Here is a 276,372-nt window from a genome sequence, read left to right on the forward strand (position 1 = left end):
CACATTTTGCCTACATGATCTACCTTGAATGTCTCCATCCTTGTCTCGAATTTTGCCCAGCTACAGCGAACACACACCTGGAGCTCACAAAAAATACATTCACTATCCAGTTCGTGCTTCCTGTGACCATAGGCCCACAAACAGCGCCTTTGCAAATGATGATATATAAAACATCCACGTGTGCATACAGTTTCAAAACCACCTGACCACTGATCACACCAGTCGAGGTCACTGTGGAAGTCTGAAGCATCTAAACAGTTTGCCATTCATCACTAATGCTTTCAATCATTGAGTGCAGCTGAAAACAATTCCCTCTGTGAAGAGTCTTGGGTAAGTGGATGCATTGTTGATTACCTGTAACCACGTATAATACAAAGGCACAGCTGTTTACTCTTGTTTCTGCCCATTGAGACATTATTCTTTCCCCAGGAAAAAGGTATGGGTGATCAAAATGAATAGAACATGTGCAGGTTCAGCAAATGCTGCATGGAGCATGGCAAAACTGTATCGTAGACATTTGTGGAGAGACTTCTTATTCAAATTTAAGTAACTTCTGTTAGAAAAAGCAAGTCAAAGAAAGTAGTTGGCACACTTTTGATTCCTATTTGCATTGTCATTTCTCTTCATTTTCTCTGCAATGGTGTTTTTTTTTATTTGCATTAAACACCTGGCTCAGCATGAGCCGAACATAGTAACTGCACAGTTTAAAGCCGCAGGTTAAGAATTAACTTTACCAAAAGAGCCTATGAAAGTGTTCTTCATGGTTGTTTTGCTTGTAGAGAGATTCATTTTCCCTGTGCAGTATTCAAACATGAGTAACCGTCCTCTCTGGGGAGCTGATGTTTATCCTTGGATCTCAAATTCCAACCTTCCCAAACAGGGCATGACTGACCTGGAAGAGTACAGATGCCTTCTTTATTCTGCAGCTCCAATCTCTCAGGACTGGGCCGAAGCAGCTGAAGAGATGGGAAGGAGGTTTTTGTTTTCTCTCTCTCTCAGTCTCTCTCTCTCTCTCTCTCTCTCTCTCTCTCTCTCTCTCTCTCTCTCTCTCTCTCTCTCTCTCCCTCTCTCTTTCAGAGGAGGTGTTGGAGATGCTGTTTGCATTTTAACAACGTGTCCACTTCATCCGTTATACTGTATCCAATTCACTTTAATTGATTTCGTTTTCAGCATTTTACCCCTTTAAATCAGTAGATGCTTTGTAAAAAAAAAAGAAAAAAGAAAAAGGTAATAGGCTTGGCAGAATACCTAATTTATTTCTTTTTGTGCGTGTGTGTGCATGTTTGTATTAAAAAAGGCATAAAAAGAAGAGCAGGGGTGCAGCTTGTTCTGTAAAAGTACTTCTAGCTCAGCCTGCTGTTTAATCCCAGTCATTTAACATACATATGACTGTAACAGTGACTGGGAGGTGAAATAAACTCTTCAGTCATTGTCATTGACTGTGTGGTTTTATAGTGAAATTTGTCACTGTACACCACAGTGCTTTGGGACAAACACAAAGATCCCCCTCAGGGAAGGGAACAAAGGGGCAGGTGCAACTTCCTTCTCTCATTCACTTGTATGTAAAACTGACACGGCGCCAGCGACAAATATATGAACTTGAATGCATGCAACAGCCTTCCAGCTTGTGTTTCATCAGTTTGTGCAGCAAGACAGAGCTTGATTTTGCAAACAAAGCCTGTCCTAAATGCATCCATCTAATGGCTGCAAAATTTGCACATTAGCACACCAAATGGCTGCAAAAAGTAAATGAATTTTCACTGGCTTGCTGACTCCGACTGTGGCATAATTAAACTTATTTTAGGACACTCATGTTAACCAAGCTGCCCAGTCTCAAAGGCTTTTAGAATTATAACATGACACGAGAGATTAAAAGATTTAATGTTGGTCAGACCATGTTGACAGAGCTCTCTCAGCTGTTGAGTTTTAGGTTTTGATCTGTTGTTGAGATTGTAGTGAGTTGGATTTCAGACCTGTGAATTGCTCAGGGGCAGAGGTTTGGTCTCAGCAATGGTCGGGACAACATAACCTCCACACCCCTAAAACAAAGAGAACCTTTTAAAGCTGTCAACCAAAGGTTTATAATTAAGATATTAAATCAGTATTTACATTTTAATGGAACTACACCCTAACAGATGAAAGGCTAGGAGTGTCAACATTAGTGTTGCAGTTTCCCCTTTTCCCCTTGTTTCCACAATTAATACTAGATCCTAGCTAAACTTGCACATTGATGAGATCCCAGAGTCAAAGGTTGTTAACCCAGTGATTCATCAGCAGTAACAATAATGTAAGGTTGGTGATCAGGCTAATTATGTCTGCACTTTAAGGACAAGTTTATCGGCCTTTAATTAAAGCACAAAAGCCACATGCCAGGGCACAAAGGTCATTGAATGATTTCATGCCTATAAACAATGTTACCTTTTGATTAAAAGGAGAAAAACAACATGACATTTATTAGAATCTATAGATATGTGAAATGTATTTAATTTCAGATAGTGTTCATGGTCAAGTTATTAGATGTCCATCTCATACTGTAAATCTTTTTGCATTAAGTGTAAATATCCAGTCCAGTAGCTTCAGGACAAGGCAAAGAGTTACAGCTAAAAACAGACATTGATTAGAACGATACTGAAGTGGCATGTGATACCTCTCCTTACATCTGATCTCGGAACAGCTTTCTGTAGAGGAGCTGATGCCAGATTCGAATTGTGTTTAAGAGAGAATGTTGTTGCAGGAGTAGAGCAGCTTCTTTCAGTAAAAGCTCAGGTATCTAGGTTGGATGAGTAATGAGTGCGAGAGAAAGAGGGAGAGACAGAGAGGGAGAGTGGTGATACTGGTGACCAGAGATGTGAACTAGTTAGCTAGGTGTTATTTAGTATAGTTAATGCACACAATCTTTTCAAGCTGCAAGGACTGCTGCACTGTGCAGAGTTTACACCGTAAAATGATGATATAAAAATGATTTTCAGGGCATTACTGCTTAAATTACTTGTCTTAGACACATAGCCTTTGGCAAAGTACATCAGAATTATCTAATGACTTCACTCAAATATTGATAGGGACAATTCAGTCCTCATAAAATATTGGGTGGTACATGGCCCCATCCTTTAGCAAACCTTTTTGTAATCTTTTCTCACTAGTGGGGCAGATAACTGCAAAATTACAAAAGAATCGTTCACTTGTGGAAACAAGCACCAAAATTGGCACACATACTCCTTAGGGATTGCTCTTTTGATAAAACCCGTTAGCCACCTAAAAATTAAAGATGGCGGCCATTTTTCAAGATGGCCGCCATTGAATATACAGTAAAATTGCATTTCGGAATACAATCGCAAAGACTTGTCCTATTTTAATGATCTTGGTATCAAATAATACATTTTTCACTATGCAGAATCCAAATTTGGACCCATGGACTTACTCACTGGCTTCCTTGTACCATATATCAGTCCTGGAATCCTAATATTATGCTAAATTAGAGGTTAATTATGTCTGACTCGGCTAAAATGCACGGTAGTGTATATCGTAGTAGTGTTAGAGGTTTAGTATGTGTAGCATATTCCTGTGCTAGGCTTCCAAGCTGGATATGACACAATTAGGTGTGTATGTGTGTGTAGGCCCCCACATACTAGACTCAGCGGACTCAATGCAGACCCAAAGCGGATACAGTAATATTGCATTTCGGAATACAATTGCAAAGACTTGTCCTATTTGAATGATCTTGGTGTCAAATAATACATTTTTCACTATGTAGAATCCAAATTTGGACCCATGGACTTACTCACTGGCTTACTTGTACCATTTATCAGTGCTGTCTAATAAGCTTAGCATCTAGTGTAGATTACATGTAGTCATCACCAGCTCCATGTCAAATCATAGTGTCCCTGGTAGATCTCCACAAAATCACAACAACCTGATCAGCATTAGGCCTTCAGCTGCTTATCCTGGCCCATCTGTGTTAAACCCTTGTACATTTCTCCATACTTCTACAAGTGCTGTGACTCAAATGTCACTCATCAATGTCAGATCACTCTCAAACAAAAGTCTCATTCTAAATTACTTTATTTCAACTCACAACCTGGACTCCTTATGTCTTACTGAAACCTGGCAAAGACCTGGTGATATCAGCTCCTTTTCTGCATTGTGTCCTCCAAATTTTACATTTCTTAACTCACCACACACCCCTGGCCAGGGAGGAGGACTTGCTATGGTTTTTAAGTAAAATTTTAACTGTAAACTTTTCTCAACTAATGATTACACAAGCTTTGAATATATGGTGTGTAAGATTGAAAGATCAATTCCAGTACTCTGTGTACTCATATATAGCCCCTCTAAATTTAACAAATCATTCACTGAAGAATTTTCCCACTTTTTATCATCAGTGCTCATTAATTCTGACAATGTAATAATTCTAGGTGACTTCAACGTCCATGTCTGCTGTCCTTCTAATGCACTTACCTGTGATTTTCTGCATGTAATTGAGTCTTTCAATCTTACCCAGTCTGTCACAGAACCTACTCATGTGCATGGTCATACTCTTGACTTGATTTTAACATCTGGTCTCCCTGACCTGATTGTTCAAGTCAATAGTTACTGTATGTTCTGTCTGATCATTGCCCAATAATGTTCTCCACCTCATTTCTATGTGAGGCTCCAAAACCTAGTCAACCATGTTGCAACTCCAGGTCTATTACTCTCACTGCCAGCCAGGTGAGGGTTAGTAATGATTAACATCTCTAGACTCTGGTGATCATTGCATCTTGATTCTATTAAATCTTTCAGCAGCTTTCAATACTGTAGACCACCCCATCCTCTAAGACCACCTAGAACATCTTGTTGGTATCCAGGGAATGGCCCTTCAGTGGTTTTCCTCATATCTCCAAGGTCGATCAGCCTCTGTCCAAATGCACAATATGTACTCTTCCTCTGCATCCATCCCTTGTGGGGTTCCACAAGGCTCCATCTTAGGACCTATTTTATTCTTTTTATACATGCTTCCTCTGGGCTCGATAAGAAAATACAATATCTCTTACCACTGTTATGCCGATGATTCACAGTTACATCTCCCGTTGAAAATATCTGACTTGGGTAGTATCAGTGCACTATTACTATGCATAAAGGACATCAAATCTTGGATAGCTCAAAGTTTCCTTCAGCTCAATCAAAATAAAACTGAGCCCCTAGTTTTTGGCCCCACAGAGACTTCCTCCTCCATCATCAGTGCTCTTGGTCCTCTGTCTTCACATTTAAAACCACATGCAAAAAACCTTGGTGTCATCTTTGACTCTGGATTTAAATTCGACAAACACATAAATTCAGTAGTCAGCAGCACAAGCTTCTTCTGTCTAAGATCCATTGCAAAAGTCAAATCATTCCTGTCAGCCAAAGATTTAGAATGGTTCACGCCTTAATTTCCTCCTGACGAGACTACTGTAATTCTCTCTACTCCGGAATCACCCAATCAGCCCTATCCCGTTTACAGTTAATCCAAAATGCAGCAGCAAGACTCATCACTGGTACCAGAAAGATCAACCATATCTCTCCTATATTGGCCACACTTCACTGGTTACCTGTTAAATATAGGATTCATTTTAAGATACTTTTATTTGTTTTTAAAGCATTGCATGGATTAGCACCTGATTATATTTCAGAACTCCTTATCCCCTACTCTACCTCTCGTCTGCTCAGATCCACTGACAAGTCATTGCTGTTCATCCCACCTACAAAACTAAAAACAAGAGGTGACAGAGTCTTTTCAGTTATTGGTCCCAAACTATGGAATAGTCTCCCACAAACAATCAGATCTTCACCCTCCACAGACATCTAAAACTCAGCTAAAAACTTATCTCTTCTCTCTGGCTTTTAATTCAGTCTCATTGGAACCTAGCATACCATCATACCATCATTCCCCCTCACTTGTTGTTTTTAATGTTTCTTTGTGTCTGTCCCGTCTTTGTTTGAATTAATCTTGTATGTAAAGCACTTTGGTCAACACCTGTTGTTTTTAAATGTGCTCTAGAAATAAAATTGACTTGACTTGACTTGACTAATAGTGACGGGGGATCACTCTTTGTCTAGTCTGTACTCTTCGACCTGTTCGGCTTGGGTAACCCTGCCAGGAGTACAAGACTCCCCCCAACATTTTTTAACATGAAAATTCAGATTCTACATAGTGAAAAATGTATTATTTGACACCAAGATCATTCAAATAGGACACGTCTTTGCAATTGTATTCCGAAATGCAATATTACTGTATTCGCTTTGGGTCTGCATTGAGTCCGCGGAGTCTAGTATGTGGGGGCCTACACACACATACACACTTAATTGTGTCATATCCAGCTTGGAAGCCTAGCACAGGAATATGCTACACATACTAAACCTCTAACACTACTACGATATACACTACCGTGCATTTTAGCCGAGTCAGACATAATTAACCTCTAATTTAGCATAATATTAGGATTCCAGGACTGATATATGGTACAAGGAAGCCAGTGAGTAAGTCCATGGGTCCAAATTTGGATTCTGCATAGTGAAAAATGTATTATTTGATACTAAGATCATTAAAATAGGACAAGTCTTTGCGATTGTATTCCGAAATGCAATTTTACTGTATATTCAATGGCGGCCATCTTGAAAAATGGCCGCCATCTTTAATTTTTAGGTGGCTAACGGGTTTTATCAAAAGAGCAATCCCTAAGGAGTATGTGTGCCAATTTTGGTGCTTGTTTCCAGAAGTGAACGATTATTACAGTTATCTGCCCCACTACACATGTCTGGTATGTTTACTAATCCCAGCAGGTGTAATGCTGTTCCCACTGATGGTTGGTTAAATGTTTTTCACAGTCAAGACAGGTAGTATAATGGAGCAGAGAAATGGCTACAAACATATATAGAAATAAATACAGAGATGCAACTGGTTTGTGTGAAATTAACCCTTTGATGCACAACATGGGTCTAAATAGACCCGAGTGAGTTTTTTTTGTGCTATATCTTTGCGAAAAATTTATTTCATCATATAGAATTCCAGGTATTCCTCAATTAACTTGTTTTTGATCATAATACATCCTTATTTTATTTTTTACTTTTTCACTTTTTTAATAAAAACACATTTTGTATCACTACCCCTCTAATGCGCAACATGGGTCTAAAATGACCCACATTCATTTCCAATGTGATTTCATGCTGAGTGATAGTTTCTTTGTTGTAACTTTTGAAATCTATCTATTTTATGATTGAATGTTCCAAGTATTATTTAATATCTTGTTTTTTATTAGTGGGGTCATTATTTCCATTTTTCATTTCTTACTTGTGAACAAAAATGTCTCAGTGAGTGGACCAGTTGAAAAAACAAGTATAGCAAGAATACTTTAATTTTAGCATTCCCTCACTATCTATACCAACAACAGACCATTGTTTCCTTGATTACAATAATGACTAGTCATTACTTGTCCTTTTTCCCCATTAATAGCTCGGTTGACATATTCTACTGTGGTCAACAGCTAGCCATAGTTTATTCTATCTGAGTAGGCTATTTCAATGTTATATCTTTGAAATCACTGCACAGTATTTATCATTTTCTTCAGTAAATATTCTTTTTTAAGCACATATAATCATATTTACTTGTTTTACAATTATTCCAATTTACCTAAAGAAACATTTGATGACTCATTAAAGATAACTGTGCATAATTGATAAGGTTTTAGTTACCTTGAATAAGTAGCTACATTACTTGTCATAAAGGGAAATAGGCCTACCTTAATATTAGCAAGTTAGCTAACTGTTAAAGCAGATATCAGTGGAATGTTTTTGTTAATATAAGTCCTAAATAGTCCTATTTTCCGTCAGCAATCACTTACATGAAGTATTTCAGCCTAAACACGAGTCTCTCCGTCACTCTGCTCTGCTGTAACCCGAGGAGAAAATTTTCCTTGTGGGATACAAGTGTTATCCAATGAGGGAAGAGAACGGCATGAAGGGCTGTGTGTGCAGCCAAGGGATGCGCGTGAATGTGGTGACGTAGCACGAGGACCAATTGATGCCTGACAAGGGCGGGGGCTGCTAACTCATGGTGCGTTCAAGGAAACTCGTACTTTGTGTTTTTCCTTCCTGTGAAGTCATACCAGTTCGATCTGGTACGAGTTCACGGGTCGGAAGTTACGAGTGGCCGTTATAGGGAACTTTCACAGACAACAGGACGGTAAAAACACGAGCTACGGGTTACCTGGAACGCTACCAAGTCGTAGTTGTGACTTGAAGCTGTAACTTACGGTTTCAAAAGCCTGCCTTGAACACAGCATTAGCCGAAACGGCCGTGCCGATGATATCTGCTTTAACATGATGACATGTTCTAGCCGGTGTCTACAATAGAATAATATTCTATTGTAGACACCGGCTAGAACATGTCAACAGCTACCTAGCTAGCTAGCTGGTGACATGTTCTACTGCAGTTAACTAATACAGTAGAATGTAGAAATGTCAACTGCTAGCTAGCTAACTGGTCCACTCTCTGAGACTTTTTGTCTGTTTGTTCATAAAATAAGAAAGTAAAAATGGAAATAACACCATGTACTAATTAAAAACAAGATATTCAAATGATACTTGAAGGATTCAATCATAAAATATATTGATTTTAAAAGATACCACAAAGAAACACTCACCCAGCATGAATTCACATGGAAAATGAATGCGGGTCATTTTAGACCCATGTTGCGCATTAGAGGGGTTGTGCATATGTTGTGCATCAAAGGGTTAAAAGGTGCGTACATACTAATTACCTTGAAAGATAGAAAAGTATTTTAATGTACAGTATTAGGCCTCATGTGATGCAAATGCTTTGGTGTTTGTTTATGCACTGATTACAATGATTGGTAATATCCAGTGAGTTAGTAACTGCACCTACACTCACTCAATTAGCTCACTATGGACTTTGCTTAGGGCAAAACAAACATGAACACAGTGCCAGTGTGACTAACAATAAGAATAAAATGCAATATAGTCAGGCTAGGTTGTTTCTGCAAAACTAGGCCTGTCTGTATTTAGAGCTAATCAGCTTTTTCCAACCTACGTGCTGCTGTGATGACTGTGTCCATGATTTGTTTTGGTTTAGTCCTAGGAATTGTGGGACATTAATGATGTGAGGAGACACTTTGTTAAGATGAGCCTGTGCATTTTCATCACGCTGGTTCTGAGCAGACGAGCTCTGTACAGTGAAGGGGGCACTGATCGGGTTTCACATCGCTGCAGACTGAAATAGCATACATTATGTAAAGCTCTGTTATGACAGCAGCAGAAAGAACATCTGATGTGGGATATGGTCAGCACTACTTCACTCTGCTCTTGCAACTCAATGCTGCAGTGAATTTTAAATCATCCAAACAAATGTTGCTTGACTGCAGTTTTGCTTTACATCCCTCTATAAAACGAATAGATCAAACAAAGCCCTGGTTTTACTTGACTCTCTCTTCCCTACAACACAGCTGGTAACCTCTGAAAAGACCAATGACCAACTAGCCATTTAATAACGTGCGTTATGACTCACCATCAATTATTGATGGCGTGTGGGGGCTGGCTTTGTCTAGATCAATGCTAATGTTGCACTGGCTGGTTCAACAGGGCTTCTGAGGAGTAGCTGTGTGACCTGCAGTGTTAGGCTGTTGTTTTGTTTGAGCAGCAGCAGGTGGCTTGCGTCCTTGGTTTTTTTTTCTTTTTTTTTTCTGTTGTTGCTTGTGAACTTGAGCCTTTTTGGCACATCAGCAGATTCCCAGGACACTTGAATGATCAGGTTCAGCTTTCTGTGTTTAGATCTAGTTGCATCATGAAGCGCTTTGTGCGTGTGTGTGTGTGTGACTGCTTCACGGCACACATCGCTGCAGGGTGCATGAGCAAAACACAACTACCTGTAGGTTGCATTCAAATTGTTACGGAGTTAACGGTGCAATAGTTGTTTTTTTTTTATAGTAAGTAATGAAATATTTGTGAATAAATGATTAAATGTGTAAAGTATTAGAATATTCACATTTTAGAGAGAATAGCTAATAACCCAAATAATATTCAAGTGTTTCATACCAACAGTCATTGTATATAATTATGTCATATGTTCACTATTTTTGTCTGTCAAAATATAAGAGAAGAAAATTACCTGTAAATAAGTACAGACACATTAAACATTCACTGATTCATCTGTTTTCTCCCTCCAAGTTTTATTTTTTCCACCACCATTCTCTTCCGTCTCCGTCCAGCCGCAGAGGGAGCCTGAGCACAGCCATGACAGAAGAGTTCAGATACGGTGTGATGAAGGATGGCTAGCCTGCCTGATAGCACAGTACAGCTCAGGGCTCCGTGACAAAGTTCAAATTATTTCCAGGTTGCCGGGAAGTTCTACAACCCTTATCAATAAATCCTGCCAGTTGCAGCAGCAGTTTGTTATGACAGATGTATTTTTTCACTTGACAAGCAGAACTACCTCTCAATTACAACAAGTATGCATGTTAGGAGGCCGCCAGCACCCAGTCATGACAGCTGCTCTTAAAATGCAAACATCTGCTCATTCAGAAGTTATTTTTGAACCTTTAAAACTAGGGCAGGTAGTTTAATTATAGGTATTCAGGGGCCATTTAAACTAAATACACTACGCTAGCACTTCCCACTGTACTGTGTGTATGTGTGTGTATGTATATATATATATGCATGCTCATGCAATTGAGAATTCTGTGCAGGGGACAAACCTTGCAGCTCCTAAATGTGTCATTGTGCGCTCATTATACAGACAGTGGAACTGGATTATTACTTAGAGTTGCAGAGTGTGCGAGGAGGATGTGGGTGGTTCACTGTAGCTCAGAGGGTTATTCCAATGTTGCCTCACATCCACTCCCAGTGATTTGCATAGTTCAGTGCAAGGTGCAAGATAACATCAAATAACATATCAAATGAAACAAATACTGTCAGTTCTGTAAAGCTACATGAATTCAGATGTTTATGTTAAGATGAATAACTGCACGTCACATGAAAGCAGTTGCTCGTACTGTACAGGCTGAACCCTACAGAGGATTGTCTCCGGGCTCCGTCAGGTCTACAGATCGTTGTAGCCTCTCTCAGCATGTTGTTTTGCTTTATCTTTCCGTTGTGGGTCACGTCCAGCGCATCTGTGTCGTAGACAACTATTAAAAGCTCTGATAAACTGCACACTACACTACAGCAACATTACTCCAAATAAATGCTGCTATGTTTGCCATGTTTAACATGTTACCATGTCAACGTTATAGGGTGAGAATCTGTGGTTGCACTGTTGCGGCTTCTTGTTTGTCCTCTTAGTGCCCATAAAACAAATCAGGCTCAGTCTTAAGAGACAATATGTATTTTTAACGATGGCCTCATGATTTTGTTATCATTTTTTCAGCCAGGTTAGCTGAATCTTTAAAGTCTGTTGTTGGTCTGTTCAGTCCTCAACCTTGGCCAGGACTAAAATATCTCGATAATATTGGTAAGACTTTGTTTAGATTTGGTACAGACATTTATGTCAATTGCATTTACTTCAGTGATCCCCTGACTTTTCCTCCAGCCAAATTGTCAGATAAAATCATTATTTGTCCAGTACATTATGACCAAATGCCTTTAAAACAATGACATCACCCGCAGCAATTCACTGCGTCTCGTGCTAATTTGTGACATGACCTGCTACACATCAGCATGTTAGCATTGTGCCAACTGTATGTGCACCCACACAGAACTGGTGGTGCTCTTAGTCTTTCATTTGTATTTCATTGCTTGCAGCTCCCACACCAAGTGTTATCCAATAACAGCCCATTTTACATAGCTGCGAGTTGTGTTTTACTGACAAATTAGAAATTGCATAATATCAGCCTCAAAATATATGGGTCTCTGTTAAACACTAATCCCATCTGCTCATCCCAGCTACTGTACATTACCATTAGCGTGCTATCAGCAGTATCCTTAAAAGCAGGATTTAGCACCTTTTATACATTCACATTTGTTTGTTCGTAAAGAAAAGGATCCATTCATTGCACTGGTGAAAATTTGTATCTTTGAACTGTCTACTTAAACTACTATAATGTTCCTTTCTCCAGCAGAGGCAGATCTGCGGCTGCTCCCAGAGCTCAAAGGGATTTTTCATCCTCAGTTGGGTGTGGGGTGTGGGGTGGGGGGTTTGGAAGTAGGTCACAACAAAGACTGTCCTTGTTAACAGAACATGTAAATAAATAGACACATACCCACACTGAACTAATCAGGAAAACAATTACACCCCCATCTAAAATGTTCCAGTGCACTGCTGTGAGGATGACAAGTAATTTCCCACTCTTTCATTTTATGTCTCATGGCATCCAGATGAGAAGATTAATGATGCCTTTCAATGGGATTTACAAACGCTACCTATCAAATACATTGCCTCAACCTGTCATCTTTGACAACAACGCTTTATTAAGGCAGCCAGTTATTAATTCAATTCCTATTCCAAATCATTGCAGTGCATAATCTTCTGGCTTCTCCCCGATGAATGTAAATTTTATGGACTGGAGACTTAACAGAGAATAGAGGCCTTGTACTGCCTGTATAACTTTGAAAAGACATATATTTATTGTAACATTTTTAAAGTGGAAATGGAGATCTGCAGTCACTTTGTAGGCTCTATTATAGTTCTGTGTTCCATTGTTCACCGTCAGAAATCGAAGCAGCTGCTTGTGTTCCTTGAGTACCATCAAATCTGACTTGGCAACATCAAATGTAATTGAACAGTGCAAAAATCCAGCACATCATATTCTCGCTGCCATCAAAAATAAAAATCAGAATAGGCTTCAGAAGCGAAAGGAAATCACAGCACGCTAAATCAATTTCTACATTGTGATGAGGTCATGAATTTCAGCACGTATGAAATTGTCAGGCGGTGAGGATGCGGTACATTGTGGTGATAAAGAGAGAAGGAATGATGATCATGCGTTTTGACTGGAGGCTGCCGAGACAAGAGAGACCCTGGCAATGGAGGCAATGCTACCTCTCTGCCCTCCTCCATGCAGGGCAATGAAAAATCCATCTGCATTGCAGCACATCACAGTTTGGGCCTCTGCAGTTCTCACTAGAGGAGATGAGCAGGGGAACTATAACCAATCAGAAACCAATGAATATGGTATTAAAGTACTGTTACTGCTGTATACATTACAAGTTTGAGGTGATGTGCAAGTCTTATTCTTTCTCTTGCCAATGGGCTTTTTAAAGTGTAAATGTGCTTCAAATGCATAATTGATTGCATATTATCAAGATGAAATTATCAATCTACAGGAAAAATCAATCTACTACAGTCAGCAAAAACTTGTTACTTAAAAAAAAGCTTTTCAGCAATAATTACTATTCCTCAAAATTTGCTTTATATTACCTTATAGTGAAGTGAGATCCAACCATTTATTTAAGTACTCCACCATTACAGTTTTGAGGTTTGAGGTGGTACTTTATACTTCCTCACTAAACATTGGAGTATGACATTGGAGTGTACGACAGTTGCAACAGAAAATGCAGCTAATGAACCACAAAATATTGTCAATAAAATAACTTCTAGGTGACAATGTAACAATGACAGGAGGAAATGTACTGTACTTCTCACCATACTTTTAAAGTATTATCTTTAGTCTCAGGTGTGTGTCAGACCAGATGCAGTACTTGTTACCTGACAAAGTCTTGATTACATGCCTCATCTTTGTCAGGTTTAATTTTCCAACATGACTTCAGAGTAGAGTTCACTGGCATCTGGCCGAACAGCTGCACACATATAATTGCTACTCCAATTAATTAGCAGCAAAGACAAGTAAAGACTTAGACGTTAGGTGTGGACTTTCAAACAGCTGAGATGGAAGGCTTATTTTGAAATCATCACGACATCAGTACGAACAAAAATCAGCTTCTTAGTTCTTGAACCAAAATACCAAATCCCCCTTACTCAAGCAGCTTCAGTTGTAACCCACATCCTCTGTGACAGTTACAACAAAAACACAACCTGTTATATTTTAAATATAGCCAACAACCCAACCTGCAAAACAAAACGTGGGCTTGAAAATACATATAATAATTATCCTCCAAGGCATATGAAAACGCTGTCAACATTATCAGTTGCATGTACATTATTAGTGGTTTTTAATTAGTATTCAGATGAACACAGAAAAGAAAAGTCAGACACTGTTTTTAATTAACCTATGCAAATTAAATGATGTTTCATGTTCACAATTTGTATTGTTTAAAGGAGCAAAACAGACCCAGAGTGTAAATTAACTTAGTGTAGGCTACAATAAATGTTGCACATTAATTTTTCCACAGACCTTCCAAACATCACTTTATATGTCCTCACTGACTATTCAGATTCAGGTCAGTTAAAATTCTATCACCAGCCATTATCGGCCGTTTATATCGTTATGGTTGAATTCTTATCATCTTCTCTGGGATTTGTCTTCACCAATCAATAAATATCAAATGACCAGACAATGTAGCTACATTGTTTTCCTGATGATCCCACAGGGTCGGTTCTGTTAGGAGTCTCCAAGCCACAATAATGATGGTGGACCCATCAAAAATCAGAGATCTACTAATTCCTCCAGTGGGGACTGTTCTGTCACCTTGAAGTATTTAGAGGTTGTTGTGGAGGAAGCTGATCTCTGTAACCTTAAATTGCCTGCTGATAGCGCAACGAATGTGAACAGATTATAGACAGGAAACGATCCCCCTATATTCTTTTGATTATGAAACATACAATCACACATGATATTCTCACTGGAGAGCAAAGCATTACATGACTGCCCATTAGTTGTGTTTTTCCCTCTGACGCTTTCACACAAATGAATATGTTGGACCTGAGCAGCCACAGGAAACTGCAGGTTTTGCGGTGTAAATCTCTCTTGTTGTGCGGCCTCCTGCATAGACCTCAATAATAGGCTTGCATTGTGTGTGCAGCGCGGGTGTTTTACTCACTTTTATTCACACGCTTTCTAAAACACTACTCACGTTGATGCGACGCTTTGTTGAACAAAGGTAGTCTTTGTGTGCAGTGGCAGATCTAGATAGTGGATGTGTGTGTGTTTTTTTAAAGACTTTTTTTAAAAGATCTGCCACAGTAAAATAGAGGTCACCTTACTAAGACACCATCTATAGTCCTTGTGGATTGGATCGCTGTGTCAGAAACGGCAGGATAATTATGAGGCCTTTCTTTGCTGCTGCTTCAGAGGGAGTTTGGATCATACTGAGGCAACAGTGTGCACCATTGTTCTTCCCTGATACTAATGGTAGTGACAATCTGCTCATTTGAAGGGAATTAATAAATACATTTTAATGTTGTAGCTCTGAGCTGTGTATGTAGAAGAGGGCAATCATTTCCTTGTAGAGTAATCAAGTGGAAGATTATATTCATATTGAAATTTTTCTTTCTGCACAGGAAGGAGGGTGTTTATTTTGTGTCTATTCTGAAGGCAGCGCTTCTCTCCTCCATTCAATCTCATCTCAGTTTAACATTCCCACCATCTTACACACACACATTCACTAAATGTTCTGTTTTACATTATGTTGTGAAAGAGAGTAGCAAATAATTTTTTTAATGGCAGCAGCGACAATGGGTCAATTCAGGACCTACAGTCACATCATCAACTGAGTGATACCAAATGAACTGTATTGTCATTACAAACATAATATTTATATAATTATGAAATTCATGCAAAACACATTCAAAACATAAACTTTGCAAAATATGAATGAAAAAAACCCATAAACATTTGTGTCCATTGGAGTATGTCGGGCACTGATGGGTTGTGTAAAATAGTAGAAATCCAAAGTGATATCTAAAATTGACGAGATGTTTTTAACTGGATCAGACAACTATGGAGTTAACTGAATCGACTTGATAGTGGCTACGATCATCAGTAATGATTATCAATAGTCTAGTTATTCAAGTGTTAAATTACTTTTGCAAAGTTGGCAGAAGCTAATGTTGTTTTTTCAGCATCCTGCCTCGTTCAGGTTTGCATCTTGCAGCAGTGATAGGGAACAGTCAGCAGGGGTCAGACCATGGGACACATAAAACCTTCAACCAAAAGGACTCCCGAGAAATATTGTTTTCACTTTGGTGTTAAGTTCCTCTCATTTATCTAGCCTGTGGCAACAAGTTGGAGATCTGACAACTTCTTCTGCCTTTGTGCTAGCCTGACAAGCTATATCATTAAAATGTCTAGTCTGGCAACGACCGGTAGACCTCGGCTCAATCCAGGGGGCGGGATGAAGGCTGTCTTTCAAACTGCCTCTGCACGCAATAGGGTAGCGCTACGACCAATCAGAGCAAAGAGCAGGATGACGTTAGCCTGACAAGCCAATTAAAATGTATGTCGTCATCGCGTTAAGCCTGCCCAACGACTCTCTAAACAGATAGAGCGCTGTGATTGGTGAACACAAACAGTGTTCGAGACACAAAAAGTTCTTATGGCTCGTTTCTAGACCTACCTACGGAGCAAATATATTTGCTGCCGCTAGGGTGCGTCTACTGTAGATTTCTAGGCTACCTTTGTGCCATTTTTACAAGAGTTCTCCAGCAGAGCTGCCACTGAGGCAGATACCAAATTCACCCCGCTCTTCCATCCAGCCTTGGCATTGATGACTTTAAGGCCCTGTTTACACGACAACGCTTGCGGATGAAAACGGCAAAATATTTAATTGGATGTGCCTTTCGTTTAGACGGCGACAGCATTTTGGGGGCTTGAAAATGCAAAAAAGTGAAACCACCCTCCAGAGTGGAAATCTTAAAAATGCTCCGCCATTGTCCGCTCCGATTGCAATGACCTGTGAAGGGCACGGAGGGCAGCATTACGATGGCCAATGTATAGCCTGCCGGAAATCAAGAAGAGGGGAAAATTCTGGGTTGTACACAGGCGTGCAGACTTGGTGGTGTTGTGTGTTGTGTGGCATACTGCCACCTAGGCGCCTGGCGTGCATACAACATTGAATTACACAGACTTTTGCGTCACCGTATGCACGTGGATTTCCTCCCCAAAAACGCTCGTCTAAACGCAAAATAAAAAGTGAGAACGCAACGCCACTTTTGCGTTTTCTGTTCAGATCGTTTCCGTGTAAACGTAGCCTTACTCAACTGTGTTAAAGATATCACAGATTCCCTCATACAGTAGTGAAGGAAACAGCATGAAATGGCCTTGAAGTAGACATAGATCAATATGTTGGCATTTGATTCACCATGTTCTTCAAAGCGGGCGTGATGTGTAGAATGTATGGCCTCCTGGTGATAAATGTATAATGAGAAAAATGCGTCCATCATAACTCACATTATGTTACATGGATTACATCCCTTAATATATTCTCTCTCTTATCGAACCAAAACCCAATCACTACTCCCATACTACTACATTCCCTTTTCTCTTGCCAATAACAAGAGACCATACATGCCAGATACATCAAACAGGGTCTATAAAGATGGGTCACAATGGTTGGATGAGTTCAACTTAAAATAAACCATGGAGAACAGCTCACTATGGATCCACAAACCAACGTACATCCAGTATTTATGTGTTTTTCTCCTATTTTTGCTGGTTCATCTATATCAAAGGTTTTCAAACCGTGGACTCTGGTGTACTTTAAGGCAAGGTCAAACGTCCAAGTGGGTCTGATTTATATTCTGTGATCGTGGGGATGAATAATTATTGTCCATCACAATAAGTTACCAGCCGGTGACACCTGGAACTAGCTGAGACAAAAGGTAAAGAGAAAATCTTACTGGATCACCCTCTCGTGCTCCGCAGTGGCTTACCTTGTTTTTGACCATGCTGCAGAATGATGTGGGCACACAGTACGTGCACTTGTGGTGAGAAATGATTAATGAGCACTTCTTTCCCTGTTGCTAGGTTTGTTTTCAAGTTAGTCGCCCGTCTGTTTTCACTGTTTCTCCAGTAAACTGCAAAATGCCACAGATGATGTCAATTATATTCTTTCACAGACTTTATTTGTTGGCATGCATCATTGCTAGGCTATTTGTTCTGTTAAAGAAATTGTACTTTTGTAAAAATCTAAGTAGTTTATAAAACACATAAAAGAATAATGAGACCAGTCCTCTAGACAGAGAGAGAGAGAGAGAGAAGGAGAGAAAGAGAATCGGAATACATCATTGTAAACATAATGTTGATTTTGGCTGGTGGCTCCTGTTGTCTGTCTGACAGACTGCTGGCTCAATAACATCTCAGAGGAGTCTAGTTAATATTCCACAGCAGTGCCAGTTTTAATAGCTCCGGCATTTGTTAAACAATACCATCAGACAGGGAAATGCAGTTTTGATCATACTGTATCTTTGAGCGGTGCAACACTGTTAATTGGTCTCTGAGCAATTGGGATGGTATTTAAGACAATTTAATGGCTCTCTGTAACAGAGTGTCTCAGTACTTTCTTGTCAGCGACTTGTGAGTCTGGATAGTCTCAGAACTTCAGTTGTCAAGTTGCCATGTGAGTGTGTCGGTATCTTGTAATCTTTTAAGAGGACTGATTTTGTTCTAACTCGCATATGATGGCATGTTGTGTTCCTGCTAAGTTTATTTTTGTGTTAGATATAAGACAGACAAATAGAGTTAGATCAGTCTCCTGGGCCCACTGATGAGGTGTTCATGGTGTTCACACATAATATATGATGTTGCCCACAAGATTTATTGTTATCACATAAGATATACGTTTCTAACATATATAGGCCTACATATAAGGAATTAATGAAGATATTTCATAATGATATGCTAATTTAGATTCTGTAAGGAAATCATGCTTATTGCATGTTTCTGTGTGAATTTAAACTATATGCCTGTCTTTTTTTTCACATACAGACTTTGTGATATACAATATGTATGTCAAATTTACAATATAAAGATACAGACATAAACATTCATATGTGTATCAGCTGGATATACAGTATATGTCAGTTTATAAAAGGTTTCATATGATTTAAAAAAATATATAATTACATGTTACAAGTTTTAAAACTTCAATATGTGTATTCCATTTGCGTATGGAGCCACATCATTTGGGCAAAGATAATTTGTGTCTCTATAATTTCAGGTTTTCTTCTCAGCATAGCCACATCACACACATTACATGGTTTCCTTGTTATTCAAGGTAATAAAGAGTCTGTCAATCAGTCTGTCCTGCTGCTGCCCAAAGACTGTGTTTATTGCAGGGCTGCTGTGTTGTTCGCATAATGTTGCATAGCAGATTCTGGTCACTGCTCTGTGAGCCACAAGGCAAAGCAGTGTGCTAAGCATACACTTTTTTTTTTTTTTTTTTAAATCTAAGCCAGTGAAGGTTAATGCTTTGACTTGCAGTTTCTAACACATTTCAGACTCAAATATTTGCACATATAGCCTCAGTGTACACATCTGAAAGGCCACAGCTGAATGCAGGATGAACAGCTCAAATTTGTTAGACAAGTGCAACTTCATGCAGTTTGAATCAAACCGTCAGCATCTGAGCATCAGCAGAGAAATGTAATGATCGGATGACATGGAAAGCATGTGGTTCTAAGTAGAATACACACCATGTATTTCAGATCACTATCTTCTCACATGATCTAAGATTTATAACAGTTGCTATGAGGTTAAGCATTTCAATACAATGACTTCTCTTTGCCATGGTGGAGTCATATGTTTCTTGTTTCTCAACTCCTTCACATTTCAGCAGTGCACTCTGAATGTCTTTGACTGTCACTGTCATTCTTCACTGCTTTACATTTGGCTACTCCTTAAATATGATAAACCATTTTACAGACTGATTTTTTCCCCCATGCAAAATAGATGCCAGTACAAACATTAGCTTTCATCTGCTACTTAGCATAAGGCATTTTGCTTAACAAATTAGGGAGGGAATCTAGACCTATATTTCAGTATAACAAAGTTGTTGTTTTTTTCTTACAGTGTCCCAATTTTACTTTCTCCAAGTCAGCAGCAGGAGCAAGCCTCAGCAACAATTAATTAACAGGAATTAGTACCATTAATTACAACAAAATGTCTAGGAACTCATTAGGGTGTTATGGATAACATTTCCACTGAGAGTCAACCAATTGAACTTTTAATGATAAACAACATTTTACTATGAGAGAATGAAGAATGTATTCTCATTTTGACTTAATTGAACACACAGAGAACACTGAAAAAATCCATAATTAGAAAAGTGCCTTTTATCGATAGTTTTGAACTTTATAGTTTACATAAATGTGAATATGACAGCTGATGGCATCATCTGTGTCACACAGGGTGATGCACACTAATTGCATTTTACACCAGAAGTACTTTATCATTTTAGGGCACTCTAACATTAAGTCATGTAATTATAAATGTACATTTTATGAGTACAAGCTTGTTAGAGTGGTCTTTATTATACTGTGTAAAGAACTGATTGGATGGTGGTTTTTATAATTATTATCAGTTTACGAATTACACACTAGTGCTGCACGATTTGATAAAAATGTGCGATTGCGATTATGGTGGAAAATATTGCGATTTGCGATTGCGATTACGATATTGTAAATTAATGCTGTAAGGAGTCTATTTGCTTGATTATCAAGCACAGCACAGGAAATAACCATATTTTAGGAGTGTATTTCTCAAATAATAAGTGTTTCCTTACAGTATCTTTGTATTAAATAAAAATAGGTAACTTTTTGTGCAGTTTCATAGTCTACTGCGATGCCATCATTTATTACAATGCCTTTCTCCCCCCTCCCTCCTCTCACAGCACACAGGTACACAGGTAACACAGAGACAGACAGACAGACACACACGCACACACGCACGCGCGCGCACACACACAATGGAGGAGACGAGAGGAGACGGCAAATGAGTGTGGCTGTTACCGTAAAATAAAAATGACAGTTAAAAGAAAACCAAACACCGGAGCTTTCTGGTCGTTCGCTCCAACAGGCATATACCTCCTCGTTTTTTAAACGCACTGCACATGTTGCGGAGGAAAACACAGTTCGCTCCGTGACGCTGCAGCTCCACACCTGCTGTAATCACGGGGAGACGGTCCTGCAGCACACGGAGTGCTGTCTGCCAGATGGGTAGTCACGTGATCAGACCTGCTGGTCACATGACTACTGACGGAGTCTGCTATGCTGCACACATTAGCGGCTCTGCTCCACACACTACAGGAGTTAAAGTCCCGTTTACAGGCTCACGCGGTCGCACATTTATGTAGACTTTAAATCGCCAATCGCACTCTTTCGTGCGATTACGTAATCGCACGGCGTGACATCGCGATTGCGATTGCGATTAGATTAATCGTGCAGCACTATTACACACACCCACACACACACACACACACACACACACACACACACACACACACACACACACACAGTTAACCTAATGCGATTACAGCTCCTCCATATCAGTGCTTATAGAAAGATGATCATGTGTCTGTCTGATCAGCTCTGTCTTGACCTTAAGATCGTGGGTTTGATTCCCATGTTGACAGAGATGGCACAACCCGCAATAGCTCCCGTGGCCCATTCAAAATTTCCCGAGAGGAAATTTTCTAGTTATGCATAAGATTGCATGAGAAAGGTTTAAAATTGTGTGGTACGGTTCTGGCTGCCCCTCCTGCGGATTGCAGGACTCTGTGGAGTTTGGAGAGATTGGCTCGAGACTGTTGCATCAACATTCATGGTTCTCAGTCGATGACTCATAAGGCTCATGATCATGACTTTTCTTCTAGCTCAACCATAAAGTTGACATTTGTGGTTTTGAATGAAATGTCTTCACCATTTTGGAACAGATTGCCAATGAATTTGCTTCAGACATTCAGATCCTCTTCAGGATGAATTGTATTAACTTTGCTCCCCTGACTTTTCATCACGGCAAAATGTTAATTTGTCCAATTTGGTTTAAGACCAATTACCTACAGAGTTAACGACATTCCCGTCAGTCTCAGCTGTGCTTTGTGTTCAGTGCTCTCAGCACTCTCACTGTGAGCATGGCAGCATTTACCCTACAGCCTCTCAGAGATACAAGACTCTAAAGGTGTGTTCAGACACAGGGTGAAGCAAATTTCCGCCTGGTATCATTTGTATCGCTTGTATTATGTTTCAGCTGTATAAACATTAGCTGCAAGCTATCAAGCAATGGATGCATCAGCCGTGCCTCATGGGAGTTTGTGTCTCTGTGTGTTTGTGTTCAGTTTGGCCAACTCACCACTAACTCCTGCTGTCTGTCATTTCCCTTCAGTTCCTCTCCTTTTTCTTCTCCTCTGTACATTTATGAAGTAGAGTTTGGGAAATGTGTTTCAGTTTGCTTCATGTTCTGTCTTGTTGAGGTCTATACCTCAGTATAATGTAACTGTATAGAAATTGAGGACTTGGGAACATGCTTTGCAAATGACTGTGATTTAACTTGTCCAGTTTGACAGCACCTGTCTCCCCTTGTTAGCATCCTCCGTCGAGGGTAGCAGCCCTTTCAGTACAGTATCAGGTCAAACCATGATGTCTGGGAAGACAGTAGCCTCCTACAACACATGCAGTGCCAAGTGGCACCATCATATCCTATTTCATATTTTAGACGAGGGTGACGTATGCACAGGAAAGAAAAACATGGGCGTAGAAAAATTAGATTTTGAATGCTCCAGTGTGATGTCTATGTGATTAGTCTGGTTGCCATGAATGCTCTTTCGGTATTATTAAATAAGCTAAATGTGACATGTTGATGAAAATAGTAGGCGTGATGGTTAGCTTAGACATTCTCTGTTTCCATTGTTATCAGACTGACTGGAGGCCTAACGATTTCCAAGACTGTAATATTGATTTTCTTTCACCTCATCTGATTTCAGAAATCCCTTTATGCTTTACAGTGTGTCAGACTATTTCAGTGATGTTTGTTACATAAGTCGAGTTATATATTATTTATAGTAGAAGAAGCAACTGTGATCTCTGCTAATAGAGACATTTAGTGCATGAAGAGCTGGTCGTGGTTGGCTTGTGTTGTGATTTCCGTCTTAGCCGCTGATCTCTGGTGGGATTTGGAGTGAGCAATAGCACAAGATAAATAGCCGTCCAGCCAGCCACAGTCTTCTGCCATTCAATGCTGTGTTGCTGTTGATGTTAATTGTACTCTTTTGAAATAAGGGCTGTGATAAATACACTGAGTTCTAAAGACAAATCTGCATCATGACAAGCATGAGCCTATTTAGTTGCAGGCTGAGATATTACTGTATAGGACTAAATTTAAAACAACCTACAGATTAGACAGAGAATGCTAATAATTGGATAAAAATGTATAAATTCAGTGTCAGTCTATTGAATTCCATTAAAATGTATGGTGACAAATAACCCAAGAGACAATTTTCTTCTGAAGAAATAGGTCACAGATTCAATTACAGTCACTGAAGCATGGACTCAATCTATCATGCCAAATTAAGTGCATTTTAGCAACCTACTTTTCTCTGAGAATTTTATAGACACATTCAGTCAAGTGGAGAGATTCTGCTGAAACAAAATTATATCAGCTTTTCTTTCTTTTTCTAATTTATAGTGGTTTTAAATGGTATAAACATTGGAAAATCATTTTCTCTCCATAGAAAGCTGTTAACTCCAAGAGCTGAGTTTATCTGTCTGAAGAAGCGAGTGCTCTGCCTGTCTCTGATTCTCATTCCTATTATAAGTTAAAGGGTTGCAGAGATTGCACTCACATATATTCTACCAACTTTCATCTGCAGAAAAACATAAAGGGAATTTAATGACATCACATATACAATCATGTCTAGGGCATTACGATATACACACTATGCAGAATGTTGTGGTTGTACGTTTCAAAATGGTGCACATTTCTGCCTCCAGCCATATGGAAGTGAAACATGACCTTGTTTCTGCCCAGAGCATTAACAAGTTACATTTGAAAGATCCAACATTAAAGCCAGTTTCCATAACAAATATCCAGGTGACTCAGGATCATTCACAGATGTTTTCATGGGAAACACTTTCTACCAAGGAAATAGAGGGGTGTGTGGTTTTACAGGGACACCAGCAATCAAACAAAAGGATGAAAAAGATTTTTTTTTAGGTAACAAGGTGCACTGCACATTTCTTAACTGCTGCATTACAGCACAAGATGCAGATTTGACTGGATTAATTTGACTTGATGGTTTGAATGATAAATTATTGAATGAAGGTGGATTACATTGGATTACTGTAGATTGCAGCCAGTGGGTTGTCACTTGAACAAATGACAAAATGTATAACATAATACAATACGGTAATATTGCACTATATATTGTAATATACTTTTGGCCTGATGTTTATACTTCAGGTGGAAAATTAGCTTTTTAAAGGTTGAATATGGAGAATGCCTATATTTCTTCAAAATTAATACGGGCGTTTAGAGGGGTACAGAATACAAGTAGAGAGAAACCACAAGAGTTGCTTTTCCATAAAAAATTATATTTAGTTTGAATTAACTAATTTAAGAAATTTTGACCTCTCCGCTGTTTTGCAAAGCCTCTTCCCGGTCGTGTGCATTTGTTTTCAACAAAGCCTTTTATAATCAATCGGTGGATTGATGGATTATCAAATGCATGTTATGATGTGTGTATTTGTGTAGTCTTATTTGTCATAAACAAGAGATTACGGTTTACCGGGCGCGTTTGTGTCGCTGACTCGTGGTGCTCTGATCATGCAGGTTTGGTTTTCAGCTGGTGAAGCGAGTCTCCACTCTCCCTGTAACAAGTTACAAGTCATTTATCTAACATCACAATTAGTCCGAAACTGTTTAATGAAGGTAAACATAGTTCTCCTCTGTGCTACTCTGATCAGAGCGGCGTCCCTAGCAATGGTGTGTTATTAGCAACGGTCTGGCAACCGACTGCTGGAATTATTTTTCTGTTGTTGCAATTCCTATCTTGATCAATAGATGGTGGTATTCTGCTCATTCTCCATATTCAACCTTTAAAGCTCATACCTTTTAATATAGTCTTAAATTACCCTAATTTACCTGGCTAATATATTATTTTAAGGTGTGGAGGTGTGAAGGCTGATGCACACCTAAAAAAAATCTCTGCTTGAAAAAGGTCTTGTGGGCCGAAACGTTGTTTGTTTTATTAAAGTCCCCCTCCTGCGACCCTTTTTGGTCATTTTAAAATCAGCTCATTAGCAATGCACCTCTGGAGGGTGGGCGGAGACTGCGCTGCTCTGCACCCGCCCAGCCACCTCCTCGCACCCCACCCCCCGCTTGCTGACAGCTGGACAGTGTACAATTACAGATTCAGCGTGTTTGGCGTAAAACTCCACACTGGGATTCCATCCTAGACTGGAACATAGTCCTTGCTCACAGTGCAAGCTGCTCTACCAGGTGAGCTATACCTGTTATACCTTGACGGCTGCACCGAGCTGCCAAGCCTTTCACCTCTGGGCCAGATGCAGAGCGGGGCGGGAGCTTGTAGCACTAGTGCCCTCCCCTGGAGCTGTGACACGTCACCTCCAGTCTCCCTGAAACTGCCAGTTTGCGTCTGCCATTGGTTCACAGCAATTTGAAGGCAGAAAAACTCAGAAATGCAATTTTGCACTTCCTTTTCTGCTGATATGTCCTCTAACACAAGAAAAATGCCACAGGAACATGTGAAAAGCACGAAAAACACGATTTTCATGGGAGGGGGTCTTTAAAGTCTTTTGCAAGTGATTTGACAGTGTGAGGGAGACCCTTTTTTCCTTTGTTTAATATATTATTTTAACCACCTGCCGTATTTTAGAAGTGACATGCTCAACAACACAATTAATATCTGCAACATAACATAACAAAGGACTTTAGGAGTTGTTTCTGTGTGTAATCATAGCTTATCATATGGTAACTGCATACTGCAGGCCATGGATTGTTATTGAGCCTGAGGCATGCTTCAGGAATCATAATTGCAGACAAATACATTAAACAGTGCCCTCATTCCTTATAAATACTAGTACATTGGGAAAAGTTAGTCATAGGAGTGAAAAGAGGAAAGGTTAGAGTAGAATTAATAAAATGCTGCACAATGTGGGTAACTGACTCAAAACTTTAACTCACTGTGAAGTATAATGAGATAATTTGAAAAGAGGCACAATTAGAATACCTGGCCTCTAATTAAAAAAAAGTCCCAGTCTGTTTTTCTTATTTAATTAGCACCTTAAAATGACATTGATTTTGCAAGTTCTGTGAAGTGTAGAATGACTGCAGAGTGACTGGCACCTGCAATTGTTCACGGTTTGATGTTGTTTTAGGGTATTTTCATTTTGTTTTATAAAGGTGTCAGTGAAATTAGGATTTCATGCAATTACTCTGAAATGGAATTGGTGTCAGCTATTTCCTTTTGGCAGTGTGTTCAACAACATAAACATGAAATCTTTAGTTGAGTGGTAAACACTGCAAACACTTCTCCAAAGGTGAGAGAGTAATTTAGCTATATAAATTTATAATGACATACTGTGAGACATGCTCTAAACCATAAACCTACATTCCCCCAGTGTCGAAAAACACAGTAGATTACTACTCTAAAATTAGGAATTCATAGAACCACACTAATGATTTTGTGAAGGCTGCTACAGTCAACATCTATATTATTAATGGGTGAAAATAGCTTGTAGAGACACATCCTTGGATAATTACCACCTTACTGTGAAGTTCCACTGTGGAGTTTTTGGAGAGTTTGAGCATCTTTCCATTCATTGTTTTGATTTTCCTGCCTGCAATTTGTCTTGGTATAGGGAGTTGTCAGTGAAAAAGCTGTAAAAACTCTGCCCAACACAAAACAGCTCTTGGGCAGAATTACCAACTAGCTGGCAAACATACAGTAATGGAGCATTTAACCACTAAAGAGCCAGATACTTCCTTCAGGAGCAGGTGGAGAACAAATCAGAATTTAAAGAGTAGTGAATATTGTATTGATTTAAATTTCTCAAGTGGACAGAAACATAAGTGGATCCAGTCTTCTGACTCAGCTCCACAACTGTATCTTAAAATCAAACATATAATTTAACACGTGAAGCAAGCAGCAACACAGCTTCCTGTTTCCCCTGATGTGATTACTTGACAAGCAGTTTATTGTGAATGATGCATCAGTACATCTGCTTCCGCGTCGTCCATTAATTTCTGATAATGGACACCTCGTCGGGCATTATCCCATACGAAGTTCTATGGTATTTGGTCAGTCAGTCCCTCGCTGGCTTGAACTGTTAGTGCTGTACTTTACACGTGGAAAAGTTGAGAAGTTTTTTAAAATCATATTTTGTATAGTTTGTTTATTTGAGAATATTTTATTCATCGTAAGGCTTATTTTATATATTTTGTTTATTTGTAAGTAATTTATTGAACTCATTAGGCAGTACTTTACAATAGTATTAAATTTTTTTCTTCCATACTTTGTATAATGGTAAAATAATCACATTTGACTAAAACTGAAACTAAAATTTGGTTTAGAAAAATTCCTAATAAACAACAAGCAAATTTATGTTTTGCATTTTGTTCCCTTACTGTACCAAAAATGAACCGAACCGAGACCTCAAAACTGAGGTACGTATCGAACTGTGATTTTTGTGTATCGTTACACCCCTATTGGTTTTAGTTTTAAGGGATTCGTTGGGTTTTGTAACAAAAAGATTGGATTTTGTTTTTCCAGATTATTGAGGTAAAAGCAGAGTATACTTGCCTAGATAACATCATCATTTCGTGAGGCATGACTTGAAACTTGAAATACATACTTGATAGAGTATAGGCTACTCTTTACAGGCCACTTAATACACGTACATTAAACAAAATTCCACTGGAGGAAAGTCAGTGATGGTGTTCCAAATGATGTTTTCTAGTTCATCCATCCACTGAATTTCTTTTTTTTTTTTTTTTTAGTTTAAGGCTGTGTGAGAAACCCTATAATTTACATTGCTAGAATAATGCTGTGAGAAAATAAAGACACTTTTTGATGAAGTTTGAACAAGTATGTGACCGAGACACTCCAAAGTCCAAATGAAATGGATGCAAAGCCCATAAAATACTTTTATAGGTCGCATGCAAGAGCTCGGCTGAAATGCCAGTTAGAAAGAAACACTTTTATGGATAAGATAAAATGTTTAGTAAATGCAGCTCAGACCCACAAAGCAATTTCACAAAGGCATGCAGAGTTGGATGACAGAGAGGAGTTCTTCATCCACAATTGACACTCACCTCCATACTAAAGCTATTTATTGTCTAGTGATGTTCAGAAGAGGTAAATCTGCTCTCTTGTTATCATCTTGTCATCCAGGTATGTCGACTTTTTTCATTCCCTCCGTGTATGCATTGAAATGACGGTTGCCATGGCGGAGACCAGCATTGACCGTGTGAATAGACTAGAGCCCAGTCCCTCTTTGTCTCTGCCTTCGATAGGGCTTTTTCCTCATATTTCATCTGACTGATGTTCAAGTGCAGAACAACGGCAAACACTTTTGGTGGAAATACTTTTGGCATTACATTTGGCTCTTTTTCTCTGTTCTGTTTGATCTCAAGCTTGTACTGTACTGTGCTGGATATTCTCCTCTGAAGAAAGTTCTATAAAGGGGGCTTTAATAATTCATGACGCCAGATTTAGATTTGTGCCTCACTGCTCAGAAACTGAAAATTCTCCACAACGTTACTTTGCAGAAGAGCTGTGAATCAGCTTTTTTTTTTCAAGTTTGATATACACTTCAAAAACTTTTTTTTTTCTTTTTACTAAGCATGATATGTTGTGGATCACATAATACAATTAAATTACAACAGAGCAAACACTAAAGTATGAATTACATCTAATTTATGTGCTGTGCCTCTTGCCATCGTTGGGCTTGTATCTCATAACATTTTCCAAAGCCTATACAGTACATTCTCAAAACAGCTTCCCATAGGACAACATCAATATTGATAAAATCTACAACAGCATAGTGTACTGTATGTAAGTCCCATAGCATCACACATAATAGGCTCCCTTTACCATGGACTTTCCTCATAGTCAAACAAAACATGAAGAGTGATATCTTCAGCTTGCATGGTGCAGTGCTCGATGCTAAAGTGTCAGTGCTAAACAGTCATGTAAAGAAAATTACTTTATCAGCAGAGCAGAAAGGACTACCATCATCCATCATTCAAGAGTCACCTAAATACTTTATGCTGTATCATTTGGTGCCGCGGCTTTTACAGGATACACAGTTGTTATTTGTTTGTCCACTCCATGTCATAACATTTATCAATACACTGTTTGGTGTAATGAATGCTCTAACCATTCGTTAGGTGGCTATGGTTTATGTATCTGGCCTAGTTTCATTTTAATGAAATGAACATGATTGAGGAATACGCACCAGTCAGTTTGCTGTTTGTAGTGCTAATGCAATGGAAATGGAGCAAAATAATCTGCAGTGAGTAATGTCTGTTTACGTATGCATCATGCATTCAGTGTTTGGTTTCCCTTGCATGCAAAGTATTACCTAGGTAATTGATTTTGCAAGGTTCATTAGGCACAATTTGTATATCAGATGGGCTGGAAAAGAGAGTTGTTGATTAGTTAGATCTTGCTTTCGGAAATTGCTTTTTTCACATTCTTATCTCTGTTGCAGCCCTAATGGCCCCATACTTTGGTAGTTTTGCTGTGTTAATAAAGTAACACTGGTGAATCTCAACTGCTTGTTTTGTATTCATGCATAGTTCCTACAGTATGTGGGTTGTTTTTGTTTTGTTTGTTACTTTTTTATTCTGTTGTGACTGAGGGGGTCATAAACAGAGATAATACTCAAAGGTAAAAAACAAAAAACAAAACATGCCCTGGCTTATATCAACACAACCCAACACATAGAATGGATAGATGTACAATTGTACGTTACAACCAGTTTCACAGTAAAATGCCAGTAACATTTTTTTTTTTCTTTTTCAAGGTTATTTTTCCAGGATCCAAATGATCTAAAATTACCTTTTAGCCCACTCCATCACACCCTTGCTTGTTATTCATGTTTATGTTGAAACATTCAGCCTCTGTGTTTCTGTCATTTTGATGGTAATGAGAAAACAAAATGCTTCAGAAAATGCAATAACAAATGCAGCACAGACACAGTTATGTGGCTCAGGAAATCAGGGATGACTGCTCAGATCAGTGACCTCCTGGTCTTTGGGTCAGTGCACCATTTCACTGATGGTTTCTCCAGGGACAGGGGGTGAAATATAGAAGGAAAATCCCCAAACTCTGGATCTCCAGAGGATTTTGGGAGATAAATTATGATTGTTTCTTTGACCCATTACAAAGCAAATACCAATACCATTTATACAAATAATAAATAAACCACACAGATCCTCCCGAATGCTCTTTTAAACACTTAAGGAAGTCTGTCCATGACAAGCAGACAGACAGGTAATATAAGCCATCTTTGACAGGAGGATACTTTCCAGTAATCACATTTCAGTTAAGCCCTTAACGATTGCTTGAACAATGGAACCATATCTATCATGGATCTAAAAAGGTGGTGGTGCTTTCACTGCAATGGCCGTATTTCATTCACCCTCACAGTATGTTTGGATGGCATTTTGGGGGCTCTGCCCTTAATAATTTTGTGTACTGTTTTAAGCAGTGGTTGACAAGCTCTGGCTTTCTCTTGCAGCCAATTTAGCTGTAGAAATTTCACCATTTCAAGGGCCCCTTCAACCTCTCAATGGTCCTTTGCTGATGTTTGCAAAACCATTAGTGCTTCCACACAGCACCTGGCAGTTTAATAATTCTGTACTAACTGACAAAAATAAATCTCACAGATTGGAAGTGAAGTGGTTCAAGCATTTGCTTTTGGAGGGAGTTAGCAGCTGAAGACCTTGGTTTGAAGCTTCATATATTTTCTAAAGATTGCTTAACACCATAATGGTTCTGCACAGAGCCGGTGCCTGCAGTAGAGTACCTGTTTAAATGCAGCTGTATAGCGCCAAGTTGGTTCTGCTGTTTTGCAAACCGAGAAAACCTATTTTCAGAGTCACACAGGATCCTTTTGGCAGGAACTGTGTCTTAGCTCCATTCTGGGTATCTTAATGGCCTATCTCTGTGGCGCTTTAGTATTTGCAAGCTCAATTTGCTGGCTCATGAGCCAGCTTGCCAGCATAATGTTCTTTCTCCTCCACTTATTAATAATAACCATGACTTTCTGTCCCTCTGAGCCACTCACTACTCATGATGCTTTACTCTGTACAACATGACAGACTCCTCATACAAACTTGGCCTCTTTTTAATGCAAAGCTGGTTGGAAATAAATGAATCAAAATGTTGTACTATACTATGGGAATCTATACCCAAATCCTGTTGATGTAGTAGTTTTAATTACTGCATCGGTGTCCCTGTCATTATTTCTTGATCATTTTTATCTAAATATTCCTCTATTGTACAACACACCTGACCTGATCCGCTCTACAACAACATTGGTTTTCACCAGTGGATGGCAGCAGCCCTACGACGTCAGTGGCTCACGTTGACGTGATCCCAGTCTGAACACATACTGTAGCAGAGGAGTCACAGTGTCAATCAGCAACAAAGTCCAAAGACTCTTCCTTTGCTGCAGATGTTATTTGGGTTCACTCTTTAGTTGGCATCCACTGCAGTCATTGCCAGAAACTGTTAACATGGTGATCGTCATTGAAGTTAAACAACATTTTGCTTTGAGAACATAGAAAAAATCTCCCATTGCAGCATGGACATTTACAGTCCAAACATCTGATCTGAGACCACTTTCCAATGGGGTATGTTGTCATCATTTCAATCCATATCCATAAAACCTTCCACTGTGCTATTTCTAAAGCCATTTTAACTTTCTGAAACCTTTTACAGTGTTTAGTCCTCTGTCTCTGCATGTCTGAGAACAACCCTGTGACTTGCTCATGAACTCTCCTGTTTAGTCTCGCAGAGACATAAATATTGAATAAGCGATGATGATTGTTTTTCAAAAAATAAATACAATTAAAAAAGAAGATATGAGCCTCATCTAAACATATGACATCCACTCGTTATGTTGTTGATGACAAAGGTTGTCTTTTTAGTTATTGGCATCGTTATAGTGGGGTTTTGAATGAGGTTTTCTCATATCTTGAACAGAACTCAGACACTCTGGTTTCTCTTTACATCTTTGTTTTTTACATTAACAATGTTACAGTACTTAAGTTGAGGCTATGCACCACAGCTGACTCACTAAGGCTTTGGGGACGTGCCAGCTACTACCTACCAACATGCTAGGTGTCTTTTTACTGATTAGACTGTTCATTTCATCTTTTTGGTTTTATCAATCTAATATCTTTTAAAATTGAATTTATGTTTGTGTAATATTTTGAATGGTTCTCATAGAGCAGTGCATACAGTATGCAGTTTGTGTTTTGCTGTATGCAGTTATCATAAATATTTGGCACAGAAATAATGTTAATCATTCAAGATCTGTACCAACAAACAAAGACACAGGTAAAGACACCACTAGCTTGGTTGGAAACAACTCATTAGCAGCTTGGTAGGTCAACTATTAATATGATGACAAACAAAACAGGCATTTATCTCAAAAGATTGTCCTTGACAGTTGGGGGAGATTACAGACCATGTATCAATGCACCAGAAGTAGTCCACAAAGAAATTCTTCTAGCAGATATAAACAAAAAGGATTTTAGGTTAGAAAAGGCTGCAGGTTACAACTAATGCATTGAGCTAAGACATATTTGTGAAAATTATGACTCTAATCTTTTGCCCATTTGCAGGTTCCTATCACTTTATGTAGTCTATTTTGTAGACAGTTCTTCTGGAATAGGGTGCCTCTTTTCCTGAATTATCCTGTGTATTCTTCAGCACAGGAAGGACTTATTTTCATGCTCTCAAATAAGTGGAAGGATTGCATGCTCCTCTGAGGGTTGAGACAATTTTTCGAAACCATTGGCTTACAGTTATCTGAAAACACACTGGATAATGGCAAAAATAGTCATCCACCTAAATTAGAAATGTTTTCTAAACAGTACTTACAAACAAGTGTGTATACCCACCTTAACTTTGCAAAAAAGTGTGCTAATTCTCCAGTGTAAGGTCTGCTATTGTATTGAAAGAGGTGCATTACCTTAGTTTAGTGCATTGAAATTATATCATATTACAACCCTTGTTGCTGTGATTGCATGAAGTCTTTACCCACAGCCAACCTGATTAGAACAGCACATGAAATATGTAACTTGACTTCATTTTCCTCTGAGCTATTTTTGTCAGATCCTCTTGTCCACTTAGCTGTGCAGGTTAATTGTCTCCTCATTTCAATCTCTGCATGTGATGCAACTTAAAAGGGACATGATTACAAATTCAAATGCTAATTTCCTCTGAGGCTCAAGAGGTGAAAATGCATGAAATACACATGCTGGTAGTAACTATTTATATGCAAGGTTATTAGAATAGGGAAACAAATTAACCAGACATCACTCTGGATTATGTTAACATGACAAACTGCTGTGGTGGGGCCTCTCACTACGTGCACATACTTCTGTGAGAGCAAGCACAGCGGAGTGGAAGGGTTTTAGCACTGTGGGATAAGTACAGTACACCGAGGTCATACCCCAGAGCTACAAGAGCTGACCCTTGAATCCATGGACACTGTGGTAATCCATTAGAGGGATCAGGGACACACACTACACAGCAGACTGCACATAGTTAGATGCAGTGCAATGAAAATAATTGTCTTCATTCTGCTTGCCAAATGTGTAAAGATTCACATTCCCCCTGTGGCAACCTCCACTCAATGTCTGTTAGCTAATATAAGCTAACAATTGTACAGTTGATTTCTGCAGTGCCAATGGCATTTCAGTAATTGGTGGTGTATACTGCAGAGTTATGGTGTGATTTGCTGTTAATGGGTGCTGTATGCTATCTTAAATTGCAAGCAACTTTTATTTGTAATATAGAGACCTCAACATTTGTCCTTTTTGCAGATATAATAGATAAATAAGTGGACTGTCTGTGTGACAGTGATTGATTCACTGGCGTGAAATGGGCAAACTGGGACTATTTTTCAGGCAATTCGAATCATTTTCCCAGCAATCGGCTGTATGGATGTGTATGATTCTCATATATTTTTGTCTGGTGGCCTTGCATCATGACTCATATCACTGTCAGTGTCTTATTTTCCTATCTGTCTCAATACGAATCACTCAGATACATGGAGAGCTCCATGTCTGCTTGAGTCAGAGCAGAAATCAGTCAGTAAAAACACTGAAGCTCAAGAGTAAATGCCTTCAGATATTTGAACCTTGTAGATATATAACCACTCTATTGCTTAGCTTTAATACAATGTTACCTGTATCTTTATATTGTATATATTAGTACTATAAACTCAGTAGTTTAAAATAAATCTCTCAAACCATGACAGCATATTACTGTAACTGAAATATGTCACAAGAGGTCATGTTTTCTAACTTTTATCCACAGTTCGTGTTAACCTTTTGAAAAAAACCTATTAAGTACAACACTTATATTATAATATTCTATGTAGAAAAGAATAATCATTTATTGTTCTATATACAGTAGCAGATAAATGAATCCACTTTTTATCTAAATGTTCCTCTATTGTACAACACACCTGACCTGATCCGCTCTACAACAACATTGGTTTTCACCAGTGGATGGCAGTAGCAGCCCTACGACGTCAGTGGCTCACGATGACGTGATCCCAGTCTGAACACATACTGTAGCAGAGGAGTCATAGTGTCAGCAACAAAGTCCAAAGACTCTTCCTTTGCTGCAGATGTTATTTGGGTTCACTCTTTAGTTGCAGATGTTATTTGGGTTCACTCTTTAGTTGGCATCCACTGCAGTCATTGCCAGAAACTGTTAACATGGTGGATCTTCATGAAGTTAAACAACATTTTGCTTTAAGAACATAGAAAATAATCATTTATTGTTATGCAGTAGCAGATAAATGAAACCACTCTGAAACCACTCTTCAGGCAGAGCTTTACACACACACATATGTACTGGCTGTTGTAAATTAATTCCCAGCATTAGATATTGCTCTCTTCATCTACATAAAAACAAAACAAAGATTTGATTAGAGGTGCTCTGTGCTTCATATCAGGTTAGATCAAACTATTACTAAACAAAGCAGTGCAATAAAGCCTTCGTCAAGTTTGCAGTCACCTTCCTTGTTGATTTTTTTTTTTTTTGGTTGCAAATACTGTAACTAACCTCCTCTTCTACATTTACATAGCAGATTTACACAATCTTTTCAAAATTATTCAAATTATGTCGAGGGTATCTATTATTACAGTGACAATACCCGACTTTAGCAAACAAGTATCTTTATTAGCTTAATTCCTTAGCTTAGAAGCTAAGTAGCATATTTTAGAGAGGTTGGTTCTCATGAACAGGTTTATAACAAAACTGTTCTGAAACAAACTCATTTCCTGATAAGACATAGTAGAGATAGCATACTATCATCAGAGCTCAGGAGATCGTTATGCTAATGCTAATGACAGCACTATACAGTAGGTCAGCTGGTACTGTCAACACCATAGCTGCGGCTCGTTAAATACGGTTAGTGTTAGCTTAGCTTTAGCTGGCGTACCTGGCAACCAGTACAATTGAAGGTTGGAGCGAGATCGGGCGAATGTGAGCGCGACACCTACCGGCTGGGAGGAATTATAGTTGTAGCTACAGTAACCCCTTTAACATAAGCTGCAGCATACTGTTGTGCAGTGATCACAGCTAGAAACAGGCAGTTAGTGAAATTAAAATAATTTATTATACTTTTCTTTTAAATTGTTTAAAATTATTACAATTTAAATAAATATTCCAATATTACTTACATCATTATTTTGTGAAATCTTATGGGCAAAGCCTGTATTCACAAAAACTATTGACTTTAATCGGGGTCATTTTTGATGCATTTAATGAAAGGACGATGGTGCTTCCAGTGACTATTAGGTTAATGCTACTTGTAACTTAGTCCCAAACAGTGTCATACATTAACAATGGAAAGAAAATTATTATTATTCCAAAAATTATCAGTCATTTCAAAATCGTGACACCTATGAAAAAAAGATGTCTCAAGTGGAGTCTGTTATAAGCAAATAGGAAAATATACTGCTGCCTTGTAACTGGTGTTTCGTATTACTGTGTGAGTCCACTGCTCTCTCTCACTCTCTTTCTTTGTTTCATTTTCAGTTTCTGCACCCCCTCTCCTTTTCTCATCCTGTTTCTTTCTCTGTCTCTCTGACTCTCTCTTACACACACACACACACACACACACACACACACACACACACACACACACACACACACACACACACACAGAGCCCTGCTGCACCCTGTTTGCAGGAAATTTAATGGTCTCATGAACATCAGCCGGGGTCATGCTTGGGTCACAGCCAATTTATCTTAGCAATGCGCAGTGAGGGGGCTGTGTATGAAAAGCATCTTTACATTAGCTGGGGGTTGTAATTGATTAGCTAGTTTGTGTATAGAATAGATTGCAGTAGAGCTCTGAAAAGGAAAGAATGTGATCAAATTGAGTCTTGTTCTCCTGACAGGATATAATAATTTGCTCTGTACTATGCATTGTTCCTGCACAGTAGTCTTCATTACTCACTTTCCTGTTGGCACTTTTTTTTTTTAAATTCTGGCTGCTGCAACCACTAGCATAACACATTGTTTGAACATATGACAAATTAAGACAGACAGACAGAACATTTGGTAGGTTGTTGGCAGACATATGGAGGGGCATATTTGACTTGAGCTATAAAAAGCAAACCAAGCAGCCCTTGAATGAGGCAATCCTTTTTACCCATGTGTGTCACTTTCCAGTTTATTGAATTAAAAAACATACACGAGTCTGTTTACAATCCGACTCAGGGCACGTAGCATCAGTTTCTGACGATACTATATGAAATCAAATTATGGTACACTTGGATGCATCTGTATTAAGACCAACAGTATCACTCCCCAGTCCCTCTTGCTGTGGTTTATCAGCTGCTTGTTAGACCAAAGCTCACACTGTATCCTTATTTGATTTGCTCTCCTGATTTGCAATGTGCTCTTTTAATCATATAATGCAAATTCTGCAGTCTGCAAAACAGCATTACACTGACATTTTCTATCTGCATTTACCTAGTTTCTCAGCTGACAAGCAGCTTCATTGTTTATTCATCTGGTATCTCTTTTGTTGGCATGCTTAGTCTTCTGGCCAATCTTATCTGGGCTTGGACAAAAGCCAGTTGCAGATAGTTATAAGGAATGGAATTGCATTAATTAAGTTCCGGTAACCTAATACTAAATGTTGAAACGCAATATGGTAAAATCAACCATTGGCATTTCCAGTATGTGGTTGAGACTTAGGCCTCTGCATATTCCATAAAAGCACATGGGAATCTTCCCTATTGGAAAGAGCAGAGGCCTTTGTGGCTCTGTGGTGACACAGACTCACCACAAGGCAACCTTGCCTCTATGTCCTGGTTTTGTAATGACTTCTTACGTCTACTCACAGTTCTAAATGCATTCCCATCTGTGAAATGCCAAACAAATTAAATCTAACGCACGCCGATTGGATTCAGTCATACTCCTCATTATGGCCATTAGAAGCCAATGAGGTATTGCAAATATTTTATTGCCAAATTTAATGAAGCTGCAGTTCTCCATTTGGATTTCTGGGATATTTGCATATGCCAGCTCCACACGGCTGACTGTAATGAAGCTATTCGGCAGACCCTGATCCACTTTTATGGCATGGGCCAGGTGTATGCAAGCAACCTTAATCCTGTGGTGTACGCAGATCAAAAGTGTATATTAGATTACAGCTTCCATATACAGATAAGTTTGGATGATTATCAGTAATAGCAAAAGCTGTACAGCTAAAGGCCTATGGAGGAGTGGTTAAGGCAAATCTATACAGGTTCACAGGTTCCTACCCCAAAGGGCCAGATTTCACCGTGCCTAATTGAGTTGCAGATGTAATACATATTTATGTGCTGAGAATCTTTGTGGGATGCATTTCAAATGGCCTGAAAGCCCCTGATTCATTTTGTTTTTGTGCACTGTTTGGTTGCACAGCACTGTTTGTGTGCCTCTTTTTGAATGCTGGATAATAATGTGTACTAATACTGAATTGGTAATTAATCACTGCTGCATTTTTTTTAGCCACTGCTTTAGTTAAGGAAATGGTGTTGACTCAAACAATGGCAACGGCAGAGAGGCCAGTTCCCCCAGCTATAGTGCTGCACTAGTGCCATCCAGTGGAATATGTAGGAGCTGTCGCTGTTGCCAGGGAAGATAAACAGGTATAATTTCTCACAGTCAGTATTGAGCACAAAGATTGGCAAGCTCTTCAAGCCAACTGGGAAAACCTTGATGCAAAAAAAACAGCTAATCACACAAATACCTGGTGGCAAACAATAGGTGACAGTTTGTATGAACATTTTGCAGGGGGTGAAACAAATCAGAAAAAAAAACATGTCTAAATATCACATAAAACATGTGTGGTATTATAATATGCAATCCTCGAAATGAGAATTCTGCACTGTGTCAGAACAGCCTGTTTTGTGTTTCCTTTTTTGTGAATGGCAATCCCTCACTCTACACAAGGCAAGAGCACCATCGTGTGGTCATCTGAGGGTGGAGCACAAAGCAAGCTGAGAGGTAAAGACCATTCAAACTGAAGAGAATATTTATTATGCAGATAAATACAGGTTAATTATTTTTATCTTGAACTCTGATAATAGGGCCACCTGAAATTTATATTTGGTATATTTTGCACAGTCAGTCATCCATACGTTATGGAGATAAACAAAGATGTTGAAACATTATACTCCAAGAATTTAGTGGAGGCATTGTAATTTACTTTAGTTATAAGAGAGGCACAGAGCATGTGGATTATATCTTCTAAAGTAAGTCAACTCATCATTTATTCATTATGTCCTACTGCAGTAGTTTTATCTGCCGCTGTGTGTTTTACTTTATCCACTACAGCATGATATTGACATACTTTTTCTCAGGTGTATGACAGAAACCAATGTAGTAAATCAAATCTGTGGCAGTACCTTCCCTTAAGCACAGCAATGTAACAAAACTGAAGCAATATTTGAGGTGCTTGGCTCTGCTGCTGTTTTGACATCATCCAGTAGAGGGTCGCTGCACTGGGGCGGCTTTCCTGTCCCCAGGTAAGCTGTACATCATCTTTTGTTTGCTGGGAAGGCCACCATTAGTCTGAATTTCCTCCAATGTTACTGCAACAGTTAGCAGCAGGAGGTCCAATATATTGGTTCCCAGCACAGACAACTGTGAAAGTGAACTCCTATTGCTCTCTTCCTCTTACTAAAAGCCCCAGAGCAAGGCATTGAGATGAGCTGGTCTTTGTTAGTGGCTATACTGAGGTATGGTACAGTCTCATGTCTGAATACAAAAAACAAAATGAAAAGTGTGTTGTTGGAAAAGAATGAGCAAAGTTAAAAAAAAAAAACTTTCTTGGATTAAAAAAAAAGAAGCTTCAAGCAATGTGTTGTAGGCAGCATGGTACACTCGCAGCAGGAGAGCTGAAGCCCTGCTGGCATGCTGAATCAACACCTTTGCTTTCAGAATGTCAGAATGGTTGCTACGGTGAATCTGTTTACCTGTTAGTGTGTCACTTCCCATAAATAATTCCCATACATAAAGCAAAAATTATCCATATATTGCATATGTGTGTGTGTGTGTGTGTGTGTGTGTGTGTGTGTGTGTGTTAAAAACCTTTAGTGACCATGTTATTCCTCAAAGTGCAACAAGCTTACATTAAGGGATTTGTAAGTATATTAAATATAGCTTTTGAATGTAACAGTGCACTTAGAATAAGCAGCTTTAGAAAGACAATAGTATGACTGGGAACATTTAATCTGAAATTACTTCCACCTTTACTCTATAGGAAGAATGCACTTCTAAAAGTTTTACTTCTGTGTCATCCCCCTATTTTTAAAAAGTGCTGTCGTCGCACATACACATCCCAGTCATATATTTTACCAAATGAAACATTGATGTTCCCTCTAAAGCCTCCATCCTTCTTACTACATGTTTCACAGACAATAGCACTTTGCCAGCAATTTGTTTCAGCTAAGATGTATGGTGTGATAAATATTTAAAATCAAATTTGGAAAAAAGACAAAGATGGATGTGCCACCCCAGGCTGTCGTGGGAGCCACACGCTGAAGTCTAGGGACGTCCCTGCCGAACTCTTACATCTACACATATACACAGACACACACACACACACACACACACACACACACACATATAGAGTACAGTACCTGTAGCTGTGCATGTGCTACAGTATGTTCCGCATGTGGGTGACAGTGTTTGCATGATTGTGTGCCAACGTAAAAATCTGTGTGTATATGTGTATACGTACACTAGAAAGAGAGAGAGCAAGAAGGGAGCATTTTTGAGCACTGTGTGTGTGTGTGTGTGTGTGTGTGCGCGTGCGCACAGTGCATCAAGATTGTGTGAGGATGAGGCAGAATGTTGGTGTATTTATTGTCCAAACACTCCCGCTGTGTCTGCAGAGAGACTTGTCGGCTCCTTTCCAGGGATTAGCTCCACTTGCATGACCCCCACACACACACACACACACACACACACACACACGGATACACTGCTGATCTGTTTGATTATGGGTTGAGAGAAATTAGCCAACAAGCAAACCCAGTGAGTGACTACATGCTGACTTCATGCCCACTGACTGAGGCAAGTCTTTTAGGGTGGGTGCTAAGTTGAGAAACTACAAGCATTAGCCAAACAATTCAAACATTTCAAACACTGCAAACATTTGATTACCAGTACCATAAAATGTTTTATTCTTTCAGAAAACGAAATGAGTGAGCCTTGATTTAATGGGTCACACGCCACAGATGGAGCAGTATTTATCTTGAGGCTTTTTAGCGTAGATTTTCGGTGTCGCTTTTGTACGACCATGACTTTAAATGTGATGCCCCAGTGATGCATATAGTAAATATTGATTCCGTCATCCTGGCAGAGATGAGCGATCAGTGTATAGGTGAAGCCTGGCTGATGTATGGCCATTGAAATGCCTCTTCATTCATCACCATTTAACAGTAAATACTCACTTTCCAGGCCTTGTCATCTGCTCTGTGATGACTAATAGCCTCAGCTTAGATGGCTGATAAAGGTAGAGTGTAAATAATCTGCTTGGGAAGGGATGATACTCCCTGTACTGTACCTGTGAGAGGCCCCTGCAGCGGCTTTTGTAAACCATTAGAAAAGGTACATAGAAGTCCCCACTTTGAGAGTGGTTTGAAAAATGTAGCTTTAGTGCAGCCATTAATCAATTTACCTTTGTGGAAAGAGCTTTGCCTTTACCAAAGTTGGCTGTGTGTTGCATTTTAAAGAATGTAGCATCTTCTTACTTTGATGAACATTTGAAATAATTTTGTGATGAGATGAATGAAATGCAGTGTGTACAAAATTTGCTATTTAAACGTCAAATTCAGCCCTATATTGTGAACTAATGAAACCCTTAGTAATGCATATAAATGAATGATAATTCTAAAAAAAATATATGATTTTATAATTCACCAGCATTATCTACAGAAAGGCATAGCTGTTTCTTTGTTGTTTTCTCAGTGCAGGATTTGTTTCTCGGACAATGTTCCCATCACCAGATACATGGAGCTACAAGGCCCAAACTGCATTTCACTGTTTCCTGGCAACAAGATGTTCCTTCCAACAACAATGCTATTCCAAGCTGTTGCTGTCAGAGTATCGCCCCCCCAAAATGCATTGCATCTTTGGTAACAATACAGCTCCACCTTTGGTGAAATTAACCAGATACCGTATGTGACTGTTATTCCAGTCTAAGTGACTCCATGAAAATTTTAATTTAAAATAAAGGGACAAGGCGACTCACATGCTTACAGAATCAGCTGAAACAAAAAGGAAACATATATTTCTATCATATAGGGCCCACTCTAAGGCGTGTTCCCGACTTTTCTGCACAATACAGCAGTAGTACGATTAACAACATTTTAAAAAACCACCACCAGAACACCACGCATTTAATCTCAGTTTAGAGCTATCTCACCTCTGTACACTGATACCCCTTTTCCATCGAGCTGGTTCCGGTGCTGGTTCGGAGCCAGTTCCTGCTTAGCACCGGTTCTTTGCTTTTCCACCGCCTAAGCACCGGTTCTTGGTTCTTAGAACTGGTTCCAGACCAGCACCAACTTCTTGCTGGGCCAGAGCTAAGAACCGGTTCTTCCAGGGGCTGGCAGCAGGGTTACCTTAGCAACAAGACCAGCGCTAAGATATACAGACACGTTATCGCTACGTATTAAGTTTGTTTATCGATGTAAACACAGTTGAAGCTAACTAGCTGAGCTACAGGCAGTGGCTAACAGCAGCTAATGCTAATATCAAAACATATCGCCTTCAAAACGTAGTTGCCGGTCGCGGCGATTACGGCGAAGACGGCTGCTTTTTCCTTCTTTTTTTTCAGCCGGGTTTAGTGTTATCGTTAATTAAAAGCCTAGTCTATGCTTCCACATCGGGTCCAGTGTTCAACACCCGCAGGTCGGACCAGGTTTTAATTTTCAGGTCTGTTTATAACTGTAGCAGACAGCAAAGACAGGAGCAGCTCCTGGATGGGGAGTGTGGCTCTGACTTGGCTCCTGATCAGTGGAAAAGCAAAGTGGTTCTTTGGAGGCACCAGAGTTGAACCAGTTAAGCACCGAACTAGCACCAGCACCGAACCAGCACTGGAACCAGTTTGGTGGAAAAGAGGTATCTGAAGATCACCCAGGCCCTCACAGCTGCTGCTGCTGAGATACCCTGCCACTATGGTGGGCGGCGGTGGTGGTGGTACTGTATGTGTTATCGGTCATTTGGGTTCTTATAATAAAATAACACTCTTGGAGTCAGTATTGATTTGTAAGCCTCAACTTTACTGAGAACGTCAGGTGAAGAGATAATAACGCAGGCATGAGCAATTGAACATTGAACATGTTAGCCAAGGTCTCTCAAACGATACCAGAGGATAATATCATGGTATCACGGTATGTAATGGTGCGTTTCATTTTCATTGGAAGTCGGAAAAGCAAAGCGCGCCCATGGACAGAAAATCCAGGGCTTCTTCCAGGATTACACCAATACCAGGAACAAGTGGGAAGGCATCCGGGCCATAACAAATTACAAGGCCCCTCAGATGTCTTGTAAAGATGACATGGACTTTCTTAATGAACTTAATGATCATTTTGGCAGGTTTGAGGCACTGAACACCACTACAGTGGAAACATGTGAAAGGCTGCCGGACCGGATAACATACCTGGGCGTCTGCTCAGGGAGTTCTGACGGATATTTTTAACACCTCCCTGAACCAGGCCATTGTTCCATCATATTTCAAGACAGCAACCATCATACCAGTGCCCAAAAAGTCCACAGTAACCTGCCTGAATGATTACCGCTCCGTAGCACTCACACCAATAATAATGAAGTGCTTTGAGAGGCTCATTAAGCAGCACATGGTCTCTAAACTCCCCTCTAGCTTTGAGCCGTTCCAACCGCTCACTCTGCAGTCCACCTGAGCCTACAACCCATGTGTGGATGCTGTTTGTTGACTTCAGCTCAGCATTCAACACAATTATCCCCCAGCATCTGGTGAGCAAACTGGCACCCCTGGGCTTCAGTACCACACTGTGAAACTGGATCCTGGACTTCCTTTCTGGAAGAGCCCAGTCTGTACGGGTGGGGAAGAACACCTCCTCAGTCATCACCCTGAGCTCAGGGCTGCGTCCCGCTCTTCACCTTGATGACAAGTGACTGTGTTGCCAGGTCTCCTACCAAGCATATCATCAAATACGCGGATGACACAACAGTAGTGGGCCTCATCCGCAACAACAACCAGGCATACAGAGGTGAACTGGTGCAGCAGGAACAACTTTCTCCTGAATGTGGACAAAACCAAGGAGATCATTGTCGACTTCACCTTAGCGCCCTCTATTGCCCAGTGCCACTGATAGTGACTGAGCATAAACTTTTCACTAGTTTCACCACCTGTCGTCGACAGAAACACAGTGAAGGGAAGGGGGTGCTGTCTGCTGTTGGACCCCACACCGCCTGTTTCACTGACTGAGGTAATGATAGGCCAAGCTTAAGACTGTGTTGCCTATTTTTGCGATTATTGCTCGATAAAATAAGTCCACGCTCGGTCTACTAGTCCAACTTAAAGTAAAATTGCAGTATAACGTGGGAACAATAGCAACAGTACCAGTAGCAGTTGTTGAAGTGGTGGTTTTGCCTTCACTGTGTTCACCTTTTGTGTTATTGATGAAACATTCAACTTGTGACCGTACTCTACTATATACAGGCCTTTTCCACTGTGCAGACATTTTGTCATGCAGGAAAAGCACAGGTGTAATTAATCACATTAATGATGCCTCCAGTTAATTCAAGTCCTCCAGTCCCACATTCCAGCTATTAGGCTTGATTGGCATGACAAGAGACACTTACATGGGACAGAGTTATAATTGCTGTTATTACTCACACCTGTGTTTTTTTCTGCCATGACAAGTCAAAAAGTCATGTGGAAATATGTGACAGTACTCTAGATGCAACTCTCTGACTAACTGGCTGGTACTGGACTTTGTCTCATGGTGAGTAATAAGTTTGACAAACAGCATGTACTAATCTTAGAGATGTACTGTTCATACAGTAGGGCTTTTCAGGGGTATTAATTGAATCTAACCAGATAGCGTATGAATGTACTGCCCAGGTGCGGTATGTTTTTTCATCCTGACTTTCCTTGGGACTGAGGCAGATTTTGTGTCACTGTAGGAAATTAATGCCAGACACAGTTTCCTTCCAAACCCAGTGTTGACCTCCTAGAGTTTTATTTCAGAATATCACCTGGGTAATTTCCACTGTTTTGCCTGGTTTCCATTTATTAACTTGTTTGTTATGGGTTTTGGATCCGAAGCGTTTTTCCCATTCATTAAAATATTGTGTCGTTTTCTGAAATGAGAAAGTATTATGTATTATACAGCAGATTTACAAATGCTGTAAAACTAGGAGTTTTTATTGGGTAGTCAACAGAGACCTTTTATGAAACGCTGGAAACATTTCCCAATATTTACTATGGTTTGCCATCATGCTGGATGAGTGACAGTAAAGGGGAATTATAAAGTAAGATTATAATGTTCTCACATCCTCCTCTCTGATCTCTTTTTCCTTTTGTAGTAGATTTTGAACCCCCTTAAATAGTAATTACATTGTTTTTAATGTTTTGTCAGAGAGGATGAGGCAACAACTCTGCAATCCCTCATTTGTTTTCAGTCCCCTGTTGTGGTGTGCTACTCCCAATCCTTTGCAAGCCTGACGTGTCTATCCTTGTACAGTTTTTTCCCCATCCTTTAGCCTTTTAGGGGGCAAAATAATGCCATATTAATGTAAAGATTCTTATCCTTTATTCATTATAACAGAATAATTGTACAATATATATTCTGAGATTATGTACTATAGGCCTTGCATAGGGCGTTTTGGGACTTTTTGGATTGTTGTATCATGAAACTATACTATTATGAGCTAGAGTGAGGATGTCATCTGTGGTAATTTCACTTAAATGATTGGACATGTGACCTGCAATTTGTCTATCATTTAGTGTTTATTACTACACTGGCAGTTACTGTACTACAGCTTTTTGTGATGTAAACCTGTCAAATTAGATGCAGTACGAACTTGATCTAAAGTATTTCATACTAATCTCTTTTTTGTTATTGTACCTCTAACAGATTCATTGACAAAATGACAGCTTTATAGATACACACAGACTTACTGTGGTGACTAACCAGTTATTTTAGTGCAATTTACCCAGCATGACAGTCAAGTTTTTCTTTTTCACTTAAATAAACTAACATCCCACTTATTTTCCGCCAAGTAACTTCCTAAAGGTTCTTTGACAGTGTTAACACACAAATGAGTACAGAGAAGGAGGAGGAGGAGAAGGAGAAAGAGGTGGAGTAGGAGGCAGGCAAGGGAGGTGGAAACAGTAGAAAGGAGCTTTTAAGGCAAGCTGAGCCACCAACTGCTCCCACACATCTTTTCTCTTATCTTAATAAGTAATGAGGCTGCCACAGGCTGACAATGAAGTATTTTGAAAATAGTTCTAATGTATCGCTTTGAAAGGAGCGGCTGGGCATTGATATATGGCGCAAACAGGCCTGGAAACAAGTGAAATATTAATGGGCTGTTTCCCAGGAGTTAATGTGGGATTTACCTGATTGCTTTGGTGAGAGACAGGGGCTGGGACGAAGGTGGTGGTATGGCAGGACAAGGATATGACTGAGAGACAAGTGTGGATTGAAGTAATGTGTGAAACTATCTCTCAGTTCAAACGATTTCTAACAGCGAGCCAAATTGACATTTACCATCAGAAAGCATATCATTGATGCTGGTGTATTTGGGAATGTAATCATAATAATGTAGAAATTACAATGTACATTTTTGTTTATGAAACTGAAATAAAACTACTGCTGTTTTTAAAATACTATTTCTATTCGTGAAATAAGTGTTACTTATGTTTATTTACTCTACAACAGGAATCAACAAAATGATCCCTCTCTTTTCCTGTTGCTAATAAATAACCTGAGACTACGAGATTTACACTTTGTCAAAAGCAGCCTATTATATCTGGATACACCACAAGGGAGCAGCAGTGTAAAAGAAAGTGAGCTCAGCAGACGGTTATTAGAACGACTCTGATATCCATTTCTGTTTAGACACTTAAGTGGCCATTTTCTATCTAATAGACATGTAATAAGATAAATAAAACAAGATGCACTGTTTGACAGTTTTAGTAATATGTTAGTAAAAATGTATACATTTTCAGTTTTACTCTTGTAGTTTCATACTATTCCTCATAACTAAAAGTCCTTTGACTAGATTTTATAGTGTGTCACTGACAGTACAGGAATAACAGTACACCCCACTGTTCAAATAGTGTGGTATAAGCATGAGCATACAGTAATAGCTTAAGTGCTTTGCCCAGGAGACGAGGCCTAAAACAACACTGACGCACAGAATTAAAAAGTTCCGTTTGAGAGCAGCAGTGGCATCCCAGAATGCTTGGAAATGCCATTCAAGCACTGGAAAGGTCAATAGTTATAATAACTTTCGTTAGAGGAAAAAGAAAACTTGGCTGTACGATCTCAAATTGCTTCCAGATTCTTTCTTTCTCTCAGAGGGAGTTATTATCAAAATTGAGTGCAGACACTGACACCATTTGAGCAGAATAAAACATTTTTCTTTGAAGTTTAGAACGAGTGGGTACTCTCCTAAATCAGAGACATGGCCCTCATTCTTGTCAAGTTACCCACTTCCTATTTGTTTCGTGTGTGAAATCAGTGCTCCTTGGGGATTTTATTACACATGGGGTTAAGGAATGACTTTTGATTGATGGAAAATTGCCCAATATTTCAAACAAATTACCAAGTTTTCTGTCTGTAATTCTGTCTGTGGTTCCTGCACATGTTGCAAAGAGGCATTATGTTTTTGGTGGAAGCCTATTGCCTGAACAAACCTTTTGGGGATTCATCACCACCAGCTGTGGCAGTTCTTTATCATACTATAATAACATCAGTTTAATAATGATCACCATGGTTGAAAGTACATATGCTGTGAGTCATAACAATCCTGGCTTCCCTGGAAATTTGTTGCTTCACTACTTTGTAATGTAGGTCTTAAGATATCATTGTGTGGGATATCATCATACATTCACAAAAACATTTATTGGAAGTGTGAATGCAACACTTCTTGTGGGATTTATTTTACAAAAGGCAATATAGATTCAGTTAGAAAATAAGATTTGGAAACGCAACCCAGAAACTTGTTTTTATTTGCTGCTCTTCATTTGACCAAGAGGTAGCTCTATACAGTAATAGGAAATATAATCTGGGTAATTACAAGCATACTTAACTCAAAATAGTTCCTTTTCAGAGTTAAATTTTAATCATTAATTGTAATACAACTCAAATCATTATGTGTATTCCAGTCATTTGAGCTATACACTTTCTTAACACATTAGGCTCAATTGTAAAGCTGGCACAGTTTACAGTCTCTACAATAATGGTGATACAGTGTTATGATAAACTAGGACAATAGGACCTTGGTTGTAAAAACAAACAAACAAAAAAACAACTTCTTGAAAAGGGTGGAGGTGCCCTCACACCCCACTGCAGTAAATCACTTACTGATTAGTTTCCCTGTGATGTTTCACAGTGTTTAGTACTTCAGATATCAGCTCTCCAAGCTGGGTCTATTACTCAGGCTTAACTTCTCCGTTTAGAACCCAAAGTGCCTCCACTGTGCGATTGCTCTTTCACGTTGTGATTGTTCTCTTTGTGACTGGGAGTGTAATGTGGGGTGTTAAGTAAGCCCTCCCCTGCACTACTGGACCTGCTTTCAGCTAGTCCCAAAAAAAAGATACAGGGTGGTGGTTGGCGTGACTTGACGAATTTCGCATTTTCTGTCAATCATTACTGTGCACAAAGAAATCCTTTACCTCACAGTCACAGTCTTTTTAGGTATATTTATATTTCATTTTATTTTTGGGGAAAATATCCTCAATTACAGTAAACTTCTATTTCACTAGCCAAATTAAGCTTAAGCTAACTCACTATAATATCCTGTCTGAAGGTCATATATACCCCCCCTCCTTTTTTTTCCCACTCCTAACTCCTTACCACTGCTGCCTCAAATGAAAAGCAAATATTAATATTCGCTGGTGTTACTCTGGAATGCAAAATATGGGAGGCCCAGGGAGGTGTTATGCATTCCCCATTTAATGACACATTTACTCTCCTGTTCTGTGGGCAGTTTGTTTTTCAAATAACTCTTCATCTTCTTCATTGTGTATGTGTTAGCATTAATGCTACCTTTTCTTTTTTTTGCTTTTAAGAATTCCTTCAGCAAAAAGCCTTTTTGTGACTTGTATGAAAAAGTAAATGTATACAATCAATTTGTAAATTTATTCCCAGCATAAGTCTGGTTTGAGACAACTATAGTCCACACTATCTGAAGTGCTGACCCTAAGCAGTTTATTGCTCGTCTTTCGATAAACACAGAGACACAATCATTTATCCCAAGTGTTCACAATGAGTTTTCAAGGATGCTTTTGTTCTATTAATGGAATTTTTTGCCCAGAGATGGACAACTTTGTACAAATGATTTAGAACAGTTGCTTAAAGCTACAATCCCAAACACTGAAAAGCTGGTTAGTATTGAAGTGTCTTTATGAGGAGAACAGAGAGCATGCTCTGTAATTTCAGTCCGATGGATGGCCTTCACATCAGTGCTCTCACATTAGGAGACCAATTACTGCATGGGGAGATGAAAGAGTCGTAGTAAATATGAAATAGGTGGTTCAGTGTGACATTAATAGAGTTAACTCAGGGACAGGGTGGGATCAAAGGGGCCTCAGCCATATTAACCAATCTGTCTGTGTCCGCACACACAACAGCTGATCAAAGATAATGACAGTGTCATCAAAACACGCTGACCACTAACACAAATGTGTGTGTGTGTGTGTCTGTATGTGAGCATGTGTGCTTATGTTCACTTTGCTTTGACTCCTCCTTAGAGGTCTGCCGCTGAGCAAGGAAACATGTGTATACAATGTCTCTCCATGGGAGAGATGTCTGTAGCTACTGTCAGCCTCTTAACTGCTGAATCTGTTAGCAAACCTGTATACAGTGCAGATGGAGCACTTGGCCAACCTCTGCTTTCTGTCTTTTTGGTGGTAAGGGAGGTAGACAGTGGAGGTTGTGAGTGGATGGTCTTTAATTAGATTCATTGTAGCATAGGTTGTTTACCGTAACCCCCCTCCCTCCCACCCCATGCTCCTGACAGCACCTTTGAAATATGGCACTTTTGCTTGTTGGCTTTCTTCAGCTATGCCATCCAGATTTAAAAGCATATTGGTGTTTATGCACAGAGAGCTATAATGATCCATCATACCATGTGGACCAGGGGGCTGAGTCCTCTGCTCCACATAAATAAGCGGCAATTTGGCCATCTGCTTGGATTCTTTCCGTCTCCCTGGAGACCCCCATCTGCCTTTACATTATCAATTACAGTTCAGCCATGCTGCTATGCCCCACCCCAACTCCAAAGACTTAGCAACAAACCCCCTCACATGTACAACTACTACTATCACTTCAATTCCCCATTCTGTGGCACACAACAGAAACCTCTGAAATTTTATTAGATGTCATTGCTATCTGATGTGCTGATCACCAGACTCGAAAACACTTCATTCTTGTTTGTGAAAATGAGATTATTTTTAAAGCCAAGTAAAACCAACAATGGCACGACTACGTCGACTATTAAAATCGTCGACAACTAATTTAATAGTCGATGCGTCGTTTCTTTTCTTTTTTTTAAACTTTGTTTTTTTCTCAAAACTGCTGCAGCACCTTCCACACACGCACCCGCCGCTGCAGCCGCCCACCACACACACACTCACCTTGAGTGAGTGCACTCACTCACTCAAGGTGAGTTTACAGGTGTTCTCTCTCTTTTCTCTCTCTACCTGTCTTGTCCCTCATCAAGCGCCGCCGCCGCCGCCGCCGCCGCCACTGCTCCTCTCTCTCTCTCTCCCTCCCTCTCTCTCTGTCATTTTAAATGAGAAGCGCTATAGGAGCGGTACCGCCGCTCCATCGTTTTAAATCACGGACTGAAAAACAGTCATTTAAAAATAAAACCGCGGACTTTGAGACTCGTGTTGGAGAATACTAGAACGTTACCGCGTCTGGTCAGAGCGTCCTGGTCACGTAATGAGCGCTCATCTTAACGAGGAAGTCTTCTCTCCCGGCGTAAAACCACGTCAATATTTTCCGGTAGAGCTCTTCTCATCACAGTCCACACCTTGCAGAGTTTGAGCTGCACCTCAGTTTCACTTGTTTTCATTTGACAGTTTCACACAGAACTTTCTGGTGGAGTCTTTCTATGTTTCTCCTTCTGTGACAGTAAAAAGGCACATTTACATTTTTTCAGACAAGACGATTGTCTTATAAACTATTTGATTTTTTTTTAACAGAACGACTCTATTTACAATGAGCACAAGTTATATTTGATTGATAGGCCTACCAAAACTTTATTATTGTGAACAATTCCTTAGTTTCAGGTGTCCACCTCATTTTATTTAAATGTACAGTAGCTATGTTTAATGCCAGAGACAAATGAAGGAAAGACAAAAAACCTTTAAGTATTTATTTTGGTGTTGTTTAGGCCAGTGCCTTATCCTTATTTTACTCAGCTGTTTGCACTTTATGCTACAGTTAAAGCTGCATATTTCATTAAAAGTTTAATGAACTATCATCTTAATTGTCTTTATTTTTAGTTAGCATATACCTTAAACACTTCAAGCTGAAAGCTAATGATGGTATATAAGAGCAGCTGCATGCTGGTGCGATAAGCTGTATGTTTTACATTCAATTTACGTATGATCCGATTAGTCGACTAATCGAAAAAAATAGTCGGTGACTAGTCGACTATCAAAATAATCGTTTGTGGCAGCCCTAATGGCAACACAAATTTACCTTAAAACACCTTAAACTTTCTGAGCACCACCTCTTCAACTCGCTTTGTGACCTTTAGACATAATGAGCAGTGCTGAAAAAATACAAAATTAGAGGAGAACAGTCTGTCCTTCTAGGTTTCCTACATCTCCACTTTCTATACGTTGTCCTTGCACAGTGCCGATCACCTGTTGGGACCCTGATTATTGTGTTGAAAAAAGAAGCATAGTCAAAGACTGACTGTGCTGAAATATTGTTTGATTTGGTAAGGATGCGGAATGCTGATGCTTTGCTTTGGTGTGTGTCAGATGCTTTACGTGTCTGCACTGACTTTCTTTCTGATCATGATTTCTGTTTCTCCCTACTTAGAGTGTCGCCCTGTGTGCCTCAGATGATCTGGAGAGGCTGCTCCAAAGTGTGAACGTGAGGAGATACCAGCTTGAGAATGAGAAGCACCTTTGTTCTGCGGTTTCCAGGAAAAGCGGTGAGGTTCTCAGGGGGACAGGTATGTGTGGGAAGAGGACCCTTGTCAAGTGCATGGTGCCTCATTAATATGGAGACAGGTGCTCTTTTGATGAGTTCATAAGCAGTTCACCAGCAGCCTGGAAGTAGTGCACTTTACAAGGCTGTTCAAAGATCTTTGACATCTGAGAAGAGCCAGTGAAGCCAATAATCCTACTTTCAGAATGTGAGTCTTTCCTCTGAGATCAATCTCAGATCGAAACATCAAATGGAACTGCTCCTTTTCTCTTTTTAAACCCCCCTCCTCCCCTAACAAAAATCACTTACTAGATGGTATTAGACAAGCTAGCAAAAGTGTCATTACCGCTGGGAAGAGGGGATGGATAGATTTCCGTCAAATTGTAGAATATTTTCCACCAATTTAAGCCTATAGTTAAGAGCACCGCATTATTGATAAGACTGTGCTCTGGGTCCAGCTCTGTGCCCAAGGGCCCAGAGAGAGGCAATCCACAGAAGTGGGCTTTCATGTTCATCTATGTACAAGAACAAAGCGAGGATTAAGTCTGGGCCTTTCATCCACAAAGTGAGAGGAGTATTCTTATTTTTTATTTTTTTACTCACCCCAAGGGAAGGCTGTGTGCTCAATTGGAGCCATTTCTGGAGTGCCATAGCACTGTCGCCTCTGGCACGTCTGATGATCCCCCACACTGTCCTTTGCCTGGTGGAGGCGAGTGTGGGAAAATTTCTGCCACTAATAGGCATAATGGCAGTAAGTTTCAAATCCTGAATACACATATCATAGTTTTTTGTTGGTTTACAATATTTTCTTTTACAAATCCAGCATAGGTAGTATAAGTTGTCTTTCCCATTCAGAAAAAAGCAGTTGTCTTTTCGCACTGACAGGAAATCAGGTAAATTATTTCTAGCCTTTCTTTTAATTTGGACAGATGTTTTATTTTGATGACAGACCGGTCAATCTGTTTGTATTGATGCTGTCATTTCTGGAGGCAAGAGTGGGTCCAAGTTAAATTGTAGATATGTTGGGAATCATGTTTCATTCGTCTTTAAGGTTTATAAGTAGATTACCTTTTGTAATTCGTTTTGTTACACCAGTCAATAAGCGTCCAATGCAAATGTGGTTCATTTGTATTTGAATTGATGTCCTGTCCCCATTAACTTATGCCTCTAATGCATTCTGGTACATTAGTAAATAGACCTGCCGGATTAATCATTAGTTCATTGGGATCATTTGCTTTCCTCGTGCTTAATCGAATCTCTGACATTGGTAATAAGGGCAGACTTCACCTGCCTCCCTGGACATTCAAAAACAAGGAAGAGTAATTTCAGGGGAATGCTGTTGTCTTTTTTGTTTCAGCTGTGCACTGTGTTTTAATTTCAGAAAAATGCTGTCCATCAGACAGCAATAATCTCAAAAAGTGATTAGTAGTTTGCAGTTGTTTCTCATATGTTGCTCATTTGTGATTTCATGAAATGTTAAGGTTTGCTAGTTTAATTGACATTCTGAATTCTACCTGTTAAACTTATTTCAGTGCACCCTGGCTCTCCATTATCTCCCTCTCTCACACTGACCCTGATAATTAATGGCTTTTATGCCTTGAGAATAAAACCTACTTGCACATTATTTATTTAGTTCTAATTAATTGAACTATACCTGAATTGAATTCAACAAGGCTAAGGTTGGTGGGTTTCCTCATACACAGCCTCTGATCCGGTGTAATTGGCTGCTATTTTTCATCTGTTACAGCCTGACATTTTTTAGTATAATATCATTGGATAAAAGCACATGTGTCAGTGTTGAGTTCTGGCTGCTTTAACCTTTGCTGGTCCTTTGTCTGTCGTATCTCAAGGGTTCTACAATAAGAGCATTCACTGTCTTAACATAAACTGTTTGAAGCTATGGACATGTTTTGCTACAATTGAAGAGTGACAACGCATATTTGGCCTGTGGTTTGGTGCTTCTGGGCTTGCAGCGGAGACGTGTCATCACCTCTGGATTCAGCACCAGCAGAGATGATACATGGGGTCATTTTATGTCTTGAAGTCAGTGTTGTGAATTTATAAGGGCGATATATGCCGTGGCTTGTACTGGAATTGCTGAGAATGAGTGTTGTTATGGATTCATTTAACTTAAAGAGGCAGCAGATGAACTTTTTCGACAGTCTATAATGTTTGCAATATTGATCCATTTTTCATGTGGCGTATTTGTATTTAATGCATTGCAATACATGCATAGCGGCTATTTTGAGTTTTGAGGTGTCTCTTGAATAAATAAAAGACCCATTCTGAATGAGGGACATGACTGGGAATACCAATACCACACCTGTATCTTGTAGCACATCCGAACAAAGGAGCCCATTGTAAATGCCCCCTTAACCCATAACCCACCCAATCAGCACTTGTGTGTTCCTTTTTGTTTCTCAACCACCCCTAAAATACATTCATCTCCTTAATGGATTTTTCTTTCTTGTGGATAACATGGTTCAGAATATAGCAACACCAGACCAGGAGGATCATAGATGGAGTCAGGCCACACGGGCCCTTAAAAAGCAAGATTAATAACCCAGCGCAGATGATCTCATAGTTAAGTGTTTTCTGTTGTATTTACACATCCACCCGGGCTGTCAGGCCTCTGCTCGTCTCTGAGAAATGGGACAGACACATCCTGACACTAATGCATCACTGAAAATATTTGAAATGAATAAAGCTCATGCTTTAAGCAACGGAGAGAGAGACATTACAAACACTCCATTTGACATTGACACAATGGCGCCTCTGCTCAATGCAAATACTGTTATTCTCCAACCCCCAACCCCCCCCCCCCCCCCACCACCACCCTCCTTCAGATGGAGGAGTCACAGAGGGGAAAATCTCCTGCACTCAATGCAAACTAATGAGACATATTAATGACATTAGACACTTAATTCAATGCATGTATAATTCATAATAATTGATTACCCTGGTTGGAGGGAGTACCTTTTGTGAGAAAAATGATCCCATTAAACCAGGTTTAATCCAAATCTAAGCTGTCAAAACGCCCACCTCTTATTGCATCTCACAGTGTTAATTGTCATAAGCATTCCAGATTGATTATTCACACATTTGGGAATGAGCTCTCATTCATGATTTTCACTGTCGTAAAATAGGTATGTCACTGGAACACCTTCCCTTAAATTATTCTTTATTTTCACATAGCTAAAGGGGTATATTAGCGAAATGAATTTTCAAGATAAATATTTCCATACGAAGAAATTCCTCTGAAATATCAGCTTAACTCCCCCCTCCTCCCCATTTGTCTCTCTCTTCCCAGCCAAAACTATATGTCACAGGGTTTCTGAAATTCATATTCTTTATTAAAATCCCTTATAACATTGCCAAAGAATACCATAATACAGCCAGTTACTGACATTTCTTATTATGTATATGATAATGTTCAGAGCACTGTGTCAAAGGAAAACTATGTCTATAAACTGTCACAGTCTTTTAATTGGCCACTGAGCAGCACACTAGGGGTACTCTGGCTTTTTTATTACAGTCTTACTATATCTTAAAGTTTTAAAGCTCATCATAATTTTGACTTTTAGAAGGATAAGAATAGGAATTTTACATTATATTCTTATCTGCTGTGAAGCTAAGTTTACATGCATTACATTTTGGGATGCCTCTCTTTTCTACCCTTTCAGCAAAATAGTTTTTCCCACTTGGCCCTGTTATTCTGCTTGCATGCTGTTGGTGAACCATGGGAGAATTTGCTCACTGTAGTCGTCAGCAATGGCCATTAATCTTGCAGATCTACACTATTTTTATGTTATTTGATGAGTCTATCATCAAAGCTTAAACTGCATGGGAACAGGAAATGGAAATGGTATTCACAAAGTAACAGAAGGATAAGAAAATTGACAGCACACATTGCAATGTGACTTATGCATGTCTCCGCCTCATACAATCCAGTCTTTTACAGCCTTAAAAAGGCAGTAATATTTGACTAATACCACATTAACATATGACTCATAATAATACTTTGTGATGTTCAGCAGTTAATGCCATTTTCCCCTGTAAAGAAACCAAAGTATTTTTAATCACTGTATGAATCAGCTTCATTATGAGATTATTTGTTGTCATCAAACAACCCCGAACAGATTGAGCAAGTTTGTTTGACAATTCAGGTTTGAATTAACTATTTATAAGGATTTCCTTTGTTTTTATATGATACTTGATACCGGTCATGAGTTTGTGAGAGCAGGAATTATCCACAAGAATCCACAGCGATAACCTGCTATTACAATCAGAAGAGCAGTTGCTTTAATTTCCCTACATTTTAACATTGGTTAGGCAAGCAATTTATGTGTTTGATATGCAAATAAGCACAATGTTATCATTTTCATTTCAAAGGCCCTGTCATGAATTGTAATGTGAGTCCATAGCTCAGTGGCAAGCATTGTCCTAACGATAAAAAGGTTCTAGGTTTTGAAGGGGAACTATGCAAGTCTGGTCGCTTTTCCACTGTTTTGCTAACCCTCCTTCCGGCCATGTGCATTCGTTTTCAACAAAGCCAACGAGAAAACAATCCACGGAGCGGAACGATTTGTTTAGTCTTATCTGTCATAAACAAGAGATTACGGGTTACGGGTCGCGTTTGTGTTGTGCTGGGACAATGGTTTGGAAGTACCGTTCTTGGAAGGTTGGTTTTCGGGCAAGAAACAGCAGAGAGCTCCATTCTCCCTCGTAATAAGTTACAAGTCATTTATTAAACCATCTCAATTACTCCGAAGCTGTTTAAAGTAAAAATCCTGCATAGATACTATTTTATCTCAGACCTGTGCTTTTCTATGTGGAGTTGACATGTTCTTCTCAAGTTTGTGTTTGCTTTGTTCAGTTTCTCCTGTCTCCTGTCCTGAGTCCCGACTCCCAAAAACATTCATGTCAGCTAAACTGGTCGCTTGAATTGCCCACAGTTGTTTTTGTCTGCTTTGATGTTGTGAGGAAGGGCAGTAGGAAGGCCCAAGGAAGCTAGTCTGTTTTGCAGATTGTAGCTGTCTTCTTCTTCTTTGCTATAGCTGCCATCTTCTACATTCTCCGTGAGGAAAACAGCACCCCTCTAACTAATGTGGGAGCCATGTCACATGTTGATGAGGCCAGGTCGAAGTTAGCATCCCTTGATGTGGAATTATCCAATCAGATGAAGCCATTGCCAAACTGTGATTAGCCAGGTCTCTGCCAAGAGAAGACGGTCAGCCTCTAGCCTTACACTAACCAAATCATAGCATGTTTGTACTGTCATTGACATTACATTGTATGCGCATGAGAAGGAGACAGCGAGAGAGTGCATGTGTGGGTCAATCCAAGTGACGGGTTGTTGCCGGTACAGTGTGAAAGCCCTTAATCTCTATGATACAATTTTGTGTAAAGTTACATTGGGTCTTGGCTCCATCAATTATTTACCTCACATCATGCCACTGGTCAAAGGGAGTTGTATTTCATCTTTAACCTTCATCCCACACTGCTCAAAATGTTACAGTTCCAGTGTCAACGAGAGTGATGTGGATCAAGTTGAGGTATATGAAGGGTTAGAGGTGGAGCAGAGGTGGATGAGTGGGTGGATTGTTGAATTGCAAAAAATGTGACCTCTTTTCAATTTTCCTTCAATAATAAGACAGGTTTTATCTGACTCCCAGGATAGATGACAGAAAATGGATTTCCTAATCAGGCGTGTTTGAGTGAAGGTGCATCGGGCGTTTAGTGCTTATCAGACTGTATTGTTGTGAAATAACTGGTTGCATTCTGACCTCTGCCCACTGTTTTATGAACATGTATTGTTGAAATTACAGGGTATGGAGAAGATCCTGGGGGACGAAAAGCAATAGCTGCTCATCTGTAGACATAAATGCGGCCGTACTCAACCAACACAGTACATATCAAACTCTATAGCGCATTACTTTAGTCAATAGTGGTTTGTACGTTCCCTGACATTGGCAGTCTTTTGTATGAATACAAAATACAATGACCTCATGCAATTCAAATGAATTTATTGTCTTCACATGATAAAGATTTCACAGCAAAGTATTTCTGTCATGAAATCTATGCTGGTGACAGTGATGCCTGTGCTTCAAAGGACTGTTATGGGCCTCTGCAAAGCATTGTTGCATAGCATTCTAACCAAGCAGGGGATTTTGATAAATAAGAATTGAATTTAGTTCCAGCTGTGACATGTTGATTGATCAAAAACCTCATGGCTAAGGCCTCCCTCCTCTCCCATCTTATTTATCCTTTGTCAAATGGTTTCAAAATCAATACTAGCCTTGTACACAACCTTTTCTGCTGCGGGCACTCAGGGAGGGGGATCGAGAGGTGGGAGTGGGGAGAAAAACACCTGCTCTCTTGGTGATTGTTACTAATTTTTCCTGTCAAACATTTGAACACAGAATAATTATTTGCTGTGTGGTTTCAGGGCACAACAGATTATTGTACAATCCATTTAGATAACTTCTGTGAGGGTTTGGAAAATGAAATCGCCTCAAACCACACTAGTCAAGCTGGGAAGGTGATCTATCAGACACTGCAAGGAATAACTCAACTTAAAGATCCCATAGTCTTGGTTGCACCAAATTCCACATGTTCGTATAATGGAAGCAAATCCCTTGTCAAACCGTAGATGAGCCTGAGATGGCGTTCACATGGGACATTTTGAATTTGTCACATTCACTGATGTTGTGTACATGTTTTAGAGGCTTTTGATAAGTTGATGGTGAAGTCTTCCAGTGGTTGATGTCCAACTAATCTGAACACTTCCTTTTTGAAGGAGTGAACTGCTATTATTTTTGTCAATGCATTGCATCTGTCATTAAAGGGACAATGTGAGGTCCATTTGCAACAACATGCCATAGAGGGTTATTGCTCATATTTTTATAGCGTAACGCAAATTTTGCTGTATTAATGTCTGTCCATTGAGCTTTTTTAAAACACAAACACTGTTTACTGATGTACAATAACAAGAAGACTTAAAGCAGAAGTAAGTGGTCCGGTCGTTTTCGCTAATGCTGCGTTCCAGGCAGGCTTTTGAAATCGTAAATTACAGCTTCAAGTCACAACTTACGACTTTGTAGCGTTTCAGGCAACCCACTCGTGTTTTTCCGACCTGTTTTACCGGTGAAAGTCACTATAACGGCCACTCGTAACTTCCGACCGGTGAACTCGTACCAGATCGAACTGGTACCACTTCACGGTCGGAAAAATACGAGTTTCCTTGAACGCACCATAACAGTCCTCGTCCCTACGTCGCCACATTCACGGCGTTCCTTGGCTGCACACACAGCCCTGCATGCCGTTCTCTCTCCTCATTGGATAAAAACTGTAGGATACGATAAATGTTTTCTCTTCGGCTCAGAGCAGAGCAGAGTGACTGACAGACCCGTGTTTCGGTCCAAACACTCTATGTAAGTGATTGCTGTCGGAAGATATAACTATTTAAGACTTATATTAACACAAATATATCACTTACTTCTGCTTTAAAGGAGAGTTCCGACCATTTTTGACCCCTAAATCGTTGTCCTGATGGTCACCCAGTGTTGGGGGGAGCAAAAAACGTGACTAAAATCGATGCAGGCAAACTGGAGTTACACCATGGCTAGACGGCGCTAGTGATAGCGACAACGCTAACCCATGGGGCAATTCTTTCAACCACAACAAACACTCAAAAAACAATCAAATATCTATGGTACATGACTCGAATCCTTACGAGACACCACTGAACTCATATAGTGTACAGGATAAACAGTATAAACAAACACTTTTCCTTGTTGTGATGATTTCTTTACAAAAATAAACGGTCAGAGATATTTTGGACATTACTGTACCACTGCACTTCTCGACCGTTTATTTTTGTAAAGAAATCATCACAACAAGGAAAAAGTGTTTGTTTCTGTGGCGGCGAGAGCAGGCACTCTGCGATCGGATAGTAATGTCTTTCCAGGATGTTTCAGAGTTCGGCTATCTGAGGTGAGTGATTACATGCAAAAAACACAAGGTTTATACTGTTTATACTGTTCACTATATGAGTTCAGTGGTGTCTCGTAAGGATTCGAGTCATGTACCATAGATATTTGATTGTTTTTTGAGTGTTTGTTGTGGTTGAAAGAATTGCCCCCATGGGTTAGCGTTGTCGCTATCCCTAGCGCCGTCTAGCCATGGTGTAACTCCGGTTTGCCTGCATCAATTGTAGTTGCGTTTTTTACTCCCCCCAACACTGGGTGACCATCAAGAAAACGATTTAGGGGTCAAAAATTACTGGAACTCTCCTTTAAAGGTATGAACAGCTTTGCCTATAGCAGTGGCACATACTAGAAAAAATGAAAAAGACACAGTGATATGGGCTGCATTTTACTTTTTGTAAACTACCTGGGGGTGGTTTTTGTTTTGAAAAAAAACCCGTGGCCTAAGGAATTTGTAATGAAAATGAAGTTAAAACAATGGATATGGACAAACAAAACTCACCAGTCTGCCTTTTTTTTAACAGGCTCAGATTACAGACATTTGGGCTGATTTATCCCAGATTTCACCTCAAGGGAAGATCTCACTTCGAACACATCAGGTGAGAGAGAGTGAGTGAAAAGGTTTGTGTGTGTGTTAGATGTTAGAATGTGAGAAGCATTAAGATTTTGCTCCCTCTGGCAATATTCTGTAGCGTTTACTACCTTTATTTTTCTCACTTTTAGAGTGGGCATGTTTGTGATTGCAAAGATGAGAAGAAACGTGGTGACAATTTACAATTGTTAAGAAGTTTTACATATGGTTTGCATGTGTAATTCCATGTGGTGGACTGATTAGTTGGTTTGCAGATGTTGGTCACAGTAGTAGCCACGACTGTCAACTTACATCTCAGAGAGACCAAAAACACACAGTGCAAAGGCACAGTCACACAGTGTGGCAGTGTTGTCTGATGATGCTAGGGTACATCAAACAGCTGCTGCTAGTACTAAACATTTATTAAGCATTCTTTTTTTCTAGAAAATATAGCCATAGTATCTTCAGCGAGTTGAGAGGTCATGAGACCTGTGTTTATAATATATAGGGCCTTTTTCACTTCTGTGGATATATGTGGAGCGGAGAGAGATTTATATCTGAAACTCATCATGTTGCGTGCGTCGTACATCTAAGAGCCTCTTTGACATTGACTGGATGAGGTTCGTGTCTTGTTTTATATTCTTCTTCATTTGTTTATTCTCGTGTCATCTGTGCTGCCATTATGTAAAAACAAAGAAGAGAGCCTCTTTTGTGTAAGTGTCCCTCTGCCAGGCCTGATATGTAACTGACCCTAGTGTTTATAAAAAGACATGGACATTTATGAGCCATTTACAAGACATTTGAATCAAGTGGAATGACTTGTCTCAAATTTTAATGAGTTTATTGAAATTAAAGTTGAGACCACTCCATGATATTACCATTAACCTGTCTGCGGCTGGCTCTACAGCTGTAACCCGAGCACAGATTGTACATTTTCCCATTCACTCCCCCTAGGCTGTGGCTACAGATAGCTGAGGGAGTGTTTATCACTCAGGGGTGACTGTGCCCTCGAGTCAGCCTCTGTACTGAGACAAGAGACACATCATAACATTGTCTGTCAAATGATTTGTGGCGTACTTGGTGTATAAAGGCTTTTACAGGCATTTCTCAATTCATTTTTTGAGCTAATGGAAACTCCTTAAACAGTGGGTTAAAGAAAGTAACAGATGTACTTTGTGTAATGGTTTGTTCAGGTGTACTGGAAACTAGTTACTCAGAGAAACTGATGCAAATTGTAGGTTAACGTTTGGACTCTCTGTGTGACACTTATGGTAGGATGAGTTCTGGGTTCCTTGCTGTAGATATTTAACATAGAGGGAGAGGAGGCTCTAAACCCGGTTATTTGGACAGCTGGGGGACATTTTATTTGCTCTGAAATGTCAGTCGTCTGTAACCATTAGTGAGGAAGCTCCAGGAAGTGGCTCTCTGTATGCTTCACAATTAGTCAGGATAGAGGGCAGGCTGAGCCAAACCTTGTTCCGCCTCGGTCAACTCACGTAATTATTATTGTTTTAGAAATCCATTACAGTCCAGATGATGGAGCTGAAGAGTTTGTTTGAGAAGGGCTGAGTTTTGGTAGGGGTTTGTGCAGCTGCTCTGGCACACTGGCAAAAGACTCTGAGGGGTTAGATACTCTGGGAGTTATTGCTTGTTACATGTTCAACATGGACTGAATATAATTTGGAAATGTTTTCATTTGGAAATGCATAAATTGGTTGAAATTGCTCAGTTCATGAGCTGGAAAACAATGTGTTTTCCTACTGTTAACTTTTTCAGGTTTTGAATGCAAAGGATTCAGCCAGTAGTAGTAACTAAATTCAAGACTTAACCTACATACAGTGACTTTAGCAACTGATACCAGTGAAGATCTCCAGTTTGATGTCTGTATATGAAATAGTCTATAAAAACATTTGTAGCTCCTCAAAATACCATGTAAAAACTCACTGCTGTATATTTTCAAACAAAACATGTCTTTGCAGTTAAAAATAAACTCATGACCAAAGTAGGTTTAGCTAAGAGACTAAAGCCAAGAAGAAATTCTTTGTTCAATTAGTGGAGTTGATTATTCATTTGAAAGCCATTGATTATAGTGGATGCGCTGTCAGCATCCTCATTATTCCCTTTGGAGGATAAGAGTGCTTTGTCAAGATGCACGATGAGTCGATGATGTGTACCTCTTAGCAGTATGACGTCTTCATTCATCATGGAAATTTTGGATCTCTCAATCGCCAGGCCCTCAGCTCTCAATCATAGCTCCCTCAGCTGCTGACAGGCCGCCACTGTAACATGCAGGAGGAGCCACAGATGAGCTCTCCATTAATGAAAAAATAACATATCACACAATACAAATGGGTGCGAAGAAGTGAGAGCACTTCAGAAATGCCCAGATAATTAGACTGTCCGGCAGCAGATTGATGGATGCACTATAATTACCTTTGTGTTATTATTTCAGGGCCAGACAAAAAGGAGAAGCTGGTTTCTCTGCTTTGAGCTGCACTGATTCATTAATCTCATTAATGTGTGGAATTAATATCATTTTATCAGACATTCCAGAGCTGCTGGTGGTGTGTGTGGCTAGAGCCATGATTCAGAGCTGTCAGACAGAGGGGAAGCATCAATCTGACTCAACACACTGCCAGCTCATCTGCCTTCCAGTCACGAGACGGGTGAAAAGTGTACACAACAAATATGAGCCTGTGTTTCCCCCTAGTACTCTTTTGTTTAGTGTTGAAGCTTCTGTATAGTGTCACTTTTCTTTTCATTTTTTTCCACAGAGAGGCATTGTAGGCAGGTGTTGTACTATTTCCTAGGGGATCAATAAATTATCTATTTATCTATCTAGTCATTTTTCTACAAAACAATAATTAACATGTTCAGATTAATTCACCTGACAGGCATAATCGAGGCGTTATAATAGTAAAACCTTTCAAGTAAATATTGTATGTGATATAATTAGGAATTCAGGCTTATGTTGCCTTCCCGTCTTGAAGATTTTTCTTTTCTTCTTTTTTACTTCGATTTTGTCATTCTCAAATTTATTCTGAAAAATTGAGAATGAGGGGTGCTGATAGCTTCTTTGGATGTAATGCCCCAATTATCATCTCAGTCACCTCATTTCTTTTGCACACTCATTTTTGCACAAATTATCTTACCCTAGATCTGAAATGTGTTGCACTTGGAGTAAATCTTGGCATTATTTTGGGGTGTGTTTCTCTAATAAGCAAATGACGGGGGCAATATATCACAAACTGTTCAGGGGAGCAATGGCTCCAAACCAGCAAAAACATTGAAATATTTTTTGGCCATTTGCAGCTGAAACTTGTGAAACATACTGATGAAATTTGCACCTTTGCATATTTCAGTTATCTAGGAACATAATCATACATTTTGGAGTTGTGTTTTCACTCATTGGCTCCACTATGTCCACCAACTAGTTGCCAACTTTGTTTTTTTTCTTCTGAGAATGCAGTGTACAGTGACTTTTTTTAATTTGAAAAAACAAAAACAAAAAAATGAACACCTGCTACGGCAGAAAACAATACTGCGAGAGTAGTGAGAGTGTACTGAAATAGTTAAACAAAGAGCTGAAACTCACAAGAGGTCAGTCAAGTAGAAGAGATGCTAGTGATAGTTCTCAGAAGAGTTGTCATTAAAAGTGACACTTTGCCATTGTTATATTGTTCACACATTGTCATTTGAAGCATTGTTTTTTTAAGCATTATATATGCATACATTTCATGTTTAATTTGCTCAATGTGACCACACAAAAGCTCTGACCTGTCACATTTGTTCACAGGGCCCTTCTGTTGTAACAGTATCATAGAATAGCACGCAAAGCTGTAGACCTCAACAGCATCATATCCTATCACCCTGCAGGTGGTTCAGTTTGTCGATGGGAGGAAATGGCATCTTTACACCCAATTTGAGGTGAAGTGACTCAGAGTTTACATGTAGGATATCCCGTGACCCTGGAGTAATGACTTCCAGACTGCAGGTGGTCCTGCTCTTGTGTGGCAGTGATAGGACTCCATAAACAGACTTAATCACATTCCTCCAGCAGTCTTTGTATCTATCTCTCCCTCCCGCCCTCCCTGCCTCTCTAAGTCTCTCTCTCTCTCTCCTTTTCTCTCTTTCTCTATTCCTCCCCGTCCCATGTCTTTTTCCACTCTCTGCAACAAAGCAGAGTCATTGTGTAAAATGTAAACAGTTTCTCTAATAACACACCCACCTGCACACACACTTAACTTATTTGCTTAAATCCAAATGTCCATTTCTTTGCCGGACATACGTGCAGTTGTCCACTCAAACACGTATACATAATTTTTTTTTTTCCTAAATCTCTCACACAGAGACATGTGCAGTACTGTAAATCTACCCCCTCATGTGTGTGCCATGTGAAGAAAGTTTAGCAGGCTGCCGGGGGGTTGTGGTAATCCTGACCCAGTCTTTCAGAAGGAAATCATGGTAAGCAGCGTGAGCCGTCACAGAAAACAGCTGTTCACGCATCCTTTCTCTTTTTAATGACACTTCTGTGGCATCGCATAGGTCCTCTGGGATTGGAATACAACAGCCACTCCTCTCCAAGTACAAACGCGGTTTGTTTTTAATTGTTTTCAGATTTTTTTTTTCCTTTCCCCCACCCATTGAAGCCTTTTCCAGACCTTAATAACAGAGTGGTTTTGGAGGGCTAAGTCAGAGTCAAAACTCCATTAACAGAAGTGGTTCATCCAGGCCTGTGCTGATTCCAGCAGGCAGCATGTAACCCAAATTGATATGTGCAAAAATCTAGAGCAGGATTCCTGATCACAAATAGCTCTACTGTTTTTCAGGAACACCACACTCCTTAAACTTTGAAATCACAACAGGCCCAAGCCACAATCTGTAAGCGCTGCAAGTGGTCTGTATTTAAATTTTGACTGTAAGTACAGATAACTACTTTAAAACAGGTCAGTTATACAGTTATACAAAATTCCAATGGAGACAAATGGAGATGAAGAAAACTTATGCAATAACCACTTGGAATTCTCTCTGAGTATGGGGCTTTCTAAACTTGTTAACAGAAGTGGCTGCAACAGTGAAATATCAAATATTATTATACTCTTCTGTATATCTGTATATTACAAATGGGAAGCTCACAGTCATTGGCCATATGTACATTTTGCAGCTACAGTAATAGTTCGATTATAAAGCAGGATTAGGCTATTAATAAATTAAATTATTATAGTGTCCCAGGATGTGAACCGTCTTGCTACAGTTCATAGGATTTATCATTTTGATGATCTAAGAACCATCACTTGGCAAAAATGAGGTGGCATGGTTTCCCACTGGGAATTATTTTGCTACAGCGATAGATACATATTTGTCTTATCTACTGGTGTGAAGGCTACACACAAGAAGTCCAAGTTTAGTTCTTGAGGTCTCCTCTATATACAGTGTATACCAAAATACATTTAAAATTTTAAGGGGGTTATAATGAGCTCTGCACCCTGATGCAGAGTACAAGATTAGTTCATTCCTACATAAACAAACAGAGCTCAAGGAGAAAACCAGTCGTCTTTGAGTATTCAAGTCACTCTAAACATTCTTAATTTGACTGGGCCTTAGAACCAAAATGATATCACCATACAGATGTTAAGGAGTGAACAGTAACCCTGGGTCCTGTCCTGTCTGGACAGCAGAGCGTCTTGTCCCAGTTTGGGATTTTGTTGATGTAAGGGAGTTGAGCTGTTGAGGCATACCTTAGAAAGATTATCATTGGTTGGGGGTGGTGTGGGCAGTAAGAACCCATGAAACCTGCCATCCAGGCCCTAATTGGAGGTCATTAATCATGTGAGGCTGTCTTGCAGTGAACAGCCCAGTGTTTCCCTTTGCTGTTTGGCCATCATGTAGTGGTCTTCTGTATGCTCCAAATCATGCTGGGAACAGTTTGGTCATGCTTTCATACAGCAAGACCTGCTAATCATGGAGTTGAACAGTATTATAAGCTGTACTGGTACCATTTCTGACAGCAAACTAGTATTAGTTTTAGTTGCTAGTTGTACAGGTTTGGTTATTTGTACTCGCAATATGAGTCAATTTACTTTGCATGGAGTGAACTGTTGTAATAATAGAAAGCTCAGTGAAGTCTAATGGTGTATATATTTGAAATACATTTATATGATTTTTCTTTTTTGTAATTATCTTTAAGATTATTGTACAGTATAAAAATCATGAGTTATGAAGATTAGGGATTAAATAGACAGACGGATGGCTAAACATAGATTTTGCCTTGTTGGTTATTTGTGGAAAACATGAGAGTTTGATGATGATGCAGCAAGTATGGTGTGCATATCTCAGCAGTTGTAAACAGTACATTCATGTCATCAAAAGAAATGGAGCACTCACATGTGCATTTGTGCCAAGTGCACTGCTGTATTTTGCATTGTGAAAAGGTTTTATACAGTAGCACAAGTTGGTCTTTACAACACTGCTCTCCCACTTTACTAATTTGTCTTTTGTCTTGATATAAAAGTATTCTTACTCACCATTGGGAGTTTTAACTCACTGATATGAATTAGGGGTAGGAGTATATCTGAAAGCTGGAAATCATGACCCCCTTCCAGCAGCTATTGATTCCAGTAGCAGAAAATCCATAGTAGCTGATTTGTGAACCATTACGTTTTGAACCCAAAGCTCATAATGCTCATATTCACAGCTTTACTTTGTGCTGATGAGGATGAGGGTAGGATAAAGAGGCAGGGGGTTAGGGCATTAGATGCTGAGGGGTTAGAGGCAGGCTGTTGGAGAATGAGGGAAAAGCATTGGAGGGATGGAAGATCATTAAACAAATCAATTGAACTCTACCTGGAAGATTGCCCACATATGCAATAAAACAATGAGAGAGGTACACAAGGGGAACAATTCGTTGTTATCATATTTACAAGTCTGTTCTAATTTATCATTTAATTTATTGACCCAATGCAAAACAGTACAGGCAGGAGTTCTTATCGTCCCTCAGCTGCAGTCCCCAATTTATACAGGAAATTAAATGGAGGCAACGCTGTCAGCCCTCAGTTTATACTGTTGCAATCATGTGTAAAAAAAAAAAATGTTATTTTAACATAAAGAAATCTTTTTTTTTTATTTTTTATTTTTATACTATTTTAGAAACATAACTCCTGTGTTTATGTCATTATTGCATTATCACACTTACCTTAGACTGTATTGAGCTACAGTACCAAATAGAAGGTTGTTGACAACAAAAATCAAGCATTTAACTAAAAAGAACTCCACAGGTTTTCTTTATCTTTGTGTTTTCATTTCATTCCACTCCTGTAGAATCTGGAAAATTATGGTTTTGAATAAGCAGTCCTGTTTATACTGTCCTCCAGGCCCAAGTATTCCATAGCTGCATAACTCCTGCCTTGTTCTCTTCACTCTGGTCAGCCAGAGGTCACTTCACTCAGCTGCCTCATTGATGCTTTTTTTTGCTGTCTGTGTTCAATTGCCATCAAACTGTGAAAATGACAACTTTTCATAGGTGCATAACAAGCTTTTAGTTCTCCAGTATCGTCAAGATTTTTCCACCCGGCAGCTCTCATGCAAACTGAACATGACCCAACGACGAAATTCTTAAGTGAAATGAAATGATAATTTGCCATTTCTAAAATAAGGAGCCTCTACGCCCGAGGTGTCAAAAAAGTCATGAGGAGACATTAATCACAGCCCACATCACACATTCTCAGGTACACATATGCCCCTCACTCGACCGTCACCCTAACACCATGTGCATGTACAAACTGTGGCAAGCCTCGAGGGAAACACTAATGTGTTTTTCATACACATTTTGATTTCATCTCAGTGCGAGCCGCAAATGAAAATTCCATCTGACTCACAGAAAGCCATTGAGATCTGCTGGATGTCGTCCATCTGTCCACTGTAATTGAGCAAGTCTCTTGGAGGGGCAGGGGTTGGAGTCCTAACGTGGTCATGCAACAGTTGAGCCATTTACTGCACAGGTACCTTTTTAGAAGGCCATTGCTGTTCTCGAGCCAAGATTATATTGTTAAAGAAAGTATGCTTAACTATGAGGGGCCGTACAAGACATAATTCATTCTGGCATTCTCACACATATATTCTCCATAAACATACGTATTCTCACTCTCACTATATATTCTCACTCTAAGACACATACGTAGTATATTCTCCTTCCACAATCCACATACATATTGTCTGTCTCATTCACATTCATTCTCCTTTCACATACATGTATACTTCTCATACATATATACTTTACTTTTCAACACATGCACACATTTCCACTTTCACGTATACTGCATTTACACTTACTTACACACGTGAGTTCTTTAATTTCACTCGAAGATATTCTAACTCTTACATTGACATACTGTCACGTTACATATCTACAGTATACTCTCATCTTTCTTTGCTTTCACTGATAAGCTCCTCCTTAAACAGGAAGTCACTCTCAAACCAGGAAATATATGTGTAAGACTTGCTCAGCTTACCCTAGCTTTATATTATATGCCATAGCTATGATGATATTCAAGGTTATCCTGTTTTCTTTTTTGGTGCAGTTTCAGTACCAGCGAGGATGACATCAGGGTTTTTTTTTCTTAACAGTGTTACATTGAGCAACTGCAAAGAGAAGCCCCAATTCTTTTGTATGTGACAGGCTGTTATGGAAACCTTCATTATCACCTTCAAACTATAGCTATCTACTGTAGATTCATGGGGGTAGGAAGCAAAAAAAGTGGGTGGGTTCTCCTCTGGAAATGTTTTACTCCAGAAATGTCCAGACGTCCATAAAACTACACAAAAACCTTGAAATATGCCTCCAGACTGCTCGTCCGCTGCAAACCAAGTGTCCTGAAGGGATATAGTCCAGACCTCACCCGAAACAACGTCATTTAGGCAAGTCCGGTCACGTCTACGTGCATCGCGTGAATGCGAGAGCGCGCACCAGGCAAATTCATGTGTGAATTTCATTTTTTGGTGAACTATTCCTTTAAAAATCTGCTTTAGGCTCTGTTGCCTTGAGTGACAGGTGGGTGAGGGTGTCTGCCAAGTCAAAATACACCCCACTTCTTTGCCCTTTTTTGGGTTTGCTTCACTATTATCAAAAGCAACGATAAGCGACTGCCAAGACAACATTATGTATCATGGGTTGTATCCACACTGCTGGAGTCCCCAGCTACAATGGGAAACATCCCTTCAGAAATCTTTAGAAGCAGTCTGATCTGCAGGATATATTTTTCCAGCTCCTTCCAAGATGTGTTGAGTGGCGTCCTAATCAAAAATCAATGTGCCCACTTGAGTAGGCCCACAAGGCTTCTGTAGTGGGTTATGTAATCTGATAATATCAATCATAACTGTGTTAGAGGCAATCCATCTGACTTTCACAGGACTGGGGTCAGTGAGTAGAGGGGAGGCAGGGTGAGGGAGACTTGGCCTCCCATGCCATCAATTACCACTTATTATGGTGGGGCTTACTCTGCCAGAGAGCTGTGTAGCCCCCCTACCATAAATAATATTAACAGGACCAGGCTCATCAATCAATACCAGCACAGTTGTATTGCTCCAGCCTAAATGGCGGCTTCTGTGGCTCTCCAGCCTCGATCAATGACCATGGCTCCTCCAGACGAGCACATAAGGGTAAATCTAGCTCTGTTTGAGCCCTTGGGTCTTCAGCCTGCCTTCTCCTGCTACTCCAGTGTTTTTTGTCCTCCAGCTATGTGACTGCCTGTCTCTGTCTCGCCTCTCATATGTGGAGTAGTGAACTAGGACTACCATCTCAGGCTGCTACTAACTGCTGGTGCTGCAGTCTCTGCCAGGCTCATGCAGGCTGGCTTGTTAACAGTATGAAGCAGACACAGAGGAAGTGTCAGAAAAGTGTCTGAAAGAGTGATTATGTAGAATTAATGAATCACTTAATGATTCCCCTCCCTCCACCCTTTACCTCCTTCCACTTTTCTGTGTGATTTCCTGCTGCAAGGGATGTGGTGTGAAGAAGAGCATTTTAAGCATTTTATCATGGCCAACTGAATCAGGGTGAAGGAGCAGGGCCAGGCTGGTGAAAAGTGATATTTCACTGTTTCTGACACAGCTGTCACAGATAACGCCATGTGATTCCATTTTTGCCACCACAGTTACCTCAAATCCAAATTTATGGGCTGTTTCTTTCACTACAGGCAGGAGGTTGAGATGGTCTGCAGTGGTTCAGGAGGGTGGGGTGGCATTAGGGGCATAATTACGGAAGCGAATAATTAGCGAGTAGAGTGCAAAGCAAGATTAATTAGCCTCATCATCTGCCTGTGACCTTAGCTCTCGCGAATCATTCCCTGCTTGACCAGCTCTTCCATAAGCGAATCATTCACCCAGGGACTGAGCGCTGCGTGCCCAGCAACCAATGAGAGAATAAGTGGCTTAGGCAACCTTTGCCTTGTGACTGTTATTTGGGTGGCTACAGCATTTCAGTGTGAGATATGAAAGCACCGTCTTGTGTGTGGTCCACAGCTGTGAATGACTATTTGTCAGAAACAACTACGTTCAGTTCACTCTGCTAACTGCTAACAGTGACTGACAAAAACCAGTAACAGCCAGAAAGCAGTTATGCATGTCATTGAAAGATTTTTCTTCCGACTGGCTTCCACTGGGACTACAACATTTTGCTGCTCATGGTTTGCCCAGTGCTTGGCATATTGAAGAAGTGACACTTATATTGTCCTCGTTTCAAAGGAGAGTTACAGATATTATATGTAGCCTAGTGGGGTAATGTTAACCATACCCCAGAGGAAGTAGATAGCAAAACATTCTTGTGCCAATACATCTTTTTAGAAAAGTGTTTTAATAGTTGTCCCTCATTCCTCATTCCTGGTCTAGTTTGAACAGATCAACTCAGCCAGGATTTCTGATGTAACTATATCATCATCACTGCCGCTGATTTGGATAAATTAATCTCAAGCTACAGTTAAAAAAAAAGTGAGCTACATAAAAATGAAAGTGTACCACGTCTGTGTTTTGGCCTCAGGCTATACTCCTGAGCCTTGCCCAAAGAAAATCAGCTCAGTCTAACCTCAGCAGTGACTTCGACTGCTGGCCTTACACTGACCTGCAGACTTCAAAGCTTGATCAAGCCTTCCCCAGACAAGAAATTCTGTGGTTCAGGCAATTTGTTAAACAGGAGAGAGGTTTAGTGTGATTTCGGAGTGAAAGGTTGTTCAGTAGTCCTGGCTAACCCAGGGCTCAACCACTCAGGACCAGAGAGAAGCACTGGAGATCCACCACTATGGAAAAAAAAGACACTAATGCTGCTTGGATCAAGAAAACAGGTACTACTTTTTCCCAGGGAAGACAAGTTCAGTACGGCCACACTGTATCAATTTGTGTTCCCTTTTGCAGTTTGTACATATGTTGTCAAAATATTGAATATCAATTTATACCTTTTGAAAAAAGAACAACTTCTTTTAGACGTTGTTTAAATAAAAAAAAGAACTAAGAGGAGAAATACATCTATAATGAAACGTTCCTTCATATTTAGAATAAACCAACTTTTTAAAAAATGACCTGATAAATAGAATGTTTGTCTATATCTGTTTTCCTCTATACATCCATGCCACATGTACTGGATCTTTTTTTTTTAAATTCACATAATTATTTGCACAAAAAAAAAGGTTTTTAGGCCTGGCATGCACAGTATTAGAGACGTTCTATATTGTAGTACACACTCGAGGAGGAGAAGGGTGGAGGCATGAACACAGAAACAGGGTGATGGTGGGAGTGGGCGTATCTCAAGGCTCTCTGCCAGCTATAGAACAACCAAAATCCATTGCTGGAGTCACAGAGAGATGCACTCCTTGTTCACAGTGAGGTAATGAGTCTCATCTAAATGCCCCCCCTGTGTAATACAAGCCTCAATTGACTCTTTGACTCTGGTGTCAGCCAAATATGTCTGAGACATATCAGGCAGCGAGGCAGACATTTTTCAAACAGTTGGTTTGTTTTAACAAGGGAAAAAGCCAAGAAAAAGTTGTCTCCAGATATTCCACAACATAATGTTTCCTGCATATAACTAACTAAACCAGATTTACACAGATTTTGTTCTCATGGTAAATTAAATTCCTCTATTTGAAATCATCCCGCAATTTGGAAAGTGTGCTTTCCTAAGATTACGTATTGTCAGCAGTTAAAAATGCATATGCAGTGTTTTCAAGATGTTTCATTTTAATCATTTTCAGAAGAGGAAAGTCCAAACCACTCCCTTGATGAGTATGTACAGTTTGACATAACCACTGTATTTACCTCCAGTAATCGTCACAGTTGGCTGCAACCTGTCAAGTTAAGATGTATGAGCGGGTGTATAAAACGGACATAATTTCATGGTAAAGATGGGAAATGTTATTGCTGTTTGATTATTGAACCTTTTGGGGCAACTGCAAAAGTCTTTACTCCGGATTAGCATTCAGGTTAAACCCAATTATTTATGTATACACCAAAATGATGTTTTGAAATCTGTCTCCCCTTTTAAACACTGTAAACAAAGGCTATCAATCATAACCCTTGACAGCTGTAATTGCTACCAGAGATGTGGAGTCAGCTCACTCACTGCTGCATTAAGGCATCATTCAGTCTCACAGTAGTCTTTGCCAGTCTCATCAAACAACAAAGTATCATGTTTAAGTGAATTGTAATCCATTTCCATTCGTGTAAACTTTTAAACTGTTGTGTTTTTTTTTGTTTATAGGAACTGATTTCCTAATTATCTTAGCCTTTTGCTATTATGGGCAACTTGTGTGTCATCTGGGACTTTATGACCCAATGAATTTGGCAGTCCTAAAAGTAATTCTTTGTTTTGACTTTTTCACTCTGTGAGTTCACTGTGGATTCAAACATCAGACAAAATTAGATGACAATCATTCTCTTCTTTCTTATCCAGCTGCAATGAATTCTGTTCTTTTTTTGTACATGACCGTCTTTTGATTTGCAGTGTCTACGATTTGATCTGTTTGTTGTCTCTCATCACTCATCACTCTTTTTTTCCATACCTCTTCGGTGAATCAGATGAGAATAATTTTCAAGAGAAAAGACACTAGATAATTGTATTATATTCTGCGTCATATACCCAGCGTCTCTATCTAGCATACTGTATACAGGAGGTGGAGAGCAAGTGGTGGAAGCAGGGATGGTACTCACCGACTCCTTTCACATTAATGAATGGAAAGGCATAGATTTTATGGAGCTAGGTTGTATTGACCTGTGGCTGACATCCACTTTTTAGTTTCATAACATAATCAGCACTTGACACATGATTATAATAACCCAATGCAATTTACTGCATTCTCTGCAAACGCATTGATTTTTTTTGAACAGCTCCCAGAACCAATTACATTAATATTGCTGCATAATTAGTTTACACATTACTAAATTACAGACAGATTAAAAGTGAAATAGCACAGTTCATACCCTGCCCACATAACTGCCAGAGAGGAAATTAATATGGATTCAAAGGTCCTCAGAGACACGAGCAGTAAAAGGATAAAAAAAGCAACAATCTATAAGGCATGCTTGCATAAGGATATCCTCTCTGCAGACTTGCCAGGTGTTAGTTTCAGCAGGGGTATTCAGGACCAGGTAATTAATATGGTCTTTAATGAGATTTGCATATGAATATCGATAAGCTCTGCTCCTTTGGGAAGGGTTACAGTACTCTCAGTTTAGAGCTCTGTGGAGAAGACTACCCAGGCTTCCCATGATTATTGCCTCATTATCAAAGCCTCCCATTCAAGGAAGGCTCAGACATGGTCTGCTTTTCTTCCATTGCTAATGTTATACAGGTACATTTACTGTATTCGTGGTAAAAAAAAAAAATAGCCTTTGGCAGTTTTTGCACACAATTACTACATTATCCATGCCCAAACTGGAAAGGAAAGCATCGTACATGTTAGAAACCATTGCGTATATAAATCTGTCTGTCCATCTTTATTGCCCCTCACCTCCAGTCAAGAGAAGCTTTGCTGGCAGATGAGTTGCTTGATGGCACACTAACTTTTCAGCAGAAATGTATTGCTCTGACCTTTGATGTCGACATTGATCCAATGCACTGAGTGGCCATTTCCCCAGAAACAAACATATATAATTGGTATTGGGTTCCAATGGTGCTCTTTCAATGTCTTGGGGATGCTTTGCAGCAATATAAATCAGTTCACACTTATAGACACAATATGGGTGCATTAGTGCTGACTGGTCATTTGAGGATGGCTGAGAGGTAAGAATTCAATAGACCTTGATCAGGCACAACCAATCTATCTTCATCAATCCTTAACTTCTAATTGTACAAAGAAGCTCAAGATGGTAATCATAATGAATTTTCCTTTTAGTAGTTGTTTATTTTTTTAAAATACCAAATAAAAAAACTGAGACCCTATTACTTAGGAAAGGTGGTTGTGAACAGGTGCTGAGATTGTGCTGGCTCAGGTGTATCTTACACCTTATTATGTACAGAAATGATTGAGTTATATTTAGTTAAACAGGGACTGTGAACATATGGTTACAAAAAAGGTGTTTTCTCATCCCACACCCAACAGATCTGAGTTGTGCACTTTACTTTTTTAAATCCTGAAATTGTTTTCAGGTGTTATATGTACAGGTTGTGGTAAATGCTTGATTGTTAAATTGAAGCTTTGTTGCTTGAGATATTGAATTCGGCTTGTGTGAGGGTGTAAGGATCCAACCACCTCAGGATTAACATGCATCAATGCGCCTGATGCCTTTGTCTATTTACTGCCCCATAAACTACCTCTCAGCAATGAGTCAGTAATACAAACACTGCTCAAGCAACAGATTTCACCTAATCTCCAAGGTGATGTGGTCCAGTTAGTTGTTGGGTGTTACTGCAGGAAAAAAGGTATGTTTAGATATATTCCTAACTTTGAATAATACATTTACATAATTCCCCACTCACTTCTCAAAGTTATCGATTGTTCTCATTTTCCCAACACCTCCTGAGCTCTCTGTTCTTGTTGGTTTTCATATCAGTCTTTGAAGTTAGCTGAATATACCCCAAGTAAAGATCTTAATTCTCTTTTAAGTTCTTTGGCTGTTGAAGTATGAGATGTGGGTTTACTGAGGATGACTACAGTAGAATTGCTTCTGGATGTGTTTCCGTGCTGAGGGACTCTGCACGCTAGTATAACACATATATCCATTTATTGACCACATCAAGAGTATTAAGACCAAACTTGCTGACATAAAAAATGTTCAGTACCTCGCAAAGCCCATTAGTAAGGAAGATGTAAAGTTAAGAGCTCAGGGTTAGGAACAAGTCAGATGGTCATGCTTTTATCAAAGAAAGATTTTTTATCATCTTTTTAGGGGCCTCCGATAGTTCATTTATTCCCTGCACATCTTTGTACTGGCAGCCACTAATGGCAGCGTTTCATGAACTACACTTGCTCTCATTTTTTACATACTGCCATTTAATTGTAGTGTAAAATTCATCCACATTTGACATGTAAACACATAACATATATAACAGAGGAAGTTAATGTCAGATTATTATAAATATGCAGCTGAATCTTCTCTGAAGATTACTTATTTACTCTTTTTAAATGTAATCTTAATTAGACACTTATTTAAATGGAGGAAAGTAAAAGGGGGTTTCTGGATTTCTCACTCTTTTTTTCTAAAGATTCTTTTACTCTTTTGCTTGAGAAGACTATATTTAAAATGTTTAACTGTGCACTGTGTGTCCTGGGTAACAGTGGTTTTATTGGTTGGTGCTGGTTCTTACCTGTCCACTTGCAGCCCTCTTGTTTACTCAGCTGTAAGGCCTCGGTCTCGAGTGTAAGGGCAAAAGGAACAGGTCACTAAATATTTCATTTCCCAAGTAAAACATGCTTCCCCTTGTCAGCTGAAAAAAAGAAACAGATCACAGTGATGAATGTGCAATCAGGCTGATTAACTCGTTATTAGTTGTTCAAGAGATCCACTGAAGGAAATGAGGGCAAGAACGAAAAAGGTTGTTTATATGTGTCGTGGTCAAAGTTATGAATGTGATTTGAGGAAAAGGCCTCCATGAACTTTTGCCTCTGCAAGTCAGTGATTTGCAATTTGAAGTTGAGTTATGATGCTGACATACACTACAGTGCTAATTCTCACTGTGTGGCTCTTCATTTTTCAGCAATGTAGGTGTCTTTATCCAAAGCACCGAGCTGCATCACTAATGCATAATGAACGACCCATGTGAGTACTGAGCCTGAAGCGCTCACCCTGGACTCATCTTTCTGCTAACTTCTCACAAACTTTCCCTCCCTGCTTCTTTCATTCATTTGTAAGGCTCTCCTTTTTTGCCAGCAGATGGTGCTGCAGTCTCTTCACATTGCTCCTATAGTGGAGCTAGACAACATATGCTCTCCTGATCTCCCACAGACATGCACCGCACACTTTTAAAAGAAAAAAAAAAAGTCCGGCTTAGTTCCTGAGTTGAGGCAAATGTTTGTTGAAATAAGTGGAGATTTCCTGGTTTTCTTTTTGAAGGGGGGAAAAAAAAGAAAAGAGGCAAAGTTTCTTTATAGGATGAGCTTGGGGTGTTCTGCAATTACCCTTACTTTTGCTCTACCTCTTTTTTCCCCTTTTTGAGTTGGAACAGATAATGTTTTCCATTCCACTTGCCTCTTACAGTCGCAGAGAGGGTGCCGGTGGGCTCAGTGTTGGGGCTTTTATTGCTGTGGAACATGGTGGGTAGGATGGCTGGGCCAAATATCACAGCTAGCATGGATGGTGGGAGGCATTATGGATGTAAGTAAGAGCAGCACTAAACATCTTTCTTTATAAGTGGACAGAGAGGAGAGGGAGAGGAGAGAGCATGCTGAATTTCTTGTAAAGAGGTTAATAATTAAGCTTATGAGCATCTACCAGGGTCTTGTTGTCTTCAGTTGAAGAAATACTGTAGCTTATGTTGATGTCATTGCTACGTTTATTTGAAATAAGTATTTTAATTATATTTAATTAAAGGCTTTCCCTTTGCAACTTTTTTGGAGTTCTTTTAATTATTACTATTATCATTATTGCTATCAAGTCAGCCTTTTTGTAGAACACCTGTGACTTGTCAAATGTATATTATTTGCTTTTCACACCATTAGGGGAGGTGTAGGCTGACGACGAGAAGAGAGGTGTGTGTGTGTTCATGTGTGTAGAGGGGATTGGAGGGGTGAGGGGTGGGGGTAGTAGAGGTGGGGGACCGTAGCGTGTAAGCTATTGAAAGGAGGAATGTGAGAGAGCATTATTGCCCACACTTCATGTGAATGGAATAGGGGGTTAAAGAAATGACAGTGTACAGTGGGTGGTAGGGCCTCAGCGCAACCTGGGAGGAAATGGAATGAGAAAGTGCAGTCAGGCAGACCACTCATTCACCATGACAAATGGGAGAGGCCTAGGCCAAGGGGATACCTGATATCCCACGGTGGGCTGCATGCACCTGCCTGGGCTCCATGCGCACCAAAGTGGAAATAAACCTCAGCCACTTGTAGCAGCACACGTCCACTGATTACAGAATTGAATATTAATAATGATCATATTCATAATTATTAATACCACAGTTGTTCATATTTTAGTAATGTTGATACGATTGGAATATTTTAAAATTTCAATGTGATGTTTTCTCTATGCAAATGAGTAACTGGCCCTCAAGTGCTTTCTTTCTAAAAGTTACAAGGAAAACACAAACAGCAGGAATAAAGCGTATGGTGTTTTTATTATTGTTTGCAAGTATCATTGCTATATTTACCAAACAAAAATTTTGTCAAGGGGATTGCTTACATACAGCCATTCACTATCTATAACAATTAGTGTTTCTTAAATCTCCATCTCAAACATCTCATTTATTTGACATGATAAAAAATGTAAAAAATGTTTTTCACACTGAAACTAGGGTGAGTTTCAAAAATGTTTAAATGGCTATATATATTGCCTATTTTACTGTTGATTTAAGAATTTTTTTTTTTGCATATTTACATATATATCTTAACTGCAACACAAATTTAACCGTGACACAAAAGTTGTCGGCTGATTATCTTCCACAGTTTTGATCACCAATTAGTCTATCAAAAATATAGCATAATAATCATCCCATTGATTTACAAATATACTAGCAAATAATGGTCTGTGTTGCACTTTTGTTTATGAAAATTGTGATCATATACTATTTAATAACATTTAATACATTCTGATCCTGATCCAGATCCAGTCCAAAAGTATTAATATGCGCACAAAGAGTTAATGACAGTTTCAACAGTCAGTCACAAGCTGCATGTCATGAGGTTTCCATCTAAATTAAGTCATATATCAAATTCCAGTGGCATATTAAATCTTTGGGAACTGTTCAGAATTAGAGGGGTGCTGCTATAATCCAATTGTATAAGAGGACAGAACAAGAGACATAGATAGCAGAGAAGCAGTCTTCTGTTCACATATGCTCACACGTGGTTCAGAAAGTATACGCTGCCTGTCACTCTTCCTCAGGCGTCCAGGAAGGATAACTGACCTTCTCCTATATAGCCAGATGAGCTGTGGTCACTCTAACACTGGCCAGTCTTGTGGCGTCAGGGTGCAATGCAGCGTGCCATGAAAATACTCAATCTCCTCTCCTATTTCAGTGTTTAGATTGGGCTGTGGAATGACCGCAGGCTGACAGTAGTAGGGTCTGCTCCACTCAGAGGAGAAGACTAACACTCTGTTTTCCTCTGGCCAAACATGAGCTCACTGCTGATTTTGTGTCACTTCAATAGATTTACAACTATTATTCCATCAAAAAAGAGACACAACATGAAAAATTAATTTAATTAAATCCCCTTGATTTATATTTACACAGAGTAATATGGCAAAACCATATACCTGTTTATAAACAACAATAGATGGGCAGTCGCAAAGAATAGCAGATACCAGATTACATTACTACATTATCATTACTACTATTGTCAATTACCATAGACAACAAACAAACAGACAAAAGAATGCAGGATTTTGTTACCCATTTTCACTTGTTTGGCTAACATCATCACTGGCTCAACGGTGTTTGTTTAATTGTAAGGGAGCTTAACCATTAACATAGTGTAAAGCATTAGTTTCGTTTCTATGGTTACTTGCAGTCAAGTAACAGGGTGGGATCCCATGAGCACTGATCATGTATAATAATGATTAAACCGTTCAGTGGAACTGAGTTTGTTTCAATACTCTTTTTTTAATCTGAAGCTTATCAGTATTTTATTTTGCCATCAGAATATTTAATATAGAAACATAGAAAAATAAATTCTACTCTAGGTATGGCACGGATGTCATTCTGATTTTCTTTTATTACACTTTTAATAGTTACTTTCTGGTGTTTTTTGGCCCTGATGCTCTGGTTGCTGTGTCTGTGTGTCGGTTAGTATTACAGTAGTTGAGCAGTTCACACTGCGCCTGTCTCTGCTGTCACTACTTCCGCAACAGAGACAAAGACCTCATTTTATCATCTACTATTAATGTTTTTGCACATGTAATGGAAAGTTGGCGAAAACAGTGTTGTGATTATTTACTTTTCGGGCTCCCAATTTCAAGACAATTTAAGACAATCTTTTCCCTTATGATTACTGTATTGGCAGAAAAAGTGACTTTATTATTTTTTTAAAAACTAAACAAACCTCTAAGTATACTTTATTGTATCTTACCTGTGTGCGCTCTGTACATGAATGTATTCCATGTCTCAGCAGCATCAAAGTCCTGAGGATAAGAGATAGCATTCTTCTTCTCTTTCTGTGAATTTGTTCCTCATCGTTTATCTGTGAGCCTCCTCAGATTGCTCTGGTTTCCCCACTGCAAAACACAATGTTGGCTTCATGGAATACTCTGCCTCACTATGTCTGCCCACTTGTCCTAAATATTTAAGAATTGTATTAAGTATAGCTTTATTTATTTTTTTAAACTTTACTTTTTTTTTTTGCTATAAGCCTGCTGTCATTCTCTGGCATTTCTGTGCATGTACTGTATCATCAAGTTAGCAGTGAGTGTGTTTTTATTCTTGAGCAAAGCATCTGGGTTAATCTCATATTAGCTAGGAAGGATCATTCTCACAAACAGCTATAGACTTGTTTCACAGTACTATGCTCTGAATCAGGCATCAGTGGTTCACTGTGCATCACTTTAGAGAGTCCGTTATAAAAACAAGCTAAAAATGAAATTACATTTTGTTATTAAAAGAATCACATGCTTGGAAACCATTCTCCAAAGATCTGAACTCGGAGCGCGTGTTGGATTCCTAGAATCCAGAGCTGGTGTAAGTGCATGCATTAAAATTTCATTAAGCGCCATGATAGCCTTTACATTCTTAGTCATAAAGTTTGTACACTTCATTAGAAATCTAATTAGAATCTAATTAGAAATCCCCATATCAGTTTATGTTGTTTAGTTTAATGTTTCGATTTTGCAGGACTCACTTTGTATTCTGAAAGTTGCCCATCACTGCTCCTGTATACAGCTAAGTACTGTACTGTTTGTATTAATGTTATTTGGTTTGCATTATTCAGATTCACATCCTTTGCTCATTACATATGCTGCCTGCACTCATCTCACAGTTCCACTGTTTTATTTTCATCCTGAAATGTATTTATTGGGGAGCGGTGGGCACAGACATCTGTTGCTCTAATGCCCAACAGAGTAAACAATATGTTTTGAATTAAGATTTGACCTTGGAATAAGCCTTATCTTATGTATAAATCATAGTGAGTTAAATATGCTTTGTAAGTAGATTAGGTCATCTGGAGCCTCCCCCCCTCCCATAGGCCTAGTCTCTCAGCAATGAGGGCATAGAGATGTAATCCAGATTCATAATCCAATGATTCTTACAAGCTGTTTTGTGTTGTTAAATACTGGGTATTTGTGTTGATTTAATATCATTCTAATCTCCTTTAAACTGCCAGTTGCTGTCTGGTTCATTGCTTGCTCTCTACTGTAGACTGGAGTGTATGGTAAACCATTGATTTGTTAACTAATGTGGGATGTTTGGTTTTAATGAAATTAATTTTCTAGTACAGTTTATGTTTAAAAAAAAAAATCATTGACAATATGACTGCAAGCAGCATCTGATCATCATCTAGTTTAATTTTGCATTTCATCACATTTTTTGACAGTGATTAACTACAAGGTTTTGGCAGAAACTGACTAACTTCAGGCAAAAACTTTTACTGGTTTTCCCAGGCACTGTTTTTCGAAAAGCAGCGTCTTGTCAGTTCACTGAGGAATTTCATGTTTATTTCCCCGTCACACAATGATCTAGGGTTATAAATTTAATTTGACACTATTAACCCTATTTATATTATAGTTCTTAAAGTATGCAGCTGTAAAAAATGAAGACACTTTAGTTGTATGTCAAAACATATCTGGTGTTTGAATAATTTGTGCAAAAAAAAAAAAAAAAATCAGACCAAGACTTGATGTTTCTTAAAATTATTATCTTGAATGAAATAATTGAAGGAATGGATAAAATCTTCTTTCTATCTATCAATCGGTCGGGTTGTCTGTTTTCTATGTATTTAGAAAGTAGGGTGGGCTTTTGCATGTGTCTGTGATCAGCTGTTTATAGCAGAAACAAGCCTCAGTAAAAGGTTTAGACCAACATTGTATTAAGTCCAATCCAACAGGCGGTTCTGAGAATTTTCATCGTTATAGGTGTTTACTGTCATTAGTAATTAGAGGTAAGTGAGTCGTCATAAAGCTTAGTTTGATTATAATCCATGCTATTTTTATTTAGTTTTATTGTAAGTGGATTCTGTTCCCAGAAGATTTCTTCAGACTTGCATGTCCAATATTATTAGTTGCTATGAGTTCAGCCTGTGCAAATCTGTTAATGCATAAGACCATAAGAGCTTCTTATGTTTCAAGCCAGGTCAAAGTGAAGACACACCAGATTAATATTTGATCATGCAGAAGGGCCCTTAATCAGATTTGCTTATTCCCTTAGCTGAGTGCTCTGCAGCAATTATCATAATTGTTGCGCTAAACATGCTTGTCTTTACGGCTGGCGGCTGGACGTGAGCGTGTGCTGTGACAGGAGGATTCTAGCACCAAACCCAATTAATGCAGGATGGATGGCTGGGCCTGCCGAGGGAGGAGGATATAGTCGAGAGGAAGGGGAGGGCCATGGGCAGGGATGCTGGTCCAACCCACAGCCAGTGTGACATAGCCCAGGGCAGACTCAACTCCAACACACTCATCTCCAGCCACCTGGAGCTCTTCAGGACAGCCTCTCCCCATGCTGTAATCCCCCCGCCCCCCCTCAGCCATGCCACCAGCCTCGGCTGATATGAGGGAAAATCAAAGCTGCAGCAGGAAAATGACAATTAAAGTCAACAAGTGTCTATTCAGTCTCACAATTCATAGAATTTCTTGGCCGGTAGATTCTCACACACCTGATCTTTCTCTTTCTTTGAATCCTTTACTCACTAACAAACAGAAAAATCACATTTTCAAATAACGCTGCAGGTGTGTAAAATACTTTGTGTGCTGTGATTTTTCATCTTGATTAACAATGTTTTTGTTTTTTTGTCCCTATCAAAGTGGGTAATGTACAATTTCAACTTAATTTTGCAGTTGAGGAAGATTCCACTGGTCACTGGGAACAGAGGGACACTTTATAGAAATTGTTGAATGGAAAAATAAATTACTGGAAAATTGATTGATCTTTGCTAATACCACATAGCAAAATAAACATTAAGCAATTGCGTATTTTCATGAAAAATAACAGCAAGGACCATACTGTAAGTGAATACATTTTATTTTAAAAGACAAGTTACTCACACACACACACACACACACACACACACACACACACACACACACACACGGATATATTTTGATATAAATGGTTCTTAGATCTTAAATACTTCAGTGTAATAGTGACTTTTATATCTGGGGCAACAAACATAATTCTTTATTCTGAATTATAAACTGGTGTTGTAAAAGGTTGTGTCATTCCATAAGAAGATATTTGAAAAACCCTTTGTACTAGATTCACAAAAGCAGAAGCATCAAACTACTTTTTCTGTTTTTTGAGGAACTGAAGAAAACTCAAACACATTTCACACAAAGGGATTTGCAAAACAAATAATGTTTTAAAAAACAGACTCCCTCTAAATAAAAACAATTCAAAATGTAAACTTGTCCATATAGTAAAATAATCACAACACACACACACGTACGTAAATAAACAAATATATGGGTGAAACACGTTGTCTAATCTTTACTAACAAATTCAATATTTAAGTTAATTAGGAACTTGAGGTTATTCTGAAAAGATTTTGGATGGAAACATTTATGACACATATCCTGTAATTATGTCAGACCAAGACAATAAAATTATCAAATGTCTGCTCTGTGTCATTTTGACTGCTCTCTGATGAATATGTTGAATGTGAATTGTTGAATAATCAGTTTGTCATAAGCGTGTCTATTAAATAAATGAGCCTGTGGACTCGGTCTGTCTGTATGAAAGTCATCTATCCTGCTGGAGGCATGGCACTGTGCAAAGACACACTAGGAGAGACGGTTCCCCATTAATCTAATGTTGACTGGCTGGAAATTGCATCTTTGTAATGAGTATTAGGTGTGCATCTACATGAATTAAAGCAGAATGAGCCTCTGATTGATCACCTCCTCCCAAATGACGCTCTGTCCATGATCATTATTGTTTAAAAGTGACTAAATCATATCGGGATGATTAAAAGTCTTTGCTTGGAGGGGAGGGAAGATAGAGTAAAGACACAATATCTGAGAAATAGTGTTTCTCTCCCCAAATTCTGTTTATATTGTTGTGGTGTATGGTGAAAAAAAGGAGCTATGTTTGAATCAGTGAATTTAATAACCAAATACAGGAAAGTAGAGTTAAACTTAACATTGACTATTTTTAGACTTTTACAGCACACAAGGACACCAAGTGCAAGGACAAAACGTGAGGCAAAGGAAGAGAGGAATGGGAAGGTGATACACTGTATACTGACACATCAACCCTCAGCATCTCATTCTCTAATGAAAGGATATTCATTATAAATGTCAATGGGGTCCATCTGCTGAGAAACGTGACTTTTTGTTTTAGTTTAGACATCCTGTGTGAGCCGCAGGTTTTTTTCCCCAGTCCACCACCGCTTTACTCAACACACGATGGAAACTCTACAACTTCTACTGGACAGTAGGAGAGGGCTGATCTGAAACAGTGCATCTGCAAGTAATGTGGTTCAACATTATACCCAATTCAGATGCCACACATCCACCTATGATTTTTTTTTTGAACAACCTGACCACATTAAAGGTCTTTTAGGGTAAATAGAGTGCACAGGCAATGTTTGAAGTTGGGGCCAAAAAGTCCAGGTGATTTTACAGACATTGTGGCATTTATGTGGTCTAAACTATATGTCTGGAGTCGCCTACACAAAAGTGCTAGACATCCCTGCTAGGTATACGCTTACTTCATAAAGTACATTCTACTGTGGGCAGCTGATTTGCTGCAGTTTGAGTCTCAGTCGTAAAATTGTGATTGTTTGGACTCCCACTTGACTCTGGCATTTTTTTTAAAAAGCGCCCCACACATCTAAGAACTGGACTGACCACATTTAAATGTTCACATGCAACCATTTTGTAGGTCCACAATTTAGAACTCTTTATAAGTAAAGCATTATCAGGGAACTTGTTATTGTTTCAAGTATATATTGTAATGGTAATTTTATCCACTGCACAAAAAATAAAAGCTTGTTTAGAAAAGACCCGGCTTCAGAAAAAGAGCAGACCTCGTCATCCTGTATCTCGACATATTTACTGTACCTGGACACACTAATGTTCCTCTGTAATGTCTTTCTGGTAATTATACTGCCAAGCACCCTGTTGGGGTAATTATACTAAAAACACCCTCATTAGCAGCATCAAGATGTAAACCCCCAGAAGCCTCACTATCTTTCCCCTCATGCACCCTTGGAAGGCAAGTTATTTGGCTAACTCTGCTTCGTAGTTAACTTTCTACTTTCTGCAGTCCATTGCATTATCATACCACTGCTATTCAATGTGGTTGTATTAAATTTAAACAGACACAAGTAATATTGTCCCACTGTGTCCCTTAAACTTGGTTTGACATTCAAGGATAGCCTACATTTTTCTCTCAAGCTTCACATTTTAGAACTTGTGGCTATGCAGCAATTGATTTAAATAAGGAATGCTAACAATGCTAACAGGCTGTTTACCAATTAACTAAGAGTTTAAACAGAAGCACCCACAACTCATAGCATACACACACTCACACTGGCTTAATGATAAAATTAGGAATGTCAGAATTGTTTTTCACTTCAGTAATATGACCTGATTGAAACTTGGCTGCAGAGAAACTTTTTAGAAATTCTGCAGGCATATCACACAGTAGATGAGTGCCAACAGATATGGATGTCCATTATTTGATGCTCAGTTGCACTTTACACACAAATGCTTTGCTGTAAATGTGTACAGAGAAATTGCCGAAATGTATTAGACCAACCATTTAGGGGAAGGACATAAAGAATGGTAACTAAAAATGTAGCGGTGAGTTTTGCTCTGCTCATGCAAAATGGACATACTACTCAGCATAACAAACGAGCATAGAAATTACAACAATCCCAAACCCCTGCATTGTCTGGCAATTTGCTCTCTTTAAATTATTCAGGGGCAAGGCCTTTTTATGTCAGCAACCGTGTGTTTTCCAGTGACAAAGCTAGCCTCACCTAATAGTTTCACTGCGTCTGCCGTTTTATGACTGACATAGCAATAAGCAGATTGTCCAGATATTTATGCCATCTGCAGCGAGGAGAGATAATTAAAGTATATAAATTAATCAAGTGCAATTAATTAGAGGCTTTATGTTCACAGCAGTACATCTTTGCATGTATAATTTATATTTATTGATTTGTTTGGTTTCATTAGCCTATAAGATAACAGTGCAAATGCATTAGAGGGGAAAATGCACAATTAGCATGCGGTAAGGGCTGCTGGTAATTGATAGATCAGTGAGCACTCCCTGCAGATATAAAGCTGTGTAAACTGTCATAAGCAGTTACAATCGATGACTGATATTTCTCGCCATATCTCTCGCTTGATTAATGATGTTTTTGAAAGCGGCCCCCCACTTAATGGGACCCTGATAGGCATGCAGGATTTACTGTTTAATCAGGGGAAAGAATTTATTGCGGTCCAGAACCTGTGTCGTTGGTGGTGGAAATGTATGATTGGTCTCTGTAAGTGCTATGCTGATGTTATTTGCTCCCGTCAGCAGCCAATATGGCTGAGCATTAAGAGCTTTGTGCTTCCCAGTTGATTTTTCATTGACTGTGCTGCCATCGTTCATCACTGGCTGGTTTCTCTCTGTTCTGCAGTGCTGAGAGGAAGGCAAGCTGGGTAGTCAATAGCGGCTAATGTGTTCACAGCATTCCAGCATTTCCTGCAATGGCGTGTAAAATGCGCTCGAAATGAAAGAGACATACATTATTTCCCATGTATCGGGGCTATAAGTCTTTGTTGAATAAAGCGGCAGAAAATGTATATTTTTGACATTTTGATCCACTATGAACTTGTTTTTTGTGCATCCTGCCAATGTGCACATACATGCATGCTTAGCCAGAGGTGTGCAAGCACAGGTACGTCTAGGAGTAGTGCTATATGATGTGGTGAGAGTGCGTGTCCAGTTGGTATTTATCAGACGAAACGTAGATAACTCTGTCAATGTTTTACTTCATCAATCATATTCTTCAGCTGTAGTTTTATCTCTCACTAAGCCTGTAATGGAAACTGGAGTCATCTGAAACGTTAGCTCCCGTTTGCTGCGGCTGACATATTTTGAAGATGTTGTCACACATGTTGCGTCATTGATAATTCATGTGGCTGTAGCAATATAATTACTCTAAATAGGATGTGGGGTTTATGGGCACCACATGTTGCAGTATGGGAACAGCTTCTGTGTATTTCCGCTCTTGTTCATGTGAACCACTTTCTCCATTATGCTTCTCTGTTGTGTCTTTAATGGTATGTTCGATCTAACCTATGCAGTATTCTCAGGAGATGAGGGGGACAGGTGTGTGGCTTAGATCAGTGTAAAGGCAGCCAGGCATTGTTGTGCGTGTGTAGTGTGGTGTACAGTATTGCAGACAGCGTGTTTCAGGAGCTTTGTCCCACAGCTGGGTGCCAGACGTATATACATTTTTGCCCTGTGTCTCAGGCAATTTCCTCCCCTTATGTCACTGTAAATGCTCACAGAGACATCACCCCCTGTTTAAGATTGCAGATATCTGCTGTAAAGAGGAAGAAACCATTTGCCTTCTGCTGATGTGCTCCATACCGGGATCTTTCTTAACACCTGCTGCAGTAGTATCTGCTCTCATGTCCCACCCTTGGATGGATCTTTTGCAAATTCACTGCAATATTTTCTGACGATGGATTCAGTCAGCCTCTGTAATGGATGACAAATCCAGTGAGTTTGTTGCCCTCTAAAAGAAGGTGGTGGTAAAAAAAAAGCTATATTTGGAATATTGGGATGGTGGTAATTGTTAGTGAATAATGCAAAACAAATGTGTGTCGTCATTAGAGACAGTAACAGAAACCCTTTGACCTTCCTCAGCCCCCTGTTCTGAAGCCACTGCTGCAATAACAGCTAGAAATGTGTGGTGCTCGCTCCTCTCTGATCCTCTCATCTTGCTGTAGGAGCTGGTGGAGAGTTAGGCCGCCTGATAGCAGGGCCATATTGACACTGCTGGACCGTTGCAGCCCTTAAACCCACAACAGGCTATCTGATTTCCTTCCAAGGGATCCCCAGAGAGGGACAGCTTCCATTTTTCTTAACTTGTGTATAAGTAAACTGCAAGACCTGGCTGGGAGGTCAAATCAATCTCTGCTATTTATTACATAGAAATGTGACACTCCGTCTTAAATGCTCCCGTCCCAAGTGATTTAGCCTCGTGTCTGCGTTATGTCTGCAGAGTGTGCGCTGGTGTGCGTTTGTGTGTGTGTGTGTGTGTCTGCATGCCAGTGAGATGTGGAGCGGCGTTTTATGGCCATTGTGCCAAATTGTCTTTTTCTCCAACTTGTCTCTTGTAAACAAAGATGGGTTAATATGCACTTTGAGGACAGTTTTATGTAGAGCTTTTAGCTCTCGTGTATGTATCATATTTACTGTAAGTACACTTCAAACACAAGGGCAGCCTAATGCAATGAGAATGAGTAAGGATTGTAGTCATGCACAGGTCAACTCTTGAACACACTAAATATGATCAGTATCTCATGCTAGTTCAGCGCGCCTTAATGCTCGTTCAGGTTATGTCTGTATTAAGTTGTTCAGACAGTGCAGGAAAATAGGACAGTGACACAGTCATTAGCCCCTAAAGAGGGATGCAATCCTGTTTCTGTGGGAAGCAGAGCTCTGTTTACTGCGTGACAATGTGATATTGTGCGGCTCATGCTGTCTTAATTGGAAACAGTCTCACCCCACAAAAGGTGCATAAGACCCTTGATTTTGTTAGGCAGTCTCACCCCTCCCCTTTCCCACCACCGGCACCCCCCCACACACCCCCCCTCCCTCCCTCCCTCCCTCCCTCCCTCCCTCCCCCTGAAGAGCAGCAAAACCCCCTGAAGCATTTCCTTAATCCTCCGGAAGATCATGCTCTCCCACTAAATGTGGTACCTGTGGACAAACAATGGATTTTTCCATAATAATAAGTTGAAGATTTCATTATGAGTGTCTAATGGATGGACGGGTCTAGGTCTGAGCAGATACACGGAGAAGCTTCCTTTTGATCAGCAGCATAGGGTTAATCCATGGTAAGAAATAATGGAGGTTTAGGGGGGGGAGGGTGGCGCAGTATTGAGCCAGGCTGAATTTACAGCTGAGAGGGCTCAGTAAAAGGATGATTTTTAGAGCCTCTCGCTGCGTATTGAAGGGAAGACTGTCTGACAAGTCATCAATGAGCCCCGGCGCAGTACTAAACTAATGAAAGCTGCATTTGATCTTCCTCGAAGAGGTTCAATACCACTCCTGCTATTATTTAAGTCCTCAGCTTCACCCAAACCTGTTTTCAGATCTACAAAAATCATTAAATTGCACAGTGAAGTAAACTGTGTTTGTAAGTATTGGATGAGGAGGAAATATCTAAACTGCTTATAATGTATCCCTGTTGATTGCATCCAATAGACACTTCCTGACTTGTTTAGTGCCTGTCGAAGTCTCTCTGCTGATTTAAGTTCAGCTAACAGTAACATCTATGAACTGTAGTGCAGATTTGTTTTATTTATATTTCTCTACAAATGTTACAGATGTGCACGGACAGTTTTGTCATGAGCTTGGACTTTGCTCATCCTGTGTGGTCGGATCACTTCAGTCCTGGCAGTGACATGTCATTTCTAATGGGCTTGAATGTGAGCTTGTCTGCCGGACAGCACTTGACGCTTTTTATGTGTGTTTTGACCTTGTCTATATTCAGCCATTCTGCTCTCAAAAGAGGCCACCTCAAAGTCAACCTCCTGTAACCAAACACCAGATCTTAACTCTTGCTCATAGATTGAACAAGATTCTGAGCTGTGCTGCCAACTTTATTATTTTCTCATCGAACCAAAATGAAAATAAAGCCTGTTTATTGAATTTATATTCAAGCTCAAATGTTGAGGGCCGCCCCGACCACACTTGAGGATGAAAGATTTGGTCTGAGCTTGTGCCAAGGAACAGGGCATGCATCATCTGCTAACATCAATGATGGGCCTGCACTGCAAACAAAACAGCCCATCCTTGCACTTGAACTGCAGTGATTCAAGGTTATGTTAACTGAAACATGTTGAAGTAATAATATAAACACTGTGATAAACCAGGAGTTTGGAAGATTTCAGTAATAAATCTGGCCAGAGGGGAGCGGAGTGAAATTTGTGATGACATCAAGTGGTTGTTAGTGTAAAAGTCTCCCATTATGCATCTGTTCTTCTGCATCTTTCTGGCGGTCCTCCTCCAGCAGGTATAGTGCTTCATTTAACTGAATGCTGTAAATAAATGAATTAATACTTAAGATTGTTGATTAAATTGATATAATACAGCCACAGTTGTTCCAGATTCAACTCTTTTGACCCATTAAATTGCTCCAGTGGTGGGAAAAAATAAATAAAATGGAAACATGCCAAAAAAAGAGAGGTCTTTTAAATAGAAACAAATCAAATCAGAAAATGATTTTTGAAATATTTTGTGGTGGTTACTGATGCAATTTGCAGTTTGCTTCTCATGACATGTACTGTACAGCCTTTGTTACCATTTTTGAGAAAATAAAAGTCCCAGAAGTGTTCCCCCCGAGTCCCCTATCACCAATGTCAAGCATGTAGAAGTTGTCGAAGCAACTATCATAAATGTCGTGAGACTAAAAAAAAGAGTTTAAGAGACTGGTGAGCTGGGGAGGCAGAGAGAGAACAATGCAAGATGAGGGCAGCAGAGTTGAATTCTCACCAGCAGGGAGAGATAGAATAATGCAGGAATACAGAATAGAGAGAGAGAGAGAGATGCAAGGTATAAGAGTGAGCTGCCGGGCCATGTAGGGGATAGGCCTGCTAATCCTCACATATATATTCTCCTAATTAATCCTGATTACCACCTTTTAATCGGCCTGCCCCAGAATAAAGTGACACTTCCTAATGAATTAAACCTGCAATTTACAATTGGTGCACTATTCCCTCTGTTTTTTTTTCAACCTACCACACTGGTCCCGTGTGGGAGCTTCCAGTCTGTCAGTGGCGTGTGGTCTCACTCCATGCAAGTTAACTACTAAACGCCTGGGTCACACCTGCGCCCTTTTATGGGGTCTGGCAAATCAGTGGGGTTAGTGTTGTGAGGGGAGTGATCAGTCCAGTCACCCCTCTTGTTAAGGATATGCAAGACGGAGACATTTATATGGAGAGTGGCAGCTGTATATATATGCAGGTTTTTAGGATTACAGATGAAAGCCTGCTGATGACGCCACAGTGTATGATTCTGTGTATCTCTTTACTTAACAACCCCCCTGTCCACTTTTTTGAGCTCCCCCTAAAAAAAAAAAAAAGATCTCATAAAGATTCCCATGCCGTTCGCTTTGCTCCTGCCCACCAGAGGTGTGATCAACCTCAACCCCTTGGTCAGTCTAGTGTCTAATCCAATGAAATACGTTTAGGTGTAGAAAAGGTAAACAGATAGATTGCTGACCCTGCCTTTACTTCCGGGTCATCAGCACCCGGTGTCCAAGCGGCTTGAGACCACAGCAGTAATGAACTCTGTCCCCTTGCGGTCAGGCCCTCTTGCCTCCCTTATTTGACTGGGTCCATCCCTGGGAGATGGGATCCTGTGAAGCAGTGATTGTTTCCACGATTAGGTGGGAAGAGTAGCGGAGCCGTGCTTGGGGATCCCTCCCATGGATTCACTCTCTCAACAGAGCGCTGGCTGAAAAACAATAGCCAGCTGTCGCCCACTGGCTGATGTGCCTTTGATCAGCCAAATGAAGGCTGCTGGCATTTCTTATGGAGTGGAGATTGCTTATCGATCTATATCAAAATATTCATGCTAATCCCGGGCAGTGGAGACTATTTTCAAGCCGGGTTAGCAATCAGAGCTGCCGTCCTGTCTGGAGCAATTCGCTGAGCTGGGAAGTCTAATCAGCTCAGGGTCCTGCAGTCAAATGCACTTTGCCGTTTAAATTTGGACCCCTGACATTGATGGAGGAGTCCAGAGAAAGGTGTTGACAAACCAAATTGTTTGTTCCAGCACTATTTTGCTAGAGATCAAGTCCAGAGTAATGCGCAGTGAATTTGTTCATTACTAGCTGGGGTTGGAACGGAGTGGGCTGAGGTTTCACCCACCCTCCACTGCAGGAAGACTAGTGTTTCAGGGTTGGGGGATTGAGGGGTTTGGGGGGGCAGCTTGATGGTGGTGGTGAGTTTATGCATGTGTTTGTGGTGTGTGTATTTGGGTGTGTGTGCAGCTCCAGGGGATTGGTAGCTGTGGTGTGTGTGTATTGCTTGGTGGGGGGTGATGTGGTTGTTATAGTCATTTTGGGACGGCTCTATGAGTGTGGGACAGGGAGGTTGCAGGGGAACAGTGGGCTTGCTGTTCTGGAGATACAGGGGCCAGAGTAGTTATTGTGCCTTGTGAACTCCCAGGGTAGCGTCAGATAATTGGATTGTTTTAAACACACTACTATGTGAAGCACTTTGTTTTTATACCCCCTTATTCTGTCAGTTGTATCTCCAAATATGTACTGTAGCTAGCTACACTTACTTGTCCTTTAAAGTTGAAAAAATATGTATTTTCTTTAAAGGTATTATTTTCTTCCCCACAGTTTATATTTTATGTGTTTATTATTATGCTTCTCTGTTTCTTCATAACAAGAAATATCATGTTTGTGTCAAAAGATAAATCAGTGAATACCAGAGGTCGTGTACAGGACGTGTGCATGGCTTCTTTGATCACAGATTATGTTTCCTTACTTCCTCTTGCAAAAGCCCCTCCTCTATGCAGTGACGCAGGGCGTTCTAAATCTGTCCCAGTACGTTAATACTGTCATGCAATTATTGTGCAAAGAAATCTGTGAAGAAAAAGCATTGCCAGAATGGAGAGATTATCCTGCTGGAGGGTTGAAGGGCTAATGTCTTGCCATATGGCCCAGATTGTAATGTGCAGTGTCCTGCTTCAGGGTCAATCATACATCAAGTATTAGTGTCAGGTGGGGATTAATGCTTAATGTTCCCTCACCTCTAACATAGCGCACTGTACTACCTGGCTCTGGTTACTGCCCTGACATGATGTATTTCCCATGTCAGGTAACAGTTTGAGTTTTATTAACAGTATTATAACAGTTTCATATCGAAAAAATCAAATCAGCTAAGAGCACAAGCAAGATAATGTATTATCATACATGGCAAGAGCTAAAGAGTTTTTATTTATGTATTATTTTTATCATTATTAGTCCACTGTAGTTATGAAGCTTTTGGGGAAAACAACAAACTTCTCCTCTTTGTCTGCCGCCTCTGAAAAAAACCTTGCTGTTTATGCTGCTGTAGAAACCACATAGTGAGATTGTGGCTTATTGTTGACTGATGCGGAGCCTTACGTGCTCTCAGTGGGTGATTTACCCGCACACTTATGGCATAATGTGAGGCTGGTACACACTGCAGCCAGGGTTGTTTCCATGTGCATAATCAAGATTTATTTTTCAGTTTCCACACTGATATTTAGTTTATATAGATTATTATTCATCCAATATAGCGCACTGATATGTATGCCAAAAAAGAAGCTGTAATTTGATGCAGAGTAGAGCACGTTATGCATAACCATATATTATTTTTTTATTGCTGCTGTTAAAAGCATCTTAGTTTTTCCACAAGGCATTTTTCTGTCACGTTATAAGGAATGTGTATACAGTACTTGTGCGAGATAGTAATTGCTATGGATCTTGTGGTTGCCTTAAATGGCCTAGTGTACCCAGCCAGCCTTTGTCACCTGGTAGTGTGTTAAGCCAAGTCCTGGCTAAAGCATTAACCTAAATGAGTATATAAGTAATTAACCTCATAATCCCTTTTTGACTGATTAGAAATGATAGGTTCTTGCTCCGTTGACACGAGTGCCTCTTTATATGAATCCTCTCAAAACAAAGTGGCAAACACAAATGTCAAGGGGGCCAAAACACACTGTGTATTGTAACCTTGAGAAACATGATGATGGAGAGGGTGGGCTGCGGGGAGGGTGTGACATGGCAAGGTGAGATGTTTCTCTGTGTGTGTGTGTGTGTGTGTGTGTGTGTGTGAGGTTCACATATGTCAGACGGCAGGATGTAAGGTGCAGGTGTCGCCAGGCTTTGGTGCTGCCTGTCACCTTGTGAATAAACAGCAGTTGTTCTTTGGGGAAGGCGGGACTGATTCATGCGAGACTGGCGGAACATGGCAGATGGATGTACTTTTTCATATGTGTAAATAGTCGCAGCTAGCTATTAACATACCTCCGTGCAGATGGCAAACTGTAATAAAGTACAGGTGATAAAACAAGCCTCCTCGTCGATGGCTGACGCCCAGCCGATGTTTGTTCATTTTTACATACAGTGCAATATGTTCTGTAGCACAAGGGCACAATAACTAGTGGGGATATTTAGGAGCGCTTGTTGTTCCTGAATAGTAAACAGTTTTAATGTCGCAGTAAAAGCAGTTTGATCTGGTTTGGCTTCACATACCAGAAGTTGAAAACTTAATTTTGTATTCTAAATACACCGACTTGTTTGACATCTCACTTGAACGAATGAAAGACTTAAAAATACACACAAATCCTGAACATATTTTCCTCTTTTTATTGTCACTCTAACATGAGGTTGGGTTTGTGTTTCCTGATGTGAACAACATGCTAGAGCCAGCTAGTGTAGGAGCAGCAGCGGGAGTGGTTACATGTTGGATCACGGGTGTAAGCTGACGTCGGAGCCACTCTGGCCCACAGCTGGTTCCCCTCCAACTAGATGATCTGCTCCTTCCTGACTCCAGAGACCAGAGGAAGAAGCTGAAAAACCCAGACAGAGAGTGAGAGCAGCAGAGACAGACGGGTAGACGCGTAGAAGGGGGAAGAGAAACAGTTGAGGGGGGAGTGTGAGTGAGAGGAAAAAAAAGAAAAAAAAAAGAAAAAGTGGGGGTGCGTGGCGTCAGCATCCAGATGCATCACAGCCACCCGCCACAGCGATGTGTGTGTTTGTGCAGGGGCGTGCATGCATTTGTGGAGCCCAAGGACTTGTCGTCTGTCTGCTGCTGGTTGTGGCAGCCAGCTGTCAGGGGAGCTCAGGGAGAGAGTGGAGGCCAGGTGAAAGGAGGGCCAGCGGCAGACGAGGACTGGAGCCAGCGCTCGCTCACTCCAAATGAATGGTGACAAGAGCGCGAGAGCCATTGATCCACTGGTCAAAGCACCCCTAAGGCTGCAACCTAATGTGCTGAAAAAAGAAACATCAGCCCCAGTTGGGGCTCTGAGAGGGAGACAATCCTCATCGGATGAAACACACCTTCCACACAACATGCAGAAGATCAATAGAAAGAGCTGGTGGACACAGTCATCCAATACATTTACATTCATTATGGACAAAATCATATGCACATCTTTTTCTCATGCTGTTCTAAGACATCGTTTCTGAGATAAATGTGTGAATACAGTTTACAGTATAGCAAGAATCCTTTTACATATTTTTTCAGGATTATTTATATTGAACTTAATGTTGAAATTGAATATTTTTAATTAATTGGATCAGTTTTTTTCTTAGCATTTGCATTTTCTAAGCATGTGCTATTCTTAACGATACAAAGATGCAGCAACTTTTACATCCTGACTGACATTTTAAAACAATTAAATATATAACAGTTTTTTTCAGTATGGCAACAGTGCAAAAATTACCTCTGGGAAGTGTGATTCATTAAATGTGTAACATTGACAATAATTTTCTCATCAGGTGCTGAGAAGAATTTTTTTTTTTTGAACCTTCTTTAATAACACTTGTTGTGAAACAAAACATTCATCACACTTACCTCTGCCTTAGAACCATTTCTTACTCATAGTCATTTAAGCAATGCCTCAGAGCTACAGTACATATGTTGGAGGTTAACAAACAATATGCAGCGAAAATGCATGTAAGATGCAGCAGAGGAAGTAGCCTAGAAGGCTTAACAAACAGCAGGCAGGCAGAAAACATTACCTTACAACAGCATTGTTAGGTAATTGTAATTCTGATAACTACACATCAGTATGGATAATTACCTGTTGTTGTCCACCTGGCTCTTTACTGTTCATTAAAAAAAAATACATAAATACAAAACACAGTCCCTTAAATGAGTTTTTTACACGAGCACTTTAAAATTCATCAGTCAGTCTGTGAATATTGAGTTGTGTCAAAGTGCTCTGATATGGGTCTTACTTGGTGTGGTGACACTTGATTGGCTGGTGTAACCTGAGCCAGGCAGCAAAGCAAAGAAGGGCCCTCTGTGGGCGTAGCGCTGAGCTGATTGATTGGTGATACGGGCTGAGGGAGATGATTGATTGATTGAGGTTGGTTAGGTGACAAACAATGCAGCGCCTAGCCCATCAAGGTGCAGCCCTGTCAGTGACAATAATCCCTGATTGCCTCTGCTCCCTACCTCCCCCTCCTCTCACCCACTTCCCCTGTACACTTCTCCATCCCCTCCTTTGGGACTGCACATATAGTCGTACAGTATATATGTCCATGCACAAACACACATATACCAACAAACATACAAAACATGCACCCTACTACTGCACTTACACACACAAGCAGGAACATGTGTACTGTAGACTTTTATTTTTTAGACTTTCAAATGTTCAAATCATTTGCCTCTTTCCTTCCAATGTTCCTTCCACCTTCAGCCCCATCTACTGTAGCCACCACAACTCTGGTAAATATCAGCAGTATAAGTAAATAGCTCTATTTTTCTTAACTACACACCTGCATGTGTGTTTGTGCATGCATTTGTGTGGGTGTTCTGCCCTCTGTTGCTCTGCACACAATGTTCAGAGCAGAGCAGCCAATGGCCCTGGGCCTCTCACGCATATTATTCATATTAGTGTTGATTCTAAAAAATTAGTCGCCAGGATATCCCTTTGAGATTGCAGAGATTATCAAGCTCAACTTCAAATACTTCCCAGATTCGGTTAGATCACCACACAGCATCCATTAGCTGGCGAACTTTGTTTCAGGGCATCAATCAGGTGGTTATACACTAGCCAGAGAGAAACATGGGTGTCTTGGTTTTCCTCTGCTTTTGATAGTTCCCCCACTCAGAGCGGAGCAAAGACTGTGTCCAGCTATTATCCATAGATTCATCTGATAATATGAATTTCTATAATAATTTCATTAAGACCTTCACAACATCCTTTGTTTCTGATTTAACTAATTCAAGATTTGAAGTTTGCTTTCTTGCATGATGTTTCCTACATGTCTGACAGCCTTCCCTGGAGCTCTTCCGCTCAATGTGGGCCAGTTGGCAGGTCTGCTCTGCACATTTGGTTCATGTCCCACACATTTCCTATCTGGTGGGCATCACAGGCATTTGCTTTAATTGCTAGGCGTTCTCCGACTGAGTGCAGCTTATTTGTATGTTTGTTTGCCTCCCTGCCTGAGCTATTGGTAATCTATTCTCCCTTCTTAGCAGGAGGAAACTCAGGCAGCCAGTGTCTGGATTCATTGAACTGGCAACAGAGTTAGTGCATTATCATGCTGAGTTAGACGTGGAGACATACTTGGCTGGCTTTCCTTGATTGCAACTAAAGACCAGATAGCTCAACTTTTCTTAGTAGTTTGGACTTGTGGTACATTTCCATAAAATGTAGAAAGTTTGTAAAAATAAAAAAGAGACAGAATGAAATAAGAAAAAGACCTCTGTTTAGATGTTTGTCTGTTATTATTTGGTGCATTGCTGTACGTGACATTGATCAATACAGTATTCCTTTGCAGCAGTGTTATTGAGAGATTAGGAATTCTTATCCTTTAAGGAAAATACATGGATAATCTCTGAGGAGATCAAGTGCACGAAAAACAGATTTTATTGATAATCCATCGCTGAATAACATATCCACAAGTCAACAACACTAATTGCGGTTGTCTAAATATCATTTCCTTGTTTTCTATTTTACTCAAAAAAACAAGTTAGAGTTTGAACTGTAATTTATCCTGTATGAGAAGATAAGATGAACTACACCTCCCACTCCTGTGATAACATTGTTTATTATAAATAATACCATGCAGGGACTCAGATGAAAGCTGTTTATCTAAGATAAAAAAGACCTTGAGAGGAGGGACAGCAACCAAAATGTGGAATAAGCTCAAGGAGGATTGATACAATAATTTTGGCATAAGCAAAACTGAAACATTCAATCAAATAAGCTCCAGCATCTTATTTTATAATAAATGTTTATGAGTTAAGTGTCCTTGCTGTTCTTTAAAAATACACTTAATGGAATAGAAAAGTTGGAAAACAAGCTCTTCAACATCAACCTTATATCTTGACTCTCATTTTGTTCAGTCCCATCATCATTTTATGTTTTACTTGGTCAGAATACAGAAATAGGTTCATAAAATTTGAATTTTGGAAATATGACAGTGTGATAGTATAACACCATACAGATTTCCAACCCAAACTGAATGCAAGTCATTCTTGCTGCAGACTGACAGCACTCTGTTTGATAAAGTTCGAATAGAAATGTGGCCAGCACACCATCTATAACAATGTGTGTGTTGTGGATTTGTTGCCCCCAAAAATGGTTGAAAATACAATCGCACTTTGTGACAAGGGCATTTGACCTTGTCTAAACAGGCGGGTAAATCCAGCACAAAACCCAGTAATCCTCTGCACTAAAACTTCCCTGTGTTGCTTGACCCTTTCTGACAGACTGCATGCTGTGACCCTCCTCTTAAGCTCAGCCAACTTCTCAGTGAATCACTAAAATTTACAAGGTTACAGAAAACTTGTGTCTGACAAAAATAGTATCATGCTTACAACACGATAACAGCACAAAATCCCCTGTTTTATCTTTTTTTTTTCTGTGATCAAATATTTATTGGTCGTTTTCAAATGAATAGAGGCAGTGATTCAGCGTCCAGCAAAGCAGGGTACTGTACATATTGTAATAGAACTGTATCTGCCCCATCCCCAACCCCCCAACCCAGGTAGTGTACATAAGACAGAGTAGAGCAGTTTGCAAAACAATAACAACACAACATCGCCAACAGTAACAGTAATAATAATATTAATAGCCAACAAATTTATAAATGAATAAATAAAGAGAAAAAAGTTGAATATTTTATGTGCTGATATTATGTATTTGGCCATTTGTACAATGGACATGGAAATGTGCATGTCATGTTCACGTTTCTGAAAAGCAGTCTCACAGGTTACGTTGCTACAACGGCATTTATGGCAGCAGTGATGTTCAGTGAGTCCGCTGAGTAATCTAGTAATGCTTGAACCTCCTTAACCCGGCACACTCATACTTGCTCTGTGTGTCACAGTTAAGGAGAGACCCGAGCACACTCTGGCAGTGTTACAGATCACAACTGAAGCATATTGCCATTAGATTAATACCGCAGCATAACGAGGTCTTGACACAAGTGTGAAATATGTTTATTAAGTGCATAATTATGACATCTGTTACGCTCCGCAGTAGCTCTTAGCACAATATTAACTGAAGACTCAACAGGTTTAAGTACAGTATGTGTTCATGCTATGATAGCGCGTTTAATTGAAATATGACTGGGGTGTAATGAAGATTAGATTAAAGCCGCAGATAATTGTCTGACACGCAGATAATTGAGTTGCAATCCTCAGGCAATGAAAAATAGCAAAGGGAGAAGAAAGAAATAATCACGGTCCTTTGCTAGAGAGGAATAAGCTCATTTCTTCGTGATGGGGGACATATAAATTCAGCAGTCAGATTAAAGAGTGATTAATCAAAGCAGTAATCCACAATTTGAGTGGAATCAGAATGACATGTCTGTTTTATGTAATTTACTTTTCTGTCCTCTCCCAGGAAGAGTGGGAGCTCTTTTTTTTAATCTTTTTTTTCTTCCTTCAGAGAACTCTCATGTATGTTCACATGATGACTTCATGACTGATCTGATTGCAGGCGGAAAGAGAGGCAAGCTAAATGTTCTCACCCCCCCCCCCGCCCCCCCCTTAAGAAAGCACAAGACAGCATTTGTGCCCTCCCAAACATATGGTCCCATGTTAGTTCATAGGCTGGTTCAAAAGGGATTAGAGCCTGTGTGTCCAAGTGTCTCTGTGTCAGCGGTGGCACCCCGCTGCATTCTCAAGCCTGTGCACCTCCAAGCACCAAACACTGCTCAAACAGTCACATACGAGCTGCTGAGCTCACACACTGACACAGTCATGTACACCACATTAACCTTTTAGACCTGTTTGTTTTGTCCTGGGTGAAATTTTGACCCCTATTGTTGGTTTTGCCAACAATTCTAATTTTAATATGTTGAATAATGTTTCATATTATTTAAGGCAATTTGATTTTTTTGATAATGGCAAAATATGTCACAGCATTTTTCTTTGCTTTGTTAGAACCAACACATATTCTCAAAATGTAAAGCCACTGTAACGTCTACTGGGATGACACAAGATTGGGTGAATGAACGGTCTGCCAATCTGTCTTGAGTCAGACACCAGACAAAAGCAGCAAGCAACAAAGAAGAGATACAGATTTAGCACATGCTTGGGTGGATTTGTGTTACATAGAGAACAATAAGCAAAAGAGACTAAAACTGAGCAAAGCCTGCATGGTCAAATTCTTAGCCAGGTGAATGGTGTGGTGTACACAGGGAGTGCTTTGATACTCCAGGATTTAAATCATGATTCAATTTTTTTTAATGTTCAACTTTTCAATTGGACAAGTAAAGAAACCCAAAATGTTGCCTTCTTGGTTTAGGTCACATTCAAAAACCTGTAGAGGGTTATCTGCGTGGTCAAGGATGCCTTTTAAATCCTATTAAATAAAGTGTGTCATCACATTCAACTGGTTCTATTTGGGGTAAGTTAAATTTAATTGTTTGTACTCTGCAGATGTAGACTGACAAAACCTCAGATTTAAGGCAGAGCAACAGTGATACTTTTCAGTGATCAGGTTTAACTGATTGTCTTGAATTCCACAAATTGAAAAATATAGATTTTGGACGAAACGACCTGAATTGAGAAGGTTAGAGGTCAGTTGAGCTTCGTGCACCCAGAGGCCTATTTTAGTGAGGTGAATAATTTAAACTGTGCTCAGAGGGGTGGATGGTGTAGCATTACAACACAAGGAGAATGTGGATGAAAAAGGCAAATTACCAAGGGCAAAGGGCACAACTAGGAATCATCCCTAATTAGTTATTACCATGGAGATCCGCTCAGCGTGTGAAGTGAAACAAAGGCAAGTATAGCAACTGACCATCAACTAAAGACCATTACAAAGAACATATCACACCAGCCAGCAAGGGAGTAATGAACTGATTTGACAAAGTAACTTATAATGAGCTGAACTGGGGATGTCACAGAAACTGGTCATTCTTTCAACTCTTTCTCACTGATTCACATCAGATTTAAATGTTAAAAAGAATAGGCTATCATTATGTGTTGAGTTTGACATAATGATGGCGTTATTGTCGCTCACAATCATCCATTCAGTCACATGTTGCCATGGTGCTCTCAGCTCACATAAATTCAACTCACCTGTTTGCACCACCAGCTGTCATGTGTGCAGTTCTCATGAATTAATTAGACCTATAGATTTTTAGGCACATCTTCAAGGACTAAAATCATAAACAATTGCCGAAGCAAGGTCACAACCTCAACATCAACATGGTTAATCCCTGAGCTGATGATAACAGATCAACAAAAAGGAAAAAGATGTTATCCGCGAATCGACTGTCTGCTATTGATGTTGGTGTCATTATCTCCAGATTGGCTCTGAATTAGAACAATGGCCATTTTAAGTACCATTTCCTCTTCCTCCCAGCCTGCTGCATGTGGTACACATTAGGCATCTTGCCATTAGCCCAGATATCTTTCTTTCTATCTTGATTCATGCCCTCTGTTTTGGACAGATTTATAATAACTTGGCATTAAATGACAGAGTTTAGTGTATTATTTTTGTAAGATTACTTTTTCCATCGTGCTAGCAATTGTTGATAATTTATATCATATCATGTGGGTAATGTTTGACATTTGTGTGTTCACTTTCGTTATCATGAAGAGATCTGGAATGACATGTAACTGTGAGAACATTTTTAGCTTCAATTTAAAAGTATTAAAATGTAAAGTAAAATGAGTGCATCCCTATTAATTACATACTTTTTAGTTGTCAACTTACTTGGGATATTGATATTATTGTCACTTAGGATAAACAAAAAGAACCAAATTCAGTTTCACTGACATAATAAATGACCAAGAAAAAAAAAGAAAAAGAGAAACTGTTTGTTTGGTTCAGCATTGTACAACACTGTAAAAACATGTTGATTGGATGGGAATCTGCAGTCCCACCTCTTTGTTGGTATCTATAGGCGACCAGTAGGATTCAGGCCACAACGAGGAAGGAGCAGGGAGGTGGCAGACAGTGAGCTGTTACGTACTACAGCACACTGGGTCATAGGAGGAGCCAGGAGGACAGAGAGTGTTGTTCCCAGAAGTCAACTGCAGCGAGGCGGGGCGTCAGCCTGCGCACCAGCGACCTGCCTTCCCTCTGCCTTCCCAGCTGCTGGGAAAGATGGAGATACCAGCAAATCTGTGTTTGTTCAGCCACTCCACAAATATCCCCTCTCCAGATTGCGTCTGGCCGAGGAAACGGCACTTGACTGGGATTCTGAAATGATTATTGGTGGCAGTGTCCTTCTGGGGCTGCTTTTCTAAATGTGCCAATAAATTTCACATGTCCAGCTTTGTTTTGCTTTCATTAGGCCTCTAATCTCCGTCCCAGGGCCAGGCCGATTCTGCCATGAGTGAACTCTCTGTTTTCTCTAGAGCCGGTGATTAATGACTGGACAGCATCATTACCAATGCTCTGCTCTGGAGTTACATATCTGCCCCTACTGACACAATTCAACAAACAACACTGCACCCACTGCACACGTGTGTGTGTGTATGTGTTTGTGTGTGTGTGGGGCGCTACTCATGTTTAATAACAGGCATACTGTAACTCTTCTAGGAATAAATATTTTGTCAGGTGTATGATTTGTGTTGTTTGTAATGCTGGATTCAACCTCTTGGCTCAGATAGTGGCAGTCACTGTATAGTTCATCAGTTTTACAGTTTTACAGTTTATCTCTCTGAAGTAGCGTGTGTATTCATATCTCTGAACTCTCAAACATGGTGTAAGGGTTGGTAATGAAATGAAGGAATCTGACCTGCCGACAACCCCTCCTCTTTTACAACACGGGCATTGTTCATCTTTTCCTATTAAAACTCATATGCCTATTGCAGCCAGCTATTAACTTGACGTTTACAGTACTTTTATCAACTGTTGAGTGCATTGATTCATAACAGTCATGCAAGCACTCATCTCCCGGGTTATTAGTCACCCATCTCTCTGATGCTGTAATATCATATTTTCACTCTTTGTCTCAGCCCCGGTGCCCCAGGCATGGAGACATATGCGTGGCCCAACAAACCACAGCGCCATAAACCCCGCCTTTGTGCTGCATTATACATCCAGCTAAGCTCAACGTGAATGTGTTTCCACATGACTAATAGATGATGCGTGCTGTCTGCCAGACCAGGTTTAATTCTAGTTGAAGGCCAGACAGTGTGCGTTGGGAACCAGAAACCAGCATTTTTTCTGTTTTTTCTTTTCTTTTCTTTTTTTTTTTGGAGGTCAAAGAAACACAGTCACCTGTAGAGTGGAGCCAGCAGGTGCTCTGCCTCTCAGGTCTCAACACCTTTACTGTCTCAGAAGTGATTATGCTGCCTGCAAACTGGCTGCTAGAATGGAGGTGGAGATGAGATTTCCCTCAGGGACTGAGCAGTCTTCTTTTGTTGACACATTTTACTTGTATACACATAGACATTGTGTTTAATAAACATTTTTATTATTCTGCATTTACTAGATGCTTCTCTTCACATGGGTTAGTTGAGAATTTAGATACCCTTTGATTTGTGCCTAGATCCAGAAAGACAGTCAAGTCTAGTCAGATTTTATGGATACAGCCAAATATAACAAATCACAAATTTGCCTCTGGCGCTTAACATGCTGTGCAACATTACGACACCCTCTGTCCTCAGACCGCCCAGTGCAGTGTGCCACGAAGAGAAATGTCTTGAAAAATTATCCATCTCCACTTTGATGAATGATGTTTTCTCAGTAGCGAAGTTGCATTGCTTATTTTTCCCATTTCCAAGTGTTATTTTTCCGTACCAGGTTGAGTATTTCCCCGGCGAGTGAGCAAGCCTGTCATTCCCATATTTAACACAATGCTGGCCCAATAAATGGACACCACCTGTTTAAACGGTCAGTGCCATGTTGGGGTCAAGCAGGGTCCTATTTGATTGGCCTCATCGAATGGTCGGAACACGCCGCATGCCCTCTGTGGTAACTTTAAAAAATGTTCAGGAAGTTTGGTTCACCCTTTACGGCCTAGGACATTTCCTACTACAGGAGTTAAGCACTCAGGACAGGAAACCATTTGCTGTGGCTGTAAGATCTCTTTAATGACTGTCTAACTAGAAACAGGCCGGCCTAATTCAGTGCCTGGAGCCAGCAGGAATGGCCTTGCATCTAGACGTTGTTAGGATATTTACTGCTTCTTCGATGGGAGTCTTTTTGACACTGCTGCAATAAAATTTACAAGGAATCCCTTTTTAGCGTGATGCAAAGCAAAGTGTGGTCAAGAGGGGAAGAAACATGCTCGAAAAAGTAGCAGGCCATTAAAGTTATCATTTGTCTTTGTTTATGTGATCTGGGAACTACGGATGGCTGACATTTAAACAGCATTTGATCCGCTTTGTCCCTGGTTACCTCAGAACGCTATTGGTTGATGGTCAGCAACATCTGACTTTGCAGTATGTCAGAGAGGGTAACTGTGTTGAGATGTAGGACTTTAGTTTTAGTACATGTGAAAGGGTCAGTGTTGTCCTTGAGAGAAAAGAAAAAAGCTGCTGATTCAGACATATTGAGCTTTTAATGCCCTTTAACTTTCTCTTGACTGCTGTCAAAAGTTATTTTTCAAATCCAAGCCGTCCTCTTGTCACGAGAGCTGCAGGGCAACCACATGTACCTCGGAACTCGGCACTGAACAACTTAAAGTCATGGTATATGTGGGAGTGGTTATGGATTAGGGGTGTTTGTGTACATGTTCATGTGTTACATGCCTATGTGGGTGTCCATGCACCACCGTACACAGTGTGTCAGTGCTCCCGCTGACTGAGGAAATGAGCTGGGACCACCAGAGGTGATTGTGCATGTGCAAGCAGAGACTGGGATTGGCTCGCTCCAGTCACTGACTGACTACGCCTGTTCTGTGACCCACCAAGCCTCGCCCCCCCTCCCAACCTTTGTTTAATAAGCCCTGGGAGTGGTAACCCTTTTTTTCTAAAGTGCCACCGTGTCTGGACAAACTGACACACTTCAGTTTCACTGCAACCCCTCCACCCTCCTCTCTCTTTCTTCCACTGTGGATTTAAACAAATGCAGTCAAACCCAATTAGGGGAGAGTGAGAGCAGCACAGGAGAGGCACTGGTAATAGTAACTTTGTTCAGCTGGTTCCTGCTGTGACCAGCCCTCATTTAAATGAGCCGCTTGATAACCCTCAGAAATACGATCCCAGTGAGAGAGAGAGAGAGAGAAAGAGAGAGAGAGAGAGAGAGAGAGAGAGAGAGAGAGAGAGAGGCGCGCAGTCTCTCCACTTTCCTCATTCCCAGCGGAGCATCTTTTAACAGGCCTCTCACCTCTCTGTGTCGAGGGGCACCACAGTGACACAGATGAGCCAGTTGGGACCGGGGAGAGAGGCATTCACACTCTCTAACAACATGTAATGTTGTTGTCATGAGAAATACTGTGGCAGGGAAAACAATATTACTGGAACAACAGTTTTTTTTTATTGACAATCATGTATTAATTTCCCCAGACCAAAGTGTCATGATGTCAACATAACCACCATAATAATAAAGTTTACTCTTTGGGGCTTTGCGGATTTAAACAGTTAAAAGTAGACTTTGTACTCCGTGTGGTTTCTAACATACTGGACACTTGCTGAATTGCTCAAATGTGTTAAACCCCACCCATCTGGGGCTTTGAGTGGGATAAAACAAGTGCTTAAAACAACTCCAATTTGACCTAGGTTTCCTGACAGCTCCTGAGCAAACTTTGAAGTGTTCTTATTATTGATTTTGTGTTTCTTGTTTAATGTGTCTCCCAGGCAGAGACCAGATGAGATGAGTGTTAAAATACTGTTATTCACATCATTGCATGAGGTAATGGAACAATTGATAATGTGTCCTACCACCTACTGGGTAAACAATTCATCAGAAAAAAATTCTATCATCATTCCTTATCTTTCCAAAGCTATATTTGTGACAAATGAGGGATTCTGAGGCCAAGGTCTATTTCACTAGTAACAAGGTATCTTCAAAAACAACCTACTATGTCCTATTGTTTGTAGAGAAAACACTATCTAAGGTACAATTCAGTCCTCCTATGGATGTTTAAATGTTTTTGTAACCCCTGAGATCACAGCACACAGACCGAATACATGAATAATGATGTAAAATGTCAGAAGCAGTAAAAAAAACAAAAACAAAGACATATCATCAGGTACCTCTGAGTAGGATTCAACAGTACTTGTAACTAAACAAACCCTATGACCACAGAAAGCAAAAATCAAGGAATCATTTACAAACACGACATTGTATTTATCAAAAAGCAAATAATTTGAGAAGAATTTTGAAAACTGTATTTAATTCTGTATGAACCCTCTAGACCTGAGGCTTGATGGGGGCAGTCACAGGGCTTTGATCTGTCCCCCAATATGTTTCACAGCTGATCTTTGAGCTCCACTGCAGGGCTGCTGTAGGCAGATGGCCCCTTTGTCCCAGTGAAAATAAAAATCCAATAAACATGGTAATTATATAAAATGGAGCACACTGTTGACAGGATCAATGGTCTGCCTTTTCCTCTTGTTCTGTTCCTGAGAATGGCAAATACGATTTATTAACGTTTTTGTACTATACGCAGCAGATGACGGCCAGTGGTGCTAACTCAAGAAACAAACGACAGACCCACCTGGGATTAGATGAATGGCACCTTTGTTTCCTCATCATGGTGTTTATCACTCTTCATACTAACAAGTAGTTGACACTAAAAGTTAATCTGGCAGGTGCTTTAGGTCCATATCAACAAAAACAACCCGGTTCAACAGCTTTTTTCCCACTGCCATCAGGTTACTGAGCTCAACTCATCTCCAAACCCCGTCTATGTTAAATGTATAGTCTGTATGTAATGTCTGATGTTGATGCTGTTTATGTTAAATGTACAGTCTGATGATGTTTGGTGCGCCACTATGCTGTGCCGAAAGCAAATTCTGCCGACTTGTTGTGCAGTCTTTAATAAATGAAATGAAATGAATAATCTCACATGCACATTTTACCAGAAACTAATACTAAACATTTGGAATTGCAGCTCAACAACTTGATCCTTTTATTCAGAGAATTGCATGTGATTGAATGTCTCCCATTTGCGCTGATAGCAGATCAGAGAGGGGAGCCTGTTGGCTCTTTGATAGGCAGTTAATGGTCCATGAGGCATTGGGAAGAGATATCTCGGAGAATCCACAGGTCTCATTGCCCTTATTCGCTTCTCCTCCCCTCGCTGCAGCAATCAAGCTGTAACGCCTGCCTGTGTTTCCATTGGCACTTTAAGGGACATGATTTACAGGACCATGAGGTGGATGTCAGCCCCAGAAAAATGACAAACAATAAAAACAGGCAGCATTGCGCTCTAACAGCCACAAGACAATGGTATGACACCTATGGCATGGCAGAGATATATTTTAATGTCCTCCTTGCTCTTTTGTGTGAAATAAAAGCGTTCACTTGTACTTATGGGTTAGCGTACGAGACAAATGTATGTCATTCAGCACCAATGTCAAGATGAATGGTGGCCGTCCTTTTTATACACAACAATTTTCTAAACAGTTTATCTGTTAAGCAGGATGGGATGAGGGGTGTGAAGCCAAGTCACAGCCCAGACATAGCACCGTTACATTAATAACACAGATGTAGGGGTGGGCTGGGGTAGAGGGGTTACATGGTCAGGCCCTATTATACGGCACACTGAGGAAGCCTTTGTGGGTGCTGGGGCCACACTTTAAGTGGCTCTTTATTTTGGCTCTCATTACACGCTCCAATCCCACAGCAGATACTGTTGTATGTGTGTGCAAGAGACTTGAATGTAATGCAGAAGTCCCTCAGAGGAAGCCAGTGTCACTAACCAAACATTACTTTTTCGCTTTGGGCTCAGTGAAGCCTCTTAACAGTCCTGCAGCCTGTCTCACTGGAGGCCCAGTGGATGCACGACGCCAGGCCATGATTTATTCAGGCTCTTTTATTTGGCATTTTTGTCAAACTTGATTACAATTATGTATATCAGAGCCCTTTATTGTTGCTGTTGATTGTTGCGGGGTGTTATAATCACATTAATGTGAAAGGCCACAATAGCAGGCACAGCTGTTTGACAGGCTACAGGCATCTGTTTGGGTGAAGAAGAAAAAAGAAAAGACTAACTACTAGGTGATTTGACATGGTGACTTCTTTTAATGGCTATTGTAACCAGTCAGCCAAATATCAGATGGCAGACCACGCCTGAAAAAGTGCAACTCTTTTGCACTTTGAAAGATACAAAACAATCATAGGATTTTTTCAATTCAGCGATTCATTGGTGCCTGAACTGAAAACTGTCTGAAAGTCTTCAGGTATTCAAAAAGACAAAAAGTCTGTTGTCTGAGATGTACCACGTAACATAATAACTTGTAACAACCCAACATGTAACAACCTTCAGTACAAAAGCTGGTCATCTGCCAAATTTTTAACATCTTTAGACAACCATTTTCTGCATCCCTCCAGCCATGTCAAATCAAATAAATTGACTTTGCGAGTTCTATGACAGTTGATGTTTTACTCTAACATTACAATCTTTTTGACAATCATATGGTTGCTAGTGCTCCAAAACCGTTCAATCCTTTCCCTCCTTTAAGACTTTAAAAATGAAAGAGCATTGGTCATACACCAAGCTCCTTTCAGATATCTGAACACCTTGGTGTGTCCTTAAAGGGATATTGCAGTTTGTCGCAAACTTCCAGAGTTAGAGCAACTTCAGCACAGACAGCCAGATAGCAAAATACTGCTGTCTATGGAGCCAAGAGCCAATCGCGATCAAAAAAGCCACTCATAGCCACAAATAATGCTCAGAACAGCACCAAACTTCGTCAGCAGTACAAATAGGGTCCCAGCACATAATACAAGGCCTCAAACACCTGCTAGCTTTGCCTGGTTTCTACTGAAAAGAGACGAAGACAGAACTGACCCACTCTCTTTCAGCCGCTTCCTACCAATGCGGAAGCCCCAACAAGTCGATTACCGAATGCAGTAGAAAAGTAAGGAGTCGAGTGATGTTTAGTTCCAAAAATGCACGCACGTTTTGCTGACTGTGAACTCTGTTCATTTTCCTCTCAACACTCGCTAGTTGTTGTTGTTAGAAACAGATAGAGAAGACAGATGCATTCTGTAATCGACTTGTCAGGGTTTGGTTGGTTTGGTTTATTAAGATCCCCATTAGCTTCTGCAAAGCAGCAGCTATTCTTCCTGGGGTCTTTGATTTTCATAAATGCCAATACAAACCAACTATAACCGACACATACTTGATACATAAAGAACAAAAAGGCATACAAAAGGTACATACTTAATACATACAAATACACAGAAAACACCCGAGACGACACCAAACATAAAAGTTACAAGCTCCTACATTGAATCATTACAAAACATTTACCGTGTCCCACAACTAACAAGCGTCTGGAGCAGAGTGGGTGAGTTCTGTTTTCGTCTCTTTTCAACAGAAACCAAGCAAAGCTAGCAGGTGTTTGATGCCTCATATTATATGCTGGGTGCCTGTTTATACTGTTGATGAAGTGCTGTTCTGAGCATTATTTGTGGCTATGAGTGGCCTTTTTGATTGCGGTTGGATTGGCTCCATAGACAGCAGTATTTGTGCTATCTGGCTGTCTATGCTGAAGTTGCTCTAACTTGGGTGTTCTGCTCAGTCTCGCAGTGCGTTAGAGCATGGGTTGCATTTAAACGCCAGAATATCCCTTTAAGGCTGAGCACAGGCACCCTGTGAACTTTTTTCAGTTGGTGCCCAGTGGGCTCTGGTTGGAGAGAAAATTAACTGATAAATTTAATCACCTAAAAGCTTAATTATTTCATCAGTATTACAACTATTTTGAACATCTTACTTTGACAATTAAAGAGGATTCTTAGCCTCTATAATGCTCATTAGTGTTGGAGTGAATACTTCATTGAATGATAAAGTGAAATAAAATGAAAGCCATACAAATACACAAGAAAGCAGTCCTACTCTAGACTCTGTCGTTATGGTCATACATGTATACACAGAGCCCCACTGTCATTACACTGTCCTACAATATGCACAAGGAAAAAAGAGTTATTTACTGCAAGTTGTAAATGTAGTTGTCAATATAGTGTCTCAAGCTCTGACAGTATAGCATTGTAGCAGTGTTAAGCTGTTGCCAGCTGCTCATTCATGCTTGAAAACCCCTAAGGCAAACATATAAATGTGTGGGAAGTGTGGTGTGCATTATTTTTAGACATGAGTGGCACTGAGCTTGTAAACACTGGAATGTTAGATTATATTTTTTCCTTCAGCACAATGTTCAAAAGATGCTCTGACATGGTCACACTCTGAGATGTGGTGGCTTATAAAGTCTGTAGCCTTCTGATTAGACTTGTGAATTTAATTGTTGAACATGAAAATAACTTTGTTTGTGAGGTCGGTCAAAAAATAGCAAATCGAATGCAATTCAAATGATCATGTGGTCAATTAGCACATAGGGTCACCAATTAGGACCAAAACAATTGATTCATAACTCCTCACTGGTAATAACAATGGTGCTCCAAAAACCTTAGTCTGGTCAGTTGTTAAGCCAGAGCAGCAGCTGGACCCCTGCACTGGACTCTCCTCTTGACTCGGCACAAACATTGTGGGTGTGTTTAAGTAGCTGGCTGCAGCCTCTGAGCCCTGCCTGTCAATTCACATGATGAGTGAATCAGTTTCACATCAATCTGATTCTGAGCTGTTATAATTGGATTATTTACACAGCACAGAGGCACATGCAATCTTACCATCCCAACCCCAGGTGGGTGCTGGACTTCTGCTCTCAGGCTTTGGACTTTGACCCACAGTCAATATCCCTCTGTTGTGCTGGTTATCCCCAACTAGTGTTGTCACGATACCAACATTTTGGTACCGGTATCGGTACCAACATGTTTTTTGATACTTTTCGATACTTTTCGGTACTTTTCCAAATAAAAAGAGAACACAGAAAATGTCATTATTGACTTTATTTTAATAGAAAATCTTAGAACTATAACATATGCATCAGTACTGAACTCTTCCTAAATTAAATCATTAGTGGTCTGTTTAAAAATGATTATCAACTGCGTTATTTGAGGTCTGAAAACACTGCATCATTTTTTGTTATTTTGACCAGTTGTAATTTTTGGGAGAAATTGTTCTCAGTAGTTTATAGAATGAAACACAAACGTTCATTTTACACAAACACACACCTATTGTTTCCCATATGCAGCGCCACAGAATCAAGACCAAGCCCCCCCCCCCCCACCCCCCCATCAACGCAATATCGCTCCGTTAATTCATCTCCGCGTAGCGCTGTTCACTCACTCACTCACAGAGAGAGGGAGAGAGAGAGAGAGAGAGACAGAGACAGAAGCTGCGTTTCCATTACAGATTTTCGCAAAATAAAAGCGATATTTCTGAAACTTCGAAAAAGTGCAATTGCTATTTGCGGGTGTTTCCATTGAAAGGTATTTCGCGAATGAGCCGTAATGCGTCTTCCGTTTCTATGGTGACGGCACAGCGATCTCAGCTGCCGACAGCTGTTGCTGTTATTGTTTTTAACAAAGACGAAAGCAGCGCTTGATTACTGAAAGGCAAAGCCCGTGTGGCGCTGCAGCGGCCACAAATAAGGACGCACTCAGTCTCACACGGGCCAGTTGTACCGTGCTGAAGCCCGAATGCCCCCTCCTCTGTCCCCGCTGGCCCGCACTCACATCACCTCCAACCCAAGCTGCTCAAGCACGGTTGCCTCCGTTGATATAGAGGGATCATTTGTTTACCAACACGGCGGATGTGCGCTTTAACCTGACTGCAGAAAGAAGGGAGGCTTTTAAACACCAGCGGTGATGAGGCGCTGACAACAATATAGGTGGTGGTGTGTGTCCACACACCCGTACTGGTTTATGTGACTTAAGGTGACATGTCGGCGCAGGCGGGAGTGGGAGTGTGGATGCGAGCCAGTCTCCTTCAACCATGCAGGGAAAAGGGGAACAATAGGAAAGGTTTTTCTAATTTAATGAGAAACAATGCCCAGGTCAGCAATGCATGACAATAAACATGTGGTTCATTTGTCCCCTCAAGTTACATAAACCAACACAGCGTGGACACACACAACTCCGCTGACGCCGTTGACGTGTAGAAAAGCGAAAAAAGTGTTTCCATTACACTCTTGCGATACACTTTTGTATCGATACGTCTCAAAAACCACCTCATGCGAGCGCAAGTTTTTTCGAAATGAAGGTGTTTCCATTACCACTTTTTAATTTCGATATTTGGGTTTTGCGCATTTCAAGGGGTAATGGAAACGCACCTAGTGACAGAGAGCATGCCAGTGGTGATCCGCGGTAAAAACGAACTTATCAACCAGCTGTTTGCATTAATTAACGAGTCTGTGGCGGCCCGTCTCTCTCGCGCGCGGCGCGCACACACACACAGACACACACAAACACAGGCACATGGACAGGTGGCGCTGTAACGGTAATAAAAAAAAAGCACCTTGCTTCTTTTGTGACTCGCTCACTCGCTCGCCTAGGCTCAAATTACAATGCGGCGACTTCACGCGGCGACGTCACCGCTGCCGGCGGCGCAAAATGAAAGTACCGGTCCCATCTAAGCGCAGTATGGTACCGTTTTAAATGCGTCAGTACCCCGGTACCACTCTAGTACCGGTATACCGAACAACCCTATCCCCAACTAACCAGTTAACACAACCAAAACCTTACAGTGACGGCACATTTCTGTGTAGTGTTGCTCAGATGAGCTACATATCATTTTTTGACTTATCTTTTTTTGTCTGAAGGCAAAATTATAAATACCTCTGATGAGAAATGTATGCCTTTATGGCTTTTTGGTATTTTTTCTCTCTGCCACGTAACTTTGACACTGACTGTAGTCACAGACACTATTTGACACTTTAAAAAAACACTCACAAACCACTCTTCGCGTGGGAACCCAAAGGGGTGATTACTCATACTCATGTGCCCGAATAAAAAGGACAACCTCAACAAATTGTTAGGTGTTTCTTTCAGTAGTGGATAAATGTCTCTCAGTCTATCAGGTCTTCTTGGACAGGCGGGCGCAGAGTAAAGTGAAAATTACACAACTCTCACAAATCCAAAGTTAAAAAAGAAATCCAGACCTCAGTAAATTGCTGGGGTGATGAAAAATTATTTTTTTGCATGAAACCGCAAGTTGCTGTTTTAATTTTTGTACTGATTAAACATAAAAGATTTAGTTAATGATAAAATCAGAAAGTTGGTGGGGTGTTAAACATACAGATATGAGAGCTGAATCAGTCTAACTTCGACTCCTGGAAAGTACAGTAAAACAGCTGATTATTTCAGATGGTCAAAATATTTTTGGGGGGATTAAACATAGTCTGTTTATGCAAAGTGATGGAAGTGATCCCACAATAAAAGGCTGGACCTACAACCAGAGACTAGTAGTGGTATGTACTCCTCTGATTTTACTTTGGACTCTCATGTACAGTAGGAAGTTTCTGTATGTTGGTGTCTCTCTCTTGGTTGTTATCAGTTGTGTTTCCAGTGGCCAGCTATTAGTTTTTTTCATTATTAATTTTAACAGTTACTATATTAAAAATATCATATTCTTAAATGCCCAGTGTCAGCTGCCGGCTGCAGCCCCGTTGTGACCCTGTAAGGATAATCAGTATAGATTGTGGATGGATGGATATCATATTATCACCTATATCAGTTATTTGTCCAAAGTGTTAGTATACCTTTTCCAGCAGGAGTGAGCACTACAGTGTCAATTGCTGCTGTTTTCAAAATGATCTGTTGTTTGAGAAATACTGTGCTGCCCATCATTAATATTTGGACTCAATAGACCATGATGACATATTGGTGAACTGGTTGAGACTGTCAATAACATGGCTTGTGAATGTAGCCTCAAGCCAAACACATATCTGCTGTGCACCATTTCTCTCAGGCTAAGTTCAGTGTCACACTGCTGCTGATGTGTAACTCGTACTTCATGTGGGGGAACTTTAAGTGACTCTATCTGCAGCTGGAGGCAGTTCTCTTGTCTCTGGTGACAACAGCACCAAGATACAAGCAGAGGTAGTCTGAGACATGTTTCTTTTCAACAGAGGCACCTGCATTACACCTCACTGTACTGTGGGGACACTGTGAATTTATGCTTCTAGAAATGCAGCTTCCTCAGAACAAAGTCTTGGCAGAGGACAGATTCATTTTGTCATGAAGCATTTTCAGTTTTATTTTAGGCAGTAAAAGTTTTAATGGGGGGGATTTTTAACATTGGATTAATATGTAAATTTCTACGAGGGCTCTCTTCAGTTATTGCTTATATGATGCTTTTATGAGTTTGATTTTGAAAATGAAGAGAGCTATTGCAGATGAAATGTAGTGTATTACCTGGACAAAGATTTGAGTGTGACCTCTGAAGAAGAAGTAAATCAAACGAAATACAAATGACATTTATCCTTTCACTCCATATTGAATTTGTTCATCTCATGTTTTTGTTACAAGATGCTGTACAGTACTGTGACACAAAGCATAATGCATTTAGTTTTGTTTCTTTTCCCCCCACATTTTGCATGTCTGTAGCATCCAATCTCATTAACACTCACTGCAGTCACCCAGAATCCACATCACTTGCATGCTGCTGGCTACACAGCAGAATCTCTCTGATTATTACAAAAAACTGTGTTAGCTGCAGCCCCCATCAGACATATATGCTTTGATTTAAAAAAAAAAAAGAACAGAACTGTGTGCTGTCCGGTGAGAGGGTACATACCCATCTTTTTGCATACTGCATAAATTCTGTGGAAAATTCCGCAGGATTGTTTTTTTATTAGGGTAAAGTTCCCAGGAGCTGCATAGCCAATAAAAAGCCAACAAGATAAAAGAGCAGGGAGGATTAGGAAGGGATGAAAGCTGTAAAATTTTCCATATTATCTTGTGAAAAGCTATGTTCTCTGCTCTCTCTTGTTACATTTACCTTAATTATTCTGAAGGACAGAGCGGGAGTGGGAGTAATTTGAACTTTTAGCAAGTCAGCCTCATACCCTTTACTAATTTGGATACTTTTTGCTTTAGTGTTTTGACATACTTTTTTTCCTCACAGTAAGAAAGCAGCAATGGACCTGGTCATAAATTAGGTACATTGTTGTACTAAGATAACGTGACCCCCACCTCTTTTTGTCCAGTGTGTTGCGTGTCTAAGAATCACACCACAAGTCGCGGAGACTCGTAAAAGGAGAGGCGAAGAGACATTGAAATATTTGGACCTTGCAAAGATAAACAAACTGAGGTATTCATTGCACGTTTTATAGGCTGTCCTAAGAATTCTGTTCTCTCAGGACTTTTTGGTGCACTGTTAGTGCAACTTCAGTGCTGCAGATCAATTTGCACCATCAAAAACACACACACACGCAGTCTTGCCATGTATAAAAGCAACTGCATCCGCACATGACCAAGTCTATAGACTCATACAGACCCAGACACAAGCACAATAAATAAATAGTTTAAAAAAAAGGTCCTTTATTTTGCCCAGTTCATGGATCGGTTTTCACTGTTTAGTTCTAAGAACCATCTGGGTCTCTCCTTTCACTCTGCTCTGTGGAGCACAGATGCTCCTTTTGTGGTGTGCTCCAAATCTTAATAAGCAGTTAAAATATTTACCGAGGTGGGTTTTTCTTTTCCTTACCAACCACATTTTCTTCTCATGTTTCTTTTTTTTATTATCATTATTATTATTTATACCTTTTCACAGGCAAAAAATGGAGATGTCCACTAAATGTGATTGATTGGGCTTAAAAATGGCCATTATTACCATTAAGCTCCACATGTCAGCTGCTGCTTTTGTGTCGGCTGTATTTCTAAGCTAACCAGTGATCCATGAGCGCAGACAGGAGGGGGAAGAATGTAATGCTCTGAAAGAAATGCCCATTTCTCTATGGATCCTTCACTTGATTAAAAATACAGCTGCAGACACTAGCGTACAAGAGGCAGAGAGAGTCAAAGAAAGAGGAATGAGGAGAAAAGGAGAAAGTGAGACAGAGAGCAAAGAGAAAAACCCTGATGTTTATAAGAAAAGAAACTCTCACTGAATTGGAGAAATAACTTCTTTCAACGGACAGAAAAGAAGAACCATGGCATATCAGGGGCAAACATGTACATGTTAGAGTGTGCACGTGTAATTATGTGGCAAAGAGCTAACTGAGTTTCCAGCACACATGGGAATCAAAACTTGTGGAATGTGAGGAGGGGTTGGTGTGAATCTGTTTACTGTTGTTGTTACTAAACAGCAAGTTATCAGCCTACTGCGAGAAGTTAGTTACTGTTCCACATTTACTGAAGAATTGTGAGAAAAACAGCTGCTGAAACATTGTCTGAAATACACTCCAGTTATTCTTTAAACACTTTGTTTTTTTTTACATGCAACACATGGCAGGATCCATTTAATTAATGTAAACACTTATCAGTATAAATGCAAAAACAAACAACAGCAAACCACAATACACTTTCAAAATATCGATATGTATATTTTAAAGCAGGAATCTTCTTCAGACTTGTCCTCTGTTAATGGTGTGTGACTCATTAAAAGATCATATGAATACACGATTTTGGACAACATGATTGGGCACGGCTGGCATTGTAATTGTGTGTTTAGATGATATGAGTAAGACAATGATCTCATGGGAGACATAAACAGCATAGCCTCATAGTTGTGTGATCCAGTGAGTCATCCCAGTCACACAGTGGTGTTTAGATTTGACTTCCTGTAAATTAAAAGCATTTTAAGTCTTTTGCATGGACTCAAAGAGGACTGATAGCGTTTTCTTTAAGCTCCTCAAAGGACAAGACCTTTTGCTGAGAAATATGTTTTGGGGCATTGTTAAAAGCAGGAAATAGTAATTTTGTCATGCACTTCCTGTACTGAAGTTTCCACAACAGCTTCATTCTCCTCTCCAGAAGAAAGTAGACGGGAGGGGAGAAAAACAAACAAAACAAAAACAAATGCACGGCTTCACGGCTTGTTATCTTCCATATTAACGGTTGTGTTTTTAAAGGATTTTTTGACTGAATGTGTTTACGGTGTAAATACTTGGAACGAGACATCATGCAGCACAGGTGGTTCACAAGGCTTATAATCAGAGCACTGATTGAAGCCTGCAGTCTGTGAAGCATCATAGCATCAACATTATCTGTTGGTGCTGGATGACATGATCCAGTGACTAAGACCCCACAACAAACTCTAAGGTGACAGTCGCTCCTGAGCTCTCTATAGAAGTCATCAGTCATCTATGCTCAGCAGCTCCGCTCATTAATTTACTGCGTGGGAGGCGACTGTCCGCCTCCAAACACTATTGACTTTTTATTGGTGACAAACAGCCTACACATCGCAGACCTTTTTATCTCTCAAGTGACCAACATGTACAATATCAGTGACATGTTTTTCTCCATTGTTCGCTAGATGGCACAGGATATGCTTCTGTCTGCCTCGCTATATTTTCATAACTGCAGAGCGGTGTTGATACAGTACGCTGAGGAGGACAAAAAAACATGAGAACATGCACAGGCTCTGGAAAACACACGGGTCTGACCTAACACGTGTCGTAGAGAGGGAAGATTCCCAGAGGTCAGAGAACTGTTGTTCCTCAGAGGGGAAGTGCCCGAGGGTCCCTGAGGCCACTGTGTGACCTCACCGGGCGACATATTGAGCAGAGGGCAATCAGCTCAAGACGCCCACCAGCAGCCCTGTGCTGGTGCTGGAAATAGGATGCAGCAGTGTTAGATCCAGAGAGGAGTGTATTGTCTGCAGGTTTTCATGCCGCCACAACTCTGCTGCGGCCCTGATTAGATCCTCATCTCTGGTTGAAGGTGTGCAGTGAAATCAACTGGTGGTGGTTGTGATGAAAACCAGCATGCTCACTGGTTCCAGGGTAGCAAAATGCAGTTGCACTCTTGTCTGGCTTTTTACAGTACTGTAGCATACAATACAACTTTAAAGGATAGTTCACCCAAAATTGAAATTTCACTCTACTCACCCTCATGTCGACTAAGGGCTGGGAGAAGTTTCAGAGTTATCCATGGCTTCTCTGAGCTACAGGGGGTCTCGGCGTAGCAGTACATGTCCATATAACGGTTGCAAATGGATACCAACTGTCTTCGTAACAAAAAGACACACCAAAAAACATCCAAATACCTCCATGCTGCTCGTATGTAATGTCCGTCTTGTATTGAAGCCCCGAAATGTGAAATTGTTCCGAAAAAAATTAAATAAGTCTATATTTCAAACTTGTCTTGTAGCGGAAGCTCCTCTTCCCGGTTCGTCAAATTTGGACGAACCGGGAAGAGGACGGATCCTGAACCGGGAAGAGGAGCTTCCGCTACAAACAAGCTTGAAATATAGACTTATTTAATTTTTTTCGGAACAATTTCCCATTTCGGGGCTTCAATACAAGACGGACATTACATACGAGCAGCATGGAGGTATTTGGATGTTTTTTGGTGTGTCTTTTTGTTACGAAGACAGTTGGTATCCATTTGCAACCGTTATATGGACATGCACTGCTATGCCGAGACCCCCTGTAACTCAGAGAAGGCACGGATAACTCTGAAACTTCTCCCAGCCCTTAGTCGACATGAGGGTGAGTAGATAATGAGTGAAATTTCAATTTTGGGTGAACTATCCATTTAAGTTTTTGTTGTTTTTTTTAAAATGGGAACATGATCCCTGTGGTTTTCATTATGGGTGTCTTTATTAAGTTTACTTTATGAACCATCTGTTAAAACATACTTGTTTAGAGGCTTTACACAAGTGTCGAACAACGAGGCAAATAATCCGCACTATCATGATTGATTGACTTGTATGCATTAATCTTGTTCTTGTGTGTATTAATGTATTTTTACTCAGTGTAAAATCAATGTGCAAAGTGCAGTTTATTGTTTCATAACCAAGTAGCCCATAGCCTTAGTCATTTAATTGGTAATTTACAATAGCTAATTCAAAATGTTTGAGTAGTGCATCACACACACAGAATAACCATTTTTAATTTACTGTTAAAAGATCACAGACCATCACGCTAGCATGCAAACTCCAGTTGACACCATAGTGTTCACTCCACCATGTCTGACTGTCTCTTTCACCACTCTGAATGTGCTCTGTGCTGGGGCTCCTTTTGAAATAAGTCATCTCCTCTGCTTCCTTTATCTGTTCCTTAACATCCCTCTCTTCCTCTCTCTGGCCATCACTCTCTTCCTATTCTTACTGATGGTGCGTTTGTTCTGTGAAGCGGATGCCACGTGGGCCCCCTTTTATAGCTCTGCACCGTTTGTTTTATTTATCTGACAGGCGTCCCCCCGTATTGTCCTGGGTTATCAGCGCTCTCCTGCAGATCGCGTTACCGCCTGTGTGAGGCTCTGACCCATCTCAGGGTTCACCTTTAAATCTGATTCTTATCATTACCTCCGTGATAAATAGGCAAGGCTTAGAAAGAGATTACTCCGCTCGTCCCGTTCCCCTTTTCCCACTGTCGACAGTGCTCTCCTTTGGGCCCCGAGCTGTCATCCCAGTCTCCATCAGGAGGAAGGCAAATATTCAACTCTGTTCCTCTAAAGATTTGGTGACTTTAGAAAAAAAAAATAAAAAGGGCTACCGCTGTTCCCATGTGAATGGTCTCTTATCTCCAGTGGGCGTCCTTAAAACCCTCTTCCCACTCTGCCTCGCTCCTCCGAGAGTTAGTCAGCACATCGTCATACTGACAACTGAGCTCCCCCATCGATTTTTCACACGGTTCTTATCTTGGGCAATAGTTTCAGAAAGTTTTTTTTTTTTTTTTTACTAATGAAAGTGGTGTCATTTCAGATGTAATGCACACACCTGCTTCTCCCACTCTCTTTATTGTGCACAACACATCCTGCTCTGGTTTTGTTTTCCATAAGTTTGACTTATTGTTGCAACATTTTGCGCCATTCTTCACGTAGCTTTCCTGTGCTTAACACTGCATTGTGCATGATTTCTACATCGTAATGCACCAATCTTTTAAGCCCGCATCACAAAGTGGAATTGCAGTATTTTTTGTCCCACCTCTTCAAGTTAAGACTTTGTTGTTCTGCACTTTTTCCCCAAACAAAATTATTTTTTTCAAAAATTGGCACAGACAGAAAATTTTCTCTAGCCAAAAGAATTAATGAATCAAAGCTCTCCCCTAAATGTTAAAGCACAACCAGACAAAGTTAGACTTATTTAAGTGACATTTTTCTCCCCCTCTCATCGCTTTCTTCTTGCTACAAGGTAATTATAAAGAAATCTGGTTCAGTTAATATGATGCTGCTTGTGGTTTGCTGATGTCACATGCACACATTGGTATTAAACATTTTGGTTGGTATTAAAGATAGACAGACATGGGATATTAATCCCTGTGAGAGATGATCAAAATATAAAAATAAATAGGAATACAACAACAAAAAACTACAACCTATAGGAAAAAAGTTTTAGAAATCCAAGTGAAAGTTTTTCATGTTTGATTTAAAATGTTAAAATGTGTCAGTTAAAATCAGCAGAAATTATTGGTGAGACCAATGTGCCATCTGTCACCTCAAACAGCCCATGTAAAACAAAGCCAACAAAAACCTTGTCTGTATGGCTGTTCTTATTTAACTTGTCCTTTTCTATACCTGTATATGTGATTTTTTTGGTTCTATGCATTATGAACAGAACCTAATCTATAAACTGTATACACTATAAACTATAGAGACTAACTATATATATACAACTCTATAAACTGTGTGTGATCACAGCCATTTTAACATGTATTTAGACTAAATGGTAAATAACACTGATCCTTCTGTTAGAGTTTGATAAAAAAAAAATGTGTAGCTTTAGTTGAGCTAATGGATTTTTGGAATGGGTTTGTGTGTGTGTCTCGTGTGTCTCCCCATCACCTCTGTGTCTAAGTAGTGGACACTATGTGTGAGTCAGTGGTCAGTCATGTGACCATTCAGCTCTGCTGGGTTTGATAGATGGTCACAATCCTGCTGTCCACCATGGGGAAATATGGAATTCATTATTCAGTTTCCCATGTGGGGTCAAAGGTTAAACTGAAACAATGATAAAATGGGGGAATCGTTTGCTTTGGACCATGGATGGGGGAAGAAAGACCTCACGCTAACATTAGCAGCTGGCTCCTCTCACCTATATCATGTGGACAGTTTTAATAGCAGTAGGCTGAAAGAAGTGCATGACCGGGTGATGGAGGACACTAATGTTAGTCCTGGGTCGCAATATCTAACCCAGGTTCACAATCTTTAACTAAACAGTTCTGAGGATGCATACATTTGACCATATTCATCAATGTGAGAATTTGCAGCTGTTGTTATGCAACCTGAAAAAAGCCCAAGTGTGGTCATCACACTGGTGGTCTTTCTGCTGGATAGTCATATGGCAGATGGTTCTTGTATATTGTTTTAGAATAATTAGTGTATCCATCACATAGTGGAATTCTATGTTTTATGCTTAAATCTCACACTGTTTACTGATGCAGTAATAATGCAAAACGTCCAGCTCTAAGATGTAGACTCAAATCAGCATCTGATGCTGACCTCCTGACCTCTTTGTCTTTCTCCTATTTGGTCCAATTATTAGATGAAATGACGAATTTGATCCCCTTTCAAAAGCAGCCAATTCAAAGGACCTCCACTCTTTCTCCATAATGTTTCGGCAGCCAGTTAACAAGACCCGACTGGTATATTAATGATGATAGATTCCAAACCCAAGGCCTCTGGAGAACAATCACTCCCAGAATGCCATGCGGGAGGCTGACCTCCTGACCTGACTCAGGCCACACAGCAAACAGAATCTATAAGCAGATTTGGACGCAGAAGTGACCAGTGGCCAGAGTGACTGGCCAGTGAGTGTAGCAGCCTGTTTGCTGGACAAACATGCTGAGGCGTACACACCCCACAGCTGGAGAATAATCCCATTGAAGGCCTCTTAAATATCCGGACCATGTCAAACAGAGGCTCTATAAGATGCAAATCTTTTCAAAAACCTAATGAAACCTGAATTTTGTTTCAAAGAAACAGAAAAGACATGTTGAATTGAGTCCTGTGGTGTTTCTCTGTGGGAAACTTGTCATCTTTGAACTCTGGGTTTTCTGCCCTTGCACCTCAGCAACCACTATCACTCTGAAACCACTATCCTTTCTGTAGTTTTGGTCTTTAGAATAGGCAGAATCCTATTCCTGTACTCTGTCTTATTTACATCACATAGATATTCAGGATGTATGTCCTGATCCTTACTTTCAAACCAGAGCATAAATGCCTTTTGTTCAATGTCTCCTGGGGCATCTTCACAAATAAGCTTCTTTGTGTAGCAGGCTGTCACAACCTGCTAATCAACACAAAACAAGGTGCAGTGGCTGATGGGAAAGTCCTTTTTTGCAGTTGTTTGTTCAAACACTAAAATATTGGCCAGGTTAATATTTTGACCAGATGATGGTGCTAATGAAAGTTAGGGGTTCACCAAAGGTTTTACAACTTGAGGGGGGAATTTCTGTATCAGGGGTGCATCTAATGATTTTTTTAAAAATTATTATTAAGAAATCCACCTATGATTTTTCATGATTAATTATCAATTGTCTGTCAGAAAATAAGGAAACACATGAACACATGCCTTTAACAGTTCCCCAAACCCACATTAGCCTGTTTTTGTTTCTGTTTACTATCACAAACATAAGACATAGAAAAGCAGAAAGAAATATCACAAACTGGATTTAGTTCATGTTACATCATGTCATATTAGACTAAAAAATTACAAAGCCTTTTAATTCATTTCATTTATTGTTTATTTGTTTGAGGACAGTGCACATTAATGAACAGTTAACACCGTGGCATCCTGTAAGTGTGCCGGATTTAGCTCAGACCTAGTTTCCATCCGCAGTCCTCACATTAAAAAAAACAGACAGACATATCACAGAGCACAGGTAATAATAACAATAATAATTACAATTGAGTACATTTACTAATTTGTAGCTCTTCTCTTTCAAATTTCATTATATTCCATCCAAAAGTGTAGTTGCTGAAATGTGTCAATCTGGACATTGCAATTATGGAATTACTGAAGTGAATGTTGAGATGAATGTCCCTGTGTATCACAGAGTGAAGATTACAACCACGTGCTCAGCCAATACACTGGCTCAGTGGATCATTGTAACAAAAAAAAAAGAAAAAAAAAAGAAAGTTTCACTGATGTACAGTATACCAAAGCAGATGCCTCTGACAAATCACCCATTCGGTGTGCAACAGCTGTAATTTTCCCAAACACCTGCCTTGACTTAACTATCAGCTGTGGTTCCTGTCGCTTTTTGCACTTTACCCAAATAGGTTGGCAGTCTTTACAAGCAAGGCGATAATCCTACCTTTTATTGCTTCTAAGGAGGCTACCTCCACTGGCTTTTGGAGGAATAAACGCCCATGCCAATGCCTCAAGGCATGGGCCAAGTGTAATCTCTATTTTCCTTAACCATATGGTGTTTCAAAGTGACAAAGCAGATCCATGATAGTATAGAATATCATACTGTAAAGATTTGCATGTATATTTGCCAGGTTATACCAATTGAAAGTAAAATTTCTGAATTGAATATTTTTGAAAAAAAAAAAAGAATTAAACTCATTCACTAGAGATTAAATCCTGCTGATGTTGCTTTCACAAACTAATGAACTTTGACACAGTTACTGTTGAGAGAGTAGACCTGTTGTAGATTTTTTTTTTTTTGGCCTTAAAGTTGTGTCCAGTGCAATGACAACAAGTCAGCATGATAATATCCAGCTTTGTGTGTCCGTATCTGCGTTTGTGTAGGGTTAGATATTGATTAATCTCCCGTCCTTATCTCTCACTAAGGGGAGGTGGGTTGTGGCGGGGGGGGTTCATGTGAAATCGTAAATGGGACCTTTCATAAAAGTCCATGGGTACAAACGTTGTGCATTCAAGGACAAATTGTTTTCCATGAAAAACTGATAGACCAATCTGTTCATCACTGAGCAAACTTTAGTCATTATTTGCATTCAGAAAAAAATTCCATTGCTGGGCAGCTTACTGATGTCGAGGGCATTCGGCTCCTCAGTCAAATACTGTGTTGATTCATTTGTCCCCATTGGCAGCTATGCAGTTTGTTAACCTCACTGGTAGATTATTTCATAGCTGTCAAGGCTGCTGCTCACTGGAACAAATAAGGACATTGTTGTCCGCTGGGAGTAAATTCTCAGAACGATTGTTTTCACCTCCTGAAATGTTGTCAAGTTAGATAGGGAATCATGAATTTCTGCAGTCGGACAAAAAAAAAAAGTTGCTGTGTTGCAATGGAAAAATATTGAAAACAAGCTAGGACAGCTGAAAAGGAACACACTCTTAATCAAATCAGTGGGTTGCTAGAGTTCTTTTGGCTGGGAAATGTATTTTTTTCAATGAACTACTAGTCATTACCTTTGTGTTGGATTGGTGGTCAGTAAGCAGATTTATCGCAGCAATTTTACCAGCTACATGTAAAATATATGGAGCGTTTCCCAGATTCTGTTTTATTATTTTGGTTACAGTAAGTTGTTGATGACTTGTTCAGCTTCTGGGAAAATCTTATCCAGAATATGAGTATGACACATAATTAAAATGACTCGTGAAAATATGATTTCATTCAACCATGCCTCATGTTTACATAGTGAGTCACTGCTGAGACTGGTGTCTCTTTCCTTTATGATATTAGTCAGTCACATGGCAGCAGACTGAAGAGACAACTTTAGTATCAGGAAAACAGACGGATTCTCTTTGCTGCTTCTTTGTTGTAGCCAAATAGGGATCTATACTATCTTGTTTCTGTCAATGTCAGTGTCCGTTCAGTGATGGCATTCCTGCTGGGAAGGACTTAGCGATTAAAGCAGACAGGTGTTCTTAGTCCTTGGAGAAATAAAGAAAGGAAACCATCAATGGCAACATGCAGCCATCATGGAGGAACATCCATAAAATAGATCATGGCAAGGAGAAAATGGATAAGAGCTTGAGGCTAGAAAGATCCAATCCATCGTGGAGGGAATCATTGCTGGTTGCTGAACTAAACTCGACTCAGTATGGGAATGTCCTAGGTGTCTTTGGGGAGATTTGAGGCTTAAACATTATTTAGATAACAAGTATCATATTTGTTTTTGCAAATACACATTGAAAATTACATCTTCAGCTAAAAACATGAAAACCCAAATAATAACAAAAATGTTTCATGCTTTCCCTTGCCTTCAAATGCTCAGTAGTGTCAGAATCCACAAATTACTAGAGTGCATCAAGAAGACAATGGGTAATATGAAATGCTGTCACTGATTGTTTGATGTTTTCTGCAGACCCAACTCACCATTAGCTGCACCCATATCACATATGACCCAAGATGTATTGATGGTCACAAAAGATGCAATATGTCCCATTGATATAAAATGCTAAACATAGTAAAGGCACCAGTCTGTGCACCAAATCTGGTGGTGGTGGCAAGCTGTTAGTTGTTAGCATGTTGCCGTACAATTCTTGGCACCAGCGCTCTGCGGGGTCTCAGCCTGAACCAGAAGTGTTGGTGTATAATTTCATCATATTACAGTGTGTCATCTTGACAGCAGAGCGGTGTCATCGTGGGAAAGCTAATTGGATTTGTTGGTTGAGCGTGCCGCAGCACAGACACTGTGGGTCTGTCAGTGTGGTGATGATACGTCATGCTGGACTGCAATGTGTTAGCAACAGTGAAGCAAAGCCAGAGCCCACAAATATCATACGACTGGTGAATTTGTCACCCTCGCATCACACCACAGTCACCACAACTGTATGAGCTGAGGGCTTGATTTATATCAGACCTATTTAGAGGAGATGGCTCAACTACATTCTGACTGAATGATTCAAGATTCTGTCAATCTACTGTATGTCAACATGATCATTTAGTTTTGGTTTGTCTGTGCAGGGTTAAAATTGACACAACAAACAGTGGAAGCATTGTATATTTTGAGCCTATTTAAAAACTTGACACAAGATTGGCCTCACCATGTGGTTGTAAATAGATGAAGTCTTTGGGGGCACTGGCCTTGGGTGAAAACAGCTCTGGCAGAACTAAAGAGTGATTTACTGTATTCACCACTTGGCCTGTTCTTTTCACTGAGAAATAGGCTAAACTGAAAGAGGAATAAATGTTGCTGAAGTTTTCCCAAGCATTGCTCAGATTCATTATGTGCATAACTTGCTTAATAGCATTCCTTCCTTGTACACTTCACGCCATGCCTACCCACCATGCACTGCAAAGGCTTTATATGCTCTCAGTGCTATGGAAAGGCTCAGAGTTGGAGGGGTCGGCAGGGGTGTTGTTAGAGTGAGTAAAACTTTTTTTTTTAAATCCTGACATTAAGACAGTTTGGATTTTGTGGGTGGTTTTGCACTCACAACAGACAAGAACAGCTTTTCCAAAAGACAAATGGACTTTGGGGAAATTCACTCTTCACATGATGGAGGACACAGGGAACATGGTGTTTTTGGAACATATGCTTGTGGTGAGAAAGATTTTGCTATAAAGAGTCCCCACAGCAAACAGAGCTGATTAATTCAGCCCTCCAACCCCCACCCCTGAAAATGATCCCCCCCCCCCCCCCAACACAGCACAGGAGCACTTGGGCATGTTTAGCGCAAATGTAATTACGGCCTCGGTAAGCGGCCAGCTTTTTAAAGAACCCCTTCTCCTCCTCTCTCACTTCAATACCTGATGATGTCATGGCCCTTTGTGGGGTCGCAGAAACTCCTCAAATCAACTGCCACTCATGACCTTTTCTTTCATTTTTTTTTCTCTCCCCCTTTGCCCAATTCTTTCTTCCTCTTTTTCTTTCGCTGGTTCATAACTGAGGTTCCCTTTATGGGTTGATCAAGCAGCCCCCTCCCATTGGCTCGCTCTGCTTTTGGAGCCACTTTATGAGAAATGCATGCCTCTGTTTAAACGTATTGATAGTCCTCATAGACATCGCAATCTTTTGTTCCCCTGGCTTGCTGAAGTCTAAAAAGTTCCAGAACATAGAAAAAGGACCCGGCATTCGGCTTTGTGCTGACAGTCCCACCTCTAAACATATTTGACTACAGACATATTGCAGCTTGAGAGACTAGAGCAATGGTGTTTGGAGAATTTCACCCATTTTATTGCCACTCTCAGTGGCAGAAAGGAATGTAATCTGGCAAACAAATGTTGTGACAGACAGCTTGTCTGGAGGATTTTATGGCCCGTCTGCACTGTTGGTACACCAGCCCCCCCTCGACTGTTAATGCTGCATGCAGTGGTACATTTAGTTTTGTCCTACACATTTTATTTTATTTGCTTCACTCTTTATTTCAACGTAGGTCTTTTAGGTGTTTGAATTTCATTAAAGTTCTAGCATTGCACAGTATGAAAAGGGCTAAACTAATAATCTAAGATTCTGTAAAAAGACTGCAAAACACATGTTTGACAAATTGTGAGAAAAGTTTTCATTTTATTTTGAAATTCACAAAAAGAAAAAATTGTGTAGTCTATGCATTTTCACATCAAGCTTTTCAGCTGAGAACAGGCACAAGTGGCCTTTCACTCCTTTCCAAACCATCAGATACAGTTTTGTTAACAGTGGGTAATGCAGAATTGTTGTAATTATTTATCTAAGTATGATATGTCTTGAAGAAATGTTGCGCAGTAGCAGATGTGTGATACCCTCTTAGTTCTTGTTTTATCTGTTTAATTTGTGAGACTAGAATAAATTCATGTGGACCAAAACACAGAAATCTGTATTGTGGCTACGTTACATTTTGTTTCATCCAGAAAAGCGGTCAACATGTTGATACTAAAAATTAAACAAGATTACATTTCTAAAATATTCTGCTTATTCTCCAGCAGCTAGCAGAAAATTAACTTGTACCTCAGCTAACAACTACAAAAAAACAACTGTATTTGAACAGCAAGATATATTCAATACTGTGAGCATCAAAACACTTTGAAATGACCTCACATGTATCATGAGGGAAAGGATGTTACTTATTAACTTGATATCAAATACATCAGTGTTATTGTAGCCAACCATCCCTGATGACCCCAAAATTATGTTTCACCTGGATTCGAGTGCATCATGTTTATCACAATATACGGTTGAACATTCAGCTTCTGGGAAAATCACCCCTTTTAATCATTGTATAAAACATGTATCTATTTAGTTCATCTTTACAGAATATTTACACATAAATGTCATGTATGGTGCATGACCACTAATCATTTATTCAGCTCAATACAATCTTGCCTTTTAAGGGAGTATTTATTGATGCAGGGCCTGTTTCAAACTGCAAGTTGACGCACTCTAAGTCAGAGAGTTGGCTGATAAAATCTTGTCTTGAGTTCTCATTTCTTGTAAAAATTATTATCTTAACATCCCTCAAGATGTGAGACATGGATTGGAATATGGTTGCTATTTTAACATTTTGAGTATTAATGCATGGAAAGAAAAACAGCCAAAGGCTGGTTGAAAGCCAGAATAAGTCTGATGTTAAATGAAAATTACTGGAAAAAGAATGTGATGCGGAATGCTAAGAAAAAAAAGCTAATTTAAATTCACTGATTAAGGTAGAAAAGTGAAAAACAAATCACTTTTTGTATCTGTCATAATGTGGGTGAGTCATTGTGAGGGTCAATGACCTCTGAGAGTTTGCAAAGATTCTGAAAAAGAGAAAATACAATGCCATTTCCATTTGCTTTATGTCCTTCTGACGTATTATTTCCATGAGGCATGATTTCTCATACAGCTTTTCTGTTGTATGGTTGCTATGCAGCAAACAACTTGTCAAACAGACCTCTAGGACAACTCAAAAGGAAGGAATCAGAGCCGGAGCAGCAAAGATACAGGAAGGTTTTCTCCCCCAGTGGGACTTTTCAGTGGCATACATACAATTCATGTCTAATTATGGTTGTCAGTGTGGGAGAGAAATAGGGGAGGCATTCATTTGTCCTTTGGCCTGATTTTCTATCTCCACCATGCTCCTCTCTTCATCTCTCCCCGTCCAAGTGATTACAGCACACTTAAATGCCTAATTGGCTTTACTCCTTATTAGCAATACAATTATACAGGCCTTGGGATTTTCATGTGTGCAGCCATCTGTAGAGAAGAGACACCATTCAGATCTATCCATAATTCAAACCATAGTTATTCTTCCTCTGGCAAGCCCAGGCCTTTGTGAGTGTTGTATGGTTCTTATCCTGGCTTGCAGGGCCCCTCTCTCTGCTGTCTTTTGATCATTACCTCACCTTTGTTCTGAATTAATAGAAACCTTACAGATAACACAGACCATTATTATTCATTCATGGCCCGGGGGGTATTTGTGATAAGTTTAGGTTGAATTCAAGGATAGAAAAGGGATGCTTGTCACTAATGATGCATTCATTTATTGCGGACCTGTTGCATGACATCATATGTACAGTAGATTGACCACCAACAACAAAACACTTTCTCTAAAATCCTTGAAAAGTTGCGCACATTAGCTACATTCAAAGGCCCCACACAATCCATGCCGTCTGTAATTGTCTTGCCTGCTTCCTCTTTGCTGTTGGTTATTCATAATTAGCAGTAATAATTGCAGAGTAAATGTGACAAATAAACTAAAAACTAAGTGACAGTGAGTCCTGTCCCTCCTAGGAGGAAGTACAGCTGTCACTTTGACAGTAGGAAGTTTATGTGATCTGAGGGAGCTCAGTGAACTTTGGTACATGTGATGGATGGATTAACTCAGCCAGGTATATTAGAGTACACCGTTGCCGAGCTTCATTATCTGTGGCCGTATCTGCGCACCTAGGAACCCGTCTGTCTGCCTGGGGTCTGCCTCCGCTGTAATAAGACAGCTCTGATAGTATCTAATGACAAGGCAGACACCCCAGTTCCTGATGCCATTATCAAAAGTGGCCTCATCAATCAGACGGCAGTGTGACAGGGGATATGTGTGTGATGACAGGAAAGATCAGTGATGAGAGGCTAGAGTGGAGGAGCAGGGTGGAATGAACGGATGATGGGTTGATTTCAGTGAAGTCGGGACAGCAGGCAGGAAGAGGCGGGGAGTGTGTGGCTGTAATGAGGTGGCCCACCTTTTTACACCCGTCGACCTGTTAGAGGCAGTTTCATGTGGGGCGTGGCAGAGACCAGAAGAACAAACCCCTCAGTCACTTTACACATACTGATAAATCGCTCATCTTGCATCCGTCCATTTGAAGACACTCACTTATTTTTCACTCTAAAACCATCACCTAAAAACTGTTCACAAAACTGAATCTAACAAAAATAGTTCTGTATCGTTGTGTTGACAACTTAACTGGCATTTCATAACAATCAAGAATTTCCATTTTTGCACAACAGGTGTCAATCATGAAATCAAGGGCAGCATTAACAAACAGATGTTTCTCAATGCAGATTTTGCAGACATCAATTGTTTGATGGAATTGCGTAACTTCATAATCCTGTATTCTTTCAGTGTAAGGACATATTGCATCTTAACTCAAAGACACACTTGTGTTGCTCAAGCACAGGAAATTTCCAACAATCTGAATGAACTCTCAAGCACTGTGGAGGAAGGGGCTGAGTTTACGCTCACGCGGATTAACATGTTTGGAAATTCTAACTCTCTCCATCTGACATCTTTGTGTGAGAAGAAAAGCAGAGAAACCTTTGACAACGACATTTTTCACATGATCTGGGCCGGATGAAAAAGTGCCTTTGAAAGCCAGTGAAGCCCAGGAAAATTGTTTGTTGACCACACAACAACCATCGTATTGCGGCTGTCAGGCCTGTGTGGCATGAGGAATTCCTTTGGGAAACAGATTAATAGTTCATTTTCATGGCAGTTGCACTGAGAATGAGGCAGAGAAAGAAAACAGAAAGGCAGAGGTGAGTGAGGGAAATAAGCCTTTTCTTTTTTTTAAACAGACTACTTCTCATTTCATTATTGTATGAAAATCTTTTCCATTTAAAATAAATTTTAAATTCAGAAGAAATAATAAACCAGTTTTTATGCTCATTGTACAGCCATATGAAAACGCTTCACACCAGTCTGTATTTCCACTGGGGCTGCTTTGAATAGATGTTTTGTTTTTCCAATTTGACTACATTGTCATCCGGAATGCATTCTCAGCAACCAGGAAGTTTAGGACTGCTGCCATAATCTCTTCTTTTTTTATCAGAGAACTGCTGCAGAAACAATGCTCTTTTTTGTTTGAAATGTTTTGCATATACCTTTCCTGAGTATATCAGAATTTATATGGAAATTAAAACATCCAAAAGAGAATTTTAAGCTTAAGTTGAGAGGTTATTCTTAAATTTGTAAGCAACTGTAGAATAAGAGTTATATTATACAAGTGTTAAAATACACACCTTTGAATTTCATTTTCTTATTCTATTAAATTGAAATTACAAAAAAAGTCATCTGCTCCAACTTGTAGATTAGAAAATTGGCTCATGATTGTTTTTGTTGTTGTTTTTATATCTAAAATGAATTTGCAGCATTTCAGAATGAGACCAAATAATTAGTTGATAATGTGTGTGGTCGTGAGAGGGCATAGACAGCACACTCTTTTTACAGGTTGTGCTAAGTATTCATTTGGAACCAGAACATTAGTCCTTATTTGTTGCCAGTGTCACACTTTATAGCCTTGGGAACACGCTCAACAAACACTAACAAATCACTTTCCCGTGCCACAGTAGGTAACCCTTTGGTAAGTAGCGCAAACTTTTGTCTTTTCTCAAACTTTTTACACCAGTAATTGTTCTAAGTGCAGGTATCAATCAGACCCCTTGCCATTTACAGTACATTATCTCCTACATTAGCTCCCCTGAATTATGTGCGAGTGCAGGTGGAGACACTGTAAACACAAGCCCCTCAAGAGCGTATGCGTTTGTGTGTTGAGCAAGAGTCGTGCATGCATGTGCATACACATTGTTAGCTTGTATCTATGCATGCCCATAACTTCAGAGCCAGAGGTTTGCTCCTCAATAGATCAAGGCCTCACTAATGGCATATGATGCTGCAGTGGCCTCAAAATGAGCCATGTAAAAGAGTGACATTATCGATCGCGCCCGGTGAGTCGTGTGGCCTCCAAACACCTGTGATTTTAATGGCACGCTTACTTTTTCATGGTCGTGGGAATAAATCACAACGTAGCTGTGCCGTGCTGGATGAGGGGGGCCTGGGCAGCATGGCAGAGCGCTCCATCACATTTTATATTGTGTTAATAATGTCAGATGCATGTAGGGGAGAGAGGGCTCGGCATGCATTCATCACAGGCTCAGTGGTATACGGGGCGAGGATCGGACAGGGTGTTGGGCTGGGAGACAGACGCCTCCATTGAGCTTTCTGTCATTCCTCCACAGACTCAGACAGACACTGCAAGGATCTATATAAGCTCCATGCGACACGGCATACAATCTGTCTGCTGAGCTTTGCCTGAGAAAAGCCGCTCTCAATGGCACTAAATTTGAGCCCAGCAAACATTCGTCAAGACATATGCTTTTATTCTTTCCATCAGAGAGGTTAATGGGATTAATTCGCAATTTCAATCACTCTGAAATGTAGCCATAAATAATTCATAGACTCAACGAAAAGCACCACTTGAGTTCATTAATTCTTTGAAATTATTTTCACTCCATTTCTATTTTATAAATGATGTGTTAAAGGAAAGCATATTGAAATGTACAGAAAAAAATTACACTGCTGTTGTTTCGGCTGCTTTGAACTGCAGCCAGCCAGTAAGAGGGTTACTCCTGCTCCTCTCACTCTTTAATGCTCTGTCAAAGAAGACGGAGCAGATCATCTCAGGATACATCCTCTGCCAAAGCTATTCCAGCGCACCTTCCAGGAAATGCACTTAATCTGGTCAGTATTACCAAGAACTATTTAGTTATACATTGATCCTGCTGGCATGCCCCTGTGCTTTGCTAGAAATCAGATCAATTCCTAATAAAACATTTATTTTTACATATAAAATAAATGTTTTATATTGCAAAAATTAGTTTCAACTGTTGTTCTTGCATATCTATGCAAGTAAAAGACACTTAATTTATCTCTGCCTTCCCACTCCCCAGACCCTAATAACAATAAAGCGCTGTCTCAAAAAAGGACACTACAATGTAAGTCATCGCAGGTGAACAACAGGTGAACAAGTAGCACTGTACAATTATTACACCGTCTTGGAGCGATAACATGTAATCCACCAGCACCCATCCCTGCAGGCACTTAAAGACTTTGACCCCTTGCACTCCTTTGCAATGTGGTTAATGCAGATTACAATGGTCTGACTGCTGAGAGCCCTCCTCACAGCTGCTCCCACCTCTCCCAGTCCGCACGGCTGCAATTTAGCCGGCTGGGCCACTAGCGTCCCTCTGGAGGCTTTGAGGAAAAGTCAATAGGAACCCAAGGGAACTTTGTTAAAGAGAAATAAAAATAATAATTAAGACAAATACAGCTCTTTAGGGTTGCGTGTGTCAGGGTGAGGTGGAGAGGACAGGAGTAAAAGTGCAGTGAGAGCTTTCAAACAGGCAGCTCACTATGTCAGACAGGAGTTGGCACCTTCACACATCGTCTCTCTTGCTCCCAGTGGCCTCATTTGAGTTTAAGCAGGATCAACTTCCAAACTTCCTGGAAGTTTACCACATGGTATGTCACAGTTTACGATTCATCTGAAATGACTTTAAATGATTTAAACCTTCAATCCTAGTAACACTGGTGCAGAACATGATTGTTACTGTTACTTTTTCATCTGTAACGGTCACTTTTTTGCTACTTCTGTAGAGTTTGTAAAGGGGCAGAGTAGCAGCAAAAGGTTTTTTTGGACAGTCTCCAAGCCACAGGATTTATTATGCCTTGTCAGTGAATTGCGCTGTGTATTGAATATATTTGCTCTAAACTAATTGACCAGTATGGTGAGAGGCGCTGAATTAGGCAAATGGGCCAGGATGTGAAGTTGGACTTGATTTATTACTTTGAATGAAACTCAAACCAATGGCTCAGCTCCCCAAAACCATTGCATTTCCCAGCTGAAATCATTGTTATGCTTAAGAAAAGAGAGATTATGCAGGCTTAATGAGTTTCAGTGGTTGAATGTGTTTGCGCGCCATTCAGGGGCGAAATCATATTTAATGGCTGACACTCAGTTCATGGCAGGTCCTCCTTTTTCTCAGTGGCAGGTCACCTTCGTCACCAGGAAGGCCCTTTCAGAGGGGAGGGCCAAAGATAGGGTCCTACATTCATGAAAAGAGGAGCACAAACGCTGCGCATGAGAAATGAAATGGGAGAAAAGCAGTTGATTTGCACACAGCACTACAGCTCAGCTTAGGGTTGGCTATAGGCCTCAGCCTGCTGACCTCACTATGCCAGACTGGGACCTCAATTGCTTTGGTAGACGCTTTTGTTTCTGCAGCTCAAGAAGAGCACTAATTTCATTTCAGTCTCAACACACCAGTTGCCCTGGCTTCTAGGTGAAAAATGTCGTAGATCACTAATAAATTAAGATGCTCTCTTTCTTCTGTCTCAGAGCTGTTTGTCCCAGTGTCCCAAACTAAGCCCACAGTTATATTTTCACAACTGAAATCGCATTCATTTGCAAATCGACCCTTTGCAATTAATTCCCGTGGACCAAAGTTGTAAGAGGCTGATAAAGAAAGTAAAGAGCAGCTATAATTTGGCTTCGGTCCAGCAACATAAATTCATGTTTTCTCTCTTTTTGTTACAAGTTGGACTTTTCTAGCTGCTGCTCACAGTAACCAGTTTTGTCCTTGTGATTTTTTTCCCCCAGTATTTGGCTTCACTGTGGAGCATTTGTCATGGAACCAATTAGTAGAAATTGTAGCAGTGTCTCAAATAATGTGTGAATTACCAGGGGTTAGGATTTACAGTTACTTGAAATTTATTACATTTCCTTGGCTGAATAAGAATGATGGTGAGAACTTGAGGACGATTAGCTTGGTTGCTGTTGCACAAACATATAAATTTCTTTACACCAATCAATGCTACTGCTGTAATTTGACCCATTGTCGATAGTATTATGCTCCTATTAGGCACAATGCAAGACGATAACCAGCTATGAGATCAACAACCATTGGCTTAAAAATGAAAAAGGGCCGTCCCAGCTTATTCCAGTTTAATATGTACTGAATCCACTTTATTGATTATTCCCTGCTAATATGCAGTAGCTAAAATCAATATGCAGCCCAGCACTCATTTCAATATATAATCCAATTATTGCTATTGGTATAGCTGAAGAAAATTAGTTAGAAAATGGATCACCAAGATATTTTCCTATACAGGATGACTTCTGTACCAGTACAAATATATCCCAACCAATAGAAGTGCATATTTTTTTATTTTGTCATTTCTCATTATATTCATGATAGGTTTATGTTCATTTGTCCACTTGTTGTACTTCTGATGCATGATATAAGCTGATTTATTCAAATATAACTGAATAAACTGTATTTGATTTAATGACTCCACATGGAGTCATTTGCACTGTGCTCTGTATCTGACAGGGACTCTCATAAAGTGAGTAGAAATATGCTTCTGCATTCCTCTGTAGAATTCTATTAAATCCTGCTTAAGTCTCTCTAATCACCTGGTTACACATGAGGCTGTTTGGTTTTTCAAATCATCTCTAGTTAGCGAGAGAAGTGAGGGAGACAGAGAGAGACATCATTACTCTGTAATAAAGCATCCATATGGTGTAAATGTTGAGCTGGTGCAAATCCCTGCAGCTTAGCTGCAGAGCACCCTGGCAGGGAAGGTCAGGAGTAAATGCATCTGACTTAAGCATATGTTTCTTTTTCTGCCATTTATATTTCAGGCTTGATGGCACGAATGCGAGATGAAAGCTACTCTGGCTGGTGGCGAGACTGTAACACTGAGCTTTATGTCAGGGCTAATTTGTTAAAACCAGTATACATGTGACTTTATTATTACATCATTCATGTAAAACAGTTGACAAGCATTTATCTCTGTACATTTCTGGAAAGTAAAGTAATATTTTGAATGTAGCAAAAAGCTGATTATTATGATTGATCAGAATTAAAACCATAACCTTCAGATATCACAGTGACGTCCTGTGCTATTCAGAACAGGTTTTTTGTTGGTCGATCATGTGATTTCTGCTGCCTCAAAATTACACTGCACCACACCTCATTTTAGGACCACCACACCCGTGGGCACTCAGGTGGGCACAAATGTGTACACGTTTGATAAGGACGATCAAGGTTGTAAGTGTTTCCTCCACTGTGCAAAGGAGATTTTTGCATTATATATTTGTTGTGTGTTTATGACACAGACTCATAAAGCCCCGCTATACTTTAAAATGTTTTTTGAAGTTGAAACATGTTTAACTTGTGTTCAGCAGTAATACTAATTTAATGTAGTCACAGGTGTTTGATTATAGAGTATTTTATAACAGCTTTGAACATGACTCAGCCAATCTTAATTGAGGACTGGAGCTGTTTTACAAATGGCTACTGGGAACACAGAAGTGTGAATCATTAGGTTGAATTTAAAACCTCCCTCTGTTTTTCTTCACTCTTCACACAGTTACAACACCATAAATGCCATACTGGAAAGATTGTATGAAAGTGTCCAGCATTATTTGCATGGCAAATGTACTCAAAACAAACAGGTACTTGGAAAGAAACTGGAAAGCCAGTAAAACATAAAAAGGATGGGGCTTTTTGTGTCCATTCAGAGAAGAATAGCAAAACCTCCAGATGACTTCACCCTTGGTCATAAAACATGGGTTAAAACATGTAACCTTTCACCTGGGTGAAAACATTGTGACATGTAGTGTATTGTGTGAACTGGTTGGACAACATAATCTAGTCCTCGTCACCACTAACCTTACTTATCATGCACACGCATACACTGAACACACAAACGCACGCTCACAGTTCACTCAGACATAACCCAGCCAATCTGTCCTTAATCCTATACTTTTGTTGTGCATGTGCACACTGTACAGTCAAAGCTTCAGCTAATAACACTGTTCTCTGACTGAGCGTATTATTGCATCTCTGAGCAGCCTTCCATGCACCTATTGATGTAATCATCATTTGAATACATTACAATGATATCTGGTGATATTTCAACTAGTAAAAAAAACTAAAAAAAAAACATTTTTTTTTATAAAGCAAAGACTTATAAGGGTTGGAAAAGCATAAAATCCTCCCAAAACTTTAGCTTAATCAGAACCTTTTCTGACCTCTTAGTAACTGTGTTTGATACTGTTATGCATTAGATTTATCTGAGAATAGGAATTTAATCACCAAGATTGTTAAACTCAGAGACTGAGTACAAAAAAGAGCAAAACAGGAATGTTGTACTTTCTCCCCATCCCCCAGTTTGAAGACTTGTACTTTGCTAAACCCTTTTAGTAGAAGTAGACAGTAGTCACCCTGGTCCTGAAGGCTCTGCCCTTAATTACAGAGCAGCTGTAATTACAGAACCTGGATGTAGGGAGAAAGAGAGGAAAACCTAAATCCAGCCATTGTAAATTTAGATGACTGCCTTCTGATGATACCTGTTTTTTCAGCATTGAGAGGTGCAAATAATCCCATCAAAGTGAACAATGGCTACACACCTGCCTCCTACGCTTCTGTCCAATTACATGCAGCTAAACATTAGGCCTGCCTGCCTCCATACTCTCGACATTGACCTTACATTATCTGCACACTTAAGGCGCTTCAAATTATGAGGTTCTGTAACTACTTTGCTTCTAATGAGAAGTGCCAAGATCTGCCTGCAAAGTTCAGCAATGGCTGCGTTCACCTGTTAGATAAATACTTAACAACCGTGCATTTAAGTTATTACGCATATTATGATGCATGCAACACATTACAATGCCACTCATAGCTACTTCATGGAGACGTTCACATTTGCAGTTTTAAACATCTGGTGTGCTCAGGAAAAATAATTGGATGCACAAATTCATTGTATCATAGCTGAATAATCTCTAAACTGTGAAAACAAATCCATAGTTTCAAATACACTTTATGTTTTGAATGTCTATGACTAAAACATTTTTTTGTCTGTTTTATATAAATTCAGCTTCCTGCAGATTATTTCCAACCAGAAATGTAAATGTCATCACAACTCAAATCGGGTGCTTCATGTATTTTTAAAAACAGAATACCAAGCCAAACAAAACAACTAATTAACAGGTGTCGGGCATAAACTATTTGTGTCTTATCAATCATCTATAAAGTCTGTGTGTCATATTATTCATAAGTTGGACGTTTGTATCTTGGGGAGGGGTGTGAGTGTTAATGAGTTGACCCCAGGGGTCAAAGGGCAAGCTCTCTTCCAGTTGAGTTGTCAGCGCAGCAGGGCTTTTGTGTTTAGAAAGGCAGTTGGAGGTAGAGCTCAGTGTGTGTGCTTGTGTGTGTATGTGTTTGTTAGTCACAGAAAAAGAGACTTTGCGTATGTGTAGATATGCGTAAATGTGCCACTTGTAAAGATCACTGGGGCCGGCGTTGCAGGGTCCATCCAGTCAAGTGTTTCTCAGATCTTCCACCACACCCACTCTGTCCACGGTGTTTCTCTCTGCCTCTCTCTACCAATTGGTCTCACTTGCCCTCAGGGTTACAGGTCAGAAACTTAAATTTCACATAATAACTGGAACTGCAGCCTGGCGGAAAAGAGAAACTTCCTCTATGGACTTATGGACAATATAGGCATTTACTGCATAGTTTCCAAATTTTCAAATAATCATTCATTAGGCCTACTTACCTTCATTTAAATGCTGCTTTACTTCTAATACTTTATTTTCGAAAGGTCCAGTTCTCCACCAATCTTTACACATCCATGAACAGACACAAAAATTAGTTCTTAAACTTAAGAAGAGAAATGGCGGACTCATAACTTTACCATTTTTGTGTTAACTTCCCTTCAGCACTGAAATGGCCATGGAAACCAAATAGCCCACCTGTGCCTACAGTAGCTCTCCTGTAATGTATTGTCTTAATACTCAGCAGTGACTTCATTTATTGCAGCATTATTTTATTCATGTAAAAATATTTTTTTCTTTTTTCAATGTTTTTTCTTTCTTTAAAAAAAAAAAGAAATTTCTGTCCTCTTCACTGTTTCCAAATGAAGCCCAGTTTCCCTCCTGTAGGTCTGTGTGCATCCCTCTTTCCCTCTGATCCATTACCCACAGGCCTTTAGGACCCGCTTGGAGTTTAGGTCTGTTTTTATTGAATGCTCTTTTACGCCTCTGCGTTTGAAGTGAGCGCCGCTCGGCTGTCATTTCCTGCTTTGAGCTCTTGCCGCTCACGACGTGTGTAATTAAGCACTGTGCTGAGCGTCCCATAGAGTGGCCAGTCACACTACTGATGTTTAAGACCCCCAACCAGACACAACGCCTCATTGACAGTGCTATGGTTCACTGCCGGTACAATTACCCTGCAGAATATACTTCACATCACCTTCACAGGTACAAAGTGCATCTGCCTACTTTTCTTCAAATCAGCCTTGCCTCCGTTTGTTTATCAAAGTCAGCTCCAGAGTGTATGCTGTTACAGAGCTGCAGTATTCTGACTGTTTTTCAAGAGTGTGTGTGTGTATGTGCGTATATATATATATATCTTTGTATGCCTGTGTGTGTATTTTATAGGTGCTGAAGGTTAAAGTGCTAAGGCTGTTCAGGCCCTGTTGAGCACAGATGTGCTTGCCCCCCTGCATTACCTTCTCAATTTCACAACAGGGCGGATGTTGATAGGCGGAACACAGTTAATATTGAGTGCAATCATTACACAATCTGCCCCATTACAAAAGAAAAAGTTAAAAAAACAGAAAATAAAATGTGACTCGGTAACCTGTCTCTCCCTTTCTCTGGCAGTGATTAATGAAAGACTAGATGGCCTCTCTGGCACATTAATTTCATAGCTCTATGAATTTACTGCCGAGGCCTCAGGCTAAAAGAGACTTTTCAAACAAAGGTCAAAGAAGAGGACTTAAGTAGGTCTGGGTTGTGTGTCACAGCTGGAAATAAGGCCCTGGGATTTTTAGTACTTTATGGGCCCGTTGTGGGGCTGATAATGTGCATTGTGGGAGTATATTCTACTGAGTAAGAAGTTAAGGGGCCTTAGCCTTCATGTAAAGAGCTTTAATGGTAAAGTGAATTATTCCAACAATATTACAAACACACAAGAGACATACAGGACCATCAAAATAATGGAGTAATGAGAGAGGATTGGAGCATGTTGTACTGTGTAGAGTTGGCTGCATCATAAATGGCCCATAAATGTATTAAGTGTATATATTTGCTTTTTGTTGCACACAAAACCCAAAAACCTATAAACTCTCACCCACCCACATTCATGCAAACAAGGCCATGGTGTTTCATAGATTTAACAGTGTATTGTTTATGTGTCAGCCAGAAGCCAGTGTGTGTAACTGTTTCTGTCATGGCTGACAATTTGATAGTTTTCACACTTTGGTTTGCCAAGGCTTCCCATTTTTCTTCACTCCCCATTTCCGCACTAAAGCCAACTGAGGTTTACAAATATTGAGCCTTAATCCTTGGGCCTCAGACAGCAGGGCCTGCTGTGTGGTGCTCAACAAATGACTGAGTGTTCATGAGCGAAATTAGTTCAGGGAGGCCTCTGTTTCCTCTCTATATTGATATAGGGGCAAATAAAAAGCTGCGTAAACGTGGAGCCCCAATTTGTGAGTACCTCAGTGGGTTGAAATAAACCTAAAGGCCCATTGGACTTTCAGAACAAGAGTTAGATTTCTTTTGTATTCTTAATAAGATCCAATAAGAGTTGAATGGTTGCTATTTTTCAATACCTGGACTGAGCAGGAAAATATGTACAAGAAATCAGAGAAAAGCTCTTCTCTCACTTATCAACTATGATCAATGAGCTCTTGAGCAAGGCACACTCATATTAGCCCTTGTAGATGTGCTGTGATTGTAGTCACATTTAATGTTTGCAGTATTTGCATTTTTTTGAACAAAAATAATAAGTTCAATCGTCTTATCAACATACTGTTTACTCTTCTAAGAGATTGTTGTTGTTGTTATCTAATAGATAAGAGACAAAAGATTGGATTGTAAATAAATCGATAACTCAAATTCTTTTATTTTGTGCCACAGTGAGTTAGTGGGTCCAAAGGAGGGGGATGTAATTGCTGTCTTCGGATCATATTTTTTTCAAAACTGACATATTGCTAGATCCTTCCGTTTAGTTGATCCTAACATTGAATGAACGCTGCACTGCAGATCATGTACATTAAAATAGCAGTTAAACATTTCCTGAACATGACCTTTCACCTTGAGTGTTGGGAACATTTTGGTTAAGAATGCATCTGTTTGCTCATTTTTAATGTGTTGTGTAAAATGTAAATCCATGTCACAACAGTTGTGTCAGTGTTTCTCATAATGTGGACTCCCGCTTGCAAGAGGCAAAACCCAGATGCATGTTTCCTAAAATGAACCTGAAGAGCACATGACGCGAGAAGAATAGAGCCTTAAGACGACCGGATTGTTTAGGTTCGTTAAAGTTGGTGCCTGATTCGGTCTCTTCCGTCTGGTATTTCATTGTAAGTGCTGGATGCCAATGACTGGCACTGACTTAATGAAATATTGTGATATATGCTCAGCACACACACACACACACACACACACACTGAAATGTTTTATTTTCATTCAATAATGAAACATACCGTAATGTCATTTAAATTTCCCCTGCTTAAAGAGTATTTACCACATAGCTGCACGGACGCAAGGACGCCAACCAATGTTTCTGAGAGACCCAGTTCCTCTCTTGCACAACCTCCATGTGAAACCATCTGTGGACTTTTTTTTTTTTTTTTTTTTGTTATTTGTTTGATACAGCCATGGGATTCGCGGCAAGGTTGCACACTGGGGGAGTTATGATGTTTTCAGTCTCCTGATACTGTATGTACTGAACAATGTGTGCTGCAAAAATAAATATTAATCTATGCGCAGACTTTGTTCCCAGCCAGGCCAGGCACTGGGTGTATGTGTATGTGTCTTCTGGTGTGCAGTGTGTTTCTGTTTCTGGATCAGGCCCAGCTTCAGCCCCATTATCTCTCTGTGTCTTTGTATGTGCTGATTTATTTCAGCAGTGCTCTTTTGGCCAAGCGCTGGGTGCCTCCTCTTTGTCAGCTCCTGTGTGAATGCAGAAGCCTTTGACCACCTTTGACAGTGTGAATATTTTAGCTCCTTTTAATATGCAGCCTGAACTTTTATGTAAAGATGAGGAGTGGAAAGGAGGGGGGAATGGGTGTTGGGGCAGAGGGGTTGATGGGAGAGAAGAGAGGGGGAGGGTTTTGGGATGAGGGGGTTAGGGGTGTTGTGAGTAAATGCTCCTGGAATTTGACATTGGTGGCAGAGTGACAATAACACAATTATTGAAATAAAAATGAAAAAAAAAACAACCTGCTTTGTCACTTAAAAATATTTAGATCACATACAGAACGTATGTGTGTGTGTTTCATCCTTTCACAGGACATCACCGTGTCACCACCGATGCTTCAAGTGTTCCATTTGAAAGTCTGCGCCAAGTTTTGCCTTCAGAGTTTCACAGAATTCACAATAAGGCAGAGTTTTCTCCCTTTCATCTGTTATTTTCTCAGTACTTGTAATGAATTCCTCCACTAGTACATGCAGACCTGTTGACTGTACACTCTCTTCTCTGGCCAGAATAACAGAGCCACAGAGCTTCCCAGCACTAGCAGGTGTTCTGGGTACCCTGGTGTCCTTTTAATGCCAAATGGGCAGGATGTTAATTTTGAAAAGTTTCACAAATGCACAGTTGCACTTGCCACAAAATGCACAGTTGCACTTGCCTCAACAGAACACAACCTGTCTGCATCAGTGTGAAAACAAAAGAAGATAGAGGTAGCAGAACTTGCATTTGCAGAACTAGAGATCAAAGCACTTTATTGAAATACTAAATAGATAGTAAAGCTTGTGCTGTACAAACTTTTGTATTTACTCAACATGCATGATAAATGGAAATCACTTCCTAGAATGGAATATTTGGGTTTACATGTCCATTATTCAAATATTGTTTTTTTGTTTTTTTGAGCTTTTTTGAGCTTTGACCTCACAAATACATGATGCCCCTCTGTAAGGAGTCAAAGTTCAATAATTGGGTCTTTGATTTCTGTGTAGCAGCAGTTGGAGTGCTGGTGCAGACGGTCGCTGAGCAGCGGTTTGGGGCCAACAGCAGCACGCATCTCCTCAGTTATTATTCTGACAGTGTTTGCTCAGCCTTGCTGACATATGTTTCACCATTTGAGATGGTTCTGTTTTAATCTGCTGGACACTTTAAGATGTGGACACAGTCACTGGTTGGATTTATTAATCCAGCTGGTGTTTTTTGATGAAAGCCCCCCTCAACCCCCCTCCTCTCTTATTGTCTTGTTCTCTCCTTCCCTTCCCCTCCCCTATAGCCTGCCGTTCATAACCTTGACGTAACTGTCAAACCTGTTTGACAGTGGCAGCTCCCAAGTAGACCTTGGAAGTCAAACCAATATCCCAAGTATTATTTACACAGGTAACCTGCCCAGACTGGTGCCATTTATAACAAACAGGACGGTAATCAGCCAATTCACATTTTTTTTCACATTTTTAAGTAAATGTGTCCACTCTGTGTGAGCACTTTGCCCTAGTTTTCTCAGTGAGTCTGCAAACATGAGCTGATGTGACTGTTTTTGTGACTTGTCGGACTGACAGGGCAAACAATAACACAGACAGATACAGTGCAGATTATAGAGACAGACAGAAGACCTCTCCAGCCAGACAAGATGGACATGGGAGGGAGTGAGTAGCAGATTTCTATGAGAAGCAGAGGGGGGAGCGGCTGTGTCATGGCAGGGGTAGGCCAATGGAGCGGAGAGGCCCTCATGCCCCCGCTGATCACAACAGGGGATTAATTATGTCAGCATAATAAGTACAAATGGTGATCTGAACGTGGAATTAGCCCCCTGAGCAGAGGCTGCTGCAGCGCGCAATGGAGAGGAAGAGTGGGTGGTAATGGAGGGGGGGATTGTCCCAATTTGTCCCAGTCTGTCTGTCTGAGCAGGCACAGGGGTGGAACCTCGGGTGGGGTAGCTTGTTGTCTGTCAGGCTGGCAGGCTGAGTGGCTGGCAGTCAAGCCAGCTGAAATGACTGCCTCGGACGGTGGTGGGGTGGCCTGGCCTGTCATTTCTGTTATGATTTGCATGGATGTCAGTCTCAGTGGCAGCAGGACAAGACTCTAGCTTAGCTGGAGGTTCCCTGTGGCTCAAAGCCCCATTCATTCCCCAGCATCCTCCATCTCTGCCTGTGTCTGGTTGGATGTCTGGGGCTAATAGTTGATCTGAGTGCTTCAGTTATAGCAGTAATACCTATAACTAACTTCAAGTCAGTGCATACTTTGTCTGTATTTTAACATTTTCAACAGTATCCAGTAAGGTAAACACCAGTGCAAGTCTTTCCTGCCTTGTTGTGGGTGAGCAGTCCAAGCTTTGGTTTTAGCTCTGTTTCAGATCCAGGTCATGCTGCCCCAGGACTCAGCCCAGAGGCAACATGACCAGCAGCATACAGTGTTCATCCTCAGCCTCCCTGTTGTAATAGCTGTTGTCCCTGCTGGCTCTTTGCCTTCAGCACTTCCCCTGACCGAACTCCCCGTCAATGCCACACATTCTCGGCGCAAAAATGCAAACAAACCATGGAGTCCAGCATGCTGCGCTAGACTGGGGAACACAAGGGGAGTACAACAGGGAAGAGTCAGATTTATTATTGTTTTAGCTTTTGTTACAAAGACTGACACTGGCTGACAGTAAAACAGAAGTTGTATATATGATTACAAGTGTGGAGGTTTGTTTAAATTCATAATAGTCACCGGATTTGATCTGTTAACCTGTATTTGGGGTTCAAGTTGTTAACGTTTAATGGTTCTTTTTTCCCCCTAGAACATCATAGGGAATTGGAATTGGAGTTTGAATAAGAGTTTAATTGAAATGGGAGATCATATGACTCCAGAAAAAAACAAAACAAGACGAGTTCAAAACCTTATGTGGCTTGACTGCTTATGGTCACATCCTGAGACTGTCTGACAAAATCCCCCAACAGACAAATGAGACAGACTGAACGCTGATGTCAGCTGTATTTTTGGTACTTATAATGCTATAGAGACAGTTTAGGGAAAAAAAACTATTATAAACTATTTTTTCAGGAATAGGGAGACAGAAAAATGAAAAAATTGGAGAGAGAGAATGGCCACGGATCAGAATTCAAGAATTGAGATCACATCACTGTATTTCTTTTGATCCTCTCAACCTGTCTTTTATCTATCTGGAATTCACAAGGGTTTAGTCTTTACGTTTTTATCTATTGTTGTCCACTGTCTTTATTACCAACCCCAGAATGTAACAGACTTACCGGCAGGTCATTATGTGTAACTCCCTCAGTTGGATATGCAAAGTCAGTCAGTGTGGTTTGTCCAAAGGGTTGTTACCAATTACTTCTCTCTCCATCCTTCTCTCCTGCTCTCCCTTCTCATGTCTTATGTTAAGTTATTCCTCTGCTTCCTTTAGTAATAATGATACATGTAATCAAAGTAGTTTACACTGAGCCTTGCCACCATTGAGAGTGTTCCTCTGCTTTCCTGGAGTTCCTGAGCAGCCAGAGAACCAGAGTGGCTCAGTAGACGGCAGCTCAGCACTCACCTGCACTTACTGCCTCTAGCTGTTGATCAGGTGAAAAATGAATAAGGAGCGTTCTTTCGTTGTCGCTGGAGGTTGATGTGGGCTTCGCTTCCTAGACACACATGAGCGTCCGACTGTGTTTACAGGAGAAGCGGACCCCAGAGCCAATTTGCTTTGAGTAAGTCTATGAAGCTTATAGTGGCTGGGCCGAGATAATGATTCCTCCTCTATGGCAGCGAGGCAGCTGATGGGGGAGGTCATATGCAGACTCAGGCCTCATAAATCCCAGCTCTATGATGAGCACTCTGCGTATGACTTATGGAGCACAGAGGCGGCCAGTTAAGACAGCCACTCGTAAACATGTGGCATGGTCGCCCTGATGGCGCTGTCAATTTTCATATTTCATCAGTTATTGGGGTGGGAGCGCTGAGTTATATCTCTAGCCGACTCTCGTTAAGGAGGGCTCTTTAGCTGCTGCTGTTGGTTTGTACTTCTGACAAGCAACAGCAGGAGAGGGAGCAAGGGAATTAATTCAACTGATTATTTTTCAATTGTAATGTAGGACTACATGACATTTCTTCTGCATTTTGCATACATTTTGGTCATGTACATACACTGTCACACTTAATTCGGCATTTTCGGCACAAAGCATTATAATGACAGGAATATTTACTTACAATGCTTAAAGGGATAGTTCACCCAAAATTCAAATTTCACTCATTATCTACTCACCCTCATGTCGACTAAGAGCTGGGAGAATTTTCAGAGTCATCCGTGCCTTCTCTGAGTTACAGGGGGGTCCGTGCAGTAGTATTTATCCATATGATGGTTGTGAATGGATACCAACTTTCTTCGTCCAAAAAGACACACCAAAAAACATCCAAATACCTCCATACTGCTCGTCTGTAATGTCCCTCTTGTATTGAACCCCCAACATGAGAAATTGTTCCGAAAAAAATTAAGTATATATTTTAAGCTTGTTTGTAGCGGAAGCTCCCAGTGTCTCAGTTCACTGCTCTTCCTGTGTCAGTGCACTGACCGGCGGAACAGTTTCTCATGTCGGGGCTTCAATACAAGAGGGACATTACAGACGAGCAGTATGGAGGTATTTGGATGTTTTTTGGTGTGTCTTTTTGGACGAAGAAAGTTGGTATCCATTCACAACCATTATATGGACAAATACTGCTGCACGGACCCCCCCGTAACTCAGAGAAGGCACGGAGGACTCTGAAAATTCTCACAGCTCTTAGTCGACATGAGAGTGTGTAGATAATGAGTGAAATTTGAATTTTGGGTGAACTATCCCTTTAAATATGTCCCCTACACTACTTAAGAATAGCAAGTTCCACAGTTGGTTCTCTCTAGACTGATTTTAATTGATGCTTTAGCAGACATGTTTATTTGGTTTGAGTATAATGTTATCTGCTACATATACATATAATATATATATATATATATTTTTTTTGTAAATTTCACTATTAACAATTCATTTTTGTTATATTCAGTTCCGCAGTCTGACATTTTTTTTTGTATTTACGTGTACCTGTGGCTAAAACACAAGATTTTAAATTTGTAGATTTTGAAAAAAGACGTTAAAAATGTATGTCCTTTTTATATGTTTTGTAAATCACCCACACAAAATATGTATGTGCAGCAGCACTTTTAACCACTCACTGTACATTGCTCCGCTTAGAAGAAATGCAACCTCTTAATCGCATAGATAATTTGCAAACAGAGCAAAACAAAGGTCACTGTTCATCAAACAGCTGTTTGCATCTGGATAAGAAACTGAATTATATTTATAAATCAGCTCATGTTGTTCTTTATTCTTGTGCAGGAGGGGCATTTCATCAGGGAGAACTGGATAACGAAATGGACAACAGAAGACGTGGATGCAGGTCTGTTTGTTCCATGTGTCTGCATACATAGACATGATTGCATGTTTTTAGATCCTTTTTTATTGTTTAATATTCATACTCATTATTGATTAATCATTTGGTTTTTGGTTTTAAAGTAACACAATGCCCATCAGTTTCACAAATGCAAGATGAAACTCAGAGATGTTCAATTAGTGTTATCACACAAAACATAACTGCAGCAAATCTTCTGAGAAATTAGAGCCAGAGGGTATCTTGTAATTGTTTTGAAAATAAAGAGAAAAGAAAAAAAGACTTGAAAACACTTGATGATCAAACTGTTTAGGAATGTAAACATGTTCAAGACACAAACCTGCTTCTCTAACCGCTGCACCAAGGCTTCATTTGTCAGAAGAGTTACACAAAAACATTTGCACCACACTACATTCAACCTCAAATCTACCACTTCATTTTGAAACAAAAGTTCCACATCAATATCAGCTGAGTCTGCTGCTATAATGCCCCAGCCTGGCTAGCCATGAATGATGATGCACACTGACTCACCCCTTTCCCCCCAGGTGAGTAAGGCTTCATGTCACTTACTGGAACACACTCTCCAAAAACACAATGGAGGCCTCTCACAAACACATACATGTACCCATTAAAATCATACAGGCCCTCACTAATGACTCAGAGTGGTTTTCCTTTCTGTATCCCTGTATCACCGGCCCCCTGAAACCCAAAATAACCTCCAGTGTGCCCGGGACCAGGTGCTCTTAAAACAGAGTGAAAAGGATTAGAATAACACGTGAACATTCATAGCCGAGGTTGTCATCACCTGGATCAATGTGGTGGCTTTTGTATACGCAGACATAAGAGATGATGTCAGCTTTGCTACTATTCTACCACACTGCAAAAAAACAAGGAAAAAAATCAGTCATTTAATCTTGATGGAAGAAAATTACGCAAACAATTGAAACCACATCCTCCCAGCGGGGCCTTTTTTTCCCCAGTATCTGTAAAATGTTTAAACACACTGCATGAATCAATAGACAAACAAATATTGTTGATGTTTCATTCAGAACATTGAATTGCAACATCTTTCCAGTTGCCAAGACAGTATTATATTATCTGTTCTAGTTTATTCCAAGTGAATCCTCTAATCCAAATTCATCTGTAATTGTGCTTTAAAACGTCTGTGTTATGTGGATACAGTTCCATAATGAGAATTAGATTAGATTTCATGCAGCCTCACTGAGACAAAAGTAGGGTATCTAAATGCCTCTTGGCGATCCACTTACAAAGGCACACATTGTGCTTCTGAGAGAAGAACATACAGTAAGACCATTTCCTCTTATTGACGCTCTTGGCAAGTCTAATATTTACAGAAATGTTATGGCTCGACAACCCTCAATTAAACTTGTCATAACAGAGCCCATCCAAAAGAGAGACAGGAAGGAGGAGATGCTAGGAATGATGTCAGCTTGGCGGTGAGGAGAGGGGGGGGCACGGAGGCATGTAAACAGCTGTTCTCGGGTTGTCTGTGGTTCAGTGGGGTATTGAGCTTGCCATGTGTTTGTTGTGTTATCACAATCACAATGTGACTGAGTGCAGCGGGCACACAATAAATTTGACCGGGTTAATTGGCACCTCTCAAATAAAAATACGATCACACGTCACAGGACCGACAAAGTGAAACATGCCTGCACTAACAGCAAGAGACATACTCGTGATCGTAGACTAAACAAACACATTGCCTACTCAGGGTGTAGCACCATTAGGAGTTTTATCTCCCACCTTTGTTCCATACCAAACTGTAAGTCTCTCTGCTGCTTAATAAAGCAACAAGGTCTCTACCAAAGGTGGACGAGGTTGAAACAGACTTATTTGGTGCCACTATGACTTCTAACTGCTCCAAGAAAGGCGTCTGAGTGATCGGATCCGAAACTCAATCTCTTATGAAATAGCATTTGTCTTCAACTATCAATCTGTCCATTTCGCTGCTTTGAAGTTGATCCACTTTTGAAACAAAGCAGAGTTCACTGAAACAGAACGCGGGGGAGAGAGGCTCGAGAAAGAAATCTGTTTGCAATACATGTTTGAATTATTATGGGGATGTAAGTATGTAACCCAAGCCAAAGATGTGGAGTGCTTTTGGAATCTGTGTAAATGGATCTAGTCAGAGGTGAAGGGAAAACAAGTCTGACCCCATGCACTGTGCACTGGGGAGGTCAGTCTGTCTGTTTGGTTTTCTGAGTCTGGACCATGTGCTCCATCTGAAAAGGGGACGGCCTCTGCTGATGTTGTAAATTACAAGGCAGGCACGGTTGGAGGAGTCTGCCAGCGTATGTGTGTCTGTGTTTGCGCCCGAGTCTGTGCGTGCTAGTGTAAATGTGTCTGTGCGAGTATGTTGTGGCGTATCTGGTCCCTCTGTGAATCACGTCACCCACTGACTTCATCTTATCCCAGACTACTGGCTCACAGGAGCTCCTCTGACCCCCATGCTCTCGTCCCAGCCTCAAGCAAACTCTAACTAACACTGTCTGATTCACAAATATGATTCAACATGGAGATGACGGGGCCCCTTAAATGCCATTTACCGGGCCCTGGCATGGTGATAATTGAAAATGTCAGTAAAAGTGCTTAGCAGAAATTCCAGCAGGATTATCGCCCCAGTAACATCGACAGACAGAGGGCTTGTCTCTGGAGAACACAAAAGAACTTGTCTCCATATCATAAAACCTGCACTGTTCCCTTGCTTTTTTAATGAAACTGCTGCTATGCCAATCCTGGGAGGGGAGTTAGAGTAACATCTTGTTTTTTTTGGTGGGAGTTGGTGACGTTGTGTGTGTGTGTGTATGTGTTGGTGGCGGGGGTGATAGTGGTGGTGTTGGGGTAGTTGGGGCAGTTCCCCTCCCCTCTCTTTTTCGAAAGCCAGTGTTGTCGGTGCATCATATAAAAGAAGATATACAAGCAATTCACATGCAAATGTTGAGGGTGATTTAGAAAAGAGGGGGAGAAAGGGGAAATGTGCTATTGAAAGCCAGCGGAGGGATGGGGGAAGGAGGGATGGGGTAGGGGGTGAGGAGAGGAGAGGGGATGGGGGGGTGGGGGGGTCGCATTAAGCATTGGCGAGGGAGGTGTGAGGTGGCGGCGCTGTGAAACAGAGAGACATTTGTGTAATCTGGCTTTATGTATCACCACTTCTGAATAATAACATGAAAAAAGGGACTTACCTCATCTGCCTGGTAGAGCCAAGGCATAAATAAAAGGGCAGAACAATGGAATTACTATTACCCCAGCCTTTGCGCCGAAGCTACATCACCAGTATTCTTTGGAGCCACTGGCAAGAAGATTAATGTTTTGTTAAATATCAGTGTGGGAGCATGTGAAGAGGGGAGAGAGAAGGAGGAGGAGGAGGAGGAGGAGGGGGGGGGGGTTGCTTACTGGATCTTCTAAACTTAGTCAGCCCTGGCTCTCTTTGTAATTATGGTGTGTTGCTACGGATGTGTCCCACACTCTCCCTTCCTAAGTGTTGGTCGAGCGTTGTTATGGTATCAGATGCATGTATTTGTCGAGAGGATTATGGGTAATGTTCCGTGGCGTCTGATTGGACATGTGTAGCTTGCTGCACTCTGTTTTCATGATGCATTCCTTGGCTGGCAGCCCTTGTGGCAAAATGTTCAGTGCTGCAGACCAAATTCACGGAGACTGGCTCCTCTCTGTCAGGGCGCTCTGTTGTCTTTTTTTGTCATTAGCCTCACACTTTCACATATTTTTGGAGTGATCCTGTTGTGGAAACCGATGAATAAGGGACTGTACTACAATTACCATGGATGGAGAGCGGGGTTGATTTTTTAAAACCATCCCCAAGATAAACCCAAACTAATTGCAACTTCTCAAAAATAACACAAAGTTGTTGTAAGCCTCATTAATAAATTGTTTATAACAAAAAATGCTGTAATTTAAATTATAGCTAAATCTAGCCTTGATATAATTGTAGAATAGTTTGAAATTAGCCACTACATTTTAAGTGGAATTGCTGAATGTATGCCAAACTCAAACAAAGGCAGAGCTTAACTGCAAATCAACTTTATATGAAGTTTTGTAGTAAATTGTCGTGTGAAAAATGAATCCTTGAAATGGAGAGATAATAGTTGTTGTATATGGCAAGGTGCATCATACTTTAAATTAAATTTGTGATAATATTATACCTTTCATTTAAGGAAATGCTGAAATATAGTTTTGAAATGTTGACAAATGGAAAGCTTCTACTATTACTACTCCCTTCAGAAAGTAAAACTACCCTCTCCTCGGCACAAAGGAAACCTCCTTCCTCCCCCAAATAATTTGTGTGCACTCCCTAAGTGCACAGTGTTATAGGCTCGATAATATTAGACATCGAGATAGATATTAACTCCATCTTCTTCTTCCTAATCCCTGTATATACAATTAAGATATCTTATGCCCTCATATGTTTCAAGAAAAACTGCGACACAGTCTATATTTCAGCAGCACTGTGCTTTACAGTCACATCCATTCTCACACATGAAACTATCCAGTTCAACCACAGACCTCCACTTTTGACCACCAAGTTGCACTGCAGTGGTTTGGGGTTTGGTTCCTTATTCAATAGCACCTCAGCAGTATTTGAACAGGCATGTTTCCAGTCATTTGCACTCTTCTCTAACCTGTGGGCTGCTGAGGTCTCCCATGCATTAAATATCATAATAACACTGAATTTACACAAACCACAAAGACCAACAGTCAACAAGAGAGGCTGTGTACATAACTAAAACTCCTAGGTAACACTGACATTTCCCAGCTATCATGTTCAGGTTTGTCTTAATCAGCATGTGGTCCTGAATGCTGCATATTTCTTTTTACTTGTTTTTTGTTTTGTTTTTTCACCTAAATTGCCATCAGCACCAGCCACAAAACCCCTGTCGTTCTGACGTAAATGTGAGTCACATTTACTCATGTAATGACTTTCTCCTCTAGTAAAACGTAAACAATATACATGTTAAAGCACCCTCCTCCACACACGCACAAACACACACACACACACACACACACACACACACACACATACAAAAGCGACAGTTTCTTCTCTTCAGAGAAAGAGGCCTCTGTGATTCCAATTTTAATGGCATTTGCATGTGTGTGCTTACATGTGTGTGTATGTGTGTGACCAGACCAGACATTCTACCCCTGTGTAACAGGACTAACGGGGGGTAGTGCACCCTCAATATTACACACCCTCATAAATCTATGGCCCCTGTAGCATTTATGTCGGTGGCCTGTGATCTAGGGTGATAGGCATGTCCGGACACGACTACCCTCCCTCCTGTGCCTCGGCTCTTTTCTCTGTAGCGTGTATGAAAGAAACAAAAGGTCAGGGGTGAATCTGGTCGCATGACAACGGGCTGACAGGCTCAGTTGCTAAGGGGATAGGTGACAGGGTGGCACGGACGTGGGGTGACAAGGTGATGGCATGAGGTGACAGAAAAGTTACCAGGTGAGGACGGAGGTGAGTGACGGCATCTGACCGACTCACCCGCATCGTGCTTTCTCTCCCTTCTTCTTTGTCTGTCTTTCTTACTGTCATCCTTTCTCTATCCGTCCACCTCTCATGTCTCAGTCTCACCAGCAATCACACTCTGTCACACCTTTGAACTCTCTCTACCTGACTTTGACAGCAAAAGTGTGTGTGTGGGGGGCTTTTTTTGTTTGAGATAGTGTGTGCGTGCACGTGTGCATGAGCTTGTGTGCAAACATGGAAGTACTTGTGTACTTACATGTGTCATGGGCTCAGTCCTATGTATTTGTGGCTGCTTTTGCTCCAGTTAAGCCTTTGTTGTTTGACTTTTTTTTCCTCCTCCTTGAACTCTTTGAGTTCTTTGAGCTGTGTTCTATATCTGTGTGTGTGTGTGTGTGTGTGTGTTTCACAGCGGTTAACATCCTTCCTGTTTGCTCTCTTAGCTCTGAGTCACAGCGGTGACGTGCTGAAACACCCGAGGGGGAGGCATACATACTCCTGTTGGCAGTTGAGTAGAACCAGGGGAGGAAATGAAAGGTACTCCCCTCATTTCATACACCAGCAACCTCACACACTGACTCAGCAACCAACCATGGCCAATGTGCGTCTGTGTGTGTGCTAATGGCAAGCAAGTGTTTACATGTGTATGTATGCACTGGTCTACATATTATGCCTTCTAAGAATAACTTTGCATGGTTGCACAAATTGTTTGAGATCAGCGGTCATATTTGCACAGTCTGTAGGGGAGCAGTGTGTTCTCAGAGTATCAGGGAGACATTATTCAGCCGGGTACGGGAAAGCATTTGACCTGTCTGGCCCTTCACACACCCAATGTCTTGTTCAGTGCAGCTCCTCCTTGCCAGGGAGGTGAGGGGAGACACAATAGCAGCACTCATTGACCGGGTTAATAAGTATTCTGTCTTGGTCCCAGTCAGATGCTCTTTACCTTCTAATACACTGTCTGTGTGTTTCAGTCTTCAAAGCGGCACAGTGACCTCATGTCTGCCTCACACAGCTTTTGTAAACTAATGAATGACAGGGGCCAGGGATTCTGCTGCCTGGTTGAAACGGGGCACAGCAGCCGTGTGTATGTGTTTGTCTGAGGTTGTGTGTCTGTCTGTGAATTTGCACATATATAACTTCTTCCCTCTCCAACACTCCCATCTCATCTACCTTGTTATGTGTGTTTACAGAGAGGAGTCTGTGTGAGTGGATAACTGTAGGAGAAGTGTGTGTGTGTGTGTGTGTGTGTGTGTGTGTGTGTGTGTGTGTGTGTGTGTGTGTGTGTGTGTGTGTGTGTGTGTGTGTGTGTGTGTGTGTGTGTGTGTGTGTGTGTGTGTGTGTGTGTGTGTGTGTGTGTGCGTGTGTGCCTGTGCACTTAAAGCAGCTAGACAGGTGTTTGTGGGTAATGTTTGTCACCTTTTTGTAGGGTGTTATGGGGCATGTCACGCTACACTTTATTTTGGATTGTTAAAGGACACTGGAAAAAAACTGTTTGCCAAAAACAGACTTATGTAATGTTTCTAATGTCACCAATCAGCTTCTGTAAATGGGCCAGCATAAATCAGTATGTAGCAATTTTAAAAACAGGATGATGTAAAAAGAAAAGTTAATTAAATTGATATATTTGTTTATATGAAAATAATGAATAATTAGAAACATAGCCCTCGCAAAATAACGTTCAGAAACCAGATGATAAATAATTTATTCCAAATATAATCAGCTGACATTCTCCACTGCTGGGTACATGATTAGTTTATTATTGCCCCGCTTCATTGACTTTCTCAGCCTTTGAAACAAGGAGGATCAAGAAGAATCAGATCTCGCCATGGATGAACTCATCATCCAGATGTTCACATCCCAGCATCTTCACTTTTTTTCTCACCACTGCATTTGTTTTGTATATAAACCTTATTTTCAAGGGTTCCTAACTTTGCAGTTCAGTCTAGGTTGGGTGATGGGGCTGAATATACCCAAATAATGGAACTTTTAAAGCAAAATAAAAAGCTATAATTGGATCATTATTGCCCATACGGCCCAAAAAATAACTCTAGTCCCAGACAAATGTCCCCAGCTGTTCACAAAGGATCATTTGTCATTATCTTTCATTAACCTTTAGTGTACTGTATGTTGAAGGTATCTAAAGATCAGCCATTAATGTGTGGTGTTTGTGATTCTAAAGAGCTTATTGTTTACCTACGTATATCTGCTGTTTTTATAGATACATCATGCTTTTCACTAACTCAGAGAAAAGCATTTGAAATTATTTATTGATTTTTTTTTTATTTGGAAAACTTTCCATAATCTTGTTTTGCTTGCTCTTGTGTATATTTTTGCCAGACTTTGCTTTTCCAATACATCTCCAATAGAGATGACAAATGTGAAGTTACTATTATCCATAGTCAAGCTGGTCACAATTATGCAAATAAGACCCATGTTAAAAAACTGGCATGAAACAATGCTAGTAAACAACCCCAAATGCTATGTTGAAATACTGTGTAAAACATTAGGCAGCACTTTGCCCTTGTGGAATTTATTAGTTTTATCTTGAAGTATTTAATATCTGAGATTTAAAAAGTCGTGTTTCTTTATCATTTCCCAATGTGAAGAAATTCTAATAAGGTTATAAACAAGTTTTGGACCCAGGGCACTTTATTTATCTGAGTCACTGGGGATGTGTGTAAGATGGTACTATCCATACTTACATCATCTGCTAAACATCCAATATCACACCATTAAATGTAATAAAAAACAAAGCATCAACAGCTGGTTGTCGACAGTAGCAATATCAAAGAAGTTATAAATCAAAAAGAGTGTGTATTCATTTTGTTGTGGCTGAATTTGTCATAATGAATTATGGAGTAAAATTCTTTCACATAGTCACATCCACAAAATTCATGCTGCACCAGATTTGTCTTAACAAATCACGGAAACCCCACATTACAGAGTTCGGCATGTGTTTGTTTTGGTATTACTACCTACTGTAGTGTCTGCTAGTATAGCCTTCAGCGACTTTCATCTTGACTGGTGTTGAAAGGTGTTCTTTCAGGTCCTGGCAATATCCGACCTGGCAAACATCAGGTGTCCTGGCTTGCCCAGCTGGTTTGCTCTCCAGAGCCAGAGGAGAGTACTAATGCATGAGGGACATAAGCCATCAGTGTCAAGGGAGGTGGTGGGGGAGCTGCTGCCATGTCCTGCTGCTACGTGTTGTTTGTTTACAGGAAGGTGCCACTTGCCTGTGTGTGTGTATGTGCGTGTGTGTGTTGCTAAGGGCCATGGGTCTGGATGGAGAGATAGGACTTCCTTCACCCCTAATGACTATTGAGTGTGTCTCACAAGATGACAGCCTGCTGAGAGCACCTGGGCAGCTCTCTGGAACAGCCCCACACTAGTTCTCCTTATTGTAGGAAGCCGACAGTTTATGAATGTGCATGGATGTTCAGCCCGGAAGAGCCACGAATCGAAAGGTCACGTGATCTGCTATTTAATTGTCATGTTTAAGTCTCTTCAAAAGGAGAGATGGAAAATTCCAAACCTTGGAGGTCATGCACTCAGGCCACCCGACCTCTTTGTTTTCTCATGCAAGAGCGAAAGAGGTAACAGTCTATGTTTATATAATTTTATAGCTTTTTATGTCAGGCACGAAGAAGAAAAACAACATTTGCCTGCGAGTTAGTCAGTGATTTATGTCATGTTTGGACAAGTATGAACAATCTATCTTTATGCAGGGTCTTAATTTCCTTAAGAATATCACTATTATTCCACAGTGTCCAAATCAGAAATTTAGTGTGTTGATTTAACACATTGTAATATAATACATACATATAAGAATACAGTCTCTAATGTATTTGTTTAAAATTTATGACGATTGTTAGGTTGTTTTTTATAGTGTCGAGCAGCAACTGTAAAGGAAATCTGGGGCATGTAAAATGTCATTTGTTTTTAATTTCATACAGCACCCACCCCCCAGTGAGGTTTGTTCCAGGCTTATTCCAGTAATCATACTTGTCAGAGCCCCTCCACGCTGCCAAAGTATGGGTGAGACACCTCGCAATTACTTATCTGCATTTTGTTGAGACGTTTATAATTCCCACAACCTAATACAGGAGCATCGACTCAAATTACAGGCTTTGAGTTACACGGTGAGAACTTATTTATTGTGGCACCTTCTCTTTCTTTGCCGGTGTCAGTCGACTACAAAACCTAATTAGTGCTTTCAGCTCAACACCCATTAGCTGAAACCCGATCCTTGGCCTGGTGGAGAAAAATAATTATGACATTCCTCTTATAAATCATTGGTTATGTCCCGAGTCCCTTCAATGCAAATATGATTTCCCACTACAAATTGTCCGACCTGTTTTATGTTCTCCAACACATAATTAAAGCCGTGGTGTGTGAGAGGAAGTAATTTTGTTCAAAGGCTTTTGGCAACAGCAGTGCTATGTCTTTTCTGCTTGTTTAGAGAACAGCTACTGGCAAACCTGGACATGTGAGCTGTGTAATGGATTAGGAACAACAGCAGCAACATGTGTGAATAACCTGTATTTGTCAGTCAGCCAAGAGACATGGGAAATGAAATACATCATTGAGTGGCAGGGGTGATCTGCGGGTCATCAGGTACAGCGAGGGCCACTGGCAAACCGCTTTCTGACTGGGGGAAAATGTGTCCACACATTAAGGCTGCCGGGGCCAAACAAGCCTGCTTTATTCTCCTGGGGAGGTTGGCTCCAAACCACAAGTAGCCATGCGTGACCTAGTGAGCCCAGCATCACTGAATGAATATATAGAAGAAAAAATATCACAGGATAAACTTACATAAGGCTGGCATGTTCTATGACGACCTACAGCTTTTTGTTAATAAGGGATAGGGCTCAACAAGTTCTATTATTGTAATAGATAATGTGGGTCATGATAATTCTATACAATCTTAGAGGGTATTATCCCACTATAATACTGTACTCACAGCCACTTTGACTTTTTCTTCACATAAAATATCACTTCTCAGCCTTGGAGTTCTTGACATTTGTGTTGCATAGCAAAACATCTAGTTAATTTGGACTCCAAGTCCAAAGTGAAATAAAATTTGCATGGCTCGTAATGAAAAGGGGTCAGCAGCTGTTACACGAACAACACTAGCCCTATGATCTTCAGCAAAGTCTCACTGTCTGTACCTACAGTTTATTACTAGAGCATTAGGGTTGGCACTTGAGAATACTTGGGTTTAACCCTGCTTATTGTTGTAGAGGATGGGCTAATCTTCTCCATACTTGTAATCCTCCTCAAGCAGGAACATTAAGTTATAGTGTCCTGTTTATCTATGTCCTTCCAGGCAGGGAAAGGTTAGACCGTTACCTCGCCCATGTGTGTGCATACACCATATATGTGTGGGAGGAAGTGACAGCCTGTACCAACGTCAGTCTGCCAAATACATGGCTGTCTGAGTGCCTTCCAAAGGTCATAGGGCAAATCTTGTGGTAATCTGCTAATCCAATTGGCCTACCGTATTCACATGATCTGCCAGGCTGCGGGACAGCCATCTTCTGTTCAGACACATATACACACATATATGTGGGCAAACGCGGACACACACGAACACCCGCCTGCTGTCCACAACCTTCTCTCGCGACAGCGTTTGACTCAATGACACCGGCCTGTTTGATTCCACTTAGGCTTGAAGCAGATTAGTGAAGGTGACTCCTCAGGGGGAATTCCACTGCATAATTGGCAGAATTTATAAACCAATTAAAAGCACATTCTAAAGAGCAGTATTCTGCAGCTATTATTAACTCCTTGTGATGGGATAAGCAGGGGCCCGCTGATGCATGCATGCACACTTCCTATTATACAAACAACTGTACAAGTACGCCTGTGTGCTATTTGAAGTTAATATGATCCAAATCCAGTGGTCATCGACAGAAGAGTTCCTGTGTAGGTAAACTCTGACTGACCCTGTTTATACTTCACAGTCATACATGTAGACCGACCCACAACATGCTCTCTGTCTGATAACCAGCGTGTTGGAACATGAAGGAAAGCTACCTGCTTTTTTTTTATTTTCCCATGAAGACATAATCTGAATTAACCACATCATAGTGAGCAGAATGTGCATTTTGCATTTCAAGAATTTACACACTCAGGCATGTGCCTTTCCTAGGAAAACTTTGACAATACACTTAGCTGGACTTCATCATTATGGGAGTCTCTTTAATCCTTAGCCCGCCCTGCCACCCTGTCTGTGCTAACTAACATGCCACATATGAAAGGAAAGTACTGACTACATGTGGTTCCCATGCAAACATAAGATAACAACCACATCATGGCTGGCAGGCAGCACTGTAAGCGTGTGTCGTGCTCTGCAGCACCAAAGCCGAGGCTTAGGAAGGGACTGGATCCCATTTCCCAGGCTGAAGCAGGACCTGGGGGCAGAGTGTGGAAACTGAACTAATTGCAGGATATTGGTCCTCGGATGATTAGAGGAGGACATGGAATGCCTGGTCTGTGATGCAAGCAGACCAAGGTGAGACTAATGACGGATGCATTTTTTTATGTCTTCAGATAAGTCTGTATCCTACAGTAGAGGCCTGCGGCACTGAGACAAGAAGGGCAGGAAGCCAGTAGGAGAAAGCCTTCCTATTGGCTTCCTAACTCTCCCATGAGGACAGTTGTAACCACTTGTAGTGCCCAAATTCTTTTCATTGCATGCACATTCCTAATAGTGCAGTTAGTGGTCCAAATGCATTAACACCATACACATCAAGAGTTCCATAAAAATAAAAACAAAGGTTTTATGGGGAGGGCAGTTGACTAGTCTGACCAGCACAGTTTTTAAAGTTGATGCTAATATCAATATTTATTTTTAAAATCCAGCAACAATGAGCCTGATGATACTGTCTGATTCATGTCAAGAATCATTTTGATAAGGAGGCATTAAATATAGTAAAGGTTAACATGTGTGCTGAGCAAGAACTAGCTTTAGAGTTGCACAAAAATAATCACATATCATTTTATATCGTACATCTTTTCTTTTTCTTTTTTTTTAACCATGGCAGTTCTCATATGTCTGTTATTTACTAATATAAACATGAATTTATCCTGACAAGACAGGAGGTGGAGATAATTTGTCCACACCTATTGATAGCAGAAAAGTCTGTAGCAAAAACAGTTTGCCCAGAAAGTGTCCAGTTTCACTTGTGGCTAGTTGTGTTCTCACCAAAAGGGGAAAAAAGGATACCAACAAGAGGAAAACTTCCAACCTTTACTGCCAAAATAGACTCTTCAATAGGTGTAACACAAGCCCAGACAGAAGAATGAAAGAACGGAAATAGTCAATTTTAGTGTTCCCATGGTCCAAAAAAATCGGTGAATCAAAATACTGAAAAACATTCTTGGACAAAAGTCTACTGTGTGTGAACATGTGTTCAATGCTCCATGGATGAACACAAACAGAGTTTCAGTTCAGCAAATGTATCTCTCTCCAGATGGGTCTTCCCAAAAAGACTTGAAAGGTGTTACAAATGGGGGCAATAATGTGAAATATAGTGAATAATGCAGGTTGAGGATGTTGAAATTGATTAAAATTTTCATCTAATGTCAGAAATTTACGTCTTATGTCCACAGTTATTTGCTACCAGGGTCACTAACGGTTATAGGTTGTGGATAGTTTCAGTTTTCCGTTGACACCTGTTCATTCAAATCACAACTTTGACATTATGGCACACTGTGTACACGCTGAAGTATGTGTCCTGAACAGAACAGCGGCAGCTCCGACATGTAATTCAGTTAATGATACAGAAAACTGCCTTTTATCATAGATGTCTCAAGCTACAAGCAACAAGTGGTAATTATTTTCCTTTTGTATGATACAGCTGGCCCAACTCCTCAGCGATGCTTCACTCGATTGTTTGTGTCCAGAAATGTTGGCCACACTGTGCAGGAGGCATTTTGGAACCAGTGAAGTGTTGCAGTCCCTCTGTGTGGACACCAACCCTTTGATTCCGTGTCTGCGTTTAGTAGCCCCCTTTGTTTGCAGTGTTTGTTTGATGTTACTTTAGCAGAAAGAGACAGACACCATTGAGTAGTGGGAGTGCTGTTCTGCTGCGTGCCATTCACGCCTGCTGTAGAGCGCGCAGAGTCAAACACAACAAGGGTAGGCCATTGTTTACCAGTGGAACTAATCACCCTGATGGCACCTCCATAAATCCCCCTCCCTGTCGACAGTGATTGGAGTGTACCTATGTGTGACCATGGACAATACAAATGCGCCAAAGGCAAATAGAATGGGGGTGCACTGAGGCAATATTTAGCTTGGCCAGATGGCCGGTTGCATGGAGCAGGCTTCTTGGCCCTCCACATCTGCTCCTTGTGATGTGCCAGCAACTGGGTGAGTGTCTCAGCTTTACTTGTTGGGGCTTCCCTGTGCACCCAGGTTTGTCCCACTGCAGAATGATGCCATCCCACTTCAACCTTTCTGCTGGAGACTTTCTTGCCATACTCAAGCAGCCTCCTGTTTTTACCTCCACCGTAGCAGGCTCAGAGTAGTGAGTGAGGCATGAGTGCTGGCCCCGGTCAAACCGCTTCCTCTCTAATTTCTTTATTCCCTTGCCCTGGAAGATGATCATATTCAGACTTACGGTGTGGTCCTGTTGCATCACCACTCCACACACAGAAGCTTGCTTTTGCAGCTGTTTAATATAAATTCTCTTCAAATATCTTTGTCCAGATGGTTTATTTTTACAAACAATACACAGGGCGGCATTCCTACTGAGCTCCCGCCCCTTTACTGTCTGTCTAACTAGGCAGCTCCACTTCAGAGGAGCAGAAAGACAGGCGCTATCATGTGGAGTATGCACAGATGGTCCAGTGACACTGCTGTCATACAAACAGGCTTCAATAAAAAAGATATATACACATGTATCGGTATGGATACATAAGCCATTCATTTTCAGAGGAGAAGACGTGCACGCCGGCCCTTCATACGTGAGGAGACAGATGTGCAGGGAAGCAGAGGAGAGAAAAAACTGCATGTATATGGATTTTGGATTCCAATGTGTTTATTTTAATAGGATACGTACCCATTTGTCAAAGATCACTAGGTCTCTAAATGACTTCCAGATGACAAACCAGTGTTGTGTTAATATCACAGATATTCAGTGGTTGGGTGTGTCTGCCCTCACTGCAGCCAGACACACCACATAAGAACGTGCTGTGTTGTTGTAGCTCTGCTAACTAACTAAATGCTGTTCAGGCATCAGGATGTCACCTGTTGAACTTGCTGCCCGACAGCAATATACTGAATCATTCTGTGTTACATAGGAAATGCAGCAAAATAAAATTGAATTGTGCATCAAAGTTTTTTTTTCTTTTTTTTTTACATTTGAATTCCAAATAACATAAAATTAAAACCTTATATTACGGAGCAGACAAAAAAAGTTGATATTGATTTGTGCTCTTGGAACTTGAAAGACATTTTTCAGTATTTTCAGATATTTTAGCAGCTAATTAATTAATTTATCAAAACAATGATCATTAGTTTAATTTGTAATGTTTAATGTAAAAGCAATAGGTATGTATTTGTAATAATAATATGAGACTATCAAAGTATTAAGCAGGAGCTGTGGCTGTATAAAAGGTTAGGTAAGGACAAAAATTGAAATACATAATTTGATAAATATAAAATTATCTCATCATAAGTGACCTGTTAGCTTGGTCAGTCTTATTTTTCTTTTTGCAGTGAAGGTTCTACCCCGTCCCCCACCCTCACCTCTCCCCAGGCCTTACTGCCACATCCACTGCACATCCTTGGCTCCCTTCTGGGCCCCAAGCTCTGGAGCCTCACAAAGGAGCCCTAACAAGAGAGAAGAAAGAGCCAGTGCCACTTGGACGGGATTACATCCTAGTAAGATTCTTCAGTCCTCTTGGCCAGCCGCCCCTTAACCCTCCCTTTCCCTGATTAGAAAGTGAGCAGGGAAAGGCTGGCTGGATATAGAAAAAGGGTCCAATGAAGTGTTGCACTGTTGTATGGAGTAGACTTGCAGAGAGTCATGTCAGTCTGGTCTCATCAGAAATCCCTGCCATTGAACCTCAGTGTAAAGAGCATGACTTCTTATTTTTAATGCATGTGCAATACTGAGCAAATTTGGATTTAATAACCACAAAAATAAATGTTCTAGTCTTAAAACAACACACCTTTGTGTTATTGACATCAAGGATCCCGGTTCAAGGGGTATCACGTTACTGACTAAATAGTGGTAATCCCTTTTAATAAACACACCATAATGGCAAGATTTTTAGATCCCACCCGAGCATAAACTCTAGCTTTAGTTCGTGCTCTGACATGCCCAGAGAGAGGGGCAAGGGCACCGCAGCTCTCACTCTGTTTTACTATTAGAATAACTGGATCTTTTAATACCCAACTCCTCCTCCCCTGTCCTCACAGTGCCTCTCATGCCCTCAGTCCCCACCAATGTGTCTGCTCTCCTGCTTCCTTAACTGTCTATACCTTTAGTTAAACGGTTGTCAACATTAAATCATCAAATCTTTATCTGTTTATCAATATATCCTTATATCCATATAGAGTTATCAAGTGTGTGTATCCACACATATTAAGAAGGACATTTTCTTTGCAGTGGCTGTGATGTAGCCACAACCCTCAACTCTCAATGAGTGATGGCCTGAGTTTCTCCCCTCTTCTTATGCCACCTGAGCCCCATGCCCCTCCAACAGTGGCGGAAGAGGTCAGGTGACAGGTGGACAAAAAACCAGTAGCTTCAGAGTAAATGATGCATGCCCCAGGATCAGTAAATAAGAGGCAAGGTGCCATTAAAGAATGGCAGCCTGCATAGCTGCCATTCTTGCTGGGCCAGTGGTGATGTCTGAGGGTCACCTGGCTGGGATGAGTGTAGTGTGCGTGTGTGTGCGTGTGTGTGTGTGTGTGTGTGTGTCCATGGTAGTACTAAACATTGTTGTGAAATGATACACATTTTTCTGAAAGAAAAAGTGTGCATTGGCCTTTGTGTGTCAATACTTATAGTGTGTGTTATTTGTGTTGAGGTGGGGGGATGGGGGCACGTTACATGTTGTTGAAAAAGTGGTCAAGGGCCGCAACATATTCACCAAAAAAGCCCTGCACCCGAGATAAATGGAAATAGCTTTGAGGCTGATGCCTTAGACCAGATTATAGTTGTTTGTAGATGACCGCAGTAATAGCTGTGATTCTTTTGTTGTATTTCTTTTCTCACTTATCTTCCAGGGAGATGTCTGACATAGTCATTTCAGCTGTGAGGAAGGTTAAGTAATTCAACAAAATAAAACTGATGGGGTAACCGCTGCATCCACCTTGGGGCTTTTGTCACTGCCATTAGAGATTTTGTCTTTTTTTTTTTTTTCCTTCAGCCAGCGCAAGAGATGAGCTGTTGTTGTTTATGGGAAGGTAGTATTGTTTATAGAACCTGCGTCAGAGCAGTTAACCTCAGAGCAGAGAGAGGGAGGGAGAACAACAGAGTTGGGGGGGCGGGGAGGGGGGCGGGGGTGTTCTGGCTTCCCTCAGGAGCTCCATCGTTCATTGGAGCCAAGGAGGCAGCTGCTTGCTCGCCCAGCCAGGGCTCCCCTTAGCCAGGCCCCGCAGCAGTTCTCTGTTCTCCTCTGGAGCGGGGCTGGGGACTGACGAAGCCTGGAACTCCTCTGTCTTGCACATCGCAGCCAGGACAGCAGCCGCCAAGCCAGCCAGCCAGCCAGGCAGGCAAGCCCCCTTCCCAGCCCCAGCTCTCAGCCAGGCCCCTTTGTGGTGCTCCACTGCCCAGTAATTGATGCCTTGCACTGGGGATATATTTAATCACCATAACAAGGAGTTGGTAGGAATAAAATGATCTTGTAAAGGCGCTGCAAAGCTCTCCGAACAAGCTGGATCAGAGTTTGTGGGAAGCGGAGGGTGAGATCTGAGTGAGTGTATGAGCATGCATGCATCTGTGCACCCTTGCTCTCTTGCACATGACTGTTTGGAATCTCAGACCCTCACCTTCGTCCTCCCTGTCTCCCCTGACTACTTCTCAAACCTGACTCCGTCCCAAAAACACGACTGCAGGCCAACAAATTTCATTACAACAGCCCTAAACTGCACAGTTTTAGAGCCTTCTAATTATTCCTCTCTCAGATGTGGTCGTGTTGAGAAAGGCCGTAAATCAACAGAAGTAGGAGCGCCAGGCCTGGAGCTGTGAGAAAACTGGAAACAAATGATCTGCCCCTTCCCCTTCTCTTTCCTTCCCTCACCATCCCTTTTTCCAACACCTTATCTCACCGTCCTCCTCCTCCTTTGACTTCCAGGGACAATGAAAAATGAAACTGAAAGACTAACATGTGAGAATGTCTGAGGCATGTGGTCTGGTGTGTCAAGAGACTGACGGTAAGGTACTGAAGAGACCTTAATCAGTACACTGAACCCCCCGCCTGTGTCGACACCAGCCCAGATGTGGACATTTTTCATCCACCGCTGGCCACTGAGCAGCTGCACTGAAGCAGTGGGGGGTGGCATGACTTGCTAAAGGGCACCACAACGGTAGCTGCGCTGCGGTGCGTGGTGGTGAGATGGCCGGCAGACGGATGAGTGATACCTGAGACCAGGTCTGTCTGTCTGCTCTGCAGTCTGTGACTGTCTGTAATCAGCTTCTTTAAAGGTTCCAGCCAGTAATTGCTCAGTATAGCCCCAAGATAGCAATCAAAGAGATGCTGAACTCTATGCTCTCTCTATGCTCTCTCTCTCTTTCTCTCTCACTCCTATTCTGTCTCTATCTTCCTTTCTTTTTCTCACCCACTTTGTCTTTTTTTTCTGCTGCTTTTCATTTGGAGACACTGTAAAGAAAAGACTCTTAGCATCTGTTTTTTAGGGTTTGACAGAGGAAAATCCATTCAAATTGAACTAATGGCAAAATTGATATTGCTTTGAAGAATGCCCCAGCCCCCCCCCAACCCCCCAACCCCCCCCTCCACTCCCTGCTCTCCTGTCTCTGTCCTGGTTGCATTTTTCCCCCTGTTCTCTGTTCTCTTATCTTTCAACAATTACAAGAGCAGTCTAATGGCCCTTTTAAGTTGCCTGCCAGCTGTATTTGCAAAAAAATAATGTCTTCTTCTTCATCTGTGGGCAAATGTAGCTGTGTAGAGGTTGATTCTCATGTAAGGATTGCTGATGCCTTTCCTCTGAAGTCATGATGAGGGCATTAAAGCTGTTTGTCTGGGCACGAGATGTGAGTCTATTCCTGAGCAGATCTCATGATGTTATGTCAAATCTGTCAGCCATCATAAGGTACCAGGCGGCGTTTGATGTGGTATGAATTCCTGATATCCCAAAGACAGTTAAATCACAGCACTGAACGGCGAGCCAAAACCGTTAACCAGCAAGATGATTGTTGAAAAACATTGTATCAAATAAAAATAAACATTTTGTGGTCATAGTTTCAGCGATGTTACACATCATCATCAAACAAAACTTTGAGAGTATTTGCAGGCTGTCGGTGAGATGATTTCATTATGGTCTCTGATAATTTATGACATTTTTGAGCACTGAATATAGACGGAACCATTAATGAAGAATGAAAATAACTCAACTGTAGATTTCAATGTATATTCTCAGACTGATATGTCAAGTCTTGCAATTATAGTATGTTTTCCTTTGGAGATAATGTTGTGTTAGTGTTTACTATTATTACTGTAACTACGTAAATGTACTTTGTACCAAAGCAGGATTTGTTTGAGTTCTCGTGGGAGTAATGTTATGTGTTTATAAAATTTTACTCACATTTTATATATGCTTGTTCTGTGCGGCTGCTATAAACAGCATGGTGTCACCGGGTGAAGTCATCTGTTAACTCTCATGAGAGGAGTGAAGTAACAGACACCTGCAATTCAGCAGATGTCCCATCAATTATCACTGCCTGTTCTTCACCAGCCTCACCCAGCACCCTCCCCCTCCCCCACCCCCACCCTCCCAGTTCCTGGAAGGTGGCCCCAGCCTAAATACACCCGTTTGTCCTTTTTAACATCTGATGTCATTATCATTTCATCTGGCCATATGCAATTTGTGGACTGATTTTCAGCATTTCTGTTTTTAATTGTCAGTCTACACCCCCTTAATCATGTCGATGGAAATTACATTCTGTGCACAGACGCATCATGAATCCTGTCAAGTAGCATGCTGTCACTTAGTATTTAGTTTGATGGGCTCGTTGCTCAACTTTTAATGCCAGCTTAGCCTATGTCACACTGAATTCAAGGGAGGAAAAATGTAGCAGTGTGTCCTTTCCTCTTAAGACTTAGAAGTTAACCTGCTTAAGAATCTGCCTGACGCGGGATATCAGGTGAGGATCATCCAGCATGGGGGATCAAATCTCATCATCACCAAGCACGCAAGGCCCAAGATGGTTATACACAGAGGAAGCACAGCGACGGAAGGGGAGAGACAGTGAGGGAGAGAGAGCCAGGGAGAGGGAGTGAAGTTGAGTCGAGGGAAGAGAGGGTTGAAACAGAGACAGAGAAAGAGAGATATAAAACAGCTTACAGATAGTGAGAGAGGAATGAAGGAGTCAAGGAGAAGAGGGTATCAGTGCTGCGGCTCAGCTGAGACTAAGGAAGATAGAGAATGGGAGAGCGAGAGAGAGTATGAGCAGGAGAGAGAGAGAGCAACACGAGCCAAGTGTTTGAAGTGGATCACTGTAGGCCAAACATCTGAAGAGGACAAGACTGCAAACATGTCACAGTGCAGTCTGCTTGCATTTAATAACAGATGTTTGGTCTCTCCATCTCCGGCAATGGTTCCCCATCCAGGTTGGTCTGACCTGGTGAATGAATAATATATACAATTTTTTGCCCCCTTTTAAACCTTTCCCTCATAAAAATGAAGTTTGCTGGCACAAGTGGTCATTTTCAGTTGTCCACTGTCTTCTGTCCACCAGCAGAAGTATAGTGCCTTGCTTGGGGGCATGTCAACACAGCTTTTTTTTTTTTTTTTCGCAGGAAAGGAGAAACACATTACTCATCCACTTATTCCCACCCAGTTTTTTCCCCAGAAAGTCTAAGATGTCAAAGTGGCAATCTTTAGTTCTCAGTCCCATCCTCCTAAATAACTGTAATAATCTCACTGCAAATCTTCCTCCGTCGTCCGTTTTCCTCCACATGCTCTGTCCACTCTGTTCATGGCTGATTGCTCAGCCACGCTTCCTCTTTAAGTGTGTAATTATTCCTCAGCTACAGCAGCCCATACATTCTCCCCGTGTTGTGGCATTGCTGGTGATTTGCTCTTAATTTATAGGCACACAGAGGTGCAAAGTTTTAATAATATTTGGGTAATATCATGGCAGGCCTCGCCTTACCCGTGTGATGGATGATAACCGGACCAAGCCATTGCAATTCTGAGCATGACAAGATATTGGCACCAAACAGCTTTATACCTCTGCACTCCTTTATAGGTGCTGGCAGTGGCATGAGAGCAGAGCCAGAGGACCTTCATGAATTATAGATATGAGACTGAGCGATTGGGGCCGAGGCCATGTGAGCGATGGACAAAAGGGACAGGATGTGGCTGGCTGATGCACTGCTGTCCCTGTTGTCCTGCTGGATGCTGATGCTCACATAGATTAATGATAGGGTGCTGAATAAAGCAGGTCCCATGTCGGAGCAGTTCATTGGCAGTAAAAGGCGAGTCTGTCATGAGACGCTGTCGACTGCTGATGGAAGCTGATGGCAAGTCAGATGTGTTTTTAAAGTACTTTTGACAAATAGATCCATTACTAAAGGACTTTTAAGAGTAAAGGACATCAATAGAGAAACCTTCATCCCTTCTTATTCAAGTCTGTGTTCATGTTACCTCAAGGGTGTGACAGGACAACACTGCAGTGGCACTATGTTGTGTCTAAAGCTGCACAGAATTATTTCACTATCAATGTATTTTTGATACATTTCTAAACTAATAAAAAAATCAGTTTGGTCCACAGAGAAATAGTAAGGACAATGCCTATCACATCTCTACAGAGCCTGTAGAATCAATCAATTAATTTCATTCATTTCATTTTCAAATAATTTCATCTGAACTTCTGTTAATTTTCACATAACACATAAACACATTTGCTCAGTCATTCTGATTCCAATGCCGTATTTCCCTGCGGGACAGTGAAGTGAATTCATATCCCACTTTGTGCTTTCATCTGTCTCTCATCAGTTTTTGTGCCAGCTCACATTTGTAATACATGGAATTAAACATTGCCATTCTGTTTTAATGAACCACTTGTTGAGAAGCATTGATTGTGCAGACATTAAGCCCATGCTCAGATAAGATAACACAGAACATTCTCTAATCTAGCTCTGTCCTACTTCACACTTGACCAGATGGAGATGTTTTTTTTTTCTATATCGTTGAAAGAAGAGAGAGAAAAAATCTCTTTAAAAATTAATACATTATTTACACCCACCAGCAGCTTACCACCCAGTGTAAATCAAGTCCACAGCAGGCTGTACTGAGTCCCTCTTAATGACTTCTAAAACATATGCTTTTTTAATCTTTCTCTTCTTTTTTCATTGCCTCATTGCTGCTCTGGGCTTTTTTTGCCCTTTATTAAACCATTCACACACACACACACACACACACACACACATACAAAGTGAATTACACGGTGTCATTTCCACAGTGATAAGAGGAGAGCAGGTCCTGATAAAATCTGAGGGAGGGCTTACAGTGAACCCCCACCCTTAAACCACCCCCACGAACCCAGCCCATCCCCTTTCTTCTTCCCTTCTTTCCTCTTACTCCCTCCTGAAAGGAGGAGGTGGGGGGTGGGGGGTGGAGGGAGGGAGCGGTTGTATTAGGCTTGACCTTATGTCCAGCAGGGCAGCTGCCTTCTTTGTCAACACTCGTCAGATAAAGTCAGCCGAAGAGGCCATTGTTGTAGCAGGTAGCTGTTTTTACATGCAACTTAAAACGTGTCTGGTGGGCGGCACTGAGAGATTACCACCTGAGATTTATTAAAATAGACAGTGATAAAAAAGAACAATGGGGCTTAAGCGGGCTGGGTAAGTGGTCCTAATTCAGCACAGGAACAGGGGCTCCACAGCTCCACACCTAAAACCAGAAGAGGTCTGAGGATGAATGCCTCGGCCACTTTGCCGTCAATTAGCAAACAAGCTCAGACGGTGGATTGTCTCTGAGACAGAGAAAAGAAGAAAGGTATACACGTTTGATAGGGGACAGTGAGGAGGAGGTGAGCTGGGAGATAAGTTTCGAGGCTATTGTCCAGGTGACAGCAGAGAGGAGAGGAGACGGCTTGCTTTCGGATGAATTCAGTCAGCTGAGTGCTCCAAATAATGTTGCAACCTAATGATCCTGTCCCTTGTGTCGTACAAACTGCCAGTAGAGAGATAAACTTTAAATGAGGAGACTTCAAGGAAACTACGTATTATATTACGTATCACATTTGGTCTATTTCAGTGCTGATTAACTGCAGCATCTGAATGTATGTCATGTATGTAGCTGTCTGCGCATGCCAAGCTCTTCTGTTGCTTAATAAATATTTTGAGATTAAAAGCAGCGATCCTACAGATGTTCGGGCAGACATGCACGGCAAGCGTATGTTTTTCGTGTTAAGAGGATACGTTTAATTCAACTAGAGAATAATTATTGAAAATACTAGGCTGCAATCCTAATCTGGGGTCCAATCAAAGCATGAGCCTTAGTCAGATTAAATCTATCCCCCACATTTCCATCTGCTTCAAGACATCTCCAAAGAAATACACATTTTCTTTGGAGGAGAAAACAACAGAATTAGATGTTGGCCTGCAGCAGTCTTAACGTCAGTGTTTACGAAATCACTATGGATTAAAGAGAAGGCCCTCATCCTGGCACAGGAGCAACTCCGCACAAAAGGACAGAGCAGCATTCCTAAAGTTCCTTGACCCAGACTTGCACATACACACACGTGCATGCATGCATGTGCTCCACCATGACCAAGCCTATGACTTTATGTGCAATCAGCTTGTATATTGCTTGGGTGCATTCTTAAATCCGCAGCAGCAAAGTTGGGCTTCGAATTGACAGAGGGATTAATCAACGGGATGTTAAAATGGGTGACATCATCATACAGATTTGAGGTCAGCTGGAAAGTTTTGTCAGAGTCACTAGATACAGCTACCATCACCTGTTTCTTTTCACCTTCCCCTCCCTGTTGTTTTTATGAGGACAAAATTGGAAAACGTTCCTCTCTGTGAAATATTCAGCTCAGACCAGTACAGGTCTGCAGGGACTTTGTCTGCCTCGCCTATATCCAGCTAGTTATCACTTAACCCCCGACCATGCACTTGTCATCTGTGGTAAATACAGGAGGAGGGTGAGCAGAACTGAACAAGCATTTTGAGGAATAAAAATCAGGCCTGGTCCCATCAGTATTAATAACAGTAAAATGTTGCTCTGCCTGCAGTTTTGGTGAACTTTGACACTCATATTCAAAGAGGGAACAAAGAGTCAGAGTCAAGAATAGGAGAAGTTATTATAGTATATGATAGCTGTGTTGCATCATCGACCCATCCCCCACCCTGCCAACCCTCAATACAATAACAACAATAATACAATTGTATAATGTAATGCTATAGCTATTCTTGAATGTAAGCCCGTGTGGGCTGGGCACAAGTGTGCATGACACTTAAATAAAAATAATCAAGGAATCATGTAAAATTTTGCATTTGAGCTTATTGTCCCATTTGCATCTTAACATGCTAACCAACAGTCAGCGTGTTCACTAGCTCACTTTTACTTTCTCTTATTGACAATTTATAGGGAAAAATTGATGCTGTCTCCAAGAAAATGCCAGGAGGGAGTAAATATCCTATTACTGAGAAAATGAAACAAAGCTCAGAGAGCTAGCATTGCTGAGTTTGCTCAGTCGACTAGTTTACCAGCTAGCCTTATGATTAGCCATTATGTGATACAAAGCTTCTACAATCACATATTTGGGAAGATGTGCAGATAATTTTCACAGTGTCACTTTCGCATTTAGTGCAACAACAAGAAAAGTTGGTATATTGAAGTCATACTTTTTATGAAGATGTTGTGTACTTTCTGAAATATGAGATTACTGCCTGACTTTGCCATACGTTTTGGATATCTTGCACAAATGCCAACAGATGTGAATACCACTCTCATTCTTCTGTCACACCTCTCTGTAACTGATAGTCAAACTGTGTCATATCTAAACTGCTGTTGTTTTTAAGTGTATTTACCCAAAAGACAGTGTTTAGTGTCCTCCCAGCAGGGAGCACACAGTCTGTCAGCTCACTTTTTCAGAGTGACAGGAGATGACAGCAGGCTGCTATTACCCCCTGTCAGACATGGCCTCAGCTACAGACATGTCAGCCTGTGGCATTTAGAGGATCTGATGATACAGTTACACATGTTCACATATGTCTAGGCGAATTAAGACATATGTGACACTCGGCTGTCTTTCTATGGCCGATGTCATACTTGGCCTCATGGAAATTATTGCCCTGTCTGTCCACAGCTTGCTGCATTTCACACTTGGGATTATTTCATTACTCACTTTGCGTTTCACACTGATACATCCCAATATATCAACCAGTGGCTCCTCCGCTGTCTCCCCCCTCGAATAACTCAGTTTCAGTGTAGCTTGTTTTAGTCCCTCTTTTTTAATGACCATGGCCAATTGGATATGTTCTGTTGGCAACGATCTTGTCCTCATACACTGGGCCATTGTGCATTGGAAGCAAAAAAAACCAAGACAGCCCTCTGGATTTTTAACTTGTGTGTGACCGTCTGTAGATATGTCTCATGTGACTCCCCATCCATCAACTGTGTAGCTACTTGCACAAACTTTGTGTGTATGTGTGTGTGGGTGGTTACCAGTGTTTGTCTCTGTTTCAACATTTTACCTGTATATTTGTGTGTAGGGTTGATTTACTGATTGAGATAAAGACTCAAAGATTTTCTGGTTGAAATTTTGAGGAAAGAAACGATACAGCCGTGAAGAGGCAATCTCTTGGATCTCAATTCTCTCTGCACTCTTACACATACACCATGTGCATGTGTGCAACCTGCGGCTCCCTGCTTTCTCCAATCAAATGTCAGACTCCACTGCTGGCGGGAATCTCTACACCCTGAGTGTGCAACCCTAACCCATGCAGCAGTCACTGCAGTGAAAGTAATCCTAGCGTTAGTGTAATGGGGAATCCTAAGAGCTGGAGATGGTCAGAGAGCTTCTACTAGGAATTATTGAGGGTACCAATATTAATGAAATATCAAATTCCAAAGGGTAACATAAACCCGGGCACCTAATCAGCTGCAGTGAGTTATCATCCTTCTAGCCAAAAAGTTATCCAGAGTGTCATCATGTATCTGGATGTTTTCTCTGTGGCAGAGAAACATTTCCGATCCCAAACCTTTTCATTGAAATATCAAATCATAATCAGAGCTACAATGGATAGATGGATGGATGGAATCAGAGCTAAATGCATTAAATGTATCAATTTATCTGTATTATGTTTGTATGACAGTTAATACCACTTTTTATTTCAAGTAAACATTTCAGTCTTGCAATATGTATAAGTCTCTAAAATAACAGTAATTTAAGCAACAACTACTGAATTCAATATGAATGCATCTGCTGCTTTGAAGATACTGTAATGACTACTATCCTAGGTGTACACAATGTGAGGAAAATTTGCAATGTACAATAACGCTGTTCCACATTGCAACTTTTGATAAATAAACAAACTGTGTGCACATTCAGTGCATATACTGTGTGTGTAAAAGAGGGTGCAGCCCAAAACCCAACGGTTCATTTCAATCAGTCGTCTGTGATGTGTTTATTGCACATGTTCCTATTGCGAGATGATGAAAATACAATTTATCGGTCAGCACTAAACTCAGCAGCTTTGGAAAAAGCTCAAGCATGAAAGACTGGAAAGAATTAGTTTACGAAAACAAACTGTGTATAATTGAACTATACATAAAATGTGTAAAGAAAATCTAATTTAATTGCACATTTTACAAGCAGCCTTTGTTTATCAATAGTTCCAAATAAACCTGCTTCAGATCAAGCTGGCCAGTATCCAGCAGGCCCTAGGTTTAAGGACACTACTGGTGTGATATTGGTTTAACCTGATTCGTGGGTGTCCACACGAGTGTGTTGACATGAAGCTGGAGGTACAGATCATAAAAGAGGGAGGAAGTATCATAATCTCTCATTACATCATTCATGGAGGTTATTGCAAAGACATAAACCACTGCTGCAGGAAATGACTTAACAACTGTCATAAAAGTCAGTTAAATACTAAATACTACAGTCAGTTAATACCCCCCACCCCCTGCATTTCCGATCAATATATGTTGTAATGGGAACGAAACTTCTCGTCTTTTTTCCTCTTCTTCCAGCACCTCACGTTCTCTACTGAGAAAAATGTATCGTAAGAACTCAAGCTTATTTATAAGTATAACTTTAGAGTCAGCTGATACTGTATGCAGTTGTGTAAACTCACCTGCATCAAAATACACTCAAAACAAGTTTCCTCCACTTAAATCGCCGATTTTCAAGACTAGTCGTGGTACATTTTGCTTTACTGTGATATAAACACATTCCACCCATCTCCACGTGGATCCTTTCTGAAGATGAAAGACATGTATATCTGGGAACAATGGCACAATGGATCAGTAGATGGGTGGTCAAGAATATCAGGAGCTGTTATGAGTAAGCTTTTTGTCCAAGTCACAAGGAACTCCTCAAATAATTGTCCACCCACTGCTGGTTTTTAAACTTGAAATGCCTGTGTTCTTTTCTCCTCCTGCGCTGACCCACTCAGTGCTCTCAACAGGTCATGTTTTTGGAGATGTGCCTCACTTGGAGAGTTACCTAAAGCCATTTTATCAACTAAAACAGACTTTGCGGACCTCCCTCTCAGTTGTGTCCCAATTATCCCTGTGAATCTTACAGCAGGTATCCAAATGTCAAGCGTCTTCCATGTTATTTCTCCCACATCTCCTCAGTGGAGTAGATTCAGTAATTAGTACCTGTGGGATGTGTCGGTGTGATCAGAGGGGCGAGGGCTAAGCATGGCTCCATGCTCAAGTGGTCCTTCATAACGGCTCCATGGTTGCATTGCTCAGACAGGGATTTTTGTTCGATAGAGCCCCTGAATCAAACATTACAGCAGTGTCAGCGGTGTGCAGGTATGGAGGCCGGGGCAGCTGCTGTCTCCAGGTGGGTCTTAGTGTTCTCACAGCCTCCAGAGCTGCATTCCCACAATTGCTAAGACAGAAAAAGAATGAGTTTTTAAAAGTTTGTAGGAGTGAAGGATAGAAAATATCTGACATTTAGCAAACTGAAATAGTGTTACCAGTACTGTTGATTATCTCTTGTTGAGTCTCAGAAATTCAATCTGTGACCTTTGAGTTGCAGAGCCCGTAGCCTATAGTCCAAATTATCTTTCTGTTTTCTACAAATATCTATGTTTTTGACCATTTTTAATTTAGTTAAATCTGTCTCATGCATTATGATGTCAGAATTGAAAAAAGAGAAAACTGTGGATTTGCGAAAGTGAGCAGCAGATATTTATCTCACCTTCTTGTGTGACCATTGTTACCAGGACCTGCTCTTAAAATGAATGAATAGGTAACAGAGGCCCAGGCTCATTTTTGCCTTCACGGACAGCACATCTAACTTGGCAGTTTATTGTGCCACAAGTTGACCTACACTTAAACCAACACACTGTGAGAAAACCTGCTCTCTGTTTACTAAGACTGCAGATCATATTTTGATTACACATCACTGGAGGATTTATATTTAATCAGTGTCATTGTGGATGAAACAAATCATGTGCACATTAAAGGTATTAATGTGTCTCTATATTTTCAACATTTTTGGTTTCATTCTACTACGTGTCGAGATCACGTAAATAAGAGAATAGGCAATAAAGCAACACAGGGAAGCTGTGAATCGACTGATGGGGCCGCTCAGCTCAGTGTCTCTGTTTGATATAAGAGCTATTCTATGCAAAAGCACTCCCCGCTCGTTTTTTCCCCCTCTCCTCCCCCTTTGTCACTTAAAGAATGCTTGGCGCCTGTGGATTAATTAAAGTCTAAACATTAAATATTGATTGATGCATTATCAGTGGCTCACAGTCGCCTCCTCTCAGATTGATTTCCACTGTGATTTATTGTCATATTTGCAGAGTCATTTCACTTGATAACAAAGAGAAATTGCTTGCAACCTCGGTACCCCCACCATTAGCCCCCCACATTCACATGCTCCCTGGTACTTAGCTCTCCTCTCCTCCTCCCCCCTCTCCCCTCTCTTGTTTTCTGCTGTCTCTTTTTATTCTTTTCCCTCTTTTTACTGACTTATCCTCCTTCATCTTCCCTGTCATCCTCACGCCGTTTGACAATAAGTCTGCGCTGCCATTGCTCACAGTTGTTTGTAATGTGATGCGGATACACGGAGGTGTTGCTGCTCCGTCACGAGACTTGAAGAAAACACGAATTTGAAATAAATCATTACATATTTAAATTAATTCTTAAGAGCTCATGGGGTTTTCTATATAAAAAAAAATAAAATGTCCTTTACTCACAAGGTATGCATGCTATTTTCAGAAATACAAAAATCAAAAAGAGGCACGGGAGTTTTCTATTATAGGTCTTTCCTACAGTTGTTATGCTATTTTCATGTGCCAGATATAATTTACGATTTTTCTCCTCAGCCGTCAACTGTCAACAACTCTATTAATTTGTAGGGGGGAGTCTGATTTATAGGCTCATGAGCCCATGTTTCACATCATCATTTGTTAGCCAGATATTTGCTGCCAACTCCCTGGATGATGGCATCATCCTATTTCTGTACAGAAAACACACTCATTGTGGACAAATGCACAAAAAGAAAACATAGACAAAGAAATACAAACAACTGCGATATATAAACTACACATATTCTGAGGGGGAGAACGTCCAGATATCTCTGTCTGTTCAGACTCTTTTTAATTGGCTTCCTCTCTGTGAGCAGCATCTTGTCATTTTCACACAGACAGTGCAACTCTTCACCTTCCTGTTACCATCAAATTAAGCACCCTCTCTGGTATAATTTAGATCCTATTCTTGCACCACCGTTAGGGACACACATTACTGCACTTCCTCAGTTAGGGGGGATCTTTGCACTAGTTATTTACACATTGTCAAAACAGAAAAATGCTTTGTTTACCAACACTTAATATTTTTAGAACTTCTACTCAAATCAAGTCATTATTTCAGGGGCTGGGGACAAATTGAGTTTTCCTGATTGCAATTGGATTTGGTGACATTGAATTATGAGATATGTCCTAATTTGTTTTTGTTGCATCTGTGTGTGTGTGTGTGTGTGTGTGTGTGTGTGTGTGTGTGTGTGTGTGTGTGTGTGTGTGTGTGTGTGTGTGTGTGTGTGTGTGTGTGTGTGTGTGTGTGTGTGTGTGTGTGTGTGTGTGTGTGTGTGTGTGTGTGTGTGTGTGTGTGTGTGTGTGTGTGTGTGTGTGTGTGTGTGTGTGTCGGCGTGTCTGTGCGTACATGTGTGTGTGCTTCGTAACAACGAAGATCTTGTGTGTCTTAATTTTTAAGACAGTTTTTGAAACAGGGGATGCATGTCATCCAGGTCTCACACGGTATTGTATTGCCTGCTAAATTGCATTATCACTCATGAGGAGATGGTGTGGGAAACAACGTGTTTCCCAAATCAGGTGCTGAATGACGAACTGAGCACATGTGACGTGAGTGCGGTTCAAACCAGGCAAAGTTCACAGCCCGTAATTGTTTTGATTTGTAGACTACTGCAAAATTTGATTCCAAACCAGGGGGTTTGTTGCAGAAGGATAACTACTTTAAGTTCAGGTGCAGGGGCGAATACAAAGTGAATAGAACATTTGAAGGATGTATAATAACTGTCCACTTTTATTCACACATTTTGGCCTTAAAAAAAAAAGAATTAGTTTGATCTGTATAGGAATCTCACATTTATTCATTCACCATACATCTTCTCCATTGAGCACTCGGCTTAATCAAAGAGCCCCTCTGTGTTTGACATCCATGATCAGTGCGCAGTGAGGGAAATTATTCAATTAACCCTGATTAACACTGTAATATTCTACATACTGCATGACGATTAGCCTTGTGCTTTGACTGTTTCAAAGCATGTTCAAACATGCTCTACAAGCTCATCTATTGTCTGGGTATGGTTAATTAAAGCTAAATTTGCTAATTGTTCATTTGTATTTTTCCTATTGGCCTGTCATGATAAATCACTGCGTGGTAATTCATCTCGCCGGATGTACTTCATCTCTGTCGTATAGGAGCTTGCGGTGTGGCTGAAGATGAAATGTTCATTGTTAGCATCATCTGTCACACTGTGGGAGGAGAGTGATGACACAGCTGTGATTTGCTTGAGCTTTACAGAACCAGCTCCTCCCGCCTGTACAGCCTGCTTCAACTGAACTGGGTTTTTTTGGATTAATAATCACAAGAAATTGCTCTTGTTTGCAAAAGTGGTAGCTTCCAACAGGCACGCACACTCTCAGATGGTGCAGGGAAAAACAGGTCTTCACACAACAGTGGACTGCACATTCAATAGTTTAGATCAATGGTTCCCAATCTGTTTCCTTTTGTCTGATGTTCACCCACAGCTCCATCAGAGGAGCCCCTTCATCCAAACAATGTATGGATTATACACTGGATATCTTAAACTATCTTTACATAAAAGTGGACATTGTTACAATATTTTGCTGATTGGATTGTCAGCATTTCATTTATTTATTTGTTAATATTTAAACTGTTTATTTATTTTTTTATTTTTTTTACCAAATATTGAAGATGTTGAATAGTTGTGTTCAGTATGTATCACTCCTGCTACAAATGTATCCATTATTTTTCATTCTTTGGTTATTCTTTTTTATATTAGCAAACTATTAACTGCTTATCCATTATATTCAGCTCACTTTTTATTAATTTCCAGTTACTTTCAGCTCACTCTTTTGCTAACTAATACAATCTGTGGTTTAGTCTTGTTATAAAAAACAGGAAGCTGACTTTAAATATTATTTGCTAAACAGACTACTCACATAAATATATAGCTATATATGCATCCATATACTGTATACATACAGTATGCATGTATGTTGCTGTCTGCCTTTTCCCAGGATGTTGTCCTGCAACCACAATGGAAAAAACCCAGGAGTTATAAAACGGACTGTCCTGTATGTTGCAAGAGTTTTCTCCAAGGCCTACGGTTAGATAAACAAATCCCTGCACCTTCTCTATTCTATGTTGAAGCAGTTCAATACACTCTCATCTCTCCCTCTCTCTCTTCTCTGCAGTCTCTCCCCGCTGCGTGTATTGGCTTTAGCCTCTACCAATCGTCTTATTGATCCCAAATGAAACACTGAACTCATCAATACGGTCTTAATGCGAGTTTGTTGTTCAATCACTTGCCATTTAAATCACCCGGCTCGAGTCCTGCAAGCCATCCGTTTTCTGTCATGTGCTGCACATCTCAACAATTTGCTTTGTCATTTTGGGAGGAGTATGCAATTATCATAAATATCTCCCTGCACTCACTTTGTCAACCCCACAGTGCAGTGTGATCATGCCTGCAAGAATTCAGGAGTCTGCCCCCTTATTTAGGGTCCGGGCAGCTAAGCTGCCGGGACACTATTGTATTCCTAGGAATTCTTCTTCTTTCTTTCTTTCTTTCTTTCTTTCTTCTTCCAAGGAAGTCATACTTCCCATGGGCGAAAACTCACCAAACTTCACAGAAACATCCGACCCCATGCCAGATTCACTCAACTCCAAGGACATGTGCCCCCCCCTCCTAGGGGGGGCACAATAAGCGTTTAAATTTAAAAACTTTAAAAATTCCTACCAAACCAACGGTAGATGCTACAGTGTTGAAACTTCACCACAATGTAGCCTCAATACTGCTGAAACTTTTGTCCACTTAAACTCATTACAAATTATGAAGTCCATCACTCTGTTTTTTTCAATAACTGTAAAACTTTTAAAATGTATCTCCTCCCACAATTTTTGCTCAATTGTCACCAAACTTGCTACAGAGCATCTCCAGACCGTCCTCCACAAAACTTGTTTCTCGGATTTTTGATTAAGCAAAAATTGAGCCTACAGTGCATGAAAACGTTTGACTGTAAACACTACTGTAAACATATACCATCAAATTCTTGCTAAATACATTTTCAAACTTCCTGAAAAAAAATGAGAATATTCTGGAGTCATGGTTAATGAAGTTTGGCAAATATCAGAATTTTAATTCAAAAACTGAATTTTTGAGAACATTTTGAATTCTGCTCTCATGGGAACAACTGCAATCAATGTGAGTGTGGAATTTTTAAACATCAGATTTTCTCTTATGAAGCAAAACACTTATCATTAAAAACAAATCACCAACATTTCCATGCTGTCAAGATGCAATTTATGTATTATCAGATTTTTGTTTAGATGACTGAATTTCTGAAATTTTGACCATTTCATCACAACAGCTGCCCGGGCACTGGCTCACCTGAGTGGATAAATGAAGCTACACAGCAGGTCTCACTACCAGCCAATTAGCTCAGCGAGTTAGGAGCTGGTTCTTGGTGTCAGAGGTTGTGGGTTCGAGACCCAGCAAGGGTGATGATGATGATGATGATGACAGATCAAAATGTCACATGTCCTCAAGCTGTTTTGCTGTCTAAATGCAATTTATGTGTTAACAGATTTTTGTTTAGATAACATAATTTCTGACTTTATGACCATTTTTGAAATCTGCCTTTACAACAGCTGCCCGGGCACTGGCCCACCTGAGTGGATAAATGAAGCTACACAGCAGGTCTCACTACCAGCCAATTAGCTCAGTGAGTTAGGAGCTGGTTCTTGGTGTCAGAGGCTGTGGGTTCGAGTCCCAGCAAGGGTGATGATGATGATGATGACAGATCAAAATGTCAGTTGTCCTCAACATGAAACACAAGACAATTGTCCTAATGGTGGCATCACAGCAAGCTTCTAATTTTAAAAATCCAAATAGCTTGGACTGGACTATGTGCGAAGGCTCCTAACATCTTAGAGTCACAGTAGATGTTTAACAAATACATATCATTACCTCAAAAACTGATTTTTCTTTTTACTGTGGTTTCAAATCTGCCTACACGACAGTGAATGGCTTACTCAATTTGTGAAGCCACTATTGCACTCCCACTTGTCAATTAGCTCAGTGCGATAGGCAACGGTCTTTGGTTCCCGAGGTTGTGGGTTCAACCCTCAACTGGTCCAAATTGGACATTATAAGGACAACTGTCTTGTCTTCCTATTCTCCTGTTTGTTGCTCAGAATTGCCAAAATTTGCCCAAAAGTAGCCCGGACCCGACCCATCGCTGCGCAGCAGCTATAATTTTTCTTAAATCTCCTTTGTTACCTTTTATTCCTAGTTGAAAATAGGTGCTTTTCTCTTAGCACCAATACTTACGATGGCCTATTCTTACATCTTAAATGAGGTTTCATGAATGTCACAAATGAAGTCAAAGTGCAACCCCATTGATTAGGTTGGTAATTAAGATGTAAATGTGGTTGTGGGCTGGTGAGCGATCACACCTGTGATAATAGCAGAGTGCTGTTAACATCACCAGGGGTCTGACTGCCATGCAGCGCAAAGCCTTATCAATGTTTGGAGTGTATCTTCTGTTTAAGTGTAGGCTCTACTCCTAATTCATGCTGTTTGCTAGTGTGGTGCTGCCACTGGCAGATACTGTGCTACAACCTAATGACAGTTTTCTCTAGTGGGTGCGAGTCTTTCCAGATATCTGCTCAGTGAGAGGTGGCTCTGGTGTTAGCCACCTGGTTAAACAAAAGACCATTGGAAGGCATTATAGTCCAAATGCGAATCACCTTGACTGCCAAGTGCAATGTAGAGGAATTTGTCATGGTGACATATTCACGACTCGCGTTGACAGAACATGCTGAAACACACGGCCAACAGGACTTCCAGAATAAAGGGACAATAGATGTAAGAGTGGATTGGGCATACAGAGAGCAGATGTATGTATATTGAGGTGCTCCAAATGTTCAGTAACTTTACTACCAGAAACCATTAATAAAGTTTCTGTTTCTGTTGAATAACACACACCTTCAGTGATAAGCTCATAGACTGCACTCCTTTTTTGTATGCAGAGCAGATGTGGTGTGTGTTTAGGTATACCAGGCAAGTGCTGGCACTGCTTTAAGGTTCGGACGCTCACACGTCCGTGTTAACAGTTTAGCTTCAGTGCCAGGTAGAGAATGAATGACACGGGGCAGGGTGGCACATCCTTGGAGATGTTTGTCAGGAGATGTCCCTCCCTTCTCCGTGTTTACACTCACAGGGGCCACACTTGGCTGTTAGCGGAGGAGAAAACTGGGAAAACAGCCGTCTTGTGAGAGCCAAGACTCTTACTCTGAATATTAAAGAGAGACAGAGAAGGAGAGAGAGAGAGTGAGACCGAGAGAGAGAGAGAGAGAGAGAGAGAAAGAAAACCAGCTATCTGGACAAAACAAAGCTGGGTTTGGAGAGCACGGAGCACATAATAAGCACAGCTCTTTCACTGAACACCCAGGGCACTCTGGAAAAGTGGGGAGGCCGCTGAATGGGAAAGGAAGTAATAAAAAAAGCAAACTTCTTTGAAAAGATTCCTGTGTGTGTGTGTGTGTGTGTGTGTGTGTGTGTGTGTGTGTGTGTGTGTGTGTGTGTGTGTGTGTGTGTGTGTGTGTGTACGCATATGCATGTGTGTGAGTGTTTGTGTGCAGCTGTCTGCCTGAGTGATGAGTACGTACACCCTACCTGCAGTACAGTTTTTGGACATGAGATGAAATCTAGAGCTTTTTGACACTTGGATCACTGAGAGACAGAAACATTAAGTACTGTAACATCGTCATAGACTGTGGGTGGATCTCAGGGGTCTTGTGAAAAGGTAAGGCGATCTGTGTCGTGTCCCCCTCGCCAGACATTTTGATGGGAATTCACATAGCAGCAACTTGCCAGACAAGACGAGCCAAGAGGTAGGAGGCAAAGTAAAAGGGCAGTGAAGTTCGATGAGAGAGTCTGATTGCCATTCTGTCTGACCCGCAGCCTAAATGAGCTGAGAGAAAGAGGGACCGCAGTTTGTTTGGCTTGACAATACACACAAACACACGAGTGGACACTAATGTGTCTGGTTTTTATGTGTTTTGCATGAATACATGCAGAATTTTTTCCTCACAATTTCGGCATGAATTTAAATTTTAACGTACGGTTGTGCATACTTGGGCAGTAATTTGTTGTTTTTTTTAAAAGGAGCGACAGAGGAGGAGAAGTAGACAGCGAGAGGAAACGCATGAGTTGCGAAGAGAAAAGGAGGCAGGAGAGAGACGTGGAAAGAAAGAAGATAATTGGGGAAGTGGTGGCAGTGCTGTAACTTCACTGAGTTTACCCCCCAAGGTAGTCTTTTCGCTAGTCATCAGGGACCTGACTGCTCTGATGTCCCGTGTCCGACTAGACTTCTACAAGTGGGGTAAATAAAGAGTGACAAGCCTGACCTCAGTCCCACTGTACCCTCCAGGCAGGTTTCACCCCCTCCTCCCCTCTCTCTGGTGTAGACGCCGTGCGTGCGCGACAATACAGCTTTAACAGAATCACGTCTCATTTCCTCTTCTCACTTTTGCTTGTTCAAAGACATGCCAAATTTTTTTTTGAATAGAATTTGAATATTTTATCCTGCGTGTTTTATCATGTGGTCACTGCATAGCAAAATAACACACTTTACAAACACAGACACGCACACAGAACTCCCCTCTGACACACACACACTCACACACACACATTTAGGTCTCTCTCTCTCTCTCTCTCTCTCTCTCTCTCTCTCTCTCTCTCTCTCTCTCTCGTGTGGTCACAGGGAGCATAAGAACACACATGCAAACACATGAGAGGACCTCACATTGAGCCTGCAACACTGTTCTTTCCAACAGATTGCTGATTTTTAACCACGGAAACCTCAGTGCAGTCTATTGTGTGTTTGTGCTTGTTTTAAAGCGCAATTAACTATGGAAAGGCGTCCTATTTAGCACAGTTTTCTTTATTGAGAATATGGAGGAGCATACAGAAAGCAGAGGGCAACGTGAAGTAGCCATTTGATGAACTGCGTGCTACCGGCCGCACACTAAAATGGCACTCTGGAAATCATGGCCCGTGTGAGTGAATCGCTCCGTTTCAGCCGATCAGTCAGTACATCCACAAAACAAGGAAATGAATAAAAGAAGAAGCGGAAAGAAGAGAAGAAAAGTAGGAATCTGTCGCAAGTTGGAACTTTATTTAACTTTACGTTGTTAGAAATAGAGGAAAACTGCTTTTGCAAATGTAAAAACCCATCATGAACTCTGTGGCTTCAGCGTTCATAAACTCACAATGACTGACTAACTTTGGAGCTGTTTGATCAATGAATGCAGACTCAACTTAGATAAAAAAGCAACAACCTGAAGGAGCAATAACTTTCTGAATACAATCACCCCCACCAGTTTCCCTTCCAGGTGGCAGTCAGTGAGTCTGGGAGGTGTCATGGTAGGCTCCGTCCGGCCTCCACTCCCATTCCTCCCCTCTAGCTCCAGGCCGGTCAGGGACAAGCTGGAGATCAATAGCTTGCTTTTGCCCATAGCAGCCCCATTTCTCAGCCGGGACACTGATGCTAACTATCAATAGCAATAAGAGGCTGTCTGAGACATGGTTAACTGCTGGCCAACCAACACAGCTGTCTGGCGACAGTTGATAAACATCTTGTGCCCAGAGTCGCTGCGAATAAACCACTTGATATGTTTCAACTTTGTGGGTGTATTTACTGTAAGAATGTGTGTGTGTGTGTTTTTTTTCTTGTTTTTTTGTTTTACGTGGCGTGTCTGCTCGCTCGGTGGTTACCTGCACGCTGCTTTGTTGTGTGGTTACACTTCTCGCCTGTCTTGCTCTGTGGCTGTGACACAGACATCACATGTGCATACTCTTTACGTCCTGTGTTTACGAGCGCGTGAAGTAATGTAGGGATAATTCAATGTGTAATTTTTAGTTTTGCTTCCAGGTTCTTAAAAATACATAAACACTCAGCTTTCGGAGGGTGATGTAATTTCTTCAAGATGTTTGGAGTGTTTGGTTCCTCTGTAACCTCCAGTCTTAGTGATGTGTGTCAGTGTAATCCGGCTCCATTCTGTGAAACATCTAACGATCTAAGCATCTCTCTTCATCCAAATATCATTTGTCAATGTCATATGAAAGCAGAATGTGTTTTTCAAGAATGCAAAGGAGCCAAAATAGGAGTCTTGGTGGTCGTCCAGTGCCATGGTGTTTCTCGTTAATGCAACTCAAGCGAGCATGTTTAATCAGATACAATCAAGTGGATTTGTGTCATAACAATTGGAGGATTTAATGATTGCATCTCTGTGAATGTGAGTATCTGTTCAGAAAAAAAAAAGTTGGGTGCTGGGTAATGAGAAACAGGCAGAAAGTCTGGTTAATATAAGTTAGGGAATTAAATTTGTATAATTACTTTAGAATTGCATGTGTTGGCACATATTAGGTCTGTCTATTTTGTATTCTCCCAATTAAAATTGCTGATGTATGAAACAAATATAAATAACGGACTAGTTTCAGATTTAAGTGATGTTCAGTTACATGATACACACACACACACTCACCCCAGAATGGAAAGTGTATGTGTGTATCGCGGATGACTGTATCAGTGGCACATGCAAACTTATTCACACACACACACACACACTGCGTGTGTGTGATGGGCCAGTGACCTCTAACACCTCTGTGACACTCTTGAATGTTTGCTTGTTTTCTCTCAAACAAGACAGGACTGAAAGGGGGTGTCTGTAACTGCAGCTGAGATAATGTAAAAACAAACACAGCCCATTGATATCGGGTGATGCTGCAGGAAGTTGTCAGGGGCCACAATGGGGGGAGACAATCTGTGGGACAAGTGGTGGCAGGGCTGCTGGAGGACAATAGAAAGGGTTTGATCTCTTAATTAATGGAGGCTATTCTCTGCTGCTGCAGGTACTGAATTTTAATGCAGGCGATTTTTCAATGGGATTTCTTTAGTGGCAAAAAGAGAGCTCTAAATGATGCATTCTGGTCATGTGGAAGGCCGAGTCACTTCACCTCGTACTAGAAATATTGAAGGTGTGTCGCGATTAATTGTTTGTTTCACAAATTTAAGTCAGTTTAACCATTCAAATGACACTTCTATTAAATAACATCTTGCGAATATGAAGACAAAAAGGGGAAATAAGACCGAGTGAAACATTTCTGCTAAGATCATTTTCCATGTAAGTTTTTCCACTTGGACACCTTGAAGAAAGCTGAACAACGCTATTTAAAGCAGTACAGTGACAGTGTGTGTGACTCGATACAAGGAAAATGTGGGGCTATTGCTTTATTTCTTTGAGCATGAGGCCAGCTTACAACAATCCCTTTAATCAAGCTCCTAATCCTTTTGCAAGACGTCAGCATGCCATGAATAAGGCCATGCACTTCTTGATATTTATGTTGGGAGCATGAGGGTCAAAGGCTTCAGCATTTTTACTGTTAATCAAACATAAGCCTCTCAAGCACAAGTACAGTAAGAAAAAACTTTAAATAGTATATCTATTTGGAAAATGTTGTGTAGTAAATGCTGTATGGGTGAGTTGGCATATTGTGTTTTCATTGTTAAATTGAAAGTCCATCATGTGAATATTATTCTTAACTGGTAGCATCTACATCAAAGCTACCAAATACTTATGAGGTGTCATAATGACACAAGTACAGTGGATTAGTGGAGGTAGTTTTCCACCTGTGTTCACACACCGGTGTCTTGAGACTTTGCACCTTCATAACGCCCTGGAAGTTTTGCCCGTTTTTCAGTCTTGCCATTCGGGCTCCCATTGTTACACACACACAGAGAGAGAGAAAGAGGGGGAGACAGGGAGCGAGAGAGAAACACACACACTCACACGTGCAGCTGACCTAGATGAAGGCCTGATCCAGCCTCGTTGTAATTCTACAGGCATCGCGTCGATCAGGGAGCGGGACCGTGAATAGAAACCCACCACGTGTTGAATCCGGTGTCACCCAGAAAAAGGGGGGGGGGGGCTTTCTAGTTAGAAATACACTGAGTGAGGGTCACTAACAGCTCCGAGTTTGGGAGATTCTCCGCTTTAACTATCACATTATGCGGCCAAACGTTCAGTTTTTCTGCGCTGTATGATCAATCATGGCCTGTCAGTGACAATAATGAGTGATGGCATTCGCTGCGGACCCTGTGTGATTTGCTGCGCACGGCAATGATTGCGCGTCACAGGCAAACGCGCGCTGTGAATGCGCCAAAGGCTTCTCTCACCTTCCTCTGATCAGAAGCATAAAAGCCACTTGTTCACATTGCCAAAAAGCAACTGGTAAGATGTATAGGTGCTATATCGTTAACCTGTATTATTAAATTAATTAAAAAAAACACATTTTAATTAATATGAAAAAATACATTAATAGTAGATGTTCTGATCTAAATCCACATTGTTTGCATGATGTATTGTGTAATTAAAATCCTACAGATCTGAGTGACAATATTCCTTTTATCCTCCTCTTCCCTCTCTCTAACCGCAAAACTGACCTGATGCACAATTTATTCAGTGCACATAGGCTATTAAAAATAATGTTTTTGAATGAATCTGTAATCTGTCTCCAAATAAGCCTGAAAGACTAAAAGGAAACTTCTCAGTCGAAGTTGACAACTTTTTTCAGGCGCAGGCGTTGAGTTATGCCTGTTAGGTCTCCGCACTGTGTCCGTCTGTGTCATTCAGCCCATGATTGTTAACACTGTATCCTCCGCGTCCCGAGTGAATCCCATTTAAAATGTCTCCCGCTCGGCTGGGCTGCAAATCACCCTGTTTACAATCTCACACCAACACTCACATCAATTAACTGGCCATTGATTTTCCCGCCCGGGACATTACAATATTGCAGACCCCTTTTTCCTCTCCCAGCAGTTTCAAGTTTGGTGCACATAATTGCATGGGCTTTTTAACGGCACACACACACATACACGTTTTCCCCCATTAAAGATCATTTGCTGTTAGATTTTGTTAGTCCCTGTTCACATTTCGATTTGGTTACACTGACAGATATTAAGACAGCTGAGACATATATCAATACTGAAAAATGTATGTAGAATTTTAATCCATTATATACACATATATCTTTTTTTAAAATAATTTCATCAGATCGCACTGATAAAACAGACCACTCAGAGACATCACAAGTATTTGATTTTCCCCCTGCTCTTTCCTTTTTTTCATGAATAAGTAAATAGTAAGCCTAGTCGAAACTAAAAGATAGCTGACACAAGACAGGACCAGATCCATCTAGCCTGCAGCTGCTCTTTAAATATTCAGTGAAAAATAATGGCATCCGAAGCATCACCTATAGTAACATTATTATCTTCATTTCTCAAAATCAACCCGACTGAGAGCTTCGTTTATCTTTTTCACGTAATAAATCTACTCGACTCACATGAAGCTCCTGTGGGACATCTTGCCCTCTTAAAACATCCCCACTGAAGGCGCACTGCTGTCACTGCATTATTTACAGATAATAATAATAATAATAATTATTATTATTATTATTATTGTTATTATTATTATTGTTGTGCTTGTTATTAATATTATTATTACCATCATCATTATTATTATATTGTGTGGTGTATGAACGGTTAATAATCTATTTACATGGGTTGATTAAGACGTTTCCTGTTGATATCGTTATATTGTTCACTCATCACTGCCTTTAAAAACTGCTGTTTATAGAATTGAAAAAAGAATCAAACTGTCCACAGACCGTCCATCTTCTGATTTTTTTCTTACACTTAAATTAATTGTGTTAAATATATTAGAGTCCACATGACTTGAGTGTGATGTAGCCGTTTAAAAAAAAACAATAAAATAAAATAAACAAATGTTTAATGGAGAAATTAAAAGCTTTATTTGTCCCTATTCAGATAAACAGACCTACTCTCCGCTGTCTTCACTACTGATCATCCTGGTGCGCACAAAGCGTTTGGATCTGCTGTGCGTAATCAGAGAGAGAGAGAGAGAGAGAGAGAGATGGGGAGAGGGAGGGAGGGAGGCAGGGAGGAGGTGGAGGTGAATGGCAGCATGACTGAGTAGCCCGGTGACCAATCAGATCCTCGATGGGCCGGGCTACGCATTTGTCCCACTGCTGCACGGGCCCTCAAAGTTTGTTTATTCGCGGAATGCAGTGTGTGATGAAAACGTGTTACTAAGTAATCCCCCTTTCTACTAATAATAATCAAATGAAACTGATTGGGACGTCGGATCACACCGTGGACTTTTGGGAACGCATACCGGTGCCATTTACGCACGGAACATGCTCGCGCGAGCTGCGTTTCGGCGCACCGAGAACCTCGCTTGAAACTCTTCAGAGAGTAGGTGTTGGTGTACAACACAACAAGAGCTGAATTACAACGATCTTTAATGCAAGCGCGGAGGACGGACTACCGAGCAGTAGAGAGAAGAAAGTTGGCTGGAGATCGCGGAGGGTTGAGTGGCGAGCTGTCCAGCCTGTCCGCATCTACAGGAGGAGAAAAAAAGAAAAGAAAAACTGTGATCGCTGCTTGATTAATGTGAGAGATTGAAAGATACTGTCGCAGGCATGGACTCGAGATGCTGACATTCCCCTAGTAGTCAAGATAAGCTTTGACTTGGCTAACAGAAGGGGTTAAACCGTATCTAAAGGGAGTTTGGAAAACCCAGCCTTTCTTCCCCATACGGATCAACTCATTGGGTGGGAGCTGAGAGAGAGACAAGAGTCCCCAGCAAATCAGGAGCTAATTGATTAAAGAGACTTCATTTGAATAGGAGGGGGGCTGGCGAGGTGCCAATCGCCTTTCAAAGAAGCCCCCCGTATGATTAATCGCAGAGCATTATTGATAATCATAACGGGGCACATGCGCGGTGGATGGGCTCGATTTACGTAATTTTTGAGAAGGTTTTGTAGTCATTTTTTTATTCTTTGCTTGCTGATGTGCCAGCCAGCATGTCGCGGAGGAAACAAGCGAAGCCGCAACACTTCCAATCCGACCCTCATCTGCCTTTATCGGAACACAATGGTGAGTCCAAGCAGCCTGATGCTGCTTTTATCCTGAATCTTCCATTTCTACCACTTTTGAAAAGTTTCATCATGTTTGAAGCTAAAAATCACAGAGTTCACACTTTGAATCAAGCTATGTACTTCTACTATTTGTTTGTTTCCTTCTAAATTCCATCGTCTCCGCGATATAAGTCTGTGGCACTTTTCACAAAACTTTATGTTCAGGATTTTTGAGTAAATTCATTTTTTTCTGGTCAGACTAGAACGTGAAGCTACTTTTATATTTTTTCCTACACTCCAGTCTCCTATCACCGGCTCCAACAACTTCATTATACTAAACAAATGAGTTAAAAGATAATAACCAAAGTACAGGGCGCATTTCTCTTTAGCTTCACCCAGCGCGTGTATGTATGTTAAAAAGTTAAAAAACTTCCAAGTCTTCATCTCAGCTTTAAAATGTGGTTCTAACTAATGTGTAAACTCCCATGTAACGTGTCGCGGGCTCAGTTTTCGCTCGTTCCCGGGGCTCCCCCTGCTCTTGGCGGCCGGTCTCGGTGCGTCGACATGGACCACCCTGTCGCTCCTGCCGGGACTCTAACTTTTCCCCGAGTCCCGAGCGCAGAGAGATCGCATCCGCGTGTTTCAGTCCCGCTTTAGAAAGTCTTACAGTCTTTTCTTTTTTGCTCTGATAAAATAAAATAAATCAGTCCCAGCAAGAAATCGTCGCCTGTTTCCACACCAGTGATTCTTATTGCTTAAAGTTGAATGGAAAGAGGACAAAGTGCTCAGTAAATGAACACACACCCTCTCCACATCCTGAAAAATATCCCCTCAGTTTACTCATCATTTGTAGTTTTTGTTTAACTTTGTCGAGAAAGCAGCACGGGGAAGTCTTACTCACTCGGACACACGCACACACACACATACACGCACACACACACATACACAGAGCGAGAGAGAGATACACACACACACACACACGCACACACACACACAGAGATACCGTTTGTTGCATTACAAAATAATGTGTAGTTTTCTCAACCGAGATCAACATAAAATAGACTCGATCGTTTTTACTTTAACCCCTTTAGAGAGCTAAGAGGTGGCCTTTCGCTTGGTGTAGAAAAAAATGATTTAAAGCGAGTTTTTGTTGTTAGTGAACCACACTCTCTTTTACCGGTGCTGTTTGTGCCTAAAATGTGAATTCAGTTTATACAAAGTCCCATTCAGAGCTGCAAATCCAGGACTGTGCACTGGAGCTCTTACAAAGGCCAGCAAAAGCCAGAGCAGTTCCAGCTGAATGGAAATTGTCACATCTCTTTTTGAAGCAGAATTGCAAAACTGAAATATAGATAATATAAATAAATAAATAAAACTTCCAACAAAACACATGGCATGAGAAGGTCGTAGGATAAGACGAATAAAGCCTGGATTTCCCAACAGGACGTTGCGTTGTAACGTGTGTTTTGTTGACCGACTTCTCTCTCCACTCCAGAGTGGTCACCAAGAAAATATCACTTGTTTATATTTTCTGTAATTTCAATAAATATTCCCGTAGTGAGTTGACGCTTCTCTGGACTCTGTCAGCGCTGTGAACGAATTTTGTCGCTTAACATTTAATTGTCATTATTTTCTATATGAATTTGTCAGTATTTGCGCAAACGATAACAGTGCCTGGCGTAAATTCAAATCATGGACAAAATGAGAAATAGTTTTCTTTTTTGTTGGTTGTTTTTTGCGTTGCCCTGTTGTGTAAGGTCTCTAAATTGAATATGTGCAATGTAAATATTAGTGAAGCTAAATTGTGTTTAGTATACTGCCTGAAAAACACGTGCAGGTCATTTGAAATGAACACTTGTATCTTTCAGGAGACAGCCATGCATAGAAAGGTATTTTCAGCCCATTTCACGTGATTTATCATAAGTTGATGATTAATTCCTGAGGGTTGTTTTTCCTGCATTTTCCTTGAAACGTAATAGACTTAATGAAGAGTTTATTTTGTCACCAACCTTGCAGAAAACAAAATTTTCAAGTATGTCCAAAACTGTGCCACATGTTAAAATAGTTACAAGTGTCTTGTGTGTGTAATTACAAAGGTGGGAGACATATTGTCCACAGGTTTTTTTCGTGGGTGGGGGGGTATTTAGCTGAGACAGTGGTGTGTGGCTTCAGGAGAGTTGTAGTGGCCGTAAGTGAAAACAGAGTTGTGTTTATTTGTAGGTGAATATCAGTGATGCTGAGGGCCACAGTTACTGGGAGGTCGGAGTGAGGGGCCACGGAAGGTGGGATGTTGAGCTGTTTTAACCTTTGCCAGTGTCCCTGTATGTGGAGGTGATGAGAGTTCAGGGCCCAGTGTGTTCCTCTCTCTCTCGCCATTGACCCTGCTGGTCGGAGCTGCAGGCGCCCAGCAAGGCCTCAGCTTTTTATTTAAGTGTGTGTGTCCCGAGTGTGAGGCCTTATCAATGTTGTGGCCATCCCCTTTTGCCCTATCAGAGTGGCCCCCCTCGAGGGGAGATTGGCAGGGCAGCCCCCTTTTGCTCTGTTGTTCCCTGCAAACACAAGAGTGCAGTTGCTTGTCATTATGCCAGTGTTTATGTGGTGTGAGTCAAGGTGTAGCCTGAAGGACTTGCTTTGCCTTTTTTCCCTCCCCTTAAGCTTTAAGCATGTCACCGGGGCAGAGCTTCTTAGATTTTAGTCTTGTCCTGGACCACGGCAGCTTTAGTGGAACCCCATCTAGTGTTCAGTGGGATGAGTCCTGAGGGCTGGAGACGATGTGAGCAGAAATCCTCCTGAAGTTACAAGTGTCAAGAGGCTCACAGAGGCCCTCCGCGAAAAAATAATGTAGGATCTCTCAAAGCTCTCCGTCAACTTTTTTAACTAATCCTCCGCTTTCTTGTCTCTCATATTTAAACTTTGGTCACTCTCTTCGAGGTTCTGTTCTCTGCTTTTTGTCGCTCCTAAAGCCCCTTAGACCTGCGCACCGCTTACACTATGCTTTTGATAGAGATTTGATGGAAGTTTTACAGACTCCATCTTCATACCAGCTTGACTTTATCTTAATTTTAATTCAGACTTAATCCTTGCTATTTTGGGAATTAAGCCTAATGCTAGCATCTGTGCTGTTTGCTATACTAGTCTTATGTGGACAGTGGATTTGCAGACATGCATTCATTTAATTTTGATCTTTTTTTGTTGTTGTTGTGGACAAGTTAAGCAGGACGTGCTAGTGCAGAGTTAAAAGAAAAACCTGTGGTCATGTACACAGTTGTAGTGTTGGTGAAATATTTTCTTAGACATTTGTGTGTTTTTCAGCTTCCTTACTTTCCTCTCTTACAATCCAAACTTCAGACAGAGTTGTGCAGAGGAGACTGTCCACTGTTGTATTGGACAATTATGATGTTTTGCTCTAGTTATTTAATTACTAAGAATCGGTCAAAATATTTTGGGGAATAAATGTGATCTGATTTCTCCTTCTCTTCTTTTCTTTAATTATATATTCTAGTAACAATTTTAATTTTTTTATTTTTTGAACTTGCATGTGAAATGACAGTTTTCAAAATCTTTTGATTTGTAGGATTTTTTAAAATACGCGCTGCATAAACTATTATCATTTTCAACTGAAAGTTTTCTAAATTAAAGAAGCACATTTGGACTACATGTATGTGTATAAATCAAATATTGAATAATATGAGTGATCACCATTGTTTTTGCATTGTATATGCAAAAAGCATAAAAAGCAAATGCATCGTATATGCAGCTTGTATAGCATGTTTTTTGTCTAATTCTCTACATACGTGAGAATTACATACGTCTCTACAACACGCGTACATATTCATAGAAATACACAGATTCAATTCAGTGATTAATTCTGCATCCTGTAAAAAAAATTTAAGTCAAAAGTTTTGTTTTAATTTGTTTGTTTGTTTTTTATAGCTCCTATTTTGACCCCACTCAGTGTCATAAGGATTTTCTTTACACTAATTTGTGTACAGTCTGATTTGAGGAAAATAGAAAAGGTGTTTATTTAATCCTCACATTTCTCACACTATGAATCAAACACATTTTTGTGCTGGGTGGGTGGAAGGGAGGGGGGTTTAACATGAAAAGTTATCATTAAAGTTGAGTCTTCCCTGTTTGCATGGTTTGGTGGTGTGAGGGCCAGGGTTTACTGTCATGGCAACTTTGCGTTATCTGATGTCTCTGAGTAGAGAAACATTGAGGGAGATAATCCCTGAATTAAACAGGATCTGCTTTGAGTCGACTGAGATGAGCAGGGCCAGGCTGTGCCGACGATCCCCGCCGCTCCCATGCTGCGCGAACAATGGGAAGGCATCCTGTCTCTCTGTGGGGCAGGGCTGCACTTCTCTGGGTTTCATTTGCAAATGAATTCTTGGCCCTGATGAAAGTGTTGAGGGGCCAGAGCCACAATGAAAGGGATTCATAGAGAAATGCAATTTGTAAATCAACTTGTATGTTAAACAGCGAGATTTTAGTCTGACAAAGAGGGAAAAGAATAAGGAAAGTCTGGAGCACAGCAGTGGCTCTGGGGGCAGGGTGTCGTCTTGCCTTTTCACTCCCTGACTCGTCCTCTGTATTAAAATGGAAAATTCAGGAACCAGTTTCTGTGTGTATTTGAAAGGCGGTCATTACTGCTGAATTTTCATCGCGGTGACAGCAGAAGTTGCTGTGACTGTACTGCGTGTTCTGTGAGCTGGTATGTCCAGTTTATCAGTTTTGGCAAGTTTGTGATGCATGCATTCTGATGTACTGCCCTGCCTCTTAGTCTTATTCAAGTCATTTATTTAAATAGATTGTATTTTCCATTGTATTTTCACCCCAGAAGAATTTACTGATGAGTGCCTTTTTCTGTGGTTGATAAGGTTTTGGGGTCAAAGTTTATGTAAAGCTTGGGAACAAAACTATGTAACTAAATGAAACTACCTACAACTAAATTACTTTCATATATAGGCAATTAAAAAAGTACATACTTATTTTGTAAATGTTTTTTTTATTATCATTATTATTATTATTATTCCTCATTGTTTTTGCTTGAGTTTAGGGTGTGCACGTAACCACCACAGGCTCTGTTGTTCATGTCTGACTGTGATTGCAGCCTGAGTGGATACAAATTAGTTTAGTCACATAGATAACCTGTCCAAGATGCTCGTAGTTGGCTGAAAATGAGCAAAGTTGACAGCAGATTGAAAGTCTAATAAGTCCTTCAAATGCTTGATTTGCGCCGAGTGGACAAGTGGACTTTGAAGGGCATGGAATATAGGAAATCAATGCCTTTCTATGAAATTTCATTAAGACCAATGTCCTCACTTCACTCTATTCTATATTTTGATGGATTATCTGGAGAAAATGATTACCTTTGGTTGGACTGATGAAACCCAGATGTACATCTTCAAAGATCACTTTTAAGCAATATTTGAGTAGTTTCCATTGATTTTGTATCCTCTTATCGTGTTTGAGGGGCCACCGCATTGAATAAGGCTTTTTCACATTTCTTGTGGCTTATTGTTGCCTTTCGATCGTTGTTTTTGTGAACACATCAAGGGGATAAGTGTAAAACTGATTAACTTAAGATTAACAACAATGGAATTTGAGGAGATAAAGCTGCTTCTTCAGCTGCAAAACATTTCTAATCACTAATCCTCTGTTTCCTCTTTTGCAGGGGACACAGAACTTTGCTCAGAGGACGCCCCCTGCAAGGAGTCAGACGCCCACGTCTGTAGTAGATGTTGTGCTGAGTTCTTTGAACTATCGGATCTTGAGGAACACCAGAAGAATTGCACTAAGAATCAGTTAGTTCTGATAGTGAATGAAAATCCTGCCTCCCCCACCGGAACTTTCTCGCCTGGGTCTCCTCCCCATAATCCTGATGACCAGATGAATGACACAGCTAATAACACTGATCAAACAGAGTGCAGTGACCTTTTGGAGCATAACACTCTTGAAAAAGAGGAATCCATGGATGTGGACGTTTCCGGAATGAGCAGCGGTCACGAAGAGGAAGGCAGTCACACAGAGAGCAGGAGCCCCATCAACACAGTCAGCAGCCATGGTGGCAGGGGCACCTCTGGTCCTGCAGTAGGTACTTCAGCTATCTCTGCCCCTCTACCTCAGCTCAGCAACCTAACTGAACTGGGAAATTTCTCCATGATCAACAGCAATGTCATAATTGAAAATCTTCAGAGCACCAAAGTGGCTGTGGCCCAATTCTCCCAAGAGGCCCGTTCCACTGGGGGCCCCAGGGTGGCAGTGCCAGCCCTGATGGAGCAACTACTCGCCCTGCAACAGCAACAGATACACCAGCTGCAGCTAATTGAGCAGATTCGCCATCAGATACTTCTACTGGCCTCCCAGTCCCCAGAAATACAGGTGCCCCCAACTTCTGCTCCAGGCACAATGGGGCCTGCTGCCAGCCCACTGACCACACTCAGCTCACATCTCTCCCAACAGCTGGCTGCAGCCGCAGGCCTAGCGCAGAACCTGGCTAGTCAGTCAGCCAGTATTAGCAGCCTCAAGCAGCTGGCTGCAGCGGCACAGCTACCTCAGTCCAACCCAAGCACCAGTGAGACATCTCAGAGCATCAGCACACTGGGGCCATCAACAGTCAATACCCAGTCCTCTGACAAGAGGCCGAGTCATATGAGTAGCCTCCACTCTCAGCTCAGCAACACCTCACTAACTAAGTCATCCACGCCAGCATTTGGAATAGGTAGCTTGTTAAGTTCTGCAGTGAATCCCCTTCTACCTCAGCCCCCACCTGGAAACCCCATGTTTTCCAGCTCTCTGCCGAGTGTTGGCACCACCGTAGAGGACCTCAACTCTTTAGCAGCTTTGGCCCAGCAGAGGAAAGGCAAGCCACCTAACGTCACTTCATTTGAACACAAGAGCAGCTCTGACGATGCTTTCTTTAAGCATAAGTGCAGGTTTTGTGGCAAGGTGTTTGGGAGTGACAGTGCCTTGCAAATCCATCTGCGCTCCCACACTGGCGAGAGACCATACAAGTGTAATATCTGTGGCAACCGCTTCTCTACGCGCGGTAACCTGAAGGTACATTTCCAGCGTCATAAAGAAAAATACCCACACATACAGATGAACCCTTACCCTGTCCCTGAGCATTTAGACAACATACCAACAAGCACCGGCATTCCATATGGCATGTCCATGCCCCCTGAGAAACCTGTCACCAGCTGGTTGGACAGCAAACCAGTTTTGCCCACTCTGACTTCCTCAGTCGGCATGCTGCTGCCTCCAACCATGCCGAACCTGCCACATTTCATCAAAAAAGAAGATCATTCAATAGCCATAACTAGCCCTTCTGTTACTGCAAAGAGTGACTCAGGTGCTGCTGAGCCTTCAGCTAAAAGTAATGATGGAGTGTCTGAAGAAGGTGAAGGTGCAACTCTGCCTACCTCAAATGGGAAAATTGAAGAAGGCAGCCGCTCCTCAGGCTTCTTGACAAATGTGAGCTCTGCTTCGGAAAGCATAGCTGAGTACACAACTTCCAACAGCCCACCCATGATGACCAACCCACTCATGCCACTTATGTCTGATCAGTTCAAGGCTAAGTTCCCCTTTGGAGGCATCCTGGAACCCCTCCAGGGGTCAGAGACCTCCAAGCTGCAGCAGCTTGTAGAGAACATTGACAGGAAGGTGACAGACCCAAACGAATGTGTCATCTGTCATCGGGTGCTGAGCTGCCAAAGTGCTCTGAAAATGCACTATCGCACTCATACTGGGGAAAGGCCCTTTAAGTGTAAAATCTGTGGCAGGGCGTTTACCACCAAGGGCAATCTCAAGACCCACTACAGCGTCCACAGGGCCATGCCCCCTCTTAGAGTCCAACACTCCTGCCCTATATGTCAGAAGAAGTTCACAAATGCTGTGGTTCTTCAGCAGCATATCCGCATGCACATGGGTGGGCAGATCCCCAACACCCCTCTGCCGGAGAGTTACCCAGAGTCCATGGCTTCTGACACTGGCTCATTTGATGAGAGAAACTTTGATGATCTGGACAACTTCTCTGATGATAACATTGAAGGAATGGAGGAAGGCCCAGATAGCAGTGTGCCAGACACACCCAGGTCAGCTGATGCCTCCCATGACAGTCTCTGTAACTCCCCAGCTCCTCCTGAAATGGTTAACCAGGAGGGGCAGGAAAGAAATGACCAACAGAATGCTCACAATATTGAAATGAACGAGGAGCTACAAGCCAGTCAAATGAAGGCAATGGTAAATGGCTTAGTTGAGGGGGATTGCCTCACCAATGACTCCTCGTCACTGGGAGGGGATGTTGAAAGCCAAAGCACCGGGAGTCCGGCTGTGTCAGAATCTACCTCCTCCATGCAGGCGCCATCCCCCACTAGCATGCAGCCACAACTACGTAAATCCCCCAGCCTCGAAGAAAGGCAGCAGAGGGCCCTATCCTTGGAGCACAGCAGTGCAAGCCTCTTGCACTCTCACCCCTCCAACATTGGAGCCCTGGACCTGACATCTGTCAATCCCTCAAAGGACCCTATGGGCATGATGTTCCCTTTCCGTGAGCGTAGCAGCATCAAGAACACATCCTGTGACATCTGTGGGAAGACCTTTGCTTGTCAGAGTGCCTTGGACATTCACTATCGAAGCCATACCAAAGAACGACCATTTATTTGCACGGCCTGTAACAGGGGTTTCTCCACCAAGGGCAACCTCAAGCAGCACATGCTAACCCATCAAATGAGAGACCTGCCCTCACAGCTCTTTGAGCCGTCAAACACCAGCTTGTCCTCCAGCCCGACCCCTTCCCTCCTCTCTGTGGGCTCTCTTAACAAACCCGAGGTCAATGGCTTCCTCCACAGCCTCCACCCAGAAAAGGAGATGCCCCCTGGGTTGGTCACATCATCTGCCTCCTCTTCCCCAGTGCTCTCAGCTGCGCCACCCCGTCGGACACCCAAGCAACACTTCTGCAACACCTGCGGGAAGTGTTTCTCCTCCTCCAGTGCTCTGCAGATCCACGAAAGGACTCACACAGGGGAGAAACCCTTTGCTTGCAGTATCTGCGGTCGGGCTTTCACCACCAAAGGAAACCTCAAGGTAAATGTCGAAACATCCAGAAAACTGTTGATCTACCACAAGTTTGTGTGTGAGAAAGTTTGTGAAAAATGAGTCTCAGAGCTGCTATTTAGTTTTATATGGTGTGTCAGTGCACCAGGCATCAAGAGGTAGTGATGTTGTTTAATTAATTAAAGGAATGGCTCTGTGAGAAAAATTACCTTAGTGGAAAGGCTGAATCACACAACTCATATGATTATTGGGGTAGAAATTCCACAATGGCTAAGAATGATTCACTGCACAGAATTAATTATCAGATGCAATCACAGTGAGCGAGGTCAGCCTGTATTTTTCCATAACAGATTCAGTGAAAAATGTCACAGGCCTAAATCATTAAGAAACACATCTGCACAATGATCTGCAGGAACTTGGAGAAAATCTTCAGACTACAGATACATTTAAATTCTTAAATGTAGTATTGAATCAAGCTGTGCCTGTTGGTTGACGCTGGTCTAACACAGAGATGTGTGCTTTTAGTTAAAGCTGCACCACAACAGTAAACACAGAAACAACTTTTCTTGTAGTAGTCTGAGCACAAAATAGATTCAACATGAATTATTTGAATGTTTCTATCAAGTATTATGAAGGTGAAAAAAATGTTGCCTTTGTCATAGAACGGGTGTTGGCAGAGGTGAATTGTCACATGCAATACAGGCCAGAGCAATGAAACTGGACAGTGCAATTTTACCCCAAGCCCTGTGGTCCCTGTGTGAGATGAGCAAATTAAGGTTTAGATTAAACTGCATGTATCACTCTTGCCGAAATAAGATGTTTACACCATGCCGGGACCTCTCACAGCACAGGCAGCTAACTGGTCTGCTGCACCCAGGGTGTGAAGCTGTGTTAATTCGAGTCGAGCATTATTATTATTTTTTCCATTGCATCATCTCATGTGCAGCTCTTGTGGCCAAGTTTGTAAACATCACTAATTTTCATCCCTCTCATTGCTCTGTCTCTCTCCTCCCTCTCTTTTATTCTCCTCCCCCCCGCCCCTCTCTCTCGCTCTCTCTCTCTGCTCTCTCGTAGGTTCACATGGGCACGCACATGTGGAACAGCGCTCCTGCCAGACGAGGCCGCAGGCTCTCTGTGGATGGGCCAATGGCCTTCCTGGGTACCAACCCAGTCAAATTTCCTGAGATCTTCCAGAAGGACATGGCATCGAGGGCAGGCAACGGGGATCCGGCCAGTTTCTGGAACCAGTATGCTGCAGCCTTCTCCAACGGCCTTGCGATGAAGACAAATGAAATCTCTGTCATCCAGAATGGAGGCATCCCACCAATGTCAGGTGGTGTGGGAAATGGGGGCAGCTCTCCCATCGGTGGCCTGACAGGCAGCCTAGACAAGCTACACAGCATGGAGCCCAATGCTGCTCTCGCTGGTCTGGAGAAAATGGCCAACACAGAAAACGGGGCCCACTTCCGTTTCACACGGTTCATTGAAGACAATAAAGAAATCGTCACCAGTTAGACTGTATGTCTTGAGCTGTGCACAGACACGTGAAGACACCTGAAGGCATACTGTACACATATGTAGACACACAGAAGAAGAGAAAGAAAGAGAACAAGACAGGGACAAAATCAACTGAACTGCTTTGCTCGCCATTGAATCTTTACGAACATGAGTGTGAAGACAAGTTGCTTTTTTGTACAATGTACATGTTATAGTTTTAAGGAGCTTATTTATTAGTGATTATAACCTTGCTTGAAACCAAGTGGAAGCATTAACAGTTAGGTTTTTGTTTTTGTTTTAAAGCCAGAATGGGTATGTATGGGTGCTTAAAAAATGTGCTTTTGAAACTTAGAATATCTGGGTAGATAACCTTACCTTGGCATTAAGTTATTTTCTGTCTGTAGTAGCTATAACCGAACTGTCGATGTTCATGTGATGCATAAGCCCTGTAATAAGCAAACAGTTTTGTTGTAAATAATGTACACTGATCTTCTGTAGATGGTCTAACATCTGTGTGTTCATGCCCCCTACCCTCATCAAAGCGAAACAATGAAATTCAGGCAAGGGACTAAATGATGTGGTAGTTCCTTTCTTTCCAAATCGTTTTTACCTTTATTTTATTTAAGGAAGACAAAACATTGAAGTTTGCTACATTCCCAGGGTTTCTTTAGTGTTAACATGTTTTGTTGTTACTGTTTCTGTGTATTGTACTTTCTACTTTTTTTGTTTACTTCCATATTTTTTTCTTTCCCTCAATCTCTCTCTTTTTATTTTGTGGCTCGTATTTTGGTGTTGTTGAAAGCAAGACAGTTGCTAAAAGGGGAACATTGAGTCTGGCCTATTTCCTGGTTTTTGGAACTGAGACAGCCAATCAAAAGAGCAGGATTCCCCTTTAGTTTCTCAGCTGGATTTCCACATTGCTGCTATGTCCCAGCATCCTCACTGACATCAAGTGCAAAGTTGTGTGTTGAAGCTTCTGTAAATCCGTTCAGATGTGGAAATGCAAACTCCCGCGTAAGAAAATGTACATATAACTCACACAAGGAGAAGTCCACGGCCAGGGGGGACAAAATGATAGTGTTTTTATAAATATAAATATATATTGGGTTTGAAAACCTTCGGACTGTTACATGCACTTTCTTGGAAAGTTGGAAGATCTTTATGGGTCCAGTTTCTCTACACTTTAATACCTACTAACAACTAAGATACTGTAATTCTTTACTCTAATAATCAAATACATCAGTTTTCCAAAAGAAACATTGTGTGTCTGTGTGCTTTTATTCTCTCTCTCCTTGCCAAATCAGTGAAAATATACTGTCAATTATTTTTCACGTATAAAGCATCAAAACCTGGAGCAGAAATCTCAATAAAATCAGGTTTTGCCTTTGAGTTTATTTGAGCTGAGGGCCTGTTGTGTTTGTGTGCTCTGACAAGCAGCAGCAGCAGCAGACGGTGGTGGGGTGGTGGGGTGGATCCAGTCTCTGATTCTCTCTCATTTAAAACGATCTCACTTTAACATCATCATTTCCGTGACCAACCCCTGAAATCACCAGTTAATCGCCGGTTCTCTGACATCAGGTTGATGTGAGGCTTTTCACGTGAAGAGGAAAAGCTTCCCTCTTTTCCATTATTTGTTCACGTTCACCAGAAAAAAAAGAAGTCTCAGCGGAGGAAACATATTATTTTTCGGGACAAGATAATTCACCAGACTCGATTCCGTGTTAAAATGTTAGTGATGCAATCGGTATTTTCTGTCTTTTGGAAATTTAGAAATTTACGTTTTATTGAGGAGAAAAAAAGCGACGATCTAATCAAAGTGCCACAAAGCCCTTAAAGAAGTTGTCAAAACGATCACACGGTGATCCGCATAAAGCCTCTTGACGGCTTTGAAGGCATTTGCCTTTGCTTTTTTAAATTTTGTATTCAAACTGAAAAATTTCCCCTTTTGTATTTCAACAGCTGCATTTAATTTAACACATCGTTGCACATCCTGCAATACAGGATCTGTTAATTTCTGTCCAGCGTCCTCGGCGCTCTCCCCTCCTCTCCACGAAGCCCAAATCCCCCAATATTTACGTTTTATTCTAGACGTCGAAGCTAAATGATCCTTACCCACAGAGCCTGTTTTCTTTATAACAGTCACATCTGTTCCACTGAGCTGTGTTTGTGCAGCACGTCGGCTTCCTGAGAGATTCCTTCAAAGGACAGAAAGAAAAAATAAAACTGCTTCACATCCTCACTGCTCTGCTAATTATGACTAACACTGGGTTCATATTTACAGCCTGAACTCATCATTATACAAAAAGTGCGTTTATTGTTGTGAAGCAGTGATAATTATTGTAATTTTAATAATTTTTAAAATATTTATGTTCCCTCAATGTTTTTAGATAATTACAAAGTCCTCATTCATATTTGTTTAAATATTTAAATGTGCATTTATTATGGTGTATCAAATTATAAATAGCAAACTAATAATACTAATTTGAATTTCTTCCAAAGAATCATTACATTAATAATTACATTTGTGCCTAGAAATAGTTAAAGCCTTGTTTAATTCAATTGAATTTAAATACCAAAGATTCATGTACTATATATGTGGATATAAATATGAAATGGTTGTTTGAATGAGAGCATGATGAGTCATTTTTCATGCAGGCTGTTCACAGGTGGGAAGCAGCAGCACACAGGAGTAAATACGTGCTTTATCTTTGTGGGAGTGGTCCCTTCACTAAGCATTGGACTGGGCTCTTCCCAGTCGGCTCCTCGCTTGAGTATCGATTGAGCTGTGCAGTATTACAGAAACACTTGAATCTCAGGTGGCAGGAATGTGTACAATTGATCTCTTCCACTGTGGCTCCCAGCAGTGGCTTTTTGCTCCACAACACAGAGCACCACAGGAAGAGCCGGGCGAACACACTGAAACACAATCGCTACAGACTAAGAGGGGCTGTCCCAGTCTGCCCTGCTAACTGTCACTATTTATTGTACTGCTGTGAGTCTCATCCACTGCTCTGCACTGCTCTGTGTTCACAGCACAGAGTTTACACACTATGATTATAAACACACTCACAGACAAGATGCATATATACGTATATCCTCACACTCTTACACTCACACACATGCTTACATATTTGTATTTATTCTTGATGTTTGATCTTATGTGTTTTTTATTTTGGCTTCAGAGTTTATTTTCCCTGGTCAGGGCTAAATGGCTTGATTGCCTTTTGCTGCAGCGTCTGGGGAGGATGGGAACCATCAGCAAAGAAACATTACTCTCTTTAGCTGTAAGCCACTCCTGTCCACTTACTGTACACTTGAAGGTTCATTAAAAGGTTGGCCTTAAGTAAGGGCTGGATGCACAGCTGCCACACTGCAAAAATAACATCATCTGTTTCCAGCGTGAGCTAACTTGTGTTGGGAATTATTTTTGTTCAGGGTATTTTCGTGCATTGTTAATACGTGAGAGGATCTGCTACATTCTGCTTAGTTTTCTCGAACGATTTTCAATGTTTAATGTTTTGTCTGTATTTAAAGGTGTCTTGTGGACATTAGAGTTGACTCATTCATATAGAACATGTGGGGAAAATGGTTCTAGAAAATAAAGTTGCTCTAAAATAAATTAGGATATTACAACAAATAACAAGTTTCGATGGGTCATGGTGTGTGTGTGTGTGTGTGGGGGGGGTGGGGGGGGGAGGGGGTGCTCACTGTAATCTGTCAAGAGACTAAGAAAAAGACAGTAAGAATGAAACAAAGTAGTGAGCTGCACTTTGACTCTTCAACAGTTGAAACGAGACTTTAAAATCTGTTTAAAATCGTTGTTTTTTTTCTTCTGTCCACAGTTCGTCAGTGTGTAGGTCAAGTTGAGATGAAACTGCACGGGGCCGACGTTGGGAAGCTGGAGCCCCCTCCCACATCCTCTGCCTTGTGCTGTCAGCCCTCCTGAGTCGATACAAACTGTAGCCTGGGGCCCGGCCTGGACTCCCCACTGAGGTTCTGGCCTACCGCTGGGAGATCAAAGACCTGCAGAGAACAATGGTGAGCCTCATTTAAGCAGCCACAGTTCACTTTCCCTGGAAGAGCTGCCACACCTGCCCACGCTGTCAATCACACCCAGGTGATGGACCTGCTCAAGAGGCCCACTCTCTGTAGGGACATACTTATCTACTTCTAGCACACATGTAGAAATAGAAAACATGTCCAAGAGTCACCCTCCCCTCCATTTTGTGATATCTGATGACCTACATAAAAAAAAAAAAATCCTAAGTATTAATATCACATTTCCTTTTGGGTGTTAAACATGTTTTTATCTGTGAATGTTGTCTCCTTTAAATTTGACCTAACATGGCCTCGTGTTATATTTTATTACAAAAAGAAAAGTGATTATTGGTTTATTCTATGTCTCTAGAAGCCTCACTCTAATTTGCGTTGTCATTTTCCTCGAGCCATTTCACGCTGGTTTTATCTTCCTGTGGTTCTCATCATGTTTCCTGTGGAAAATGGAGCCTGTCTGCAGCGTGTACACAGCTGGTTAGAAGACAAGACCTCCAGATTGTAAGTACAAACACGGAGTAGGGTTTTTCAGGCCTGTGCACTCTCACAGTTATCACAGACGAGAAATCAAAGTCTTCTAGGAAATATCCATCCTCCCCAAAACCCAACACTTTTTTTTCCCTCCCTTCACTTTGCTCCTGTTTGTTCTCCATTAAGTTGTGCTTTGGTCTTATGAGGGTTTGGAGATAGTCTTTGCATGGTTTATTTTTATGGCACAGGAATCTGGAGACTATCCAAATGTCAAGGTCATTTATCTTGCAGTTCATCCGCTCCTTGCCTTTTGTGTGGTGAGAAAGAGAGGCACAGGCCCATATTGCATTTCATGACCTATTGTGTCAAAGGAGTACCCAGACTAACAGGTGGGAGCCCTAATGTGAGCTCCTCATGGACCAGACTCACCAAACTTGAGGCTCCCTGGCCCATTCTTTAATAAGGCACTCAAGCTTGCAGAACGGCCACAGTGCTCTGTTTCCTTCATCGTCAGATGGGAACCTTCAGGGATGCTAATGAACATACAGTAAGGGTTTGTCTCATGCACAGTGCTCCCGCTATCAGCGTCTCCCAGTTTATCATCACCACTGAAATTGCAGGGCCGTTTTACTGGGCTTTTACAACAAGGGGGACATTTAGCCCATTGTGATGCTAATTCTTTAAAATTTGATGTCTAGGGTTTGTTCTTTCAGGGTAGGTTTATGAGACTGGCTCTTTTGACAGAGTACAAGCACCTTTTTTGTTATCACAGAAAAACCTGCAGTCACGGGTTGTCCTCATTGCCCCTAAAGGCAAATTTAATTTAATGTGCATTTCCATTTTAAGATGAATCACATGTTTCCTTGTTTTGTACAGTAGAATGGAGACAGATCGTCTTTCTTTGGTTTTAAAGAACAGCTTCGAGATTAAGCAGGCTGATTGTAGCCCTTTCACCATCAGAATTACGGTTGGTAACCCTAGCCAGGCCTGTCTGCTCTGGGGCTTAAACACACACACAGTTGGGGACACTCTCTGTTAATGTCATCTCACAGATACAGTTCCCTCATCACAGCCTTACCTCCAGTCCCACAACCTCTGACACGTATTCGTCTTCTTTCTCACAGTGTCAAAGCATGCTAGTGTGATGGAAAGATATTCCGCTACAATGGCTGCGGACAGAGATATTGATATTGAGCGTCAAGATGGGATGTGAGAGTGACTAGGAAGAAGCCCTTCAGCCCCTTGTCAGGTGTGTTTGATTCCATAGGTGCTCCAGAGAGATGTCTTGAGTTTATTGAATTTGTCATTTTTGGCCTGGGAGTGAAAAGGGCACCTGTGTGCTGCCGTAAGCCCCCGCGCCAGGACCGCCACCCGCATCACGCGATGACAGCTGATGTGCAGGGACAACCCTGAAGCTGTTGAATTTTTTTTTCTTTTTTTCTTTTTTGAAAGCAGTCCATCACCTTCTGCGTACATTATTCATCAGGGAAACAGCTGAAAGGATATTTACTTTGTCAATTTTCTCATAAAAGCCTCCTTGGGCACAAAAAAGTCACCCTGGGTTACGGCAAGAAAAACATAGCTATTTCAGAGGCAGGTTTAGTGTTCTGTCAGACTCAAATTGAAGACTGTTGTAGCTGTGGATACTGGCCACCCACATCAGTGCTAGATCAAAGCAATGGCCTGCTACAGTGGCTGAATATTCAGTGATGTTATTTGGAGTGTGGTAGGTTCTCCTGCTCAGTCACTGACTGTGGGAAAATAGAGACGGGCTGATAGAGACTTTGCTCTGTTCGACTGTCTTCATGGGATTTCTTTTTCTTTTTTTGCGCTGCTGTACAGTGTATCTAACAGGTCAGGATCACAGACCTGCCACCCACTCCTTTAAAAAGTCCTCTCTCATTTAGTCAAGGTTGCTTTTCTCATTGGACATCTTGTTGCAGACAAGAGGAAAATGTCTTCCTCAGTGAAATGTTTTATCAAATGTAAGATAAGAAATGCATTAGGTCATGGCAATTCCCACAATGTGCTGTTTGATATGGAGTGTGGATATGCGTGTGCATGTGTTTGCGTGTGTGTGTATCTCCGTTAAACGCAATTGCACATGTTTGACTCCCACTGGGTCCACCAGTATTAAACTGCATTACTCGATGCATTAAAGTCTCCGCTAAATGGCATATGTTGTGATTACACGATTTCATGCACATGAGAGAAGCTGTATCTGTGTGTGTGTTTTCTAGCGTCCTGCATGTGTGGCTCTTTTCGCACATGCCCTCCTCATGCTCAGTTAAGTCTGTGACACCTGTGATTAATAAGAAATATCCCAGATCCAGCAGGTTAATGTTTAATCAATCAACTTGGAGAGAAGCCTTTAAATGGCCTAGTTTATTTTTAACCATTGCATCACATTAAATGCGCAGGAAGTTTTATGCAGCCAAAACTCATTATTTTTGCTTTCAGCTAATGTTTATCAATCCACGGTGAGAATATTTCACACCAGGCCTTCATGCGTGCTTTGCTGTCTGTAAAAAAAAAAAAAAGTAGCACAGATTCCAGCTATCAAGAACATAATGTTTAGAAATGAAAGGACAGAGCGAAGTGAGTTGAAGGGCTAATATATCTCAGAACAAGATCAGCATGTACACTAGGTGACAGGTGATTTCATATCAAGCATGTTTAACAACGTGAGTGGTGATATTGTGAATCATTCCCTCTGTCCATTAAATGAGTAACATTTGTGACTTGTGCAGCTCCTGGTGTTCTTCGCTGTGAGCTGCTACTGTGTGACTCTGCTAAAGCACCTGCACTATGAAATCAACACCCCACTCAGCAATAATGCTCTCTGAGGCTTGGCCGGTTTACTAAATAATCGATCCAAATAAAAGCAGCAGATAAAATTGACTGACCCTCATATACTTAATTATTGCAGCTATTTGACCAAATAGCATTTTTCAGGATGCTGTGTGTCACAGGCCATCAATATTCCTTTAATCGCTGTTAGTTATTGCCCTACTTTGTTACTGCTGTGGATGGCCGGTCTCCAGTGGTCAGTTTGGCCCAGGGCAGCGGGGGAATGAGATGCTAAATGGTTGCGCAAACAATTTGATTATGCTGTTTAATTCCCGTCATATAGATCTGCCGGGCCTGCTGATGCACTCATTTCTGTGAGGCTGTACAGCAGAGTGCTGACCTGCCTACCTCACACCGCCAGCCCTGAAAGAGCTGGTTTTTCCTCCATGGCCTCAGGATCAATAGTGACTGTTCTGTGGCTATGGAACAGTGTCTTACAGGTTTCACCTTTTGCCACCAAGCTTTCAGCTCCTCTATGAAGGAGCACTGTTCAACACCAAGTCAGAGTTCAAATGCTAAAACCGCAGCTGTGTTGTGTTTGTGGCCTACTCCACAGGCCCTCGGTCCTTTACCTAGCCGAGCCAAGGTGTTGTAATACAAGGAGAGCTGAGGGTTAACTCTCCCCATCGAAACGGACCACCTCAGCCAAGTGAAAAATGAGAAATGAGCAGGGAAAGCTCTCAGGCACAGTTGCCCAGTTCCCAAAATTAACATTTCAATTCAAAACCAATAATAACGCATTGTGTCTGGCATGAATGAGTGCTGCTGCAAAGGGAAGGCGATACCTCCTGTTCCTGTGTCACTGAAAAAGCTCCTTCATCTTCTGCTAAAGGGCCCACACAGTCTGAGGTCAGGCAGTCAGCCTTGGTTACACTGCACAGGCATGCCTGGGTGGACGGCTCGAGCTTCCCGGTGCCTTTACAAAAGCCAGGGACTGCAAATACACACACACTCACACACACACACTTACACACACATACATAGACATGCACAGAAGCACTCGTACCATGCTCCACATGAAGTTGATGCCTCTTCAGTTTTTGCCAAGGACTACTTAGCACATTGAAACAAAAGTACACTTTGTGCTCTTTGAAATGAGTTGCAGTAACTAACTGCAATATCATATGACCATTTCAGCCTCAGCAGCATATTATGATGAAACATGATAGATGTATAAGGGTCAATAATCTCTACATATGTGTTCCACTTGCTTTTCTCTGAACTGGCCTGTTAGAGCTGCATTCATACAGTTAAGACATCTTATCTGCAAGATATTGCGTGTAAGATGTGGTATATCTGGACTTTATGTACTATATGTGTCTGTTCATGTCAAATCCTCTGATATGCTCATTGACACAGGATCCCAGGCACTCAGCAGGGGCCTCAATCGAGCATAGTGTGTCAAGGGGTTTTGGGCATCTTGGCTTTTGAGAATGGGATCGGGAGCCAGGCTCTGTGGCTCTGCCAAGAAGGTGTCAGAGCCGACCTCTGCTACATGCTCCTCTCCATCAGAGAGCAGATTACCCATCTGGGAGGTGAGAGGGAGGGACACAGGGCAATTTCAAGAGAGCGCCATGGCTATTTCTACAGAAACTGAAGCAGTGTAAGAACCTATCTGCTAGCTGTCTGCTCCAAGTGATACAAGCTGCGTTAGTCCGAGTGATCCCTTACATGCACTGCATTGTGTACAGGCGAGAGGTTTGTCTGGGTGGGTTAAACTTCCATAGCTGATGTTTTACTCTTTGTGGTAGCACCAAGGGTGTCTCACGCTTAACCTTTTCTGGGAAGAGGCAAGTCAGGAAAGTGAGCACTGGCTGTATTGCTGACAATGATTAGGCAACAATCTCAGTTCTATGGAGGAATCTCCAAAACTTGTTTCAAGTTTCAAAGAAGCCTCTGTCTTCCCTTGTACCTCTCAACTAATTAATGCTGCAGAACAAAGAAGCAACCCTATCTGTTAATAAAATTCATGTATTTTTTTTCACTATCATTTGCAAAGGTTTCATCCCTGAAAAAAATAAAAGCTCCCCAAAAAGAACCAAGACGTGGACTGTGCAACTTCCACATAGTAATTACATCAGACAGAGCCCTGTCTTGTAATTAACTCATAATGTGGGGTTCCGTCTGCTGCTGTAATTGCAGTGTATATCCTTTTATACTACAATAATACAGGAATTATGTAAAATAAAATATGAAGTCAAAGACCACAAACTCATGATTCATATGCAGGAACTGGCTCAGAAATGTAATGTGTAAAGAGTCACTATCATTAATACCCATCCTGCTTACTTCACACAGTTACCAGGTGTGAATGTGTGTAAACGTAGAGCAGACACGAATACAAACTAGTTATTGTCAGTTTATCTATGAAATGGCTTCCCCGGCCAAGTGTGCTCGTTCGGCTGGCAGTGATGACATCAGTGCTCCCAGCGAAGAGGCCAGCTCCACTAATAAGGCGCTGTTGGGATTGCCGCCCGCTTAGGTTGTCAATGAGTCTGTCTTGATCTGAGGATTAGGCCAGTCGTTCCAATTACAGCCTGGTGCCTTGAGGTTTGTCAGGCATTGACACAGACGCCTGTCGATGGCCCCGGTGCATATTCCAGGACCCCACTGAGTGACAGGCGCCAGCACGCCAAGAGACAATGACGCACAGTGAGTGCGAGGGTGTGTGTATGCGTGACGTGGTTTGTGTATGGTGTCTGTAGTCTGTCTCTATCCCATAATGTTATTTTCTCTGTGCCAGGTCTCGATGGTTGGACTTAACTGTGAAGCACACGGTCTGTGTGTGTGTAGTGTCTCATTTCTGTGGCAGCTATTGACTCTTGACGACAGTTCATTCTACACTGATGATGAATACTAGCATAGCTCAGTGATGTATCAGTTACCTCTCACCTGTGTGTATGAAGAAGTCTGTCATGTTTACTGCTGCAGGTCTGTTAGAAAGAGAGCTGGTAATCTAATGCAATACAGGAAAGAAAGTGGGCACACATTTGGATCACTTTGTGGATCAAACCGACCAATGGGCAGTCACTTACCTCAGAAAGGCAAGAAATAAGAGATGATTGAATTGTTATCATCAGTCCACAGTGTATAGCAGGAATTATTTTGTGATCAAATACTATTATTTATCTTTTGGTCCCCATCAACTTGCCTCATAAGTCTGTAATCCCATACATTTGGTATAAAGTATAGTTTACTATCTGGTTTTTTTTATATTAAAAAAATGTCAAAAGAAAATCTGTGGTGTTATATGTCATGAATTGGATGATGTGTTCATAGGAAAATGTAAACATGCAACTGAACAACAAGAGGGTTTCTCCTGGTGTGTGGCCGGTGAGCTGAGGCCTCTGAGAACAGACATGGCTGCTGATGTGTATCTACAGCTCAGCCATGAGTCAGGAGAGCTGGTTTGTACTCTCTCAGAGCAGCTCTCAGTAACTTGACATGGCTTGGCTGGACTCAGCCACCTCTCATCTGGTCATCTCTGCTAACTCGAACCCCCTCGCTCCACACACACACACACACACACACACACACACACACTCACACAAGCTTGTCGCCTGGGAGGCCAGCAGTGACTTTACACCCACAGAGGTGGGTCATGTGACACAGACTGCTGTGTCCCACGTTTGATACTTAATATTCACCACCTGGTGTTATTTACATGCTATTAAATGAGAGATGGCTGCTGCCCTCCCTGACTCACTATTTATCTGATTTGGATCACATCATCAAAAATAATCCCTGTGAGTTCTAAATTAAAAATCCATGTTGTACCATGTCAACAAATGCCATGTTATACATTTTCTAATTTCATACCAGTTCTTCCTCCATCTTTGCCAGGTGTAATGTTATCTCTGAGCGATGTTAGCAGGCTGTAATTAAATATGAATGGAGCGCTGTTGGTTGCCCGGCCGGTTTGTTTGGTTGAGTGCTGGCCTGGGGAGGAAAGCCCATCAAATCAGTTGTGTTGGTGTCATTCTACACCCCTCTAACACTCCATGACTGGGAATCTCGGTGGTCCTGTGTAAAAGAGGGGCCAGGAATCACCTGTATTTAGAGTTAATGGATTCGAAATAACTCACAAGCAGGCACTTTAATGAACGCTGGATTGATGAAAAAAGGCCCCCCGCTCTCCTCTGTCCCCGCATTGCATGAAAAACATTTTCAAATTGCATGCTGGCACAGATAATTCACTTATTCTGTGTAATTGGATGCTGACCAGGGTTAATATGTAGGGTGTCATTAAATGGAAATGTAGAGTTGTAAAGGGGGACTGTATGATACAGGGAGTCTTTTCTATAGAGCTGCCCAGATTGTGAGCTCCTTCTTCTAGCTGGGAGGGACCTTCTTTATTTGAGGCAACTCAAGCATGAATTCTGCGAGGGAAAGATTGGGGACAGTTATATTCACTTCTGTTTGTTGCCCAGTTGAATGAAATGACCTTTAAGATAAAGCAAATCTCTTGAGCAAGTCAGGTGAAGAAAAGGCCGCACAAATAGGGCAGATGTGGTGAAAGGAACTTTTTAAATTCGACAGTGAAGGAGGGCTGCTAGACCATGGATAGTTAAAAGACTGCTGTTTGCTGGTAACCCTGCTCTGCCACCATGACAATGCCACATGGGAGGAGGCACTCACTGTGGACGCTCTTTATTTTGATTCAAACAAGATTGAACACCAGGGAATTACTCTCTTTTTTTCTATTTTGAATTTTAACGCAACTGTTCAGGGAAAGTCTTGTGATCCCCCAGAGAATGATTTTGGTTGGGAATGCAGCAGTGGAATATTGCAAGAGAAATAGTGGTTAATTAGGTTTCTCCTTCAACCTCCATTCATGGCAAAGGCCTGTAATTAGTCCTCCGAAAGCAAAGATATTTTCCACGGATGAGTCGAATTGAATTCCTCCTGACTCTAATGGAGAACGCAGAGCCTCTGTGGCTTCAGGAGAGACCTATAACCTGCATTCTCCCAGTGATAGCAACACTGTAAAACCTGACCAAACGGTTAAACACGCCCTAAAGAAGAACCATTAAAAGCCAAAGAATGTGGAAGTACAGTCAATGATAAAAACAACAAAATGAACCCTTTCAGTCACGGCCCATTTTTTGTTTTTCTTGGTAGTCTGGTGTGAGCTGGGCTGTGCCACGACTCACCAGCTTTGCCACCTACAAAGAGGGCAGACTCCGGGCTGCCTGGGTACTTTTGGTGAGGAAGTTAATCATATACCTCAGAGTAGCATAACACAAGAAAAGCGGTGTTTGTAAACCTGCCCCCATGGCTCTGCCCATAATTGGCTCTACAAGTGACTGACTCGGCTTCCTGTCAGCATTATATCTGTGTTCACACCAGCCCAGCTGGTAAGACATTTGTTCCTTGGAAACATGGCTGCTGTTTTGATCTTTGGACTGTGAAAGCAAAGTAGCTCTCACAATGGTAGTAATGTGGGGAGGATTTTCCAGGCTGTGGAGGTAGCCAGGCAAAAATGTCCTGCTGCCTCACTCTCAGAGAGAAGAACAGAGCTTTGGTAATGTTGTTGATGCTTGCTTCACTCTTTTGTTACATCTGTTGTAGAGTGTTTAATCAGTGTTTGTTGTTCAGTGAGGGCTCAGTGTTAAACACAATACACCTGTATAGTAAAGGTACAATTTCAATCTCAACAAAAAAACTCAACATGTTTTACTTAAAGAGAAAGTTTAAAAGTCAATGTAAATAAATGCGATGATGTCAAAAGTACAAAAGCTGTACACAAATAAAGTACATATACCTTAAATACTGTGCTTAAATACAAATATACTTTACACCACTGCCATGTGTTGATTACCATTACCAAACCATTTTGAGCGTGAGTTAAATAAAGTCGACCACTTAGAAACATGTACAAGTGTGGAGCAGAACATTTTAACAAATCCTCAAAAACGAGGAGAACGAAGACTCGAGGGAAGGCATCTTTGTGGCACTAAACAGATTGTTATTAGGAGGCGGCAAAGGCACAGGAGCGGAACTTTATTTTGAAGTTGACACGTGGCAGGAATCTGAGATTAAAATTGGAAATGTTAAAATACTGCTGGTGACACCTCAACGTGTGGAGGGATGTAACTTCCTGTGCAGCTGTCAAGAAACACTTTCCAGTGCCTCCCCAAGCTGCTGCTGCTGCTTCTGCTGCTGCGCTCGTATCTGCACCTCAGCTCTGCTAATAGAGCATGCAGGGAAAATGGGGGAATGGAAAACACTTGGAATATGTTCATAATTAATCATAGCTACCCAAAAATCAGAGGTTAATGATAAATTTGTAATAGTAACCATTTGTTTGGTACAAATTAGTATTTTTTTTTAGGAAGCACGCACATCTCTTTGATTTCAGGGCAGACTTTAATTTTGCTTGTTTCCTTTTGTAAAAAAGAAAAAAAAAAGAAAAAAGACAAGCATTAAGAAATGTTCATGTGACAGATGATGAATATATTTTCTCTGACTGTTGATTAATACAGGGTGCAGGAACCTTTGAATGTTGCATCATGTATTTGTTGTTCTTTTGAAAGGGAGCATGCGGTGGTCGACAGATATCTTAGCCAGGTACCAGGAAGAATAGCTCAAGTTGCAGCCACCCGGCCACATGTGTTTGCAGTGGTTGCCCTTGTGTGATGAAGTATCGGTCCTCTTCACAAAACGCATGTATGGCTGAATATGACCTTCTCTGACTGGTTCTCCCATTTATAGACAGGCTAGATTTGTTTGGGATTTTTTGGAAAACCACACTCTGATGAACATCCTGCCCGAGACATTTAATTGTGGCTGCTCCATTTTGTGCACAAGCAGTGCTCTGCCTTTTTAAGACTTGTTTATTCAAAAGCATCCACATGTTGATTGTAACCTTTTTTTCCCCCTGCCTTTCGCCCAGACGACGTTTTTCATGAATTTATGACCTTAGTTGGATTGTGACAGGATGAGAATTCTGGTGGACATAATTCATATATTGTGTATACAATGATTCATTTCAAAAAATCTATAATCTATCATTAACTGACTTTTGTGTACTGACTTTTGGCAGCTTTTATTTGAGGCATTTGGCGCTGAATTGAGTCTGGTTTATCCAAGTCAGTCAACTGTCAACCTTCCCTTCATCTTTTCACCATTTGTCTGCTTTGCTTACCTTGGGATAGAGGCAGTAATAATGAAAAATGAGTGCAAACAATACTTTGAATGCATGAAGAGACACTTCAGTCATAAATAGCAGTGGGGGTGAGGCTAAATATTGACTGTGTGACTCCATACTGATGTCTCCTGTGGCCGTAGGTCTTTGTCTTTTTCTCTGCCAGCGTGTGGTCGTAATTGAATTGTAAACAACACCCACCATGTTATTATTTACTGCGCTATGCTGTTCTAACCATTGGACCAGCCACCGCCTCTGCCACTGGAGCAGAGCTCTGAGTCACTTTGACGTGTTACCTAAAAGGCAGTGAAAACAATATATGGCCAGCTCATCCATAAGTCATGGCATTTGGCGCAGCACCGGTGCATCCAACAGAAAGGGGCTTTATGAATGGCACAAAGTCTGTGAATGATAACGGTCATTAATATGTCCATTGAGGTTCACCACATTCATGCCACATATCAAATCCCCTTTGAATGAGATCAGTTCCCTCCTGTCAGAGCCCATTAGATCCGTCCCACAGCCCCAGTGGCCAGCTGACAGGGGAGAAACCCTAGCCCCAGCCTAGCACCATTAGCATTAGAAAATGAGCAATCAGCTGGAATGAAGCGCAAGAGGAGGGGGGGCCCGTCCAAACTTAGCAGTGATACCCTTTAGATAGAACCCAAAATGAAACGCTGTGTCAGAGAGGCATTGTGCTTCACAAACAACCAAAATACTCCGCCACAGATATTTTCACCACCATCTCTCTTTTAAATTCAAATATTTGAACTGCACACATTTCTAAGTTGAACACATGTCTTGCTATGGCTGTGTGTCTTTTAAGGGATGCAAAACTCAACTACTTCCTCTCCACTGAAAACACTCCGGCTGCTCATAGAAAATTGTGTTGAACCTCTTTGACTTTGCGAAATAATTGAGTTAAAACACTCGATAAAACATTAATTAGCTTAGCAGTCTGGAGCAGATAACATAGATAAAACCCTATGTAATTCATATTGATTAGAATATGCACATTGAGCGTAACCTCTTAAGACAAGTTTTCCTTATTAAATGGACACAAAGCCGAGGTCATTATTCGTACAAAGAAAGATCGCTTTAGATTTTATCTTTTCACATAAAAAGGTTTGATTGGATTTCTTTCTGAGGAAGCTGCACAATCTATTTTATTCTGGTTTGATTGTATTACCTCTTAATTAGTTTGTATATTGAGTAGAACAGGCCTTATTGATTTGAGGTGCATTCATTTGCATTGCAAAAATCGCCTTTAATCCAATATAATCTCATCCTTACTCAAACACAGCAGACTGTATCTCTGACTCACTCTCTTCCTGTTTGTTTTCCAGCTCCTGTGTCTGACTTGACTCAGGTTTAATATAACCTCTTGGTAGAAATTAGAGATTACATCCTGGATGCAAAATAATTTTCCTAAATTTGGCTGTTTATTTAAAGCATAGTTATGTTGAATTTCTGAGTATTTCATGTGGAGAATTGCATGTTGTGTATGTTAATTTCTACGTCGAGCGTAATAACAAGATGTAGTATTTTCATGTGGCTGTGTTGTGGGGTTTAATTTGGAGCTGTTTCAGTGAATGATTGGCGCTTGTAGGTGTTGTGTGTAAATCTGCTGCTGAACACCCGTGGAGCCAGCAGAGCCATGTCACACAGAAATCAGCATTGGAGGCGTCAAATCCCTCCCACCCGCCCCAACGCACAGCAGCAGGCTTAACAATTCTCTGTAATTAACCTCACCTGAACTTTAATGGCCCACCTCCGGGACCGAGGGCCCCGGCTGTGTAAAATTACTGTCACACATGGAGCCGAGGGGGAGCCCCGCCGCAGCGGGTGTGTTCCACTCAGACAACTGAGAGGGAAATGGACCCCTGTGTAACACCTAATACCACCAACACCATGTCAGAGCGCTCACAGACATTTTGGGGGTGGAGAGGTGGGGGCTGGTGGTTAGGGGATGCTGCAGTACAGAAAAGCCTTTTGAACAACTAAAAATATTTGGGAGTCTTATTGTGTGTGTGTGTGTTTTTTTAATTGCGTGTTATTTTAGTCATCTCTTTTGCAAAATTATTCTTTGTGCATCTCCTGAGTTTTTGCAGCATTTTCTTTTACTCCTCAGTTACGATGGTGACTCACACTAATGTTAACCATCCACTTCTTCTATTTACGTAATAAATGCCATGGCTGCTGCTGGCAGAACAATAATATGAATCACTTAAATGGGCGTCCAATACTTTTCCATTGTGGAACAACAAAAGTAAAAGTTATTTCCATATATCATGTGACATAGAATATAGTAGTTTATATTTATATTTCATACACTCATCCAAGCAGTCCTCCAGACTCAGCGACAGATCAGGCTGTTCATCATACGACTGTTTAATGGCCCTGCACCTCTGTGGTTAAGGATTTTGTGTTTGGGAAACTAAAGTACTTGGTTAATGTTTGTTGAAGACTTATTATATGATTAAAAGAAATCAGCATTAACTGTTAACACAAACCACAACAACTCACATTGTCCATGTTTTTTTTTGTTTTTTTTCCCACCAATGTTATTTCCTGTTGAGGTTTTGAAGTGGATGGTCATCACTCATACAACTATCAGATGTTACATCTGAGAAAAACGCCAGTAAACAATCAGTGCTGTTTTTTTTCTGGTATTTATTTTGGGTGGGGCTACAGCACCAGAGGGCCTCTGCCTGAAAACACAGGTTGTTAAAAAAGAAGTCAAAGGAAGGTATTATATTCCCATCAACATGTTGTAAAACTAAAATGATTACAAATACATTTCAAATAAATCAAAAATTGGTTAAAGTGTTTAAACTTCCATTGGTGACTGTTGCACATTTTCACTTTACAAACATCAATATCAAATTCAGATGAAAGAAGATGAAAGTAAACAAGATCTTCTAAACAAATCAGTTACTGCCACACCTACTGCAGAATAGCTGCTTGTGGGTGAGGGGAAAGGAAGTGTGAGTAATTTTGGGAACCGTCTCAGTTGAGAAGAGAGGATCCAGCTCTGAAACTCAATACAGACAAGCTCTTGTCATGTAGCCTATAATGTGATATTCATAATCATCTGTATCATCAGTGGTGTCAGAGAATCTATGTGAGCACAGTATTAATGTCAGATACACAGAGTATCTTGCTTAACAACCCTTCACCAGACCAGAGTCCTGTGGTTGAGGGGCTGCTGCTCTCTTTATCATCTCTCTGAGCCACTTCAGTAGTCCTCATACAACAGCTGCATACAGCTACTGAGACATTTGGCGGTGTGAACATGTGCATGTTGAACACAGATCTGAATCCTGTGTGTGGTACGTCTGAGCCCAGGGCTTTCGTGGAGCAGACGGGCGGGGAGCAGGGTAGATTTCTGATGGATACAGTGAGACTGAAGTTATCCAGTCGCCCTGTGGCACACTGAGGGAAGGTTTCCTGTAGAGATGTTCTCACCACATGTGTGTTGTGTGTGTGTGTGTGTGTGTGTGTGGGTGTTCATATGCCTGGTAGTTAAAACGTACACAGAGGGGTGAGTCACAGCCGCTATCCCAGCATCAAACACTTAAAGTGGGCTCTGGGTTTACCATCAGACCTGGTGTTTTATCAGTACTGTGGTCCTCTGCCATGGCTCAGAGACATAACAGTGATATGGACGGTGAGAAGGCCCAAAACCTTGTTTCAACTGTACTTCACATGATAGACTCATGCCATATGGTGGCCTGACATTTTACATGGGTGTTTTGTTTATTCATGTTGTCAGAAAGATTGTAGAAATTGTATCACATTTGTATTTAGAAGATAATCCTACAATTCAATGAGGGTAGATTGTAGTATTTTGTTTTCTTTTAACCTCTATTTAAAGTTTTAATATGGTTATTTAATTGAAATACAAGTGTATTAGCTTGTTTTTATTTAATCCACACCATTGTGTGTGGTGTAGTGAAGTAGCAAAGGTCTGCAGATTAACATAAATTGATTAGCTGGTGGCCAGCGGAGACAGCTCCGTCATACATATCAGCAGTATATGCAAAGTGACAGGCTGACAGGTCTGCACACACGCACACAAGCACACACACACACACACACACACACACACACACACACACACACACACACACACACACACACACAAGCACACACACACAGTCCCTCTCACCCACTGGCTGCAGCAATATCCCCCGAGCCACTATCTGTCTGCCACTTGTATGAAGGATAAAGAGACAGGATGTGAAGTGGGGGGGCTTGGGCCTATGACTGAATGCACCATCAATGGGCTTATTTTCATTACAGCCAAACAAATGTGTCACCCCAATCATCACACGGCTGATTTTATCCTTCTGTTACTGTAGCTCCACAAGCATTTCCTTTTGTGAGCGCTCGCTCCTGATAATCCCACTCTGACAAAGGGGCCATGTGCCGCCACAGAGTTCCATGACCAAAAATGTAAAACTAGTCGTTTCCACTTACATACTTTCTCAGTGATATCATACATAATGAAAGAGTGTTTGTAAGCACTTTTGCTTGTTTAGTAATTCCTGTAATCCCATATGCTGCAATAACAGGTATTTAGTGGTAAACACTTACTGGAATTCAGCTTGTTTATGCAGATAGTTAGAGTTAGAATAAAGTTATTATTTTTAAAATAATTTATCTATTTAATATCAAAAAGTTTGGCTTTACGCTTTGTAGCTGGAGTTAGAGGATAGATTTCCACAGCAGATGAAGCAGTTGTGTGTTGTATAGTTATCACATAGTTTAATGGAGCAGTGTGAGTGTAATTTACAGAGGCGCAGCTCTCAGTGGGACGGGGCCTCAGTGCTCTCAGTCAGGCCTTCTAAACCTGAGAAACTCCTTTATTCCACCCTTCACTTGTAGACTGACTCCAGCTTTACTGGGCTGGCCTGTCGTAAATGGGACTGGGTATCTTTTTTTTTCCTCAGACGCTGCCTCGGCCCTGCCAGACTCGGTGTGGGCTGTGGGGTGACCTTACCAGGTATTACTGCTGGTGTAAAATACACACAGCGGCAGGCCTGCTGCACTGTGGTTTCTGTTGTTAATTTTTCAAGTCTGGAGACCAGGATCCCAAAATGAGATATTCATTACAGGAATAAAACATCACCATACATTTCTGTGAGTAGTAGGTCATTTCAGTCAATGGAGGTCAGAGCGTTTTAGACTTACTGAATAATAAATGTGAAGCAGACAGATTAGAGTGCCTTGTTTACCTCAAGTTCTCCACAATTGAGTATTATTTAATTCCATTTATGTACATATTGTTTTATTGGTGCTGTTGCTATAACAGTGACATGAAATATGAAGCTCACATTCAGCAGGGACAATCTTCATCTTTAAATCATTTTTAAAATAGAGATTAAAAGCACTTGTTATCCTCATAATTGTTATTAATGACATCAATGACATCATCATCAGTAACTGAATTGGGAGGAACCTCTGTGTCTCATGATGCAGCTTCCTTTATCATCATTATAATTATTATGTATCATTTATTATTTATTTTGCTGTTTTAATTCAAACTTAAGGTCAGTAGCAGAAATATGACTCAATAAAGCAGATGTAATCGCACATCCAGAAAGAATCATAAACTCACACCTCAAAATGTTAAAAAATTAAAAGTTTTATCCACTGAAATGAGACTTTTAAGTTGTTTGTAATTAATTCACTTTATATGGTACCAAGAACTAGAGAGCAGTTTTTCCAAATTCATATTTTTTTGGTTTAAATTTGCGTATCAGATTAATTTTGAAACCTGACATAATGAATCAAATTATAGGAGACAATGAAAAACAAAAAAATATAGTATATTGTATACTAGTGAGGATCAGTCCACATTTCTACCGAGAGAAGCCTTATGTTCATTTCCCATAAGCAATTCTATTTTTGCAAAATTGTTTCTTGTTTTTTCTACATTCTGTACGTGACTTAATTTTGGAGTAGGTCAAGCATCATCGATCCAAGGTGGAGTTAGCAAAGGTTGAGTGAGGAAATGCTCTGAGAAACAAATTGACCCTCAACGCCCCCCGTAGCTGAGAAATTCAGTGTCACAACCCTGGTGGCTCCTGTCACAGCAGGTGCTTCTCCTCAGAGGCATAACTGAGCCACAGCATCAGGATACACAGAGATATGATACAGCTGCGCATCAATAAGTAGACACGGGTGTGTTTATGTAACTGACAGTTTCATTATGCACAATGCACACTGCCAGACTGGTGGCAAAGAGATCTGTAATACTGTAAATTCAGCTGTAGAATATATACCTCTCCACGTAAGGATGTTAAACCCAGTAGAAATGTCTAAGCTCATCCATCACCTACATGTATGACGTGTGGCACAGGTCTGCCGTGCTATGCTTTTGAAGAGGGTATCAAGTGAACACTTGCATGCAACTATGAGGAATGTGGCGCTGTGGTGTCCAGCAGCCGCACTGTCTACAGGAATGTGCCAGAATATAATCTCTCTCTCTGAGCAGGAAAAGTTCCCCTCTGAGGAACCTGTTAGGGCCTTTTCACCAGCTTGTAAACGCACCTCATGTCTGTGTTGACGCTTTGTCTATACCTTTTGTTTGAGCTCCATACTGTCTGACTGCACTGATCTTTAGAAAAGAAATAACAACAAATGGTGCTGTTTTGTGTTCAGGCAGAGATAGAGTTAACACACAGTGCTAGTAACGCCACAGTGATGTTGCAATAAAAGCTGCAACATAAACAGCCACAAGAAGGTGCTTCTTTTAACAGGGAGAAACAAATAGCAAAGAAATACCACAGTTCAATTCAGCATTTAAGTAAAGAAAGATCGTACAAGATCTTTTTTATACTAATGATGTATAGCTTGACATTAAACATAAAGTTGACTGGCCCTCTGAGGTCAGGTTAGAGCTTATTTATGAAATAAGGTGACAGGTAATTGACATGATTTAAAAATAATAGTCTTTAGCTTTTGCGTTTAGGTGATTATTTGGTTGTTTATTTTCAGTGGTGGAAAGTAACAAGTTGCATTTACTCAAATTCTGTACTTACTTGTAAGTCTGAGCCACTTTACTTGAGAAATTCCACTTATGCTACTTAATACAACTGTCATTTCAGATGCAAATTTTGTAGTTTTGACCACTTCAAATAGGTATTTAACTAATACATTTCAATTTATTGCTACATGACACTATATAATGCAGTAAGCTGCACTTGCAATATTAGGCTTAATATCAATAATCAATATTAATGAGGCTTCTACATTAATACATCCATAGTTGTAATCAAGCAGTATAATATAATTGTTTCTCAAATGAGCAGTTCTGCATAATGAGTGTTTTGACATTAGGTACTTTGAGTAGCTATATTTTTGTAGTGATACTTGTATTTTTTTTTTTTTTGAAGTAAAATTTAGAATTATGGACCTTAACTTGTAACTTGAGTATGTTTTCAAACTCTGCTGCTGCTTTTACTTAAATGCAAAGATCTGAGTACTTCTTATGTTGCTGTTTATTTTTTGGTTTAGTCTGAACAGATGTAGTTTGGGTTTAAGATTCTGTTTATTAGGTTTTGTGTTACATGTTTTACGTCGGGCTTGCAACATCTTTGGACCATGTTGGCAATACATGGTTTAACATGTTATCTATTGGTGTTTTTTGCAGATTCATGAATAAATCAAACAAACAAAAATTAGGTGGATAAAAAATCCTACTGTGTTGACCTGAGTTTTACAGCCATGAAACATATTTTTATAAATAGTAGAGTGAAGATATTCAACAGTTTGCAGGTAACTTTGAATTCTTTTGTACAGTTTTAACAGTTATGTATATTGTTTCATTTACATACTATAGACATGGGCCTGCAAACTGAACAGTCCAGAACAGTGCAGAATACACATATGCAGCTGAACAGTATGGCGCACGGCCAGTGTTGGGGCAGCTGTAGTTTTATGCACAGAGACAAGCCTGGATTTGAATGTAATTATTTGAACAGGTAAATTCTATTTGTTGCCCCTGACTTAAAGTATCCAGTTCTCTGGTTACAGCTAATACAATCCAAACAAAAAACTTTCAGAGGTAACTGACTTTTATCCATTCAGGTTTACTTTGGCCCGGGTTTTAAAATTCAAATCCGCCCTTCTTCTCTTTAGCCTCCTGTCACTACTTGTCGCTTGAGGGACGCTGTGATTTATCGACAAGGTAAACAGCTTATGAATGAGGCCTAAGCTTTAGTTATACAGTTTACAACATTTGAGTAACCACAGGAGGTTTATGTACACACACTTTCTCAAGGCTACTGTTAGGGGCGAGAATGAGGTTGCCAGCCTCATCTCATGTTGAGGGAAATTCCTCAATGTCTTAATTGTAAGCCTGTAAGATTAATTTTGCGTGCACAATTGCTTGTGTAAACGTTACAGGGTGATGCTGAGACATTTTTAAACAAGTTTCAAGCAGCGTGAAGAGTGATGGGGACTGTTTACACTTGTACCTGCAGCTTTTTTTCGAGTCAGGTTCTCGTCTCTGAGGCTGGACATCCTGAGGCCACCTTGGTTCAAAAAGGAAATCGGTGGAAGAACAAAATAAAATACATGGGGAGTATTTATTTGTATACTGTTTGCTGATAACTGCAAAGTGGATGATGGACTTACCTGTAATAAGCTCTGCAATAAATATGTTATCATACAGCCAATAAAGAACTCTCTCTTTATTTTCTTCTGTAGATTTTCAACAATGTATAAAAACACAAGCTTTTTAAAACTTTTTTGAACTATTTCATTGTCCTACGTTGTTTCTCAGCTCCATACTGTATATTTACTTCATCGCCTCTGTGGAAAACAAGAATTTGGTGCAAGGGTAAAATATAGTATTTCTAGTTGTTTTCTCTTTCCTCCATGGCTCAGTGTGCATAAAGGGGAGCAATTTCGAGGAGCAACCTGTGTGTGTTTAAGAGCCTGAGGTAAGGCAGAGCCTGCTATTGGCTAATAATTGACTAGTTAGTGCTCTTTCCATGTCTGCATGAAAGTAGACTCAGACTGACAGTGGAGACAAAGACAAAAAAGAAACTGCTAAAAGACCAAAATATATGTCTGAAGAAATCTTATGCATTATATACAAAAAAGAAAATACATGGTCAACGTGTGACATAGTTTAATGCTCTGAGATAAGAAGCAGAGGCAACTGTCATGCAGAATTAATATTCAGTGAATTTTAACAAAATTCTTTAGTGTTTTTCTGATTTGTTGATGGTTACCAGATGAAAATGAACTTACTGTTGGAGGGGAAAACAACAAAAAAGCCAAAGACAGACATTGTTTTAGGTTGATATTTCTCCTGGCGTCTGCTAATGTGTAAATAGGGTGCTATTTTGCACCAGTCCCATGCTGACACAGTATCTATCTGCTCACGGGCGTCACTGAATTCTTGCACATATTTAAACACATCTATTGTAAAAATGGCCCTCTTCCTGTTGTTGTTTTGTGGAGACTTGATTTTATTCAAGCCCCAGGAAGTGGAATAATTTCAATGCAGATGTTTTTCACTGTAAACAGGCATAGCGATCTGGGGGGAGTCTAGGAGGATGAAAGTCGGGAAGAGTGAGGAGTGTTTTCCAGAAGTGGAAAGCATACTGAAATATTTTGCTCTAGCAGCCGTTGTGTTGCTTCATTTAAATTCTAATTAAAACAAAGTAAGTTTGAATGGCTTGAGTAAAAGAGAAATGTCTTGGTTAAGAACTGAGTAGATTAAAATAAACTCCAACACATTTGTGCAACACAAATCTTATACCAAGGTACAGTATGATCCTTTCAAATAATACAACGACTCGCTAACAGGCCATGGTTGTAAAGGCATTGCGCGCTGCAATCTTTGTATCCACTGAATTCCCGAGTGTAGAACAGGTTTGAAATTCACTTCAGCAAAACTTCTTAAAAACATCAGCTGTCAAGAATCAAGCCTTTCACCTTTCTAAATCAGATATTACAAATATTCCGTACCAGCTGTCAATTTGTGATACTTCTGAGCTCATACTCATTAAATCTGTCTTGATATTGGCACTGTTGATCAAGCCAGTTACAATTTGACAATCTCGACATAGAGAGTGTCCCAAATGTGATAACTGTGCTAGGTTATGTGTTTCTGCACCTCTGCAGAAAAAAAAGAAAGTCTTCACAGATTAAGCGAAGTACTGGAGCTGATTGGTGGCTGCTTACAAAATGAAAAATGATGCAGTCTTGTTGAAGATTAAACTCAGATCTAAGGCCATTTTTATGTGCTGAGGTGTTATGGTTAAATCAACAAGCACTAACCAATACGTTCTGGCCTAGCGCAAACAGAGCACCAGACTCATTTGATTAATGAGCTGGCATGATGTAACCACGGGGGGAAATAGGTTAGTGCACCTGGTCGTTTACACTGTTTTTCATTCATTTGGAAAAATGCTGTGTTGAGGGAGCAAACGGTCAAGGAAACAGTTTCTACCCTGAATTGTAAATTTCTTAAATAGCTGGATGATTGAGTTTCTGCTAATGTTGGCACTGCCCTCTCAATAAATGTCAGTCTTTTTGACAGAAATATGGCTTATAGGTCATGGCCTACTGACTCTGTGTAGCACCGGTACACACACACACACACACACACACACACACACACACACACACACACACACACACACACACACAGAATATTATTCGTCTGCAAACACACATGAACGGGAGACGTGACCATCCCTGCATCCCCTGACATGTTGCCTCTTGCAGTGAAGATGCATGGTGTTCAACCAGCAGCTAATATCGTGCTGTCATATATTGCTTTTCTTTTGTCTTTTGTCAGTGGTCATCAAAAGGTCAGGGAGGTGATGTGAAGCTGTAAAATGGCCTTAGCGGGGGTGACCTATGGCTGCCTGAGCATTCCTAATGCAATAGTGAGGCCCGCGGGCCTGGCCTGCCAATACTGGGCTGATTATAACGAATCAGGTCCCTCTTAACACAATAATGTGATCAATTTCTCATTCCACTGAATAAATAACATGGCAGATAGGGAGCTGTGAGTGACCTGCCGTTAACCCTTTGCCTCATTATTCATATCAGAGCATGAAAAGAGGAAGAGTGAAGGAGGCATGGAGAAAAAGGAAGAAACAGGTCAATTTGAGCTAATTATTGGTTAGACAGAGTTGCCCTGCTAAATGCTACTGATTGGATGAATGTCCTGGGACGTTTTTATGACATCTGCTGTGAGTAAGGCCAGTGAAACTCTGGACCTGCTTTTCTTTCCTTTGGGGATTTAAAAGGGCAGAATGACAGATGCTTTACCATTCCCCAGCTAGTGGTAGCAGTGTAGCCCACACATGCATCACAGCAGCCTGGCCAGGCAAGGCTGTGCACAGGTAACACAATAGGCTCACTCTGCTTTCTCCCTGCTGGGTGCATGTTCTGTTCTGCTACTGGATAACACGAGGACACTTGGTAAAATACCTGGTTCACCAGGTTCGCAAGGAAGTAGTGACAACAGCTCTGCTAATGGGATCATAATTAGCTCTGTCAGTTCTGCATCATACATAAGAGGAGCTCTTCTCTGACACATTTGAGCTCCATAAATCTGGATGCTTCTACGTTTACCTCAGGTAAACAGTTGCCCTTCAATCTTTGTTCCGGCCCCAGTAATAGAGCTGGGTCTGAGCGGGCTGGATTTCTCTGCATTGTAACCAGAGGCCCTGTGCATCTGCAGCAGGGCCCGTGTCAGAGAATACGAGACTGCAGGGCAAAGCTTTGAGCTTTACACGATACTCAGTCGAGCTCGACCAGGAGGATGTGACACGGTCATCGCTCTTCATTTATTTACCTGTGGGTTCTTTTTTTTTCGTCAAAGTCCCACATTGAGTCTGTGCGCACTTGACACCCAATATCTAGACCTATTGCTTTCATCTCCTCGAGTATTGGTCTTCACTTATCTCACTCTCGTCATCTAACTTTAATCAAGTAAATGGATGCATTTAAGTGTTGCTAATTTCACTTTGGTAATTGCTTGTGTTTAATTAGGTTTGATCAAAAGGGCATTTTAAGTAATTTGAAGTTACCGGTGCAAAGTTCCCCAAAGTCGGAGCACATCTATAAGAACCTTGACATGAAAAATAACCTTAAATGTGATGCATTGCATTTTGCTTCAAGGAGTCTAAGTAGTGTCCGCTGCCTGACTGTGTCAGAGGTTTGACCTTCAGTGTGTATATCCAACAAAATATTTCTATTTTCACAGTTTGCCTGTATGCAAAATATTATGATGATAATTTGCGCTGTGGTTCTAATTTTTAACTACTCCAAGTAAACCTTGTCCATGCTTCTCTCCTTTCATGTTTGATTTTGCCTCACAGTGCAAAATCACACCAGATGTCTGTATCCTGCTACTTTATATCCAGCTCTGAACAGTAGATCCCTCTCGTCTCTCTGTTCACACACAGACCTGATGGCCTTAGCATCTGGCCACATGGCTGAATCTCTCTATATCTCTCTCAACCCCCCTCTCTTCCCCCCTTTCAGCACGTAAAAGACCTGAATGACGTCGCCAAGGCCCTGTACAATTTTATTTAAGCCATTACAGTTCCAGGGAGTGTATTGGTGGGGGCTCAGTTCCACATGAGAGGACTTCCTCCTCGCCAGGCAGTGTTTAAAGAAGAGCAACAGGTGGCTGCTGGCAGAGGGAACCTGAGGCTAAGTGGATGTCAAAGTGGAATTGTGGCTGAATCACGGCTATTTATTTGACCCTCCTCACATCTGCACTCTTCCCCTCTGAGAAGGAAGAGACGGGAGGGGAGACGAGCTGCAGAGAGGCGTTTTGTTCGGCTCCTCTACACAAGTTAATGTGGAGCTGGAGGATGTGAGTGTGTGTGTGTGTGGGGGGGGGAGTAAGGGCTTAGGGGAAATTGTACATGGTATTAATTACAGCTCTGTGTTCACATGGCTGCTCCCGCGAAGTGTTTATGCATGGAAGTAACATCATGTGCGCACAACATGAAGAGGGTCAGTGGGATGTAGGTGTTTTTCCACGTGGCGAGTGAACACAACTTATCAATTCACTGAGGTTCAGCTGCCTGATCCCCAGAGCGATGAGTCTGATTCAAGTTTTTGATCAGGAGCAGAGCAGGTGGAAGAAGAGTTTCCTTTCATTAAGAGATCAGAAAACGTCTCTGAAAAAATATAATATAGAGAGGTTATTAGACGTAACAGTGCATATCAGTGAAATGCACAATTAGAATCGTGTAAACCACAATAAAACATTTATAATTTTATATAAAAAAATGTACTGATAAAAACATCAGAGTCCTTTTTTGGACATTGCTCGTCTGCTTTCAGCATTATCAAGGAACTCAACATGTGTCTTCATGACATCATCTTTTAATTTTTGCTGTCACATCTGCAGGTCTCCTTAACCTGCATTCACACAGCACTTTGTGAGCTAACAGTCAAGGGAGAGACTGTCTAAACACCAGCCGTGTCGAGGGTTATTGGCAGTGAAAGGAGAACAGTGGCCAGGTCTGGGAAGGATCCCTGCATGTCTTTCCTGTTGGCCTCAGTGTTTCCATGCTGTTATCAACCCAACTGATAATGCGGAGCTCCGGGCTCTTTTTCTCAGGACCCACAGCACACTGCCGCACATTCTGATGGCGTGACACAGACCTCCACCACAGAGCCCCCTCTGTCTGAGGCAGAGCACACTGCCAGGCTGGGGCCCGCAGCTGGTACGCATATTGGTTGGGGGGGGGGGGGGGTTCTGCCAGTTTGCCTACTATTACTGATATCTGAGGAGGAGTCTGCAGCCCAGGTTTCAAAAGTTTCAGAAAATGTTAAGAAATCAGGAAAATGTGTATGAATTCCAATCAAGAGGCATTGTACACTGTACATGTACTGTAGGGAGGAATTAAAAGTCGATAAACTGACTGAGACCTTTTGTTGTTGATCAGCACAATGCAAACATTCACCAAAATAAACAAAGAACTATTATATTTTCTAAATAAGTGCTCATATACATATCTTGTCCCTCTATATATTTCTTTGGCATTTTGTCACTATCCATTATACGCTAACAAATAAGGGGAATTAAAGGCTATTTGGATTTACATAGGCTGCATGTAATGTTTTCATTAAGGAAGATTACATAACAAAATTTACATCCTGTGAGCATGTTTTGACTGTCAGCAAGAGAATTATGCAACAGCGTTTTTTGCTAAAACTTAGCAGTCACAATTGTTTTGGCCAATGTTTTGGTTTGTTGGTAAAAACAATGGTGATTGCTGCATTTTCCTGTTTATGACATGAAGTATCTTAGCAACCACGCATAACTGCAGCACATCTTGGATCAGTCAGACTGCCTGTTTGCTTTGGATTACTTTGCTGAAAATGATCCTTGTAAAATGTGTAAGTCATCACAGGATAGTGTAGACATATAGTGCATAATATTATATATAAATATACACACACTATATGACTATGTTATCAAATATAATAATCAGAATATTGTCTCTTATAAATTATAGTAGAAAAATAAAATCTGTGGTGATTAATACATTTGCTAATATAAAACAGTTTTTTGATACAATCAAAAACAACACAGATCATCATGTCATTTAACGAGCTGACTTATCTGATGATTTCTTTAAATGATAGTGAACATACCAAGGTATAACTAACCAGTTATTGATTACAGGTTATAAGTTACACAGTATGACTATTTCATTGTTGAATTAACAGTGTTAATGAATCATTCTCCACTGCCATGGCCCAGTGCTTTCCCCCGTGTCTGTAGCTAAGTGGGAGGTAGCTCCCAGACTGAGGCACAGTAAAGTTTATAAAACACATCAGCTGGTTTGCAGCAGACCATTACTGAAATGCTATATTCCAGCAATGAGAGATCAACAAATAGGCCTGGGAAATAACAAGCAAGAGGACTTTGGTCTTTTAAACCAGGGAGCATTATGCAAACTTTGAAGGAGGAATTTATTAAATCTCTTACAACAACTGAGGGGCTCTATATTTAACTTTGCCAGAGCACTTCGGACAAGTATTGGCTGTGGTTTCCAATTGGCTCTGAGAGCAGTCTGGTGGCTGCGAGGCAAACTTCTGGAGTCCCCAGTTCCTAAAATGAAACAGCTGCGGAGTGTGACACAGTGAGAGCGGTGGGGCATAGGGAGGAGGAGTTTTCATGAATGAAGTCAGTGGGAGGGGGAGGAGAGAAGAAGCTGCAGTAGCTCCAGGCTCAACACTACTACGTAGGTGTGTCATTAAAAGGGTTTGAGGGGCATACAAAGTATGGGTGTGGACTCAGACATGGGTCATATAAGTTCAGTTTGATTCATAGCATAAGAGGGGAAATGGTGTTGTTGTTTACACTGGCTCACGGTGCAGAGCAACCCACTGTGTAATTTGTAGTGTAGTTTGCACAGATCTGCCCCCAGGGAGCCATGAGAGGCTGTCCTACATCGGCTGTTCCCCCATTGCCAGAGCCCTGCGTATCCCAGCGCTGCCCAGCCGACAGAGACAGAACAGAGCACCACTTGGATCACACAAAGGTATATAAAAGTCCAACACTGAAATTAAATTTCAGAGTCCGACTTCAGATGAACCTCCAAAGCTATCTAGCAGCCCTCCTACACTCTGTGCCAGAACAATATCTGTATAATTAATAACCACAGGAAGAAACTGAGAGAAATCCACTTTGCCGAGCCAAACCAGAGCCATGTGTATGACCGTATGGAGCACACACACATTGTTTGGATTGGTGAGACAAAAAAATGCACTATAAAATACTTTTTGCTGAATCTGTGGAAAATTGCAGAGAGAAGCAACACGCTTTTTGCATTTACCTGTCCAATCAGCACTGGGAAACAGGGTGGGGATGGCATCCAGCTGGTGTTAGGAGTATGAGTCACAAAAGCAGCACAATCTGGTGGTTCTCCAAAATACTTATTTTGTGTTATTACATATATCCAGAACCCAAGTTCAAGAATTTGCAATGAAAAGTTCACAGGATGTGAAAGCCGATCACTACACATCCATACTGCACATCACATCGTGTTTTTCATTTCCTATACTTTGGACTTATTTATCTAGTTTTACACACCAAACCAAATCATTATATTTTAACACAAATCTCTCAACCAGGCAGGAAGCTGGCAAGCTATTTTTTGCACCTTCTGCTTCCTGTAGTACACAGCTTCTCTGGTTACATCTGCATCACATATGCCAACGGTATCTGACAGTGGCGTGAGTGCATAGCTTACATTTTTAAGACGGGTGGTCTCAGTGGTATTTTAAACCATTATTTTTATTAAGCCGAGCATTCTTTGCACCCCTGCTTGATCCCTTTTTCCTCCTTAATTTCACTTTTTTAAGCATCTTGTTTTCGAACACTTGCCTGCCGCCTTTTTTCTTGCTGCTTTTAATTATTTTCATACATAAAAAACAATAACAAACCTTAAATTATACCTTTCATATGTGCTGAGCTACATATGAACTTTCTCACCCCTGCTTTGTTTTAGTCTCAGCAGTGATGCTTGTGCTGTTCTTGTTGGTGTGTGGCTATCTATCTCACACCCTCTTCGAGCTCTTCTGATCAATATGGTGAACCAGTGGTCATCATCACTCATTGCGAACCGACACACACAAGTGCATGTGTATGCATGCACACACACACTTGCATACATACATACAAACACACCATGGCCTTTTAAACCTCTGTATCTCCCAGTGTAAGCAGTAGGACATAACCCATGGAGCACATAATCCATCTGGCTTTGATTAATGGATTTAACATCCATTTTCAGACCCATACAATGGCCCTGTATGAATTTTATCAGCGTACAGTGACAAATAGCTGTTCTGTTCTCTTCTAAGAGCCCTCATTGTTCCTCTGACGAAGAGTCATGCAGATGTCACTGCCTTGACCAGGCTCCCCAGAGTGGCTTGTTTAGAAAATATAAATGTAACGGGCTGTAGTCTGACATCATTGTCTCAGCAATATAGATGCCTATTTTGTCAGCAGATAATCGGTATAAATGTATGACTTGATACTATTTTGCCAGAGAATAACATCCAGTCTCTGTGTAATTTCAGGGCTGGTGGTGTAATTGTGCACGTGTTTGTTTTGCTGTGGCTACAGAGTACAACTTATGAAATAAAACGTCAGCATTTTCTTTGAGCACAGCCAACCAAAAGATTCAAAGTGAGGGTTAGGGTTAGGTTGTGAGATGGTAAAGCTGGGTTAGGGTTAGGGTTAGGGTTAGGGTTAGGGTTACGTATGGCATCGTCTTTGCTTTTAGCATACCCACAGACTGTTGACTGTAATATCAGTAGGCAATGAAGCACTGATCAGGATGGCATGATTAGCTCCTGGATCTAGATGCCCATGCACTGAATAATGCAGCTTTTTCCTCTGCGGCCCTGTATCCTTTGGGCCCTGTCATTGAAGATGCCCTCGCATCTCATCTCTCACTGACACATGGAAATGTTCTCCAAATAAGAGTTTACATCACCCTGAGAGGCTCAGTGATGAGGTTTTTACAATGGTAAACGGCCTGGCCTAAGTGGCGTGCGTCTCCCTTTGAGTATGTCTCCTGACTGTCCTCCTAATGACTCTCAGAGAATATGCACGCCGCTCCATTTATGGGCAGTAAAAACAGTCATCCACCCGCATGCTAACAGACTGTGAAGAGCGCTATAAAAACTGTCTCCGTCATATTCACTTACAGCGCGGTGCAGACTTGCAGCTCAACTGGCTGTCATAACATCCAGGAGGACTGTCACTGAGCTCCGTGGTATACCCCTCTGCCCATCATGAGCAGCCAAACATGAAGTAAAACAGCAGGCGTGCCCTCCCCTGCTACACAGGGTGACATGAACTAGCAGCCCCACGCATAGGAAGTGACATAAACAAGCAGGCCCCAGAGAGGAGGGCCATCAGTGGCGATGATGAGCGACTCTCTGGATGCTCCTTGACATGTGTGGCTGTGGCAGTGAGGGGGTGAAGAGAGCAGAGGAAGCAGGGAGGGGTTGTAAAGGGGGTGGGGGTTCAGGGGCATGGAGTAGAACTGTGCGCACGACTGCATTATCCGGCTGATTTAGTTATGACAGCTGGTGCCCAAGAGGAACGTAGCAGTGGGGAATAGGATCACCCAGGCTGCAGACAAATGATGATGAAGAGATCACTTTAAAGAACAATCTCCATAATATTTCATGCTCGCTCGGCAGCTCCCAGGCAGCCCGGGCTGCAAGGCTAACTGCTCTATCAATTGATTTGATTCACTGCCGGAGCTAGTCCTTGCACATAGTATTTCAAATAAATGACACAGCAGATAGGAATGATATCTACATCAATATTAACCCTGAAAAGAACTAATGGATGCCGGCTGCAATTTGCACTATATCCTGAGTAATGCATGTGAGGCAGAAGGCAGGTGATGGAAGAGTTATAACTCAGGCTTTTCCTGTCTCCCCCCAAGGCACAAGAGGACACAATTTGACCTACACCCACCCCACCCAACACAAATATACAAGCTACATCTTCCCTCCTCCCTAGGCAACCATTTGTTTTTGTATTTATAAAGCACATTATGGCAGACTAGGCTAAACTAAACCATCTCTCAGGCTTGTGGAACACAAAAGCAGTTTATCAGATAAATCACCCTTGACCAGTTAGCTATTAGAGCAGCCAGGAAGTGGAGTCCAGGCACGTATGGTGCTTATAATGATAGCATAGTTGCCTTTTATTAATGCGTGGACATGATGCATGCTTCTGTGTTGCAGTGGTTTAACATGGCTCAGCACTCTTTAACCTGATCCCACTTACTAACCTGCTGTATTATGAATTCAGATCAGGTACAAGGATAGATATACAGATTATTCCTGATAAAAAGAGACCACAGTGGCTTTCCATACAGAGGCCATGACTTCTACACTGGAGTAGAATGTATTGCAGTTGTACACTATACATTTACTTCTCATTCAATCTCCTGTATTAAAGTGTAAATAGTGCACAGAGAAGGTATTGTACATCTTAAAGCACTGATTGGTCAGGTCAGGTGCTTGATTCATTGCTGTGAGGTACCTTAAGGTGGTAACACTTGCGTAAAGGTGCTGCCAGAGCATTCATTAGCCTGGATGATGTTCACTGAGTAGCTACTGATCACTGGCGTCACTGATATCTGACCCCTGCCCCAGTAAGAGGAGACCTGAACCACACACACACACACACACATGCACGAACAGATAGTGGGAGGTTTGTGGCTTGCCAATAAGGTGGTGATTAATCACAGAGCTGATGAGAGTGTGTGGGGTTTCCATCAGTGATGCTTAATGAATGTCAAAATAATACGAGCATCTCTGATTGCTCGGGTCAGCCAGCGGTGTGTGTGTGTGTATGTTTGTGTGTGTGTGCATTTGGGGGTGAGGGGGGCAGGAGGAGGGGGGTAGATGGAGGGTTGCGCTTTAGCCCAGACCCCCACCACTGAGCAGTCTGCTAATGAGTCCACTAGAGACCCACCCAATACCTTTGATTGTGATGCCATGGAAGAGAGGGGAGCAGTGCAATCTTTAGCTGGATTAAGTATCTCTTAAGGAGATCTACTTTCAGCCGCAATGTTATCAACCCTTGAGTGTGTATTAATTAGGCCTATTGCAGAGGCGAAGCGGACGAATTTGCTGTATTCCCTTTACTCTCCTGCAGACGCACATAGGCGCACCCAAGTGCACATGCAGGGTAAAAAAGTGCATCTAATAGCATCTTGCAGAAATTCATTCCCACATGATTTTTTGTGTAACTGTGGAGTTTATTTTAAGGAGGAAAGGCACACAGGTTTAAGTGAAGCCTACACTTCGGCCTACATGTTCCAGAGTGTTGCACGCTTTAATTTGACACCCCATTACATCCCCATCTACATGTTACATCCACACATCTGTATGCATGTTTAGGTATTGTATACATCATCCTGTTCTCATTAGCAGGGCTTTTGATATGAAGTGATGCATTATCTACGCACTAGGCAACAGTTGATTGACTGTGGGCCGGTAATGCTGTTTAGCCCCACTTAGAGCAACCTGGCTTTGATGTAAGTACATATTTCCTGGTGAAGGGGTTGCTATAATTTCAAACATTCACGTACTCATCATATGGAGCTCTGACATTGTTGCGGTTCACTTGCTTTTTTTTTATCTCTTACATGTGTTTCCTGGATGTGAAATCCACTATTTTCCTCCTCCCTGCAAGTCATCAAGACTCTGTTAACTGGCCTGAAGGTTTATTGTTTACCCTATTATCCTGTATGGTTAAAACCCCTCTGCTATGCCAGCAGTGGGTATTGCACAAATCATTGATATTCAATCCATTTGCCCCCCTCCTCCTCCACCTCCTTCTCCTCCTCGCCCCCAACTCCATCATAACCCGGATGTTTAAGAAGCATGTCCAATTGGTATGTTTTGACTTGGTTTAAGTGGTGTTTAATGACAATGGACTGGCTGTTCTGTTCCGGAGCTGTGTTAAGAGTTTCTAATCAAACGTTCTGCTCCATCAATAATGCAGCGCCTTGGATACCATGGAGGATTTAATTGTGGGTGTAGGGCTGATAGGGAGAGCCTTGGCCAGGGGTGTCTCGTTGCACTCTTTAATTAGAGACCCCCGTCATGTCAAGAGCGGGAGCCCTGGGTGTTTACTATGCAGCAACGTGCCCAGCGCTACTTTGGCAAGAACCCCACTGTAACCCTGCCATCAGCTTTCGCTCATAGCTGGCTCTGTCTGGAGGAGACAGTGAAGTGGGCAGGGAGGGACGGAGAGAGAGAGAGAGAGAGAGAGAGAGGAAAGGAAGGAGGAACAGAGAGCATAGAATAAAAAATATTGATGTTTGCTACGGTTGTTAAGTCTTACATATATCTTCGAAAAATGCTGTAACTATTTTTCATTTACTTTTGGCAACAACTGTAATTAATATTTCACGAATTTGAACTTGCAACTTTGCATAACATGCATCTTTTCTTAAGACATGATATTTGTCTCTGAGCAAAGACAGTGATTAAAAAAGTAAAACTCTAAACTTTTCTCCATTCTGATGATGATCTATTAAAAAAAAAGCCAGCATTAGAGGTTTTTCTTGCCAGGTCTGGATGGTTGATTAATTATTTATAGGTGAGGCTATAGAGTTTGTGAACACAGTACTGCAATGTAACACAATGTATACACTACCATTAAAGTCTACAATTAAATTTGTGAGACAATGTTGTTGTTATTAAAAGTAAATTGGTACATTTAGTTTCACATCGGCCTGATCTTGCCAATTGACATGAGTAACACAGTTATGACAATGCTTTTTCTTTTTTTGCATTAGTCTCTTGGTGGCACTTCATTTTTCTGCTGACCGCTGACTCTAATTAAAGCGGTGTTAAAGGACATGCGAAAAGCTACAAATGAATAGAAATGACACACAAAATGTGATCACATTTTTTTTAAAGTATCTTACTACTTGTCTAACCATTACCATACTGTATTCTTAGAGTAAAAACCAAAAAATCCCTCCCAACTAATGGAGAGTAAAAACGTGTCTTGGTTATTTAGCTTGTCCTGAACAATGCTACTTGCAAATAGCAATGCTTATTGCTAATACCAAGAGTATAAAATGATAAATGTGCAGAGAGGTGGAAAAATTCAAATTTGAGGAGGTGAAGATAATAATATTAAAATGAAAATGTTCAGATATCTCTCCCTCTGAAGTTGGCAGGCCCAGATGTGCATCCCCCCCATGTCTGTCATGGTTATTAGAGCAATTATCGATAACTGGCCAACATCCCACTTCTGGAGTCTCAGCTTCATGTTTTTAATAAAATCAATATGACCCCCTCCTGGCCCTTATCTGCCATCCAAAAGAAAAATGACAGAACAAATTTGGTGTATGATGGATGATTTGCCTTTATGTGGCTCATGTAATGGAGCCGACGATAAGGAGCTGAGTGGACTTCCAATTAGGAAGCCTCTCCCATAGCGATATGGATTAGTGTATCGTTTGAAATGGTGACCTGGCTTCATTGAACTGGTGATCTGACTATGAAAAGTGTGACAGAAAAATTGGAAGGAATGAGGTCAATGGGATGACATGGTTGTTGCTGGGTCTGGCCTCCAACCAGAAGCAAACCAGTCCATCACTTTTAATATGTCCTACATCGAACCTTGGCCTGATTGTATCTGACCTCATGTTCTGGTGAAATGTAGATATCCGTGCATTTCTCACTGAGAAACCAGAGGTAACAAATTACATAATTTGTGTGTTATAAAGGCAGCCTGAATGTTATCACATTTGACCTGGTGGCTTTCCACACTGTGATCCATCTTAATGTTTGCTAGCAGTAAAGTGGTCGAGATGGAGAGCTGCAGAAGAAGATATCATTCAGTGTCTAATCATTCTATCAAGCCACGACGTGCCTTGTGTTTGTGGGGTGTCAGAGGTGGAGGGACACCCCCGGCCAAAACGCTAGGTGTCACACTCAGCGCCAGTGAATGGACAATGGCTATCCATCAATCTTCCATGCCAGCTTGTCTCACGGCCTGAAACCAACTACAATGTCCATCTCAAAGCAATTTGATCACTTCAGCTGACTCATTCATCAGCCTGGCCTCATTTGCAATCTATGCTGGTTTCCTGAAGAGAGGAGAGTTGGATTCAAAGGACAGGATAGTTGTAAAATATTGAATTTGAGGGAGACAATGACCAGTGGTCCAAAATATTGCTTGGAGCACAGTAGGTGAGTGATGGTTTTTATCTCAGGACCATGGTGGCTCATTTTTTAAGTTGATGGATAGTTTATCAGTCAGTAGGAACAGACATGTATCTGAGTAGCTGCAGGGAAGTTTAGAGGGCTTTTATGCAGCGGCGCTGTAGCACAGCCATGTACTTCCCCTTCAGCCAACTGACCTCGTCGGGTCATCAGGACTTAAGTAAGAGTGAAAGTCGCTTTAAATGGAGCGAGGCTCCCAGGGACCCCGCCTTGGCTGAGCAGCTGCTGCCGGCCGGCGACTATTACTTTTCCAGGGGCTGACTTTGATGTTTTAACAATCCATACATATTGATTCAGACTGATAATAAACAATTTGATTAGCCTCTTTCTATAGGCTGTCATTTCAATCACTTTCAGAGCTCCGATGGAGTGGAAGTGAGGGGCTGTGGAGGGAGGGAGGAAGGGATGAGGGGAGGGCCACAGAGATGGAGAGACAGGCCAAAGCTGAAAGAGAGGGTGGAGGGCTAGAGCCCCCTCCTCAGACAGAAAAAGGAATCCAGCCCTGATTAGGCCTCTGCCTTTGGTGAATTGGACAAGACAGCTGAGCTGCCAGGTTATTAACTCCCTCAGAAAATTCTCAGCCCTCTCTCAGGCCGGCCTGAATACTGCGATCTGGATCGATAAGCAATCTCCGGTGTGTACGAAATGCCTGCTGGATTCATTTGTCTCCCAGCACCCTCTCCCTCCACTGGACAATACACCTGCACAACTGAGCCCCCCCCCCCTTTCCCTCCCACTCACTGTCTCTCCAACTCCCTTCTTTCCCGAATGCTGTTCTCACTCTCGCTCTCTCCTCTCCCTCTTTCTTCCTCACCCTCTGTCCTTCCTCACCTCTCTCACGTTCACTCACTGGAGTCTCTGTCACTTTTTAAATAATGACCCTGGGGCTGAAGGAACAACTGCCTACCTCTATTTCATCACGGTGAGTCCCTCTCCTGCAGGCCTGGGTGACCAAGCTGTCTGAGGGAGGGAGAGAGCAGGGGAGAGAGACAGAGGAAATGAAAGGGAGGGGGAGAGAAAGAGGGAGAGAGAGGCAGCAGAGGGGCGTTTGCCCACGGCGATGGGGAAGGTGGGGGCTGCAGCAGCATCATGACTGACAGAGGCACAGATGTCACCATCAGAGCTCAATCTAAGCATATAAATGACCAGCCCATGTCAACTTTCTAGCAAACATGAAAACACATAAAGCAGCTGTTGTGATGGTTGATATACAGATAGAATGATGCTGTGCATTAAGAATCCACCATATTTCCTGTCTACTTATTATTGAGCTGTTTTGTGCTGTCAGTGAGGGAGAATATGTTGGTCCTCTGAGAAAACTCTGAGCACTGCTGAGCTGAGAACTGTGCTCTGAACCATATACTTTAATGTGCTGAGGTTCAGCAACTGGCCAGCATTGCTAATGTTGTCCACTTCCATCACACCTTCGGTTCTCAGAGAAAGGAGTTCATACTCGGTGCTCCCTTACACTCAAAGCCAGCCTGTCTTTGTGGAGGAGAAGTAAAGATGGATTTACATAGTGATTGTGTTTGCTGATTTGGCAGGGCTTCAGCTGATAACTTTTAGTGATTTGCAGCAGCATTGATCTCCCAGATGGATTTATTGATGAGGATGGACGGCTGAAGGTGGGGGTGGAGTCAGTGAGAGAGGAGGGGGTCGGGTTGTTGGTTAGGTGATATGAGGAGAAAACAGTAGATAGCCACTGAGGCAAGGTGGACAGTGGATGAGCTTGATGTTACCTGCCTTTACTTGTTTGGGGAGTTATTCCCCCAGGAGTTAAAAGCCATGCTGTTCCTCATAGCTCATTTCTGTGGGTTTGTCTTTTCTCTTGTCTTCCCATTGTCTCTGTGTGGCTGCAGAGTTGTGACCCCAGAGGGAATTGTCTGTCAGCATACAATAAAGGCAAGGCCTGAAACCGAGGACTCCCATTTCTCAGGGTTAATTGTCAGAGACAATGCTCGCCACTGAAAACACAGTCTATGAAGGATAAACCTGGCGGATGTTTAGATTTTCTTATCGCTGTAATCTCTCATGGAGCAAAATCAGGCTGGAGCTGCTAAGATGCTTGGGTTGGAGGGAGGGGGGGGGGGGTATTGAGGGAAATGCAGTTATTAAAAGGAGCTCTGTAAATATTTGAGAGGACTTAAATGAAGTGAACAGCAAAACACTCAACAGACAGGGTGCTGTTCTTAGGCAGGGGATGTGAGACAGACCAAACAGGAAGTCCCTCAAAAATGTATGATGGAGTTTTTAATCAGTCAAAGATGCCTTACTCATCAGGGGTTGATTGCAATGGAACAGTTTTGGTTCATAATGTTTTTTCCTTTGTAAGATCACAGGCTCTGATATCATCAAAGAAAAAATTGTAATAATGCAGTCGTCTGATAACATGATACGGAAAACACATCTTTTGATTGCTATAATTGCAGTCCTGTGTAATGACAGCATTAACCCTGCCATGTGATGAGTCTATTCTAAGTATGCACTTTTTTTACTAAATAATGCTGTCTGATGTCCACCACAAAGTGCTGCCTTAAAAACACTGAACCTCACTCATTTACTCCACCAGACCCTGACTGCTCCCACTTTGTACCTTTGTCAATCGTTTTAAACCATTTTAACTTCCTCTGTAACTCTATCCCAGCAAGCACTTTTTCACTAGCAATTCTTTTTTTTTCTCTTTTCAAGGTCATCCGTAATGTGGAATCTATAAAATTCTCAATGAAGAAAGTTATTTGAATTCTTAGGTTTTAATGGCGGAGCTTAAAAATTCCCATTTCAGACCTGCAGTTTGAAATGATCCTACAACGTGTATGTCAGCAGATGAAATTACTGAGGGTAATTGCTCTCACGCCATGCCTGTCTTGCTCTTTTTCTCTTTTTCACATAGCCACATACTCACCTTACACCTCTTTTTCTTCTATATACTGTATTTTGCATTTAGGTATATCAAATGTTTACATACATTCACATTCCTGCCAGAAGCATGATACAAAACATTCACATGGCACATGCAACACCAACCTTACACTGCAAATCTTAAAGGTCTAAAGTACAGTTATTTGACAATACAGTAGCATATGTGGAGGAAATAATCTCTCTGCTTGGCTGTCTGTCTGTGTCTTTCTAATTCTAAGAGTTTTGTGTTCATAAATAAACCAACCAAGAAGAATGCAGAAGGAAAGAAGAAGTAGTAGGAAACAGCAGACATCGTGAAGGTTAAAAAAATAAATAAATAAACCAACCAAGAAGAATGCAGAAGGAAAGAAGAAGTAGTAGGAAACAGCAGACATCGTAAAATGGTTTAGATCTTCTTAAACAAGTTTTTTGTCCTCGGAGGCCACCGTCACTTTGCCGACGGGAGGGGTGAGTGCATGCGAGCTGCAAACTAGAATCTGAACGCTAGATATCACGATTTTAGCCCCATATTACACACTGGACCTTTAACCATGGTGCTTAATATTATTCGTATTATTGTCCATTGTGTATTTGCTTGCAGTATTGCTCCATTGATGGTAACTCTGGTCTATTCATCAGTCCACTACTTTTATAACCACAGACTGAAATATCTCAACAACTGCCATCGATTGGTCAAAGCTTAGTTCGCTGGTAGGTTGATGTCAGTAAATGTTAGCAAATTAACAAACCCTGTGAAACCTCAGCACGTTATCATTGCCTTCTTCGACAATGCACCCAAGACCACTCTCAAATATATGACTTGTGGTCTTATTGAGTTAATGCTAAAATGACTAATGTTGTCATTCCTCTTCGGAGGACAGCCTTATCACTGCAATGATCCAAGAACATGGCCAGACTTCAACTCTGTGTAACAGAGAGGAACCAAATAAAATAGAAAAATCTTAGAGATATTTACAGATTATTTATTAATAAAACATCATTTGGTCTCCAGGTGTTGAGAGTCTTTCTCCTTGTGGTTATCTTGCTTTAATAAAATCCTCTTTCTGTCTTTCAGTCTCTCTCTCAGTCCCTTCCTGACAGTGATGGTAATGTGAGAGTAGGTGAGCCACCCTCAGGGCTCTGTACATCCATGTCCACCTCAATATAAATCAGCACTTGTCATCAGAGACTCATATCACACGCTCTGATCCCACTTCCCCTCCACAAACGTGCAGATTCCGCCTAGTTGTTTGATACCATACAAGATGCCATTGGCCAGAGCATTAAACCTGTCCACCCTCACCGGCAGTGTCTCCCTTTCTGTGTTGCTTTGTTTTCTCCTTCCTAGACCTGTAGGTGTTCCCACATGGTGAAGTTAAACAGATGTGACTGCATTAGATTCAGCCCAGACAGCAGCACACCTCTGCTGCCCTGAATGCATTCTATAATTATCCGCCACACCTTGTATCAGGAAGTCAGCTGATGTCAAAAGTGCAAGTGAAAGCTGGGGTCACTGTCACTGAAAATGAGTCTGATAATGACAAAAGGCCAAAGAAGCTGCAGCAGAGTGAAATAAGATTTAGATTGTGTTGCTGGAAACATGGTGCCTGGTGGCAACAGTAGCTCGTTGGCTGTCATTTCAGTCAGTGAACATAGACTTTTTAAATTTAAATTTGTGTCTGACAGTGTATCTTTACCGTGTGTTTATGCTGTACTAATTTGTTGGTCATTCTCATTTTGAGAATTGTCTGTGTTGCCCTACAAATATGGCACTGGCAGCTGGCACTAACATGATATCACCACACTAAGAAATTACAGGGTTCATTGGAGAACTATCTCCATCAATGTGGATACTGGTCGAGAACAGACCAACAATGCCATTGTTCAATCCTTATCTGAGATTATAATGGTAATATCATACATGTTGTGTTACTAAACTAAAAGGGGAAAAATAAGGAACAATGAGTGTGTGAGGAGTTTTTCAAAATCCAGGGCTCTCTTGCATGCATTTTGACTTTCACTGGCATTGGCTTGAATACAGTTAATTTCAACAAAAGACCCAGAGCATTAAATAAATTCTAGTCTTTGTATGGGAGATAAGTGCTGCATATAAACATCATCTAGAATTAGGATTCATTTGATGTCTCAAAGATTATTTGACAGAGGAGGAGCAGCTGCATTGGCCTGGATTCATCCAGCCACTCTGATTGTGGCCACTGATTGATTTTTAAGTTTGGAAGAGGCAATCAGTAAATACCGTCCAATCAGGGGCCAAGAACATAGAAAAGATTAGACAATTTGAGGTAATCAATGAAAATATTCTCTGATATGTCAGCGTTCAATGACTGCCATAAATCAGGCATCATAGCACATGAGTTAGTTTGCAATAAAACAAAAGGCCGGCGACAGGCAAACTATAAGAGATGAATTAAAGGTCTGAGGGAGGAAGTGCAGACTGGCGTGGTAATGAGACAGAATTACAGGCCACAGATTCCGGCCTGCTTCCCTTGCAGAAGCTGTCAACAACTAATGGGCTGCAGCGAGTGCTGCTATCTGTCATCCTGCTTCCTGTCCACATATTTACTCACTTATTTATAGTCTTGATGCAATATCATCATTTTTAATGTTAATGACTGGATATCACCCTTACAGAGTCAAAGTGTTGAGCATTTGAGAAGCTCTGGAACTACACCTTGATGAATTAAAGTGATACTGTGTGACTCCTAATTTTAATTCCAAGCATGTTAAAGGGTTTTTTTTTTTACAACATGAGTCTTGACCACATTTTTATTCCTCAAAGAGCATCTGAAGACCTGGGAGGGGGGTATAGTCCAACGAAATCCTTATATGAGAGTCAATAGCGCACGACACAAAAAGACCATAAAACTACACAAAAAATCCTCTAATATTCCTCCTTACTGCTCATCAGTTGCAATCCAAGTGTCCTGAAGGGATATAGTCCAGAGTTTACTCAAAACAACGTAATTTAGGACATTTTTACAGCCTAAGCCTCAGTATTGAATTTGCCTGGGGCGCGCTCTCGCGTGTGAACGTCAGAGCGTAATACAGAACTGTTTAGTCTGTAAAAATGTCCTAAATGACGTTGTTTCGAGTAAACTCTGGACTATATCCCTTCAGGGCACTTGGATTGCAGCGGACGAGCAGTATGGAGGAATATTTCAAGGTTTTTATGTAGTTTTATGGATCATTTTGTGTCAGGCGCTATTGACTCTCATATAAGGATTTCATAGGACTATGAACCCCCCTGCTGGGTCTCCAGATGCACATTGAGGAATAAAAAACTACTCCGGAGTATTCATCAGCATGAGGTGAGTCAAAAATGACTGAATTAAAATTTTTGGTGAACTATTCCTTTAAGGGGTCATTACATCACCAACAGGTGTGTGAGGTGAGTGTGTGACTATCAGGTCCAGAAGGGCCCCCGTAAACATGCCTATAAGAAAAACAGACTCCCAACCTGCTCCATCAGCGCAAGGTGTTGCAGTTGAGACCGTTGTCTTCATGGAGGATGTTCCCACTTAGGACGGCAGAGCTTCATGCTGTCTTGGCAGGGAGTCGAAGCAATGGCGCTCAGCCTTAATGGACTGACTAGACAGATGATCCTGACAGCGACCTGTGCAAATGCTTTTGATTCTATCATCTGCCATGGGGTCGGGCTGCTTTATCAGAGGAATTACCTAAAGTGCCTCTTATTTCATCATCCAGAATGTCAACGAAATGACATTCTTTTAAGTTATACACACCCCAAACAATCACTGCATCATACATCACACAACAAGTGCTGAAAAATCACTGTTAGGAGTCCAGGCCATGTACAGAGTCATTAACCTATGCTGCAGCGTGAGAGCAAGGTCATTATAGAACAGTACACAACATTTGTCTGGGAGCTTTTGTTACTTGACCTCCCTTTCATAACAAAATCCACACTAACAGACACGTGCATCAATAATTTAAATTATTTCTCTCCTGGGCAGCTACGACTGGTCAAGGAATGTACTTATGAATTATAATAATATTATTATTATTCATAATAATAATAAACTTTGTATTACTATTACTAAACTATTTAAATAGCTTTTCTTAACAAAGTTACAAAGTGCTTAACGAGAGAAGCAAAGCAAACAAAGAGAACAGGGATCATAAAAGGAGAGTACAGAGTAGATACATAATATCATAACGTAATATCTCTTTAAAGGGATACTTCACCCAAAATCAATAATTCACCAATTTTCTACTCACCGTCATGTCAAAGAAGGGTTCAGAGAACTTTCAAAGTTATCAAAACGCTTTTGGAGTTCCAAGGGGGTCCGGCTGGCAACAGATTTTCATATAATGGTGGCGGATAGAGTTCACTTTTGAATCGTTCAAAACACAAACTATGAAACATCCAAATACCTCCATACTGCTTATCCGTACTGACCCAAGTGTCCTGAAGCCGCGACATGAAAGAGTTGTTCGGAAAAAATTTATTTGATCTCTGTTTTTAGCCTTGTTGTAGTAATCGCTCCCAGTGGCTGTGCGAGATGTGCGAGATTTGCTGCTTTTTGTAATCTCTTTGGAAAAATGAGAAAGTGTTAAGGCCCCCACACACCGCCCCGATGCGAGGCGACGGCCGACAGCCTTTGTCTTTGTTGATGACTACGTCGCCTCTCGTCGGACACAGTCGGCAGAAAGGAGGCAGTGAAACACATCGCCTCGACTACTGCCGACTACACAGCAGCCTGCACGTTCTGCGAGATGCAATAATTCTCCCTAAGAGCGGGTGGCGCTAGTCTCGTGACAGTAATCCGAAACATGAAAACAGGAAATGCCGTAACAGAGAAACCATTGAAGAAACCATGGAGATTAAAAACAAAGTGCTCACAGCATTAGCTTGTTATTAGTTTTGAGAAGACATTTTGGACGTTTTGGAAAACAAAGCTTGGCAGCAAAATGATCGCTCCTTCTTGCCCGAAGACATCGCAGGAGGGAAAAAGTAAGGAGAAACCACACCGTTTGTTTACTATCGTCACTTCCGTCCCTCCCACACACCGTGCTGATTCACTAGGACACCGCCAGTCAGCTAGCACACAGCCAATCAGAGTACCCGACGAGTCTAATCCCTCGACGCCCAACGCTCCCCGACTGTGCATGTCGAATTGGGCCCTGAACACACCGAACAGACGCGTACCCGACGTCGTCCGACTCTCCCCAACTGTCTCCGACGCCCGACGGTCGGGCCGGTGTGTTCCTGGCTTTAGTTGTCTGAGATCAGCAAGACTGTATATTCAATATCAAAGTTACTTCCAAATTATTTTACATTATGATCTTCACTTGCTATTATTTTCACCTAGACAACATGGACCTTCTTCTACACTTCAAACATTTGAACACTGTTTAAATTCCTTTAAAAAATTTGTGGCATACCCCTCCACCAATCATAGCTTATGGAAACATACATGGAGAGACTTGAACCTATATCCTCACAGCCCATGCAATTATTCTGTTCAAGGAACAAAGACAACTAGATCTAGATAGTGCAGATGGATAATGCAAGACAACACCATGACATGTGTGTTAATCATGTGGGTAGAGGCATGTGCTGGTACAGTACTGACTCCTCTGACTTTGCTTACCCTTGGAAAGCTTTCTGCGCCCTATGATCCAACATCTGAAGAGCTGATAAAAACCCTTCAGTTGCCTCAAAGCAGCTGCGAGGCTTAACATTGTCAAAAAGGGGTTTTTATTTCCCTACCGTTTCGACCTCCTGTGTATATTTTATTGAGCTGTTCTCATCCCACAGCGGTGCGCAGCAGCCATAAGCTGCCGAAAATGTATTTCAAAGCTCATTAACACAGGACGTGCATGCTTGGAACATGTAGCATCTTTTTCAGAGACACTTGTGAAAGAGGGCCATTGAGAGGAGCTCAGGAATCGTTGTTTTTGATATTCAGGGAGCTTTTCATCTTTTTCTGCTGCAACACCACATGAGAGGATTAAGGAAGTTAATGAATTATCCTCACAGGGGCCAAGACAGTGTGTGCAAGCTGCACTATCCCACGTCTCATAACATGGAGCTGTTTGAATTTATTGAACTGAGGGCTGAATTTTCCCACACTGATCTGACCCAGTTCAAGATTATACCCCGTCCCTTTTCTCTGCAATCAAGATGACAATGTGAAAGTCCTCTTAATCTTTGTAAGACAGAAATATCATTAAACTTTACCCAAAGTGAAAGTTGACTGCACAGTGTAATGTTCACACTGGCCTCACTGCTTATGCTATGAGTAGCTACAGTTTCTGTGATCAACTCAGTGCCTTTAAGTCTCTGTCTTTTTCTCTCTCTCTCTTTCTCTCTCTTTCTATGTGTGTGTTGGTGGGGGCTGGAGTCAGTGGATCCCCTGGGCAACTAATGTTGGAGATTGTATGCTCCTGAACTTCTGTTAAGTGAAAACAGTCCACAAAAGTGAAATATCGCTTTAAGATGTCACCTCTCGCTGTTGGCGTCTGTTTGCTCAACCCCCAGAGGCAGCCCAGTATCAAATGCACCAGCACAAATGATAATAACACAGCAAGACCTTTCTATTTTTCCAAATTAGGTTGAGCCTCAGATCGGTACCCTCGAGGCCAGCGCACAGCCTTTAATTCTTCCCTGAAGATTTTTCTCTTCAGTTTTCTATCATATAAAGCAAATATCAAAAATGTGATTTGAATCCTGGAAAAATTAAAGCTGAAGGGCACCAGAAGGAGGAGGAAGAGTGTAGTGCGATGGGTGACAACACACCACCTTGCTCGCCTCTCTTTTACAGGCATCGATTGAATCTGTTTAGCTCACTGTCAGGTGGCCAGAGCGCGAGGCAAACCCTGGAGAGCCTGTGCCCAGACGCAGTGAGCGGCAGACCAAACTGCCCCCGGGGTTAATTGAAGTCCCTCGAGTGACTCTGGTGCCCCCTCTTTAATGGGTCAACCTATAAAATGTTGTATTTCTGAACAGAACAGGGAAAAAATGTATCCTCTCCTGGGCCCTTTTTCTCATTGTTTCCGTCCTTGAGAGTGGGACTCGGATGTGGCTGGGCTTAAAAACACTTAACATCCCCGACTTGAATAACAAAAGAACATCTCCAACAGGCTTAGGCTGATAGTAATATGACTGCTTCTTGTTCCCTGTGGTTTCTGTGCTTTTACCACAAGTATCTTTTCTTGGTCGTAAGTGGATGGTGCTCACTTTAAGGTTAGAGTAGCATGTGGAAAAAAAGCTAAATACCTGGGAATGTCATAGTAAAACTTGGAATTCTTTTATTCCTACCAAAAGAATACTTTAACCCTTTATGTATATAGCTATTCACTTTCTTTCGGAGTGTTAAATAATAACTTTGCCTTTTCTTTTATGTCTTTATGTTACAAGACCAGAATCAGAATTTGATTAGATTAGCTCAGCATAAACATTAGGCATAGTTTTTGCGCTAATGCTGTTTTCTCGTTATATTGTTTCAGCTGCAATAACAAGAGGCTCAAAGAGGAAACCCATACATAGCAGCTTCTTTCTTTATATTATTCTGAATGGCTAGGACCCACAGTTGTCCGTTTAATATACATAAACAACTAAGGAGGCTAACTTGGGTTGTTTTTCTGGTGGCACTACAAGTTGAGCACGGGAACTACAGACCTTGAAATAATGCATAAACATTCCCAAATTAAAATGAGAGGTGTGTTTCTGTCATTCTCATTTTGATGACATTGTGTCAATGCAGTGTAATCTGAATCCAGAGTTTAAATGTGCTATTTCTAGCCATAGAACATAAATGAAAAATATAATGAGAAGAATAAATAAAGTACTGAAAATCCTGAATGGTGCACACAACATCCAACGAAATTCTCAATGTTTGGAATACACATTGTTGGATTCTCATAGCCATTTCCACCACACATATGAGATCAAAAGGGCATTCTTTATTTTCAAGTCATTTTTAACTGGACAACACAAACACAAACTTCCCCAACTGTTGAGCTTTCTTACTCTATTTAAAAACTACAATCAAGGTGCTTAAACATGGCATGTTGTTGCAGCACAGTATAAGACCTACCTTACATACAGTATATTTGGAAAGAAAATGTAAGGGTAAAGCAGTTCTTACCAGAGAACACCATGCACTCTTCACAGGATAAACAAAGGTTAAAACCCTATACAGAGAAAATGTGAGGTAAATACTATTCCATAATGAAGCCTGGCTTTGCAGTGTCGACACATTTTACAGAGCTCCCCCATCTATCAGTTTCAATCAACAGTGATTCCCCTTGCCACACTGAATCAGAGGCACCTGCAAATGAAATCTTTAAACATCTTAAATCTTTAAAAACTAATTCACTTAATGTCTTACCATTCCCGATTAAAAGCTCTGTCTGCAATTATATTAGGCCAGCGATTACCAAGTTCCATGATTTACTTGCAGTTGTGTTGTCAGTGTTTCAGTGTGTGTTTTTACGTACATATGTGCCCTTATTAATGCAAGTTTTGCAAGGGATAAAACATTATGTAAGTGTATATTTCCAATACATACAGAATGTGTGTGTGTGTGTGTTGGTGTGTGGGTGTATGTGTGTATTTGGTGGGTGTTTGAGAAAAACCAGAGGGTGAGAGATTATGTTATTGGCTTGTGTTCAGAATGCCCTCCTTGCATCTCTGTCGTTGTTGGAAGATAATCTTGCCATCGATTCGTAAAAATGCTTGAAAATGAAATAAGTGTCTCTCATCCCACTTAATCAAGAGAGCATATTGATCAGGTTTGTAATGAAGGATCATTTAGATAGGCTGGAGAGGAATAGGCCAGGGTATCATATCATGACAAGGAGTAATAGGATGTCTTTATCTGGAGATTCCCGGATATCAGTAAAAGCAAGCTTTCTATATCTTCATAATGGAAACCTGCATCGCTGACTCATGATCTAATGTTCACTGCTTAAAGGGATATTCCAAATATAATACACTGTAGAATTAGTTTCTGCATCATGCCCTTGCTATTTCTAATCTCCCCTGCAACAGGATGCTAAAGAATAACAAAATCCCACCTCAGTCTGTGTCAAGTGTGTGTTTTCTTTTAATTAGGAAACGTAGAACCAAAGTTCTCTGTGGATCACTTAAGATATCGAGAACCACAACTTTTCTCTCACCTCAATCAAAGTGCTTTTGTGAATCTCAGTTACAGTTGTGCCCATTATACTGTACGTCTGCCATCCTTCCTGGCCATTATGACCAGTCTGCTGCCATTATGTTGCAAAAGTACACTGAAATATGAAGGTAATTTTTTTTTTTTTTTTATGGATTCCCAGTGCCAGTAAATGGATTCCCAGTGCCACAAAAAGTGGTGTCACAGTGTCCTGAAAAAAATACTGTATGTAACCAATGGAAGTGAGAATGTGTGGCTTCGCATGTAAAATCACATAGAATGCCAGATAGACTTTTTTTCCCCCTTACTTTATTTGTCAACCAACCAAATCTGTTGTTGTACTGTATCTTGAAACAATGATATGTTACTGTCTGAAAATTAGCGTAGCATCTTTTTAAGAAATATGATTGTCAGTGGATTGTATTTTTGTTAAAGGAGTTATTTGTGAGCTTTGCTATTGCTACATGACCAATATTAGCATTTACAGATGTTGGAAAACAATGCCAAGGTTGTTTCTCTTTATTTTATTTAAGTTAACCAGCCAGCCCCAGCAAGCTCATCAAGTCACTTTCTGATAGCAACTCACTACAGCCTCCAAAGCGCTACTGAGAAGACATGGTCCAATCTCTTGTCTTGTGAGCACAACACTGTCTGCATGGTGTGTTAACAAGTCAGAGCAGACATACTGCCTGCTTGACACACACATGTCACTCAGGACACATGCAGAACACACGTGTGAGCCGCCACGCGCAACCAACACAGGCACTATGTTCCCAGCGTAACTGTAGATAGCTTCATGAATGTAAGCTCTCCATCTCCTCGGCAACTCTGTTGTTAATAAATGTAGCACTTCATTCATTCAGAAAAAAAGGGGTTTTTTTGCCTTTGAACATAGTCCAGCTGCCAGTGATTACATTGCCATTATGCTGAGACAGAAGTTTAAGCACTGAGTGTAATTTCTAGGAGACAGGGTTGTCACAGGAGGAATTAAACTTAATCCAGGGTTATGTTCCAGGGCCATAGTGCTCTGCCCATTGAATTTCACCAGGACTTGAACCCTCAACCTTGTGGTCAGTTTCTTTATATGCTGAGCTACTCAGAACCCTAATAGTCTAATGTTGTACTGCAGGCATGATATGAGAGAGAGTTCTTGGCAATGGCACGTTACCCCATTACACAGGGTAAAATGAGTGACGTACCTATAACAAAGGGGGTTATGAACTCGCCTCCTTTACTGTTTGTTTTCCAAGGGTCTGTCACGTGTCCTTGAATCACACAGTTAGCACTCTCACACAAAGTTTAAATCCGTAATGCACTTCCCATAAAGGCCAAAAGAGCCCAATCACACCTAATGGTGGTGTGTTAAAACACAGTTAGCGCCTCCAGGGGTCCATATACTACCCAGAGTGCATTGACCACTGTGACTGCATCCAGAAGGGCACTGTGTTGTGATCAAAAGACAGCAGTGAGGCCAGTGGGGATGGGAGACCAGTACCAGCACTCATTATGGCTGTGAGACATCCATTTGAGCATTTTTAATATGTGTATCCTATTAGGCAGTTTAAGTGCTTTTTGATAATTGTGCTTTGTACTTTTACAGCACTTCAGTCTATTCCCAGTTCAATTTTCTCTTTTATCGGACATTTGAAATATTGATCTCTGACAGATAAAAGCAAACACCATAATCTCACTCGGGTGAGCTGGTGAGTGAGTGAGCGCGCAGTGCGAGGGGAATACACAGGGGATCGGTCGCCCCTCCAACCCCTCTCTGTTTTATTACCTTTATTCGTCAACAGAATTTGCTTACTGCTCTGGGATGTTTATGTAGAGCACCTGCACACTGATGGGTGGTTGATATGACCATCTCTCCCAGTGACCCGCTCCTCCCCCCAGCTTGAATCTCTCTGCCAGCCCACCCGTCTCCACCCCTTCCATCAACCCCCCATGACATTTTGCAAAATGCAGCGCAGGGGCTCCGGAGGTGCTTCCGATGATTGCCGCTGCTTAAACTGCTGTCAGTGCTGTCAAGATAACAGTGATTTATCTCTATAGCACTTTATGGAAGTTAGGGTTTTCTGTTAACCTGAGCACTGAAATGCTGCTTGGTGCTGGCTTCCAGTCACATTAACCTGAATCAATCACATCTTGATTTTTCCATAAAAGAAAAACCCCCTGTAAATAACACTCAGGCTATTGGCGCATTGAATACACTAAGCCCAATAGCAGCCGTGCTGAGCTCTGGTTGATGCGCAGATATCATTGTTACCTGTTTCCAATATCCTCATGCCAATGGAGGGATTTGATGCTTTGACTTGTGTGCATAAATTCTTCAAAAGGGGCAACACTTAATACCAGCACTGTCAAGAGACACACACTGAACCTGTGGTGTGAAGAGTTTGAAATCACAATCTTGCAGATGTGAAACAATAATGCACATCGATTGTGTATGAAACAGTTTATTCTTTGTTCTGAGCTAAATCTGCTCACTTTTAGATGGCAGGTTCCTCTCGAGATAATAGAAAGGGTTGTTTTGATGTTTGAAGCATTGCTAATCTCCTAAATCCTTAGGCTACTCATCCCACTGCATATTTGCAGGCCTGTCAGTTTGAGTGGGGATGCAAGAGGATGGTCCTCTGAGCAAATGAATTTTTTTCTTTTTTTTCCCCACTTTTTTTTTGTTTTTCCTTTTTAGCTTTGCAGACACTATTTGAGATTTACTGCAAACATTTGACCACCGGCCTGGTGTATTGACTGCATTTGACAAGCGTAATCCTTTTCTTCTTTCCAGTCACTTCCATTCTGCGATCAATCAGAGCATCAATGCCCTGTAGACTGCTATGAAGTGCAGACGCAGTGTTCGATCATGAGCCAGGCACCTTGTGGACTTTCACTATAATATAGTGATTGATTCATCTTCAAAGATATCTTAAGTGGTTGGCAGGGCACGGTATATAATGCCTTTTGTTGACTGCAGCCCTTTCCTTTTACCCTTCTTGCAATCCTTTAAAACAGCAACACAAGCACACACATCAAAACTTAACCCAAGACAAATACACTGCTTTTTGATGTGATTCATTCCCGCTCAACCCTTGAATTTCTCTTGTGGGACAGAACTTTGATTTGAAAAATGATAAAATGTCAAGCAGTGTACAAACAGAGGATGCTCTTTGAATCGCTTTGGATTTTACCATTACTTTCTTGTTTGAAAATTGCAAACTTGAACCTGAATTGCAATTGAAAACTGTTCCAGATTAATCTGGCTGTAACCCTGTACTTTAAGGGAAAAGTTGCAGTAGACCTATATTTTGACCAAACACAGACTAAAGCCAAATAATAGACTTTAAAGTTCCATGGGGAGACCAGACCAAACCCATAGGTCTGCAATACCTTTTATGTCCATTTGAGTTACTGCTTGTTTGGGTTTGGTTTACCTATTTCAGCTTTGATACTCTTGCATCTCTGTGACCTGCAGTTTAATGCCACAGTCATGTTACTTGAGACCAAAGAGCTGCTGTTACTATGTATCTTATTCAACTTTTGACAATCAGCGGAATGAGAAGTGAGGATAGGGAATATGTTTTCTGGCAGAGGTTGGGTTTTGGTCATCATATATCAATGATATCAGGACACTGAAAATCCTGAGAAAATGAACACAGCACTGAGCTCACAAGGGCCTGCTAGTGAATACTGTTCTCTCTATTAATGTTGGTCTGGACAAGGTGTGTTTGTGTGTGTCAGTGTGTGTGTGTTCTAGGTTGTTCAGGAGGGTTAGGGGGGTGGGAGAACAGTTGCATTTCAGAAGTATTAAGGAAGTGTAGTAATTACAGCAGAGGCAGTGTCAGTGACCTCTGGATTGCACTATCTTGTCTCCTTTGTGCTTGCCTTTGCAGGCTGCCGTATTGAGTGAAATTGTATCTTTTCACTTTGGTTCTCTTAAAAATGTGCATGGTATTGGGAGCCAGTGGGGCGTGATTTTTTTTTTTTAATGCCTTTTCTCCACTTCCCCTCCGCCCCTTCCTCCAGCTGCCCCTCTCCTCCATCCCCACTGTCTTACTGGGAGGTATTTCATGAACAGCTGGGTCCCGGGAGAGGAGAGGTTAGTGAAAGAGGCGCACTGTGTATAATTCAATGATTATCAGGTGTGTGTATGTGTGCATGTGTTTGCGTGTGTGTGTTGGCGTGTGTGTGTGTGTGTGTGTGTGTGTGTGTGTGTGTGTGTGTGTGGGTGTGTGTGTGTGTGTGTGTGGCCCTCCCCCTCTATTGGCAGGTGTCAGGTGACGGGCAGGCCATGTCACTGGCTGTCAGCTGGCTTTCTATTGGAGCAGTCACAGTGCTCACAACATTACCATAAGCTGATGAGGACTGCTCGAGCCCGTCTCAGCACACACACTCTGATCTGTAGCCTTGATGTCACACAGGCAACGCAGACTCTCTCAACTCCAAACCACCTAAATCTGAAGACCCATCTTTGTTTTTTGTCTTTTTTGAGCTTCCTTTCACTTTGAGTCAACATTTGCCACAGAAACAGAATGTATCCTTCATGAATGAATTTTAAAAACACTGGCTTCATGTTCTAGTGTGACAGCCGGAGCTTTCAAAGTAGGTGACATAATGATTGTCAACCTCTTATGGGTGAGAGCTTACAGCTCAACTTCTTGTGTAGTTTCTATCATAAGGACATCCTGAATCAGACATCGGACCAACATTCAGGTCCGCATGATTAAGTGTTTCTGGTAAAAACACAAAGGTAGGGAGGGATTTGTCACGGATATTGATTGCTGTCTGCAATAGCCAATCACATTGAAAGTACATCACGCATTAAGTTTGTTGGTTTCTCTGTTGTGAGGGACCTCTCTACACTGCCTCTGTTTCAAAACAGATAAAGACGATGAAAATGGTGAAAACAAGTGAGACCATATAAGTTTGGGAGTCAAAGGTAGCAGTTACGCTAGCAGGGAAAAGATGCTTTGAGAGAAATCACAGACAGAGATGGCACATACTCACAAACCAGCTCCAAGGTCCAGCTGGAGGCTGTGACACTGGCAGGATAAAATGTCTTTAAATGTTAGAAATTGTTTCACGGGATGAGAAAATACATTGATTTTGATGTAAAAACTCTCAGATTTTTTTTGATGAGAAAATACATTTTTCTTCAGTGCAGTTGGTAACATAGTTGCTGTAATTGTATTGTTTGTTCTTTCAGACAAGTACTACAGAGGTACAACATAGAAATCATTCAAATTTATTGAAATCATCAATGCATTAAATCATTGATTTATCACAGTAAAGTTAATCGATGACATCTTTGATAATTCATTTCAAGCAGAAATGTCTTTGAAATCCTCTGAGGATTTGCTCACACTTATATTTTTTTTAAAATAGAATGTATAGACATAGACTCTTATAGGTATTTAGGTGATTTAATAGACTTAAGTGTCTGTGTAAATAACAGTTAGTTAATAACTGCTTTTACACACATATCTTGAACAACAATGTGAACATAAATCTACACTTAATTCATATTTTAAGTAGGCCTATATCAAGAACTGATGTCACAGAATAGTACCACTCAGCCAATGCATTTATTATCATAATGTTGTTCTGTATATTGTCATCATCTTTGAATTAATACATGTCTTTAATAGGATGCTCCATTTCAGCTCCCCCCTGAGTGTATGACCTCAGTTTAACACAAGTTAGCCTTCAAAATGTGTCCACTAAACTCCACATGCTTGATTATCCTGTGTAAACACTGAACCAATCTGCCCATTACCAACGCTAGTAATGGGAAGACTGGTTCAGCGGGGGGGCTCAAGCATGGCCCCACAATAGTGCTACCTTTAGCATGCTAATTGCTATTCTCCTCCACAGTGGGTATCCTGTTTGAGATGAACGGGACATGTGAACTCTTATGCTTGTGGTTGTACTGTCAGCAGGCTGCAGGCAGGAGGAGAGGAGAGAGGAGAGCAAAACACCAACACAAGCCAGGACACTGTAAACCCACCTCCTTTCACTTCTTCTCTTTTCTCAGAAAGATTGAGCCACTGCGTTGGTGTGAGATCTGATTCTCCATGATAAAACTACCACAGAAAAGGTACAGTACAGTGTGTCACAAACATTTAATATGAAGAAACAGGAATACTGTATGCTGACTCTATCTACACACTTTTATTTTTATTGGTAAGTTTGAATTACATTATTCATATATTGATCTTAAAGTCTTAAAGTCAAATCCTATATTCTGACCAAAATGTTGTGCAGTATATCTGAATTGAATGGAACCTGATTTAAATATTGAGAAAAGTGTGTCTTTCCAAAATACACATGGTTTAAATTTCCACCTTGGTCTTGGTGTCTATTTGTTTCTGGAGCATGGCACGTAAGACGCTTGTGAAGCTAAATGACGAAAAGTTTAAAGTTTTAAAAGGAGCGTGGCTAGTGGCAACTCTGATTAATAGTATTACTCGTGTTGAAAAAAAACACAAAAGGGTAATTATTGTTATCACTGACACACAACACACAAGAGAAGCACTCACTTCCCCCCCTCACCTCCAGATAGACAGACAGACAGACAGACAGACAGACAGACAGACAGATAGACAGATAGATTGTTATGTTGTTATGTTGCGTTGTCATGAAAAACCATTTCAAGAACATCTTAAATCTTAAAAAAAAAAAAAAATGAAATTTTTATTATTAAAAAAAAGAAAGAAAGAAAAAAAGAGCGTTCTGAGGAGAGTGTACTGTTAAATGGCGTGCAAAGTGATGAATATGTTCCATCTTGTCATGCTGTTTATTCAGTGCTTACTGGGACTCCACTCTACATACCTGTGCTAACCTCCACACTGTAAGCATGTCTCCCTCTCTTAACTCTCAAGCACCTGTTAAACTCTGAGGACACTTGAGTGCATGACTGTGTTCGCTAAAAAGTCTTGAAACAGCCTGGGAAAGCACAGAGCCTTTGTGTGCTTAGAAATGGTCACCAGAAATTGTAATGTTGGTAGTTTAAGCCTGTTTTGCTACATTACAATAATTTATTGTCAATAATGAGAAACTGTTATATTCATGTTAAAGAATAGTAAAGATAACAGCCTTTGTCCTGTAAAATATAGCATAGTTGTCATTTTTAAATTCACTTCCATCTTACATTAAGCATCTGTCACCTTTTGTATCTAGTTTATGTGTGGATGTACCATGATCTGAACATAGAGTTCAAGTTACATAAGGTTTGTTTGATTTAATCTACATTCATGGAATTAATGTTCATGGAAACTTGAATGAACTCTACTCTTTTTCGTCATACTGAAACTTGTGACTTTGTTTAACCCGAGTTCAAATTCACGCAGTAAGGGACAAACATTCATTAGCATGTGAACCTTAAACCTTGTCAGAACTTCGGTTTCACCACAAATATACATTGATCCTTTGATGTAAGCATTATGTCCTAATATATGCTCACATATGATGCAACATGGGGTTAACTGGAATTATTGAGAGATCTAAATAAAAACATTGTAAAGATGTCCTGATCTACAGTGTAAGCCAGAAGCCATGTCTGATTATATCTTTGCATATACCAAATTGTTGTGTTTGTGTTTGTTTGTGTTTGGTCTGGCACACTATAAGACCAATTAAAAAGCAAGAAGTTGTAATATGCTTTCTGATAAGTTTAACTCAGAATAGGACATATTTCAACTCAGTACCAAGTTGAACTTTTGTCCATAGCTTTGTGTCTGTGTGTCTATTTGTGTTTTTTGTACACATGCAAGTACACTACAACACACAAACATGGTCATACTGAATGTGTTTGTGTATCCACAGGAGTTCTGTCTGACAGTTTGTGATCTGGAGCACAGCACCCCACAGTGGCCCAGCCTGGAATAGGCCTACTCGCTCTCACCTTTCCCAGCACCTTCGTCCCTCTCACTGCATGTGCCTCTGCTCCAAGGTGGACAGCACATTTACATTAAGCTGCAACCACTTTGCGCTTGTGATCATCAACACTGTTTATCATTTGATCAGCTATGATTGATGCTGTGTTAATACAAATTTAACTTAGCGTATTTTCCCTGCCAAGGGACCCATGAAGAGGTTCAATTACAGAGCAATCTCATTAATTCGAGAGCTTGTTACAGAGAGAGGACAGCAGGCGTTTTTTTTTGTTTTTTTTAATTCTGGAATGCAGATGTGTAAGGGACATAATTAGTAGATAAGAGTCCTAATTGGATCCTGCTGTGTGGCTGCAGAGGGTGTAGCCCTCGCTATGTTTTACAAGTTCCACAGTGTGGAAGTACACTTTTTTTATAACCCACTCACACACGCACCATCCGTCACACAACAAGCGGTAGAGGAGTCCTGGCTCCCTGATACGGTTAGTGGAAGATCATCACCGCAGACATATTGCCAAACCATACCTTTGGTGGTGTGATGGAGTGAAGCAGCTGTATGTGTACTGTAATATGAATATTATTCATTTTCAATTATTAATTAATTTCCTATGTATAATTTACTTAAGGCATCTATACTATGTCACACAGAATAATAGTAAAGGTTGGTAAAGTTAAACTGACATGTTTTTATGTTGACGAAGAATGCAGACTGAAAAACATCAAACGGTCCTGTGGGCCTGCTTCACAGCACTGTAGTAATGTTTTTATGACACAGGTTCTTTTTCCCAGCCTTGTCTCCAGGCCATGTAAAATGTCAAGGAGGTGGAGGACTGAGCGAGCCCACAGGGCTGCTCCACAGAGGCATATCAAAAAGCCGACCACCCTCTGGCACAGCACACACAGCCAGCTTCATTGCCCTCGTTTAGGTGGCTTTGTTATTTAAGCATGGCGGTGTCTTGGCCTCTGTGGTGACACCTGCTATGTAGAAATGGGCAAGGCGATACAACCGCCCTTCGTTCTCTATTCTCTGAGGGCAGATATGGGCCTGACAGCACTCATCACGGTGGTCCACCCACGCCTGGAACTCCCACACTCACCTCCCCTCCTGTTAGGAGTGAGTGCTGTGCAGCAGACTGAATGCACAGCCGCAGCACTGGCGCAGCAGGACTGGGAGGCAGGAGCACAGGGGAGGAGGCGGCACCTTGGTATGGGTGTGGAGGGTCGACTGGGGGGATCTGCCCCAGCTGTGCCCATCTGAGGGGAAAAGCAGCCCAGAGGAAGCTCCATTAGTTCTAGGGCAACCTGGGCCCTGAGTGGCCGATGGCAGCAGCAGAGCAGAAACACACTCTCCCTCTCCTCCAGCATCAGCAACCCTCCACACTCAATTACTTCTCTGGGAAAGAGGTCTGTGGACAATGAACACAGCCTCTGGAGCACTGATTTATACTTACACAAGTTTCTTCTTGTTCTCAATGAAATAAGCTTTTGGGAAAAGTGCACAGGAATTTTACCTGAGTGTTGTTTCTAGTGTGGTCAAGGCCCTGAGAGCCATTTACTCTGTGTTTCCCTTTGTTGTAGGCCGCTGACTGTGAACAGTGTCAGGCTTGTTCTTTGTTCCAAGTATTGTCTCACTGAAAAGGCAATCAGTCGAGGAAGTCTTACCGCATGTCACAGCTACACAACATGGACGTGCCACAGAATGGAAGCTGAACTATGACTTTGTCTTTGATTTTACAGTGTAACACCTGTATAACAAAGCTTATCTGGTATCAGTATAAATTTACACGAGTGAAGCAGCTCTGTAATACTATTTTTGTCTGAGCATTTGAACTGCTGGGGAACAAAAGTTGTCCAGCACACTTTTTTAGAGAAGGATTGTGTTAACATCAAAGTCAGACATGCTCTCAGGAGCTCCTCCCCACCCTGACTGCTCCACCAGAAGTTGATTCATTCACATCAGGCTGTTTCTTCTGCCAAAACGAAACAGAAATGTCTGAAATATATTCTGAAAGCTGAGACTCTCACTTCTCATTTTATCCTGGTTTAGAACAACCCCGGGAGGGAAAAGAGCAACAGAGTAGGCAGACTGGCAAACAAGGCCTCACTTGCCTGCTCACCCATGTCTCTGTTAATTACAAATGTAGTTTATCTCTCACACCATCAACCCTTACAGTCTGGCCACCTCCCCCATAAAAATGGACAAGGGCTCAGATTTGTGTCAGCTCTCTGGCCTCTCGGTGACAGGAACAACTCTTATCTCATAGCCCCAGAGATATTCAATATTATTACATGTGACGCTGACATTTGAGAACATGTTTTCCTTCATGCTAAATATTATATTTTCACTGCCTCTCCTTTAACCCCATGTAAAATATTTATTTTTGTTTTGTTTTAAAGAGGGAAACTCAAACACGCTCAAAGTATTTCTCCCTCTCACTCCCACTGTGTGTGTGTGTGTGTGTGTGTGTGTGTGTGTGTGTGTGTGTGTGTGTGCGCGTGTGTGTACACGCAGCGGAAATCTATTAATTGTTTCAGTACTTTACATGCAACCAACATTATGTCCTTATGATAAACATCTTGGTTTTCAAGGGTCAGGTTTTTTAACCTCTCTTCTTGTGTTACTTTGAAGGCAGAACACTTTAGCCATCTCCCCCATCTTAGTGGTTTTATTTGTCTGTTTCTCCCCTTTTTTTAGTTGATAGCACTTAGTTTGGCTTTGTGTCGGCGTCTCCATGTTAACTCAGTTTGTGTGCGTTTGTTTATGTGTCTCGTAAGTCTTGGCCAAGCAATCTTGGCCTGGTTGCCTGCTGTGCTGCCTGTCATTCTTGCCTCCATTGACATTCAGACTGAGCAGCTGTGACTCTTCATGTTTTTCAATTAGACATCACTTCAAACCACCCCGTTTGGAATTTAAAGGGCCCACTTTTCCTGTTTATATACCCTGGGAACATTGGAAATAAAAATCTGTAGTGCTGGGAATTTTGTATGTATATTTTTTCCTGTGGTCTTGTTTATGTAACTCTGCAACTGTGATTTTACCTTTATGAGAACTAAAATCAGTCAAAAAGATTATTTTTGGCACGCATATGAATCAAGCATCTCACATTGCCCTTTGTAGATGAAAGTAAATACATATAACAAGAGATTTCATTGTAAAAGTAAAATGAGGCCTTCTTTTGGAGAACAAAGTATCAGCAGATGATCAGAGATCCAACTTTTCTCAACAGGTGTCCCCACTGTAGCATCTGCATTGGAAAAAGACCAAACACCCAGTTGTGAGACTAAATAACCCTAAAGGATTGCATTTTTCCAATCACAACAGAGGTGTCATTTATGTCCCCGTCACCAGGCATGACCGGGACCCAGACTGAGCCCCAAGGAGACACGCTATTGATCCACACAGTCAAGAAAGCCAGCTGCCATTAAAGCCATGACAGTGGAACTGTACAGCATCGATCGGCCGTGCCGGGGCCACCATATTATTTATAGAGGAGCGCTCCATCCACTACTCTCTTATGTCTGATAATTGATGGCAAGTGGGGTCCTGCTTTTTACCCTGACCCCGACAAACTGAATGTCAGATGGATTACATCTAACACAATTATGATTGATATTATCAGATTACACCATGCAAGACATGGCATGCTGGGTGAGCTGAACTGAATTCTTCACTCTTCCAAGACGTCTCGCTTAATTCCTCCAGTGGGAAAAATGGTTGGTCTGTGGTGAACTGGTGACTGTGCACGAAACTGTGTGGTTAAGTAGTGAGTTGTGTAAGAGGATCTAATGAGTGAGAAGGATGGTGGTCTGATCTATGCGGCTAATACAAATGATCCATGTTCCTTCATACACATTCACGGTGATTCCATCTGCTGTGAAGGCTGTATGGTGACAGTTGTGAGTTCCCTTTAAGAAGGTGTGAAAATGTCCTAGCTGCTGACTTTGCTTGACTCCAGTAAATTAATAGGTTTGCCAAAAAAAAAAATCTAAGCTGGTGCATTCACTCATTGATTTTTTTCCACCACTTTTATATGACTCCCCAAGTGTAATGATTGGATTGAGCACTTCACATTTTCTTCCACCTCAGTACATTAACGTTGTTTTATGGTTTTGTGGTTTTCCTTTTCTTTTGGAAAAAAAGATCCCTTCCTCTGTCATGAGAGATGTATTTGCATAATAAGATCAGACCCTTTCATCTATAATATAATTTTCTGATGCTAATTTCTCCCTTCAGAGGAATAAACATATCAGTGATTCTGCTTTAATAGTATTAGTCTAAACTTAGGTCAGAGCCTGTGAAGCAACAGAGTCTTTCACATGCAGAACCTGGAGTTGTTACTTTATGTTGTATGTTTTCATTTACAGTCAGTGTGTGACTTGTTTGCATGCATTTTTGTGTGAGCTTGTCCATGATGTTCATTCACTTGACTATGAAACCTCCATTGTAAGCGAGGCAGGCTGAAAGTGGCACATTCAGAGAGTTACAGCAGCCGCACAGCACAGACCCTTCCTGTCCCATCAATGACCAACAGACTGCTCTCAATCCATTTCTTTATATGTTATTATTATGTGGTTTGCTTGCATTTTTCCCTCTAATCCACTTACTCTTGATGACTATAATGCAATTTAGACATTGTTTATTATTCAATTACAGGATCCATCTCGCCCTCTCAAACATGCAATGCTTGCCCTTAAAGCCCCTCTTTATGGTTCAGAAGTTTCTGCGTTCTGTGGAGATCATTGTGATCGGGAATTGAATTAACGTGACAGAAGGAGTAGCTCCTTATGAGTCTTAAATTGTAACGACAAGCCCGTTAAAATTCATTTTCCACTCTGATTAGATTTAGCGTTATCATCATGGCTTCACAGATATGTCTGTACTTGGTTCATATTTGAGGGGAAAAAAACATAAATCTCACAAATTGGTTCCTGTCTCTTCTTGTTAAAATGATGGAGATTTATGGCTCGGCCTAGCGCAAGGTCTCAGCCGTTTTCCTGTCCTTGCCAACATCAGCTTCATAAATACACCAACAAAAATGTTTCATTCTTCAATAGTCACAGCAATTGTACCAGATTCAATTAAATCTACATCTGTCTTCTGTTAGCTTTTTATGAACAATTCATTAGCAAAACTAACATTCCTATTAGATACTGAGAGGGGATGATTTGCACAGCAGAGTACTGACTAAATGTCTGCCGAGTGTTATAATATGAATCGGTAATAAATACTTTCAGTTGGTGGACTCCCATTTATGGACTAATGTGTAGTATGGGCAGCATGTGTGTGAACTATATTATACTCAACAAAGACCTCACAAAACAGAAGCAGTATCCATAAGAAGGAAATAATTTTTCAGTCCAGACGCCTTGGTGTTACAGTAGTTGGGTTCATTTAGGTTTTGTAACTCTGTGTATAAGGGTTAAGGTCAAGATTTGGAGAGATGGTTGTATAGTTATAATTTTGTGAATTGATTTGCTAAGCTAATGTCTAACCCTGACATGCAGTTATACTATAGTGAATGAGATGTGTGTGTCGTTTTTGTGCATTGCCACCATTTGTGGTGGAATGTGTGTGAACATTCAGTGCGTTTAAGGCTCTACCCGTTTGTTTGTTTTTGCTTTTCCACCAGTCCCTGGTAGCCTACCTGGTACTGTACATGGTACTTTTCTGGTAACACCTCAGCCCAGGTTTCAAGCGATTCTAAAACATGACGTCAGCCGACAGTCTTCCACTGATTGGCTAGAGCATCGTCACTGGAAGAGTCGCGACCAGTGTGATAGAGTGGAGGAGGTGAAGAGGAGCAGGCTGGTTGGGTGACTCTCCTGCTGGTCTGCCCTGCTGTCCGAGCCAAGTGTGTTTTAACACCTGGAGCCTAGGGCTAGGTCCTCTCCAAGCACCACACTATAATGACTTGCTAAGGAGCTCAATAGGAGCAATTCACTTGATGAAAAGGAGAGGGGGCAAAAACCAACTTGAGATATTGAGTGTCAGCCAAACACAAAAAAAAATGCCTCATTCAAAGGACGGTGTGTGTTACACTTGGTTAGTCACTATCATCTTAATTTAATGGCCTCTCCTCATTTGTGATATTTGATTTCATTTTTCACTTCAGCAAAGAGAGGAGGTCCTATATGTATGGTCAACATATGGCACATATTAGATTACTCATATATTGTGTTTTGTTTTGGCAGTATCATCTTTCGCGACCAATGGCTTCATGCAGCATATGTTCTCTTCCATCCCTCATATCACAGAAGCCACTGAAGTCTATCTGGTATCTGATAGTAGCTATTATAATACTTTATATCTCCATAAAAGATCACTTAGCTCTGAGTAAATAATGACCTTAGTCATTGAGTTCTTGTGGAAAAAAAGAAAGTTGACTTGAATTTATTGTTAATATAATATTGTAAATGCATTTACCTACCTAACATTAACAACAACTTTTAGCCACATTAACTGGTAGCTTGGTGCTTTGCTTAAGTAGTACTTAGGCTAATTGAGGGAGAAAAAGTTCCTTCAAACCAGTAACCTTGTACATTTACAAGACTATGAGGTCTCATACATGCTCACAATGACATTGCTAGTCTTTTCTGGTAAAATAACAGAAAAGAACTAGCAGCAGGGTTGCCATTATGTTACTGTAAAATTAACATTTTTTACCACCACTAAAATCTACAGTTTTGTACTGTTGTTGAAAAATACAGTGTGTACTGTTTTGTGTGTAAGATTACTTTAGCAATACTTTACAGTCAACTGATAAACCCTAAAATGTGTAAACATTTATAATTAGTAGCTGTCTGTTTAGCACATAAATACTACCACATTACCATAATAGTTTAGCATGCTAACTTCACAATAACAGCATAATGCATTAGCACTAAACACAAAGTACATCTGAGGCTGGTGGGGATCATATTGGTTGTGCTGGTAATTGGTCACAAACAAAACTAGGACAAATTAAAATTGGGGTCATCAAAGTTATTGGACCTGATGACAGTATGGTTACAGCCCACATGTTAATACAGGGGCAGGGCAGCTCATGGCAGTGGCCGTGGAACCCCATATTCTCACAGTAGTCCATATGAGATTCACGAAAGGACCTATTCGTAGGCTTTCTTCTTCTTCAAATCCACAAAGCACATCCAGACTCAGTGGTCAAACTCCCATGACCCCACAAGTAATCTTACCAGGGTAAAGAATTGGTTCACTGTTCCACAGCCAGGAATGCAGATAGTTTCCCTGAGTCTTAACATTAACAATCGGTCGTTCCTTTCCACTATGGCATACTGTAGACTTTCTCCTGGATTGTGAACAGTATGACACCCTAATTGTTTGACCACATTCGCTGGTCCCCTTTTTTGTGGATGGGTATATTACATTCCCTCTCTCCTTAGTTACGATCCTCAACCTCCATGTGACACTGAAGAGTGTCACTCAAAACAACCCTAAAATCTCCATAGCCTTCTCAGGGTAGATCTCAAACCTTGGTGTTTGACCAACAAAAAACCTATACCTCAGCGATATATCTATACCTCTGCCAAGGATTTGGGCAAAGCTTCCCATGAGTCTGATGCTGGATGTTTTGCCAGATCCTCTTTGAGGCTAATCAAAAGTCTATTGCACAGCAAACCAATGTCTGTTCCCACAGGTAACTGGCCTAAAGAGAGGTGTCCCCACATGCCAAAAAGGACCGCATGGTCAAAGCCTGGTTACCAGTTGCCCACAAGAGACCTCCCCTCCCAATTCAGGAAGGTACTCCAGCTGCCCCAGTTTCCGTAATCAATATTCTATTTAGACTGTTTTGTTTTGTTTTTAATAAATTGACACTAATTTGATTTTCCAGGTTTTATTAGTACAGGAATATTACTATTAGAATGTAACAATTGCATTGTCAATCTAACTCAAGCCAAATTACAGTTAAAAACTGCTGATTTTCCTGACTGCTGGCTGCAACTCTCTGTCATTGCCCAGCAAAGCAACAGTAGACAACAGAGAACTGGGGACACTGGCATAATACTTTGGTGAAGAGAGAAAAGTGACATCATCCTGAACACTACTGGATACCACAAGCTTCCTGTTTTTCCCCCCTCACAAAACATAATGGCAGTTGGTCTCTCTAGTGGTGTCCAGTCTTTGTATCTCTCCTCAGGAACAGGAAATCCATGTGAAGGCGAGCTGTGGCTCTCCAAAAGAAAGTGATGACTGCAGAGAAAACCTTTTTAACATAAAACTTGTCATAGCTGGCTGGATTGAACTGCTGTTGTGATTCTGCCTCAGTATGAGATTTAAGCTGTCAATCAGCAAACAACACAGAGATAAGTAAAACAAATTTATTTTGTGATTTTTTTTTTTGATATAGCGACATTGTATTATATATTTTTGGTTTTGTTTGGGTATTTCTTTTAATATGTTTGATGTGCTGTCCTAAATTAATCATCACTTGTCTTGTGAATGGCTTCATCTAAATTGTAATAAGAAGTGGAAACACAGTTTAATACATTTTCAGCCAAGCTATTGTAGTAAGTCATTGACCATATCAGTTCATAGAGGGTAATAAGACACGGTTTTGTGATGCAGGAATTGTACATTGACAAACGGAGTGTATTTCCTTCTTCCTGCCCTGCTTATTATCAGTAACTTGTAATATAAATATGCAAATCTGCTGCTTGAACTTTACAATCCTCCATTGAGGCTATTCATCTCCTTTAAAGTGTTCATTTACATGTGGAGAGCTACCATGCATCAAGCTGTGTCATTCTGAAAGCAAAAATTAATCAATTTTGCATTGTGGATTGCCCCAGAGCAGTGTGTAATACATGTGGTGTCTTTGCAGGGATGGATGTCCGCAGGTTGATTAAGTATCACTGAGCTTTATCATATTAGGTGCACATATGCCTTGTGATGACCCATCACAGACTGGTACGTTTTTTGTTGTTGTTGTTGTTGTTGTTTTTGGTTTGTTTTGTTTTTTGAGACAGTCTGCCTGTCCAAACCCAGATTAGAGGAGAAATGATTTTCCTTGCTTGCTTTGGAAATTCACCAGGAAAATAGTCGACTCATTTCAAACTTGTACATACAGTACAGTATTACCATCCCAATGGATGATGGGGAGCCAGCTGGCATGTTGGCTTACTGGAAGTAGGACATGTTAACCGACACTGAATCATCCATATTGACCAACCAAGACTGATACTGCCTATTGAGTTTATAATACCTACTGAGCTACCCATGGTAATCTTTTCAAAAACAAACTGAAGTTAGTCTGAGTCATGCAAACTGGACTGTTTCACTGGCATGGTCTGTTAATGTTAATACCAGTCAGAACTCATTAACCTCATTCCACTGGGCCACAGCATGAGTACTCAGATTCACAGGAAGTTTCATCAGTTTCACTTGAGTGTAATGTATTGGAATAATACTGTGATTTCCTGTGCTCAGGCTCATAGCCCGTGTAATTTGCTTCTCGACATCATAATTTTGCACTAACAAGCTCCCAGTGTTGTGTCATGTTTTTATATAATGAGCACTGTATCATCTGCTAGTGATGGTGAGAGACTGTATTTTGGACTTGGTAAAGCATTTAACTTAACTTTCTTTATTATAACTGCTTAAGTAAAGAAACATCTGAGTCACTTTGGGGCCTTTCTCTTGAGAATGCAAAGAATTTTAAGATGCCCATTTTGTCACGCTAGCAACATATTCTAGGGATGGTAATGTTGTCAGTGGCATCCAGATTGAAATATCAACCCCTTTTAGACTGAGTAGCACAAAGTTTTGCACAGACATTCTTGGTTCCCAATGTATCCTGTTATTGACATCACGATGCTGTGACTTTTACTCTGGCACCACCATGAGGTTGACATTTGTGGTTTTCAGTGAAGTTTCAACAGGTATTGGATTGATTGCTATGAAAATAAAAAAAAAATAAAAAAAATTGCATTTTTTTTGTAATAGCATTGGTTACCTTTTGATTTTGTCTAATTCAATTATCAGATAAAAAATGTCAATTTGTTGTTATTTTTTACTCAAGGCCAATATCTGCAAAACCCATAAACCTCAGCTGCTCTATGCTTATTGTTAATTAGCCAATGATAGCATCCATCCACTCACTAAGCTAACATGGCCTCACCTTAGCCTTATAATTGCGTGCATGCTATTGTTAGTATACTAACAATAGTCTTATAACTAATCAGTTGGAACACTTCAACCATCCAGACTTTTTCTATCAAAGAAGTGAATGGTGCACTGAGAATACAAGATGAAAAACAACATCATGTTTTTTCAGATAATTCAGTGATTTGCAGTACTGTAAATTTGCAATACCAAACCAATGGGAATCCGACAGTGCATCAATCAAAACGTTGTATGATAATATTTTCTGATTGTGTGTAAATGCAGCCACATTTCTAACCCTTCAAGCTGTTTGTTTTAGACACAGAGTCCTCGATGAGCCATCATATTGAGTAATACCACATGAGGCCAAGCTGTTCGTTTTTGTGAGCAGTGTCACAAACCTTACCAAGCAATTTGACAGGCTGTAACAACAATCCTGATAAAGCCAAGCCAGCAACTAAGTAAAAAAGGACCATACAGCAAATACAGCAGCCTGCCCCCATTTCCCTAAGGGCTCCGTCCTACTCAATAGCGTCAGACACGGCAGACAAATGATGATAAAGTGATCCTCTCATGACTTTGACAGGCACGACAGACAGCGGCAGGGTTGGCCCATGCAATAATGCCAGTCAACCAGGCTCTCACTCAAAGCACAGCGCTGAGACACACATTTCATCTGCAACAATGCAGTCAAACTAAACACCTACGCTCACCATCATGTCCCTAATTATTGCCATCAGCTCCTTTATTGCTGCTGTCAGGTCAATAGCACTGTTTTTTTTTCTGTTACAATTTCACAAAAATAAATAAACATGCACTTTTTAAGACTATGTAATGGGTTTTAAATGTGTTGGTAAAGGACATATATTTTCTCTTCTAACAAACATGAACTTATAGAAATGAATAATGTTTTGTCAACGTTGGTATGGAAGTCTGCACGAACTATAAATATATGCAGTAAGTCACATTTATTGTTCAGTGCTACATGTTTTTGCGTTTCCGTATCTGTTTTTCTCCTCCCTCAGATCTAATTTTATTCTATATTGATATTGATACCTTTTACACTTTGCAATCCAGTGAAATCTTATTTACACATGTGTGACACAGTACACAAATCACACTACCTTAGTGATAATAGCACCGAGAACACTATACTGTAAATGAGCGATGACTTCACTACCTAAATATTCAATTTGTACCTGGAGAAGAAAACATGGGTAATGTATGTAAAAGTTCACCTTGGATACATTCAGATCAAGAAAATGAAGCTGTTGCCATTCCACAATAGGATCAGAAACAGACATTCAAAATCTAGGAAAATGATATTGTGTAATATTCAATAAAGGGATATACTGACATGTTTTACTCTAAAGGTTTAGATACATATAATTTAGTAGTAATTAATGGTACAGACTTTTCTAAATAGCAATGTGTCTCCCATTCCATGCCAACAACACAAATAGTTTGAGACTGTCAAGTTTTTTTTTTTTTTTAGGTGTTTCTGAAAGTGAAACTCATGAAAATAAATACTGTAATTTAAGTTTGTATCTATATAGCTCTTTTCACAGCCTAGTTTGGAGGGCCAGATGATTTTAGAGCACCTAAAAGGACAACATTTGATTTGAAGAAGCTCAGGAAATGCAGCAAGGCCATCAGGAGAGCAATAGAGCCAAAAGGTCAAGCATGTAATATCAAGGAGACAACGCACTTGTCTCCTGTGCACAATAGCCTCTGGGAGAAGACAGCCCCTAGCCATTTCAACATAGGCCATCCATTTCTCTCTTAATTATAGTCATATTGCTGTATTGAAGTCCAGCGTTCCTTAGCATATTCTTTGTTTTGATCCTTTTTGTCTCACGTAATGGAATGTCAACTTGGTGTGATTCCTGTGTGTTGCAGAGTGTTGATCAAAGTGACCTCTGCACCCCTCTGCTCTTGCAAATCAATACACGCAGTCAACAGGAGCTGACAGGGGCAGGCACAACATATAATAAATGACAATTCACCATCACAATAGCAAGAACATATCTGACAACTACTGCTCATGGCAGTCATTTTCATGTGATGCCAAGCTGTTATGTTCAAAGTGAGATTCATTTGCTGGGACTGTCTCACACAGATGCTGATATTACAAGGCTGACTTGTAAGCACCTCATCCCCCAGTCATACGTTCCTGCTGAAGCTGTCCCGGCCAAGTGCTGACAGAGGCAACGGTATTACAGTTGTATCTTTTTATTGTTGTTGTCTTTCAAAGGGGGCTTATATTGAAAGCAATTTTCCTCTTAAGGGAGCAAATTGTTCACAGAAAATTGTAACTGCCATCGCTTGGAGATGATTGGCTGCATCTTTTGGTGTTGGCAGCCAAGAATGGAAGGATTTCATATGCGGGAGGAGAGGGGAAGAAAACAAGAAGGGAGCAGTGCATATTAAAAGATGTGTTGTGAAAAATGAGTGTGAAATTTCACACACTGCGGATGATGAGAATGGCTGCTGTTTTGCCAGGTGGAGGGGAAATAGAAATCTGATGTGTGTTTGTTGACATGCAAAGAGGCAGAGAGGAGAGGCAAGGTGTTGTGGGGTTGGAAGACGCAGGCTTACATTCAGTCATTTGAATAGACGACTTAAAGTCACGCAAAATGTCAAATACTATTTGTGTATTGTCAAACAAATTGGAAAAATATCCAATGCATTGCTCTGACACTTTGTTTTTCCCAGCTTCTAGCATTTGGTGAAGATATGTAGATTTATTACATAATGTCTTTATACCGTTATAACATTTGCAAAAAACAAACAAACAACAACATAAAAATACAACTAATTGTCTTGTGATATGACACCTATTAACAGCGCATATCCTGTGTTAAATTCCACTCAATCTATAAAAACTATAAAACCAAGAGTTAATCTTGAACTTTTCAGTTTATCAGCAGAGTTCAGTCAGTCCCACTCTTGTTTCTGCTCCCTCTGTCTATTCTCCAGTAGGCACCCCCCACACCCCCACCCCAACACCACCAACCAACAGGTCCCTGCAGCTGCTGCTAATTGCCTAGATCCTGGCGCTTCTCTCACTATGGACATAATGAATTATGAAAGTGCCAGATCAAGCCTGACCTCACTCTGGACACACACATACACATACACGCATCCACTTCTACCAATAAACCTGTTTGTTTTGGGCTAGCTTAGCTCAATCCATTAGTTGTTATTGTTTTCTCTAAACATGACATTGATTCAATTTACCACCAATCAATTTCAAATGGTTCTGACATTCAGATATGACCTTAAAGCCAGGCAGACCAAGAACTATGATTAGGATTAAACTTTTGTTAATGAGGTGATTTCTCTTCGCACAGGGGCATGTGACATGATCCAACAGGAATGGTCAGTAAAAATTAGATCAATTATTGCCGACCAAACCGCTTTAACTTGATTACCTTTGCACCCGCTAATTTGTGTAATTAATAACCTCTTCTCAGCTGCAGAGAGCAGTTTATTAATAACAATCTATATCTGTGCTCCTTAATGAAATGGCAGGGGCTAGGCCATCCGTTCTGCAGGTAATGTCATAATCAATGGTGCCCAACACACGTTAATTACCGCAGTTATTAATTGTTACAGTTGGACTTGAATGCTACATGCTGTCAGCCCCTTTGTCCTACTATGTATAGCAATCAGTGGATTGAAAATGGCAAATCTAATTAGCCATTCAGCAAGCAGGCTGGGAATCCAAATGAGACGGTATCAGCCCTGACAGCTGGCAGCCGAGGCGCCGTTCACACTGGGCCGTGAACAAAACCAGCATTATCCACTGCCCCGGGAACAACAGGAAAAGGCATGTATCGCAAACTAATAAATACATTCACAGCAGCAGCCTGCCATATCACACAATGGTCTAATGAAATGCCTGCTTGATGCCTTTGTTTGGGTACAAGGACTGTTTATGCTTTTATCTGTACAGGGTGCACCTCTTCCATCCACCAGGCAGAGAAGAGTCATTTGTGAGATTCTGTACCAATTGGTGCTCCTAGTTTTAAAAAAAAAAAAAAAAGTAATTGATGTAATAAAATGGTCATGTGGGAAAGGGTCCATTATTTCGCATAATTTGTCTCTGTTAACTCATTTCTGAAGATTTTACAGGCATGTATCATGCTTAACCATTGTATTCTACAGTATGCTAATTACTTCAAAGTAAAGCTAAATGCTTTATCATAATACAATGTTAATACACATAACTGCCTGTGTTCCACTTTAGCCTATATTCATAAGATACCCTATTTTAGGATACCTCTTAAAGTAAACAAACAAAAAGCTTCCCACTTTGAGAACAATGAGTGGCCTTATGACTGCTCCTTTATCTGTCCTTTGATCCAAACATGATTATTTACTTCAGATAACTCCAAGTCTCTTTTACCATATCTGTTCAATCTGACCATTGTCATTTAGTTTGTGAGGGGAAGTTTTGAAGCAAATTATGGAAGGTCATTGATGAGGGAACTAGGGCACAGTTCACATAGCCAATCTAACTCTCACTGTGATTTTGTACTAATTACAGTGGATGATAGTATGTAGAACAAAAGAGCACCATATTTAGTGTTTCTTTGTATGGTGTCCATAATCACACAAACTGTGTCTTGTTTAGCTGGACATAGTATTCCTGTGCATCATTATTGTGGGAATTATGTACAGTAAGTACTGGATGTTACGCAATGCGTCGTAGGGTTTAAAGCAATGAGGGCTTTAGAGTTGCAGCAGTGAACTGACAGTCCATTTGGCAGATTGGTCACAGATCCACTTTACACTGCACAAAAAATGACCCCAAGGTCGTCCATGCTGGCAGCTTATTATGACCCATAGTTATGTTTTATTGTTAGGTGACCTCAAGCAGTCATAGGAATCATGATGGGAGCACAGGAGGAAGTCAGAAGATGATGATGATGTAGTATAGAGAGTGTTGCAATGGATAGAAAGGTCAACTTTTACAACAGACACCACTATTCATGCCCTGTGTGAAATGAATTTTCAACATTTCTTTCAATCAAAACAATTTATATAACCTTACCCACTTGTTTATTATTATGATTGTAATGACGAACCTTAAAAAAGTAACCTAAATCCAAACCATCACCCTTTCCTTAGCCTTAACAAGTAGTTTTTCTGCCTACAACTTATTCATGTGTTTTTTGTTATTTAATTGTTATTATTGATGACAAAGGTCTGCATGCATGTTAGCATCCTCCTATGGGTCATATACTGTATAAGTTGTTCATGAACCTTCAATAACCGATTTTTCATCTGATTGGAGGCAACAGAAACAAGTTGCGTACACAGCACTGAAACATCATCATGACCTTTTAAGTCAATGTGGTGAACAGTTGCTTAATTACACATCCAGCAGTTGAAGATTAACATTATCTTTCCTCTGGGGTCATGTTTCTGGTCACCTGGCAGAGAGTACATCAACTATTCACCATTCTCTTTTAGCTGTGTTTTTGGTCTCTACCTACTCCTGAGGGAAATAGCTGACTCTACAGCTTGTGTTCACTGGCTATTCGCTGATTACTTCTCTGTAGGTTTATAATTATAAACAGCTCCTGTCACATATCACAGTGTTTTCACATTGTTATTTGATACATTGCTAGAAAAACATCATATATTATAGTCAGTTTGGAATTAAGCTTGAGTGCCACGGCTATCTAACCCAAGTTGAGATAACCTGGTGACCAAAATCATACAGTATGTCTGTGGCCTGCTAGCATGCCATCCCAGGATTATATTTACAGATATAATCATTACCTATAGATGCTGTTAAAGAGTCTGTCTCTGTCACCTGTAATTTGCAATGTTCAATCAAAAAATAATTTGTCATCAGGACTTTCAAAAAGTGGGATTTGCTCTTGCCACTGTAGGCTACAGTGCAAACTCAGCAGTTTCAAATTCATGCACAACAAAAATATCTGTGTTGATAAAAGTGGTATGACTGTGTTCCTCTCTTTAACAAGCCGTCTCCCTCACTCACGTGCACACACACAAACATCCATATTTAAAGCAGACAGCAGCTTGTGTTACAGAGCACCTGTAAATAATGCAGTGTTAAAGGTGGCAGCCAGGAGGGAATTAGAGAGCAACCAGGTGGATGAACATCCCCCCCCCCCCATGCACCAACCCCACCACCACACACTGCCATACAGTACCAAGTCTCACTCTCAGCTTCCCCATCCATAGTCCTATCACCACAGGTGTTGAGCCCCAGCATGGCAGACCCAGGGGGGCCGCCGGCCTTTCCTCTTGCCATACTCAAAGCAGTGATGGGCAATAAAAACACTTCACACCTTAAGTGAAAGATACGACTTTAAATATTTTACACACATTCTGCATATGCAATTTATCCACACCTGGCTCTTAGGAGCAACAACATCTGGTCGCTGTTGCTTTAGAGGCAATTAATTCTTCATCCAAGCAGCCAGGGTCCTTTCAGAAAATGTGGGAGAAGGACTAATGTGTTACTTAGATGAGTACAAATGTTAAGATTACAATGGAGTTCAGTAGCGTCAAAACAATTCAGCGTTAAGGACCAGTCGTGGTTGCATCCACACTATTTTTTACAGCATCCAATGACACCAAAAAGTGTTGAACTTTGAAATCCGCTGCTATAAAATATATTGTGAAAAAATAGATCCATTTTAAATGGACTTGTCTATATCTTAACGATGAAATGAATATGACTTATCTATTTACAAAGGAGTTTATTCAAAAACTCTTTCACAGCTATTAAAACCTAGATGACTTCACACGCCCGTTCGAAAAGGCAAGAGACGACAATGACAAGAGATAGAAAAGTTAATTTTGTATCCTTACAACATTCAAGCCAGAGGCACTTGTGTCCCTCTGCTGATGACTCTAATTGATAGATAGGCTTAAGTGTGTGCAATTCTAGAGGGGCATGCGTCCACAAAAAAACAATCTGAGTAATGATGAAAAATAACTGTCTGCTAAGGCTACGGGAAAAAAAAAAAAAAAAAAACTAAGCAAAGATTTTAATACAGCTTAAAGTGACTGAATAAGTGCTGAGTTAAAACATTTGGCTATAAACATTATGTTGATTACACTACTTTGACTTCATCAGAAACTGACCTTTGAAGATACTAAATAAAACTGGTTATCATGATGGAGTTAAAACAACACCTAAGTGGTATATTGAGTTAGGACTGATTGGCTTAAAACCGTTCAGGCTCGACTCTTTTTCATCTTTAGTGCCGGAAATCACTGCTTTCCTGTTGTCTGAATGTCCTTAAACATTTACCTTCCTCTTACAATGATAGGATTCCTTTGTTTATTGCTGTCTTTTCCCATGGGAATGAAAGTAGATTTGGAGTTCAATGC

General features: G+C 40.9%; 1 protein-coding gene and 1 long non-coding RNA gene across 4 annotated transcripts; both read left to right on the plus strand.

Moving 5' to 3' along the window:
* Positions 1-31,597: 31,597 nt before the first annotated feature.
* Positions 31,598-205,957, plus strand: LOC146989906 (uncharacterized). Of its 2 annotated transcripts, XR_015034648.1 has the most exons (5): positions 31,598-31,736; positions 51,915-52,029; positions 60,538-60,612; positions 148,323-148,383; positions 205,452-205,957. It is a non-coding gene; the product is annotated as an uncharacterized LOC146989906 (long non-coding RNA). The 2 variants fall into 2 exon arrangements; XR_015034649.1 differs by lacking the exon at positions 60,538-60,612 and having other exon boundaries at positions 51,915-52,050.
* sall1a (spalt-like transcription factor 1a) lies at positions 190,029-202,866 on the plus strand. Of its 2 annotated transcripts, none has more exons than XM_085765918.1 (3): positions 190,029-191,074; positions 196,733-200,142; positions 201,187-202,866. In XM_085765918.1, the coding sequence occupies exons 1-3, from the start codon at positions 191,002-191,004 to the stop codon at positions 201,625-201,627; spliced, it is 3,924 nt and encodes a 1,307-aa protein (XP_085622044.1). In that variant the 5' UTR covers positions 190,029-191,001; the 3' UTR covers positions 201,628-202,866. The 2 variants fall into 2 exon arrangements, with proteins under 2 accessions (XP_085622044.1, XP_085622055.1); XM_085765929.1 differs by lacking the exon at positions 190,029-191,074 and adding an exon at positions 193,299-193,896.
* Positions 205,958-276,372: the final 70,415 nt, after the last annotated feature.

The sequence above is a fragment of the Trachurus japonicus genome, chromosome 3, assembly GCF_045865225.1.
Source record: "Trachurus japonicus isolate A0001 chromosome 3, Traja_1.0".
Classification (NCBI taxonomy): domain Eukaryota; kingdom Metazoa; phylum Chordata; class Actinopteri; order Carangiformes; family Carangidae; genus Trachurus; species Trachurus japonicus.

Coding starts and splice junctions, on each gene's coding strand:
- sall1a (XM_085765918.1), top strand. CDS start 191,002: ATGTCGCGGAGGAAACAAGCGAAGCCGCAACACTTCCAATCCGACCCT. Junction 191,075..196,732: donor GCCTTTATCGGAACACAATG/GTGAGTCCAAGC, acceptor CCTCTTTTGCAG/GGGACACAGAACTTTGCTCA. Junction 200,143..201,186: donor CCACCAAAGGAAACCTCAAG/GTAAATGTCGAA, acceptor GCTCTCTCGTAG/GTTCACATGGGCACGCACAT.